The sequence below is a fragment of the Corvus hawaiiensis genome, chromosome 6 (genome assembly GCF_020740725.1).
Source record: "Corvus hawaiiensis isolate bCorHaw1 chromosome 6, bCorHaw1.pri.cur, whole genome shotgun sequence".
NCBI classification, from domain to species: domain Eukaryota; kingdom Metazoa; phylum Chordata; class Aves; order Passeriformes; family Corvidae; genus Corvus; species Corvus hawaiiensis.
Window position 1 is genome coordinate 51,694,226 of NC_063218.1, and position 271,225 is coordinate 51,965,450.

A 271,225-nucleotide genomic window follows, 5' to 3' on the forward strand; every position below is an offset into this window, starting at 1 on the left:
GTACATTTGAAAAAACCCTTCCAAACAGTTCCAGACACATGGTATACTTAAAGTAAAAATAAAAACCTAAGACCAGAAAAAGTCTTGATTATCTAGGAATGGAAATATTACAACATCTGACCCCAGAGTCTTGGGTTCCAACATTGAACCTTGCTCACAGTGAGCAAACTGGGATAACTCACAGGAGCAGCTCCCTCTTGCCTGTGGTTGCTGAGGAGAATGGCAATGTTGAGGTTTAATACTTATGTTAGAAAAGGATTCACGTAGACACTGGATATCAGGTAAGCTCCTCGTCTAATACGGAAATTGAACTCATGTAACATTCATGCAGAAATATTTTACGTAGCTACAGTAAATATGATCAAAGCCTTTAATTGTAAAACAGGCTGAAGCTTCTTGTGAAGAATTTCGGGTAATAAGCAAATATGAAAGCCAACTTGGGGGTTACCTAAAAGGGTGAACAGCCTTTGAGGTACCAAACTTAAAGCCTCTTGTGCTTCAAAATCTATAATATTTAGAAATAAAACAGAGATCTTTGAAGGCATAAAAATCCTGAGGCTTCAAGAATATCTTATTTAGGCTGGAGAATATATTACATAAAATGGGAGAGGGCATTATGAACACATCCTAACAAGGAACACAGAGTAATGTCTCAACATGCTTTTTGTTCAAACTTTATAGGAAATTAGATTAATAATGCATGAGTTGCTTTATGCTAAGGTTACTGGCTCACCCACCCCCTCATTTATTTTCCTTTGGAAAGCATTCTACTTTTACATACAAAATTAGATTTTTCCCATTTTATTCGACATGGCTAGGGTAGATATAGAGCTCTCAAAAGCAATTAGATAAAGTCACTTTGATCGAGCTATGTAGAGCACTTCTGCTCGTATGGGTATTCTTTTTCTTACTGCAAAAAGTAGACAACCTAAAGAGTAGCACACCTAAATCATACAACTTTTTACAGCATCACCAGTTCGTTCAAAGATGCTGTTAAAGTAACATATGGTAAGTTGTGATATTTACCAGATCTAGGGAAAACCAGTACGTGTTTGGAAACAAACCTCATGCTTGCTGTGAGGAAAAAGAGCAAGATCTGGTCTAGAGAACATTTCCATCATTCTCCCATTCCTTCTTTGTGGAAAGCAGATCAAGCTTATATTGGGATCAGTTTTTCAGCTAAGAGTTGGGTAGGAAAACCTTCACCTTGTTTTTTTTCTCAAGAGAAACAGGTTGCAATAAAACACACTGTCCTTAAAGTCACCATACCTCCCCCTCCTCTGCTTGTCAATGAGAAGATTAAACTCGTTGGAGTGCATACGTCTTGTCTCATGAAACACAAGGCATTTTTGGTATTTCTTCCCTTTAAGGGCAATTAGAGGTAGCAGATGAGATAAAGGCAATTACTTCTAGCAGAGTACAACTGTGTGTACAACAATGACTTGAGAGCAGTGACTCATGGAATATCAGAAAGTCAAGCATACACTGTGATATTTCTTTAAATGAAATGTCATCATCAAAAGAAAGCTGTGAAACTGCTGCCATCATTTTCGAAATATAAATAGGGGAGAAGAGAGCAAAAGGGAAGAAAGATTTCTCCCATAGAATCACAAACCTCATTAACAGAACAAGAACAGATAACCTTTTTGTCGATAAATTCCCACAATCGTTAAGTCACACAATTGCAGGGAGGAAAAGGACCTCAGTAGATCACATTGTCAAGACCGTGATCTGAGATAGAGCCATTTGTACTTAAATAAACATTTACCAGGGAAAGCTGACAGTTCTTTAAAATCTCCAGTTGAATTTTTTCCTTTTGGAAAACAGTTATTTACCTGCTTAGGTATAAGTACAGTGAGATTTTTTTTTTTTTTTCCTAAATGGAGACATTCTCTTCCAACAAACTAAGCCAATTTCCTCTTGTCCTTCACCTGACAGGTACCGAGAGCAATTCAGGAGACTCCTGATAACTGTTTAGACACTGGAAAGCTACTGTCAAGATTCCTCTGTTTTTCTAAAGCAGAAAACTGAAACACTTCTTTCAGCTGTTGATTTGAGCTTTAAATTTGGTGTTTTATCTAAAGACTGCGCTTTATTAAAAGACTCAAAACAGGTAAATATAGTATAAATAAATATACCCTGAAAGAAGTTTTATATATATATATATATATATATATATATAAAAATAGTCAAAGGACTTCTCACTTTGTCATTACAGCCACTGTGAACTTTTTCATTGCCTTCACTAGGAATAGCATTAATCTAAAGACAGGAAACAGAGTGCAAATCCAGGATGATCTTCATGAAAAACAGCACATGGGAAAATTCTGGACAAATCTATTTTTGCAAGACACACCCTTTCCTTAACTTCAGGGAGAAGTTGCATGTAGAAGATAAGCAGGATTTGACTGTAAAATAACTCACTAACTACATACACTGATATTTTAAGAGGTCATTATCTGGCACACAGGCAATATTAATAAAAAAATACATAATTCAGTTTTCCTTTGCTTGTAATTAATAATTTCATTGCCAAAGTTCTCACAAATTGAGAGAGCTAGCAACAAGAATCATTTTCTGTGATTATAAAAGTTAATTTCCAATACATTATGTATATCATTCTTTAAATGTCACATCCAAATGCATTTTTAGTGACTGATCTTAATTTTGCATATGCTTTTAAAGTCGTATTCATTAAAAAGTAATCTCAGTAAATTGACGTCAGGACCATATTTCATTTCGTCAATCAAATTCCTGAAATATTTTGAGACAAATTCTTGCACATCACTAACTATACCTGGGAAATGATTGTTTCACTCTCGCTTAAACTACACCCTGAAACATCAAAAAAAGATTAGAGACTTGCTAGGGAGAGATCCTTAACTTACAGTAAAAATGGAGAATGATACCACACTGCGCTTAGTTTTTTAAGCTGCATTTGCTGGAGCCTGAATTCCAGATGAAGTTCCTCATCAGCTGGGGACAGCCACAGCAGCCCACAGCTGAGGACAGGACCAGGTTTTCAGGACCTGGTTATTTTTTTGTGAGCAACCAAAACTGAATGGCCTTCTCTGCATATACATAAACATTTCTAATTCATTTCCGATTTCAAATTAGACTAAAAATTCAACGAAGAGCAGGTTTTGCTTTAATTTACTGTGAATTTCATAATGTAATAACATCAGAAGAGTTAATATACAGCTCTATTAATTGAAAGTAGAGCTTCAGGGGGTGATGGAGCTCTTTGGTTCTTTTCCTCATTTCTTCGTAGGGAATGAACTTTGAATTTTATATTTTCAGGTCCTGTAGATTTGTGACACAAAACACTTTTTCCTCATTCTTGTCACAACATGATTAGGGAAAAAAGGCTTTTTTTGGCTGGCTTTCTCTTTTTTTACATATAATGACTCAGATCAGCTAGTCAGTCTGACTACCCTTACAGTGTCACAGCTTTCAGGCTGACATTTATGTTCATTTTAATATTTCCTTCTGGCTAATAAAGAAAATTGCCAAATAAAGTACTCATATAAAATGTGTATCTGAGTTGGTTGTGCAGAGAGATGTGAAAAACCAAAATGCAGAAGAAAGGGAAAAAAACAAACAAACAAACAAAAACTGAATCACATTTTAAACAGTTTCCCAACAAGATTTGGAGGAATCCTGGCAATCTTTTTTAGATAGATCGAATGATACTAAAGGTTGTTTTCCCTACCTGGTGTTGTATCTCAGTAAATGAAGAGAGATAAGTGGTAATTCTTTGTTCTATGCACCACAATAATTCATAAAAAGAGATGGGACTAAGAAGCACCATATTCATTTCACATACATCATAAAGAGGTATCACCTGAGGTACACTGAGATGCACAGCCCAGTCTTGATTGCACTGTGAGGGATTTTCAGTGGTTGGTATCACAATAGAGCACTTAATTCAGGAGAGGAATTCAGGTTCCCTCTTTCAAAAAAAAAAAAAAAAAAAAAAAAAAATCACACCCACAAATTAACCCCTTCTCTCCACCCTGCAAATACAAAGACGCCGTCTCCTACAAAAACGTCTAAAAATTTATATAAACCCTCAGAATTTGCATGAAATCTGTATATATCCGTCATTTCCTCTAAGTACAGAAGAGGGTCACGAAACCTGGCTGCTAAAATTTCTACCTACCATACAAACAGAGGAGAAGGGGCCTAAGAAATCCCATACTGGCCATGGGATAAAATTAAGGTACTTTACTCCTGTATCCCAAACTCTATACAAGAGTTCTACAGTTATAAAACCCTATAGAATTATTTGGCCTCATCTGAATCACAGAAGAATCTGATAGTGGGACTCAGTGCTTTGGGCTCAGTTTTGTTTCTTGGTTTTATTAAAAGCCACATTCTGGGAAAAACACTGTAACATACTGGAAAAGTTTAGCAGATTTTAATTTTCCTCCAAGGAGGAAAGCATTAAACTCTACCAACCTACCTAACTACATTTTGTACCAAAGATATATGATTCCTCAGGAAATCCTCCTGACTGAGGCAGAAAAAGAATACTCTAAAAATTAGATTTGTTGACTGTTAACACCCTATTTTATATTCAATTTTCTTTTGTCACATTCCAAGGAAGCAATTATTTTTGCATGTACAGACACAATGTTTTTTCTGAAAGGTACAGTTTCATATCTTTGTCCATCCCTTTTGATTTATTGCCTCAGTGTCAATATACAATGTCTGTGCCAGCATTTTAATACTCAAAAAGGGGTATTTGCTCCACAGAATACAAATGTTAGTTCAAAGAAAATCTTTGCTTGCATTTATGCTTTGAGAAGACAGATTTTAAAATCCTGGAAACCTGCTTAAATTTGGTTTGCTGACAGTATCTGCCCAGTTATGACATTTGCCTCTTTAGCTCCTGAAGGCCAGCAACACAGAAAAACCACCATCATGCGCTTCAGATTAGTAACATGTGAATCTTGAAAAAACCCAAAGGAAACAGCAACATACTAAACACAAATTGCCATTTGGTAGATCATCTAAAGTATAAAAAATTTAGACTAAATTGATGTAAAGTCCCAGGTACTGGAGCCACCTCGAAGTACTCAGAGCTTTCTATTCTGGCTGGAATTCATTACAGAAGTGCTATTGGCCGGTGTATGTAGAAATGCAGTAAGAATATTTTTGCAACTCAACTTTTTTTGTCTCATCAACTGTTACTAATTTTATGGAGACACAGCCACAGTCAATTTTTACTATTGGAGTGGTGATCTGCTAGCAAGCAGCACGGTTCCCCTCATCAGTTTTGTTTGCTCAAGATGTTTATGGTTTTTTTGTTTGCAAACACAGCAATGTTAACAGAATTTTCCCATATTCTGTGCTTAGCTTTTGAAGCCAGAAAGAACTGTTCTATGAGCATGGATGAAAACACTTTTTTTTCCTGTTTCTGTGGGACCACAATTTCTTCATATTGGCTACACTAAGAAATTTGAAAGAAATACTTCTATTTTCAGCTGAAATCCACTATTTCTTTATATAATAAATTTTCTGAACTAAAAAAAAAACATTAATAAAATAAGAGGAATTATTGCAGACTGGCAAGTGCTCTTTAACTCTTCACAAAGGAGAATAACAGCTGTGACTATCAAGCAGAACTCACTCATTGAAAATGCCCCATAATTTAGAGAGTTTACAGTAAAAAGTGCTGGGGGAGGGGTGTGCGCAGGGGCAGGGGGAGACCACGTGAACATTGACCAAATCCAAAAAATCTTTTAGCTTGCTGCAGCATCTTTGGATTCTGTTTATGTCACCACCTTTAAGAAAGGCTTTGTTCGAAGGGCTTCGTAAGTGAACACTATGGGTCAGTGCTTTTTAGTTTTAACATGTGAATAACAGGTCCCTGCATCATCACACACCCCTGCAATGTACCCGTGCTGAAAACACACAGGATTTGTGTTCTTAACCCTGTGATTTGAGAACAATAACTGTTAATGTAACTCAGTTAACTGTATTGCTTTTAATTGAAGATTATCTTGATTACAGCCAAAGGGCACTATTAATACTCTGAAGAAATGACTAAGACTTTAGCATTTGAATGTTGTAGAGAAAATAGAACTAATTAGCACTAATTTAATTCTAAGATTAAAGAAAATTCATTTTTTTAATTTTTAATTTAAGATAAACTATTTTACTCAGAACAAAGAAAGAATAATAAGTACTTTTTCCAACTGAAAGGCATTTTTTACTTTTGCATTATTTCATTAATATGGGAATATGGGAATCATGACCCCATTAAAGATCAAATAATAAGCATTTAATTATTGACAGCAAATAAATTTTTAATAAAGATACAAGGGTTTTGCTGTATTAAAGAAAGAAAACAAAGTACCTCTGACCCAGAAATTCTTAGAGGATCTCACACCACTATATAATCTATAACCTAATTTTAAAAGGATAGGTTCACAAAGGGACATGTCATTTTTCTTTCTTCTGTTCCAGAGAATGAGGTACTGTAAGTATAATGTCTGTGAAAATGCTCCCCAGAAGTACCCCGGTTCTATCTTAATCATGCACTTAACCTAAATAATACATTGAATATGTCATAACCAGGAGGACAGTCATGATAAAAAGTGATTTAACCCCTTTTTACTCTACAAAATAATACTTTCTTTTCTTTACCTTGGGACTAGTTGTCATTTATAATTTCTGACCAAGGGAGACCTAATGGATTTACAATGAAACCCTGATGCTTTTCCAAGGAATGTGAAGATGCAGAAAATAAGCACCCATTACATTAGCAGACAAAAAGATGTTTTCATTGGAACTCTGAGCCTCATCCTGATGCTGGCAAATAAATGGACTGTTTGCAGGTTCTGAAAGCATAGTTTCTGGCTGATCACTTTTCTACAAGGTAAAAATAAAATGAACTTTTTCTGAACCTTCTGATGCATCACATAACTAAAAGACTCAACATGACTTTTTTCAGCTTTGCATTCATATTCAGAAGGGGCCCAAATCCAAGAGCCCCAATCCAACCAGTCATTCCCAAATATTCAAATTATTTTCCTAAAATTAATAGAAATACCTACATGACAAGAAAAAAAGGAAGAAAAAGAGACAGATTTGAGAACTTATTACTGTGAGAAACTCTCTAACTTTTTTTCCCAAATTACTTCTTTTGCCACCTGTAAGTCTCATCAAAATATCACATCAAGGAGGGAAAAAAAAAACCTTAAAAATGTAAAGAGTAGAAGGAAAAAAAGGAGCTGTCAGAAGACAAAATATTTACTAAATTATGGAATCTATTTAGTCTTTTCATAGTTTAAATGAAATAGCATATTCTTGACAGATGAGCAAATTTCAAAAGATTCTATGTTGAGAATCAGTTTGAATAACCCACGTACTAGCTGAGTTTCATGAATTTGCAAAAGTGGGTTGAAGTTCTCCCATGCACTGCTTTTCTTCAGGTTCCCCAGATTTTCAGAAGCAATATAATATATAAATAGGGAGAACCGAATCACATGAACATTTGAAAAAATACCTCCTCGACAATTCAATCTGTTAGTTTATGAAGATGATGATCTGAGATATTAGGAAGAAATTTCTTACTTTGAGGGTGGTGAGACACTGGAACATGTTGCTCAGAGACGTTGCAGGCTCTCCATCTCTGGAAGTGTTCGAGGCCAGGTTGGATGGGGCTCTGAGCCACCTGGCTAGTGGAAGGTGTCCAAGGCCATGGCAGGGGGTTAGAATGAGATGAACTTTATGGTCCCTTCTAACCCACGTCATTCCATGATTCTATGATCAAGGAATTCCCTTAGTTGTCCCATGCCCACAGTGCTGGTAGGAAACTGGCAGCAGTCACGTGCATGTAGCACCATGGAAATACTCTGCATTTTGTGTCTAGCACTTAGATGATAACAGTAGGAAATAATAGCCCTCATCACTCAGCATTTCACAAACTAAGTTAAAAAATCTGCAAAAGAAAGTGCTTTTTGTACAACGCATTTCTCATACGACCTTCGGCATGTACACTGGTCAGATTTACAACAGTATGGCCTGCATAGACTTGCTCTCAGCAACATAAACATCAGAATGGTGGAGCCACCAATACCATTTTCAAGGATATCCAGAGTGTTCACAAGTAAAAGCAAACATTTTGGAAGGAATCTGACTGACTGCCTGAAAAAGACAGAAAATTGGAAAGAGTTTATCCTTAGTCTCCCTGTTGTAGAATTAGGTCCCAGTTCTTGTGAAACATCTGGTGCAGGCCACTGCAGGCCGCTCAAGGACAGGGTAATTGCTACTCTCTGATTTAGACCAAGCCTGAAGGACCATTTAAAGATACTTTTTAGGGTGAGTTTTCCAATCTCTTAGACCAGGCAAACTGCAAGTTGGCAACATCTGCTTTACTGGGAACAAAATCAAGTCCCTAGCAATCACATTTGAAAATACTTTGCAATGAAAATTTCAAACTAGCATTGTTATCGTCTCCCAATGTTGCAAAAATCACTTTGATTTTCATGTTTCTTCTAATACAGTATGGATTTTTGTAGTGTGAAATACAGTGTATGATGCCTTTGGCTGGTTTGTCTTTGATGCAAATGCAGTCTGTGCGTATTTATAATAACAAGATTGTTCTGCAGGCAGCTCCTTGGCCTGTTTGCCAGGGAATGCACATTGGGAAAGCACCTCCACTACTAAGGCTTCCCAGTAATGTTAAAATTAAGGTAAAGCATGGATCCAAAGTAAAGCAGCATTAAAATGAGCACCATTGAATGACTTCAGGTTACTTAAAGCAAGTATTCAAAGACAATGTATTTGGGGAGAAGTCCAAGTTTACCCAGACAAGCATATGGAGTACAACAAAAGTTTTCACCTGCAAAACATTATAAGAAATTTTCATTCATTTCATAATAACACAGATGGGAAGCACCACTACCTGAAGCCTGTGCAGAACATGACCTGTCTGCTGCCAAAAACCAGAGAGAAAACATAGTAAGGATCAAAATACAGCTCTAAGACCCTCAAAGTGGTGGGTTGTTTCACATGCAGACACATTGGCAGGTTATGGGAATAATGGCAAACTGAAAGTTTCCATGTTTGATGACAAGCTAACAGCCCTACAAATGAATGAACTTGGAGAACTCAGTTTTTCGAAATAAGCACGGCAGATGTTTTAGCATTAATGGAAAATCCCAAAAGGATGTGAACACTCAAAAATACTGACCCAAAGTCATATCTAGTGCTAACCAGTGGAGGGCTTCACTCTGCAGTAGATCAGACAGCATTTACTCTAAGAATAATGACTAGAGAGGCATCAGTTGTAGAGGTAGACAGATACATTTGTCTACCCTAGCGTTTGATAAAAAAAGAAGACAATCAGTATTTATTTTGTACAAGTGGGGCAAAATTCAGTGAAGCCAAAAATACCAATCCTGGTCTAAGGTATATTTGCTTTCTCCTCACAGTTCTATGTAGATTCTTGCCTCCTGGTCACATTTTGCCTGCTACATTAGCTTCTCAAAATCATTTACTGGATCTAGATTAATTTTAAATACAAACAAGGCCCTCTTTTGATTAGCTGTGAAAGTTTCTCAACAATGTAAGAGATCATCTAGAAAACATAGTTGCCAACTTTATCACCAGAGTTTCATGCTACATTCCATCCAAGTACTTACCAATGCAAACAAGGGCAGTCCATTCCTCAGACACTTGCACATCACAGCTTTTGGGGACGAACAATACACAACTAACTGTTCAGTTCAGGCTCATCTGAATTTCCCAACTTGATGGAGAAGGCAAGAAACATCAAAAACACCTCGTGTGGGACATGAGAAAAAGCAGTGTGCCCTCTCTGCCCGTCGCCAGGCTCTGACACAGGTCTTTCCAGTACACTCTTGTTATTGAATAACCTGACTAAAAATCAAGTTTTTGCCAATAGCTAGATGTACTTTGAAAGAAAATGGGAACTTTGGACGTGATATTGTCAGCAAGTTTTGAATATTTCTTAAGGTTAACAGCCCATTTTTTTTAAAAAAGAATCTTGCTAAATTCTGTAATTCAGTGGCACCTTTTATCAAGGAATTCTGCCAGGGAACAGAGTTGAAAATATTTTTTTTTCAGTTTTGAGTTTGCGTTCTTTCCATTCTGTTGAGTATTTTCTTTTTTTAGTATTAAGAAAAAGAGGGAATAGGTTTCCTTCTCTACCTTCTCTATAACATTCATTTCTTCTGATCCCTTTATCATATCTCTTCTTATCCAATCTCCTCTGAAATAAAAAGGCTTAGTATTTTCCATCTCTTTTCATATTACTCTTGTTCCATAACTCCAATTATTCTTGTTTTCCCTTTCAACAACCTGTTTATTTCTTCCATATCTTTTTGAAGCTACAGTGCAAGAATAAATATTCGGTTCTACTAGGAAAAAAATCCAAACAGTTTTTACTTGAAGGTATTAGACTAGGGGTTTCTTTTATCATCATCCTATTCTTTACACAAGCTAACGTACTCTGTTCCCTGGTGAACAAAATTCTTCAACAAGTCCACTGCCTTCCAATACTGCCCTTCAAGAAACCATATAAACCAATTTTTTATTGCACTTCAAGCCTTTTTCACTTAAAATGACCATAATCACAAAGTAGTCAACTAGAGCAAGGAAAAAGCTTGATCAATGTTCTTGTCGAACAAGAAATTTCTATTTGTTTATAGGCTAGAGTTGGAAGCACCCAAACCAAACTTTCGTCATAGTCCTATGAATAACTTCAGGGTGTTTTTTTATCAGTATTTCAAGGAGCCTGTAAGTGTCAGCCATAAATAAACCTTGCTTTTTCAGGAAGGCTGATATCGAGTTGGTTCGGGGCAGGGTAGAAGACACTCAAGAGCTTTCTTTAAAAAACAAAGGAATGACTATTTAAGAATGTTAATCTAATAACATGCACCCCTTACTTCTGCCTGATGGTCTAATTATTAGTAACACATTTCAGTTCATTAGGGACCTATTGTGCTGCTGTTGGCAAAACAGAAATGTCACTGCATGTTAAATAATTAAAAGCAGTAAAACAAACATTATCTTTTGAGTCCTGGACTTATAAATTGCTATTATGCATGCAAACCTTTAATCAATATTAAATAGATATTTAATCAATATCTATTTTGTTTTAGGGAATAATGAATATAAACTCTTTCCTGCCACTCTAATTATGATTTGATAACTTCCCAATTCTTCCTGCAGTAACTATAGATATTTCGTTTCATTTTGGTTTTACTACAGAGTGGAAATATGAGCAACAGTTTGTTGCAACTCATCCAACAAGTTATGCAGCAGTATGTTTCCCCAAGCTAATCACTAATTTTTTTCCCTTTTCTGGAGTGTCAAGTATTTCTATGTGACCAAAACATGCAGTCCTTAATCAGCAGATTTGTGTGTGCCATGTCTTTGTCCTGCAGCACAGGAACTGGTTCACATTCAGTCCCAAGCAAATTAGAAACTTGGAAATTTTCAGGGAGAAGCTGCAAAGGTTATTGAATGGTCTTATGTTGCTTATGTGAAATAGAGTAATGGTCTTTCTGGGCCCAAGTCCCAAAAATTTTGAAACGATTAATCCCTATTCATTAGCAGTGGGGCCCTAGTGATAGGGTAACTCTGTGCACTCAGTCCTTAGTTCCTACAGCCGAAATTTTTACACCATGTACCATGTATTTTACCACCAAAAATTACCTTAGTGAGCTCTGGTACAACAAAGACAGAACAAAGGTACAGTCTGACTCAGAAAACTTTGCTAACAGGCAGAATATTTTAGACTGGAATAATCACAGGAGAGATTATTTTGTAACTGAATATCATCATTCTGATTTTTCATCTTTTTAGTTCTATTACATTATGGAAGTCCTGTCAAGAAGTTTTGCCAGCCTCAGTCAGAAACAGAGAGAGAGCATAATGAAAAATAAAATGCAGAGTACACCTAACTTTTAAAAATGATTACTGTTGACATGAAAGAAATGCCAAGTGGAGGATAATGCCTCTGCTGCTGACTTTGTCACAACTTGGGAGAAACTTTAAGAACCATTAAGAGAGTCACTTTCATATTACAATTTCAAAGCAGAGCTGGGCATGTGTAGGCTGGATTTGGAAAGGAAGCAAACCGTTAAATCATCATGTCAGTATTTCTAATGCCATACTGGCAATGACCATATTTTAAAGTCAGAGCTAAAGTACCACCTACCTATTTCCTCACAACTGCCTTTCACCAAATCAGGCAGAAAGCTGCCATCCAACAGCTAATGCCTGTGCAGAATAATTCCTCAAATCCTTGGAAGGAGTACGCTTACATTAGCCTGAGGAGCACCTGCCTTACCAGTTGGGTCTTGTTGTAGCTGTGTACAGAAAGCTCTTATAATTCAATTGCCTTTCAGCAAAGGGCAGGTTAACTGTGATAAGAAAAGGCAGCTGTGATCACAGGGACACAGCAGCATAAGCATAGGAAGAGAAAAAGGCTTTTCAGATACTAATATGAGGGCTATCAAGTGCCCGACCTGACTTGAACAGCTCTCCCCAGGAGAGTTTAGTGGCAGAGGATAACAAAGAAAAACCAGAAAAATGTTAGATCTGTGGAGGAAAATGCAGTCAACCTGCATTTTTTGTTCAAACACTGGTTTGAGAACAAAGTAATTTAATACAGCAGAGTGACAAAAATTATTTCTTTAAATAATCCATTGCAAACTAGTATTAACAGCTGCTTTGCGCTTCTTTTCTTTTTCTTCTGGTAGGTCTCTTACAACTGCGATTTCTGAATTTCTATTTCCTGTTCAGCAGACCCAAAATACCTTTTACCTGAAAGCATACTTGAATATGACAAAAACAGGTAACACACCACTACAAACTCCCCACTCCTGGCCTTAGCTGACTGCCTGTTAGAGTGCCTTTTGTTGGGCAGTACCTAAGACTAACCAGTTTTGCATTGCCTGTACCTCCAGTTTAGTTTGCACACAATGATTATGTGTATAACAATTACAGCAGGTGGACATAGGAAGATGAATGTTTCATATTAAAAGGGAAAAATTCAAGTGAAGCCTAAAACCAAATGCCAATAGGTACATTTATTTTCTTCAAGAAAAAAAAAAGTCAGAAAGAAGCCAAAGGAAAACAACCTAACGTGCACTAAAGAGCCCATCAAACTTGAGAGAGTGCTGGCACTCACACAATGTTGATGAGGCATAGCAATAGTATAGGTCCCTAACTGTGGCAAAGAAAAAGTAACTCATTTCTCATGCCTGGTTTTCAACATGCAACTTAAACTGGCAGATCTCTTTTCCATTCTGCATAACTGTTCAGTGGATGATAAACCAATCTCCAAGCACTTTGCCTTCAAGTCAAAGCTTGCTTTCTTTTGTTTACTTCCACATTGGTACACAGGCCCACAGCACAGACAGCCAAGGCCCCCAGACACCACCAGGAAGCAAACTGGACATTTCAAAAGCAACAAACAGGAAATGGGAAACAAGAAACACCGTGGGGAAGAGACAGAATAAATGGGCTCCCTCATGCAGGACTCTAAATGAAAATGAACAGTGGCTTAAACAGGTGGGAAATAGGCAAAGGGAAGGGAAAAATGAGACTGAAATTGTGCATCAGCTCACAAAATGTCACCAAGCAGTAATTGAAACTAGCAGAGAGCAAATTATGGAGGGTGGGAAAAAAAAAGAAAGTGTTACATAGACTTTTCACCATTTCTTCAACATCTTGGTCTCATATGTTCTTCTGGGCTGGTGCAATCTGCATATTTGCAATCTGAATGAGATATTTTTAGAAGACCAACCGGGTTGCTATCTGCAGAGTAAACATCAGTTGGGGTCCAAGATCTAAGCCAAAGCAATTCATTCACTGCTCACTTGACAGAACACCATAATGCCAACAGGAGAATCTTTTCCTCCTATTTGTCATGTGGGAGCTTTCAGGTTTTTTTTAGGCAATCTTCTCTTTCATATGCTCCAGCTGGTAGTTCATTTCTTCCTTGTCCCCTCCACTCCCTAGACACAACCACACTATGTCCCCAGGTACATCTTATTCCCCACAAATTCCTCAGTGTGCCTTTGCTGATCATAATGGATCCTTGAGCAAAGCGGTTCTGCGCTTATAGATATTTGCATTTTCAACATGTTTGGTTTAGCGATGAAATAAGAAAAGAGCAATGGAAAAAAGAGAAGAGAATTTTTAAAAAGACAGGAATTAACTTCTCAGCAGGAATAAAACCAACTACAGATCCAAATGCATTTTCAGACGTAAGTAATTTCAAAGGAAAGTTAAAGGAGATTAGTATATGGGGAATTTTATCCATATGTGTGTATGTATATGCATACTTATATATAGACATATATTACTAAGGCTAGAAAATTCAAAGTATAAAACAATATTTGAAATTCTTTCAAGTTCAAGAAATGAAAAACTCACTCTCAGGTACCTAAGAAACCTCAAATTATTCTGTCTCCTTACCAAAAAGGAACCACGCAGATTTGAAAAACACCTCGTTGGCACACAATAAAAGACCAAATTAGAGTGATTTTTAAAAATCACTCTGCTTTGGGATAATTTTGTACACACCCTTACTCAAAAATTTCACTTCCAACTTTTAGTCAATGAAAGCTGCTTATGGTATCATCTCCTCTTCTTTATTTAGTGATGTCATTATAGGTATAAATGGAGATTCCACAGCTATATTTCCTGAATATACACAGCTTTAAATGTTTCTGGGGGTATCTGGGATACAGAACACACCTACAGACAATAAAGAGTTCCCATTTAATTAAAGAGCTATTCTTAAGGTTACGCACAGTCAAATCTCCTTAAGCATCTTACAGAAACAGTGTTCACAGCTGCTTTTTAACCCCACTCTTCATCAGGCCTTAACTAAAGCCATAGTTAAGATATAGAGAACAATACAGCAAAAGTCCCAAGAGCAAAGCACATCTCACTGAACATCTCTTCATGGACAGGTAATTCAAGCTGGTAATATAATTAAGCAGTGAACAACATCACAAATGAGTGTAAGTAAAGCCGCACGTGCGCAGAAAAAATAAAAGTCTGGAAGGGTAAGTTAGACATAAGCCTATGTTAAAACTGCTTCAACATTAAGGTTTTATTCTGTGCCAGAAGTTCTGGCACTGCTCTGTGGCTTCAAATGGCATGTTCCTACTGTTTCTTAAGTAGCTAGGCATAACTATTTAACTGTTTGAGGGGCAAAGTAGAATATTAACTCCAATTAGCACTAATGGGAGATGTATGTTCATTCAGCTACACATGCTGCTAAAAATGTACTTCTTGGCCCACAGCTTTAAAGTAAGAGAAAATCCCATTCTTAAAGGCAAAAAGGTTATCGTTTCAGATATTTTCACTGAATGAAAATAAAAGAATATTATAGTGCAGATGTTACAGGCAGCGTAAACTGCTACTTAAAGACAAATCAGGCCTGCAGCAAAAAATCTGAACACCAAATAATCAGTGATGTGTCAGGTCTCTTACAGCAATATATAAAACAAATCAAGGCATTTGCATGGATAGAATATAGTGGACATAACTCACAGCTAAATCCTGCACCTCGCAGCTAGAAGTTATTTCAAAATTTTCCGACTGCTCTGTGTCATCTAAGCCACAGTATCACTCTAAAGAGAAAATCTGAAACCATCTGTGTTTGTTAATATGGCCTTAAGTGTTAAATTTGCTGTTGCTGTCTTGAGCTATGTCAAGACTGTTTAAATAAAAGCTGTGACTTGCTAAATCCTGTCCCTAGCTAATTAAAACCATGGGTTTGAAGCATGTTGCTTAATACATTCCCTTTACTCACTGTTCACTGTTGATACACTTACTAAAGAATTGCACAATACAGGACATATATTCAGGGCTGCAAATGCAACAGAAAAAGAATTGAGAATGTGAATTTGAGGGAATTCTCAGAGTACAAAAAAAATCCAATGTACTGCTGTGATTAAAGAAAGGAGCAGCTTCATAAGATGGAAAAAATTCCCTGATTTGTAAAGAAAACTTTTTTTTTAATGGATAGCATTCATACATAAGTCAGATCAATGCAGGTTATCATCTGAGACAGATGTTTTATAAGAAATTGTTTTCGGTGTCAGAAGACTGACAAAACAACTATAATTTAAAAAAAAATTGCGAACTCTATTCCAAGAGGAATTCAAGCAATTTATTAAGTAAGGCACAAAACAGCTACTTAATGTGACAGATCTATTCTTCTAATTGGGATTTGAGATAATCCAGAAAGAGCACTGTGTGCTCCCTTCAATCTTAGGTGGGCACATTGTCACTTGATTCTTTTATTTATGGGCTGGTTGCAGTGACAACTGGTTTACTATGTTGAGAAAATGTTTTTCTAAACGTTTTCAAAGGGATCTTATGACTTTTAGTCCAACTGGTGCAAAATACAATCCATGGAGGGGATCCTGCACATACAGCTCATGTACAAGAACCTTCCAAGCATTGATTAGGTTTAAATCTGGAGGCAAACTTCTTCATTCTGATTCCTCTCCATCCATCAGTCAGTTTTCTGATGCAGCTGTAGTAAATTACAGCTGTCAAAATATTATCTATCAGATATTGAAGAATGCCTAATGATTGTGCATCAGAGTAAAGCTTTTTAATTCAAAAGAGATAAAAAACATATTCTGGTACTGTCAGAGTACACAGCACTTTGACAGAAACCACATATAACATGCAGACATAACATGCAGAATGGAAACAAATATACTGGGTTATACTCACCTGAGCCAGGAACTTCTTAATGTTAGAATTTTTCACCTTCCTAGAGGCAATGGATTCTTGGCTCATCCAAAATACCTGAGACAATTATCAGTCACAATCCATGTCCCTGAAGGTTTTTCTTTAGCAAGAAGCAGCTTGTGCAACCAAGTCACATTCTACTTCTGTAGCAAATATTAGGAATAGAAGTAATGCTTCACACCTTCACAAAAACATGGGATAATGGTTACAACAGGGCTATTGGCAGAGGCCCGGGCTCTCCTTGGGTTGCTGTTGTAATGTCTAAGCAATGTCTTTCACCCCTCTCTCTCTATTTTCTTTTCTATGCTGTCTTAGCTATTTGTAATTGCAGACTTTTAAAGTCAGTGATAGGTTTGTATTGTGAGATGGTCTAAATGCATGAGGACCTAGCCATAGGCTCAGCTGCAAAAAAAATGAGTGGTAAACAGCATTTAGTGAGAGTAACCAAGCTGTGAAATAAGAACAGTATTCTTCAGTCTGTGACATTAAGGTCATAATAATATTTCTCCATCCAAAAGTTGACATGAGGAAGCTCACTGTTGCCACTGAATGGGTAAAGGGATTGCAGGAACCTAGACTTCATTACCAGCCATCCTTAAAAAGGGGAAAAAAAATGGGAAAAAAGGAAGACTTTGTAAACTTAGAAAAATTCTCGTTTAGAGAAGACCTAAATTCACTCTGAATTGGATGGAATTACTTCAGCTTTATAGTCGTGTGATCAAAAGTAAGTTACGAACTGTAGTTCAGTCTGTTTCTGAGCTTGCTCAGCCCGATATCCCCATCCATCAGCGCAACACACAGGGGCTTTAACCCAAAACCTGATCTGATCTCTTCAATGCCATGTCTATGCCATCTTTTCGGTGCCATGTCTATTACATTCCACAACTTCATTAGCATTAATAAATTCAATCAATACTTCAGTAAATAATGAAAGTCAATCATGCTTCTTATTCATGGCCTCTTAAGGAACTCGGTACTGTACTGATGACATCCTCACAGCTTTCGGAAGAAACCTCTAAAGTAATTATTTGCAGACAAACTGGACAATTTTATATATTTTTTTAAATGAGGTAATTTCTGAGATAGTAAGCCATTTAAGAGCCAGAGTTCTATCATAGCAACTCTAATGTGTACTTTGTTTCTTGGGCTGAACTCAGGAGCACTGTGCCTGCCTATGCATCCAATGCTACTGGAATTACATCTCCTTGCAACAGCATTAAATTGGAGCTCATGTAACCATGATAATCTAAACATTGCTAAAAAGTCAGGCTACTCACAAGGGGAGGAGCACATCCCTATGCTAAGACATAGATCTTCTATAGTTTATTTATCATTAACAGAAAGTGCTTTATAGCACTGCATAGAGGTTGCCATAAAACAACGTTTTAAGGCTCTCTCAACCATATTTCAGCCATAAATGTCCTATAGATACAGGAAGGAAAACTACCAAGGTTCAATATTATCATCTTTATTACAGATGACCTCACTATTGTGATCTCCATAAAGAAAAAATATTAAACCATTAAAATAGTCTGAATCCTAAATTAATACAGGTTTACTACTCATATCTAGATCTAAATGGCCTTACTTGCAGAGTAATTATTTTTCTAAGAAAATTTTGTTGACAGCCTCATTAACAGTGATCAGACCAGAATAAATGTTACCTCTTCTACTAAAAATGTGACTTCTTTGGCAAAGTATCTCATATATTAGTACACATCCATCAGCGATTCAGTTCTCAGTGAAGTTTTATAATGAATGCCACATTAAAAACCAAGACACAAATTAATGAAAATTCAGTCATTGCACTATGGTTACAAAGCTTAATCAGCTGAGACAGCTATCCTGTTCAATCCAGAGGTTTCTGTTCCCCTTATACACTACTTCTCACTAGTCCCATTTGTTAGTATGGTTCCACAACACAAAAATATTGTTACAAGCTCTACTATTGCAGCTCATAACGATTCTTATAAAAATCCAAAGGAGGCAGTAGAAAGAATAACATTACTTATTGTTTCATGATTTTTTAAAATGAGATGCATATGTTTGATGCAAAAATGTGTTTCTGCTTAACTCACAGCTCAGTACATCCTAAATCTGAAAAACCCCAAGGCAATTTCTAATGCCTTGTGTCAGAGTATGGCAAGAGCAACAGTTCCCATTTCTTAGCCTATTCTACTGCACTATTCTACTGGATCTTCACAGAATTTTTCCAGCTTTCTGGAATATTCTCAGATAAACATCACATGATTTATAAAGATGGTCAGTTTTACTTGAACACAGCAGATTTAAGCCATTAAACTTCCTTTCTTACGTTGGAAATAATTCTGTCTGCAAAAGTCAAATTTCACTACAAAGCAGTGTTGCTCTGAATATGGTTTCCCATCAGAGAGTGCCTTAGAAAGAATTCTCTCATATTTTCTGTGGAAAGCTCATTTTTCCCTGTTTAGATAATAATGATTGCAGCAAATTAGAGAAAAAAAATGCTGGTTGGGGGCTTTTCTTTTAAAACTGTGAAAACATCATCTTACCCATTTAATTATTTCTGCTAATAATTTTTTTCCCTTTTTTAGTCCTCTGGAAGGTACACATAGAATTAACTATAGAGTAATGCTGTAGGAGACACATGGCTGCAAGTCACTGTGTGGTTGCACCACAGTGGAACTGTGAATACTGTTCTGCAGACAGCAACACATCTCTGTTTATCTTGGCAATCAGCTTGCAGGAATTTGCTTAAAAAACAGAACTCTAGATCTCACTGCTGTAACAGGCCCTAGGTTATTATTTCCTCTTCTTTTGGCTGTTACTTTTTCTCAAATGGGTAACAGAGAAATCAATTACAGAAACTTTCATTCTTGGGCATGAAAGAGGTCTCAGAGAGATATGCAAGCTTTGGCGACAGTAGATTCTTATTATTCAAGTTGATACTGCTTTTGTACATTGTGCTCATCACAGTTCAGTGGTACCTGACAAAACTAATGCCAGTTTTCATCCAGAACCAGCTTGTTATGTTAAATAAGAAACTCTGTGTGTGAACGTGCTTTTAAGCACTACAGTGCAGCAAAGAATGAGCTGTTTTCTGCTAACATTGAGCCACTAATGATTTTAATGAGAGTGCCTTCTGGATTCATATTTTTTTCATAAAATACATCACACTAAAACAAAATCAATGAGAAACATTAATTAGGGCCTTTTTAGACGCCTTCTGTGGTGTTGTTTTTCTTTTGAGAAGCACCAGATGAAGAATGCTGTGCTTTATTTAAGCTAAGTTGTTTGACATTTAGATGAGAGAAAAAAGAGAAAAATACTAACAAACACAGGAACAATTTTTGACAGCTCTTTGTCATGCAAGAGAGAAAAAAGGGGACCGACTGTGAGATACTACTTTGAAGCCCTGGAAATTTGTAATGAAAAATTTAAGATACAAGAGAGGAAGAAAGATGAGCTATTCATTTGGTTCTGCATATATTAACACTTGTAATTCAAACTAAAGGTTTGCTATGTGTTTTCATAATTTTGACTCTAATAAATATCTTGGAGAATTGCTTTGATATTCTAAGATCACGCGTGTAGCTTGCATCCATTAAGAAAAATGGGGAACAATCATCATCAGCCCTCTTGGCGCTAATGAGAAGGTCATTGCTCTTTAATTATCACAGACATGAAACCGAAATATTTCAAAGGGTTTGTGGAATACAGTGGCTATGGGCAAAGCTGTGTATCTGTTTATAAGTCTGTCTGTCCTAGAGCAAGTCAAGTAGAACGTATTCTGTAGCCTTTCTGCTTTTGTGTATATTAAATTTGCAAGTTTGTATCACTGTTTCTTGCACATTAGATTAATCTGGGAAATTTAGACCAGCTATTAGCAGGGGCTGAGTAGGAGGGAGGAGGGCAGAGAGAGGCGGAGAAAAAGGGGTAGAGATGTGAGAATAGTAAAATGTTCCTCATCAGGAGGTATTGTGAAATAAGTACCAGTGTGTAGTGTGACCTTATTTCCCACAGTAGGGGTGTTATGAAGAAATAGAAACGGTGAGGTGTTGCAGGAAAATATTAGCAAATTAAAATTTTGTGTCTGGCATTGGTTGTGATCTCACTCATATTTCCACCCTTGCAGAAGAAGTGACTACAAGGGGTACGGATAGAGGCAAACCAAGAGCTGAAATTTTAAAAAAAGTTACTTTTTTCTTGTTGGTTGTAAATTCCCCAAAACAATTTCCTCCTACTCTGGTACAGAACTAAAACAAATCATTCCCTCACTCCTAATGTTTTTACACCAAACATATTATATGGATCCATTAGCTTAAAAGTCAATTATTTCTGGATTAAATAGAATATTTTAATTTCAGTAATAGGTAAGCACCTTTGTCTTTCATGTGAGTGAAAGGCTGAATAGTAGAAAGAGAAATTTTCTTTCTTATGAGGGAGAGAGGAAAGAGGAAGATCCAGTTTTGCATACAATTTCCATTTTGTTTTATACAATTTAGAATACTACTGCTGAACAGCTATCTTCTCTCTTTTTGCTCAATTTTCACCTTTGGGAGCAGTCACATTCCCAAAGGCACTCTCAAAATATGTGTGGGAAGGGGAGGGGTGGGAAAAGAAAGCATTCAAAACACCAGCAATCAAAAATTGGTCTCCTCTAGATGCTTTATTTTAATAGAGAGTTATGGCAAAAATGCAAATTTAGCTTCTAAATCTAAAATTCACAAATATTTCTCATAATTAAGAGTTTCCATTCGCCAGCTTTGGAAGACTGATACTGAATTTACAATACAAACTGACTTCCAGAGTTTGGATCTCTAAATATTCATTGCTAGAATCTGATGTGAACATTTCAACAAGAGTAATAGAGCAGCAAATCTTTATGACAGATGAAAAGTTTACCTTCCTGCAGCAACCTTCATCTTGAAAGGCAGCTTAGGTGGAATTACATTAGGCAAGGAGGAAATTATTTTCCAAATAATTTCTGATAGAGATTCCAACTAATTCTCTTCATAGAATTTCACCTTTTTGGGGAAGTACAAAGTCCCTTTCCTCCAGCTGCCAGATGTCAGCCCAGAAAAACGTCCAGAGAATTTCAGTGAAATTCCAAGAGGAAAAAGCACCACCCTATATTTTTAAGTCTTTTATAATACTTTACATGCAGAAAGCAAGAGAGGAACTCAAGTCCAAAAGGACCGTGTGCTAAGCCAGTGTAGAGTGGTAGCTAAACAAATTTTATCTGCTCATCTCGTAATGCAAACAAAAAACCCTGAAAACTGGTTGCTACCCTGAAACCAGGTAAAGTGGGCTAGTCCCCAAAGGAGTCACGTCACCAAGTGAGTGATTCTGACTAAAAAGGTAAGATTGCCCTATTAGAAACCAATGTAAACATTTTTATAGGACCTTTCCCTTGAGATCTACATACATAACTCTGTAATAAAAAGATCAGACTGCCTTTTTCAAAGAAGGACTTGAGTAATCATTTCCAGAGTAACTAAAGTGACCTGATGTGGTCGAAGCCAAAGCAGAGCTGATGCCTGAATGGAGATATGCATCTGAATGCTCAGATCAGGAAATGTTTTCTGACCTTTCTCCTTCCCACTCTCCTAAGAACCTGCTTTCCACAGTAATTTGTTGCACTAGCCGGATGGTGATCAGAGTGCGCCTCCCACAAGCACTTCAGATGCAGTCAAGGTTCCCTTCTGACCAGACTTCACTGCACCAGAAAAATGGAGTTAAACAGAAGCCATACTGACAGTGTCAGCTCACTCCCACAGCTGGACACCAGCTGATCTGGTGATTGCAGTGACCCCTTCATTAGCCTGGAGAGCCCAGTGCTTTCTCTTTTCCCCATTACCATCAAACCTTCAATTCAAGAGGAACACAGAAGCTGTGGTATCTCATCAGAGTGTCATTATCTGGTACTCCCATGACTGGTATTTACAACTCTGTTAATTCTCACCTGCCCTTCTAACTGGGACATTTTAAAAAGAACCAGAGGAAAAACACTCCATTTAGTCAGTGGATAAAATCTTCAGTGTTATGTTAGAAAAAAGCCTGGCCCTCTATGTGTAGGAGTACTGGCTGTGAGAGGCACTCAAATGAGACCATTTCCTAATGATCTTGTTCATGAGGAAAGAGGGACATTAGCTGGATTTCAGGATTCCATGTGAGAAATCTACTGTCCAAACTGGACTGACAGAAACACTATGTTGGGCTTTACTTGCTCTCTGTACCTCTGTAAAGATCATGGGGGAACTTGCAAGTACAGTCAGGGAAGGCGAGCACAAGACTGGAGTCTTCTAAATACATTAGAAATAGAAAAATTATTTTCTAGAATTATGAAAAAAAGTCAAAAGCAAGTAATTTAGCTCTTGTAATCCTTGGACTCTCTCTCTCTTTTGCACAGGCTTAGGGAGAATGGCAGCATGCAGGTTCAAGCTGCTATCACGAAACACGTAAATAGGAAGTGCTCACACCTGGATAGAGCCAATTTTCATCTGTAAATCAAGCAGCACAAAAAGCACCAGGGAGCAAGTTTCCTGTTTCAAAGTATTATGCTGCTAGAAATATTTAGCATATTCCCAAATACTTCTCATTTACAGTTTTTTCTATCCTTAAAACACAAAACAAAAGCATAACTTCTCATTACTACATTTCATTTATATATGTCTCTAGCTTTATACAGTTCAATATCCAGAAATGTAGCCACAGAAATAGAAATTAATATAATTTATCCAAACAATTCTTAATTAAACTGCCTTCTTTCTTTATTTTGACTTAATTGTATCTTTGGCATCTTAAATCATTTGCCAAATGGTTTTTTTGTCTTGATCATTAAGATATAAAGTAAATTGAACTAGTCCTAAAACTGTTCCTTGTGGCACTTCCTTTTTTCCCTATCTTCTTGTGTCCTGAAGTGACTTAATTCACAATTACTTTTTTGCCTTTGGTATCAATGCACTTTAAAAAAAAAAGTCAGTTTGTGTAGTAGATCCCTTCACAATATTTCTAAAATTTGCATGTAATTAGAAAAGCCCTTTGTGCAGCACTGTATCAAAACACTGAGCAAGGAAATGCAAACAGAAGAATGCTAACAGCATTACAGGATGAAAGGTTATACAGCAATTTTTAACGGGGGAAGCTGCATGAGCTTTTGGCAGCCAGCGGGGGGGAATTTGTTGTTATTTCAATCTCTTTAACAATGGAAATGCCACACACTGAACAAATAGCTTCCTACTCAAGTTTTGTATGGCCTCAAAGCTCCTCTCTCCTTCTGCCACTCATTACAAGCCCTTCTTTCTTCTTCTTCACCCCTGTATCGCACACAACCCTAAAAGCAATGTCTACCATGGAAAAGAATACTCTACCTCCTAAGCATTTGCCCTTTTTTTTTGTGCAGTCCCCATTTCATTGTCCTTAAGAGCACAGAGGATGAAACAGAGAGGTGCCTGCTCAGTTCATCTCCATTGCTCTCACAAGAACCAAGTATCTTGGTAGAGACACAAATGCAAGGCACAGCATTCTTCCAGAACTGAGCTAGTAGAAGAAGAAAACAGACAGAAGAATATCACAGATATAGAGAAATTGAAATAACCTGGAAGCACACAGAACTGCACAGAAAAAGTGCAGCTTTAATAGGGCTCTGATTAAGTGTATCTGAAAATCCAAGCAATGAGATCTAATCTGCCCTCTGGGAATAGCTTTACACGTTGGAGGCAGAGGTTGTTCTACAGTTACCCACTCAGGGTTAACTGGTGTCTCAAGCAGACAAACACACTAGTTAAAGAAATTCAGCTCTTACTCCATAGGTATCGTGAAAAAAACCTGCACACACTTATTTAGAAATAGAAATGCTGTGAAAGTTCATGAAAATAAGACTGCTGGAGCTATAAGGCAATGGAAAACCTGGGCATGAGGCAATGAATTCCTAGGCCAACGGGGGCCTAAGGGGCCAAACCCCAAACCCTGCATCTATTAATTTCATGCCACTGACTTCAACAGGGCCATATCCAATAATGATGAGTGATACTCCTGGTGTGGTTGTTTTTATGTTGTGTTAATTCAGTGTTAAGCCAGTTGTTTAAAACTGCTTTGCAGTAATTAAGTAAAGGCAGTTACTGTTACATGTGTTTATTAGTAAAAAATAGTAAAGGACTGTTGCTTTTCTGTTCTTTATACGTGGCCTTAGGGACTCTACCTTTTGTAGTCCCCAAAGTCCCCTCTCATTACTGGACTAAACTTGCCAATAAAATACTACAGGGGATAAAGGAGTTTATTTTTTTTTCAGTGGGGTGGGAGTTCAGCTGAACCTGAACATCACCAGAACAGCAGGTGCTTATTTCTTGGAATGGGAGAGGCAATCTTACAGAGAGGACTTTCTGTGCCACTCTCCCCTACCCTTAGTGCTGCAGCATCACCGTGACACAAGAGGTGTGTGGGTGGATGCTGCAGTTTTCCTCCTGCTTTGTTTCTCGTCAAGAACAATAAAAAGGGCTGGAGTCAGCTGTGACTTATTAAATTAATTTTCAGAAGTCTGTAACACAAAAAGTATGGGGCTTTCCTAAGGCAACACTCTCAAGTGTTCACAAAGGTCACAATACCAAAATCCAAATCCACTTTTGGGCAAAACAAGCCTGATTTTCCACTACCACATACCTTATATATTTCCTTAACAGAAATGAGAGGTTGGCAACACAGAAAAGCTCTACATTCAACAGTCTGATATTTGCTCACTAGACAAGAGAAAATATGGAAAATCTGCCTGAAATCCCAGATGAATGGAATGATGGCTGTTCAAAGCATGTCTTATGACAACTGCATCATAAAAAAAAAAAGGAACCACAACTTATGCCCTTCAAAGGACAAATATATAAATTACCATGAAACATTCGAGGATCCGTAAATCGAATTACTCCATTTTTCAGTTAAGAAAGGAAGCTCACTTTTCTTTTTTCCAACTTCTTCCAATTACTAAGCAGTATAAAGTTGAAGTTCTACCCCAAGTAGGTAGCCTATAACTAAGACAGCATAATCAATACAATTATCACATGTCAAAAGGAATGTTCCTGAAACTTAACATTTAAATTCCGCATCATCTTCCACTTTACATATAAATGTCTGCTATCACTCCAGCTTTAACATATCTTGCCATAAGAAGAACTTCAGAAAGTTTAGAATAAAAGTCTGTCAAGGATGGGGTTTGCCCAAAAGTAGCCTTTTCAGCAAGCTAAGTAACATGCCATAGTTACAAGTCACTAAGATGGTTTTTCTGGTCAAGACCAGCTTTCAGCAAAGCACTGTCCCATAGTACTAAGGCTCCAGTATTTTAAAGGCACTTTTGTCATGTGTTTTAGCTGAAATGCTGCAAATAAGTAAATCCTCTGCATGTCTGACTTAAAAAATTCAGGAGGCAGTAGTCTTGAAGATTCTTGTTAAACTGTTTTCTTTCTTCTCAACTCCTTATTTGAAGCATATTTTTAATTATGCATCATTGCCCACACATAAATTCATTTATGTATATTAATTTTTGCTCCACTTAGCAGAGTGGTCACTTAATTAAATGTCTTCAGTTGTTTTAATGAAAAGAAAAAAAAAAGGATTTAACAGAATGTGTAACTGTACATTTAAACATACTATTTGTTGCCTTTATTTCAGTCCATTTGTAACACTGATACTAGGACATTTGTGGAACCGATATTAAAAAGTAATATACTTTTCTAAAGCCCCCAGACTGTTTAGCAGATTTTTAAATTGAAATCAAAATTATACAGATTTTTCATTCTGATAATTTTACCAATTCACTAATTCTTTAATCTTTACAGGTCATTGAACAGCTTCACATTAATGAGATGTAGTTAAGAACAAATTTTACAGTTTTTTCTCTCTTTTTTTTTGAAAAATGTTGCATATCGTTTGCAAATTAGAAAGAACTTGTTCCATTTATGGTACATTTATTTAAAATAATCGAATGCATGAGAGCCAGCTGAACACTGTGTGCAATGATGCTTTAAAACAAATTACCATTTATTTATAAGGAAGAAATAGACTTTTAAAAAGCTCACAGACTGCATTTCGTTATTAATGGTGTTCTCCATGCAAAACTGATTTCTTTCAATAAGATACAGAAACAAGAGAAAAACTCAAAGGAAAAGCAGGAAAGAAAGCTTTTCTTGGGGACATGTACACTTTACACATTAGAAATTTCTAAATTATAACCAAAAATTGATGGCACCTGAGGTACATGTATGAGGAATTTCAGTGGCAACTTCTCTGCACCTGCTAGACAGTCTCAAACACAGTAGACAATGTATTTAGGAAGTCAAATTATCTATATCAGCATGCAAAAAACTTCACTTTCTTCCAGTGAGCCCAATGCATTCAAGAAACACTGTAACATCAGATGCCTGAAAGGATCAATATTTCAAAATTATTGTAGACTGTAATTTCATGCTGCGGAAACAGTTGAAGGTAATTACTTCGGCTCAAGTATGTTAAATTACTATTATTCTATTCTAAATTGAATAGACTCTTTATCTTTTTAAACAGCAAGTTAACCACCATGGGTTTCCTGGGCCAGGTTTGATGCACGGACACACATGCACAGCACTCATGAAAGTCAGCACTCAGTGCTGGCTGAGAGGTCCATTGTTATTCACTCCAGAAAAATCAGCTTCCTGAAGATTAATGTTACATGTCTTAGCTGAATATTTTAACTGCTCTTCAACCATTCTCCAAGGCTTGCTTGTAAAAGTCTGCAAATTGTGCATGTGACTCCCTCTGGAAGTCAAATGAAAAGCATTTCAGACTGTTCATAAACAACTATTTCATTACAGAAGATCAGCAGCCAGAAAAAAAATATATATATTTTGAGGGGTAGGTACCAAGGTTTATCTTCTTTTTTTAAAAAAGAGTGACTGAAAACTTTAATTCCATGAGTCTCTATTATAATATCAGCTTGCTCATTCACTTACACTTTAGCTCCCTCTTTCATGTCCTATTAGCTAGGATCCGACCTGTAGCTTCATAGCTCAAGATAAAGAAGTGCCATAATTTCTTAGTCAATTTTAACAGAAGTAGAAGTGGAAACATTAAAAAAAAAAAAAAAAAAAAAAACAAAAAACCTCTGTTAAATCAGTTTCTGAAAAAACTCAGAAAATATTTTAGTTTCAAAAATATATTAGCTCTTTGACAATAATGACTATGCACCTGATAATTCCAGAAAACTTCTTCATATGGGGGGATGACACACAAAGCCTAGAACTAATGTTACTAATGAGATTGCTGTTAACAGTCAGCAGTATCAGTGCCTGACTGCAAATTCCTATCTGGCCAGTGATCTGACAACAATTCCAAATGACTCATTAGTGATCTTCACTTCAGGAGGTGCTTTGTAGAGACCTGAACTAATTCTTCTTCTTTCATTGAAACAGCTATTTGCATGAATCCTGAAATGCAAAAATTTAAGTTTCTCTGTAGCTGCCAGCTTTTGTCATTGATGAGGAGATTCGAAGGTTTCTAATAAGCTTCCTTGCAAAATTTCTCAGCAAAGAAAAACACAAAGAAAGTTTCAGTTCCTGGGGCCTGTTTCCAGCTCTGCAATGAGTCCCTCCAATGACCTTGCTTTCCAGCTATTCTGATTTTTGCCTCTTTGCAGCCTTAGCTGCATGGTCTCTGCATAAGTTCTGCTTATTTTAACATTTTCTTCCCACAGTGAAGAGCCACTGAGATGGGGTTGCTTCTCTGTCCCTTTATTCCCTATCTTACTCCCAAATGGAGCAAGAAGAAGGTGCACAGGGTTAACTCATTGACTTCAGCAGGGCAGGCTCCAGGTCAGATGTTGACATAGCAGTGTGCAATGGAGAGCTGCTCTGACAGCAGAGCTCAAGATTCAGGCTAGACCATTGGGAACAATGTCTATCCTTCCCTTTATCACTCCTGTTTGCTTCCATTTCTCTAGACATGGGAAGAGGGCAAAGAAATTTCAGAGCTCTGCACAAGGAAAAACAAGATAAATACAGAATTCATGGGGATAAAAATGAACATGCTTGAAATAAAAAATTTCATCTCTTACTTCTAAGAATTTGAAGCTAGACTTGCCATACGCTGTTGGAATTCAGCTGACAAACATTCTAATCCCCAGGGATTTGTCCTGGCAAAATTACATTCTACAACAAGTCAACAGGACCTTCTGCTGAAGTCTTTGACTTGGAAGCAGAATTTTGCAATACTCCCCAGCTGTGAGCGGATGATGATACCAATGTTGTACCTTTACAAGCTAGATGTGTGTCTTCGGATGAAGGAAATCAATTAGGGAAGACACTTCAGATCGTAAAGGCACAAAATATTTATAACCCCTCACAGTTACAGAAAACTATATCTTTGTAATAGTACCAAACAAGTCTTTATGTTTTTTCATGCATCTTTTGAGCTCTCCAAGCTACATCTGAATAAAAGTATCCCACGTGATGTCCACTTCTTATCATAGCACATTTTCCTTAAGTGGTCTCTCCATTTCTCTCTCTCTCTCTCGGACATGTTCTCAGGGTACTTATGTACTCAAGGACATTCAGAACAACAAATCTTTCTCTTCAATTTTCAGTCTTCTTAACCTGACCAGAAACAGGTTCTGATTTTTGGAAGCTATGTGGTCCAGCACATCCATTCACTCAGTTTTGCCTACAAGAGCAAAACTCTGGAGCAACACAAAAAGCAGCCAACTACAAGATCAGCAGGTAGATGAGAAAAGATATTTTTTAAAGTTTCATAATAAAAATTGAAGGGACCTGTATTCAAGTAAGAATGAGGAGTCACTGACAGGAGCCTCGGATGAGTATATTGTAGTGACCATAGCATCTAGCAAACAGTTAGTTACACCACAGAAAAAAAGGTGTGAGAAAGGGATTTTCCTGCAACAGGATATCTGACAAAATAGTTCAAACTGCTCAATACAAATAATCTATAGCAAAAATTAATCCATCAGGGGCCTCTTACATTACAAATGTATATGCATGCACAAAAAATGCACTGATTTTCAGATCAGATCTGCATTTTAAAGCTTACAACTTACTGTAACATTCTCCATTTGCAGAGGCTGCTATTAGTGATGTGAAAATGGATATGAAACAGAAGCACACAATAATTTAATTTGGAAGGGAGCTCAGAAAGACTTGTGGTCCAAGCATACCACAAAATGCAGGGGCAGAGATAGAGACAACTTCAAAAATTACAACAAGTTTGCCTTGCTCAGTCGTGCTTTGACCATCTCTGCAGAGCTTTCACTGCCTCTCTGGGCTCCTGCACCAATGTTCAACCACCTTCAGTGGGAAAATTCCCTAATATCAAAACAGGATTTCATATGTTTTACCCTGTGTTCATTGTCCCCCCTTTTTTTTCTGGAGACATTAAAGGAGTGTGTTCTATCTTGTTTATAAAATTATTAAGCAGTTGGAGACAGCATTATGATGCACCTTCTCTTCCTCAGATTGAACCAGCTGTCAAGACGCTCCTTGCACCTCAGGTGCTTCAGCCTCCACAATGGTTTTGCAGAACTCTGCTGGATGTGCCTTTCTGCTACTGTCTCCCAGCAAGCCCCACACTTGGAGACAGCATTTAAAATACTCTTCCCTTTCACCAGAGGGAACATGCACCTCCTTCAGCCTTTTGTCAGCTCTCTTGCTGACACAGGAGTAGTTTGCTGACCTTTCCTGACACAAGTGCACACGGCTGACTCAGATTTGATTTGTCATTGGCCAAGGCCACAAGTTCTTTCCCACAGAAGTGCATCCCCAGAAGCCTGCAATCCCAGGTGCAGCTGTGTTGAACTTCATGAGGTTCCTGTTGCCTCAGTTCTCCAGCAAGGCAAGGTAGCTCTGGGTTGCTGGACTTGCCTCCCAACACAGTGTCACCCACGAACTGAGTGCAGGTGCACTCCATCTCACATCCAGCACAGTAACAAAAGACATTAAAGCTTGACCCAAGAATTGACTCTTAAAAAATGCCACCAGCTGGACCCTGAATGGACAACCCTTTAAGCCTGTTGGTGCAGCCAGTTTCCCACTAACCTCAGAGCCCACCCAGGCAGTTCATATCTTAACAAAACATAATAAAATTTAAAGCATTATATTTGGAATATAATTTGGAATTCTTTCAAGTAGACAGAAACAGATTTGCCAGCCTGAGAAGAAGGGACTAAGCTACTCCTATCAAGGAGGCTGGGAGCCTTGGCTCTCCCAGGGGAGAGCCTATTCTGGTGCCAGATGTGCTGCCAGGAGCAGGTGCAGCTGCCACCTGCCAGCCATAACCACAGAGAACCTCATGTTCTTAACTTCTCTGGCAATATCAGCCAGACAGAGCCTTTTGGGGCCACCTGCCAGTGACGGGGTGGCAGCAGGGCCATTTGGTACCCACGCAACTTCTTCTTGCACTGTGGCAGTAGCCAGCCTAGATGCTATTCCTGGTTCAACTTTCCAGCCAAGCAGTCTGTAGCTATAATGTGCAAACTTCAGGCATGTCAAACAAGTTCTTAAAATTTGCCAACATAAGTAAGCATTAAAATTGTGATGTGCATGACTTTGTGGTTTTCTTTAAGCATACATACATAGATATAAATCCTCATTTACATTATTTTCCAGGTAAAATAATGGCAGTGTCTTCTCATGGTTTAAGAGGAACAATGCTTACCAAATACCAAATGCTTAAATAACAGAAGTACTTGCACATATTGATCCTTCCTTTATTCCCTACAGATATTAGTTATTGCAGTGTTTTAGGCCAACAAAAAAATGGGTTTCCAGTCATTTGCCATTGAAAGCTTACAGTCTACTTTCTAGGACTCGTATTAGTGCCTTTTTTCTAAGGAAAATCATTAGAGATCTTCCACGTCTCCGTTGTGAAATCTGTGTGCTTCTGCTTCACTTCTCAATCCTATTTAGCATGTCCATCTGTACTGGTTTAGCAGTTGGTATCTTTACCAAACACAGGAAAAAAAATAAGAGTAATATATGCTACTTGGTTTTAAACTAAGTTTAAGAGATGAATAAAAATACCTTTTCTTCAAAGCTCAAAAGACCCCTTCATAACCATTCTTGGTGGATCACAGAAGATGGGATCTAAACATCTTCTAAATCAGAGGTTGCAGATGTCATCTTTATTTCTCAAGTGACTAAACCAAGCGTAATAACTCAGATGGAACAAGAAAAAGATACCTTCCTTGCCCCAACAAACCTATTATCATGAGGGCTGTGAATACATGTTCAATGTTCTGTGTGAGAGAATGAACAGCAAAAGCTTTCAAAATTTAGTCAGCTGTAAATGCATACTGTTCCTTGAACTTAAGATGTAAGCTCCCCTGAAAGTTGGCCTTTTAAAAAGTTGGAGAACTATATTTGAAAAATGAAGGTATAACACATAAAAATTTGCCATATTTTTAGAGCAAATACAAAAATTAATACATCATAATCTTGCTAAATTTATATTTTTCAGTATACTTATAGTTGTACTAATGCAGTGTTTAAGGATGATCTGTCAATGCTTTAAATTCTGTATATTTCAAAAAACAAACATTCAGTTTTCCTGAATTTGTTATCCTGATTTCCTGATTCAGTTATCCTGAATTTCAGTATATTTGCTGTTTCTTCCAGAATGACATACTTTGAAAGCAGCGTTCATTTCAAAAGTAACAAAACCACAAAACTCTAACTTCATGGTAAGAGAGAAATGCTGGAAAGCATTAACTAAATACACAGATAAAATTTCGAGAATATATTCCAATTGAAATGAACTGCCTTTCCCACAGTAGTTATTCCAAAGCAAAAATGGGGTTTGTTTCATGATAGAGCAGCCACACAGAGACAGCAATTAGGAAATGGCATGCCACTTCACATTTTTTGCAGAACATCTTCAGTTCTTTATACTCATGTAGATTGGACCTAGGCCTTCCAGACTACACCTGGAAATAATGGAGAAACCTGTCTAGATGCAAAGGGTTTTTTGGTTTTTTTTCCCCTATCAAGATTTCTTGGAGGTGGAAGGCAATTTTGGCCAGATCTAAGTGTTAGGAATTTTGGCCATTTCCTAGGCTGGCAATCAGGTTGCATGTCAAGGATAGCTGCTGTCCTTGAACCTATTTCTACTTTTTCTTTTTAGTCCTACAAGAGCCCCAGCACAGACACTGGGGTGGATCAGGACATATGGTCTTCCTCACTGCAGCAAGACAACTGCTGCCCTCATCCTTTCCATCTGCATGGAATCAGTGAGTCCAGCACCTCAGGGTCCCTGCCCAGCCTCTCTCTTTCTCATAGCAGGACTCACCCTGCACAGTAATTTTTGTTCCACACCCCTGAGCATTCCTGACCTAAAGCTGAGCACTGTTCTCCACGTGCAAGTCCTGACTGTTCTGGGAAGTACTTTACTGGGAAGCTTTGCAAGGGGGAACTTTTACAACAGGACCCTAGGACTCATTCTGTCTTAGTGTGTGTAACATGTGAATTACTGTACTTGCCTCACTGAGAGTAAATAATGCAGCTCTTTCTGAAGCAAAACATACCCTAGGTCAAGTTTTCCCTCCTTAGTTACACTGGCAGCCTGGAGCACATGGAAATAGGCCAGAGTCAAAGTGGACAGTAATAAAGTCAATGGCATTTTATCAGATACCATAGCTAGGGGCAGAATATGATCCAACATGTACATTTTGAATAGAATTCTTTTAGAAAGCACGTCAGAGAAATAAAACAAAACCAGTTTGTTTTCCTTGATAATATTCAGTCCATGCAGTACAACTCACAAGCGACCAATAAATGATTGTTACTGGAAACTTTGAAAAATCATTGCAAAAGAAAACATTTATACAGGTTTATGGAGGCTTCTGAAGTATGGCTGATATGTTCAGGTCCAAAAGGGTTGTAAAGTATCAGGATATTACACAGAGTAATGCTGATGGTCTTTACTCTATTTACATTGAATGCAGTTTAGGTTGCTTTTTGCATATAGGAAAGGTTAATTCTACCCTGAAGGATGTTTTGATTCCACTCTAGTGAATTTCTTATAGAAACACTAAAGATTACTTGGATTAATAACAAGACTAATAAAGATAGTCCCCACTTTATAACACAAAGATAAACATATGTATTTGTAACGGGAAAATGCATTTTATGGAAAAGATATAAAATTTAGATCTTGGCAGTCAGGTTCAGAGAAAATAAAAGTAGCCCTGAATGGTCACCCAAAACTGGTTTTAGCCCCTATATTTGTTTATAGCAGAAGTATTTTTCTTAGGTCATTTCTGGTTTAAACTTGCTACTGAAGATATTTAGATATACTTAATACTTAGGGTAGGGCTACAGCAAGATTTTAATCATATTATGATGCATCTCAGTGCAGATCTTCAGCCATATTTGAGCCAAGTTTGCTAAGTTCATAAACCTTTTGGTAAAATTGGGTCAACTCTAAAATGAACTCTGATTTATGGCACTGCATTTAAAAAGGAAGCATCTTGTTATCTTCAGAAAGTTCAAAATTTAAACAACAGTCTCAATATTATAAATCAATGGGATGCCCTGTTATGAAATAAGTTTTTATGCTCTGTCTATCCAACTTTGAAAAGAACACAGAGAGAGACATGGGTCGATGACAGGACTAAAAACCAGGCAGCAGCCAAGATTGCAGTCCTAAAAATACATCTGCAGAAGGAAAGCTTGAAATATTAGGATTTTTTTTTCAGAGGAAATACAGGGGGAAGAGGAAGGGAACATGCCAGAGCTACTGCACTGAACACAGAGTCTGAGGGATTTCAGATGTTCCCATATCCCCTATCAATATATGAGAATAAAGATTGCAAAAATACTCCTAAAGTCTAACACTCCTTTAAAACTGTAATTTCAAGTTTCTCTTATTAATTTTTTTTAACATATTATAAATAACCTGTAGAATTCATTGTTATAATGAAAAGCCTTAGTTGGTTAGGGAAAATACAAGTGATCACATTGAAAATCTCAATAATATAAACCACGATGTTTAGCACAAAAACTGATTGGCTAAAGAGGTTAACCTGATTCAAGACAAAACAAAACTCACCTCTTGGACAGGCTGTGCTTTGTACCAAATAGTACCACTACTATTACTATGTAGATTTGCCCATTCAGCATTTTTATTTCCCCATTAGGCTACTAAACTTACAATTGTTTTAATTTAAGTTTTAGTTGTTAATTTTTATTGCCAAAGGATTGCTCCGAGGTCAATAATCTGCAAAGATTGTGTGTGCTCTTCAGCACACAGCTTTCCAAGAGAGAGGCCTTGCAGAACTGGAGAAGGCACTTCATTCATGGTTACTAGATATATCTCCTTGCTTTGGAGCTATCAATAACCTCTTCAAAAATAAAGATATCATCAGATAATTCAGATTGTTCTAGCAATAATTGATCTTTATCACGGCATACCACCAGAGCAGTCTGGATACCATTTAGGAGCTTCACTAAAGTATTTGCATAAATCATCATCATGGAGCCCCTCTAGGCATTTGTTGGGTTTGAAGTATCTAAGATGCAAAAAATCCTCTTTGACTAATAGTCAAGAGACAGCAACTGACACCAATCGATGTCTGTAACTGAATCAGATGCAACAGATTTCTCCAGAAGCCTGGGCAAATACAATCTGGGGACGTGGAAAGAAATCAGGAATGGCACTGAGAACATGAAAGAGAAGTAAGAATATGTTTGCTGAAAATATTAGAAGGGAGTATGAAATATATGCGTGAATGCCAGAATAGTATGGATTAACAAGAGGAGGCCAGAGGAGATCAGAATTCAGTTTCTGTGCTCAAAGAAGCTTTTATTCTTTCTTCTACATCTTCCTCTGATGTATCAGAGATTGACCACAACTACAAAGAATGTCTTAGGTAAAGGTGGACAGTTCCTAGACAACACAGAATACTAATTTTTCTAGACACGTAGCTCAAGATATAAAAACCAATAAATTGAAAGCCTCTGGTATTTAGAGAGTCACATTAGATCATCAAACCATTTATCTTCTCCTGATTCGAGATGTTAATCATGTGCTTTAGATACTTTCCTCTCTGTTTCATTCTCTGTGGCTGTGACACATCGTATACTGGGAATGGAGAATGGGGGCACTCAGAGCAGTAGCAGCAAGAAACATTAAGGATTTGAATTCCATCTTGCACCAACGTCCTTCCATTGCCTTGAATACTCTTGCAATGTAAGAGCTCATATACCTCGGGTTTAAATATGAAGGTTAGAGCATTCAGATTTACCAAATATGGACCTAGAGCAGGTATCCTGCATGGTACTTAATGTTTGTGCTGATCTTTCACAAAACCTTGAGTTGCTGTTATTTCTGTAAAAGACATTGCCTCCAGGTGCACAAAGCCCACAAAACATTTTTACATTCCTCCCAACACAACAAGGGTCTGCAACAGTCTGAGCTGCAAAAACACTTAGGGATTTTTTTTTTTTTTTTTGAGACCTCTATACCTGGGTACCTCATAAACCATTTGATTAGAAGAAGGTTGGACACCATGCTGGGAGATAGCGCAGACATCGACATGCTGTAGGATCATCCCTCCACTACAGAAGGGAGGCTCAGCTCATTGTCCCAGGACACCTCTGGGGAAAGGAAGAGCACCAAGATGTTCTTGCTGTCACTAGACTTCGAACTGCCAGGCCAGGCCAGGCCATGGCATTTTTCAAACATTACTAAATCAGTTCACATCTGTACAGCAGATTATCAAGGGAGTTGAATGAGGCCACTGACTGCAAGTGCTGAGCTTTGGCTTGAAAGATTCTTTCTCTCCACCTGGCCTACCACAGTCTGTACAGCCCCAGGGGGGAAGCCTCTCCTGAGGAGCAGGTTCTGGATGGCTCAAATGAGCCACTCACTGCAGTTTCCACGTGGCAGAAGAGTCAACTCAGTTGGACAACTTGGAATTTGCAGAAATGGCTCAGATTGAGACATACCCAACAACTAAGCTCCCCTTCTGTACATGAAGCCAGTAATGTGACAAACCTCACATGTCTTGTAGGAACAAGGGGAAGGCACTCAAAAGATATTTTTTGGGGAGGAGAGAGAAAAAGCAAGCACAGCTACTTCTGTGATCAGCTTCAGATGACAAAGTTATTGTCACAAGAAGAAAAAAAGCTAGGGAATTCTTTCTCTTCAAAATCTTAAATTTAGATGAACCTTGACGTTTCTAGGTGAGAAACCAAAGTCTAGCTCCAGGTAATAGCATATATGCTATATATGTCACCAATGAAATATATACAACAACTAAGACACATTAGTTAAGAGAGGCCCATTAGTCATTTGTGTGTTTACAACACAGTTCATGCTGCTTGAACATAGTTCCTATGACTTGATGAAGTATATACAGAACATCATTGTGATTTTTCAGCAGAACACAAGCTGGTATCGAGGAAATGCAAATACCACATCATGCTGCAAGATCCAGATTCAGAGTACTGTGGTAGCTGAATTGTTTGGAAAGACATATGGCATCCCAAGTGTAACAGATAGTTGAATCTCAAGGGGGAACCATTGTTCATTCATCTGGACCAAGTGACATTCTTTATGCAAGAATAATTCCTGATTAAAGGGTGAGTTTTAATGGAAACTAATTAGGCAACCTCTTTAGCCTGGGCATAATGATCAAATGAGCTGTCACACAGTACCTGATACAATGATCTCACTTGGTACAAGATTTTATTCCTTAGCAATTACACTCCCACGTTGCACTGCATGTGTTTATTGCCTGGAGCACACATGTCAAATTAAAGAGCAGCTTATGCACCTGATATTTAATTATTGCCTAGCACTACAGACAACCGGGAAATGTCAAAGCGAGCAGTCCTGCACTGGAGCAACTAAAATGGATATCTTCTCTGGCAAAGAAAAAAATAGAGATAAAATATGTATGGATGATTCAGTTGTCTTACAATTCACAGTTATAAAAAAATGGCCTCCCAAATCTTAAATAATTTACCGTCGTGCTCAATGCAGAGAATACTCCCTGAGCAGAAGGGTACGTGAAACAGGTTCATCAGCTCACACGATTATTTGTATTACAGGCATTTTTGCAAGATTAGAGTTTTTACAAGAATATGTTGAAATTTGAGCTGGCTTATATCAACTTCGAATACCAAAGGGATCATTTATTTATTCAGGTATGGACTAATTCACAGGTGTTAAAAGAAACATTCGTTTCTACAACTCTGTTATCCTGCAGTTTACTTAAAATCATCCTTAGCTTACTGGAAATTTTCCTAAATTCCTTCATAGTCAAATCACCTCCTTAATCCTAGATGTAATAAAGCTGAAATGAAAAGCCAGCAATACTAAAAGAGATGTAAGCGAAAGGTTTCCAGCAAATTGAGACAAGCTAATCTAAAAAGAAAGTTTTATGGCTCCAACAGAGGCGCTGACAATAAGGTGAGGAAAAATCCATACCGCCCCAAGTTTTGAGCACAATTTTTAATAAAGAAAAAATGTGCACAATATGAGAGAGTTTCTCTTAGTCATTGATCTGTAATGGAACACCCAAATAGAGATACGATGGTATCCTGTGGCTAAGAAAGTTGTGTGTGTGTGTGTCTTGGACCATTCTACTCCAAATAAAGGAATCTAATTACCCGTAGTCTTAATTGCACAGTCTAATACTAAAAAGGCTTAATAAGAGTGCTTTTGTATTTACAAAACTGCACAGCTTGTGAAAGAACCCTCAAAACATTTGGCAGGAATCCCAGCCGAGGTATGACTGACTGGAACCTCTAATGACTACAACATGTAAACAAGTGTTTTGTTTCGACTGATAATCATTAACTTCCAGTGTCAGACTTATCCCACAAGGTTTTGTTCACTCCTTCACCAGGCTGCTTTACAAAGGCAGCTGGTGCTAAGGGAAAGGGCAAGGGGGGGAGGCGGAAAGTGCAGAGAGCTATACAGTGTTGTCACTCTTAAACTAAAGTGGCAGTAGGCAAATGAAAGGGTCATGAGGTAAATGCTTCTAACAAGGAGCAAGCTGCTGTGATAATTCCCACCATTCTTTGATAGTCCCTCTTACTGTGTGACTTAGTGACATAACGTGCTAGACCTCCTGGTTATTTTATTTTATTTTTTAATGAAGAAAGGTAATTTGAAACAGAGCCCCTCTGAATTATTTTTTCATGCCACTGTAGCTTTCAAAATTAAACATGTGCCAAAAGGAAAAAAAAAAAGAAAATGGAAATTTGGGTTCTCTTTCTACTGTACTACTGGAACAATCTGCCTCTAAGTACTGCATTAAAATAAAAGACAGAGGAGCAGTTGAATACAAGTCCTATAAGGACAAATATGGTTGCATACATACCAGAAGGGAAGCATGACAGAAATGACACAAACTGCCCTGGCTAGCTAAGCAACAGTCACTTTAGAAGTGAATTTCAGATGTACAGATCCTCAGCTAGACCAACTCTGCTAAAATGCAGACACCATGGAGAAGCCTACCCGGATTCCTCATCATGCATTTACTTTATTATTAAAGCACTTCCCATGCAAATAATTTTACATTAAAACACTGAAGAAGTTGTAAAAAATTAAGCCCATTATGTATAGCATTTAGTAAAATTTTGCAGTCTATAAACAAAACACTGAATAGCCCATATTTACATTCTCAACCCTTTCATAGCCCGAGCAGTGCAGCTAATTTGGTAGTTTTTAACCACACGGCTGTAGATAGCCAGTGGTTTCCAAAACAGCAGGAGTAGCTTGCAGTCTGCCGATCTAACACTTCTGTGGCTACCTGTGAGTAAAAGGTCATTTGTAACATCCATTTAACCATCGATACCACAGAGACTCCTTTCAAAGGTTTACACTTATTTCATGCCCTGCTAGGACGTTGCCTGTGAAACAAGCATTTCCTGCTCAGCTTCAGCAGAGCACGGCGGAGAGGGCTGCGCACAGCTCTCGCCACTGCATGAAGGAATTTATGCGTGCAACACTCCAGCAGCTCTGATATATAACCCCGCAGAATCAGGTAGGAGCTGTGAAGCAAACCCGGCTAAATTTATTTGAAAAACACTTGGCAAAGCAAGTTTGCAATTGTTTAATTTTCATTATAACTGCTGCCTCATGAGATAATGAGCCCTCATAACAGTGTTTTACATAAAAGCACATTATGCCTTTACGCAGCACACACAAATGGCCAGTGATTATTAACAATGTTAGAAGAACCAAGGCAGCAGAAAGGCATAGATTTAGATGCCATAAAAGCTGCAAATGACTGTTACATTGTTTTAAGGAAACCTCTTAAAAAGGCTCTTACAAACAGAGAAAAAGAAATATTTGTTACGTGAAATAGAAATTTATGATGAAGTGTCAATCAAATTTGACTTCACGACAAGCATTAGGCACAAGAAGCAGCTAAGCTCATCACTGCTGCCACTAGTACTTTCAGTTTTAGGATTAGAGACAAAACGCTCCATAAATAATTTTTGATTTTACCTTTGGCTTGAATTTTTTTTTCCCTTGCCATTCCAGGATTTCAGTGTTTTGGAATGCTTTAAGAAAACATTCTCACAAAGTAAAACTTCAGAGAGTCCAAATCTGCACATTTGCCACTGATTTACAGTCAGGAAAAAAAAAAGGTCCTACATTTAAATGAAAGTCTACTAAAGAGTAAAAGGTCTAGACAGGATAATCACTATCTAAATTATTACAAATATTTTAGAGGCTTTTAGCCTCAAAATGTCACTCACAACATCATCTTGGACACAAGTGGGTCTTATTCCCATTCACTGAGGGGAAAATTAGTGTGGTAAAAAGTCTGATTCACAAAGGATGAATGTTTGGCTGTTGTTGGTTATTTACATCAATTCTCCAAAGTTATTCACACAAATTTGAAATTATTCAACTCAGTAGGCTCTGTTTAGGTTAGTTCTATTTTTAAATTAGAATGAAAGAAGAATCGTGGGGTGGGGTCTTAGGGGCATTTTTTTATTTGCTTTGGGTTTGGATTTTTTGGGGGGGTGGTTTTCCTTGTTTGTTTGTGTTCTTGAAGTTACCACTAACTAGAAAAGAATACAGCATCGTCTAGGATTTCTCAGAAGAATTACTGTGTTTTTCTCCATGTAACTCCAAAGCTCTACAAATGCATGTAAGTTAAATCATTTTTAATTTTAGCTTGTTCTGTTGCCAGGCCACATGCTGCATTTCATTTCATACATTAACAAAAGGTGTTCAAGAGCAAATGAGTTGTGAATGTCAATGTTTTCCCCACTAAAGATATGCTTCTATAAATATAAACCTTCAAACCTTCAACCTCTTTATTAAATGTGAATGTAAACAGAAATGTGAAATCAAGTATTTTAGACTTGATCGATGTAATCTATTGCCAATAATATTCTTTTTTTTATTTCCAACTATTATTATTTTATCTTACACAGAGAGTAGCTTTTTCAAATGTGATATTCAATAAATATTTGTACATCCCTCTCACTAACCACAGGCCTAATTTCTTCTCCTCAGTTATTATAAACCAAATACTTTAGAAACTGATTTAGATAGCTCAAATAATAAATTGGTATGTCTGTATAATTAATATAATATAGATTTTTGAACCAGATAGACAGGAGATATTTCAAACATGACTCTAAAATATTAATATTTCATTGCTTTCATTGGGCACTCAATTGTGAGTTGAGTTTAAGGCAATAAATTAGCCTTCCTTAAACGTTCATTAGATAGATATTGTTTCTCTAAAGTTGGAAATCTATCATTTGTCTCCAGTCAGCTTTAACATTTAGCAGGTCTGTAATAAAAACACACACAAGCAACAGAAGCCTGAACATTAGCAGAGATGCTAAGAGGGCTATTAATTAAGCCATGTTAGTACAATGTGATCAAAAACAAGGCATCAGTATCCTTAGGGCAAAAACACATTTCAGGTCAAACTTCACACGCATGCACGCACATACACATGCATATATATATATATATATATATATACATATATATGTATACACACACAAACAGGCACACTAAAAGATGTATATACCAGACAGACCCTTCCTTTATGATAAGTATAAGAAAAAAATGCATCAAAGTAACTATTTGCACTGGCTGTTTCATTTATTTGCACTGTGAATTATTTGGGATCAAATTTTAAAGCTCGTTTGGTTTTTGATCTGTTCAAAGCCCAAACCATTGTCTCATACTGTATATACCGATGGCCTGGCACCACCCGATGGCAGCCACCAGAAATGCACGTGGAAGTTCTTCCAGATGCAAGGAGAGAAATTAGCAACACCTATAATATATTAGGGAAAAGAAGCAGTGGGTATTTTCTCAAAAATAATCAACAGGTATTTATTCAAAACTAGCTGGCATCTCTTAAACGTGTTTTAAACTGGTTCAACGAATGTGATTCTTGCAAAGAGTTTAGTGCTGTCCAAAATCCATTGCAAAGCAAATTGGTTAGTGAATGCTGCATTTGTATTTTTAAAAATACCATTAAATAATCACAGTTCTTATGATATAAAGGCTCATAACCAGATGGCAATTACTGTTAGGCCTTCTGTGACAGGAAAGTTGAGCTACTGTTTGTAACTGCAGAGTAAAGGGTAAAAGTTAATCAATTCTAGCAACTAGGGAAAGAGAAATAGGTGGCTTCAAAGCAGACAAGGAAAAAAAGGCTTTAGTGATTTCTTAGCCACAGCAAGTGTTATTCAATCCTTACTTGGTCCATGATATACATTATGGATCATTCAAAAGGAAAAAAAACACCAATCCCCCTCCCCCTGCAAAAAAGCCCTGGGCACCCCCTCCTCAATCAAATGTAAGGGGGTAAACAATACCCATGGCGCCTCCATTTCTCAGACAGGATAACAAACATTACTGCAGCATCAGGAAAGCTGGCCATTCCCAAAGAAGAGGTAGAGTCACAGCTTCATCCCCAGACATCTTACTCAGTCACAGCCTTTATGCAACTCCAAATTAGATTTCCAGCACACAGAACTACAACAAAATGAAAAGGCAATAAAAGAAGCCCAAAAAGCTTGTTCAAAAATCCTTGGAAACAACTCAGGGTCTTTTTCTCAGAAAAGCTTCTACTTGGTACTGCAAGTTTAACTCTAAGCTGTTTTATGCACTGGTGCATAGTTTGTTCTTCATTGCCTTCCTTATGAAGCTTGAGCTTTATCAAGTGTGAAAATAATTTCCTGCTGCTCCCAGAAAATAGTAAAAGAGAGCAAACAGCATTTAGAGTTATACTTTTTTTTTGTTTTGTTTAAACATACACATAGGAAACTTGAAAAGGATGAACTGGTGAGGCATATTCTTTAATTGACAGATTGCTTTACTGTAGGCTTTGCATGAAACTGACTGTAACAAGCATCTCTAAATTTAAGACCTTCTGGATCTCACAAACTTGACCACAACTCCCCATAAGGAGAGTGTTTTGCAGCAGAATTCAGAAAACCACAAAACACCTTGTGCTTATGAGAGTAGCATTTGTATTTCTAGAAAAGCTTCCTAAGGAAAGAATCAGTTTTCTTCAACAGAAAAAGACACAAACAATGCTCCAGAATGAGCAGATCTTACTACATGTCCTTTATAGATAGAACAGAGGTGCAAAGGGATCTAATACTTCCTCTGGATGAAATGGCACGTCTGAAGCATCTTGTGTCTTACTCACAGAAACATCCTGTCTCTCTTTTCTTTATTCTCTAGGTAATAACCACACAAATGACAGAGGTTCATAGGATTCACTGAGAAAAATGGAAAAGAATATATTCTTCCTATGGTGGATTTTAACTCAGAAGACATTACTTGTTAGAAATTCCACAGCTTCAAAAGGAAAAGAAAACTAAACAGCAACAGCAAAGCTTGCAGCACTAAATATAATAGTACAATTTATATGTTATTTTCACAAGGATAAGCTGTTTTCTAAGGACAAGACAAAATAATCAACTCTATAGAAGCAGCTTGAGTAGTCTAAATATGTCCCAGTTAAAATTTTTAATGAAGCTGCAGAGTGAATGCAAATCTACAAGTCCCAGAGCTGGTGTAGCACCACGTAATTTCTAAGTAGCAGTGCCTGAGAAGTCCCCTAGCAGCACACTGCAGTTCCTGCTAAGGAACTGAGTACCCTTGTAACACATTAGTGGTCTACACAGCAGCATTCAATCAGTCCCTTTAATCCATGGAGTGCCTTTTTTACTTTGTGAGGAATCTAACTCTACTGGGGGCGTTTGAACTGGAGGCCTTGGGATCCAAACGCCAGTGAAGGCAAACCTCCAGTACCTTTTAGGGGGAGTCTTGAGAGACCTGTAAAAACAGTGAGAGTCTCTCCCTTGCAGGGATACCAGTTATAAAGGATAAACCACTCAGCCAGGTTTAACAGAAACAAACGGGGGAAGGGGGTGTGGAGAAAATCCCACACAGGGAAAAGGGATGCTAAATTATAGAGGAACAGTAGCACATATGTTGTATTCATTCCAGGTCAGAGTTCACAAGGATTTAATTCCTGGCACGGCCTGACTGCTTTCAGCTACCATCGGGCCAAATCCTCCTGTCTTTCATGTTTCCTTAAAAAACAGCAAAACTGCCAGGGACTACCAAATTATTTTTCCCCACTTAGAAGAATAGCTGGAGTGCTAAAATGAGAGGAGAACATGACAGAATTATTCTGGCTTACTGACAGAGGTTTCTTGGCGCATCTTCTCCCCCTTAAAGAAGCAGGAAAGTCAGATGCGTAATAGAACAAGCCAACAGGAGAACAAACATTTCTCATAAAAACTCGAGGCAAAAGATGACTTGTTTCCCTGCTTGATGGGAGGACAACTTCCCTGGCTGCTGGAAGAATTGGAGAGTTTGTACACTCCTTTCCTGGAAAGAGCTGTCCCTTCCCCCACCTTCCTGCTGCTGTCCTGTTCCAGGTGAGATCAGCAGCTCTGAACTCCAGCACACCAGGCTGACGGGAAAGCTGAAAGGCTTTCCTGGGGTTTTTGGCTCACGACCTCTAACTTTCTGGGATGATGCCAAAGTACAGCTCTTTCTGTGCATGTTGGCTCAGCAGCCCTAACAGGGTGAACTAGAGCCCAGGCCTCTAAAGGACAATTACTCATTTATGCACAATGAACCTACAAGCTTATAACAACCAGGACAAATACAGCACTTCAGGGTCAGACCCTGGTTTTGGGTAAACACGAGGCTGGTAACACAGAGTGCATATCATTTAGATGGTTTTGAGCAAGTCCACAAAAAGCACGTGCTTGCACAGAGAAGGGAACCTTACCCCCACTTGACATAACACAGCGAATGTGGCTCTGTTGTGCTCTGTTTCTGCATGGAATTTGTTGCATCAAAAGGGAGAAATTTTCACTACCAGCCAGAGCTCTCCAAGAGACACCCTGGTCCAGAGAACAGAGTTCATGCACTGACAGACAGCCTGATGGCTCCTCGAAACCCCTCTGAAAAAGCTGCACAATAAATAGGGAGCACTTGGACCCAACATTTATGTAGTAATATAAAATATTAACTCCAGCCAGAGTGTACAGCCTTTGCCAAAGTTTGATTGGTGTTAGGTGATTTTGGCACAGTTGCTTACAAAGATTTCAATGGAAACCTGGGTGACTGAAAATCAAATGAAAAAAAAATTATGTAGACTAGAATCTACCTTCAAGTCCTTGTGCAGCAGAAGAGGTCAACCAGATAGCTGCTATTCTAAAGCCAAGGATAAATATTTAAAAGCAGCTTGAAAGCTTTAAATAAAGAAAGTAGTGATACAAAAGATACTATGGAACCTCACCTGGCTAGCAGCTTATTCTGAAAAGCAAAACCAAAAAAGGAAGAAAACATCAGTGGACATGGGAAACCAAGCAAAAAAATATGTAGCTGTCATTTCAGTTAATTTCTGTGTTCGTTATTCATTAAGTCTTTTGTCTACATCTACTGATAAAAGGCTTTAATCTCTATACTTCAATTCCAAAACTCTATGAATGACAATTTAAGGCATTTTATTTACCCCATATTTTTAAAGATGTGGTAATTAAAATAATCTGTTTTACACTTATTAAAAATAAATTATTGCATATTTTAATGTTTTTCCTCCCTGCAACTTTTTCTTAATTAGTTATTTAAACTGTGTTGAAAATCCCAAGCCAATACATTTCAATATTCATTTTTCCATTTTAATTTTTCAAACAAGAAGAAAAGTTTCCCTCTTTAAGCTGAAAATTCAATTTAAAAAGCAGATTAAATACTCATTGGTGTTATTTTACATCGTTCACAGAGAGCTTTTTTTCCTTCAATATTTATTAATGACGACATTCTTGCATGTACACATTATCTTACATCTATTAGCATCTTTCATCTGAAAGGAACTTGGAGAGCTCTAACAAACAGACACTTTTGTAACTACGATGAGGGACTCATTCACTATTCGAACCCAAACCTCCCTGGAAGAGAAATCCTTCAACTGTTTAAAAGTCCACAGCAATGCTGTGAAAAGAAGCAAAGAGCACCTTAGTGAACATCAGCAGAATTCAGTGCAACATAGACCCACTCCCTCTTGCTCCCATGGAATCTTACCATAAAATTCATAAGGTAAATAAATCAATCATCGAGGCTGACTGGCAAAGTGTAATTACTTCTGTTGGACTCTAAGATATCAGGCCTTTTATCCCTAAATAAGAGATTAGTAAACTGCATATTCCCAAATCAGAAGTGGCTACCCATACTTTACATAATTTAGTAGCACCTACCTTCAATCATGTTGCTGTTTTAATCTCTGAAGAGCACTGGACTACTTCAGTATTAACAAACAATAACCAAAATCTGGGTGCCGTATCAGCCAAGGCCCTCAGCAGATGTCAGCAGGTTCTAGGCGTATGCCATGGCCACAGAGCAATGCTAGAGAGGAGGCTTCACAAGGATACACACACAAATGTATGTGGTTTAAATTTAATTGTAATTACAGACTTTGTGAAAACAGAGCTTCAGGGGAAGACAGAGGCTTAATTTCAGCTCGGTTGGAACCGAAGCAATCATTACACAGTGGGGAATGGCACAAAGAATGAACTCAGTAAGCTTATGCAGAACATGACTGAGTTTAAAGGGTTCCTCTACATTTTAAAAAATAAAATAACTTTGCTCTTTGACTTTCTGTGGTTTTGCACCAAGACATAGCATAAACTAACTTCTTCCAGAGTGAGACACACTGTGTTTGGCTGGGATAGAGTTAATTTTCTTACAGCTCTAGGCACAAATGTTGAATGTGTCATGTGTTTTCTACAATGTAAAAATACATGTTTCCCATAATTTCTGATTTTCTAACTAATGTGCTATTAGATGAGTCACTGTGTCATTTTGTTCCCATGATATTGGTGGTCACTGAAATAATTCTAGTTTGGCCAGCCTGTTCCTAGGCTTTCAGGTAGATGCCCAGGCCAAATTTGCAGGAGGGGGAGGTGGGTGATGTTGGTTTAGGGGTGGTTTTATGTTGTTGTTTGGTTTTGATTCTGATTTGGTTTGGGCTTTTGCCCCTTCACCTATTCCAGTATGTTTCCTTGTGCAGACGGGTGTTTTATTCATGTAGAAGGTAAGGAGATAAAATATGAAAACAGTGCCTTGGCACAGGGTGTTTCCCAACAGCCAGCATCCTTTTTATTGCCTGCACTGTCTAATGCGTCCCTAATAAATATTGTCTTGCTCTTTCATGCTAATCATGTCATTTGTGTACACCACTCTCTCTTCAGCTCTCTTAATCTCTTCAGTGTTTGAGTGGTACAGTATCTTTCCATGTAGAATTCAGTTTAATTCAGGGCAAGATGCCACAACTAAAGATGAAACTTTTACTAACTGCTGCAAAGAACCTTCCAGAGATATGTAAATTCAAAGTCTTTATGTTCCAGTGTCTCCTTCCCAATTTTCATAGAATTGTTTAGGTTGGAAAAGACCCTTAAGCATTGAGTCCGACCACTAACTCCGCACTACCAAGGCCACCATTAAAGCAGGTCCCCACGTGCCAAATCTGCATGACCTTTAAATACCTTGAGAGATGGTGACCAGGGTCAGAAAGAAGCAGCAGTTTTCTCAAGCTCACTTTAGAAAGGAGAAGCAGAGAGAATCCAGTACTTGCACACACATGTATCTATAGCAATGGAAACTCCATGTCAGCCTGGTATTCTACATTTCAAATTGGAAAATTGGAGCTACACAGCTATGAATTCCTTGCTAGGAGTGAAGAGGTTTCTAGTCTAACCTCCCAGAAACTAACTGCTATCACCTACCATGTCCTGATTAAGTAATCACAGCAATCCTCTTTGCTCATGCTCTGAGCACACAGAGTAGATACCTTCCCTGATACCCAGGGCTAAGGGTTAAAGGGCACAGCAAAAGAACCCTGGTTAAGTTTTGTCCAACTTGGGATGCATTATTCCATATAATGTAAGTACACATTACACTAAACTGGAACAAGAGAGGAGATAAGAGATTTATAAATTTATTAGATTTCCCAATAAGAGGACATCAGCCTTATTTCCTTTCAAAAATGCATCAGATTCTTCTTCTTTCCTGGGGGTTTCCTTTCTCTATAGTTCAAGTGCGATGGCCAAGCCACAGAGAAATGACAGAGCACGTTGCATCCACAAAAAATCTTAAAATCGAACAGCATGCCCAAACCAATGATTATTTTACTTTATATATTCAACATGTTATTCCTGCTTTTGGCTCCAAATTAACCCCCCAAAATTATGTAAATTTCTATCTCAAATTTATTACTTTGTAAAAGTATTGTACCTAAAAATCTGGGTTAGAAGTGGACCAAAAGTTTCAGTCTAATGCTGAAGGTGTGGATTTTAAAGTTTTAATATCTGCACTGTGACCACCTGTCCACTAGAGTAATTCTGTAAATTGAAAGCTCTGAATGAGAGGAGAGATCTGCAGATTCCATTGCCAAATCAAAGCCAAGTATATCTACTGTCATCATAATGTCTTTATTCACAAAAAGGGGGACACATATGTGCACATAGATATTCTATGCGCTGCCTGCAAATTCTCTTTCTATAGGAATTACATTGTTGCAAAGCAGAACTAGGAAAGCTCTACACTAAGGCTACATCCCTGTGGAAATACTGCATGAAAAGGCTTTTTATTTTTAAAGATAAATTAAATTTTTTTTGTATAATTGAGTCACAGTTTTCATGTAGCACTCAGCCTAGGGATGTCTGCAGGAGAAAAGAACAATATCTTACCAAATCCCTTTTAGGATCATTAAATTTAGATCACAAAACTCTCACAGGCATGCAATTCCAAACATGTCACAGAAACAAAAGGAACAACAAAAAATGACAAGCTTCTCTTACATTATTTTCCTTCTTTACAATGATGTTTAAGGTAGCAAAGTGTTAATGAATTCAGTACAATGTATCGTGCATTGTGTTAGAACTTTTATATTGTTGAAAAATTGTCATATTTGGCTAGGCAGCTGCATGGAGAAAAAAGCTCTGACAATATCTAATTGAGTCTATTTTTACTGTCTTTCAGATAACATTGTTAGAATTATGTACTGTACATATTTCTTATTTTTAGTTTCATACTCCCTCCCCCCTCTTCACAGCCCTTCTCTGCAACACTATTTTATTACTGCTGATATAAATCCAGGTCATTACCACAAAAGAAGAGTAAGTCCTATTCTGTAATGTTGAAATGGGGCTACAAGCTGTTATGTAAATCACTATTAATAACAGAGTATTCAGGACATGTGCCTCTTAAAAGCTGGTCCTTCTTTAGAACACTGACTGGGACACAAAAGCCTCGAGCTCCGTCTCCTACTTTATCATGTGCTTCCTGGGCGTTTCTGAGCTGAACATCTCATATCTCACTTGCTCTTTTCTGTAAAATGGGAATAGCTGGATATTTCCTTTGGTTTTTTCTACCTTTGGAAACGAAGGGTGCTTCAATGCAAAGCCTGCCTCTTCTGTGGATAGACCACGTCAAGTGCAACTGCTCCAACTCATACACAAAATTTCTGGTATTGCCATGGGATACTTCCAGCACAACTTTTCATCTCTCACCCTTACTCAATCAGCCTAATCACTTGTGATTTTTCATGAGTTTCCCAAGCCCCCACAGCCTTGTAGGAAAATCAGGTAGATAAGTTATGCACACAGAGAGAGCAATTTTCTCCAAGGATAGATAAAGAATGTCTTGTGCCTCATCCTTTGCAGTAGCCTGGTTAAGAATGTTGCGGGACACTAATAAGGACTGTCAGAAAGTCTTTTTAAAAGGAGATGAATTGTCTGGGGAAGCACACACCAAGCAGCACCACCACTGATGAAGTCCAGGACGAGAAAGCTACTCCTCTGCACAGCAAGCCAGGAGGACTGGATCTTCAGCCTCTGCAAATGGAGCTACCATACCCTGCTTCCATGCAGGAGAGCAGCCCACCAAAGGTAAAGCAAGCCAGCCGGAGGAAATAGCCTCGGGTCTCCACACAGAAATGCATGAATTTAAAAATACTACTATTGAGGAGAAATCACTTAAAAACATCCCACCATTTAAAAACAACATAAAACTTCACACCAATATCATCCTATCCCCCACAACTGTTGTTTAAATATTATTTTATACCCAAGGGCTCAAGAAACAGACTTCTAGGGACAAAACCCTTTATGAAAATTTCAACCAGCCGTGACCCAAGAGAGCATTTTGTTATGTGTGCACTAGGGACACTATCAATAACTGGGCTTCACTGGGCTTTGGAGGAAAACATTTTACTGAGAAGAAACAGAATTATTTCAGGGACAAGGTACAGGAGAAGATAGTAAGTAAACAGGACTTTCAAGATGGGAAAGAAAACCACGTCACCAAAAAAAACCCCAAAACCTAAAACAACAGAAAACCACTTCTCAGCTTCTTTGGCTAGCTCCTATTAGCACCACCAAGATTTTTCCCCAAAAGTAGAGGAAAATTATCTCCTCTTGAACTCTGAATAACATACATTCATGTGGGTAAAATGAAACACTGAGCAAGAAGTCAAAATTCCAGAAACTGAAACTAGTACATTCAGTAGAAAAACTAAACTTTTCCTTTCTTTTGCTTTTTTCCTCCCAACAAAAGAAACATTGCGTTTAGAGTGAAAAGCAAGATACCATTTTCCAGAGAACTGACAAAGTAAAATACAAATTCTCTGTACCTTTTCCTTGTCCCTTACTTTCCAATTCCATCTCTATAAAAACACATTTTATCATTTTTCTGCATGACACCTCACATTCTCATGATAGGAATCTAATATTGAGACATTATTGTGTGTGATTCAAGCTTGTGTAAGCTTTTAGGTGCCCACGGAGACACTGATTACTAGAGAAACAGGAGTTTAAAAAAAAGGAATGAAAATAGATCTTGGAAAGCATGGCAGTGTCAGGGAAGAATAGTTGGGATCTAATGAGGAGCTGTACCTGTGAAACCTAATAGCCAGAACAGAATTAGCCATTCAGGGTGACTTACTCAAAATATTCTGAGAGCAGGTTTAACAGCAGAAGTGCTCCATACCAATATAAAGCGCAGCTGTAGATACAAGTAACAAATGCATGAGTTAGTAGGACCTGCTCCTCTGTTACAGATGCCCAGAGGCTATGGACAGACATCCAGGATATGAAAATGGATACACCGTATAATCAAGACCATAATGCCCACGGCATTCACTTCCATTTAGCCTGCAGGCTTCTGAAAGTACAGGGAAAAGTCTGGTCAGTTATGGGAACTGGCATTACGTATGGATTGCCAAAGAGAGCAAAATTCTCTAATATGATAACACCACTTTTCATTTTTCATGAGTTTCCTGATTTACAGTGCATAACATACTGGTTTGAACAGATGGATTTAGGAATCAATTGTCTCGTGTGCAAACTCGTCTGTTATTAAAAAAAGGAATCGGTATAATTTTCACATGTGGGTCTACACAAAGACTCAAATGGAATGTCACCAACTTTGTAGGCTGAACTATAATAACCTTAATAAAGATTCTGCCCATGTACCTCTGCCAGTTCCCACTAGAGGTGAAGACTGGGTCTCTCATGAAAAGTTCTTTAAAAAAAACCTAATTAAATCTGCTTGACTACTACCACTCACTGTCTAGAGTTACTATGTGACTGCATATAAAATAGCAACTGCTAATGACAAAAACCCAGAAATACTTAGTAAAGGAGGCTTCCACTTTCTGAATGCAAGATGAGCTGTAGCTTCATAATGATTGCTATGGCATTTATTATTAATAGTATATTTTTGGAAATAAATGACTATGCTGGGGCGTTTTTTGTGCAACATTCCATCTAACCCTTACCTGTCTACTGTTCATACTCAAGTTTTCAGTTTAACATGGGAAAAGAAGCATAAGATGGTCATTTTCTGTTCAGTTCCAAGCCAGACACAGGATAATCCTACGCATGAAGCTCCTACACAAACACAGAATATGAGGTGCTACCTGGACTATCAGCTCCTGGCCTCATAGGTGTATACTTCATGTAAAGTCTTCCAGAAGGGGTTAAATCTCCATCTTGGAAACTGCACCTTTGATCCATAGGGCTCATGGGAGGCAGTTCTAGTCTCCCACTGCTCTGACAGTTTTGTTCCCGATTTTCAACCTGAATGTACTCATGGGCAACTCATCCCATTTGCTCCCGAGTGTTCAGTTTTCTTGCATCTTCACTTCCTCTATCTAGTCTGCTTCCTTCTGCTGTTAAATTTTTCTCCCTCTCTCTTCTTTCCTTCCCATTTCCCTGCTGTCCTTGAGAGTTTCTTGGGTAAATTACTGTTTGCAAGGACCTACTTGACAACAAATTATTCATTTCCATTTTGCACAATTATGCAAGTAATTTATTTAAGGATCCTGTTGAATGTGTATACATATAACACACACAATTGTTACTAGTTACTGAATTATCAAACAGCTCAACATGACACAAGTCAAAACAGAGACTTTATTTTTGTGTCAGTGAGAACACTTACACTCTCTAAGGCAAGAAAATATTTTTTAGGTCTTAGTTCTGTTTATGGCAAAGTCTGTTTTCAGGGTGGTTTCCTACCATAGTGGAGTCACAGAAGCAAGACTCTTCTCTGAATTATCTCTGCTTCTGGCAATTGTCAAAGAAAACACATTGAACTAAACACAGCATTAATTTATCCCAGCATGTGTCATGCAAGCAGCTCTTACTGCAGTTGCAATATTGGGCCAATGTTCAGGTTTTTGAATAGGTTCCTGACATAAGTGTCAGTCCCACACCATCCTTCATTTTGAGAACTACCTTTAATAAAATTAGCAGAGACTGACTGTACATTCTTCTCTAAATACTGAAAACTCATTACAAGGAAACAAGAACATCTATAAAGTGGCAAAAGTTCAAAGAAGCATCTATAACAGGATGTAACCATATCTCTGTTGTGTTCCCTGCTTGTAATACAGGCAGCTAACTGGTAGGACATGAAAGATGTACTAGAAAGTAAACTCAACTTTAAAACATCAGAAGTGAAGCTGAACTTCGTTAGCCAGTGTGCAAGCCATCTTGAAAATATGGAGAAATTAAGCCTTGTGCATGGTTTGAGGCTTTTTGAAATTTACACCCTTAATATTTAAAATTATGCAATTGCTGCAAGGCCTCCCTCTGTCTCTTTTGGAAAATCTAAAACAAAACTTTCATTAAAGGAGACGGCAAACTTGTCTGTGGAGCCAAATAATTTCCTCATATCCCATTTAAGAAAACTCTTATTTGACAGTTCAGCTCTGCTTACCACACATGCCCATTTTGTAAGGGCTATAACTCATGCCAGCTAGACTAGCAGATGGGGTGCAATAGAATAAAGAGATTATCCTGGTAATTTGGCAGCTCCACCTGATTAGAAGACTATATCTTTTACATTTTGAGACTGACCTCATTTCTCCCATTACAGTAGCTTTTCCTTTTTTGTTCTTCCTTCAGTTCTTCCTCTCTTCTCATGTACTACTCTTCTTCTGACTGTATACTCTGTATTGTCCACCTTCTTCCTTGACATGCGCTATCTCACTGGAGATCCACCTCATTTCCTGCTCTTCTCTCTGTTCAAAGCGATTCCCACACTAGTCCTCCTTCCAGGAGCATCTCATTCCCACCATTTAGGGAAGGGTTTCCAGCCTGATAACCACCTTTCATCACACACACAGAACAAAGCACCCCTCTGGGTTTCACTCTGACCCTCTCCACACCTGGAGATATTCCCAGCACTGGGTGTCCCAGACATTGTGAAGATATCAGAAAGACTTTTGGTCCTACAGGCCAGGTCCTTCTCTTCCAGGAAGGAGAGCGAGTATGTCACTGCTGCTTTGATTCACCACAGATTCCACAGACATGGAGCCAGAAACACATTCCTGTTGCGTTCTTCAGCCAGAGGTCTTACGGCCCACATAAGGGGGTCCCAAATCAACCTGCTCATTAGGAGTTTTGGAGTGTGTTTATTAAAAACGAGGACTTTTTTCCATGGAGGATAGCCCAAGAAAGAGAAGGAAAAACCAACACCTTTCCATTGAACACCAAGTTCTGCTCCACTGAACTGAGAACAGATTTCAGTCTCAGGCCATCTTGTTTGAAGTCCCCAGAGATCACTGACCAAATGCAGACTACAACTGTTTTGCCATTCTCTCTTCTCATATCCCCTCTTGTCACCAGGAGATACTCTGTGTACTGGAGCTTACACAGAATAAAACCCATCTATGCTCTCTTTCTGTGTCTGCATCCAGATGGGGTGGCTTTTGTCCTTTTGTGCTGCTCAGAAACAAAGCAGAGAATCTTCCCCATTTATTGATTTCTAGAACCCTAAAGGTTTTGAAATAATGCCTTTGCCTTTCAAGCCAGAAGGGCTGGAAGTCACAGCATAGGAAATTGGCAACAAAGAAAATGTTTTTTGAAAGCATTCACTCAGCAATTCAGAATTGATCTGCGGAGTGCATTCCACTTGTGCTTGCTTTTCACAACCATTAGAGCAAGAAAGCTCTTTTTGCACTCATGCCCTGCCAAAGGGGTGGGAGGCTGCAGATCATGGCCTCGTGGACTGTGCACACCCCAGCTTGTCGGGCAGCCTGGCAGAGTTGGTGCCACTGCACAGAAAGGAGCCAAGGCCTGGGTAGAAACCCACGCTGGTTAAAGGGAAAAAGCATCAAAAATATCAGGTATTAGGGAATTTCTATGAATCAAGACCATACTCTGTCAGGTAAGAAAAAAGGAGGAAAAGGCAGTTGAATCTTTTCTTACATCACTTATTGGTGTATACCTGGTAATTCAAACAAAAAATTACAGCATGGAAATGTGTATCTGCTCCAAGGCAAGTAAGGGAAGAGCCATCTGTTTAACCTTTAATCAAGGCCAGCTCAAATTGCTCTATCATGTCTACAGCCATGCAATGAACCACAGAAAAGACATTATTGCAGAAAAGCAGTTCTTTATCTCAGTGATCTCCTGTAAACTTCACATTTTCTGTGTAATCTGAGAAGACTGCCAAAATACTGTTTATTTATTTCCTAACACAGAGGCTGCTTCAATGGACCTTCCACAAGCAAAAGTAAAAACCAAGCAAGCAAGCAAGCCTTTTTCTGTCACAGAGCAGACAACTTCCTCACTGCTGGAATGCAAGACCCCAAACTTCCTTGACATATCTCCTGCGCATTGAGACAAAACAGTACAGGAAGGAATAGCTGTTTGACCTCTCTCTCTACTGACAATAAGCACAACAAACATATGGGATGTATCTCTGTGGTGAGAAGAGCAGGCAAATTCTTAATTTATTTAATGTTATCAGAGGCTGGAAGTAATCTGTGACTTAAAGGTCCCCTAAAAACTCGGGCTTTTGTGAAGAGATTGTTTTGTCACCATGGAAAGAAATGCATTCAGAGATCCGTTGCCCTGAGACTTAGTGACAGTGTGGGGTTACAACCATCTTCAGGAAATTAGAATCAAAAGGAACTTGAAAGTACATCTTCTCAGAATCCATTTCACTACTTGAGTACTTTTAGAGAAGAAGAAAAAAAGCACACGTACTTTAATTTTTTAAAAAATAGATGTTTATCTAACCAAGACTCCAAGACTCCTTGGCAGGAATATTTGACAGCACAGTCTCTCATCTTTCTTCTGCCATCTTTATACCATGCCCACATCGGAGACTTTCACCCTTCATAGCTGCCATTCTTTTTCAGTAACCAATACTGAAAATATAAGAATATTTTAATAAAAATAAAATATGTAATATAGTAATAAACAAAAATCAAACAATAACAATCACTGGAAAGACCCACTAAAGATTTGGACATATGAAATTCCATTGCAGCAACCAATTCGGAGGCACCTGATCTTCCAGGTAGAATCCATAACCCTCATTACCTCTGGGTAATGACTAAGGAAAGTCAATTTTCTCAAAAAGACAATCTTCAAACTAACTGTCATCTGTGCTGGGAGCTGCTAAAGCCATGGAAGGGAGTTTGCTAACATTCTGCAGCTACTCCAGTGTAAGGTCCCAGGAGATGGGTAGAGGCTTCCATCCATCAGGGATCCCCATTGCAGATGGGCTGATGACCCATCATCATCCTTTCCTGGTCCCAAACAGGTATCATGACCGTCTGCATCAGAGCGTGTGAAACCTGTGTATTCTGCTGCATAATTTGTCACACTGAGTCAGTTCAAATCTCCTGTAGTGCTTCCGAATATGCTGCACAGATTTTTACCATCCCATTCACACTATTACTTGGGATTCTTCTTTAAGGTTGTTCTCCTTTGTTGGCCTAAGAAACTGTAATATGACAAACAAAGAGCAAAAAGTAATTTCAAACAGATCAATTTCTATGTTTGCATCTACTCACAAAGCTGCTTATTTTTCTGAAAAAGAAGTCATCATTAAAATTCCATGGAACAGCCACAGTACCTATATCTTTAATGGAATTTCAGAAGATGGGCTGTTTCTCAGGAGAGCCATTCTTAGGCCTAGACTGTGTTATCAGCTCTAGGAAAACAAACCAGAAACCAGTTAAACAAACCTGAGTTTATGCTTTCTTCCTGACAAGTTGTGACTGCTCAGAAAGATCTTTTTAATGCTTTGGTGCTACCACCATAATGAAATATCACAGATGTTCACTCAGATCTACAGCAACACAAGGATAATTTTCACCATGTCAAAAATACAATATTGTACTTCCTACTCATCTTCTGGCCACAGCATGACCACAAAAGAAAAAGAAGAGAGGGAAAAAGGAAAAAAAAAAAACCCAACATTGTGGGAACTGTCTCCTCAGGAAAAGGCTGGAACTTCAAGTCTTGGCACTATTTATGCATGCTATGATTTCTTATGCACAGTCTCTATAGCATGAAAAAGCCTACATCAAATATGACCATCTTCTGAAGATTCTGTGTGGGTTTCGAAAAATCGCTTTGCACATTCCGGTGCTAGTAGGTACCCACACTGAGTTATGAATAACTCCCAACATGTCTCAAAGCCAGCAAGCCTCTGGCACTACTTCAGGATATTTCTGGCAAGAGAGAGTTTTCCTACAACCGTCATATTAGACTCAGGTAACATTTTGGAAAAGGATATTCTACTTACTGAGCAACCTTTTTTTTTTTTTTTCAAGAATGGGTCACCCAAAGCACTCTTCTTTATGTATAAAGATATGCAAATAGACTTTTAATCCTGGTTTCCCCAGAAAACAAGGCTGATGCAATCACATTTGTTTATCTGTTTTTCACCAAAGCTTCCCACATCAGCACATTTGCAAGTAGAACTAGTATCAAAGACATGTTGAGTGAAAACAGGCTGTCAATAGAAGGAAAAGTTCCAGGCTGGGCACGTGCACTTACTGGTCCCTAGAAAAGTTTACACTGGGGAGACCAAAATAGTTTTCTCTGGTTGAAAAAAATTGGATGATAACCCTAGGGTAAAGACAGGAGATCCTTCCAAGCCATGGGAAAATGTCAAATTTCACTATCAAGCGTTATATGCACTTCCACTGAAAGCAGTCCACAATAGTTCTTATACTCCTGCAATTATTTGCTTTTACATTTCACTCTTTGTATCAACATAGCTCAACAACATTAGAGCTCAGAAACAGCCTGTTCTTGGTGTCCTTGTGCACATCTGTGCACTTTCAAAGCTACTTCATTGGTTTTGTGTTCCCATTTAGAAAGAGAATTTGCATCGGGTACACCAAGAAGCAATCTGGGCAGCCAGGTCCTGTGCATCAACCTCATCCATTACACAGGCCTCTAGGAGAGAGCCCACATCTTCTAGTTCCTTTATGCACACACATTTTCTGAGGATTTATTTTATAAACCATATTTCAGTGACACTGTAAGCGGACAACACTCTCAGGCACAGAGTGTGATTTTTGGGGAGTCTTGTGCAGGGCCACAAGTTGGGCTCAAACATCCTGATGGGTCCCTTCCAGCACAACATATTCTAGGGTTCTATGACCCTTCTTCTTTCTCAGTCAAAGCGGTAAAATCAGTATGACTTAACTTCCAAAAAGCAAGGACCAGCACCAGTTTTTTGCAGCATGGAAGAGAAAGAATCTAGAGCTTTAATTCACTCTTAAATCTAGTTTAGAGCTCTGAAAATATATCTATATTTTCACTGTGTTCCCATTTTGCAGATAAGTGATAAAAACTCAGTTTTCTTCATGCTTTCAGCTGATGATAGGCAGATTTTATATGGTTTTCTTCATCTGATTCTTACTTTAAATATATATATATATATCCAGGAATGAATGAGAGCATTAGCCTCCACACATTCTGTACTTTATGCTATTTACTACTGGATAGCCCTGGAATATTTGCAGCTGGCTGTACTGTGTTTTGTACAATGTAGCTCTTTATCGTGTTTTTTATCAAAGAGCTGTGGTTTAGCACAGAATGAGGCAGAGCTGCATTGAAGCTGTAATATGGTTCAGGTTACCAGATTGCATTTTGATGATTTGGTATTAAAGTTCTCAACACACATACAAAAAAATAAGCATTTAAGAAATGCAAGTGAGAAAAGCTCTAAAGAGAGACTGAATAAACTATACCATTATGGAGATTTTGCCTCACTTTCTATATTAAAACAAGTAGCTTTGAATCAATACAAGCGAATCTCCCTATTATTTTCTTTCTGAGGCAAATCTTACACTAAACTTTTGCTAGCAGAAAGTCAGGGGTGTGAGGACATGGGATTTGCAACCAGCACAGCTGTGCTGGCAAAAGGCCCTAACATAGATGTGGTTTTACCGGCAAAATTGAACTTTTGCCAGCATAGCTAATTTCTCTCTTGGGAGTTAGTTTTGCCAGTACAGCTGCGTCCAGACTCGGGATCACTGGCGTTAGAGACATTTACAGAGCTGCCATCGCTGACTTCCAAGGGCAGGCACACTCTCAATCTCAGCAGAGCAGTGGTTTGTCAACACATGTGCACCTTAGGCTGACATTGTAACCATGGCCATCTAGCAAGGAAACAACCAACCAAAAAAAAGAGTTACCTGGCTCCTCTAGTGCTGCTTCCAGGATCATGAAGCTCACTCCTTTTTTTTTTTTTTCTCCCTTTCTTTCTTGTTCTGACTGCTTGCTGTAGGGGTAGCACAGAACATTAAGCTAAATTTAGAAGGAAAGTTAAATTATCCTATTACATTCCCTCTCTCTGGCCACCTCAAGCACATCACCTTCTCCCCGCTGCCTTTACTCTCCAGGAAGTCTTTGTGCTTCTGAGCTCAGCTCTGATTTCAGCTGATGCCTGTGCTAATAATTGCTATCAGCTGCAGTTCCATCACCTAGTTATGGTCTTTGCACAGCTGCCTCTTTCTCATCCTAAAGGACTTCTGCAGCATGGTGTTTCTGATATGCTGCTGAAAGTGCTGATCCACTACCACCTACATCCCCTTATTCAGCTTTTCTGTCTTTCTCAAGCATTATTGCTTCCAGCTTGTAGACCTCTTTCAAACTGCAATCTCTCCTTTTTCTGTGGGAAACAAATTTGACTCCTGCACCAGATATCAGGAAGGACTGCACCCCCTGCACATTTAAGACAGTTTTCTGCTCTAGTCAGAGTGCAACTTTTGTAGCTGGATGATACAGAACACAATTTTCCCCCTGTGCCTCTTCATCACTAAAAATCCGAAGTTGTTCCACATCAGTATCTGCAGAACAGTATTTTGATTTCTTAATAATTCCTCCTCCTTGACCTTCAGTTAAAAAAACCCAGCATGGTACTATTCCTGCTGGTAAGGGAGAAGGACCAATCATAAAGTAAGGGATTATTTAAAATCAAAACAACTATTCTACCACTTTCTACCACTTCTAAAAGCAGACTCCAGTGAAAATGAGAAACTGTCTTAAACAGTGATTTCAGCACCTCAAGAACTTGGAAGCAGGAAAACAATGACACTGTTAAAATATTGAATGCTTTTCCTTGAAATATTATTTTTAATGCTTCTATATATAGATTATTTAAACAACCACAAAATACATTACTTTTAAAAGGCTGTTTTGTTCTTTCTTGTGATTTAAACTGATCCATCTAAATCTGCCATTTAACTTGAACTTTTGATAATCAGCTCACTGTGAAATTATAATTCCTAGCATCCTTGAGGATGCCTGCTTTTAGGTTTGGTTTCATATACAAATACACAGGCAGCAATTAAATTCCAGCAGGGCATTTTGTTCTGTGCCAGCCACCATCAAGAGTGGCATAGCCAGCACCTCCAAAGAGGCTCCCATACTCAGCAGCTTTAGAGGTGCTCTGTGAACATGCACAAGAGGTTGCTTTGTTAAAGTCCCTCAGCACAGCAAACTAATGCCTTGGTTACTGATGTCCTCAAACAAATGCAACAAGTTGTATTGAGAAAGAATAAAAGTCTTGAGTGAGATTTGAAAAATAGAATTTATGTATATCAAGTGTTAATAAATGGCAATTCAGAAAAATATTTTTTTTCCTCCTATCCCAGATGCATTATTGTAGGTAATTTACAAAATTGTTCCTTAAGAGGGAAAATTAAATGCCAGAAAAATCTCACCAGAAGATAAGGAATTCAGTTCTGGTGCCAAGGACCTTGCATCCTTTTTGGCACAGGGGTATAGAGGTGATGGAATAGTGCTTGCCCTGACCATGCAAGTTTTATCACCATGACTAGGATAATATCCCAGGAGATGAGTGATGTGTTTACACATCAGCTGGATATGAACTGGCAAGGAGAGCCAGCCTCTCAGTAATGCTACACTTATCCTGAAGGCAGCTGGATGTACCACTCTGCAATGGGGATCCCTGATGGATGGAAGCCTCTACCCATCTCCTGGGACCTTACACTGGAATAGCTGCAGAATGTTAGCAAACTCCCTTCCATGGCTTTAGCAGCTCCCAGCACAGATGACAGTTAGTTTGAAGATTGTCTTTTTGAAAAAATTGACTTTCCTTAGTCATTACCCAGAGGTAATGAGGGTTATGGATTCTACCTGGAAGATCAGGTGCCTCCGAATTGGTTGCTGCAATGGAATTTCATATGTCCAAATCTTTAGTGGGTCTTTCCAGTGATTGTTATTGTTTGATTTTTGTTTATTACAATACTCATATATTACATCTGCCTCTTTCAAACTGCTGACACATAACCTTGACCTTAGCTTTGCCTTTCTGCAGCATTTTGTCAGCGAATCCCCAAAGTTGTTTAATAGCCAAACAAAAGAAGTAAACAAGCACAAGAAGTAAGCCTGCAATGCTTCCAATTATTTGCTATTTAGTATTGGCATTGAAAAAATTTTATTCATTTTGGAGGTTATTAACTAATTTGCTAAACACACCAATAGCTACTTGGGTATTGATGAGGCTTATACCAGTTTTAAGTATTACAGCAAGCACACAAGACTACCACGATGCACAGATGAATCTGGCCTTTAAAATGTAAATATATTTTCCTCTACCTTTATTTTCTGAGTACACACAAAATGGAGTTAGAACAAAGCCAGTTGCCCTATTTGATTAATTTTTTTTAAATGCTAACAAGCAGTGATTATGTAGCTATGAAGACTTAAAAAACAAGGAAAGCCATCCAAAAAATCTATCAGGAAAAGCATTATGTGCTACGTGTATCCTCCCCTCCACACCCTGGAGCTCTTACAGCAAAAGGTGATGCTGTGTTTCCTTTAGCCCCAGGAAAAGGGTGGTACTTGCCTGGGGCACTGAGAGAGCAAGAGAGGATCAACTTGGGAATCCTCCACCCTGAGCTCTCCAGGCTACTGGCCTGGGCTGGGTTGTGAACAGCTTGGCTTTATCACACTTTCTTTTCTCCAGATTTAGTGAAGATGCACAACTGCTACCAAGTAACAGTTATTGAGTGTTTTAAATGCTTTCAATTACGCATTGTCAAAACCATTTGAGGAAATGAAGCATATGCTACTGTTGTGTGATTTGGTTTGTTTTGTTAGGTTTGGTTTTTTTTTTAAGGAACTAGTTTTCATTTCTATTAAGTGCAAGGAAATTAAGGCACTGAATTTTCAATTCTTAGAAAAACATTTCTAACTTAAAGAAAGGATACTGCGTGTCCAGAGAATTCTGCCTTCTCGGGGAGCAAAATGAAAAGTTGAATTCTAGTCTCAAGTTCAGCAGTGGAATGCAATAGGCACATCATTTTATGTTTTTTGGCCATGTGAAAATGCACACTTAATTACATATAGGTTATCACATGGAACAGGTAAGGACAGAAGTGTAGTTCAGACCAACAAATACCAACAGATTTTTTGATACAGCTAGGACTTTTTAGATGTATTTGGGAGAGATTCTCACACTCAGACACCCACCGTAGTAGCCATATATTCCCTGAGTACCCTAAAAGTACAGGCTGCAGATTCAATTTCTCCTGAGCTTTGCATTTCTCAGCTATTGTCAATTTGCATCACAAGCATAAAGTTATTTAATATACAAAAGCTTTAATGCTCTTTCCACATCATACAACAACACACGTTTATCTGAGTGCTAAATAAAAGCTTTCAGAACTTTAAAGTGACTTTATGAATTGTATGTACCATAAAATAAACATTAGAGTATAATAATATTCTGTAATTTGGAAAACAGCAACAGAAACCAGTAGAAGACAAAAGAACAAATGCTTGAATAATCGGCTGCATGTCAGAAACATTAAATTAATTTATGCAATAATGCAAGCACAGTGATGTTAAGGTAATATGAAGGACATAAATTATACATTATTATTGTCAGTTCTAGCACTTATCTTAGTGGTATGTCAAAATAAATCCTGATATGTTAATATTTATAGAAATGAACAACAAGTGTTACAGCTCAGGGATTCATCTGTGATATTTTTATAAATAATTTGCATTCGCATATATGGGTGTCATTGTCTTTTCTGTAATTTGAGAGGTAGGCATCATGCAATTCATTTCTAATGCATTTTACATTACCATGAAAGCACATTATGCTTCCTCCACTAACGCTTTTCAAATAGATGGCCTGCAATGATTTAGAGATTGCACAAAACAACTCAGCAAATGGGTGACAATTTACCTGCGAGATCGGCAGTAACAATGGGTTACAGTGAGCAAAGCGCGCAATTTGCTAACAATAGATTGTCTCCGCAGTGTAAATACCTCCCAAAGTTCTTGCAGTGAGTCATTTGTTAGGGATTAATATCTCCAAATGGTATATCTTTCCATTCTTTATATTTTCACACAAGCTGGGGGAATAATTCACCCTCCTCCCCATAAAATATGAGAATCTGTATTTAGCCCCTTTTATCATGCCCATTTTCATCCAGCAGATCAGTTTCTGGATGGAGGTAACTGGACACAACTTGACCTGGCATTTGAAGCTGACAGGAGAAGTTTCCAGAAAAAAATGCAAGGGAAGATTCCCCCCTGCATTAAGTACAGTCCCCTTTGCTGCTACCTCAGAAGCAAGAGGCATACATTCCTCCCTCAGCAAGAGACCATAATTCCTCCCTTGAGTAAGGATGGGTTAGGGGTTTTGGCCCTGGGCCATGTCTTCTGGGTTTTGACAACCATGCTTTGGACAAAAAAAGGTAGCTGTAGAGTTCATATACTGCTGAGTCTACTAGTAAGGCTACTGTTTCTAATTACCCAGGATCGTTTTGGTGTTTTCCAGGAAAGAAGTGTGAAAATACTTATACTCCCTGATTCAGCAGTAAAAGACTTATTCTGAGCCTTATGTTTGTGTTCTGCTTATGGAAGGACCGCCACGTCAAAATGATTTTGCTAAGTCAGATAATCTCGTCTTTTCCCAATTGTCTCACACACAGCTGAAGTTTGTTGCCCCAAAGTTCATCTGTCAAGATTTTCAGTATGGAAAAGTTTAAATTCAGAAACTCCACAACTCCTCAGTACCAACCCTTATGCTCCATCCTATCTTCTGAAAGAGCTCATTTGCAAAAACAGCTTCATGTCTTTGTTTCTGTTTCCCTCCCAAGATATTTCCAGGGTCCATTTACAAACCCATGAATATCAACCTAAAGAGTCATTTTGATGTCACCATAGGCACTGAATCCAGAGGAAAAATACTAGAAAGTCTTAACGAATAAGCCATAAAAAACCATGTAGGCTGTGGCCTTACACACAACCAAGCTCCACTGGGCACTGTATGAGCATACAAGAAGTTACAAGAGAAAATATGGGGGAGTCTCTGAGAGCAGTTTCAGATCAACACACTAAAATCAGCCTAACACTTGAAAGAAGGGGCTGCACAGCTGTAAAATGAGAGTATAAATCATGCCTTTGAGCCTTTTGTCAGATATGACAACATGGACAAAAAGTCTTGCTTGATTTCACCTTTCAACAGGAAAAAAAAGAATTCAACGACCACGTTTTCACAGAACCCATGTACAATTCAGAAGAGTGAAAAATGACACAAGTACAAGCTTTTCACATATGAAAACCATACCTGAAAGAATGCCATACCAGTACAAGCAGCACACTGTACACACAAAAAATAGGTAAGTGAAGCATAGCATATGGGTCCGATTTATCACTTGCCTTTTGTTTATAACATTTTATGCTCCACAGAAGTATAGGATTCTCTTCCTTCACTGAAATGGAACTCGTGTCAGCACTGCAGTGAAATGAAATACTATAAAAGGCTGCTTGAAGGTTCTGGGAACAGAGAGGAAATAGTCTTGGGGTAAATGTGAAAAAAGCTTCTAAGCATGCAACTTTACAATAGCATTCAGTCTCTGTGGGATAGGTCTTCAGCTACAATAAATGTTATCACTTCACTGAAATCAGCGGAAGAGGAGCAATCGATATCAGCTGAGGATTTGTCCCACTGACTTCAAAGGATGTACATACAGTGTACACATTTAAAAGAAATGTATAAACCTTTCCAGCACTGGGGACCTCAGTGTAAGCATACCAAATCCTGAAATCCTTACTTAATATTTTAAACTACTTTTATTCAGAAATCTCTCATTGGAATCAATCAGGATAAGTAATAAACAGAGCACCAGAAGGTATTTTCAAACCAAGATACTACATCTGAGATTCTTACATGTCAAAGTTCCTTAGCAGATTAAGGTGCTTATTCTCATGTAAATTTGTTCTCTAGAACTAAAATATTCTTTATTTCTTGGGCTTAGAAAAGAAAGGGATTTTTTTTATTATTTATTATAGCTTTCCCAACATAGATAAAGCAGAGAAGAGAGACTGACAGCTGAAGGAAAGTTGGAAGTAAGTAGACAGTATGGATTTTAATGGACTCAGTACCAACAGGGAAAAATACCAGCGACAGGGAAAAAGTTGATTTGTAAAACAGGGACTGTGTTTTGAAAACAGTATGCGTTTTTCAACTTTATAAAACAGAAATTATGTCAAATATTTTATAGTACTCCATAAACTGTTTTTCCACTTTCCAACTAGATCTTATACATATAACCTTATAGATTTTATCTTTACTTTTAGTAGAACTTTAGGAAAACATAAGATAATGTTAAAGGTGTTTAGTGTGGGCCTATCTTTCTTGAACACTCATAAATCCTGATAAGGGGAATAGGAGTTTTAAGTATAAAAGCATATTGTATATTCTCTCTACTTTCTTCCTACATCGATTTCATCCAGGGTTCTGCTTTATATATTTGTATGAATTGTGCAAAATTACTGGAAAATTCCAATAATGGGCATACAGAAAAACAGAGTAACTGGCACTTGCCAGCTAGAAGGGAGGGAGGAATTTGTGCAACTTATGGTGTGCTGCGAGTGCTAAATTGCCTCTCTTTCCTTAATTTATAGGACCCTTTACAAAATGGTCACTACAGCATATTTCATCGTGGTGCCTAGTGGGATTTAAGTGGCAGCCTGATGCTTGTTGCTTGTTTCTTTGGTTTCATTTCAGCTTGCTATCACTGCATTGGAATGTACTTTTTGACTGATTTCTTCTCCCCTCTGCAATGTCCCTAGTTTTGCTTGGTTTTCACTGCTGCTTCATAATGGCTTCCTTGTTGCCTCTGGCTCTGTTCATCACACTGCTTCCCTATTTTGTCTTCCTTATCCTCCTAAACTCCTTTTTTGTTACTTTCTCACATATGACCTTTCTTCTCGTCTATCAAACATAGCGTTCATCCTAAAAGGGTCTGCAATGTCCAACAACGCTCTTACACAAAAGCTAACAGGACACACCCTCAGCACTGAGCCAGGAAACCAGCAGGGCCTCCCAGGCAATGCTCCTGCAGGGAGAAAATCCTTAACTGGCACTGAGCTACTATATCAATACATAAGTATGGGCCTTCCTTGTCCATGGAATATGGGATATGTTTAGTGTAGATGTCCTGACTGGACAATCCTGGTGCAGTATCGTTCCTGGAAGAATCTGCAGGCATTCAGCCAACCATGAGTCAGCACAGTCTGATGTTAGCCTAAATTATACTGGCCACCAGGAAAGAGCTATGTGATTTAGAATCAGCACTGCCAGTTTCTAGAAGCATTTACTTCTGCCTCCCTACATGCAGCCATCACAAATATGCTCTTTGGTCAGAAACACTGCTCTATCCCCAGAAGAATTCTGTTCTTCTTTCTCTCCACAGAACAGATTGCCATGGCTTTCTGTTATCAAGCAAAATTTTCACTAAATTGCCTCTTAGATCTCTTCAGGGTCTCCTGAATGTGCTAGCTCGTCTAGACAAAAGTGGTTTAACACTACAGAGCAGAGAAGTACATGTGTGGCTAAAGAGGAGGATGAGAAGTCAGAAAACAACAGAAAAGGTCTAATGCCCAGCTACAAACAAGCTCTCCTATTGACAGTACCTACTGTAATACCAAATCTGTGTTTAGTGAGTTCTAAAGTGACACATCCCTTTGTGATGGAAAGCAACAACACGTTTCTCAACTTCACATCTATTTATATTTTTCTGCAATGCTCTCCACTCTCACCTGTGTCTGTTGAGACAAATCAGTTTGCCATACTGCTTCAGAGCCTTATAGTTACTTTTCTTTTTTTTTTTTTTTTCTTTTTTTTTTGATGTCTCATAAATATGGCGTAAGTATGGAGCCATCATAATGCCACTGGTAAAAAAAGAAATAAATCAAAAATTAAAACAGAAATACAAGTTCACACGGAGATTATTTTATTCCAGCTAGAGAACCAGCATGCTTAGTCATGTCATGTGCACCTGTAGCTCTCCCCTTTCCTGTTTTTCACAGGTATCAGGCTTTGGTAGTAAACACACACCCCAGACTTTCCCGGGGCGGTGTGGGCTGGGAAGGCGGTGGTGCCATTGCCTGTGGGTGCTGAGAGCAGCCAGGCAGGGTTGTGTGTGTCAGCACCAGCTGTTCTCTGCAAAGAATGCGTGTTATCATGCTAAACAGGATGCATCTTTTCTGCATTAGGCTGGTAAAGCTTTGCAACTTTGTCAACCTTTTTAGCATTCAACAAATTCTTTTAAACATATGACTTTTAGTAAGTTAATCCATTCATTGTCTGGAACTGTGCAAAGTGACATAAAAGCACAATGAAGCCTAATTAAACTTGTTCTGTGAAAGCTAATTTGTCAAACCCAGAAGCATAGTTCATAGATAAATGCTAATATTTGAAAGTCAAATTAAAGTTGAAAAGGTTTGTAATAACAGTTAATTAACTCTTGTTTTGTTTTCCTCTCACAAACTTGAACCAGCTGAAATATTGCTCAGTTCATCTTTAACATTTTGGACCACAAAGATAAAATTCAAAGCTTTGAGATAAGCCTTTGATGTTGGTATTCTCTACAGATTATATATTATTTTAAGATCTCTTTGTTTAAAAATTCATTTTTATTATCCCTGCATGAAATGCATGGCAATTCCCCAAATAACTAACCATCAGGGCAATTAACATCTTCGATCGACACCATATTCCTGATAATTAATACAGACTTTGTACCTCCCCTGTGATAGCTGCAAGGGTTTGATTTTTCAGAGCAACTGTTCATTTACAGAATCAGTTTCATCCTAATGAAAATGGATTGTGAAACTTTAATGAACAAGACTTTGCTGTCATAATAATAAAGACTTTGAAACAACACGAAGACCTACATAACAAGCTTCTCGCTACACTTGTGTTGCTACTCTGTATCAAACCAATTAAGCCATACAATGAATATTATCACCGGTGTTTGTCTAAACTATATGACATCAGACAAACTCACAAAAGCGTGCATTATTTTGCTCTGACAACTTCTGGCGTTATGGCTTCATAAACTCACATCTGTAGAGCAGGATGCTTTGGTCTGTCCTCCTCCTTTTGGTTTAACACAGGTAAGCAAAAGCCAGGAAAATCAATTTACACACAGTGCCACTGTGTGTTTGCTGTGACGGGCAATGGGTTGCCTCTCCTGCTTGCTTCCAACACCTTAGGAAGTACACACAGCACCAAACAAGTATGAAAGCAATCTGCTCCAGAAATGCTGGCATTTTTGGCTCTGGCATGAATCTAAGCACCTGCACCAGCACCTTGCAGGATAAATAACTCTCCTGTTAACAGGTAGGCTTTCCTGTGGAAGGGGTTTGCTGTTCCAACACTAATCTTGGATAGCCTTGCCAAGGATTCCCTGTCAGCAAAGGGCTGAAGGGTTTTCAGCCATGGTGACCCCTCTGGAATGAGCCCATCAGGCTGTGGTTCAGCTTGACAATCAACCAACGAAGCAATCACCTGCTGAAAAAATAAAATAACTGGGGGGCAGGGAGGATTAATATTTTCATCTGCTGAACCAAGATGTTAGGGTTTCTCTCCAGCTCACCTCACCCCTGTGCAGGGCTCCCTGGAAAGCTCAGAAAAGGATTTTATTCAACCTCTAATACCTTGGCAAAAGGTCTTTCAAAGTTGTGATCTGAGCTATAATGGGCTCATAGTTTTCCTTTGGCTAAATCCCCTCAAACATGGAAATGGCTGATTGTTCCCATTTTAAAAAAATGGTGTACGGGAGAGATGGGATAGAGTCATTAGTAAATAAATGAATGGGATGATTTTAAAAAAGAATAATTTGCTCAATCAAGAATAATTTGAGCAGCATCTAAGTAGTCATGGAAAATCATAAACTATTACCCTATATAGTGCTCTGTTGACTATTAAATGCCTCCTTTTTCACACCACTGGCCTGAATGAATAACTTGGCAGCACAAAATTAGCCAGGTGGCAAAATGTGCTTGTGTCAGCTATTGGCCAAACAAAACAGCAAATAGCAAAGCTCATTTTGCAATGTCACATTAACTCCTTCAACACTGGGGGCACGTATTTTATATCTGCTGTTTGGAAGTACCTGGGAGCAGGCCAGAAGAGAGCTGCTCACTCTCTGCAACACAGGTGGCCCTGCTCTTGCACCACTTGTCTCTGTTGCAGGTTGAGCTGGTGTTTGTGGCTCTTTCCATATGTATCATCTGAGATTATATGGAAAGGGCTCCTCTGTAACATCTGTGTCAGCTTAACATCCCAGTTCGGAAAAACTGTATTCTCAGATGCTTTCTACTGGAGGGGATTTTATGCACAACTTCCTTTACCTTTATTAGAGCCATCTCTTCACATTATCGTAATACTTACCGATTTTTCCGTTTTCATATTGCCATTATCTCATGTTTATCTTCAGCTTCCAAGTGACCTTCAGGAAATTGATGCAAACAGAACGAAGCCAAGTGTTAGAGGACCAAACTGAACTGTGTTACGTTCCTAGTAGCTTCAGCGGAATTACCGCAGGGATTAATCTGGAGTTTTACTTACACAGCATTACTAAAATATTATATATGACAAAAGGATACTTATCTCATTGATGTAAGCAGGATCCTTTTGATAGATTTCACAGAATTTATCAAGAGCAAGCAATGACCTTTTTCATTCTAGAGGTTAATATAGGGGAACAAAACATGTTCTTTTATAATTAGCGGTCTTTCCCTGCTACAGAAACTCACCTTTCCATTGCACAGCTAATAGTAGATCCCTAAAGTTAAGACTGGGCCTGGTTTTTGTTAGCAGAGAATTTATTTAACCTTAGTATGTAATATTTCCCTGAAGTATCATGGAATCCATTAAGAAAATAAGGCAGTATTTCATAATTAAGTTGCTGGTTTAATAATTTTTTACATGAGACATGCTTTATTGATAACACTGACCGTGTCGTTCACTGTGAACCCAAAGCAGAAAAGGGTGGGATATTGGCAGCTGTATTTTTTACAAAGGACATTTATAGATTTTTTTTGGTCCACAACATATATATCTCAGATTTCAGATTCACTTTATTTCCAAAAATTATAAACACATTGTACCTAGCCAAGGATGATGTCCTGTTCTTATCCAGGCAGTCTCTTTTCCACAGGGTTGTTTCACATGCCCTAGGAGAAAGACATGTGTGAATACTTTCCATTAAAAACAGCAGTGGTGGGAGGAGGGAATCACCAGTACTGTAAGTTAATGAGATGGGGGGCTTTAAATACACTTAATAAACAGTCACTTAGGCTGAGCATAATAAGTCATGGAAATTTATAAACTATTACCCACTATAGTACTTCATTGACTATTAAACATCTATTTTTCACACCACAAGCCTGAGTGAATAGCTTGGCAGGAAAAAAAATTGGCCAGGTGGCAAAACGTGCTCAGTACAACCCATGTCAGATATTGGCCAAACAAAATAATCCAATAGAAGCTGATTTTGAAATGCTTTTTAACCCTTAATAGCCTACAATGAAGTTTCCCAGTAGCAAGCACACTTATTTTCCTGAAAAGAGTAATATGTATAAGAAATATACACTTTTTTTCCCGATGTATTGTGGTCTTGTCTAGCCTGGATGCCTGTTCTTTGCACTGCCTCCCCGTGATCTCCAGTCCTGCTGATGGTCACAGCCTGGGGACAGAGGCACTTTCTGTCACCAACAGTGTGAGGGTGCACCTCACATAAAGTTTTCATTGCAGGCCTTTAACTGTGCTCCAATTTGGGTTCTCTCTTGTTTAATAACAAATTCCAAGGACAACTGGGGGAATTTCCAGGTTTGTTAAACATATAGCAATCCCTAGTCACTCTTCCATGGGTGAATGGACTTTTTCTGGTGTAGAAAGAAGGGTTTACCTGTGGATTTTAAACTGTGATGTGCGTGGAGTCACACGAGACAAGGAATGTCTGAGGAAATCTCTGAGCTTGGTGGCATTGCTACATATTAGCTCAGCTGATCTCTGTGGAGAGACAAAAAACCCACATTTTTAGAAATTCATCAAACTTCACCACTCCCAGGCTGTTTAGGCATTCTGGGGCATCTCATGCCTGACTGAAGAGCCCCTCTAAAAAGCAGGGTAGAGGAGCTAAAGCTGGTGGCATACAGCCCATTGGAAACTATTCAGTCTAGATGAAAAATGAGAGGTTTGCACTTTGTCTGACCTTTGATCATCTTTTGTGAATTCAATTAGGCACAGCAGCAGAAAAGCAGCAACCTTGCTTTCCATTATGTCCTTACATCTGTCAGAGTGGAAGATATAATATTTTGATTCAGCTTCTCATGTGTTTCATGTCCCTCATATGTTTCTTCCTCTTTTCCATCTAACGCTGTACTTCTGCCTTCAGTTTGCTCATCTCCTCCCTGATGACTTTTGAAAATGTTTTACCAGATTACACAGAGAGACAGAATTATCTTTATCTCTGGCTGATACGACCCATCACTACAAATCCAACTGTGCAGGACAGAGTGGGTGGCACCTCCTGCCACAAGCTGACTTGAGACTGTTCCTGTGTGCCACTACAGGGCTAAAAATCAGTATCAGAAGGACTCAGCCACCAATGTCCAGTCCCTAATAGATAATCCATACACTTTTTGAGTTCCAACTGAAGTTTGCCTTCTAGAAATGTCCCCCTACCAAACATTGCTGGAGAGGTGGTACAGACACACCACTGAAAGCACATCTGAAGAAACTGTGTTAAGCAGTAATTATATTTTTGGGATAAAGGGCTATATGGGAGGGAAAAGAAAGCTTACAGTTGTCTTAGTGTCTGTTTGCATCAGTCTAGCTAAAAAAAGGGGGGGGGCAATGTAGCAAGACTAAACTGAGCCCAACACACAGAGCTAAATGAAACTGCTAGAGGAATGTGTGTAGGTTAAAAAAAATCCAATTACTGGAGCTGGAATTAGGCCAGAACACCTTCACTAACACCTCTATTCATGAAAAAGAAAAAAAAAGTTATCCTTAATGACCACAAATGATCACAGACTCTGTTTTTCATCTCTTACAAAAGCCAGCATATTCAGCACCGTCATATTAGTGTCATATTTCTGACACTAAATTACACTCAGTGACCATGAATCTTTATTGAGCTCTCTCTGTAATAAGCTCTTGGAGACATATTTAGCATGGAACAGTGTATTTTGGAATGTACTTCAAACACAAGATAGGCCTTAAAGGCCCTGCTGTGTTCAGATCTCTATTGTATTAGCTATTACACGGATCCATAATAAGTGATGGCCTCTGCCCTTCAGCATTCACAACCCATGTAAATGAGTAAAAGAACAGAATAAATGAATTGTTGCCTGGATTTTACTGCTGGGAAACGAAGACTCGGAAAGACTGAATGCCTTGTTTTAAATGGTGCATCAGGTCTGTGGTAGAACTGGGAAGTGGCTCCCTTTCTCTTGAGATCCCACCTAGTTATTCTTTCTTCTCGGATGTGAATGTGAAAAAAAAAAAGGACTGACATGCACCAAAATCCAAAGAATGCAATTCTCCTGTTTTGAGTTTTGTGAAATTCCTGGCTAGTTGTTGGAATTTTTGGTGGTGTGTGATATTTGAGTAGATATAGTAAGAGACGCACTAGTTTTGTGCCAACACAAAACTGCTGGTATCAGTTGTTTTTCCAAGGACCTGGGCAGGTTTTGAAAGTTGGGCAGTGCTCTCTCAACAGAATTCAGTGCTCTGTTCTCCTTTTGCAGTAATTGTTTAATGGGTGTAGGTGTTTTTCAGAACGAACTTCTTCCTTCCTACCAGCAGAAATTCCCCTCCTTTTAAGCAGAGGAAGTTTCTTCAGTCTCAATTACATACCTTCTTTCATCTTCATTCCCTTCTTGCTTCTGAAAAACATACAAGAAAGTATTTTCAAAAGGGGTTTTTTTTGTAGTTGTTCCTCTGCTGGTTGTTGTGTTGTGGTACCACTTCTATCTCTGGAAATAGAACTTCACCAGAAAGCTCAAGCCTCAGTAGCCGCTGTATGGAACAAACATTGGACACATAACTCCTTTTGCTCCTGAATTTCTCAACAGCTTTGGGAGTAGGAAAGCTAAAGGATGGTGTAGGGGAGCCTGTGGAGGAGCTCACTCCCCCTCAGGTGAACGTCCATGGCAGCAAATGTGCTGCCCTGTGCTAACATTACTGCTTGGGTTCTGGGCAACTCTGGGCTTGGGAGGAGATCTCAGGTCAGAATAATTTGTGTTCACAGCTCCTTTTTACAGCTGAGTATTGAAAGTAGAACTTCTCCATTGTGGCTGGTCCCTTAACAACTGACTTGCTCCTCCAGGAGAAATGGCAGTGACAGGGAAGAGCTGTGACCTGAAGTTGTTGGAACAAGTGTTCGGTTTGATCGATGACTCTGAAGCCAAAAGGGCCTTGGCAGGTGCCAGCTTGGCTGATGTTTGTTTCAACAGGGAGAGAGCTCAGGATCTTATGTCTAACCTGGAATCATTTCTCTCTTTAGATGTACTTTTCACATGTGTAAGGTAGGCTAGAGCTGGTTGTGAAGGTAATGACACAGATAGCTTGCATTCTAGTTATATCCCTGAAAAGAGAAGCAGAAGAAAGGCCTGGCTTAGGCTGTTCTGCTCCATTTCTGAAGCAGTTCCCTGCAAATTAGGGGAAAGCCTATTGCAAGAATACATGCTTTACGCTAACTGAAATATAAAATGAGTTCTAATACTTTTCCTTTGAGTCCTACAGGAGGCTTGAAATTTACTTGCAGAGGAAGAGGCTTTGAGCCACATATTTTCATAAGTATTCATAAAGATACAGAATTAGAAGCTCCCCTTTATTCCCCTTTTCATATCTGCTGGTTTTGAAACACATTGGAACACATTTTGAAACACTGTGGAATTGATTGAACTTCCAGTGAAGCTTCTTTCCAGAGATGGGCTAGACTAAAATGCAGGGCATCACAGGAAGGAAAAATATCCCACAGAGTGCTATTCCTCTCCATGCTCAGCTGGAGCAGTAGAGTATGGGGGAATATTGAGATTTACAGACTCCACAGTTGCTTTCTTAGACTACCTACATAAGTACTAGGGCTTTCATGTAAGCATTTCAGAGTCCATGAAGTAGCCTCTTCCTGCTAACCTGCATGTGGAAAAAGGACTGACTCTTCACTGGTTTCTACCCCAAAACTTTATCAAAGAGGTGATAGAATAAGACCCTGTTCACGGATTGTATTTCTTGCATGTATGCCTTTAGGTTGTAAGTTTGCTATTTAAATTGAATAACAAAGCAGATATTCTTGGTTTTCTGAGATATCTGATTTTTCAATTTTGTTTTATTCCTATTCAGTTTACAGAGCTAGTCAAAACCTTTGGAAAGAGATCCCCTAAAATGCACCACATCTTTTCAGCTAGCTCTATTTAATCTCTGTAACTTGCTTAGAACAGAAGTTGTTACTGGAAATAATTCAAATCTCAGAATAGGCAGTTTTAAGTCTACTACCTAGAGTCAAGGGTGTTTCAAACCTCAAGCAGAAAATTGCAGAGAAAGGAAGGAGTAAGAAATGTCATAATGACAAAGGAAGTCTGACCACATCAATGTAGAATGTGAATGTTATCTGACTGTGCTGACTTGGTTCCTTAAAATAGAATGAATGGGGTATTGTGTCTCTAAATCTCTACTTCAAATATTCTGTTTACTCTGCTCTACATCTGGCATTTTATCCTGCTTAAAATATTATTTCTGGGATTAATATCTGTTGTATTAAACCGATGCAACAAAGCAGGCTGTACTTTAAATCTTCTATGTCAGATTCGTAGAACTTCACCAGAAATTTCTGGTGTCGCCCTCTGTAGATGATTTGGCCTCTTACTGCATTGGCTCCCTTCTGTTAGGTGAGAATATCACATTCTGGGTCTCACAGTGTTGTTGTTGAGATGAATACAATATAAAGTAAATGCCATGCTTCTGACGACCACGTATGCACTGTAAATAGGAGTCAGGGCTTTCTTGAGAGTCATCACCATTTTCCCACATCTCTCTTCTACGTAGGCAGTTAAAGGGAAAATGAGGCACTGATAAATATCAGCTAATCCGCAGTTCAGTCAATGGCACAACTCCTGCCTTTGGCCCAGTTTCTTTACCCTTTCAGTATCTCTTTCCACTTGCAGAAGCACAGCAGTCTCTCTTGTTTACTTATGAGTTTTCATTTGTTTTGGTTTTTCCCGAACCAATAAAATATTTAAACACAATAAAAATGTTTATTAGAGGCAAACAGAACAGTAACTACGTTTAAAAAGGAAATGTACAAAACTACTGTGAACAAATCTTACTCCCAGGTGTTTCCTTGATGCCAGCCATGAAAGCTGGAGAAGTATTAATTATAAACTATCAGTTCTGCCAAGATCAAGGGTAGATTCCTGGAGTGAGCGGAACAAAAGGCAAAATGAAAAGATCTCCTCCTCTGCTACAGATAGATCTACATATACATATGTATATGCTGTGCATGTATGTTTGTGCATATGCATGTGTAGATTTATACAGAGTCTATATAAATCAGTACCGCTATCATCTTCTGTTGAAAATATTCACAAAAGTGTGTTCTTTGAAATGTGGATATCAAAAGAATTCTTTTCTCCATTGTGAGGTTCCCAGAATAAAACAACTGTAGGGGAAATTTGACCAACCCACGCACGTTAGTGCCTATTTGAACACGCAGCCTTTATTCTCCACTGAATGTACCAAGCCTTTGGTTACTATTCAGGTTCTGTTTCTCAAACAGACGATGGATGAAGGTGTGAGGGGCTGGAACTTCAGGGCGTCATCGCTAAGATGCCCTTGGAAACAGCTCCTGGAGTCAGTGGTCCGGGTTACTATTTGGGTCACTATTTGGGGGGCCCATTGACTTCTTGGGATCACTATTTGACGAGGGATCACTATTTGGCGGTTCCCATTGAATTGAACAGATCACTATTTGGCGGGGGTGGTGGGGGGCTCACTGTTTGGCGGCCCCCATTGATTCTTAAGGGTCACTATTTGGCGGGGGGGTCTGGATCACTATTTGGCGGGCCCCATTGATTTGAATAGATCACTATTTGGAGGGGGGTTGGATCACTATTTGGCGGGCCCCATTGATTTGGATGGGTCACTATGTGGCGGCCCCCCAGGTCAGTATTTTTACATATATAAGTACTTGGTTATGAGGGTGCTCAATTTTATACCTTTCAGTTCTGGCCACATGTCTTCAATCTTCATTCCAAGACTCAGCAAAGCAGGAATTCAGTAGAGGAGGCAGGGCAATATTTTCTGCTTTCATTAGCATATGGGCTCTTTGTCTTTAAGAGCCAAAGCGACTGCCTGGACTCTTGGAAGACTAGCCTGGGTAGCAATCTTATATCAGACTACCTCATTTTGGCTGTCCCGAAAAAGAATAAACTAGCTTGTATTTACCTCTAGATAATATGATACAATTCCTTGTATATGTGCTGGAAGGGACCTTAAAGATCATACAGTTTCTGCCATGGGCAGGGATACCTTTCACTAAACCAGATTGTTCAGGGTCCCATCCAGCCTGGCCTTGAACACTGCCAGGGGTGGGGCATCCACAACTTCTCTGGTCAGCCTGTTGCAGTGCCTCATCACCCTCGTGGTAAATAATTTCTTCCTAATATCTGACTAAACCTTCCCTCTCTCAGCTTAAAGCCATTCCTCCTTGTCCTATGACTACACGCCCCTCTCAAAAGTAATTTTTTCTAGGCTCCCTTTAGGTGCTGGAAGCCTTCTGCAAGGTCATCCTGGGGCCTTCCTCTTACCCAGGCTGAACAGCTCATCTTCGTGTAATCTTCAAACTTGCTGAGGGTGCCCTCAATCCCACTCTCTTTCATTGAAAAAGATCATTAAGAGCACCACTCCCAGGACAAAGCCCTGGGAGATAGCATTTGTCACTGGCCTCCACCTAACCACAGAGCCACTGACCACACCTCTCTGTCTGCATCCATCCCACCAATTCCTTATCCAATATATAATCTGTCTTCAAAATCCATCTCTCTCCAATTTGGAGATAAGGATGTTGTGTGAGACTGTGTCAAAGGCCTTTCAGAAGTCTAGGTAGATGATGTTGGTCGGTCTTCCTTTGTCATCTGTTTTCATCAACCCATCACAGGTGCCTGCCAGACTGGTCAGGAAGGATTTGCCCTTAGTGAAGCTGTGTCAATGCATCTTTGTGTGGCCATGCTGCACATTGGGTTGGTCCTCAGTGAAAGAAGCAAACAAAGTAACTGTCCCACCTCCATCTCAATCCAGCTGTTTTAAGCATGATCTACTCTACTAAGCAGTTGTAATGGCACCACAGACAGGGTGGTGGCTGGTAACCGAGGGTGGTGGAGGTGGAATTTAAGTGTGGGGGTGGTTTTTTTGGGGTTTGGCTTTTGATTTTTTTTTTATGGCTGTCTGTTTTTTTTTTTCCCCATGGCATCTATAATACTTGTGGTGCTCCTTTTTTTCCTTGCTATATGCCATTCATGGCATCTACACAAACTTGCTGTTTCAGCTATGGAACAAATCCATAAGACTCCACTGTAGATGCAAACCATGTACCCAAATTAGTTGATTTTGGCACCCAGCTTGCTGATGAAATTTATGCTTCATTAACAGATGCCTAATGTATATAATGCACATATTTTAGAATTGACCTCAACCTGGCCACGGAGGCTGGCTGACCCCATGAAAATACAATTACCTAATGAGAGATTAGAGTTTTGCTTATTGTATTTACTATTTCTAGGAAATTACTTTTTGTCTCTGTAGCTGCGTCAGCCTTCTTGCTTAGAGTATGTTTTAATGTTATTAGAGCTTGCAAGCTAAACTAGTGGAAAGACAGGGAAAGGCAGCACAATTTCCTTTTAGATCAGAGCCAATGTTTCTCCAAAACCTTAGCAGGCTGGGTTTGCCATAAGATCAATGCAGCTGAACACTCCACCTGCAGAATGAGCTCACTGTCTGTGCATTACACCAGCCCTCTGCCAGTCCAAGTACCGAGACTCCTGGGGTTGGTCTTGAACCTGCTACTCCCCACACTGGAGTGCTAAGCTTTGCTGCCAAGACACCAGGCCGGGTATTAAATGCATTCTTGTTCCTATTACTTTCCAGCACTCCAGAGGACCACATTAGAAACCCCAGAAAACTTAATTGGAAAGCAAGGAGAATGCAGAATGCTTAAAGACCTTTTACAGAAAGGAATATGTTCTTAAAAAAAAACCCAAAAACCAAAAAACAAACCAAAAAACAACACACCCACAGATTTAAATATTCAGCTCACCTTTTCCTTACAGAGGCATCAAAATAATAAATCCTATTTGAAGGAAACAAAACATAAAAGTACCAGGACTAAGTTCATCTTCATCACTGTGTTAAATTTTATGTGGGCTACTCATTTCAGCATTATAAAGCCTCCATCTTTTGGAGAAGGGGACTTTATGGACACTGTAGCTCAAATCCCCAGGTGTAGGAGCTCTGGGCTATGAACTCACCAAGGACCTCCAATTCAGTCTCACTCAGGACTTTGGATGGAGCATGTGCACCTTGTGAATTCCTTGGAAACCACAGTGAAGGGCGGGAGTGCTGCTTTTAATTATTTGGAGTAAAACTAGTGAACAGGAAAGTGAGGTCCCCATAAAAATGATTTGGCAGGATGGTTTACCTTAGTTTTTATAGCTCTTGCAAAGGGAGAAATGAAAAGCCCATTTGTGGCTTTCTAGTTGTGATTATTGGAGGTAAAAACTCAGGCACCTCAGGTTTATCATTGTATAGATTGCAGGCATGGGAAATAATGCACAGTAGAACTTGTCCACTATGCTAAGTCAAGATTCTTACAGGTTTTCCTAAGATCAAGCTACCAACAAAAAGTAATTCCAAGGTTGTGAGATGTCATGAGGAACTCAGAGGCACATAGGCATGAGGATATATTTTTTCAATATAGCAGATTGTTATAAAACACATTAGTAATTTACTCTTTCTGAATCAGAGTTAAATTTTAGTCTTCCATTTTTTCACAGGAGAGTTAAAAGCAGCAGTTTGTTTGTTCCACTACAAGGGCCTTCCCTACTAACTATGCTTCTCTCTCTGTACATTTTGCTAGCTTAAGAGGACAAAGAAGTAAAAGAAGACAAAGAAAAAAACAAAGACAAAGAAGACAATCCTTCCTCTTGTAGTAATACATCTTAAGAGAAATATTTCCATGCTACTTTAAGCTTATCTAAACATGGCAGTCCCTTCAAACGAGCCATACAGGTCAGGGGGAATAAAGAGGAAGCAGTTACATAAATTTATATAGCTCCCCTATTAATAAGGGAACTGCACTGATGTATCCCTTCCTAAATCTTTAACTGCGTTGTTGAGTATGGCAGGAAGATACTACAATAAAAAATATTTAGTGGATAAGTAACAAACATTTGTCAAATCTATAAACCTTCCTCAAAATACACACCCACTGCTCTAAACAGCAACTTCAAGTCTCTGGGCCTTGATTTGGAAGGGTTTTCCATCTTGAACAAGAAATGATTAATGAACAATAATTAATCTGATGGCTTTGACAGCTGCTACTTATGTTGAACTTTGATATACAACCCAGCTCTCTCGCTGGTGGCTTCACAATAAGGTAATTGATCTGGATCCAGACTGAAAGGCAACTGTGTGTCACCTCAGTCCTGCCATGTCAGTCCTCGGTGCAGAGGGCAGCAGCAGCTTAGAGAGCCTGTCAATATTTTTGAATAACTTACTTGAAATGTAAGCTGATAATTTTTGCCTGTTGATAAAGTTTTGCTATTAACCCTAATATATCAATCAATTTTCATTTGTAGGAGAATAATGACTCTGTTTTCTCTCTGAGTCAGCAAGGAACAATGCCAAAGCTTGGGATGTTTTCACATTAGTGCAAGGAGAGTGGAGAGTATTGCAGTAGAGCTGCTATACACACTTGGAAGAACTGTACCATGGGGAGGAATATCTCTCAACAGGATTGATGTCCCTGTCTCCTTGGGTAAGTAAGAAAATATCAAACAAGAACACCACAAGAGTTTTTTTCTCAAACATCACATTAGTGAGGTCTTCAGATCTAAAACAAACAAACACACAGAAAACCCCACCAAAGAAAAACCCCAAAGAATGCAAAGTGAAAATACTGAAATGGTTAGAAAGTTGCAAAAATGTGAAATCAAAAGCAACAGACACACAATGAGAAACATCAGAAGCTTTATCTCTGCCACTCAAAGATTTTGATTACATGCCAGTCAAACTGAGGGAAAGTTCTCCACTAACACAAGGTTCTCTGATGTAGCATGACAAGATCTCACAGATGAAGATTAACTCCAGCTTTCAGCTGAAAGAAACTCCCATTAGAAATACATGGGATTTTTTTGGTTTTTTTAAGCATAGATCACCATCAATCACTGAAGCAATTTAAGAAAGTAATCGATTGTCTCTTAACCCTACAGTAGTTCAGAAAAACTAGGAAGATCCCTCTCTAAAAAAAAAAAAACAACTCAGGACATGTAGGATAGATACAGCTTATTGTCTTCAAGTGGCAAGGCAAACTAAAACATCCCAAAATATCTCTCTGAAATCCATGAAACGAAGCAAAACAAAATCAGTTTAAATCAGTGAAGTTATGTAGATGATTCCCCTTAAAACATGAGAATCATTAAAGGAAAAAAAAAAGAGAAAACACAAACCCCCACACAGTCACTGGTTTTGTGTACTTGTGAAAAACATTCATAGGGTTATATGCTAGGCAAGGGACCTCCCATCCTATTCCGAGTATTAGAAGTGTTTGGATGCTGACAAATAAATTACATTAATTGCATCCATTCTAGCAACCACTTAAACACCATTAGGGCTTATGCATACAATAACTGTGCCATTAGTCAAATCTGGATACCTCACTGCTGGTGATCAACATTCTGTCTTCTTCTAGTATAACTATCTTAATTTCTTTTTGCAAGCCTCCTTCAGAACCATTCAGCTTTTGAACATGAAATTAAGGACATTATCATTTTGCCTAATAATATTACATGGTTTTCTCTCAGAGTTACATTCTACTGAGCTACTTGTAATTACTTGCAGCAAAAAGCTGAGGTTTGCTGACTATTCCATTCTTTTTTTTTCCATGCTGCAAACACCTGCTGCAACACCATCCTCATATTACTGTGATAATTGTTGCTTTGCTGCTTTCTTAATCTGGGGGGAAGTAAGAATTCTTCTCTTTCCTATCCCTCTCCCAGGGGACTGACACCCTAGGACGGGAGGAACATGGAACATTAGATACAGAGGACTAAATATTAGAAAAGTTTCTGTCCCTTGTATCCGCTTTGAAATGAAAGAAAGCGGACAGTGGAGTGGGTGACTTCTTGAACTCTGTTTTCCTTCCTTGCCCTCCAGCTGGCTATAGGAACTTCCACCACAGTCCTGGGATTAGGAAGCTGATTCCTTGCCAAAGCTGCTTGTGCATCCTCTCCCAAGGGCTGATCAAGGGACATGTGCTCTCCGCAGTCCCAGAGTACCGCCTCTAGGAGTTCCCAGCTTTGTCATCAGGGTAGCTGCTTCTGCACACAATGACCAGGGGACTATGAGACTTCTTTAAAGAGTAGGCTGAAACCACTTGGAAATTCACCAGTCCTGTGTCAGTCCATAATCACAAGAGTGAGCTGATTTATTTTTCATATTGACACTAAAAACTCATCTATGCACCAGGGAGGAAGTCCTTGATTACTTGAGTTAGAGAGCTCCTTTGTATAAGGGGGGGGAAAAAAATTAAAATGCAGGGTAGGAAGCTATAAAACTCATTATTCAGGTCACAGAGATCTCTAATTTTACCATTTCGTTAGTATTTTTTTGTGTTTGATCAAGGCAATAAAGAAAAGGATGAACACACTCAGCATGGCATTTTGTGACTTTGGAAGTGTGGTTTGCCCACAGCTTTAAGTGAAGCTCAGCAATAAATCAGGAGACCTGAAAAGATGAATCTTAGGGAAAACATTTCACCATTAGCTCAAACTCTTCATTCCACAGCCAACACCTGGCCAAGATTCCTAAATTCAGCATTGATACAGCATTGTCCTAAATGTAACAGTTCATTAAAATCAAGTTCTTTCATTTATGTTCATTCTCCCCCCTCTTGTGGCTCATTATAAAATCACAATTGTTGCTTTCAGAAATGTTCCATATTTGGGCTTTCATGCAGAAAGGATAGAAAAGGATCTACAAAATCCAACCAGGCAGTGCAACTAATAAACTCAACAAAATGCAAATATAGTAAATAATGAGCTTGTTATTCAGGGTAATTCTCATTGCTAATTTAAATGTTCTCTGTAATCTCCGATTGAAAGCAAATCTTGCCACAAATGATATGGAATACATTTCAGACAGATTCACCCACAACTATTAATTGGATATCCTGTGCTATTGTCTGGGGAAGATTTTAGTATCTGCACCCTCAATCATTTATTGTCTTACTAGCTCAACATAGGAGTATTTTTGCTTTAATGTCTTCAGCCAGACCTTCAGCTTGTATACGTGGACGTAGTACTAAAATACTCTGAACTTGTGCCAGAAGTTCTGCCAGCATCCTTGTACAGGCAGCTTCTGGCATTTCTTACATGCAGATGTGTTTCCTCAGCAATGACTGATCCACCAAAGTGTAATTATGAAAAGTACTAATTGAAAATATACAAGGACTTTGTCCACAGATCTTGGATATTGGAGGGTCTGCAACAAGAGTAGGTTTAAGCCTCAAAAATGGTTAGAAATGGATGTGGATATGCATATAGACTCAGGGTATCTCTTTTCAATTAAAAATGTGTTATTTGGGATAAATTTAGAAAAACTTGTCAGCAGCAGGCCAGCTAAATAAGAGTGATATATTGATAGAAATGTGTCAGTTTAGCAAATCAGAGACACAGTGCAGGAAAGTCAACACTTACTAACAAAATTGGAGGATTAAAACTTATTACTAGAGTCAGAAAACAGTCATGTCAGCATTTCCCACCATAATACTGACAGCCAAACTGTTAATATTTAGCAGCAGGTAAGTTAGACTGTCACCTGTGAGCTCTTTAACCAGACAGTCTCATAACCAGAGCACACTGCAAATGGTGTGCAAAACAAATCTCATTCCTGGAAAAGCTGTGGCTGGGATCTCCTTTGATTCCCAGGACCCAACTGAAGGCTGCAAGAATGGAATATTACAACAGCTCGTATGCTCACAGGTGGAAAAATCCACATAAAGTCTCCACACATCTGAAACTTTCAGAATTAAGGGTAAGATTAGTGGTAAACGTGTGTCTTGGTGAATAGCAGCAAATGGTACCCTTTTGTCATTCCAGCAGAAAATCCTTAAGGACAGCTTGGTGGAAAGACTTACAGAAAGTTTCTCACAGATTAGACAATTTTTAACAAAATAGATATATTGAGTAAAAAACCCAGTACAGTAATGTGAACCAGCTAATATTACCAGTGTAATATTTGAAGCAGTCCTTAGTAAGAATGCAAAATGATGGTGGGATTTAAATGAGCAACATTCTCCATTTTGCATTTCTGTGCCTGTTACTCTAAATATTGCTGAGCAATCATTTAACATTACCCACCAGAAATCACACAATTTATTTAGTCCATTGTGTGCAAAGGATGAAAATGCAAAAAGCCCAGTAAAATAGAGAGTTTCTGAAACTCTGTGGAGCAGTCTGTGAAGTACCAATGTACTTCAAGCTTTGGTAATTTGGCTTTTAGTTTAAGGTGAGGGGGAAAACTCCTGCTCCTCACTTTCCACAACATTTAATTGTATGACACAATCACAACATACAATCATGTCATAAACTTTGTAAAGTCATAAGGTCTTTGAACTTTAGAGATTAAAATAAGGCATAGACTCAAGGGCACAAGATAGGCAAATTGCAGTGGCACACAGCTAATACTGGAAAACACATCTTTAGGGTACATCTAAAAGGCCAGTTTTGCCTACATCTTCCTTGTCCCAGCACAAATCATTTATTAACTGGTTCATAGTAATAAAATTTTGGCAAACCCTGACCCTCATCTAAACCCAGCTAGCTGCGATTTCTGTATCAAGGGGAATTGCTTCCCCTTCTGCAATCTTAATTCCCCTTGCCCTCCCCTCCACGGGCTTTCTCTGAAGAGAGAAAGGGAGCACCATAACCCTGCTGCTCCTGCAGGCCCAGAGCCAAGGTCCAAGTAACCTACATCAGGATGCAGGAAGAGCCTTCAAGATCTTATTGGGCATGCAGGGCACATCACAATCTAGCCCCAAGAAATTAGGAGATTAAAGTTAGAACATGTTTTAAATGGATCTGAGTGAATAATTTTTAATGAATGCATTTAATGATGGATGAGCTTCCTTCCTTCTTACCACGAAATGTGGGGAGCGGGTTGCAATTTCCTTCACATATTCCTTCCTCATTGAATTCTTTTTCTAATTTCTTTTAAAGTAAGGGGTTGCTACTCCAAGCACAAACTCACTGTTCAATTGCAGTTAGTGCCATAAATCACTTAATATTGTTTCCATCCTCCAGTCTAATGAACATAACTCATGGAATCAGCTTTGTGGTACACAGGCTTACAGAAAGCACATTAGAAATTCACTTTTCATAGTATTCCTGTGTGAGCTTAACATTTATTTTCTGCCAACAGTTATGCGATTAAAGTTTAATAACTCTGTGAGTGTGTGCAGGAAATGACACCAAAAGCAACCCCAAGATGGCTGAAGATTTGCTTCCAAATTTGCACAAATATAAGGAGAAATTGTTTCTGCATTATTCATTCAACTTTAGACCTAAACCAAATATGTCTCACTAGCAGCCTTGGAAACATATGATGAAGTGTTTTAAAATTCCAGTAGATGTCACCACTTCTCCCTCAGCAAGTCCTTAAGTACATCTAAAAGAAGCTTTTGAAAACTCAGTTTGCACTTCATCATGAGTTGAGAAAGCACAGAGACTCCTTTTGCTTTGGGTTACATTGTGTTCTGACAGAAAAAGAATATATCCATTTTTCTAATCTGTGTCAATGAATTAATGAGCTTCTAGAACTCGTGCCACTATTGCAAACCAAGGCACGTGCAGATCAGCTGTCGATTGTGATGTTGTTGCTAATACAAAACAGTACCTAGTGTTGTATTAATTTTTTCCCTTGTCACTTGATACTCCATAATACCAAAGTTTTAAATGATACTTTGATTGTAACTACAGCCCTGATTGTGACTACTCTGAGTTTTCCAGTGTTCATAACCATTCCCTGCAACATTTCGTTTGCTTTTGTTTCCCAAGTTTCAACAAGCCCCAATAGTGTCTCCTTCCTAAACGTTTGGGTTCAATTCTTTTCAGCTTTTGCTTGCTGCTATCCCCTCCTCTCATGAAAAATGAGACCTCATGCTTCAGTTCACCTGATTCTCATGGCTACATTTTTCTCCATTCCCACTGGGAACAAGGTACCCATGAGGCCTGGGGTTCTGACATCATGGAAGAAGGCTCATACTTCTGGTCAGCTACACCAGAAAGACATTCTCAGTACTTTCCCTTCTTCTTTGCACACTAAGTCTCCATGCAAGAAAATATTTTCAAACTAATATCAGATGAAATTAAAGTCTAGCTAAAATCTGCTTCTTTAAGAAACAACATCAATGTATATTCATTTGCTTATACTGATCTTGACCCCTCACATCTGACAATTAATAAATTTTCATCCCTTTCTATTTCTCTGTAATATGAAATACAACAAAAAAATATTTACTCTGTTCTTTTAAAAACAACTCAGATCCACAAGACGTTATAATATGAAAAACCAGACTAAGAAGAACTTATTCTGCCACAGAAAAAAATTTTTAGTCTTCGTTTTCTAAAGAGGTATTAATATTCTTTTTCTTTAGAGCAAATTTTACATTTTCTAAGGGACATTAGAAGACAAAATTAATTCTCAACAGTTCCCAGGGTAAGAAAATGTTTTGTGTGACTTTTTCTTCACTTGACCATGTGGCCCTAAGGGAAGCTGATTTTCTGGCTACATTCACCCCTTAAGACTTGGAAGAGAGTTTGGATGCATAACAGTGTATAATGATCATATATTTCTGATGAGTTCAACAGTGGTCTAAAGACTTCAGAAAGGTTCATTTGCAGGTCTCTAGATTACTTACTCTCATTCAGATTTCACCCAGCTTAAAACAGCCAAACTGACTAAAGACATTAGAGATGCAAGGGAAATTGGTTCTTAAGTATTTTAGGAAGTGAGATAAGATTCAAATGCATCCCTTAGACTTTTTAAAATGTCTTTTTTCATGGGATCAGGTCACCAGGACAAGTTAAAAAACTATCAAGCACTTTTTAAGGATATTTAAAACATTATTGTTGCAATTCCTTTCCCACCCAGCTGCAAAGGGGCCTCTAAATAACTCTATTGTCCATGGGATTTGTAGAATAGCAGCCAGAACTAACATTAAACTGAACAATAGCAGCATTGTACTCCTTCTCAAGAAAAAGGAAAAATACAGTCTATGGCAAAACCTTGGGCTGCTATGTGACAGTTGACTCTTTTTAGAGGATTCTCTAATTGCTTTCTATTTTTTTAAAAAACAAACTTTCATGGCAGGCATTGGAAATTTTTTCCCTGTTTGAAAATAAGTTAAACTTGAAGAGAGATTTTTTGCTTGAACTGTTAAAAGCAGTTTATTGATGAGAGTATGTAAATGGAGGAGAATAATATGAGCAACTGTCCCTGACAAAACTGATTAAGTTTTCCAGAAAATGCTCTAGCATGACAAAAATAATGGTGTCTTTGCACAGAAAAAGCATATTAATTATGAGGTGAGTTTGACTGCAGTTTTTTAGATTTCAGAAAAGCCTGCAATGAGTAAACAAATAGTAAGGAAGATGATTCTTCAGCAGGCAAGTGTTGCAAATAAAGCAGAAAAAAAGAGGTATGCAGACAAAATCAGAATTATCCACAGGGCTGCAGCTCTCAGCTGTCATGATGGGAACAGAGAGAAGTTGCCACTCGAGGTTTTTTAAAAAGCAAACAAGTCCACAGGATACAGAGTGAAGGCCATGAACACCTGAACTCCATAGGGGCTATGGAGCATTCTCCAGAGGACAAAGGCTGTGTTGAGACTTCAACCAGACAAAGCACTTTCAGCAAGACCTTTGCTTTTGCTTGTAGTTCATACATTTCCTGCCCCTTGGCCTCCCACACAAAACACACCTTCAGTCTGCAGTGTAGAACTACCAGAGTGCTGCAAGTAAAACCAAACATGATATTTACTCACTTGCCTAAAAAAGTAGCCCCTAAGTGAAACTAGAATTTTTTTTTTTTTCTACTAACAGTGTAATTTGTGGACTCAAGGAAAAAAGGGACATAAAAACTCTGCAAAATGCCATGTAATAACTTCTTTGGTAAAATCTTTCTCAAAGGCAGAGTCTCTAGAATCATAGACAGTCACTGGACAGTGAAGAGTTGTTTTGGGACCTTAAGACAATTTGCGGTTGAGAACTTTATTCCACCAGTGCAGTCTCCAGGCCTTGGAAGAAGTGCTAAACTGAAATAATTTTAAAATAATTGCAGAATTTTTAAATTTTTACTTAACAGCAGCCCTGTTTCATTCTACTGATTACAACTGAGGCCTGGAAACAGTTCTATATCAGAAAAAGTAGCCTCAGAATATTAATAAAATATATAGTCTATTGACAATCACCAGGGAATAACCTGATACCTTTATTCATATGCAACAAGACTGTAGAAAACAAAATAATGGCTAAAGAATTGTTAACTGTTAAACTGCTAATTCTATTGTGACTCTTCTTTAAACAAAATAGTTTTTATTTTCCAGTTAGCTTTTAAAATGACAGTGAGGGTCTATTTGTGTTTATTTTAATAGAAATATTTCTAATTTAAAAAAAAAAACAACTATCTTAGAAAGAATATTTTAAGAAAAATATATCCATACTTCTTTAGTGAAAGATGCTCTACCTCAAAAGTACCTGAGAACTATTTCAAAATATTTAAAGCCTGAGATCCTGGTGTCAATAACACCTCTGTACCAAAACCACATTTTAGTAATTTAATTTTCAGCAGCCTCTTCAATTATTGCCCACACCAACTTATAACATTTAAATCAGAATTAAAACAGCTACAATATTTTATTGATACACATAAGGAGAAAAGTGAAAAAATTTATAAAGATGATCAATGGGTAAATGAAGAAGGCAAAACTTTGAGTATGAGAAGCAGCAAAAGTACTGCCACATGAAAAGGGCTCTCAGATGAGTTTGCAAGCAATAGAAGTATAAATGGTAAAAAAAAAGTTTGAATTCAGCTGTTTTTAGTGAATGAAAGCTGCAGCTGTACAGGGGTTGGACACAAAAGACATCTCTATTACAGCCATGCCAGATTATTAACTACAAAACAAGCTGCAAAGACATTTCCACACAAGGAATATCTAAGGGCACAAACAAAAAGACCATACTGGTACTGTCAAAGGAACTGGTCTTTTTATTATTATTTTTTAAAATAAATTCTCTTTAAGTGGCCTCAAATGAAAGGAGCAATCTTAGAGACCTTAGTATCATACAACAGGATGGAAAGGAACACCTCACTCCTGTAGCTTTTAGCCTACACAGGAAAGAGAAACAAAACATGAGAGTAGGAACAATTCATGCACATTCATCTGGTCTTTGCAGCAGAGTCCAGAAGTTCCATCTGAGTGCACTACCCAGCATTTTGGTAACTATAAGTATAATGCTTTCAAAAAAGAAAAATAGATAATATTTGATGAGAAACAGTTGTCAGCTGGTGATAACAGTGCAAGCAAGGAAACAGACAAACTTTTAGCCAAGATGTTAGACCAAGAGATTGCCTTGATGCAGGTGTAACAGAGCAGTGAGACAGCACCTGCAAATACACTGTAAAACAGATCTTGGGTTTCACAGATGTTGGCTTTGAACTTTCAGTAGCTTTCCCTTGCACTGAGCCATGAAAATCCTTCAGCTGTCATTCACTCTAAAGGGGAGCATCAATCAGTTGACAGTAGGGGGAAAGGCCAAGAGAAACTTAGAAAGGAACACAGTGGTGGAACTACCACCCATCCACCATCTGCAACATTGATGCAAAGCATATTCTTGAATATACATTTAAGAAAGGGTTCTCAGTGTTTGACAGCTCAAAGATTAAGCCACAGTAAGCACAGCAACTGAGACTTCCATGAAAGAGTTTAGCAATGGTCTTGATAGTAAGCAACTTCCAAGCCAGCGTGGGTTCCTATAGGATGGCCTGAACCACCTGGAAATAGTCCTCATTTATCAGGGTCTTACCTGTGATGTTGCTATGTTCCAGGCTCTGCCTTGTAATGAAGAGTCCTTCCTTCTTCTTCTTCCAGCTCAGCTTATTACTTTTTGGGAAAGAAGGTGTGCTGGGTTTGAGGGGATTCTTTTTTTCTTGCTTTCTGGCGAGCAATAGCTTTTCTGGCATGTAAAATGCTATTGACCAGCTCAGTGGTATTTTGCATATTGCCCAGGATAGCTCACTTTGGAGTTCTGGGTTAATGTCCCGTGACCTGGCTTTTTCCCCCCTTTTTTTCAAATGCAAGAGCTTTTGCTGTAATAAGAAATGTGTGACCTGGTATATTATCATGAGATCAATGAGTTGCTCTAGCTATTCCTTGTTTTAAAATACTGGCAAACAGAAGTCATCAGTTAGTACACACCAAGTAAGTAAAGGGTGTCTTGGTCATTTCAAAAGAAGAGTCTGAACTTGCAAAATTTTCTGGTTTGAGGGAAATTGTGCTTGATATGTAAACAGCATGTAAAACCCTAGCTGAGAGAGTGCCTCCAGTTTGTCTCCAGACTGAGCCTGGAATTCATCTCCCCTGATCTGAACTAAGAGTCAAATGTCAAGGTGTTTAGACAACTCCCTCATAGAAATCACCAGCCCTTTTTTTCAATAGCCACTGGACAAAAAAAAGGCAGCCCCATGGTATTATGTATACTCTCTCTCTTGGGCAGTCATCCTCAAAAAAAGTATTGCCCACTTCTCTCTGTGGTCTACAGAAAAGACCTAAATTACTGGTCTGGACTATGCTTACAGAATTGAACTTTGTAATAATACAAAGATGTTTATATTTTGATATATATAAAATTGAAAATTCTCCCCTAGATAAAGCATGTGATGATTTCTTCTACTGATAGAATAAGCTTTTAAAATCATTGACTTGTATTAATTACTGAAAAAAAAGGGTTTTATCCTTAGTTTCATGTAGTAAGATTTTATTTATGTTTATTTTATGTGTTAAACCTCTACAGTCCTAACTCTACAGGATCCTGGAAACCCTGAGGTTACCGCTGGCTCTTCTTTACTTCAGTGCAAGCAAACTGACTTACAGAAGTCAGAAGAAGCAGCATCAAATAAGAATTCCCTAGATCATTTGTGCCCATTCCATAGTTATTCTTTTGACACAAGTGAAAACACACATGGCTGTTTCTGGATCTTTTTAGATATATCTACTTGATTTATCATAATCTTTGTCTCACCTGATGAACATATGTAACAGACATCTTGTTCGTTTTATCTTTTCAGAACTATCAAAAAAAGAAAATTTTTACAATGTGTGGTACAAAAAAATGAATCAGACTAAGTAGATCCCTTAGAAGACATATGCATTATTAGGTCACATTCTAAAGGTTGTGAAGAACATGACCAATAGCTGGTTAAAAACCAGTGGTAATCCAGAAAGCTTAAAGAAGAGGGTATGAGCAGTGATTTGTAACACAGGTGATCACAACAGTGATGGGAGAGACACTGCATTATACACACCTTGTTCTTCACATCATTTAAGCTTTTTGATCCTTTTTAATTTCTTTCCAAAGCAAATTAGCAGCACTACCTGCTGCATTGTTTTTCTCCCCCACTGGTTTCCCATAGGTTTCTTTGGGTTCTAGGAACATTTCAAATATTAAAAGTCATTGATTGGCTGTTGAAAATGAAAGTAAAAAATCTGAATTTCTAGCATTTGGTCTGTAGGTCTAGTGGGTTTCTTTTATTTCTCTGATTCAGTGATTATTTGGCTGACAAGTGATCAATTCATAAACTCTTACTTAGCAGGTCTGCTTGTAAAAGTACCAAAACATGGGAGTAAGCTACCATATCTATGTTTTCTCTCAGGCTTTTGGGAGGATATGTTGGTCCTTCCCCTTGTTATAAGAACAATAAACATTTCTCTCTGTTCTAGGTGATCCTTATTACGTCCATTTTACAAGATATTTTTGTTACTTAGTTTCTCAGCAAAAACCTTATCAATTTAATAATTAGCAGGACCAGACCTTGGAATGTAACTCTCTTCTATTAGATAACTAGCAATTATACAAATATATTCCCCCAAGAGGAAGAAATTTTTCACAGCTGGAAAAAAGAGAAACTCAGATCCAAGAGCAAGCCAGAAAACAGAGATAGGGCTCTTACAAAGAATATAATTATCTAGATTAGATGGCCCTGTGTTTTTCTTGTTCCCAGTTCTTTAACTTGTAAAGGGCTGAAATTATTTACGCACATTCCCACCAGTTCTGCACTTTCAACTCCAACTAACAAATTCGCCCTAGACCTTTCTTTCAATGCTTAATGACATCTTCCCTCCCCTCCCTTTAAAAATGGGAACACTGGTGAATAATTTACAGTGTCTAGAGTGCTTCTTTAAATACCTTAACTTTAATATAAATTTAAACTTAAAATCAAAGCAGATTCCTCAAAATACAAAAGCCAAGGTTATTTTGACTGTTTACTCCCGTTATTTAAAAGGAGATGGTCAACACAAAAATTTGGAACAAGCCATATAAGATACCAGAATCACTCTTGTACAAAGGCAAAACCCTACAGTTGAAATCCAGTCTTCTGTATACTAACAGGCAACCCCAAAAAATAGTTAAGATATGCAATTTACAAAGACGTTATTTTATTCTTTGTAGATACAAATACTATTTTAAACTGAAAAGGTCAGACAAGTAACATTCCACATAAGTGATTCATGTACCAAGTACACAATAAACTGAGAAAAACCAAACTTTATTCTATGAATGAAACATCTGGGCCCTGAATATCTGTAAACAGTTTGAAACGAAAGCTGAAATTTGAAGACATTGTCCAAAGTTGCTGGAGTGTAAATCAAAATTACAAAGAATCCTGCAGCTCACTGCATGTTTGTTAAGCATTTTTAACCTCACACAAAATTGAAAATGTTCAGAAGAATTTAAGTGAAACTACAACATTTCTAACAAGTTTAACATTCATTTTCCAGGAAGATTAAACCAATACTTAAGCTACATACAGTATAGGTCAATGAGTCCACATAAATTAGCTGATTTGTGAATGTATTACACATACTCTCCACCTCTCTCTCTCCCACCTGTATATGTATATACACAGGGAGTCCAAAGATTGTCCCACCACAATACTTATTTTAGTGAAAATCTCTTTATATGAAATATTTTGTTTCATACTGCATTGAAAGCAAAAATGTTTATTCTGGCTTAAACAGTTCTTTTTTGTTTGGTTGGCTTGTTTTGTTTAAAAGCTGAGGAGTCACTTTCAAAGCAAACATTTAGAATCCAGAATTCATTCAGAATCCAGAATTCTCATTCAGAAGTAATGAGAAAAGTAAATCAATATTTTTAATGACTCATATTTCCAAGTGAATCAAGAGGTAATGTTAGAGGTATGTTTATTTTCTCATAAACCTTAACATATACAAAAATAAAGTGCACAACTCTACGTGAAAAAATCAGACCTAGCTAAAATGGTTTTGAGGACACTTAGGTGACAAGAGGTCTGCTGAAATGGCTCTTTCAAGATATATTTTCTGCTGCAAATATGAGTTCCACCTAAATGTACTTTTCTCCTGTAATATAAACAGACACATTCATAATATGTACACATAAATGGACAAAATGGGCCTAGAATTATGGACATGTATTTGCAGATTGAGAGTATCGGTAGTAAATTCAGTTCACATGACTGTATTTGAGAGCAAATTAGTTGTTGCCAACCTGCTCACTGAATATTTGATTGACGTGTTAGAAATGACATTAAAACATTATGAGTCATGATGGCATTTTCTTAAGAGCTGTGCATGTGTGGAGAAAAATTTTAAATGAGATTTTAAATTTACCCATTATGGGATAAACCCTACTCCATCTAGAAACTCATATCTCTGGTGTTAGTTGAAGCTGACAGAATGAGGTTCTGTACAGCAATTCTCTACAGAATTTGATATGTGTTTTATCAGGGATTGCCATGCTATCAGAAAGATAGCAACACAATCTTATTTTGAATTAGTTTTCAATGAAATTTATGAATTTATTGTTTATACCAAGACATCCATGGCTCACATATGTACTTCCGCTTAGCAAGGAAAGTGTTAAAGTCCATCACTAATACAATATTTTTAAAGCTTTACAGTACCATACATTTTAACAATCTTGGAAACTTAAGAAGCTGTCTCAAGGTAAACAAAAAAAGCAGAATTCATCTCTGTGCTTGCTAGAACATCTCATTCAACACTTTTCTTTGAATAGCTGCTCATGACAGAGGTCGTTGTATGTTTTGTAAGGTTTTAAAATTCAGTCAAGATAGAGCTTATTAAATGAAGAGCTCACAAGAAAGACATTAAGGCAGAGACTTCTTAACCCATACAATCAAGGGAAAAAAAAGTAGCCATCGTTGTCTCACTGCTTGAAGCAAGACAGATTTCATGTATACAGAAAATATGGAAGGCAACCACAGCTCACAATTTCCTGGTGCCTTTCATCTGAACACCACATAACACTAAATAAACATTAATGAATTAAGCTTCTTAATATATCTACAAAGTGAGTACAGTAAGAAGGAAATGTGGGGGGGTTTTGGCAGATATCCTAGTACCCTAAAGTTGCTGAGCATAAAATGATCCAAAGCAACGGTTGGAAGCCATCAAGAAAAAATTATATCTTATTTCATATTCTACAGAGTGCTTTGTGAGAAGTTAAGGAAAAAAACCACTACTAAGATATTGCTGGTTAAGTAATTTTCAATATATGTAGTTTCTTGATGAAAAGAAAAAGCAAGAATTAAGAAGAATGTTGGTAAAAAAAAATCTATTTTAAAATCATGTCTGTTATTTAGGTTATCATCCACTTCTCAACTTCCAGAGCTCCTAAAAGTCCCATTTAAGTTTTAAAAAATACAGGGCTAGTTAGAAAACCAGGAAAATGAAAATTCAAGTTACAATTAATTAAACTCTTCAGATTATTTAGCATGTGTGTGAACAGCTTTTCACAAAACCAGTAGCTTGGATGTTAAAAACATGTCTGAACATGAGCAATTCCAGTTCTTGTAAGGCTTGGAAAGGAGAAAAAATTATCACTGTGTAATGATTCTAAACCATAGGTGGAAAATTTCATGTTATGAATTAAAACACACACACCATCAAAGATTTTTCTAGAATTCTATGAATTTCTATAGGAAATTTCAGTCAACGTAAATAGAGAACTTTCTACAAGTCTGTATCCTCCAATAGAGCACATCTTTATACAGCCTAAGAATGTCTTCTAACATCATTTGAAACCAGTATTTGAACATTTTTTGGAAATTTTTCTCTCAGTTACATAATTCTATTAAAAAATAGTTAAGAACTGGACTCACACTGTAACATCCCTTTCATTTCAAGGTATATACTTGCAGCTTTTAGGATTATTTTTCTTCTAATACAGATAAGGCTAAAACATTTATTAAAAAACCTACAAAATGTCCTAACTATAGAAAAATATCAGTGATAAAACATCATTAGAAGCATTTAACATCAGAGCAACAAATTCTTGGCTTCATTACCTTAATTCAACTATATTAAACAAAACATTTTGTTTGATGGCAATGATAAGGTCTGGTGTGTCTTGGCAGGAAAATAAAAAATTACCTTTGCAAACCACTGAAACAAGTTTTCTTATTCTGTTCCTTTGCTCCTACAAACCACATGTTCATGGGTTTAGAATAAATAAGTCATAAATAACAATAGGACTAAAACAAAATAAAATTGTGCATGTGTTAGCTAACTGTATACCTATCATCCTATATTGTTCACAGGTTTTTGGCTCCCATTTATACAAAGCTCTCTTCCATATTTGTGCATAGCAGAAAAGAATCCACAAGTCTGGGCTTTACCAGCTGCTGAAAGTCTGAATCTTCCAGTCCACCAGGACTCATAACTGCCAGTCTCCGCAAGGCTGCCTAGAAAAACAAAACAGCATCATTGCCATGCAGACAGGTTTGGCAAAGTCTTCTTTGCAGGAGTCCACAATAACCATATCTAAATCATAGGCAGAACTCAAAACTGAACTGTGCAGGTCTATGAATTCTGCTACCTGGGTAATCTCTCGCTGCTGTCTTCATCTGTCAGATAAAACTTCCCTCAAGCAAAGTTATTAAATGACAATTATTTTAGGGCACATTACTTCTAGACCTAAGCAGCAGCTCTGAGCACAGTACAAGCCCTCAGACACCAGTAAGAATATCTGTCAGAACTTGAAGCATCTTATGTGTCAAGGACAATATTTTTGCCACATTTTTATCAGAAAATGTCTTCAGGCAGTTACTAAAATATCAGGAGAAGCAGAATTGCTGAGACAGGGAGGTAGGTAACGTCTCAAGCAATAGGCATGGATTCAAGGAATGTGCAGCAAAAACTTCAATGAGACAGAAAAATCATAGTCTGGTTTGCTGCCATTGCTCTGTGGTCTCTGCTCTAACCATACAAGATTAACAAGTCTTCTTGGCATGTAGGAAGAATACTCACAGCTTTTTCAATGCTCACATTTATACTTCCTTCATCCTGAATGAGACCTCTTTAAACGAACAAGCTGCAATAACTGAGCTTTACTTTTACATTTAAAACAACATTAATAACATAAAGCACTGTCAAACAATATTCTTCAGTCTTCATCCATCAGAGCTTGTGTCCTAACCCTAGATCACTCATGTTCCCAGGGCCCTTTCACAGAATGCTCAGTGAAATCATTCAGCTCTGGCATTTGGCTCACAGTCCATGCGGTGCAGGACCAGCAGCGGGGATCTTTTTCCTCAGCAGAGAAAATGTTACTCTTCTGTTGCCCACTCCTTGACTGGGCACTACATTGTCTTGGAGACACTAATAGAACAAAAAATTGGAGTGGAAGCAAGAAATACTTTTCCCCCTTTTTGGATGCTTTACATAGATATTTTCATATATACTTGTGAGTGTGGATAAAGGGCTGCTACCCCCATGACTCAAGGCTAATTTCAACAAACATAGAACCATCACAGAATGGAATTTAGGAATTAATGCATCCTTAAATTCCAAAGTGTCCCAGTGAAATTCTTTGGTGCCCAATTATGTGAAGATGAAGCCATTTTTCCTTATGTGTTAAATCTTCAATCAGATGATGAATAATTGACAGTGTACAGGATTATGCTTAAGGGGAAAAGCAGGAGAGCCTGACATGAATTCAAAACGTTTCTGCAATACTTATGCATTTTGAAACCTATAGGGATTTTTTTTCTTAATTTTCCAGTATAAGCACGAAAGAAACACTAAAATGTACATACCAGACATGCCACTAAAACAGAATCACTGTTATTTCTTTCTGTTGGTGATCTGCAAAGTTTAATCAGGCGAGGAATACCTGAGTGCACAAGAGTGTCAGGAGAAATAATTTAGAAAAACAACTTCTTATTTTGAGAATTTTTTAGATGCATCATATTTATCTTTTTTTAGTAGATATGATCTCTAATGCAAAGATGATATGCAAATACTTAAGGGACTTTCCATGGAGCTATGCAGTTCAGAGCAGTGATAATTAATAGTTGTAAAGCATAAACAAATAAATTGGGTTTACTTGCTACTGCTCTCTCAGAGTGGAAATTGTAACTCCATTTTCTTCCCTACTTATCTTCCAATGCACCCTTAAAAAACTCCTACCCAAAGAACACTTTCCCTCCTGTTGGATTCATCACATCTGGACCTGCTGGGGTCCTGGTTTTCTGTGCCCTGACAGATCCTGCACAAGGGTTTACATACAGGAGTGGAGGAGGCAGCAGAGTCAGTCAGCACAGTAAGGCACAGCTACGTGTTGAGTGGATGCTGCACCTCAGGTTCCTCTGGGAAATGAGCCAGAGGTTCATTTAGCTCCATCTCCTCAGTCATTCTCTGGACAGACTCCATAGGGAATATCTTTCATAAAGTTTACCAAGTGAGGCTAAAAATTAAAAAGAGCTTCTCCATGACTGGCAGTTCCTCCCTCTTTCAGTGCCATTAAGCAGAAGACACATCCTTACAGCTGAGTTTTATGGCTGCATCTGCCACCTCGGGATCTCGGCTGAGCCGTGCCAGGGTCACTGCAGATTTCTGCTGGACTCGCTCACAAGCGGCAACTTCAGCTGGATTTCCTGAGGAGGACTTTTCAAAGAGCATTTCCATTAAAAGCTGAACACCTAAAAGAACACAAGAGCCATCGTTATCCTCTCTCCAACAAAAAAACTCAGTGCATTAAAGGGAAAAGGAAAGCTGGGTTAATACAGACCAGTCAGTGCCCAGGTAGGACATGGAGAATACAAAAAGGAGGGCAGCAATTTGGACGTCAGCACTCAGGCACATCTGATCTGTGCATAAGTTTCTCTCCACTAGGAAGCTACAGAACTTCTGGAACTAGAAAATGCACTAACTCTTTCCTCCTCTAAAAGTTGGTATTTTAAATTTCACAAATTTATTTCGGTCAACTAAATGCAATTCCTTATTTTCTTCTAAATTAACCTGAAGGGAATTGCTACCTGAAAAACCTGTAATGGCATATTTCAGCTTTCTAAATGAAGTTTCAGTCTCAATTAAAGTAATTATTTTTTGTTTGTTTACATATTTTTAAGCAAGCCTTTAAAAGTTTCCTTTTCAAACTGTTTAAGGGTATTTCAGAATGAGAAATCCTTTAATGAAGGGAACGATTACATCTGTTTCTTGAAGTTTACTGTATGACTAACTCTTCACTCCAGAAGAGACAATGTCATCCATGTCAAAGTGGCTTCACTAACTTATTGTTGCCTGCAGGAGTTGGTACTCTTCTCGTAGTACCACAAAAAAAAAAAAAAAAAAAAAGACTTCTCTTTTCTAGATTATTTTAAGTGTAAAGACAATTATGTGCTATTAGACTCCATATGCTATTAGGCATTCAGATTACTTCAGGTAGCATCAGAGGATTTTTAACTGTTAGAACATTTGCATAAATAATTCAGAGAATTATCATCAGAACCATGCAGCTAGATAATAATCAATCAGCATACAAAAAAGTCAGAGTTGAGAAGAAAGTATCTAAATTCTCCAGCATTCAAAGACCATTCTCAGAATGTCACTTCTGACTAGCACCTGCTTATTATAACATTAGGCAGACACAAGAAAGACTTTACACACAGAATGAATGTCAAACCCTCTCAAAAGCCAGGGGGCAAATGCCTCTTGTGAACTTCCATGAGGAAGTCTATACAGCAATTTTACTTGGTGTCATTGTCCCTGACAATCCACTGCAGTGCCTAGCATGAGTTAGGCCTAGCAAAGCAATATATATGAATTTTCACTGTAATTTAATGTTTCCCACCAAAAAAAAAAAAAAAAAGGCACCTGTCTTACTATATTGCTTGGCCTTGAATTTGCTGGTAGGTGTATTAATACAGCATTTACATCTTCCTCTATTTCATTCACAGAATTATTAACTTTTCGGACTTCTGGTGTGCCAGTAACACCCAGGATTTCTTCAACATAGTGAATTTTGCATAATGTGGTATTCAAAGAAGTGTGAGGAAAAAACTGGCAATTGCTGTACAGTAATAAGTATGTAATACTTCTGAACACCTGTGAAAGAAGTGACACAAAATGCAGGTATGCATGGCTCAGCATCAGGTGATGACCTGCAGCTTGTAAGAATTGCCACGTTGTGTAATTACCACAGTAAAGGTTGTTGAAACCTTTTTTACTACTTAGGTTTGCATCTAGGAGTAAGTCACACACACAGAACACCAGCAATGTGGTCACAAATGCAAAGTTTTCTAAACCAGTGGCATTTTATTTGTTATGTAGAACCATCCCCAGGACTCATTTTGCACCCTCTAGCAATGTGCAATATCCAGCTGAGATAGGATATAAAATTAAGCTTTATTAGTGAAGCCTTTCTCCTTTATCTTGTAAGTCCTACATTCTCATCTACTCAGACTCTCCAAAAATAAATTAAAAAAATATAATTCAGCTAAAATACATACCATTTCCTTGAATGATTTCTGAAGCACACTGGTCCAACACAGACATGTTTGCCAATATTGTTACCACCTGTTGTTAAAAAGAGAAGGAAATATGAAGTCTAGTCCTACAATTCAGTAATATTAAATATCATTGTGGTTCATAAAATAAATATGGCAGAAATATGGCAAACATCTGGGAGTGCTGTTATTGAGCTGAATCAGTTCAGGTGAAATGCTAAGAATCCTCACAAGAGATCTGGAGTTTTGAGCTTTGATTCAAGGGAATATTTAAGGAATATTTTTCAGTTTTGTTGAAGTCAAGAAAGGTGTGCATGTCAAGGCACTATCACAAAAGGAACTAGACTTAAAAATCTGTTTATACCTTTCCAGAGGTAAAGACCATGGTCAGGCTTGTACCAACACATTCTGTCTTGATATGTGCACAAGCACATTCTGAGATCTTGATTTACAGAATTTCTTATCCCAAATAGCTTTAACTGTTTTTGAAGTTAGGTGTAAATCAACTTGCTTAAAGTGATGCAACAAGCCACTGACAGAGCCTGGACCCTGTGGTGCCGTTGGCTTTCAGTCCCCCATTCCCTTCATTGATATCACATACTTTCTCACACATCTGGCAAGACATTCTTCTTTATCCTTCAAATAGTTTGCTTTTTGCATGCAGACACATCTCAATATTAACAGCATGTGTGAGAGACCAAATAATAAATGCTAGAGATGGCCAGAATGCAAAACAGAAACAATATCCTTTCTTAAGAGGTTTTAAATTTTCTCTAATCTAATTCAGGAAAACTGACCAGCCTCAAAAATAATGGTCAGTTTTGGAAATGGTTATCAACTTTTTAACAGTACAGTGTCAGTTCAGAAACCAGCACACTTAGATCTAAGGAGGTATGAGATCAAATCATCATTCTGATCTCACTTTGCCATTTTAAAAACAAGGATGACTCATTTCCGATGCTGTGACATAAAGGTCTTCCACTTTGGAAGGCAGTGTTACAGTGTCATCTCTCTGAATAAATATACTTACTTAGCATGCAAATGAGTTGCTGAAACTCTAGAGTGACAGGTAGAAATATGGTAACTCAGTGTATGTCTATGTATTTATTCCATATTAATTATTAACTGTGTTGCAGGCAGAGTGTATATGTTTTCTCATTCTAAATTATATCCCGTTAATGAAAATTGCTTCCTCTGTGCAGAATCTGTACCCCATGTGGCTCTCTAAGCCACAGATGAAGAATTCAATTAACCACAATTTGAATACATGCCAATTATTCCACTGCTTCAACTTATTTTGTCTAATAAGTATTTTCATACATAAAAATAGTTTGTGTGCATCTTTTGACACCAAAAAATTATTTGAGGTTATAGCTGTATTTCCTTTGTGTTGATTATGTGGCCCCCATATTTTGCAAGGTTTATGGACTACCCTAATGGGTTTGTATGCAACCTTCTTCAGAGGGGTGTAAAAAAGACCCTTATGATCAATGACCATCAAGTTCTACCTATATTATCTTTTAAAATCTTAGTAGGACTCAAATGGTAGTTAAGCCATGGATTAGCTCACTCCATATGGATAGATTTTTCTTTTCCCAAGAAAATTCATTCTCCTGTGATATAAACAATGTAACAAAATAGGATAATGTAAAGGTATAATAGGCAAGCAGAATAAAGAGTTGACTTTGAATGCTCTATTTCCCTTACACTTTCCTATTTTAAAGTTCATGCAACTTACATGAAAATTTCCTCTGTAATACAAACCAAAGTTCAAGGAAGTTTCCTACTAAAGGTAAACACTCTAGAGGAAAACCCAAACAAATGTAGACTTGATTTCAGAAAGTAATACGTCCCTGAGTACTGGTATTAATGAAATCTCATCTCTTTTGGATTTAGAGTTTACCAAAAAACATAAATAGATGTTTTCCAGTAGCATGTCTCCCTACATCTCTAGATGTAGATTTTTAGGGGGTTTTTGTCTAATGATACCCAGACTTACAGTGCAATCTTTATCTTAGACTCTCTTCCCATTATCTGGCTCCAAATTTCATAAAGCCTTAGGCAGTCTCAAAAATAACTACAAAGTCCTGTTGAATCAGCAAACCAGTTCAGATGTTATTGTGAGACATGGAGCACACAAACAGATACAGATAAAAGTGACTGCCTAAGCCTCATTTCATAGTTGAAAATTACTGGGGGAAAAAAAGATACTAAAACCTCTTTTAGAACTGAAATAACTTTGACATAATTGAAAGACTTGAAGACATCTAACATGGAATCTCTACCATTCAATTTCAATTTTTAATATCAATTTCATTACTTGCTCAAGTAATTGATCCTATAAAAGAGCACACTCTATGATTACAAAGCACTGGCACCTGACACAATTTATGATTCTTGCAATTTTTCTGTATTCCTAAGCCATGCAATGAACTTGTGGTCAACTCAAAGTATAAGAAAGAGGATATCCCGAAGGCAGGACATGTGAGCCCTGGTCATCTGCCAGTGCCATCCTACCATGCAGAAGGAATGTGCTGAAACCACCCACTAATTCCAGTTCCCTAGTGATGTCTTAACCTCTGGGATTTGTAGATGTGCTATTAAGCAAATTTGTTCAGGGAATCCAGCATAATTCCCTACCTCAGCATCTGTATCTCTGCTAGGCAGATTTGCTTTGGAGGTGGATCTTGATCCATGCATTTCCAGTATCTGTGTTTTAGCAGTGCTCTCCGATAGACTGACCCAGGCTGGTCCACACTCCTTTCCCTGCCATCCAAATCCATCAAGAATTGCAGGTGCCTCTCTAAAACACAGCAGTGTGATAAACCTGGTTGCTGCAGTTTTCTCTGTGAGCTGGCAGCCCTAAATCCACTGTACTAATGAAGACCACAGAAAAATAGACTTGATCAACAAATAATCAGCATAGAAACATAGAATGGCTTGGGTTGGAAGGGACCTTAAAGATCATCTAATTCCAATCACTGTCATAGGTAGAGACACTTCCCACTTGATCAGGTAGCTCAGAGCTCTATTCAGCCTGGCTTCAGGCACTTCCAGAAATGGGACATCCACAATTTCTCTGGGCAACCTGTTCCAGTGCCTCACCACCCTCACAGCAAAGAATTTCTTCCCACTATCTAATCTAAACCTACTCTGTTTCAGTTTGAAGCCGTTCTCCCTTGGCCTGTCACTACATGCCCTTGTAAAAAGTCCTTCCCCATCTTCCCTGTCGGCTCCCTTCAGGTCCTGGAAGGCCTATGACATTTCTTTGCCATCAGAGGGAAGCTGGATGATTCAGGTCAGCATCACGAGTCACACTGCTAAAAACAACCAGTGGAACAGGCCTGCCGGGTTCATCCCGCGCTCAACACCTGCCTGTTACCGCGTGCTCGGCTCTACACACCTGAACCACGGAGCACTGAGACACAGGAAAATGCAAAAGCTCAGGAAAGGAATTCTCAGACCAGCTCATCTTTTAGCACCTTTTCAAGGGGCACCAACTTAGCAAAATATCAACATGCAGAGATTTCACTGGGAGTAGTAAGATTTTTCACAAGAGTAAGAGACTAAGTAGTTAACCTTCAGAACTTAAAAAACCACATCTAAGATCAAGAAGCTTTGAAGGTTCATCATTAAATAGTTTTTGGTGAACTGAGTATAAAGACATATTTGAGGGGGAAGGGTGCCTTTAGGTCCTTGGAAAATTTCCCTATTTAATAAATTAACTTTTAAAAATAGTGTCATTATTTCATATTTTTCAAATGTCAATACAGCATCATCTTCTTAGTCTTGCAGTTGCCCTGGAAATTAGTCTGAAATCTAATTTAATATCTCTATTTTTATAAGCAAAATAAGTTAACAGATATTAAACAGATACCTCTCTTAAATGACAATATCATATATTTTTATAAAATTGGTGGTGTTGATCTTCTTTGGTTATTCTATACATATATTTCATAATTTAAAATTTGTTTTTATTTCCACAGCTTCCTTCCACTCCCTCAGACTTTCACACATATTGAATTTATGAGTGGTGAACCTTCCTTTTCAGTTCTGTAGTCTGCTTTGCACTAAACTGTAGAAATTTGAGTTGTCAAGAGCAATTTAAATTTGAGAAACCACGGTTAATTAAAAACCTTTAAATTAGTTTTGTTCGAACTGCAGTCACCTTGAAAATTGTTGTTGCTAAAATATGTAATTACTAACACTATAATATAACACTTTTCTAAACAACTAATGGCAACTAATGCTCACCAACCAGTGCACAGAGGTACTGAATATTTGATGCAAAAGTGAAAACTAGACACAAATGCTTTGCTATAAAATAAGATACACTGAAAGTGTAAATCTGTGTAAATCTATCGAAGAGATTTAAACTTAAAGAATACTTAAGAAACAGAAAGCTTCTCTGATAACTTTCCCTTAGTGGGAGATTTAAGATGATCTGAAAGTATCTCCCATTATTGTGAAAACAGCTACTCAGGAAGAAAGATGCCATAGGATTTGGAGGATGAAAGCACATATTTTAGCCTGTTAAAGGGCCAATATCTTACACAATTGAGGGTCTCTTACCTCATTTGTGGGAGGGGGGTGTCTACAGAGGTGGAAGGTGTGATGCTAATATACCTTTATTGATAATAAAGGCACCCTGCTCAGTAGGCTTTTATCAACAGCCCTGACATAAAAAGAAAGACAGGAGCTCAAAAAAAGAATTAGCAAGTAATTTAATAAAGTGGCAAAGTAGATCAATATAGAATTGCTAATTCTCTTAGTTAATTACTCCTTTAAGGCTGATTGATTGCTAAGTAATATTAATTTTTGTACATATTATAGGAGCATTTTGTAATTCACTCAAATAAATGACATAAGCATAAATGATAGTGTGCCTGCAAAGTTCCAGATACCCATCTTCAGAAACAAAGTGGCACCTGAAAACTACTCAGAAGCAAGACAGAGTCTCTGTTTCTGAAGGCAAATTAAAATCATCTGAACATCACAATTCAAGATCCATCCACAGGGAGACAGCAAAAGAGTACATATAGCAGGGATCAAGAACAGGCATTACAGCAAGTTAAGGGAGAAAAAAACCTTTCAAGATATTATCTACTGGGAGAAAAAACTTCACTAAGAAGTCTCTAGAAATATTTTCTGGGGCATTATATTGCTTAAAAAGAGAAAATAATTTCAATTGCTTCTGATAGCCATATTTGTGATTGGGAATTTAGTTTTTCTCCCTGAAAACAGGAAATAAATACACCTAGATGTGCAGAAGAAGCTAACATCCCCATAAAATAATAACAGTGGTTGGAGACAGGATCTGCTTGCAAAGTCTAGGTTTATTCTGAGTCTGTGCCAGGGAACTGTATTCTTGGCATGCTGAGGCATAGCAACAGGGACTAAAGCTGTAGGAAACTTATATTTTGGAACAAAGGAAGTCTTTACTACATTTTTATTTACTTTACTTCCTATTGCTGACTAATCTAGATAAGGAATAGGCAGAATATCCAGGTTCTCACATTATTTGTTTATAAAAAAGCACATAGGACATGCACCCTGTATGGGTCACATTGTGAAAGAACACATCCCATAAACCAGGGCATGTAACTAGAAGAGTGATTGAGTTAGTGGCCACAGTTTTCTGTCTTTCAGGTTAAAACCTGGTGGGCGGAAAGAATAACCATCTCTCAGACTTCCTCCAAGGAGTTGAAAAGCCTCTCATGTTTTGAAACAGGCTCAACCAGCCAAAGGTACCTAAGACATCTGATCTCCCCAGAGTACAAATTAGCTTTTCAATACAAATTAGCTCTTCAACTGAGCAGAGATTTTATTCTTCCAACTGAGCTCCTTGCTTTGCAAGTGGGAGCACATTGTCTTATCCCGCATAGAATCTGAAATATGAAAGGCAGAATTGTAACTAAGCAGGAATTTTGTCTCAAAAATTTTAGTGCTTAAGATAGAGATATACCCCTGAAGTATAACAATCCATAGCACTGACCACATAATGCCAGTCAGTACTGTTATTTATTTATGCTGGTCACACGTGTGATGTAGGGACCTGTTAATCCACCGCTTTTCCTACTTCACATGATCCCCCTGTTCCCTGCCCTAGCCCTGGCCACTCCCTCGGTTTCTCCCTATTTGTTCCTGTACCCCAACCCCGCCCAGGGACCGCCCTTGGGCCCCTGACAAAACCACCCCACACCCAGCTCACGGGGTCTCTCTACCTCTGAACATCGTGGGGACACGATGTGATTAAAGCCATCCCAAACCCTCATGAGAGACCCTTCTCTGCCTTCTTTACCACCACTGCATTGTAATGCTGCTGGCTGCCAGAGCCAGATGGAGGGGCTGTCCAAAATGGACTCAGGGGTGTGACTGATTGCATGGCCCTAGGAAACCCTCACTGAGCTCTCAGGGAGCAGCAGCCTGCTAGGCAGAGCCTAGCAGTTACAACAGTGCACGAAAAGAAAGAGATAACCAGTTGAAAAGAAAAAAAAGACATCAGGAAAATTATTATTACAGTCTTACATGGGAAACTTATTTGAATATCAATAATATAATGGTGTGGTTAAAATTGAGATAGGTGACTTTTGGCCTAATTTTCATTCTTTCATTTGTTACTGGCAGTCATGTTTCTCTTGATTTCTTAAGCTTTTTTAAATATTTTTTTTTAATTTATCTGTTCTCTTTCTAGTTATATTAGTTTAAATCATGTTTTCTCAGTGTGATCTAGTCAATACTGGAAAGGATCTTACAATTTTAATGTACAGTTTACCAAGCACAGTGCACAGCCAGGCCTCTCAGAGATCATGGTACTAATGTCAGAGCTGGATATTAACAGAGACCTGTGCAAGAAAATGGTACAGATACCCTTTTATGACCTTGTCCATATGTGAAGGCTTTGTTAATAAACTCCCCAGTATTCAAGAACCTCACATTGAGAAGTAGTACTGCAAGTTTCTCTCATACAGACAGGGATTTTCAAAAGAAATCTAAAAGAGCTGTTAATACTCTTCCCATTAGAAACATAATTCTCAAAGTGTTTTACCTGGGGTTCAACAATATTTAAAAAGCAAAACTTCTTTGTATTAAAGTAACAACTGTCTCTAATCTCCTTTTGACACTACAATCTCCATTTAAGGAGGAAAAAAGTGAGGAAAGACGGTAAAAAAAAAAAAAACACAAATGCCTGATAAGGAAAGGAAAGATGAAGAGCAGAGAAAAAATGTGGAACCTAGAGGAAAAATGGTATTAATGATTTAAAATCTTAAGTGAGAGAAGATCTCAATGACAAAACCAGCAGCATCTCCCAAATACCAAGAAAACAGGAAAGAATTTATCAGAAGAAAAAGAAAAAAAAAAAAAAGCAGCAACCATTTTCATTTTTCCCTTCCAACTTAATAGCCTTTCTCCACCTCAAACTGTTTTGAAACTTAATTCACTGATTTTAGACCTAAGAATAACCACTTTAAAATGTGTTCACTGCACATTAATTCTTTGTCTGCCTGAATAAGAGATCAGAAAGTGTTAGGCTATACCTCCACAACTTCACAGGTAAGGTGAGAATACTAACAACACTGAAGAGACAAGTGGGAATGCAGAGAGAAAAGTTTTATTATATATAAACATACTGTGCCCACACATACATATTTCATATTTTTCCATGTAGAGTCTAAGATGATGGTTAAAGTCAAGAAGACCCTGAATGATAAGGGGTTTGGCTAAAGCCCTCTCCTGACAGGGCTTAAACTCCATTAAGACTGTATATACTACACTGCTGAATTCAGGCATGAGCCCTTCTGATAGGATATTTTTATACTTCTTTGAAGTAAAAAACCCCCTCTTCAGAAAATAACTGCCCGCAGAAAGAAAAATAACATGGTACATTCATATGCATTTTGACCCAAAAGAGGGGACTAAAGAATATGGAAAACTAAGGAATCTGGAAAATATTGCTTTATGACAATACTTATGCCATGTTTTTTGCTAAATACTGAGGAATCTCAGCATAATGTTGCTGGCTACAGAAACTGTCACATGCTTCTATAAAATGGACAACGATAATTTTGTTTATCAGTAAGTCCAACTCTCAGTTCTAGATTTCTTTCCTGACCTAATCTAACACTGCCTTGGAACTGAAAGAAGAAGTAGGTTGGTTTTCAGATAGTGAAGACAGGAAATGTTTGTTATCATTTACACAAAAAAGCTTTCCAGAAGTCAAAAGGCAGAACATTTTTAAAGGTGCTTGAGCAGTAAAATACTTCTTGCAGACAACACACAATGTATCCAACATCCTGGGAAGACTGTTATTTATTTGTACCATCACAGAGGATGGTAATTAATAATAATTCTATGTCCTGTATAGAAGGACATAGTGTGAATTTAAGATGAGATAAAATGGCACAAAGGAAAACAAAGTTCACTGTTCCTTCCCTGCATTTCAGCTGTCTTTCTCCCATTTTTGTCTTACAGAGTAAAGCACACTTCAGTCTAGCAAATTAATCTTTCTTAAATCAGCATTAATGCTAAAGTAGTAATATACTTAGAAATATTAGGTGGTTTTCTATAAGTAGCTGTGTTACTGCGATTAAAGTTTTGTATGAAAAACAGAGCATTTAAGTTTGAGGGGCTCTTTTATACAATTTTATAATTCGGATAATATTTTGTTGTATCTGCTATGAATCTTCTTAATTTGTTTAATGGTTTCAACATCTAGTATAACTCAATTCCAAATCAGCTGTTTCACTGGCCAGGATGACTTAATCATTCAGAATGGGCATTAGTCCATGAAAATACATTTCACATTTCTTGCATATTCCAAAATAAAATCTTGAATCAAAAGATTTTCAAACCTACTCATCCTTAATGTACATCTCCCTAGGCAAATGTCTACTGCCTGGGACATAATAATATATATACTGGGAAAAGATATTGACTACATTAGTTACCTAAAAGGATGTACAATCAAAAACCAAAATGGCAATTTATGATACCCTTATAAAATATAGTATTGTACTGGTTTTTTTCTTTTCAGCTGAGAGTATTTTCCTCATTGCAACTAGGCACAGAGCAATTTAAAAGACAATGTATTCCATAAGACTGCCATAATTGGCAGATACCCCCCCCCACCCCCAAATACATGACTGAAACAAGGGGAGCAATTTAGTCAAACACACACTTGTTCAGGAATTTGAAGGAAGACTTCCACATTACCAAAACTTCTTGACTGGCAGCTCTTAAAAGACAAGATGAGCAGCACTCAGATCCCACCGGGACATTCAGTGCTCAATAAAAGAAGACCCCAAGGTAGGATTTTATACTTCCCATTGCTGCAGGAGCCAAGGAGTCGGCTCAGAAGCTTCCTGCAGCACACCACAGAGAATATCACCCTTTCTGCTCTAGTTTTGCATTCTGAGATGGAAGGTGAGGGGTTATGGGGGATGAAATCTCATCAGTTCTTGGAAGGATGCCATTCAGTTTGCTGTTCATCCAGCCAGTGAGATGAACTTGCAGCTTGCAGGTTGTAAAAGGCCTGGAACTAGTCTGTCACCTAAAAAAAGTCATAGGTATTTCTTTCAATGTCTGCCTGCCTCATAAAAAGAAGGGGCTTGGTGTGCTACCCTCACAGCAAACTGCAAACTCACAGGTGACAGCAGAATTCAGATGAGGGCATAAAGAAATAAGGAAATCAAAACTATGAGAGCATACGGGAGGAATAAAACAAAAAGGACTTGAAGAATGCTACATATGTATTAGTACACAGCCATGTCAACACCACAGCTGGTATCCTTGACTTTGCCCAAAGAGCAGCACAGTAATTATGGCTTAATTCTATCTTTTTATGCACAGTCCTGAGCTGAAAAACTAGTAAGTGTTATTAATATGAGCTAGGTTACCTAGTGACCCCTGTAGAACACCAATAATCAGTTTCTAGGGTCCACTGTGCCTTAATCTCCAAGGCCTGGCTCCTGGTTAAGGGTGAACAAAGCCTTCTTTGGCAGTGCAGATCCTAAATCTACCATAATTCATCTCTTGGCTACTTCAGAGGTGTGAAGGGGAAGGTTGTGAGGCCTGAATGATGGACTTTTAGTTACAATCACAAGGTCTCTTGAACAGAAGTAGATTAAGGGAGCTGAGTACCAACCTCCATCCCTCAGCAGTGACTGCTGGAACCCTCAGGCCTCATGCACATTACTCTGCCGAGGCAAAATTAATCTCTGAGATGCCAAATAAGCAGTGCCTCTGCAGCACCCCATTGCATAAGAGTTCCTGAGAGGAGCAAAAGAATTCCCTCTGATTTCATCCGTGCATTACCATAGACCATAAGTATTCTGTGTCCCTTTACAAAAAAAAAAAAAAATTAAAATAGTGGTGAGAAGGAAAGAGAAAGGCAAAAGTACATTAGCAGTATTTGCCAATAAAAATTTGCAAACCATCTACCAGGCAGTGAGGACTTGGTCCAAAGCCCACCGACGTCAATGGGCTGGGGATCAGATCCTTATTCAGCTTTTGGAGCTAATTCTTCTTTGAGCTGACAACCATTTATTTAGGCTCCGTATATAACTTTGCCTCAAAGCTCCATCCGGTCAAGTTTTGAACCACTCCAAAGACAGAGATCGACCACCTCTCTGGGTCTCTGTGTCACTGTTTGGCCAAATTCATGATGGAAAAAAAAATTTACTATCTTAGATGTATGAAACTGCACCTTTTTTTTTTTTTTGGGAAATCACATTAAAGTTGTCATATTTTGTAGTGCTCATTAAAAAAAAAAAAAACACAAGAAACCAAAATCAAGGAAGGAACTGAAGCAGATAAAGAAAGAGGCATATATTGAAAGGAACCAAGAAAGGAATACATGAAAGAAACTTAGGTCTGACTATGCCAAAACAGACACAGTGCTGAAATCTGTTGGCTTTTACACAAATGTGACAGTGGCTTGCTGAGAAATTCCTCACCTGATCCCGAGAATATGGAGTGTCCACTATGCGTTTGTCGGAACATGCTGCTAGGAGAATCTTCATTGCATTTAACTGGAGCAATATTTCACAAGCCATGGTATCAAAGAAAGTAATATTGGCAAGAGCTGCTGAAGCCAGCAGGAAAACTTCACCTGATGAGGCTTCTTGGCACAGTTCTAGGAATGCAGAAAATAAACTGAATAAAAGTCATTCGTTCATTGCAGCATTTAAAGGCAATATTTAAGCATCTGCAACTTGCAATAGTGATCTTATTAGCAAATATCAAGTTCATAAACATCGAGATAAAGAGGAAACAAAAAATAAAGTTGATTTTTTTTTAATTATGTAACATCCTAGAGTGGTTTAGGGTGGAAAAAGACTTCTAAGATCATTGGCTCCAACCAAACCCATCACTGCCAAGTCCACCACTAAACCATGTCCCCAAGTGCCACATCTGCACAGCTTTTAAATACCTCCAGGGATGGCGACTCAACCACTTCCCTGGGCAGCATTTCCCAGCACTTAACAACCCTTTCCATGAAGTAATTTTTCCTAATATCCAATCTAAAACTCCCCTGGCACAACTTGAGGCCATTTACAGTTGTTCTATCACCTGTCACTTGGAAGAAGAGACCAACACCCACTTTACTACAACCTCTAATGAATTATATGCTCTACCTAATATGCCATTCTATTGGGAATATTTCACTGCATGTTGTTCAAAATAAAGCTTTAAATACAGGAGGCAGAAAGCTAACAGTAAATGCTCCATAAGAGAATAATTCTGTTATACATCCTCTTCTTTAGAAAAAGGTACATATACATGTTGCCTATCTCTAAATCTAATTCTCTGTAGTCGAAAATCATCCTGCATATTTTTCAACTTCAATAAGAAGTGCTGAAGAGACAGCTACCTTTTAATCTCTTGTACATATGTACTTTAACTAAGATGTGAATCACCTGGTAATGGGATTTCTGCATGGTTTAAAAATTGAAGATATTACAGTAATTCAATTACTGAGTTATAAATATTACAAGGAAACTGGTGTGTGATTACTGAAACGGCTCTTGCAAAGTTATACGTGTTCCATTTTTAATGCTTACGTTTCTTGGGCAGAATATATATCACTAAAATTCCTGTGGAACTTAAACAGCAACAATTGAGGAAATGATCCACCAGCTAATTCCTTCTGGATAGGCTGTTCAGATAGGCCCTTGGCTCTGGTACACTATAATAACCCAGAAAATCATCTGAAACAAATCAGGACAGATGCCTCTAGCTACAACAGAATCAAGCTCAGCACGGGTTAGTTTCACCTGCTGGATTCAGGGCAGTGTCACAGCACAAGCTTCTCCATTTGTTGCCAGACATCAGGAATAAATTGTTCCCTTGATTTTTGCATTGCTAGTTCTGTTTGGGCCTATTGAAGAATTCCTAAATACATCTCAGAAAATTCCCAGCCACTGCAGAATCCTCAAACACTGGTACTACTCTTTTTTTCTTCTTTAAAAAAAGAAAAACCCCAAACACAAAAACATGCATTCAAATTGAAATGCTGCAGTCTAACTGTAACCACTGGGCTCACTAGAAAAACATCCAAATGTACTGATCCATTATACATGAGAAATCAAACTAGAAAACCCAAACAGTAAATTCTGACGTGGAGCTCTGGGAAACTGAATTTCCAAACTAGAGAGAAGAGAATGCTTGAATGAAAGCTTCTGGTATTTGAGAGGGAGGGAGCACAGTGCCAGAAATAAGATATTCTTCTCTTTATGAAGTAATGAGAAATGTCATCTTGTTTTTCTAAACTATCCTCACTGACCTAGGTTAAGAAAAATCTTGCTGTTACCTTTGTCTCTTTTTACCATGGATCAGAGGCCTAGACAAGAAAGACAGATCTTTTATTTCTTTTTAACAATACCTATAAATTATACGACACACTACTTTTCCTCTGAATTATCATACAAATGCAGATGTAGTGGTGAGCTTGAGTTCTAGCAAATTTGGAAAATAGAACAGGCATGAAGGTTAGCAGCTCTTAATATTGCTCTTTTACAGACAAACATCAGACAAGAGAATGCTTTGCTGAGTCTTTCTTTCCTGAGGCTCTTAAGGTAGATTTTCACACAGATATTATTTTTACAAATATGCATAAATTCTATTCAAATGTGGACTGGAGTAAAAAATATTATACAATTTCAGAATTCTCTGGTTCAAAATTTAAAATTGTTTTTTTGTCTGTTAAGGGAAGTATGGTAAACCTTATTTAGGGAATATTTCTGATGAAAGAGTCCTGCTCTGTTTTTTTAACTGAACTCAGAAGTCCTTCAGAAAACTTACTGACAAGTGCTGTCACAATTTCTTCCATATTTTCCAGAAAGCTGCTGAGATGCTGAGTGAACGTGAGGTGTGGAGATGTGATCTGGGCTATTACTGCAGCTGCTTCTGCATGAGTAGCTTCAGAATGGCTGTTATCAGTGAGGATGTCAGCCAGGCACAGTATCCCATCAACCTATGAAATAACAATAGGTAGAAGTTAGAAATACTGTAGGAAGCACTTTTGCAACCAAAGATGGTTTTCCAGTTGTCTTTTCTCAGAGGTGACTAAACTACTCAACTTATTTTCAAAAATAACCTAAGCTTGGTGGCCTTTGTGATGCAGGAAGCTTCAGTTTAGCAAATACAAATGAGTTTAGCACATGAGTTTGTGGACCTGCCAAAAGCCTTGCAGTTCCTTCTTCCTTAATGTTTCCATGAAATCAATTTTGGTCAAACAAAATCTTTTCTGACAGACATCCTAATTTAAAAATGAATCCAAAAATAAGCTCTGATAAGCAAATGCATTTAATTGCTACTATGCCTCATTTGAGGTCTTCCACAAGACTTGAACCTGAGTATGCACTAAGCTCTAAACAGGTACACTTGACACTTTTCCCTGAAATTGTCCCAAAGCAAACACAGGATTGAAAAGAATACTATTAAGATGACCCTAGCCAAAATGTTCCTGATGAGCTTGCAGAACACTTAAATTAAAGCCAGGTCCACATATCCCTTGCTTACTTCAAAGGGAAACAGAAAAATGAGAAATGACTTAGGTGTATGATTTTAGAGTGTTTGAAGTGTTCTTACACAGTTCAGGCAGATAGATCTTTTACACACATATTGGTTAGATTACAGGAGACTCACTGACACAATGAAAGGCAGCCACAGAGCACATCCATTGGGATCATTGTTAGCAACCAAGGGCAGGAAGGGAACGTTCTCCGTGCACAGAGGCATAATCTGTGAAATTTCAAATTAGCACCAATGTGTTTCTCCCCATTTAACATAGCCCTGAATAATTTATCACGTTGACAAGCAAGTAGTTAGAACACAGAATCATTTAGGATGCAAAAGACCTCCAAGATCATCAAGTCCAGCCTATGGCCGAACACCACCCTGTCAACTAGACCATGGCACTAAGTGCCATGTCCAGTCATCTCTTGAACACTTCCAGGGATGGTGACACCACCACCTCCCTGGGCAATACATTCTAATGCATGGCAATCCTTTTCATGAAGAAATTCTTCCTGATGCCCAGCCTGAACCTTCCCTGGTGCAGCTTGAGGCCATTTCCTCTTGTCCTGTCACTGGCTGTCTGGGAGAAGAGGCCGACTCCAACCTTGCTCAACCCTCCTTCTAGGCAGTTGTAGAAAGTGATAAGGTCTCCCCTGAGCCTCCTTTTCTCCAGGTTAAGCACCCCCAGCTCTGGACACTTCACAGATACAAAGAGGAGTTGAGAAGGATTAGTACTGAAATATACTTCTACACTCAAACAAAAGCCAAACCCACATTTGTGTTGTACAACCACTTAGACTCTTTCTTAGCTCTGTTGTTCAGACTGTGTTCTCTGTCAACTCAAAGCTTCCTCAGAACATCCATGTTAAAATCTATCCATTATCTTCATAAAAGGGTATTTAGCAAATCTCTTATTCTCATTTTTTAAATTTATTAATACAGAATGTTAAGTTATCTTAATTACTTGTCCTGCAAAGGGCATGAATTAAATTATTTGATAAGCACTGACAGTTACTCTATTTTACGAGAAAAGCTCTCAGATGGGAGTAAAAATTACCCTCTGTAAGATTATTCACTGGGATGCAGTTTTTAATAGGGAATAGACTATATCATTGAAACTCTAGTAACACAGATAAATATAGAAGAAATTATATCTCTATTTTTCCTCAGATCACAAATGGTATTTATTGTAGAAGCTCTGGTACTGGCAAAAATAGAAAGAATAAATTTTCAACATTAAACTTTTTCTTGACAAGCTTTCAACATTAATCTACCTACAGCAAAATATTTCCTCCTAGTTATGGCAGAATTCTACAGCTTGAAACAGCAGATTCACATAATTCACTGGGCTTCAAGGTATATTAATAGATCTCAGTGTCAAGAATTAATCTATGTCCTCACAAGATGATTTAGTACCCAAAGTGTGCTAGACAATATCATATGCAAAATCCCACAATTTTGTCACCTTGAAATCTCCCCAGATCACACCTTGTCTGGGGTCCAAAGGATGTTAATAACAACAGGCAGTATAAAAAGTTAAACATATTCCAAGACATTCAAAAAAATACTTCACAAGACTTCTAAGATCTGTTCAGCAGTCTTCAGCTCTAAATTTTCTGTTTAAAATTCACTTGGCCAACTCTTATTCGATGACCTTGACAAATGACTTAAGACTACTTTTATGCTGTTTGAGAACAGGTAATGGATTATGAAAGACAGGTACAAGTACATGGTTAGATTTTTCTATCACCAGTGATTGTGTAAATCTACATTAATAATACAAGCTCCTAAAAATACAGGGCTGTACGCAACTTTTAAATCATATATTTGATTTCATTATTTGCTAAGTAATGGTTTTTGGAAATTGGGAGTTGCTGAATTGTGAATAAAAAATGATTTCATTCGACACAAAGATAAATTACATATTTTGGGTCTGTGAAAGCCAGCACTAGTTATTCTCCTTCTTATTCAGAAACATGTAAAATACTAACAAATTCAGCCTAAAATTTGCTCCATACACTTTTACCTCTCATCTTAAATATAGAAAATAAAATAACTCTACTTCAGCAGGCAACCCCATTTATAAGTGTCTAGCAATAAATTTTAAAATGACAGGGGAACAATCTAATAAAAGCACTTTAACATCCAAAAAGAAATTGCTGCTCAAAGCATTTTTATAATTAGGTTTCACACTGAAAGGAACTTTGGATGGCTGCCCTGTTTTCTGTTTAATTTTGGTGAAGTAATCAGCTAAATGTCAAATCTGTTCATCACCTTGGCAATACAAAAGAACCAGTTAGCCAGATAATGCAAACAAATGAATTCCATGAATGCAACAAGATGCTGAGGAGCCCCTGCATTTGAGGAATGGCGTTCAGTAAACGCTTGATCACTGATATTTCAGTATTGATAACTGGAAAAATGCCAGGAACTTACATCCTTATGAGCATAGCCCTGTTGTAGAAACTTAATCCAAGTGACAAAATAAATGTGTGACCATGTTACTGCATAGATCAAGTCTTCTGAAGGGAAATAATTTCCTTTTTCTACACAGGAATGAATGACTTCTGGGGCAAGAGTCTTCTTTTTTCAGTATACCTATCCTTCCTCCTAAAAATATTAAATAAAACTAGGCATCCATTAAAGATACCAATACAGAACTTGGGATGAACTGCACTAATGACTTCACGATTTGAAATATTACACACAACAGCAGTCTTAACTCTGTGCTCTCCACAAGGAGGTTTAAGGCAGTTTTTCCAGGCTGCTCTGGGAAGCAAGACCCATTGCCTTCCTTACAGTAATGTCTATGTTCATTTGTATAAAATGCTGCCAAAGGCCTTTTCTCATAGCATGACTTTCCCTACCATTCCTGTTTGCCCACTGAACGTTCAGATGATCCTTACATATTGCTAAATTTCCTCAAAATTTTTCTTTTGCCTTCTCTAAATTGATCTCCAGAGTCGTTTAGTGAGACTGTAAATCTTACAGGCTATCACCTGATTTTCCACTGTCAAATCCATGGATAACACTATCAGCCTGAATCTGTGTGCTTCTGGTAAGAAGAACCAGCAGATTCTGAAGCAGTTTTAATGGAAGAATAGAAGGGAGACATTGAGATCCAGATGTAAGGCAGCAAATGTGGAAACACTATCACAAAGGGGATTGCCCCTTAAAAAACAATCTCAACCTTACCAAAGGAGAATTTCAAAAGCAGAGGCTGATCCAACAGTCAAGAACTGATAGATCAGAGCTGTGTGTCTTCTATCCCTTCACACATGTTGTGTAATAGCACCTCCTACCTGAAGCTAGGACGGGTTAAACATGTAGGTGAAGACATGAATATTAGCAGGAAAACCAAATATAAAAAGGTGGATAAAAACCCAAACACATCAAAATTTATAGGATGGGGAAGAGGGTGACTGAGAAAGAAGGCAGGGAGGGAGGATTATCATATTCATCCAGCAAAACCCATATACTGTTATTTTGATGACTTGTTACTGAGTAACTGAATTTCTGATCATCAAGGCTGAGGTATATCCGGTGTAAATTTCTGTAACTTACTCTGTCTCTTAGAAGATCTACAAGTCTTGTTTAATTTCTACATTTTAAGAAAGGAATGGAAAAGCACAAAAGTATGCTACCTTGCACATAACAATCTTTTATGTTTGAGCAGTTGCGTTGCAAGTGCTCTGCAGATGAAAACTGCCTTAGCTGAGAACTGTTCTGATTTGTACCAGATGAACACTCGGTCAGCTGTTCTGAAAATAAAGTGATATTGTAACAAAGTGATGCCATTAAAACATCCCCAAATAAAATCCCAAGCAGTCCAAACTACTGCGGCAATTCTATGGCAGCAGCAGTGACCAGTGAAAAAAACTGCAATGATTTTTATAACTAATGCTCTACAACAGTGGCCATGGCATCTAATTTATAAGCCCTATTTCATACAAGACGGAATAGTGTGTGGCTGAATAGAGGTTGAACAGCTCAATAGAGGTTGAACTCAGTACCTTTGAAACTTCTGTCCATAACTTTAGCTTTGTATCTAAACAGGCAATGAGTTCTGCTTTGGTTTACAGCAACTTTGACAAGAGCTTCCCTTTTAAACTTCCCTCCTTCAGGTGTGGTCAAATTGATGAAGAGGTATTTGTTCTTCCTGACATTTAACCACCAAGGAGAAGTGTAAAGCTGATCTGTTTTCTATGAGGAATATTGTTGCATGATATAAGAAAAAAGACATTTGGCTGTATCAGCTTGAAGGATGCATTAAATGTGGCAACGCCTGAGTAGCAACCTTACATCCATATTGCAGGGAGAAACAAACTGCAGGGAAAGATGAAATAAGTTCCTTACTCTGGGCTGACTAGGAGTCAAAAGATAAATTGTATGTAAACCCTTTCTCCCTATGAAACCAAGAGGAAGCAGCCTTGCACCTCAGAATTCATGTTCCTCGGCACTCAGAGATGCTCTAAGCTTGTTGCAGATAAAAAGCACAACTGTTTGTCAAAGAGATAATAGAGAACAAGTCATTTTAGAGAAAGGGTGGACCAAATCAGTAAGATCGATATCCAGACTTCTCTCTTGTCTTTGCTTCAAGGATAAGAGAATAGCCGGCTTTGAACTCCCTCAATGTTGAGGACTGATATGAAGGATAAGACAGTCTTTTAAAGTATTTCTCTGGTTGATAAAAGAAACCAGGCACTGCACTGCTATTAGCCTAGCAACTCACATATTCCCACTCCCATAAATCACAGCTTACATTGCTTCAAACTGCTCTCTACAAACATAAGAGAAACACCCAAGGATAAACTCGGCTTTCCTGATCTACTCCTCCTATACAATATCCCTCCACTTCTACAAGATAAACACAGAGTGGCTACAAAGGGCAGGAGAAGAGACTGCAAAAGAATTCACTTGTAGTTATCTGGAAGTCATATGTAGTACAGGTGCTTCTACTCAGCCACTGTTGGTGTTCACAGGATTGGGATGCTTTGATAAAACAGAAGGAAAACCACAGGTCACAAATGAGTACGGTGGCTTGGGGGCGGGGGGGGAAAGACATTTGCAATGACCCTTGTACTCAGCATTTGATACATTCTCTTTCTCCTACTCTGTCAAACAATCCCAAAAATGACTATGTTACCTGTAGTGTCAGAATCCTATAAGAATAGGGAAGAATTATTTGTGCTCACATATGATAAAGACTAAATTCTTGAAGTTATGTGACGCATGACACCAAATGTTGCTCAGGTTCTTTCGCCCTACATTTTTGAGGGCTGGATACATTGGCTTGTTTTTAAGCTGCAGGAATGTATTCCTATTTGTAGGGTTTTCTTGGTATCTGCATCTGCATTACAAATTCCAGAAAGTACATACTTGTTTCTTTTAAATAATAGATAAGACTTTATATATTATATTTTGGGGTCTGAAATCCATTAAAATGAAGCCACACAGACCCAAAAAAAGGACTTGTCAACAAGATGAGAGGAGCTGTCAAGTGTTGTACAAGAATGCTGAACAAGACACTGGGACCTGAAGTCTGAATTAAGGAAAGACCATACATTAGTCATTTTCACATAGCCCTCATTTTTATTTACCCTGGGGGATCATAGTCTGAGAAAAAGAAAAGTACCCACCTCAACTATTCCTATAAAAAACCAGGGGCTCCAGGGTTATTCATAGCGGGGCACTCCAGAAAATGAGATGTGCTCCCTGAAAGAAACATGCTCCAATCACCTACTTTTAAATAAATAATGTCACAGACACTTCATTGCGTGAGGGCATATTCTCCAACACCTGGTGCCTGGCATTTAAAAACAAGGACACTCTTTCAGCATGTTTGATTACTTTGTATCATTTAGGTTTTGGTGTGACACCATGGATTTTATTTTCAAGAAGTGTCTCTTAGTGTACCTCTTCATGAGGAGAAAAAAAATCCCATGCACACCACATTTTTAGAGGACCCTCTTACTCTGTTACAATAATGAGAAAAGGCCTCTATCCAAAAAGAGCAGCATGGAGGTCACAGCCACTCATTATCACCTAATCTAACTCTTCACAGAGTCTTTACTCTCTCAGGAAAAGTATCTGATAATCTTCCTGCTAAAATTCTGGATTTGTTCAAGTCAAAACTTTGAAACCTTAACTTGATTATGCTAAAAATTTAATTAATAATTTTAATAACCCCTGTTGTTGTTATTACTGTAATTTCACATACAGCTTCTCATTGAATTAAAATTCTTGGCCAGGCGTGTACCATTATACCATGACTTATATACAAACACAACCCTCCTCTCTTCTCAAATTATGACAATGGAAACACCAAGGCAGAAAGCAGAGTTACATTAGAGAGGCAGAGAAAGTGTTTGAGCAATGGATACTGCATAGGACGATGTCCTTTTTTTACAGTTATTCGAAATAAGAGATTTTTGGAAACACTTTAAAGGAAAAGATCCTTATGCAAAAAATTTTCCTGCAAATATTTCTCATTTCAATGGTGTCAGTCAGTTTAGCCTAAAAAACATCCTGTCTCCGAAATGCAAGGCTTCTGCAGTGTTTGAATCATATGTACCATAATCAAATGCACCATAATAGTAGAACACTTATGTAATGTAAAGTATTAAATATATACATATAACTTGCTCAGAAAAATGTTCTTATGTCTAAATTGACATGGCTAGCAAAACTGACTCACTGCTTCATCCATGTTTTTCTTCCCCAAATTTTTGTTGCTTTTAAAAACAGTGCTATGAGGCACCACGCATTAATAGAATTGTTTGCTACATTCATTACTTCACAATGGCTGTTCAATTATTTTAATAAATTATTTTAAATAAATTAACTCCAGAACCAACCTTGGATGTGCCAGATTTTTATTGGCAGAGAATTTTTACAAGCAAGTTATAGAGTTTTATGGTACCCATTTATAATGAAAACACTCACAGTACTTTAGCTATAAAACTTTTAGTGAGCAACTCAATAAGAGTCCATTCACGTTGTAATAACAACAGAGGAAATTGCTACCCTTATTTAAACAAAAAAATTTTAAAAAGTGAAAAAGGGGCAGTTTTCATCTGGTGAAAATTGATAGAACTTTATTGGCTACAGCAGACCCAAATTATTTGGTCCTAAGGTCCCTCTCCTGACAGTTAGGTAAATCTCCTTAGGTCTCCTACAAACATTGATTTATTTCTATGACTGCAGTGGCAATAAAACAATTTCAGAATTGCTTTAAGCCTAAGAAATTCAAGTTTAAGATCAATTGTTTGCATACAATCTTTATGAGCAGTCAGAGATCTACTTGGAGTCACCAGTTAAAGTGATCTCAGATGTTTTTCTCTCCATTAGCACCTTCCAGTGCTGCTCTTTGCTCAAATACAGTTGCTACATTGATTCTATCTTAGAAGAAATAAGGACAGTCCTAAGACGCTGAGAAAATTGAATATTTTTTACAAGCTGAATTTTGATTTTCTTTCTACTCAATATTCTTTGCTGCCTTAAAAGACCTCAACATAAAGAGGCACTCTTATGAATGATAATAACCACATGTATTTAAAGTTAAGCTAGTGTTTGAACCAGGAGGAATAAAACCACAAACTTTGTTACACTTTCAATAGAGATTATTCTTCCAAGATAAGCTGGAAAATCCAAGGACAAGTACAAAAATTTCCAAGGATAAGTACAACACAGAGCTTTGATACAGAGGCAGTTCCAATCTGCATTCAAAAATCATATTTCCAAGTCAGCTTATTTTCATAAACTGATCTCACAACAGAAAAACAGGTCAGAATTGACTGAAACAGGTCAGAATTGACTGAAATTGAATTTACCTAGTGAGCAGATTCCAGCTTCAATAGCCCAGGATCTTCTCCAGGTATTTTAGATAGATAAGTGTGTAAATGTTATGCTATGGCAAAGATAAAACCACAATTTGTCATATTTTAGCTGCATAGATCTGGGAAAACAAACATGTAGTTTAGGAAAGTCCCAAATACTGTTCTGGTTCTGTCATCCAGTCACTGCCTGTTTTTCTAATATTGTCCCCAATCCATAAACCAGTTTTCTCACTTTTAGAAAAATGCAAGAGACGTTATAACAGAAGGAATGTGACAACTGCAAAGAACTAAATATTAGACTTCCCCAATAACACTCAAGGCTCACTTCACATAAGCAGTGAAAATTCCCATTCCATATTCCAAACCAACAGAATCCTCCAGGATCTGTAAAGCTCAAATCCAGACTAGAAATTTCACATGGCCAAGCTACACTCTGCTGTCTGCCAGCCCATAAAGAACAGAAGAGCCACTGCAGGTCTCCACAGAATGGTACAGGGTTTCTCCTGGCTCCAGGAGAGCTCCCAGGATTAGGGCCTGTTCTGTTTCAGAGGGAAGCAGAGATAACACAACAGGAAATCTAGAGGAGCTACTAGAAAAGTGTGGTGACCAGGAAACTGAGGTATATACATATCGCTCTGAAAACAGAACTACTGAATCCTTGAGGCTAAAGAATGTAACTTTAGATTGAAGTGTACCAAACTTCTAGAAAGAAATCAAATTCGAGGCATCTAAAAGAAAAATTGCTGTTTTGAAGCACAATTGCCTAGGAAGAAACCATGGTTTACTGGATTTTCTCCTGAGACTTGCCTGCAATGCACTCCCCACTCCCAAAAGCATTAAAAACAAAATTTGTGTCATTATCTGGGCAATCTAATCTAGAATAATTCAGATTGTAAATAAAATATGTCAGTTGAAGTATTTTTCTAATATTTCATCTCTACAGCTGACAAAGAACAAAAGGAAGAAATAACTGTGGACATTCCATTTATATTAGCACCATGTCTCAGAATACAAATATGTCCAGCTTCACTGGGCAGCAGGCAGAGTTCTGGTCACATCCTTCTCACCCTTGGGAAAGTGTAACAAGCCTGAGCTGCCACTGAAAACAATGACAGTGAGTGCTAGGGAAAAACCACTGCAAAGTCTGTGCTATGTCTCTCCCGTTATTTTTTACCAAAGATGAATTTAGCATATTTTTTGAAATTTACTTTGACTGATGTCTGATGAGGAAAGTAAACCATACAAAACAAGTTTCAACATAAACAAATTATATCAAGTTCAAAGCCAACAAGGATCCTGAAGGAAATAAAAGAATAATCAGTGCAAATTACTTCTTAAAATATCCCCCATATTGTTTATCACTAGATTACTAGCCTCCAAATAAAAAATTCAGGCCAATCTCTCTTGCATGTTTTCTTTTCCTCTCTGCATAAGAGGAAGAGATGTTCTTGTGAAGGTGATTCAAAACTGTCTTGAAGTGAGTCTCTGGTGTGCTAAGAACTGCTGGCTCTCTCACTTTCCACGAATAAAGAGCATGCCTCAGGCTTGGTTTTGCCCAAAATGTGTGAAAAGTGCCTTGCAATTGAGGCACGTTAATCATATGACAAACTGAACTCTTAGCATTCTTCAGTGAAATTAGGAGCCATCAACAAAAGTCCTTGCACCTAAACAGTTATGAACACTCTCAGACTGCCTAGACACTTAGGTGTTCTAGTCACAACATCATCCCTTAAGTTTTGTATGAAAACCTAAATAGCAGTTGCTTCATGGAATATGTTGGCTTTTGTTTTCAAAATATTTACAGAATTGCCAGTTTTTGAAGCAACTCTGTGTGTGAACGTACAGCAGTGTGAATCACTGGAGTTTTGTCTGTGGCTATGATTTTTCCTAACACCCATATCAAATACCAATAGCATTTATTTCCATATTGCTTCCCATCAAAATAACTTCCACATTGCCAACAGCAAAGATTCACCACAAACTCTGGAGTTTCATTAATCCCATCACTGAGCAAAGACATTTCTAAAGCAAAGTAGATTCAAACCACCTTCTAGATGATCCTTGCCATGACAGAAAGCTAATGCTTCCCATTCCTAATGCACAAAACCTGCAGGATATCTCTTTCATCTCCATTGCCAGCCACTATGGACAATTGCCCATTAGCAACAGAGATGTTGGCTGGGCTTTATTGTCACTCATGGCTTAGATCTGTAGTTGTCTCAGGGAAGAGCAACTTTAACCAGAAGGAAAATACAGGAGTCACTTCAAAGATGAATGGCCAAAGTAAATGCAAGTACCTATTCCAAAGCCTTAAGGATTTTAAAGGAAAGTGCAAATGTTTTTTGTTCAAAGTAACTGGCCACAAACCATTCTTCTTAAAGGAAAAAAAATTAAAAACCAACAGTCTAATCAGTCCGCTTTTCATGAGTTTTAACTGATCTCTCATGTTACTGAAAAGGTCTTTGATTTTTATATCCTTTCCTATCTCTCCCTCTCTGTTATTTTCTCTTTATTTGAACTGTAAAATACTACTTTTTGGTGTAGGCTTACTGCTCTTTTTAGGACTAGAAAGATTAGAAGTCAGCACTCATAGCTTCTTTAAAAACAAGAGAGAAAAAGAAGGAAAAAAAGCCAGTGTCATCTCCACTTAAAATCACTTCCTTTGCCATTACCACTTTCAGCAATTGTCATTCTTTGTCTTTTGGGGTTTTTTTTTTTTTCTGTAAGAAGAATCAATTGTAATTACATGAGTGTCTCAATGACCTGTCCTTTTTTTTGGGCTGGAAGTCCTGATCTGATTAATTGACTTCTCTGTCCTAATGTCTTCTCCAATGCCCTAGGTCCTGAGTGCCTTACCTTCTTCATACATTTTGTGGCAAGTGCTTCATTTTTACTGGCTCATACAAGACAGAAATTCTTCTAGCAGAGGAAAAAAAGTGCCAAAAATTAGATGCAAGTGTGTTATGTCATGTTTAAAGGAGCTTGAAGGGAAGATGAACCAAAGGAGAGCAGCAAACACATAATTTTTACTCAGAGCAACATCAATATCATTAATACAATGGCAAAGCTGGTAAAATAAAGGTGCAGGGTGTGTTTCTCAACCTCATCTGACACAGCCACACACAACTCCATGGGCTGGAAAATTCAAACACTGCCAGTTCCCTGGGGCACAAATCATCAAAAATCCTCTTCTGAGTGAGGAGAAAAGCAATTTGTCATGGCCTTTAAACACATAAATAAATTCAGCTAACAGGAGCAGGAAGTCAGTCATGTGGCTTCATCCATGTATATTTCCTAGGTGAGATCCTGTGACTTGTAACCCAGTTTTTCTTCCAGGATACAGGATGAGACAGGAGCAATCTTTAGTAACTAAAAGCTGACTTATGCCTTCTAATTATTTTGCTCAGAACAAATCAAGTAAATTACTCAAAAATAAATTGCAAACCTATTCTAACAGCTTTTTTACCTCTTCTTTCATTATAATTCCTTTCTCAACCTAGGCAGTAATAAAACGTCATGTTTGGATCAGCCATGAAGTTCACATTACACATTTGAGGCAGATTCTCACTTCTGAGTACTTAATTTCCCTCTCATGCCCCATGCTATAAAATGAAGATAAAAACTTACCTACAACCACATAATATGTGAATATAGGCCATTGAAATAATTCCACCTATTACTGTCCAAATGAACTGTCATTTCTTCAGATATAATTTGAGTGTTTCTCACACCAAATAATAACCAGATCAACAGAAAGTCCTGGAAGGTGTTTTCCTGCATCCTCTGCAGACCTAGAATAATTCCAGCATGGTCAAAATGCCAAAGCATCCGTGCTTATAATGAAGAAAAATGCAAAGGGCAGAGAGTACTAAAGCATTCAAGGATGGATATTTTCTAGGAACTCAGATCATCATTCTCATTCATCACATTTTTGTGATCTTATGAGTAGGCCTACAAATAACAGGAACTGAAATCTGAGCTCAGCAGCACCTCGTGCGCAGGAAGGTTATTCTAATTCACTCCATTCTCTTTAGCACTACGTGTCAGTCACTCCCAAATCCCTGCTCATCACAACTATTTGCAATACACAATGCCCGAGAAAGCAAAAACCAGAAGATGACAAGTATAGACAGCCTCATTCCCCACGGAGCAGCAAGTGGAGCACCCCATAGTAAATAATGCATTCTTTAGAGAAATCTGATATTTCACACTGTAATATATTGAGGACTCGGCACTGAGGAGAGTTGATCTGCTTACAGCTTATTATTAGTAACCATTTATTTTTGGTGGTGCTGCTGTTAGCATTCCATGAATTTAAAACTTGAAGACATTTTCCCTTGATACTTCCTTCCCACCCACCTGACACTCCTGGCATTCCTCCTGCTCTCAACTCCTCTCTCACTCACCTTACAGCCTTTTCAGACTGTTGCATCTTAGCCCAGACAGAAACTGAACGAGAAGCCATGCTTTCCTTCTAATCCCCCCTTTCCCCATGAGCACATCCTGCTCCTCACACTCTCTCCAAACTTTGGAGGCTGATACTGTCGCTATCCAGGCAGTACTTTCAGGACAGCAAGAATAGAAGGCATTTTTTTTCACCACTCTCCAGGATTCTCTTGCATTAGATGTTGCTTAAGGAATTTTTTTTTTTTAATTAATTAAAGCAGTTAAAGCGGAGCGTCTATGCTGTAGGAAAACAGTTCTCACACTATCCAGTTTGTTGTGAATAGATAAGAGAGCCTAAACTTTTCAGATTAAAAGCCCGTTTGACATGGTTTGCCTTGATTTAGGAGGATGCTTCAGTGGCGCATAGCTTTGGTCCTCATAAACCTGTCTTTTCAAATCCTCTGCTGCCTTCCTAAACACGGTATAGACTTGGGCAGACCTTACCCAGCAGCAGCGCAAACTTTGCTGTAATTCCAGTCTCCACTGGGTGCCACTATTGCACAGCATAATGTGCATTTGCTGCGGGAGTCAACAGCCTGGCAAAACTGACTTTCGACTTGTGCTTCACTCTCGTGAAGTTTTCAGACCATATGCAGAGAATTATCGCTTGGTTTTTATGACCTTAAAATGCCACATGATAATCATTTTAGCACAGAAATACGAGGAGGATTTAATTCTTCCTAGATCGCTACAGCTGAAAAGCTCTCATTCAAAAGCGCTCAGATTCGTTCCTGATTTTGTATTTGTACAAGCCTTTTATCCCCACGTGTGGATCTCTTCCTCCATTCTGACTGATAATCAATTTAGCCCTCTATTTTGCCCTATCTTTTTTAATCTCACTGCAGAGGGCTTGGATTAGATGACCTCCAAAAGTCCCTTCCAGCCCAAACTATTCTATTGTTCTCTGTCTCCATCTACAGTGCTTTGACGACAGTTTAACTAGCACAAGGGTAAAATCTTACCACAGACCCACAGATACCTTAAAAACACTCACTCAGTGCTCTTAAACTGTGTGCACATCCCAAGGATGACAATAACACCAAAAATACATTATCAGCCAACTTTTAATTTAATAGAAATTAAGTATTAGTTTTATGGAGTGGATTTAATTGCCATTTGATGGTGCATGGATATCCACAACTTGATCGATATCATTCTGGTGACTCAACCTGGAACCCAAAAATACTGAAGCTTAATGTTATGAATCGCTTCTGCAAATTCTGGGCAGACAATTTAATCACCTTTTGTTTGTCTATTTCACATTATCCCTGCTCTTGGATTTTTCTTTATTTCCTTTTCCCAGGCCTCGAAGAATTAAATAAATAGATAAATAAGTAATATTAACTTATATTATAATAAATAAAAATATAATACTATATTCAATAATCTATATAATTCTATAAACAAATATTACCCAATGGAATACTTTGAGACCTTACAGAAAACATACAAAATCCTTCCAGGTGAAGTATTGTGAGAAGGAGATTTTCATGCCAGTCTTCTATCATGGAATAATTTATTGCCCTACTCAGTTGGCAGAATTGACATAACCACAATTGTTTCAAGTTGCTGAAGATGGGGGAAGCAGTGTCTCAGCATTTATGAAGTCTATTTTTTTTAACTTGATCTTTCCTCACACTCCTCTCAACACTCATATAGGGTGACACTGATAAGTACAGAAATGTCTATAGTCCCTGGCCTTTGAAAGGATCTTTTCCAGCAGAGATCCAAAATACTTCTTTGAAAATCTGCTGTATTCTGACACAGGTTTTATTGCAAAGAGAAGCTTAAGTGACTGCCCAGTATTGGTTGTATTATCACAGAGATGGGCAAAAAAAGAACATGTAAGCAGTAGTCTGGCAGTATAGACTTTTCTAAGGCCTGGACATGCAGCAGGAAGAGAGAAAGAGACTATACAACAAAGCAGGAAAATCAGCAAAAGCAAACAGACCGAAACTTAGTCTGACCCACAGTTTTTCAAAGTCAGCTAAATCACTGACACCAGCAGCTAAACAGATCTGTGGGGCAGGTCTGGGGGCAGCAGGGAAGACCAATGTCCTGAAGCCTGGCTGCTCTTGCATTGTTGGAGACTCAAAAGTGGTGGTTTTGGCAAAGGAGAAACAGCAATTCATCCGGTAAGGTAATCTAATAAATTCAAGAAATTCACCCAGGGCAGGAAACAGAAGCACTTGCAAATGAAGATTGAGACAGAGGCAGAATTTCACTCTACTAGAGCAGCCCTGTTCTAGTGCTCTCTCAGCATTCCAGCTGCTGTTCATCAGATATGGCAAACTCTGCAGGAGTGACCATCACCCACATAGTTGCCTCCATTATGCCTGCTTATTGAATCATGGTAGAAAAAGCAACAGGACAAAAGAACTATCTACCTGCTCTTTAACCTGGTGTGCGGCTATTAGACAGATGCATGAGGATGTAAAGGAAACATAACAGATGCAAAGAAGTTCAGGTTTATAAATCAATTTGTGATCCCTGTCTTTCTATTAACAGCTGAACTAAAAATTTCTGGGTGGGAGAGCCCATTCCCACTTCAAGGAATCTAGAATGTGTATGATCTTTCCTACCTCACCAACAGCTCAGGAAACTGCCTCCACACAGCCACCAGAAATACTTTCTAAAGACTTGTTCTGCCTTCAGCATTTTTCTGGGCAATTGTCAGGGTATCAGAAGGCTTCAACCTCAGCACTGCTTTCCATTTTTACTTATCTGTTAGGGTTTGGTATTTTCTTTTGGTTTAGGTTTAATTTCTTTCCATTATTTTACAAACCTTAATTAATCAGGACTCTGGCCAGTATAGCTGAAGGTTTGTAGAAGATAGAATGACCAGGAAATGATGTCATCACATGCAGATCTTTCATGGCTCTTACTGGACATCTGCAAGTGACAAGGTCTCTCCAGTGGCATAGGGCTCAGCTTTGTGGGCAACCAGCTCTGCCTTCAGTCACATTGAGGCTGTCACAAACTCTTCTAAGAAGGGGCTTCTTGGAAAATTCAAGATATACATAGAAGATACATATCTCCTTACAAAAGATGGATGTACATATGGGAGAAAAGGATATAACGTCCTGAAGGACAGAGGGAGAACCTTCAGCTGACCTCCCAGTCGTAACTAGGAACAGCAGTGTAGGGACTAGTAAATCTAGTAAGAGAGTTTCTGCTCAACTGTCAGATACCACTGTAGTAATGACATCACAGAATTTCATGGCACATTTAATAGAAAAAAATCAACTTCTTCAGTGACAGACGTTATAGATCCCCTCTTGAGCGTCAACAAGTCTTCATGGGATGTATCTATAATAAACCTTTGGCTTCCCTTCCAAATCCAGTTTTCTGAAGTGTTCATGCCAGCAATGCCCATTTCTTGCAATCCAGCTAAGCCCATTTTTAAACAAAGACAGACAAGAAGACATTTGGACTCTGGCAGAGACACACAAGTGTGGCATAACAGAGACACAAGAGAAGCTAGAAAGACACATTAGTTACACCAGCAGGCTTGGGATTAGACATGGACTTTTTGTTGGATGATGTGTTGGCTGGATTTTCACAACCAGAAAGTAGTAGTCAGCTCCTCGGTGTCCAGATGGAGAGCAGTGATGAGTGGGGTCCCTCAGGAGCCCATATTCAGACCAGTACCATTTACTATCTTCCTTCAATATTATTTTCTTGAGATTGAAACTAACAGTTAGTTTCAAATAAAAATTGGTGAAAGCAAAATAATCTGTCAGTTATATCTGAAGTATAAAGGAAGTGCACACATTTCCAGTAAGACAGGATTCTCAGTATGAAGACATCATGCCAAAGGCCTTACAGAAGTCCAGATAGATTATATCAGTAGATCTTCCCTTGTCCACTAGTGTAGTCACTCCATCATAGAAGCCATTAGGCTGGTCAGGCAGGACTGGCCCTTGGCTTAAGTTACTGTGAAATCTTTCCAATACCTTCTTTGTGAGAACAAAGTGACAAAGATGAGTTCCTGCAAAAACTGGAAAGACTTCCGTCTTCTTAATTCAACCTGCTGGTCCCATAGGGATTCCTTCTTCATCTCAGCTGAAGATCCTTGTCAGACAAGCATATGAGCATGCCCTGATCCATGCAAAAGCTTGCTCATCCATTCCCAGGGACTGCAAATGAACAAACTGAAAGCCCTTAAAAAGGAAAAGCTCAAGACAGTACTGGCAAGGGAAGGAATAGTCAGTGAAAGAGCTACTGTCTGGGAACTTAATGGTAGGCAAGAGAAGAAAGGTAGAGGTCAGGTAAATATACAAGCAATGCTGTTAGATGTTTGTCTAACAGTATTATTATCTTTACCAGAAGAGGTTGTTTTTCCAACAGCCCTTTAAGTGTTTTCAAAGATGCTTTATGAAACATGAAAGTTTTAGTGTAAATCAGGCAGTGCGTCAGACATAAGTGGTTTCCTGCAAACAAGCCTAAGCAAAAAAATCCTCTTAACACTGACACACAAACACATCTCTACATCATCTGCCATTAATTATTATTTCACCTTCCCTTTTTTTAAGAAATACATGGAGACACCTACAGATCATGGGTGAACTTCAGTTAAGACACAGGGCAACTCTGAGCTCATTACAAACCTGAGGTAAGAAAAAACTCACGCAATTAACTCCCTTTGGTTTGTTGGGAGCACATGCAAGACACTTCACCTGAGTAATGCCAGCCCTGACTTAAAATGAACATCACAAGGAAAGGATACCAGGTTTCATCTAATTAACCAGCTGGATTACACTGGGTTTTATTTCATCAGTTTCTTTTTTTACAACTACCTCTGGGGAGAGACTCAGTTTCTCTAAGGGTTAGTTTCTGGCCCATGTAGCAGAGTCAGAATATTACCAACAGGAAAACACTGGTTTTTGTTTCTACAATGTTGTTTGAGGCGTAAAGTTAAACTACTAAGCACTCATTTAAACTAAGCAAACCTACTGGTAGAAAGTTTGATAGTGGCCAGGGCTAGAACTGGCCAAGGCTGATATTGTAAAATTTTCCTGCATGTACTTTTCCCTTGTTTTGTAAAGTGTTTTCTGACTTTCTTACAGTGTTAGGTGCTGGAGAGCAGGAAAGAGAAGAGAGTTTGAACCAAGTATTTTGACTGTAATTTTGGTAAACATTGCGTGAAACCAAACAAAAACTACGAGCAACTGTATAAAATTAAAATTTGCAAAATACAAACTTGTGCGTTTCCCTCTCAATAACAATATCCAGATCTTTCAGATTTTGGGAGCCCTTCTTGGACCTGATTTGCAAAGGTTCCTCAGTATCTGCAGCTAGAAAAGATTCCCAGCTTACACCTGGACTGAATTGTGTCACAGCAGGACTCTTAGAGCCTCCCTGCCTAAGTGTGAACTCTGGGAAGTGCTGTGATGCAAGGGCTTGTTAACCCCAGGTTGAACTGGAGGAGGGGTAGTAGCACTCATGGGAGTAGAGAATGGCAAAAGTGGTTTTGGAAAAGAGCCAAGTTCTAAGCTGAACATAAGCTGAGGTTTATGTGTTTTGCTAGTTTGAACTACTACCAAAAAGCAAGCACAAGGAAGCGGCCAAGATGAAAAGTTGATTCAGAATATGGATGCTCTTGTGATGAAAACCAATTTTCTGCACTGCTCTCATGTCCTGACTGTCACCCCAAATACGACCAATATCTATTTCCAGACCAAGTAAGCCAGTCACTTCATCTAGCAGCCTCCATCATGTTACCCTCATGTATGACAGAGATCTGCTCATTTATGAACATACAGAGCTATTTGTTTCCAACTGTCATGCCCTAAAGATAAGAAATATTTATCACCTGGAACCAGGAGAAATAACTCTCTATTCCTGAGAGTTTTGATCATTCAGTACTTCTCAAAGTATAGTTTTAGTAGGAATTCCATAGGTGCAGTTAGATGAATGAAGAAAGGATTTTCTCCTTTTGCCTTTTAGTAATGTGCATCTGAGAATTCAGTCCTTCAAAATTAAATATGTATTAACATTTTTGAAAATCGATGTTATGCAAGCAGGACTAGATGAACAAGAAATCATACAGAGCACTAGAAAACTTGAAGAGTGATAGTTAATTCAGGCAGGAAAATAAACATGACAGAAGAATTAGAAGGAAAAATAATGCTGGCAACGAATCCTCAGACTCCAGAGGCATTTAAACCCCTGACATGTTACCAGATCTCTGCAGGAAGGTACCTGCTCTTCTTCCTGCAGAGGCCTTAGAAACCAGCAGGGCTTTAGGTTAGCTCAGGGATCAGCCAGACAAGAAAGGGAAGCTCTGAGCAGTAAACTCTTTGGACTTTTCTAATGAGCCAGAAAAATTATCCACAATACTGAGTCATAAAATCTGCAGCAGGATGAATTGGTTGGATCAGCACAACTTATTCAGCAGAGATTTTATAGAGGGGAAATAGCTAATGTATTTGTCTCCTTTTACAAGCATTTTTGCTCCTATCTCTCCTTTATCATGGCTACAGCTAAGCTATTTAGAAAATGCAACTAAAGCACTTTCAGTACATGTGTTTACAACTGGATACAAGTGCAGATATGAGATGCAATAGTTTCCTGCTGAGTGAGGAGAAAAGGATTATGAAAGTTACTCATCTGTTAGGTCTTTCTGTAAGGCCATCTCTTTCCAGTTTTCTGCCTCTGTCAGGGACAAGGGGAATATTCGAGGTCCAAAAAAGCTCTCTCTTTTTAAATGCTTCAATTGATTCTCATTAATCTCTGCCTTCAGTTTAGGAGCTGAGTAAGCTGTTTCTTTCATCTTAAAATTAAATTTGCTCGATAGATTATTATTATTATTATTATTAGGTAGGGAAAACCCACCTGTTATTTGATGTGTTGGCTTCTGTTCCTTCGGACATCATTCGTGGATCATTTGCTGCCCTGATCACTGTCATCACTTTAGGTAATACTTTAAATTGTTACAGAAAAATCATCATCTGGTGATTTCCAAATTATTTTTCATTTATAAAATTCTCTTAACATCCTGACTTTTGAAACATAAATCTAGAGCTATTTGGAGTGCTTGAAGTAAAATACTTAGTGAAATATAAAATCAATAATAGCATAAAATACTAACAGAACTGACTGCAAAAACCATGTGTAAATTATATGGGAGCCAAACAAGTGCAGAGCAATAACCTGGCAGCAGTCCAAAGCTTCAAAATGAACTTGGAGGGAATGGCAATCTACAGGCACTGCTCCAAGTTGATCTTGCACACTGAAGTGTACACCTCAATAACCTGGCATAGCCTGAGGACTTTCCTTTTCAGCTCTTAAAATCTATTTCAATGAAATTTATCTTTTTAAAACAGGAAGAAAAAAGAAATCTGTAGAGTCTCTTCCGCATCTCAATTAATAAAATTGAGGTATATAAAAACACAGAGCTGAGGGATAGATTAGAAGAGAGGTTTCTCCTCCTTCAGTAACTACATCTTGAATGGAAACCAAATACCAAAGTACACCTCATTCTGTCAGCTCTCACCTGCTGAACACTGCTCTGAAGCCATGAAAAACAGAGCAGTAGCAAGATTTACTCCCAGCACATCAGTGATAATACCTGAATGCCACTGCAGTGCCTTCTCTTGATCAGGTCTTGCCGAAACATGAAAAAAAAAAACCAATAAAACTGGGCTGCTTTGTCTGCTACAAAATTTTTGCATGTGGACACATTATCACAGATCCATGCTTAAGCAATACATCACTTCAAGTACAGGACAAACCTCACAAAGCCTGTATCTGTGGATGATGTGGAAGAACTCACACTAGAGGGAAAGGACTTAAAGTATTCATTGTTGGTTTAGAAGACAGCTCATTTTGAATTGACATACAAATCTATCCATAAATTGTTAACAAATTTATCAAATTACAAATAGATCTGTATGTAAACTCATAGACTGCGTGTTGCACTCCATTGAAAAGGCAGAAAAAGTGTATCAAAAAGATCTTGCACCTGTTTGACTTGACTCTAAAAGTTTTCCTTTGTGCCACAGCACTGTGTTCAGTAGTCAACAAATTAATATTTACTTTGTGAAATTTATTGCCATCAGAAATCTGAACAGACCAACAGATGTTCATGTCTGCTGGAATTTTTAGCAGGGAGTAGTTCTCTTGTTTTTTAAATTAAATTACTCACAGGTTTAAGGCTGAGTGCACATTTTTATGTTTGCAGAATCTGGGCAAGGCCAGATATCTAAATGAGGATCTGCTGATAAAAATTAGAATCTGTGTCCTCCAAAGCCCAAGGCAGGTATTCACCAACTCCTCAGCTAAGTTCCACATTGTCCTCCTTCACCAGTGTTATCAGAATGTTTATCTTTAGTGCTACACTTGCTGGCTCCTTTCTCCCTCTTTTAAAATCTATATGATTTAAGTGAAGCAAGGTTTGTAAGGAGAGGTAATATCTTTTATCAGAGCAATTGATATGTATCTCTTCAGAGCATCAGGACTACAACACAACCACTATAATTTCATTAGTCATTTTAACAGAATTGAAATAATGGCCATGACCTCAGCCAAAGCAGCTTGTGTAAACTTTTTCCTACAGACATCTGGCAATGTACGCATCCAATGTGTCTGTCTTTATTCAAGTCTACATCTCTTGAATAAGGCATAAAAAAAACCTTCTTGCTTTCCTTTTTGCATGAAAAAGTGAGTACTACCACAAAGTGAACAAATTTGAATCTGCTGTGTAACTGGCAGAAGGTTTTCAACAAATCAAACACTACTTCAGAGATTGGCTCCCACTTGGTTTTAGGCTTTTTCTTTTGTTGTTGTTGTGAGGTTTTTGGAGGGAGGGATGGGGGAGTTTTTTAAACCTCTTTTCACACTCTTTTTCAGTGTTCACAAATACGTCACTTCCATGACTTCCTTATTTTGCCTTAGAACTGCAGCCTGTTGCATCTAAGATGGTCAGATTCTGCAGTGACCTAAGAAGTCTTGTTACTCTTGCCTGGGAAAGTGCTGAAAGAGGCTCCATTTACTAATTACATGTACATAACTGTGTAGTCAGAGGTAAAACTTGAACCACCTAACACATATGAAGCCAGCACTTGAGGAAGGGCAGCTCCTGCACTCTCAGATGTGATTTAATGAATCTTGCAGGGGCTTTGACAGAAATGTAATTTGCCAAACACAGCACATTTTTCACTGCCAATTAATTAAACAGCCTTACTCAGAAGAAGTGTCCAGTAAATTAAAGAGCTGCAAGACTAGAACTTTACATTATCTAATTGTACCACAAACTCAGCTACTGAAACAGATATGCCTGGTTATCTAAAAGGCTATGTAAAAAGCAGCTTCAAAAATGTTGTTCCCCATGCTACTCCTGAAGTTTGACTTCTCTTTTTTTCTCATTGCTTTTCATTCTCACATGACTTGCACAATTACCCACTGACAGCAGTGAGAGACAGTTCCCAGCTCCAGCTATCAATGCCACCAACTTTCAGCATGCTGTGCTCTGCGTGTCAAAAGTTGCCAGAATTAGTCTTTAAAAGGTTATCCTTCTCCCTCAAAGTTCTGAAACCTCTTTATCCATTCCTGCTTACCATTTGTAACTTCACAAGTGTGATTTCAAAGCCTGGCTGCAAACAGCCATGGAAGATGAGCCAAAACAGTGTTCCAGGATGGAAAGAAGTGTGTTATGCAGACCAGAAGAGTTGATTCTCCAGCCAAAGGGCTGTAAAAGCAATACATCATTGAATCCTATCCACCTAAATCATTTCACATGTTTTTAGCACACAAGCCAGCACTCTGTGTTTTCAAGCATGCACAAAGTAAGTTTCCAGGCTCTTCCTGACCATGAAGCTTCACAGGTTTCTCCTGTAAACAAGCACTGCTTTAGGGAACCTAAAAGAATGGTACTCCCCTTTAGAAAACAGCATTAAAGAAGTGTTTGCCAGCATGACCCATGAAAAATTCAGAAAGGGTTGTAACACTGCACGTTACCTGTTTTTGTGGGAAAGAGACAAGAGAAGGGTCTCTAACAACCTGACACCTTCTAATGGCTTCTAAGAATCCTATATTATGTTGGTATTACCCAGCCTTGTCCTGTCTCACTCAGGAAACAGAATAACATGAAGTTTGACTCTCCATGAATTAAAACTAAATTTTGAAAATTATGGCCTTTTTGAAAATATTTTTCTTTAAAAAAAATCTCAATCATTTGAGTTCTTGAATTCAAATCATTTTAGAATAAAATAACTATGCTATTTTTTCATCTCATAGGCCATATAATCCCTTGTTTTGAAACTACTAAAATAGGCCATGAGAATTTTTCACCTAAGAAATAAAGAAACTTTAACACAAAGCTCTTCTCTGAGGAGTGAGAAAGGCTAAGAGGCTGAGGCAGACCTCTGTGCTTTCTGAGATTTTCTCATTGCTGGAAGTCCTCTGAATCAACCGCTATTTGCCATGATAAAAATCAACATTTCACTGCTTCTCAGAAAGCTGCACACTACTATTGCACTTCTTAAAAGAAGCAAACAACCTGCAGACATGCTTTTAAATGTAGCAGCCCATGGGTTTCTCCTATCTAAACTGGCAATCTCACATACCTTTCCGAGAAGACTATTATTAATAATATCCCTTGACATTTTGTATTTGGAATAATGAAATATGAAGGCAACTATATCATTCATTCAGATCAGGAAAATTTTCCATCCCTTGTACAAAGTTATTTCCATTGTATACCAGGTACTATGAAAATTAAAACATTCCTGATTGTGGAGCATTCCCATGTTGTGACAATGAAATCCGTAGGCCACCAGCTAACTTTTGCATTCAGCCTTTGAATTAGTGACTTTACTTTCATACCATCCAAGCTCTCATAATGAAAGCCCTCTCCATAACTCATGGAATGGTTAGGGTTGGAAGGGATCTTAAAGATCATCTACTTCCAACATCTTCCACTAGACCAGGCTGCTCAAAGCCTCGTCCAATCTGGCCTTGAACACTTCCAGGGATGGGACATCCACTGATGCCTTAGGTTTTAACTTTTGTATTTTTCAAATCCTGTACTGCCTAGTGTGTAACTCTGAAGTTTCGTGTGGCCTGTTAGCTGCTGTTCTCTCGTGCTGGTTAGACATAACAAAGCCTCTCTAGGTTTGCTCTTCAAGGACACCTTGATTGTCCCAGGCCCCAAAATGTGTAAACTAAAAGCCTCTGAAGAGGAGGGGTAAACTTGGGGTAATTACATCATGAACTGAAGTTATAATTGGAGAATTAACCCCGATATGCAAATGGACCAAACTTATAAAAGTGTGAAGAACCCGTGACCCAGGGTCCATCTTGAGTGGAGCCCCTCATTGGTTTACACTCCCAAGGTGTACCTTTGAAGGCCCTTCAAATAAATACCTACTGTTATTCTCTTAGTCTTGTCTAGCCTCTGTTTTCAGGTAGCCACTTCCAGGCATCACCACAACTTTTCTGGGAAACCTGTCCCAGTGTTGCACCACCCTCACGGTGAGGAATTTCTTCCTAATGCAGAGTTCTCACTTCCATCTCATTGTACAGTTACATGAACTTCAGTGGGTTTAGAAGATGAGATTTCACCTGAAGCAAAATTACTCCATGATTTTTATTGAGTTTCATGTTTGAAACTCAAAGTTCAAAGTGGTTGGAGCTGAATTAAGTAATCAACACACATGCACCCAAAAACTGTGAATAAGTTGTAGGAGGAAGCTCTGTAATGTAGATTTTACTTAATTCCCCAGAAAAGCTTGTTTTTTCAGCTGCATCATGGACAGACTACATTCCCATCATGCAGAAATTATTACTGTGTATAAGAATATGGTTATTCTAAGACTCAGAGTGGGTTCACAATGAGTAATAGATTTTTAGGTCACTCATGTTTTATAAGTCTTTGTAGAATTCATATAGTTTCCCAGCCACAAAAAAATATATACTTCGTACTTTCTTTACCCTTCTTCTTCTGGAGGTAATTTGATTTAGTGTGCTTTAAATGAAGGATTCAAAGTAATTTGTAATCTATTCCTAGGCAATTTTACTTAAAGCACAGTGATAAAAGCTGTGTCATTTGTTAAAAAGGTTTTACTAATGAAAGCAACAGCTGTTGTCACCCATGTCTCTGGATTATCTCCTCTTAATGAGTTGATTCCAGGTGTCTTGCATTCTGGAGTAGTTTAAATAATGTAAGTAACTGTACTCTGCACACTGTGAAAATTTAAGCAGCTGACTATTTGTATAATCATCCTGTTTTTGTGGCAGTTGACCCATGATCTAGGTCCCACCTAAGATGCATTTTTTCATGTGATAACATTTCACATGCAGAGTAAAAGCTGCAGTACATTTCACTGTTTGCTATTTAGTTCTGAACCAGCTCTGCAGCTCTTTTATTGCAGCAGGAAGTTCATTGCCACAGAAGCTTCAATGGAAAGCCACATAACTGAGCTTCAGTAGGGCAAAAATTGGAAAGCCATGCCTTTTAGCACCACCATCACCAGCTTTTGTACAGACAGCCCTGAAGCAGAGAAACTGCCACAGTTTTTAGACTTTAATGAGACTGTGTGTCAGCAAATGTATAGGAGACACTTTGTTCAGAGAGCTCTGCAAAACAAGGAATTAATGCAGCCTCAGGGGGGTAAGGGCTGAAGAATTGGTTTAGGAAAAACATGTCAATTCAAACACAAATCCCATTTCCAGGCAAGGTTGCTCCATGTTGAAGACCATGTCTGTTAGGTTTTATGTGTGTCTTGATAATGAAAGCATTACTTGAAGTACAGTTATTCCTAATTCAATTTCCAGGATATACATACCAAGATCACAATTTTTACTTTTTTGAACCTTAAGCACCACTAAATACACACAATCTCTCCCAAATCTGTGCCTCCAACAGTCCTTCCTACATTGAGGTGAATTAACTTCACAAAGCTCATTCATAAAGGTTCAGATATTCTTCTCTCCAGAACCCTTAACAAATCTTGAGAGCCAATCTCCCACTACATCATTGTATTTCTGTCCTAAACCTCAGGCACGACACACCACCAGGTCTGTCTGCATGTGCAGCACTAACATTGTTCTTCAGTTTCAGTCAAGCTCAGCTCTCACAAACTCCTTCCAGTTCTGGGTTTAGGGATTTTATCTATTTTCTCTATTCCCAACTACCTGTATTACTCATTGCCTCTGTATAAACTCTGAATGCCCAAATCAAGAACAACCATCTTTTCTGGTGCAGTGAGTTTTCCCCACAAAACTTTGCATGCTTGAGTGCCACAAGAGACAGATGACAAAGTTTACTTGGGTACAAACAGCTGTAGGAATAATATGTTCTGATTGCTTTTCCAGGGTCTCTCCACTCCACTCTGAAGTAGGACTGGTCGGGAAGCTGAGACCAAATAATAATCTCAAACCTGCTGGTGTCACAGTGGATTACAAAATTAAAGTGTATTAAACAACCAGACACCCAAAAGCAGCTTGAAGCACCAAAATTACCACTTGTTGAGCATAGCTTACAGAGAACATTTATTTATGCGGTTCTCGGGCACAAAATGGGACTATTTCTTCACTATTTTTCTACTTTAATTGCCTGATTTGTTACTCTTGAGTTCCTGGAGCTCTGCACTTCAATGTACAACAAAGTAAGAGTACCAGTATGTTATCACAATTCAGTAAATTACTTGCAAGTGAAATAAATGTTCCAAACTCGCATTTTAACCAACTGATTTTACACCATTGTACACAGAGCCAACTAGATTCACTTAAAAGAGGAAGAGCTAATCATTGCACCAACTACCTTATCACTGCAATTATAGCAAAGATCAGCTTGTTTATCAAGATGACAAAAAAGGTGATAATGGCTTTTTCCAGTGTGATATATTTATGTGTGGCTGGGAAGAACAATAATTTTTTTTTTTTTTAAATGGAAAGAAATATTTTTCATTAAAATAGACAATTTTCTACATCTTTAGAAATGGGCACTGAATTGGCAAGGTCAAAAAGCACTGGATAAATAAATATTCCTGATGTCTTTAGCAATTAAGCACCGCAATTACTGCAGAAAGTGTAGCAGTGTTTCATAACAAATTAGAGCTCTTGCTGCTTTCTTTTAAGTGGTCTTTTAAACACTGCAATGGCTGTGCAATTGAATACAGGGAGAAGGGCTTGCACAGGTTTTTGTTTGTTCGTTTGTATCTTGATTTGCCTAATCTGAATTGCTTGGTGGCTACGTTTGCTTTTTTTAATGAAGTTTCTGTCATTAAAAACCAAGTTCAAATTGCACTGATATTTTAATGCACTAGGTGGCATAATGATATTCACCAGCATCCAGATACTTAGTTGGAGAAAAGAAGCCACCCTTTCTGCAAGATAAGAAGTCCTATGATAACTTTTGTAATTACAGGATTGCTAATACTTTTACCTCTTTTTTGTGTTCTTTGGAAGAGTGCTTCAAATTTTGAAAGAAAAATCTATTCATATTTAAAGAAGATGCTTTAAGAACTGAAATGCCATGAAGGTAGGGATTTCAGTTAAGAATCCTTTAAACACTACTCCAATGCCAATTGTGATCAAGTTTACCCTAACCAATTTTACTCGTGGCCAACATTAAAGCAGATCAAAGAAACATGAGTTTGAGAGTGTTCAATTTTTCTGGGATTCGTGTTCCATCAGCTTTGATATGGGCCACATTAAACACATGTTGGCGCTGCCAGGAATTGGACCGGGTGACTTAAATCAATCTTTTTCATTTCCAACTCTATTAACTCTGCCATTATAGTGGACATAATGAAAGATCCTTTTAGACTGATTCTGGTGTCAATCTGAACCAGCATTATGTCAAAAAAAATTTAAGTCATCTTCATTTACTGTAAACTCAGAGACTTGCTTTTGCTGCAGGTGTTCGGTCACAGTTTGCTTGAATTCGGGGCAGTAAATTACAAGACATGTCAATGTAAAGAGGCAGTGAAATCATTTATCATTAACTTGAAGAGGCCATAATTCAGCTGGGGAAGATGACTGTTTTATGAAATACAAAGGATGAGATCATGATTTAGTGACCAGAAGTGTTCGTTTTCCAAAACACAGCAGAAGGTAGTGAGTGTGAGAAAGGAAAGGAGCCTAAAGAAGTTGCTATAATTTTATCTGGATAATTTTTTGGTGTCGGCCATCACAGTTAAAAGTGGCTTTTATGAAATCTGCTGCTGATTAGTAGACGCATTTTTTGATTGACTAATGACCATATCTGTCCCACTTCTTTCTGTGCACTACAACTCTCACAAGCTGCAGCACTGGCACAAGCAGGAGCCCTATCAGAGCATCAGGAAAGAATTTAAAGAGGTATTAAGCCTTCTGTCTTTTAAGGATGATTTGAAACAGTGGAGTTTCTGAACAAACATTCAGAGAGTCCAGAAATTATAATTTGTCTAGTTTGTTCTCTTTTTTTGATGTAGTTAGTAACATGTTTACCTGCTTCATAAAACTATCCTACTTAGAAAGCTTATTTGTGCAAGGATAATAGCATAATGCTATTGCTGGGACTAATTTTGTAAAGACTGAAGATGTGTTCAGCACTGAAAAGGTGAGCATTATATGGAACACAGTATCAAACACCACCAAATTATCAATTTCTGGAAGAGATTAAAGACAGGGCTTCTCTATTTATGACACAGTCAGTAAAGAATCCGGAAGTGCCTACCTTTTCCAGCTGGTGCATCCCTTCCTCTACACAGCAAATTGATGCCAGTGTTCTCAGGGTCTGGGGATAAAGGCACCTGAAACAATCCTGGCGACAGATCTTAAAGAGAGAAACAACACCTCCTTCCTGTAGGGGAAAAATGGAAATCAGGAAAACAGCACTGGAGGTTTCCCTAGTACTTAACCAAGATTGGGCTGACGCATGGATTCCTTTAGCAGTTTATCCAAAATAGCTATAGCAACAACACCAACAAAGAGGGTGTTAAGCTCACACAGAGAACTCAAGTGGATTAATGCTTGTACACTAAGTGATGGAAAAGTAATACAACCTCAGTAGGAGGTGTGCTTAAGTGATTGACTTCTACCAATTACAAGCTCCATTTAAATTAAACCTGACATTCCTGCAAAAGTTACAAAGAATCATCAATAGGTGGCAATTAGAGTGACATTTAAGTGATCCTTCAGCCATATTCTATTAGTATAAAATAGATTTTTATTGTCATATATTTCCCATTCCTCTAATTTCTGAGCTCCACATTATATTTACTTAATGCTAAAATTATGAACCAGAAGGTCATATGGTTGAAGAGCTACTGAAAATAAGGTGGAACTAGGAGTCAAATGTTAAACAGACACAATCCATATCTTCATCCTCTAATAAACAAAATTTTCATCGCTAAAAGCTTTTCTTTAAATACAACAATAGTGACAAAGACTTGTGTACATACTAGGGTAGCTATCCTTAATTAATTTCCAACACAGCTTGCAAATACCTTTTAGCAAATTTCACATAACAAATAGAAATATAGTTAAATGCCTACAATTGCTGCACTTCGTGTGGTGGGGTTTTTTTAAATTATTTTTCATTTCAAAATGTTGTGCTATCAGGTAAACTACATATGACTTTTATGATGCAAAAGCAGACGTGGTGAAGAGGAAAGCATTTAAATTATTGACGATGGATGAAAGTTCTCAGACTAAAGTATTCGGATTAGAGCAGTAAATCAAAAATAGTTGAAATCATGGACTGTGTTAAAAGTGCACCCTTTTTTTAAGCTTGTTTCAGTAGATTCTGTTTAAAAATATATTTAGATTCACATAAGTCATCTATTTTTTCCTCAGCCATTTTTTCCCCAAGCATTATTTGAAAGCTCAACAGGTTATACTCACTTAAAACCTCTGGGCTACAATTCAGACTTTACTCATTTCCAGAATTCTATATTTCTGTACTAGGTCTGCTTGAATACAGTAGAGAATAATAGAGGAAGCAAAACCCTCTGTTCAGTCTAACAAAAAATTCACACCAAGTCATATAGAATTAGACAAAGTTAACTATTCAACACATTTTCCAGATAGAAGTTTTATATCATGTCTTTGCACAAGCATATGGAATTTCTGTGACATCAGTGAAAACAATGGGCTTGCTGAAGTTTGTTAGGAGTAAAACTTATTTCTGGAATTGCAAGTGTTCACGTTTCTGTTATTTTTTATCTGGTACCTCAATATATAGTCTGATGCAGAAAGATATTTCTGAACCTTTAAAGGAAAAAAGAGGCAGTACACGAATAAAAAAGTTTCAGTCATATTTTTCCTTCCTCAAAAGGATACCGATATTTCACCCAAGCAGTAATTAAAGTGTCTATCAAAAATACAGGGAAAAAGGTGTTGCATTATCATTCTCAAGCCAGAGGTAACAGGTTTTTGGTTTTTTTTTTTTAAATTTCATTATCAATTTGAATTTTCCCACAGTTCAAAGGAATCAGGGATGATCTAATCCTCTGCTTTAGCCATAATAAGCAGAAGTTTGTGGACAAATCTAGTAATGCTCAAGTGATGCTGGCACATTTGCTTCAAGCCTTCTCTATGCCAAATGGGTGCCCTGATTTTGCCTCTGATGGACAGGAAGTGATTTATCACCGCATTTGTCAGGAGGAGATCTGTACTCTTTATTTTGTGCCTCATGTGCCATTACTAAGCTGTAAAATATTGACCACGAGTAATGAACCGAGAGATCTGTAAGTGAAATATTGGACGGGTGGAAAATGCTGAGCCTCATTCCTTGGCTTGTCAAAAACCAGTCCCCTCACTGGGATCGGAGCAGTTCTCAGACTTTATTCACCTTTTTCAAGATTCATCCCCTGTATCTTTTGCAGTGATGCCAAACCATTCCATCTGACAGGGATATACACAAATTGGTCAAGTGGGTAAACATTCAGAGGAAGAGAAGGACACTTGCTTCACTACTTGATGACCTATGTCTCTCCTATATTGGATTAACAGGAATTCAATTTTGTGGGATGCTGTTCAGAAGGGCTAGGTGTAGGTCACGAAATCATCTGAAATGTAATCAACAAAACTATGTGAATTGAGTGAAAAAAGAGGGGAAGCAAAAGGCATCTAATTCTAAGGTGGAATATTTTGCAGTTTCAGACTGAAATGACACAAAGCACAGTAAATTCCCATCAAGGCTTTGACAGCTTTTATAATTCTTTTGATAGATGATCTCCAAGAAGATCTTCATCATAAATACTTGTTAGAAAAGGAATTGGCATATCAAGAAGGTAAGGCAAGATGCATTAGAAGCTTCTCAGACTAAGTGATCTGCTGCACAGGAGTAAGGAATTACAATAGTCAAGTATTCTCCAAAGGGGGTTCTATGAAAGTATGAATATCTTCATTTTGGCTTCTTTCTCTTTTACAAGCTTATTATCACAGCACTCTGTTCAGTACAGTTGGTATTGGACTCTATCATCAGTATAGTGGATTTTTTAAAAAATACTATTTTCTTTATCACTCTATGACCTATTTACTGGAACTAAGAAACAGATTTCTACCAGTTCTTCTGATCGTTACAAATCCAAATTTATTTATAGCCCTTTCGCCCCAAGGAATGCTAATTTTCTTATCTTGTCCGTGCTACTACTCATTTTTGTTAGAGACCTTAGGTTTTATGTCTCTGACAGCTAGTGAGAACTACTACTGCCTGCCAGGGTGAGTCAGCAACATGATTTTTTCACAGCAGATTACGAAGTTACATGCTAAAAAAGAAAGTGTCAAAGAATGCCTGTAGGTGGAATAAAATTACAGGTGATGCTTCAGCATTTCATAGACTTTCTTAGTTTCTGTAAAATATTAGCAGGTGATGGGGGAGAAGGAGAGAGAAGACTGAAACCCTCAACAAAATGTGAAATAGACCAGCTCCTGTAATTCTGCAGCTTTGCAACAGTATCGTGGGGTTTTTTTGTTTGCACATTCTAGATATTGGTGTGCTTTAGAGCTGTAATTTATAGCTTGGAACAGGAATAAAACTAAGAGCACTGTTCCACAAGATCACACTTTGTCATGGAGAGTAAGACTTCAAGGTTACAGGAACAAATTTGTTAAGGTTTGCTTTCACGGTAAACAAATATTCAACATCTCTGGCTAGTTTTAAGAATACTATGACAGCTCTCAAGGGTACTACAGATTCTGTAAAAGATTTTGAGATCTTTGCATGACTTCAATCCTTTTTCACCCTCATAATGACTGAGAACAATTACAGATTTTACAGATTATTTTTTAGTTTATTTTTTTTCAAATCACCCTGAATTTTTCTGTCATAGCTAACTAAAACCAGTGCCCCTCTCTTCCTTTCTGCTTCAGAGATTGTGATGCCTGTCACAAATGAAACTTGAATTACAGCACAAACAGTATTTGTGTGTTACTTGGTCAAAAACTGTAAATGCCAAAAAGTCTGCAAACCATAAATAAAAGCATACTTTATTCGTATTGGGAGCTTTTGGAAAGGTGCAAGTTAACCTCCAAAGCAAGCAAAGCTCAGTGCTATTAAGTTTCTTTGTCTGAACAGAGCTCTTTGCCCATTTGACCAATTTGAAATTCTGGTCTGTTGCAGTTCCTCTGCCCCCTTGGTCACTGATGCAGGTAACTGAGGCAATACAGAGGGTGAAGGATAATGGTCAGTCTGGACAAATGCATTTCCCAGTGCACAGGGCAGACAGAGGCACGGGACAGGTTATGCAATCACTGCTGTAATTTGGCAGCCAAACACCACTTAGGGTTCTTTGCATAAGGGGATGCATTTCCTCAGTTGTAAACCTGTGACACACGCCCAGGTTTTAGAAATATATTGGTTTAGTGATTTATGAAAGGTCAGACTTCACTTCTGCTAAATTAAACTGTTATGGAAGTTGTAAAATGATAAAAAGCCCAAGACCAATTTTCTTTAATTTGTTAGTTCTGCATTTTCTCAATACTCAACATTTTAGCATTGTTTTTGGGTACCACTGAGTGGAGCTCAAATACCAATTTAGAAAAAAACGGACTCTCTCAGGTTGTTGCCAGAATCCACTATAGGTTTCTGAGTCTGCCTCATTCTCAGGCTTCAGATCAGAGGAGTACATTTTGTGGTGTAAATCTCCGTCTAAAGGCACATCAGAAGTAATGAAATGCTGCTGTCTAACCCTGTCTCTGGGTAGGACAAGGAACTGGCACAGCACTCCACAAGCAGAAGCTGGGGGAGGGAGGTTTTCCTCTTTCTGCATGCCCTGTGGTTGTGCTTATCCCATCCTCATCAAGACACCATGTCCCACCTTTCTCACTTTTTCAAGATCCAAGTGTCCTCAAAGGTGCAAACTCTGCAGGGATTTCCAGTATCACAGATCTTGGCAGAATGACTCATTTATACCAAAAGTTAGCACCAACTACTCAGTAAATGAGAACACACATTGGCAGAAGTAACTGCAATGATGGTCTTTTGATAAAGGATAATTATGGGTGTGAAGTATTTCTACATTTGCATCTTTAATAATATCTCTAACCCCCCTGTACACACAGCTGAAGAGGTCTTGCTATTTCTCTGCACAGTCTGCCACAGCCATGGCCAACTGTAAAGTTTTTCTCCGTTTACACGGCTGGTATTTAAAAAGTATTATCAGGTGAGACACTAAAAAAGTTCCCAAAATGATGAAGGGAGTGATAATACCTCAGCTGGCACAAAGACAGCAACTGAAGCAATGCTGAGAAGCCTGTTGGAGCTAACCATCCTACTGAAGCTGCTTGCACAGGTACTGGGCTTTATTAAATTAAAGACTGAGGGGACGTGGTCCTCTTTAGAAAAAAAACCTCTAATACAATAGTTGCAGTGGTAAATTATGTAGAGTAAGAGTTGCAAAAGCACCACAAGAAGAGGAAAAAAGTAGTTTCTCAGAGTAAATTTTGTTGCTCTTCAGTAAAATTACTTTCTTGTATGGCTAGTTTGCACTGGATTACTCCATATATCCCTCACCTTGGCTATGATGCGGCAGAGGTGAGCACCTTCCTGGGCAAGGCTGAATAAACTGCTGATGGCCGACTCCATGACGTACAGACTGCCCGAGAGCTCTATCTGCCTCAGCAGGTTCTGGGGGATGCAGGATAAAAAACTTGGAGTCAGACTGATAACACACATTTCTCACTGCATTTGAGTAGATGTAACCAAAGATAGTGATATTCAAAAATAAATATTAACAGAGTGAGACAACAGGTACATGTGTGAGAACATTCAGTACGGTCTTCAGCTATTTAGTAAATTGTTATGGCTTTTGGTCTGGGATTGAACCAGAATTATCAGAAGGCAACTAATTTAGTTAGTGTAGAAGCTGAATCACATGGTCATACAAGATTTCCACCTTATTGATAAGGAATATTGCTACACCCCTTCTTACACTACCTTCTAAGGCTCTGGGTTCATCACTACTCTTAGTCAAAACATCACTGACAAATAGAGATTCTTATAAAGAAACATAGTTTGTTTCTCCAATATATGAAATAGATTAAATAGTTTTATCTTTGTAAATAATTATCTTGCTTTTGCATTTGTGCCGCTGCAGCTTTAGAGAAGCACAGCTGTGAGAAGACCATAAAGTCTATTTAATTTTGTTTCTGAAAAAAGGCATAGACTCATTAGAAGAATTAATTATATTTGCTAGGAGGAGGAAGGTAAGCATTTTTGTATTTAATCCAACTTTGGAAAAGCGCAAGGAAGTATCCCACATTTTACACTGTTATTTATAAAAAATTCAATTACCTTCCCTCTAAGAGGCTCTGTTCTTCCACCTTTAGCATTAGAAGAATATTCCATAAAAAACATAGCTTGAGTTCACATTTTGATATGAACCTATCCTGAATAAAATCCTGATACACTGATTTGAGAAAAAGCTCTTGATACAATTTAAGATGAAACCTCTCACACAGACACTTAGTCTGCTTCAGAGCAGCAAACTACCCCCAGACAGTGTGTTTTTATGGCAGAAGTGGGCACATAGCCTGACTGAATGGCTCAGAAAACTCTTCATAAAATTGTTTTTATTAATGACTTCTAATCCAAGTCCTTCAGCCACACAAATACACACAAGATGATATGAAGTCAATAATTCCATTCCCTTAAAAAAAATGGAGTAGGATTTCAGGTGTATCAGTAGGTGCCAAGATGCCCAAAGGCAGAAATATCAGCAGTGAAGAACTGCTCTTCAGACTGAAAAGAATAAGCATCTTAACAACGGCAACCTACTCACTGAATTTGAAATATGAAAAATTATTTACACACTTCAACTCATACATTTCATGTAGCTCTCATAGATCCCACCTGAAGAGCATTAGCAAGTAGCTTGTTAGTTTGACTGTAATTCTAAAAATGTATTTGGGATATTCTCACCTCCTGGTAATAATCATTTAAAACCAGAAGGGATATTTCTGAAACAACCACAAATTTTTTTGCCATCTTAACAGATTAGGGTATGTTAAACTTTAACCAATACCATGCATTAATTTTGTTTTGGCACTGTAATAAATGCTATTTAACTATTTGTGTTCATTAAACCTCTCCTCTTTTTCTGCAGGGACAACAAAAAAATTCAGCATAACATCAGTCTAAAACATGGACACATTAACTGAGCAGAATTACTTTTGAGGTTTTTATATGTGAGGAAGATTAGAGTATGGATTTCTACTGAGAAAGAAAGAAAACAGTGTAAGTCAAGATAGGTTGGCTAGACTCGCTACTGTTTCAATAATGATCGAATGGAAAAACAATTAACTTATTTGAAGCCTCAGAGAAATTACTCAGTGTATTTCACAGAATCAGAATCACAGAATGGGTAAGGCTGGAAGGGACAACCAGAAGTCATCATTTAGATGCCTTGCAAGAAAGAGACATCAGGAAAAATAAGTAACATGATGAGCCACAAGTTCATTTTGTTCAGAATTTCAGGTTATTGCAGAATTTGAGAATAAGAATACCTAAATCTCATTGCAACATGTGTGAGTTACTGATCATAAGTTTGTTGAAAATTGAGAGCTGTAATTCTAATCCTTCTCTTAATCACAGAATTATAGAATGGCTTGTGTTGGAAGGGGCCTCTAAAGACATCCTGTTGCCATGTCCCTGCCATTAGCAGGGACAACTTCCACTAGATCAGGTTGCTCAGAAGCCCCATCCAACCCAACCTTGGATCCTTAATGGATGGTTATCCTCAAGATTCAACAATTTTGGAAGACCTTTTTGGTTTGTTTTTTTTGTTTGTTTGTTTTTGGGGTTTTTTTTTTACTACAAACAAACCTGTGTTTCATGTGTCAAAACCAGCTCTATCAACTGGCCAAAATACTGGGCAACAGTAGTGAGTGTTTCATTAACACAAGATTTCATGGACTTCAGTATCTCTTCATCTTCAGTCTGTAAGCACCTGAAAAGAAAGAGAAAGAATAGGGATGAAGGAAGAAAGGATGCAACAGAGCTGATTGTCAGAGGTGAGGCCCATGTTAATCACGGGGTATAATGGGAATTGAGCTGTTCACAAGGACATTGTCTTTGTGCCATTGGCATCATTCCAGATTTTAATCAAAGCTTTGCCTACACATGGTAAGTACACCATGAAAGGATAACAGTGGACACTATTGAATAATTTTGGTATCACAATTTACCTCACAGACTGCAGGCCAAATTTTGCCACAGATGCTGTGTGTTTATACAGTTGTAACACTGCTCTTTTCCAATTACTCTTGGATGCCTGCATTTCAACTGCAGCTGTCCATATCCACCCCTCATGATCAATGAAGGGCTTTCAGTAATTTTCATGTCTTTACCTTCTTTGTCATAGTTTAATGATAGCAGGATAAGGATGAAGAAAGAAATGTGTGTCCAGATGAGTTAAACAGCATAATCAAAAATAAAATTTGGCCCTCTATATGGAAAGATACATAAAGCATCTTTACAGAGTTGGTATAGTTGTCCTGCAACCAGTGATGTTAGGCTATAATTGAAGAAATGAAATAAAGATGGAAAACTTTATACAATTCAAATAAAATAACTAATACATCCTCACAGAAAGGCATTCATTTGAGTTTTCAAAACATATTCCACCCAGGCAGGCCACTGTAATGGAAGATATAGTTTGGGTGATCAGCCTCTCTAGCTGCACACGGGTCACCTTTTCAGCTTTACCTGTCTGTCAGCCACGTATATCAATTTTTTGTCAAAAAGACAAGGGAGAGGGCTGATTTGGGGCAGGCACTTTGAGATTGGAGCTCATTATTTAAGCACCATGTCTCCTAGTAGAATATAAAACTAAAGTCTGAGCTGTGCAGGTTTGGCAAAAAGCAATAGTGCACCAAAAAAATGTTATTTCCTGATAATCAGATGGTGTCTTTTTCCCTGATGATATCCCCAAAACAGAATGACTTGCACAGTGTTTAAATTAATTTAAAAAGGGTGATTGAACTGTGCTGGGGGAAATGGGTAACTTATGTTAGAAAGTGTAACTATCATGAGAAGAATTACAGAGATTTTTATTTTCCAGTCACAGCATTCCAGAGTGAAGGGAGATGAGTAAACCTACAACTACAGTTTAAAGGGATGTGTATTTACTGTGGTTTGATTTACAATACATGGATCTGTTCATACAGGAACACGTAATACGACAGTCTCACAACCCAAGTTTTCACACCACCTGAAATCTTGACTCCACAGAACTAAAAGGGAACTTTGTCACTGATATCAGTAGAGACAGATTTTCTCTCTTGATGCCTAAAAGTCCTAAAAAATACATTTGCATGCAGCTTTACATCTTTGTCAGGCTCTTTGTGCAGCAGCAGATCCCATCTTTCATTAGGATGAAGTTTAGGTAAAAGCAACTCACTTCACGCACAAGAGATTAACATTAGGAACACTGCAGAGTTCCAGGGGCCTAGCTCAAACAGTTGAGGGTGCTCATGGATTTGTGCTTTTCATTGGAAGTTCTACAACATAATAAAACAGCAAAATTAATATTGCAACTACAAAATTTAAGTTACCTTTCTGTGAATGCTGTAAATTCTGAACACTTGTCTACTAAAAGTTTTTCAAGCTGCAGAGAGAGAAAGAGAAAGTGGTTTTAAAGTTACGTCCATACACACAGTTGCCTCACAAAAATAAGTAATGCTTGTTTGTTAATTGAAAACCCTCCCAAAAGATAATATTTCATAACACCCTTCAGCTACTTTTCTGTATAAAACAGGTAGAGATAAAAATGAGGTCAATAAAAAAGTAGCACTTTCTACATTGTAAATGCAAAGGAACTCAAAGGTTGGTTGTCAAAATACTTTAGTCCTGTAGTCTTCAAAAGCAAAATGGTTTTTTAAATGCAATTTGACAACACTATTAATATTCAGAATCAAGCCCATGATAAAATAGGATCCAAAGTAAGTCAAGAATCTTTCCATTGCTGGAACAGGATAGGAAAGCCTTAAACAAGGGACCAGTATCAGTACGTAAGGATTTCTTACAGATTGTTTAAAGCAAGTTTTAATAATTACAATAAAATAAAAATTCCAAAAGCAGGAGAAACATGCCATCAAGGCATCTTCTCACCTGGTGCATTTCTTCTGAAGAACTCCTGGTGAAGGTGTTGTACTCGTTTATCATGGAACGCACGTGGCAGTTGACCCTCACTGTCATGCTGTGGACCCTCTGCCATCTGTTCTTGTCCAGCTTCTGAGCAATCCTGGTCAATTCTGTGCTTATGATCCAAGCCCTCTTTAGCAGAAGCTGCAAGTTATCACAGGTGCTGTACTGTGAGGAAAGGATGAGTTCATTTGGTTCATCCTTCTCAATGCTGATGGGCTTGGACTGGAGAATGCACATACATTCACAGTCTGTCATCAACTTCAGGTCCTCCATCCATCGCTGAACAGAGTCCACCTGGATTAAGTGCATGCTGGAAGGCAGAGAAGGAGAGGGAAGAATGAGGTAAAGCAAAAAAACCCTTAGAATAACCACCAGCAACACCATAGAGCTGCACCCACTACGAGGTTGCAATTGATTGACCAAAGGAAATAATTGAACAAATAATTTGCTTGTAGTAACACAGTGAAATGTTTAGCTCTTTATTCTAAAAACAGGTTCTAGATTTCTAATCACTTTTACACCACACACCTGGCTATAAAATTATATCTAAAAAATCAGTGGATATTAGAGAAGTAAACAGAAGTTTAAATTTCGTTTTTTTGGGAAAAATGTTTCTTGTGCATTCAGAGTTTAATGTGGAGTAGGAGCAAAGCTATGAATGTGTTTTCTTGTTGTTTATTGGACTGTTGGGTTTTTCTAGACATTTGGCCTATTAAGGACTTAACATAAGATTTTATTTTGCAGTATCTCTCCAGAGCCCTTCCAAACTTACACAGCCAAAGACAGTGAACAATACTGCCAGCAACATCTATTTGTTCCGTGTCATAATCCCCGAAACTAGAGCTGGATTCTACTTCCAAACCAGACCTTTACCTTCCCCCTCATTTCTCATTGCTCTCTGTACAATTTGCACACTGATTTCCAAAGCATATTTTTTACACTACAAAAAACATGATGTGAATGAGCAAGGCTGACAAGCTCCTTGACAAGTGTACCCTGACACAAGGGCAATATGCCTACATTTCGTGCCCTTGCACCCTCCAGCCAGTAAAATGTGGTACCTGAGGCAGAAGTTGTACTGATTCTGAGCTCATGTTTTTGAGGGATCACAAATTTCAAAGTCTTGAGATGAAGATGCCTAAATTTTTTTTCTTATAAGGTGCCCAGGTCCTAACAAAAACAATTTAATCCTCACCCTAACCATGCTAAAAGTTTCCAAAGAATTGAAGATGCAAGGAAAAGAAGAAATTAGATCAAGTGAAAGCAAGACTGGATTTAACTATTTTAAAAAATGGATTTAGCTTTTTTCAAACTTCCACTGGTATCCTAGAGCTAGTCTGACAGTGTAGTGGATTGTTGCCTACTCCCTGGATACATGAGCATGAGCAGATTTTTATGATGCTATACCAGAACAGACAAAAAGAAAGTTTGTATCATAGTCCTCGTTCCTTTAATTCAGATACTGATTTATTGCAACTCAGCAACACACCAGTCATGTTCCATGCTGTTATATAAAGCCTTACTGCTAGAACAAAATCTGCAATCACATTAGCTAAGCTAAGGAGGACCAGGTGGAAGCCTTTTTCAATTCTTGTGCTTCCATTTATACAGTGAGCACCAGCTGAACTTGAGAAATCTCCTGCCAGACCACTCCAGTAATATTCCATAAATAAACAAAATGTATTTACATATACAGGAAAAGGAGGCTCACCTCAAGCATCATTTCATGTAAATTGACAGCAAGCAAGATAAAAGAGATCAGTTTCATTGATCCAATCTCCCTTTTCACAATATATGATGAAACTACTTTTAATTCCAAACTTTACAGGCTACTGTTATTTAAGGTCTTTATTTCACTCAGTTTTGAATATTGTGTAATTGCATTTCATGATCGATTGAGGCCCACTTTCTTCTTGCTATGTGTAGTCTCCTTATTGCCTTTTTGGATCTGAAGCAAAGTTTCCTAATAAACAAAAACAACAACTTTAGAAGTTTGAGACCATGATTTATGACGATGTGCATAGTTTGCATGCAGTACAGGATAAACTCATTTGACACAGAGTAATATATCTTTCATTTCCAAAGTGCACTGTGATAATTGATTAAATCTCTGTTTAGTAAGTAGAAATAAACTTCTACATTATAAATTCACATAGATAAAAAAACTAGAATAGAAAGTTAGTGAGGAAAAAAAACCAACAAAAAATTCTTATTTCCTCTAGTCCCAAAAGTCATTCTTCACTCTAAAGAGAAAAAAAAAAAATGAGTTGTACAAAAAAAAAAAGCACAGATGTTAAAGAAAATCTCCTTGTTTGCTTCTGTTCCTACTAATTGCCAGAAGTACAACTGCAGAATGTAGGATATTCTTTTACTGAAACTTAGTATTCCTTAACTAACAACAAGAGCCAAAAATAATACCATTCATCTCTTTCCAGAGGACCACAGAAAACTCCCCCTGCTTACTGTGTCAGCTTTTCTGACACATTGTCCTTTAAATTAGACATACATCATTATCGAGTGATAATGATGAAATACATTTGTGAAATACATAAATGATTCACCTTCATCCAAATCTCACTGTATTTAGAGAAAATCTTTGTAAGCATTCTGCAGATTAATTTGTAGACTCATATTAAAATAAGGAAAGCAAAAGAATGTGATCATCCCTAATTAGTTATTAGGAGTCATATTCCAGATAGCATTTACTGAACTCAAAATCAAGTTGGAAATTTCCATTTTGTCTTCCCATTACTGAAAAAAAAAAATAAAAATCTATGCCTACAAAATAAAAAGAACCATAATGGTTCAGACAAAAAAACAAACAAACTCTGTTTAGCCCATTATCCTGGTCCCAACATGCCCATTAGGAGATGCATAAGGAAAGATTATAAGAAACGTGGCAAGAGCTGAACAATCCCTCCTTCCCATCTTCTGGCAATTAGTGGTTTAGGAACTTCCTCAGCCAGAAGTCGTGTCTGAGCAGGATGTTTTTACAATTCATGAAACAAAAGTAGCCATTAATCCCTTTTTGAACTCAGTTAAACTCTTAGCCTTTGCAACATCTAGTGGCAGTGTCTCACATTGTTTATTTTTTGTATGAAAAAGTGTTTCTTATTGTTTGTTTTAAACTTGCTGCCTGGAGATATGAACACAAACACTTTAGTTGCTATATTCTGAGATGCTGTAAATGAGATGACAGTTCTGTATTTGCCCTCTTCATGCAATTCATTATTTTATTTGCTCTACCCCATCTTCTCTAAGTTATTTTATTTCTATGGTGTAGAAACTCAGTCTATCTAGTCTGTCCCCTTATGGACATTATTCCAACCCTCTGGTCATTCACTTACTCTCCCCACCTTTTCAAAAAGCTTTTTCGAGTTTCCCTGTGTCCCAAGATGTGATGGGAGAAACAGGACACAGTATACAAGACTCAGGTAAATTTTTATATTTGAAACACATTTTCTACACAGTCCCTACTTGGCAACAATTCTTAAATTGTTTTTTACTAAAGTGTTTTCCAGAGGGCTGTTTCATTTTTACCTTTCTGAAAATATACTTATTTTGATTTTGGAATCTTTTCCATGAGTGATAATACATAATGTAGAGTTCACTATACCTGTGATGAAAGAAATTGTGCTCCCTTTCCCTCCTCACATGCACTAATTTATGTTCATTAACATATAAATTCTTCTAGAATTTTACAGTCTTGTATTTTCCTGCTTTTATAACTATTTTTCAGGTCATTAAATACATTAAACAAGATTTGTTCAAGCATAAGAGACCTTACTGGTGTGATTTTCGACAGTTCTCTCTAATTTAGCAAAAGTATCTGGTTACCTGGCTGAGACCCTGATGTTTATAGAATCAGAGAATCATTTAGGTTGGAAAAGACTTCTAACACCATCAGTTCCAGCTATTAACCCAGCACTGCCAGGTCCATCACTTAACCATATCCTTAAGTGTCACTTCTACACAGCTTCTAAATACCTCCAGGGATGGGGATTCAAACACTTCCCTGGAGAGTCCATTCCAGTGCTTGACAACATTTTCAGTGAAGAAATGATCCATAATTTTGAATCTAAACCTCCCCGGGGCAATTTGGGACTATTTCCTCTTGTCCTGTCACTGGTTACTTGGGAGAATAGGTCAACTCTCACCTTGCTCCATTCTTCTTTCAGGAGGTAATAAAAAGAGATATGTTCCTCCTCAGCCTCCTTTTCTCCAGGCTAAACATCCCCAGATCTCTCAGCCACTCCTCACAGGACTTGTGCTCCAGACTCTTCCCCAGCTCCGTTTCCCTTCTCTGGGCTCACTCCAGCCCCTCAATGTCTTTCTTGCAGTGAGGGACCCAGAACTGGACACAGCACTCAAGGTGTGGCCTCACCAGTGCCCAGCACAGGGGGACAATCCCTGCCCTGGTCCTGCCTGACACAACGTTCATCCAAGTCATGAGCAGCCAGCTTCTCCAGTGGAATGCTGTGGGAAATGTGTCAAGGTCTTTACTGAAGTCCAGGCAGACAGAAAACATCTACAGCCTTTCCCTGATCCACTAAGTGGGTCACCTTGTCAGAGGAGATCAGATTGGTCAAGCAGGACCTGCCTTTCCTGAACCCATATGTCTGATCCCCTGGTTGTCCAGGATATGCTGCATGATGGCACCCAGGATGACCTGCTCCATGACCTTCGCTAGCACTGAGGTCAGGCTGACAGGCCTGGAGCTCCCCGGATGCCCCTTCCGGCTCTTCTGGAAGACAGGTGTCACACTGGCTAAAAAGCAGTCACCTGGGACCTCTCCGTGTAGCCAAATGTGCTGGTAAATGATGGAAAGTGGCCCAGTGAGCACTTCTACCAGGAGCCTCAGTATTCTTGGGTGGATTCCGTCCATTCCATAGACTTTTGTGATTATTTCCCCTTGGAATATGTAGGTTTCATTCTATTCCCTGCCCCTGTCTTCCAGCTCAGGGGGCTGAGAAGATGAAGAACAGCTGGTCTTACTGTTAAAGACTGAGGCAAAAAGGCATTGGGTACCTGAGCCTTCTTCTCAGCCTATGTCACCGTGTTTTCCCCCCACATCCAATAAAGGAGGAGATTCTCCTTAGCCCCCCTTGTGTTGCCAATATATTTATAGAAACATTTTTGTTGTTTTTTCTTACTGCAGTAACCGGATTAGTTCTGGTTGGGCTTTAGGCCTTCTAATTTTCTCCTGCATAATCCCATGGCATCCTTGTAGCTCCCACGAGTAGCTCTCCCTTTCTCCCAAAAGTGATAAACTTGCCTTTTTTTCCTGAATTCCAGCCAAGGCTCTCTGTTCAGCCAGGTCAGTCTTCTTCCCCATCTTTTGGCACATGGCCACAGCCTGCTCCTGTGCCTTTAGGATTTCCTTCTTGAAAGGAAGATGCATAGATACATAGATGGATAGTGGTTCCCCACGAGTTAAAATTACTGAATTTAGTGCGCCGTGGCATATTGACAGAAAAGCAATTTATGTAGACTCAACACTATAAAAGCAGCATTTAATGTAAAAACAGTTGTAAAAATAATTCAGTGCAAGAAGAAAATTCAAGAGAAAGTCTCCAATATTTCTTAAAAGTCATTCTGTTTTAATTGAGGTTGTAAAGTATTTGACACAGTTTTCAACAGCACTCAACTGAACTTGACTAACAAGTAATTTGAATACTCTGAATTCTAGTGTGCTTGCCAAAAAAACAGCCTTTTAAAAATTGTGTAATTTTGAAAAAATCCTCTTGTATCACTGGCTGAGGCCAGCTTAGAGCAACAGCCTGTTAGAAGTGTGTTACTTCAAAAGATGTTTGGACCTTGTTTCATATAGATGTTTCTGCACTACATAGCACATTGCAGGCAAATTTCATCCTGGGTAAAGACATTAAAAAAATACTCCTATTTTAAATATCTAAGAAGAGACACATGATATTCAAAGTTCTGTTACCAGCATTTCTCTTTTCTTTCCTTTTTTTAAATTTTTTTTTGCTATTTTCTATCTTCTCAAGTAGTTTGTTGACTAAAAAATCATGATTTTTAGGACAGACAAGATGGATTGATAACAAAAGGATTGATCTCTCTCTTGTTGGTGTTACATGAATACAAAAGTCAAGAGTTAATAACTAGATCATTTGTCTAAAATTTCCAGCTTGAAGCTCTTTACCACCATTTTACTGGCAGCCCATACACTCCTGTTTTAAATTGCAAATGTTATCATGAAAAAGAGTTATACCTCCAATTTAGCACTGAGTTTCACTAAAGTGCAAAAGTTTCATGTTTTATAACATTGTGCGAAGTCTGAGCTGATCAATTCACGTGAGTAATTCCAGTGGTCATATTTATAAAGTGTAAAGGCTTCTGCTCAGTCAAATTATGTTTTCAAGGCTTCTTAGCCTTTTTATCCATTTTCAGCTAATATGACAGATTTATTACCAATACTAATGAGAGCATTTAGTACTGCTTCCAGATAAGCCTATGGTAAAAGTCAATGCCAAATCTTACAACAGTGTTCAAATTTATTATTCTAATTAGTGGTAGGTAATTAATTGGCAACAAACAACTTACTGAATGAATTTAGCCCCCTCTTTGAACATAAATAATCTCTAATTTTTTTCTAATTCATCTTTTCAAAATTATTCATGGATATGCAATATACCCAGGGCCAATTTCCACATCAATACAATGGCCATGCAGAACTCAACTCTCAGTGGAAGAAGAGAGTGAAGAGCCATAGAGATAGTGCTCATTTATCTTCAATTGCTTTACATGACATTAATCACATAAAAGAGCCCTCTAGATACATGATATTGTATTTGCACTGATTTTGGCAAAATTTTGTAGAGCTAGCGGGAGAGATAGCTTAAAACATACAGAGTAGCTTTAAAGTAGATAAGAATCAGATTCCTGTTTTTTAAGTGATTGCACTTGCTGTGTAGATCATTCCTAAGGTAATAGAATCTTACAAATATTTAGGTTTTGTACTTGATGTGGCAAGATAAAAGTACAGCCAAATGGTTTGCAGGGTGTTCTTTTTCTCCCTTAATTTTACTTACTCCTTTCCCAGTGGAGCACTAGCAATCCAATTTCACTGTGACAAAAGGTGACTTTAGCATGAATTACTTAGACCTTTAGAACACATGGATAAAAAGCTAGCTCCTAGGTTTTAAAAAGTTAACAGGCTATATTAGAATGGTATTTTAGTTTGCCTCAGTGATTACTCAATTGTTACAGTTACCAAAGTCTAACAACTTCCCCAAATTAAGTCAGTAACATATCATGCAAACTACAGCACAAATATTTCTCAAAAAAAACAACTTAAGGAAAGGCGCACTGCATTCAGCCAGCTGTCCTGAAGTGGAAGGCAGAACTTTGTTAGCCAGTAGAGATTACCCTTGGACGTTTCAAAATTTCTCTTTACTTTAGGAGTCGGTTTAAACCGCAAAGAAATAAAAGCGATATGACCACTAGCCTCAGGAAGCAGAGTGCCAATGGGCAGAATATATAAATATTGGCAACAAAACCAGAATTACTCAAAAATCATCAGTGTAGAAAAGTCTGTAAGGAAAGTAAAAACAGAGTAATCACTTGTAATATATAATAGTATGATGTGTGAATTTACAGCTGTTTCATCAGGCCTCTTTAAAGGGCCATATAAATAATTTAGTGTAAATGCTGCACCAGTGTTCTCCTCAGATCTTTATGTTTTTCTGAGAAATCCTCATTGTGAGTTGTCCCTCTAAAAATGTCTGGAAATATTATACCAGCCCAGAATTGCTGGGACACTACAGAACATAAGGAAGTCACTCTGTAAAATCACAGACTAACTCAGCTTGCTGATTAGTTTATGGAAAGTCTAGGACAAACTTATCATATACTAATTTTCTTTACATGGGTATAGTCGTCTCCAGCCTCCATCAGCTGGAGGGATACTGAAGCACAGTTCAAGCTGGCTTTGAGGAGTTTTACTTCCTGCCTAGCACCTTACATTGCTAAAACAGTAGCTGTCTTGACAAACACACAGGCCACTGAGTTCCCAGAAATTAAGACCTCAGTAAAAGAATATAATTTCCTGAAAGAAAGGAGGAAAATGCTAAAAAGCCCCACTATCAGCAAGTTAATGACAGTATAAGGCTGTTAATTGGCCTCTTTTCAGACAAAGCTGGACAAAGACTAGGCTAATATTGTCACAGCGCTTACCAACCAAAATATGTAGGTTTTATATTTGTATAGTATCGTTAATTCATGCTAACAATTAATATTACTGCATTGGTGCTATAAGATAGTAAAACAAGGAAAGTTTTCAAAACCACTGAGCTTACTGAACCCTGTGATATCAGCATGTTTAGATTTAACAAACTGTTATGGACTCAAATCAGACTTAATGAGCTTTGACCCAATTTAAGGAGTTGAAAATTTAGAAACAGGCAATTTTAGCCACTCTTAAATTTGGACATAAGGGATGGGGCAAAAAATAATCTGCTGACCAAGTTTTGTGAAGGATATTGGTTCTTCTGCTCAGCATGTTACCTGATGATTGGTAACAAACTATTCTCCAGTGAACAGACAAAAGTAGTGCTGAAGATGAAAGATCCCATGACTCAATCTCTTTGCAAATGACAGCCTGGGTCTTGCAAAAATGTGCAACATTTATAGTTTTCCTGAGAGATGAGATAGTAGAGCTGAGAGACCTTAGTGTTTTACACAATGGCAGAATCCATGACTTTTGGCTTCATTTAGCCCAATGTAAGAGGAGCAGCATTCATGGAACATTGCATGACAGATCAGCTCAGAACATCCATACAGATTCTTCCAGGAGTTTAAAATCTGACATGGTGACTGAAGCATGTTGATAAACTTGAAGGCATGTTGCCATCAGCACACATTTAAATTGCAGATTCCCAAGTACACATATAGTTCTCCCTCCCATAAATAACAGGGCATGTTTCCTGCATTGTGAAGGAGAAAAGTCAACAAGGCCAGCAGCAGGAGAGAACATGCTCAAGAGAGCTCATCCTGGTTCACTGCTTCCCAGTGCTCAGGCTACACTTGTAATTGTAGGGGAGAATATTTCTCATGGTCTCATAAGAAAAATATGCTGCAGAAGAGAGACACCTGGCAGGGAAGGAGAACCAGAAATGAAAGTGAGGAGAAAAACAACATTGGACATAATCTGGGGCCGTGGATAGTGAAAGTGCTCAAATACAATCACAAGCAATGACTAATTTGGAGACTAGCATGAGAGTCCATGAAAATAGCACCAGTGCCTCGTTGAACATTGTTTTTTCCTTCCTCCAAATCTGCCTTAATTTGTAGTTTAATAACAAACAGTGCAGCTCTCTGTGCCTTATTCAAAGGAGTTATGACATGCATTATGAGCAGCAGCATTAGCCTTTCACCTTCTACTATTTACTCATTTAAGGTCCTAACCCTACTGATTAAGTAAAGCCTGGATTACTTAATGAAGGGAGCAACAAGCATTTTACAGGGAGCTATGAGATCAGTATCACTCAGGAGACTAGAGAAATTTTGAGACCCTTGTTCACATGTATTACACATCAGCTCCAGCTAAAACTGTCAAAAAAGGGGTGAGGAAATGACTGTCTGATATTGACTTTTCTAAGATTCCCATCAGAATATTAACCTTTCAACAGAAAAATTTAAAAAGATGAAAAGTAGCAACACAGTGTCACAAATACTGGAATGAGTTGGCAAAAATATCTTAGGTGGTCTCAATCAAATAAGGAAACAGTTTCAAACAAATTGAATATTTGTGCATAGGTTTATATATTTCTGTAGAAGTCAGAAAATGGAAAAGGAAATCTTATGCCATCAAACCTACACTTCGGATAATTTGTTCATAAATGGCTTAAAAATCACTCCAAAAATAATTTAGAGGGCTCAAATATATTATATTAAACGGCTATTCTAGAATCACAGTGGAAGTTTGGTTGGAAGTTTTTTATTTTTAATCTAAATTTCTTAAAAGCCAGTCTGTTCCCTTTTGGTTTAATCTTTCCTTTTGAACAAGATTTTATCTTTGAATGCATTTCTAGAAAGCAAACACATGTTCTCAGCTTCTAATTTGCAAGACTTGACAAGCAAAATTCTTCAGATTCCTTTTATGAAACCATGTCTTTCCAGACCCCCGCTTTGAATAGATTTGTAGTTCTTGTTAAATTAATTTTTTACTGAAAGACTTGATATCCTGCTTGATACAAAACAAAGTCTAACAGTAAGTTTCAGTGATGTTAGTACACCCTTATCTCCACCAGAAATCTCATTTCATACAGTCTAGGACTGAGTTTCTGCTTTCATCACCACATCTTACTGGAAAAGGCACTCACAGTCATCTCAATCAACCAGCATATGTAGGTCATCCTCCTATTGTTTTTTTTCCATAGAATGAACTACAGGTTGTTGCAGACTTTCTAGTTCCCAACCCCCAAATGCATAACCTTGAGATTTCAATTACTCACCCCTTTTCTTCAATAATTCAATAAAGTCCACTTCTAAATCTCTACTTTCAAAAGTACCTTTTGTCACTACCCCTTTGTCTAATAACTAGTTTTCTGTATTTTATAGTAAATACCATGTATATAACCCACTGAATTTCCTTTGTTCAGAGGGAAAATCATAAGGGGTAATTTTGTTTGCCCTAGAGAATGATTGATTATTCATTACTATGCATCTTTGGTACGTTCATTTATTGTCATCCCATTTCCTGCTTTATTCCAAACCTTTAACTACTCTACTAGGTCTTCCTTTTCCTTTCCAATTAAATCTTATTCCACCCTTTCTCACTTCCTAGGTACAAACATTATCTTTTGTTATTTTACAGCTCGAGTCACTACAAAAATTTTTTAGTAAGTTCAGCAGCCTAAGTAGAGAATTTTTCCTGCCTTTTCTATATTAAGTTATGTTTTGCTTCTATCTCAGACACGTCTTTCTCTTTCCATTTACTAGACAAAGTCAAAACTAGGTGGTTAGTGTTCCTGGCTGCATTTCATTTTCGTTTGTGCAGGTGTTGAACCTAAGAAAGCCAGTCTAAATGAAGGTTTAAACACAAATAAAGCAGGTTCAATAATTACAACCAACAGGAAAAGCCAGACTCACACCATATCTGCATTTCAGGCCACATCTAGAAACAGAGACTCAGGCTATACTATCACTTTTTCCATCATGCTTTGCTCATGATGACAGTGTGCTTTATCATAAAACGCTTGAGGCAAAAATATTTTCACAAAGTAGTCCAGTATTTTTCAGCTGAAAATGGGAATTCTGAGCCACCTTGCTATGAAGCATATTTCTGTGGGACAGCGATGTAGTATATCATAGGATTTTGGGTGATAATCATGGATACCTGAGGATTGTAACATAAGCAGCAAATGTGAATCACCAGTTTTAAGTGGGATAAAGAAGTGTAGTTTCAATACTCCTTAAAATTGAAAGTAAATTCCCCCTCTGGCTTCAGTGGACTTTGGACGAGGCTTGGGTATGCGCCACTCATGATTCTTCTGATGATGCTTACAGTATATTTCCCCAAGAGAAACAATCAAGGATAAAGAATTTTAAGAACAACATATTCCTACATTGGAATTGAGAAGAGACAAGATATTCACTGAAAATACCAATACAATTAATGGAGAATGTTCTCAGGAACCTGATGGCTTAGCATCATCTCCAGGTAAAAAGTTTAGCATCAGAATCTGTGGTTTCCCAGGATTCCGTGGTCTAGGACTCCCTGACCCTGGCACCCAACGACCCCAGGTCTGTCTCCAAGGCAACAACAGACCGTAGGTGTCAGAGGGAGGTGCAGCCACCATTACTGCTGAGAGGCAGCTGCTGGTGGTAAGTGACCTTCCACCAGCCCCTCAGGTTCAGTCAAGGTCTCTCCAACATCTCTAGGCACTTAGTAGTAGAGGGAGACCCTGACAAACTCTCACTTTTAAGATTTAAAACTCCTGTGAACAAGTGAGAGCGTGTGAGTTCCGTAGCAACAGTTCCTTCACAGCACTTCATCGTTCCCTGCCTTCCAGCAGAAGGTCCTGCTGTACCCAACCTGCTCTGAACCACCCTGAGGCCGAGCAAGACAGCTGGGGAACGTCTCCCCCATCTGCCTGCCGCCAGCTTGTCGGGCCCCTTCTCTCCCCCTCCTGCTTAGAGGACTTTGTTTCCTCTTCCATCTAAAATTCTGGACTTCTTTCTCCTCAAACATGGCCACTTCTGTTTTGTGTCTCGGTGTCTCACACCTTCCTCACCTTTCGCATCACTACATGCTGATGGAGCCTCTTTGGGCAGCTGAGTTTGGAACTTGCAGCACCAGACATGGACTGAGGAGCACCTCTGGCTTCCAGCTTTTTTTCAGGGCTGGAAAAGATGAGAAAGGTTTTATGCCAGCATGAAGCTTCTTTTTCTTCTTGAGAATCTGAATCTTGGGTCATTGCACCTTTCTTTCTTTTTCAAGGAAGGATCTGCCATGGTTGTGGGACTGTTCTGGGTGCTCCTTTTGCTGATGGCAGCTGTTGACATCGACCAGCTGCTGTTGTCCTCTGAAGAGGAGGGAATTGTTCATGAGAAGGGAAGAAGAGAAGAAATCCTTCAGAGGCTGAAGGAGCAGGAGGCGAGCCTTCGGCTGCTACACTTGCGCGTGAGGAAGGAAATTGCAGACCTGGAAGCCAGACAGGAGGCTCTGACAACACCGGCATTGGCAGTGGAGGGAAAGATCCAACAGTACATATACAAAGCCCTTTTCTTGACTGCCTTCATGCTGCTCAGGCACTGGAGATAGCATTTGTAGGAAGTCACTTGTCAGCACAGCGGAGAAGAGACTGGGGAAAGCATGGAAAAGAGCGGCCTCCCTTGACAGGACCCTTTGTGCTAAGTAGGGGCATTCACATCCACACAGACGGATCTGCAGCAAATCTTTGTTTAGTTACAAGGAGACTGGTTCCATTATCTTTGAAATTACTTCGCTCCGCTAACAATAACTTTGTGCTTTGTGTATTAAGAATTTCCTCTTTTTTGTATCGATCGTTATAAATTCTAGACTTCTGTTGGGGTCTCCTCCCCCCTGCCATGTAGCCCTGGGAGAGGGGCCCTGGGGGGAGGCATGGGGTTTCCCTGCCCCTGGTCAGCCTCGTTCCCCACTGGTTGGTTTGTGTTTCCCTGCGCGGGCAGAAGGACCCTCGGGTCCTGGGGTTGCCTCAGTTCCTCAGCAGAGCCCCGGCCATGGGGCTGGAGAAATAAACATCTCTGAAACATCTACCGAGAATCTGTCCACATATATATTTCCTTTCCACAGGACTCCTGGTTTAATATAGGCATGTTACAGTATCCCCGCTGTAACAGACTTCTGTTTATGAAATAAGACAGGTTAAAGCAAAGGAATAAACTTATCAGAATTATTTGCTTGCAACCAAACAGCTTCATTTCATCTTTTGACTCTGGCATTTTCCTTGCATTGTGCATTACTGTTACAGGCCAAACTACAAACACCATAGAAATAAGAGACTGTGTTTGCAAAACAATACTATGGATGTGCAGCACATCTTTACTATGCTAAATGAACAGAAACTTAGAGGAAGATGGTTCAGAAAGAAGCTAAAGATATTTTGACTGGAACGCAGGGAAAAAACAGTTTAGCGTTGTTTCCTCCAGCAATAATGCAGACAGAGTTGTTTGTTCAGAATGAAGTCTTATTGTCATCCAATGCTGGCAAGAAAGAGAAGAGTAAATAATAAAAAAGCTGAAATATGTTTGAAGATGCTGACTTAAACAATGATGGCAAACCCATCCCTAAACTGAACATTAAATCTCAAAACCATACCGTTTTAGGAAGGAATTGTGGGAAATACTTCCCTCACTGGTGTCAATAGATTTTCCTACCCTTTGCAGTTAAGAAAGGCTTTCACTCCTTGAATGCATGAATGGACATTTGAATGCATAGTGAATGCTTTGAAATTCCAGGGTTTGGGGGGTGCACTGTGGGGTGCAAGGAAGCACTGCCCAGGCATGATGGAAGTTGTACATCTGTTTAAACAAAGCAGACCTCAATGGGATTATTTCCAAGTTTGATTCCTTTCCATTCCATAAGCGATGCTCTTCACAGAATTTATTTTTCAAGAGCAAATACAACACATGTGGTGGGGAAGGTGTATAAGCAATGAGTATTGCTCCAAGATAGCCAGAAGGGTGCAAGAACCACTACCCAACAGACTGAAGCACCCAGACAGATCCCTTTTTTCCAGGGGTCTGTGCTGATCATGCAGGTTCAGTTAACAACGTGCCCTTCCCACAATGTTTTCTGAATAACTCTTGTTTAAGGTTGTAAGCTTTGTGCTCTATTTCATATCAGAAAAAGAAATACAATATTTTTCTCATTTTGCCTCACTTATCTATGCAGATGTGGTGGAAGGCTGTACACAGCCGGACTTATATTTTCTGAATTCCTTAAAGCTTTTGTGCCCTCCAGCCACAACAATGTTACTCAGAGCAGAAGGCCAATCTAGTGGATACATTCAAGCAGAAATTTCAAAGGTTGGGCTCCACTCTTTGCTTTCCTACTAATCTTCTGAGAAGTTTAATTACCTCCTGCCATCCTTCTCTCCTGCTAAATTCTCTGCTTAGCCTAAGAAGTGACACTTCCTTGGTTTTGCACTGAGCATTGCACACAGTGTTCTCATCTTGAGTGGAGCTTCCAGATGCTACCATAACACAATAAAGAGTAAGTTTTTCCAAGCAATCCTGAGAAGAGTTCTGAGGGCCAAATAGGAAAAGGAAAAAGGAAATGGATGGTTATTTTTACCACCGTAGAGTTGCTTTGGAATGATGGGCAACAGCTGAAGTATGAAGAATGCCTGAACTAGAACACTCTCATTAAAATATAGAATCCAAAGCAATTGGATTCCAAGACCTGAAATAGACAAGAGTTCAGGAGGGTCCTTCGCAAGACTGAATGAGGTGAAGAAACAAACAAAGCCTGGTTTCCTGGCAAAAGTAAAGATGAGTGGGTTAGGAATCCCACAGATTGCTCATTCCCGGGAAATAATTCATTAGCAAGGACTTTTCACCTCTCCGCTGTTCGCAGCAACTCATAATATCAGGTGTAAAAGAGGAGCAAGGGAGGGAGCAAATCTGGCTGACAAGAGCCCCATTGCACAGGTGTCAATCTCCACCTTCACAAGGGAGCAAGTGAAAAGAATTACAAACCCCTGAGGATAGAACCAAATGGCTTTTACACAGACTGAGAGAATATTACAAACGATGACAGAAAGAAAAGACAGAATAAGGATTGCTTCTTTTTCCCCCTTCTTAGTGAGTAGAATGAAACAGAATATCTATTTATTCCTCTTCATTTAGCAGGAGCAGGGTTTAGGTCACTGTCAGTGAATCTCTGGCACAAATGAGTTATCCATGATTCATAAGGGTATGCAGGCTCCACATTCTGCAGTACATTAAAAACAGAACAATGATGTTCCCCCCCCCCCCCCAAAAAAAAAGCCCCACATCATTCTGGTATCATTGCACAAAAATAAGCCAATTATCCCTTTTTAATTATTTATTTAGCAATAATAAACTCTTAGTGGCCATCAAAGAACCTGGAAAACAGCTAACAGAGCGTAAAATGTAGTGAACACCATTGTTTTGCAATAATATATCCCAGGTTCAATGAATTAGCCTCTGGCACCAAATATAAATAAATGGATGTTTTATGGGAGTACAGTATTTTGCACTAAAAAAACAATTAAAGGATGAGTGGAACTAGGTTTTTGTCCTCTTATAATCCTTTATGGTACCTCACAGCACATCAAGAAAATCGGATTTGAAAATATATCAGAAATGGAAGCAAGGATATATTGCCCCATATTAAGTCTTTTATTGTCATCAGCTTTAGCTAAAGGAATTTATTTCATACAAATTACTGTGAAATAAAAAAATTTCCTCAGAAATGAAAAGTACACGTGTGAAACACACACAAAATAAAGTTACTTATTCACTGAATATTGTCTTTTAGTTTCCCTTTTTCAGCCGTATTATGAGAGTAAAGTCTTCGTAGGAAGGAAAAAAGCTCTGTGTTTGTCTGATTAAAAATCCTCTTCTGCTGCCATCATGTAAACAGAAAATAAGATAACTAACTTCACTGTATAGAGAAGCAAATAAAGTAGATCCAGTTTTCTATGTGATTTCTGTGTTCTACTGTTATTCAGCATGCAAGGATAAATCAATTTAGCTTTATTAAAGGCTTTTCATCACTTCATAAAATTTGCAAAGCCTCTGCTCAACACCTTTTCAAGCTCCAGTTCTCATGCAAGATGTACTTTTCTGCAGCTGCCACTAATATAAAAAATTCAGGCAGGAATCTCAGCACGAATTTGTCACATCAATTGCAAGCAAAAAGATGTGTAATTTGGATTCCACTTCTCACCTGACACCTGTTCCTGGAAGGTTTCAAACAACGTCCTGAAACCCAAATACTACATTTAAAACATTTTACAGGCTTAACACAGTGTACTTTGGGCCATCTCTAACTTGGAGGGAAATGTTGTTTCTCTCTCTAGTGTCCCTCTCCCCCAAAATTTTTATTTCACTAAATTAATTCTTAGACTGGACATTATCCAACTGAAAGAAAAGCAGCTGAACCTTCCTCCTGAAATCAGAAGGCAAGATCCAATTATCCAATTCCTACCTGGGGAAAGAGTCATTGTTCCTCTTCAATATACTACATTATTAATTTGAATACACATGCTCTTCAAAAGGCACTGATAAGCACCTCTGTTCCCCAAAACAAACAAGATAATGTCTCTGATTTCCTGCCTCTCACTATTGCTGTGTACTGAAGGCAAAGATGCCCATTTCCAGTGGAGAGAAGAAAAGAAATGCCAATGAATTTATTTAAGGCTGATCAAAAAAACCAGCCATTAAAAACAGTGTGAAAGAAGGCACAAGCAAAACAACAGCAGTTCACCACAATTTCACACGTTTAAACTACCTTCAGTTCTCTATTTAAAGCTGAGAGTGGAGGGAAATCAATGCTGCATGCTGCTAACTTCCTCCAACAACTGAACCAGTAAAAACATCATTAAATATCTTCTGTCTGTATTTTGTCAGATGTGCACTGATGGCCAAAGTTGTGTACTTATGATTTTTCCCTTCCCACCTTTTTTACACCACTACAACCCCACAGACATCTGACCTGAACTTGGAAGTTTGGAGGACTTGAGATATTCCAGATTACACTATTCATGTCAAAGTCTCATAGTGAGGTTTTGAAGAGCAATATTGATATAAGTGTCATTGGTTCCACTGGGATTGGAGAGGGATGAGACTATCCTCTTTCTCTATTCATGAAATATCACCTTTGTCTCTTGATATATTAAATGTATTGTTGGATTTTGCACCAAGCATAACCTTACTGGAACTAAATTTTCCTGTATTCACAGCTGCCTGGAATGATGGCTGATGACAGCAGGAGTGAAACCATGACAGGGCACATGCCAATTAAGTCATTATCTTGTCTGTGTCCATACACACACAGTTGAAATCAAATGTCATGATACTTCACATAATAAAAGTAACTACCAGATGGAAAAGACTACAACCCAAATACCAAAATGCTATTTAATACATCAGATCTAGAAGTAGCTGGCTGTTTTCTGAGCAATTTTATTGCTTCTGTCTCCATCCCATTCTCTCTTTTTTTTTTTTTTTTTCAATCAGATCAGTTTTTATGTATCAGACTTAGGTTGGAGTCACAATTAAGGGTGCACATATACGCATATGTGGATACCTGTGGGTGAATACCTGGTTATATATCTCCTCATTCAGATCACTAAGTTGTGTTTTTAACATATTTTAACTTCATATTTCATTTGCTAGATATTTGCTGTTCTAACGTTTGCCTCATGCAATAAATCCTGCTGGAACCGTTTGCCTATCAACACATATATATGTATTTATCCAGAAAAATATTAGGACATTTATAATGAACTTGGGCTCAAGCCCCAATTTTGAGGGTTGTTCTTATGGATAGAAGCTCTCAGTGGAAGGTCTTCCTTTGCTGGTTTCAAATAATTAAGTGGAATAGGTAAGAAACATCTTTGTGCAGAGGTAAAACAAAATTGCAATCTCAAATATTCAAGCAGAAGAACCATTTCTCAGCCAGCTGTACTCAGAACTCCATTTAATTTGTTCTGCAACTTCAGCTTTGGGAAAAACAAATGCAGTACCTTGATAATCAGTCCTACAAACTTCATTTCCCTTTTATTTAATTTTCAAACCTAAGATGTTGAGAAATAGTCACCTTCCACAGGCATACGAGATACATTCAACTTTCAACCATCATATTTCCTGAAAACTGAAGAAGAATTTCCCAAAGGAATGCTCTAGGTCATGATGGATAATCTCTGTGTCACTCTACCATTGGTTAGGATATCCTTTCATCACTTTTTAACATGTGGCTCAGTGAACCACATGGTTACCCCTTGCACAGGTGCTTAGCAATGACAGCATTATGAGCTTTCTGAATGTTTTTCAAAACACCCAGAGGAAAAAAGCTTGGAGAATAGTGTCGAGACAAATATCAGCATCATTCTGCTGCCTATTAGCAAAAATTTTTACTATTTCTGACATAAAAGAATGCCTGAAATCCTAGCATATATTATCTTACATAACTGTAGTAAATAAGCTAACCTGTACCACATTTTTCTGACTGAAGTCAAAACCTTTGTCCTAACGAGCTGCAGGGATGTATACAAAGCTCTGATGGTAATGGGCTGTTTTCACCACTGATGCTCTTTGAGATATAAAACTAAACTCACTTCTAGTTATAGATTATTTAAGGACCTAAATTGAGGAGCAGCACTGTTTTACTCTGGGAGTAAGAGTGATTGGAGGCTCTTTATAGGCTCAAATCAAACTAAGGTTAATATACCTGCAGGAAGCAGGTACAGTTCCTGTATCACATTTGTGAAATATTATGCATGTTCCAGCATATCCATTTCCTCTTTCCTGATTCATTTAATGCTGAGGTGATCATATTTGCGGAAGGCATTTCTTCAGAGTATGAAACAGGTAGAGACATATGAAAAGTGCAAAGGGTGACTTCATACAGGGCCTCCATGTAAGCATCATTTTACAACACAAGCACATGTCCATGTGCAAGCACACATTGAGGGGGATCCAAATGAAATGCCAAAGAGGGGAAGAAAAGGTGATACAAGACTCAGAGCTATGTAACCTAATTGTGAACTTCCAGTACCTGGAGAGAGCCTACAAGAAAGATGGAGAGAGACTATTTACAAGAGGATGTAGTGACATGACAAGGGGCAACGTCTTCAAACTGAGAGTAGGTTTAAATATTAGATATTAGGAAGAAATTCTTTACTATGAGGGTGATGAGGCTCTGAAACAGATTGTCCAAGGAGATGTTGGATGCCCCATCCCTGGAAGTGTTCAAGGCCAGGTTGGATAGAGCTTAGAATAACCCAATGTAGTGGAAGGTTCAGGGGGCTGGAACCAGATGATGCTTAAGGTTCCTTTCAATCCAAGACATTCCAATGGTTCTAATATAAATATGAGGACAACCTCCCCACATAGCTTTGGCTTTCTTTGTAACCTGTCTCTCTAAGAAATTCTGAGAAAATCTCAGCTTAAGTGTCATTGTCAAAAGCATCATGTATACAAAATGAAAAGGGCAGTGATGCAAAACCGTTCCTTAAGACACACTGGGGGGACAGCAGGAAAACACCTATATGTAAAAAATAAGTTGTAATCCTCAAAGTGGATGGATCACTGGAAAAATGCCTACAAAAGACAGAAGTAAACAACAAAAACAGAGAATGACAACAAGTTTTTTAAATTCATGGAGCCCATTTTATTTCTTCCAAACATAGTTTTAGGCTTCTTTCTGGAAACACAAACCACTGCACATTATTTGCTAGAAGAGTAAACTGAAATCAAATTTTCTGTGCTTTTGCACTATCACAACTGTATTAAATGTATGTCATATATATCCCTATTCTGTGTCAAATTTAAAAAGATAGACAAATGTTGAGCTAAATTCTAATTGAAAGAACATCAGATCTGTCCAAAAACCCTTCCTGTTTCTTCCACAAACACATACATAAGCACACTGAAATTTAATTGGTGAGAAAAGAGCAGTATCACCTTTTAGATGATGGAAAATTCATCAAAATTGTGTCATCTGTTGAGGAATATAAATTTATATCAAGCTGTTAAGTGGTAAAAATTGTTCAATTTGAGCATCTACTGAGCACCTTGCATTTGTAGCAGCTGGAACTACAGTAGAACAATCCTGGGAAAAACATGCACTTTGAAATACCCTCTCTTTCACAGCAGGGCAGCTGTGCAGCAGTTTAGTCAGTTGGACTGTTTTCACATTTTACCAATAAAAAATACATTTTCAAAGTTACTGAGATCAATCTCTCATCCAGCACTTAAACAGAGAATGTTCAGCACAATCCCAGCCCTTTGGAGCAGAACAAAATATCTTATTTGTCCCTGGCAGTAGCAGCTGATTGCTTTCCAGGTTGCTCCTGATACTTTAGCCAAGAGCAATAGGGGGTTAGACTAAGCCAGGAGTGTTCCCATCTAGTCGCTTCCTGATTCACCCTCACAACATAAACACAGCCCCTACGCCTCCACATCAGGACTGTGCCACAGGAAGACAAGCTTGAGAAAAGTTTGTTTGCTTCTAAATGAGATGGAAAAAATTAGCTTTGTGCCTGAACCATCACGGAGAGAAGTTTCTGTCAAAACAATATAAAAATAAAATTATGAAGATACATGGCTCTTCGTAATTCTCCCTCCTGACTTCCCACTGCTTGCATTGAACTATAAGAAAGAGTTAAACAATAGTTGATTTTAAGGATTGTTACTTGAAATCTGGAAGCCTGAGGACTTCCTTGATGTTCTCAAGATTGAGAGCCCAACTCAAACACCTTTGGATAAAGGACTCTTCACTTCTGCAGACTAGACACTTGTAATATTCACAAGGTCTGAAAGACTTTGGATAAAGGACTCTTCACTGCTGCAGACTAGACACTTGTAATATTCACAAGGCCAGCATGGCAGATTTTATGCTTGAAATATTAACTTTAGTTTTTTAAGTGAATTCATTTTGCAAGTTGCTCTTTAAAATTAAAAAAAGTTTTAAAATAATGTAAAATGTGTCATTTTGCATTGATGGCACAAAGCATAGAAATCTCTGGCCCAGAAATCAAGCCTGGCCTGTAAGTCAGCCAGTGGACATCTATGGCTCCCTTACTTTGGGATTCTGGCAAGCAAGGTTAACAATCTGAGTAGGTATCATTAGCTGATTTCACTGCTTCCCAATTCCAGTATTTGCCTGCCCTTTGCTTTCATCCCACCCCACTATCACAGTTATCCCAGAGTTAAGTTGTGTAACACAATACTCTAATCTAACACATAATAATCAAAATCAAAATGCTATTTCTGGGCAGCTGATACTGAACAAGATATTTTTTGCTCTACAGCACTTCCCAAAAATTTGCTTTCACCTATCTTGTCATCCATTGAACAGCCTCAACTACTTGGATACCATTGCCTAGTTCTTCCCTTTTTCCTTCAATAATTTTCTCAGCTTTTCCCTGCTTTGCTCTTGTTTAATCTTTATCCTGACATCAGTGCTGCTGACATTTAAGATATTGGAAAATTATTTCCATGTCCTTAGTCGAAGAGAATATTACATTCTTGATGTAGATGTTTTCTATACTCCCACAATAGCCCTGAACTAAATTCAGCAATAAAGTATGCACAGTTAGCAAAATGCAAAATTCAAATACCTGAAGCATAGTTTATACCTGCAACATAATGAAAAGCTGGTTGTTTAGAAACAGGAACTACATATAGTCCTTTATGCAGATTGCCCTAAATAAAACAATATGTTTGTATATGTGTGTACATATATTTTCACTTTACCACATTCTCTGAAAGACTGTGAGGAGCAAAACAAAACAACTGGAATTGTTAACAGTCAGATTTCAGCTTAATGTTAAACTCCTGTTTGCACTCCAAATCCCTCAGGGTTAATATGAGCTCATAAACCCAACCACTAACAGACATGGGCCAATTTAATGAGACCAGAAATGGGGTCACACTGACCAGCACATTTTTTAAGATCATTATATTATTTGTCAAAAAGTGAAAATAACAAAAAAAAAAATTTACAAAGTTGGAGCATTGTCCTTACAGCTTTCTTAAATTTGCTCATTACTGGCTACTGAACAACTGATTACAAGATCCTCCCAACCATCCCCAGGCAACAGTGAACCAGATTAAGAGAGACCAGGCAATTAAATAAGGAAGAAATTTCCAGGAAACATGAAATGACGTGAAAAATACTGTATTTAACTCAGTATGGTACTAGTATTTGTCCTACATAGCTGAAAAGACAAGCCATAGTAAGACCATTAAAATATCTTTAATGAAGGAATTAATTTTAAAAAAAATTAATTGTGGGGAAAACCTCAGAAATACCAAGGTAGAGGTATTTATTCATCATACTCTGTTATGGCCATGGTTGTAAAGAGAGTTTAATGAACTCACTTGCCAGAAAACACCACTGTGAAAATGATGATAAAATGTAACATATGGAAGGAACAAGTTATGTTTTTTGAACAGAAACATATTTTTTGCATTTACTGAAAGCAGCCTGTATGTAACATTCAACATTTCCTACGTGCCGCAGTGCAGGAGGATGCTGCACCCACAGCAGGCATAACAGGGCACATGAGCTCATAGCATAGTGCTGTATAAGAACCATTGCAACAGAAACATATGGAGATAGGCCAGTAAGGACTTCCTCTGTGTTTCCACAGCTGAGGTGGAACACAAAGACAGGGGAAGGTAAAGAGTTTTGCCTGAGGCAAGAAAATTAATCAGCATTACAGCCACAATAAATCAAGAGGAGTGATGTCTCTAGTGTTAAATAAGTTTCAACAACCCACACTGCCCTTTTGAAGACAGGTGACAACACCGTATTTTCTCAGAATAAGTCAATAATTAACTCAGTGAACTTGACTCCTTGAGTTTTAGGATCCCTTCATTAGTCTGACCTTTTTTTTTTCAAGTTTCATGCAGAGTTGTATTTCTGTTAAGGAGGACGACTTGGTTCTTTGCCCTCTTTGTTAGAACACTAAAGGTGAAGGACCCTGGAATGCTTCAAAGCAGCTTCAATTTTGTACAGGAAAGGTATTTTGGATATTTACTGAAGTAAAAAGATAGGATTTCATCCTTGATTTCCTTCCAGGGCTAACCAGAACAATTGCAGCTACATTACCAACGTGATAATACCAGTAATACGGTCTAACTGCTGAAAGGAGAGAAAATTATGGAACTTTTGGTTCCATGGCATGCCATTTGATTTCAGCTTAGTCTACCTATTATGATAATAATTTACACTTTTTACCTCCCTTAGTATTAACAATTTTCCCTTTTAGTTCACAGGTGGTGTCCCATACACTTCCCTGCCAAAAAAAAAATCATGCTATAGTTTCCAATGTTATGCCAGCAAGAGTAGTAAATTCAGATTACCTGAGATAGATAAAGTTGCATAGGAAGTCAAAGTGTCTCAATAATACAAATAACTAATAACTTTGTATTGTAAATGGAAGAGCAGACACACAGTCTTTTCTGTCATTTGCAAAGTTCAGACTTGGAAAGTAAAGAAGTCAAAGATTAGACATGGCAGGCTCTGCGTTTTCCTTGTAAAATGCACTGTTTACCAATACTACTTAACCTTGCCATCCTAAAGACTCTAACTTGCAAATTCTTCCCTGCATGACCAAATTATCAGAGCAGGACAGGATCAGACCATTACAATAACTTGATATGTTTTGTTGCTGGGAGGGTTTCCTTTTGCATGTGTCTTCCCCACAGCAAACACACTGGGTTCAGAAAGTGTACACTTGGAGCTCAGGCTCAGTATTATTTAATGCCAGGAAGCTCACAAAGACAATACAGCAGTGAAGCCTGTGGTTTCTAGCAGCTACCCATGGCTGAAACATTATGACAAAAAACCATAACATTACTGCACAGCAACTCAACCAAAAGAGGCATTATAGTAGGGTTTTAGGTGGGGTTTTTTCTAAGGATGTACGGCAAATAAGCAAGATACCTACGTACTTCACTTAAGATTGCACCAAAATTAAACAGTTTCAGGTTTTGACTTTTGCCCTTTTTTTTTTTCAGAGAGAGAATTTATGGGACACCACCTGTGAACCAAAAAGGAATACTGTTAATGCTAAGGGAAATATAAATTATAAACTATTATGATAATAGAAAATGGCAAAATAAAATTCTGAGCAAAAGTACTAAGATGACAATATGAATTACTTTACAATTTTAAAAAATTCCATGATCTTCTCATAGTACATTTACAATATCTTAGACTTCTAAGAATCCATCTACCTGGCTAGAAGATTTCATAAAGCAGAAAAGTATCAAACTGCAATAAAAATATTTGGCAGACTAAAGGAAATCAGAGCATTTGTGTCAATGCATCATTCATGTTGTTAGATTAACAAACAGGAAAGAAGGCTCCCATGTGCAAGATAAAACCTTTAATTTTACACAGAAATAACTAGCAAGTCTGTCTTCTGAAAACAGAGCACTCCAACAGGAGCGGTGGCAGATGTCTAAACCTGATCAACATCACTTCTGAGATGTGATACAGGAAAACACGCTTATGAAAGTCAAAATGCAAGTAAGCAACACAGACCACAAATATCTGAATTGTTTGAAAAGGTCTTGCTAGGATCAGTGAAAGCAAAGAAGCACAAACTGTGGAGTCAAAGCCATAAACCAATGGCTAGAAGAGCAAGCTACAGGGTGTAAAGTTGACAGGACTACTAATTTGATGTCACAATAAAAACTTCCTGCAACAGTTGTGAAGATGCAGTCAGAACCCATCATCTATGCCTGGTAGATAAGGCAACCAAACATTCAGGCACAGTTCTGTCAGTGATTTCAAAGACATTAATCTGAGGGTTAATTAAAATTAATTTCTGAAAAGGATACCGAGGCCCAAACACAAGATATTCACTGTGCAGATCGCAACTGGTTTTTATCTAAGACACAAAAAGAGAGGAGCCTCTTCTACAGATTCCCACATTTCAAAAATACTCATTCTCAAATTAATAGGGAGAGTTTCTTCCATAATAAAGGCTACACCAGCACTACTTTGAGCTCTTTACAGTGCTTGTGTGCCACATGCTAGGAAACATCACTGACCCTGACAAGGGATTCAGAATAAACTCTTAATTGTCTTTAAGGATGAAAGGCAGTCCTTGATCCTTAAAAAGTAGTTTCCAAGTAACAGCAAGCCACAAACAAGAAATATCAAGTTTAATGAAGGAAAGGTCTAGTGAGGCCAGTCAGATTGTTTAAATTCATCAATTTGTTCACATTTTAAAGTTACCATAACTTCACAATTATTGTAACAGACAAACTCAAATTTCCTTCGGGTTAAAAGCCAAAATTCTTTTGTGACTTCTACAGTTCAACATACAATATTTTACAGCATAGCTCTGGGAAGTAGTATAACATATTTCTACAGTGCATTATACAACTAAATATAAAGATATAATGCTAAAACTATCGGAAGGAAAAGGTTAGGAAATATCTTGCATTCTGGCAGACTTACAGACCCCAAAAATGCCCAAAGTACAAGTGAAATGCAATTATTTTTGCTGCTTGCTAGCTAAACTGCTGACCTACATTCTAACATCCTGAAATAGAGGAACAGAGATATTTTTACCCATGGATTCACATGGGGGTGAAAAAAAAAATCTGTTGAGTTCATATTCCTCATGAATGCCATCAAATGATGGCAAATCAATACATGCTGTTTTACTAACATCACCCTTTGGACTTGGTCAGCTAGCATGCCTGAAAATCCTTCCCAGAAGGACCATACAGATTCACAAATCTGTTTTACAACCACCATAAAACTCCCTACAAACAACTCAGTTTTCAGTTTGGTTGCAGGTGCCATGTAAATCACTAAAGTCAAAAATACTTCATAGTAAGGTGAGCTCAATTTCTGAAGCTATAAAATTATTTGCTGAATTGTTGTAGGGTAAACTAAATGAAAGGAAAAAAATGCAAGGTCATTAAATGAGGTATCATGAGTGCCTTGAGCTATGCAATAACTGATTTTATTTCTTGTCACTAGAAGGTGATTTTATTGCATTATTGCCAAAGCACTCTCCTTTCTTCTGTCATAATCTATTCCCACAGCCTATCGCAAAAAGAAGTTTTTCAAAACACATTTTCAATTCCCCAGCAAGCATTCAATTCTCAAATGGTTTTTGAAAACTCAAAGCAGTGATTCATAGAGCCATGTAAACACACTGAACTTGGAACTCTGAAAATTTTCTGCTCTACCTCTTGTATTACAAATAAATTGGGTTTTGTTTTTTGGTGTTTTTTTTGTTCTAGAGTTTCTTACAGTCTTTATCTGACTACTTTCAAGGAGCCACAACAAACAAATTCCTGACGTAATCCAAATAAAACTGATCATAGGGAATGTAGGATTCTAACTAACAGGGCAAGATCTATGCACAGAAAGCAGCTTGTAAAATACAAGACAGAAATATAAATGTTGTTTCCTGCTTTGAATGAAGATCTTGTTAGACAGGAAGTTCAGTTTGCAGACACAGGTGGGAAAAGCCAGAAATACAGAACAAGGCCTTGGTTATCAGCAGTGAACACTGTAGGAAACTGAAATAGGAAGAATTCAGCACTTACAGAAGATGCCTAAAAATATAGGACATATACAAACCCTGATCAGACAAAGCATTTAAAGCAATTTTACTTAAAAAGGATTTTATGATTAATTATAACTGGAGCATGGTCTTAAAACTGAAAACTAAATGAGGTGGTATAAAAAAAATAAAAAACAGGAAAATCTTGTGAGAACAAGCACTAAGAGATGTGGCTACAAATTACAGAAGCCATGCAGATTGGAAATAGAAAGGTAAGAGGAACTGAGATGGTTAAAAAAAAATAGACCAGAATGAGGAAAAAAGAGAACAATCTTTATTCACACTTATTCACAGAAGTCAAATCCCTAGAAATCCTCCACTTGGAGACTCATCTCTAAGAAACCACGTAGATAATGAAACAGCAAACATTTCAATGAACTGACATGCAACCAAACAACTCACTGCCCAAAATTCAGGGCCAGAAAAACAATAGCATCAATACCTACAGATTCCCATGACCTACAGAATACAAGGGGCAGGACATCATTGGTAAGCTGAAGGAAAAAAATTTAAAAAATAATAATAAAAAAATTTCACTGCCTTTGATTCAGAGCACTAAATCATATATTGACTACTGAGAAATTTTAGACACTCTGCAGGTAGAGACCAATGGATGGATCCATTCTTTTCCTGACAGCCTCATATGAACACAATATGAAATATGTTGAAAGATTTGCACGTCTTACCCCTGAAAATACCTCTTTTCAGCTGTATAGGGGCCACATGAAGCTCTAAAAGTAGAAGTAAAATGAGATGTGAATGGTCTCTGAAAAAATTCAGCTCCTAATCAAGTAGAAATCCTCTTACTTTATAAAGAGGTTTTTTCCTTTTTTTTTTTCCTTTTAAACAATATTCACTTCTGGGACTATAGACTTCTCTATTTTTCATCTCATATGTCCATATTTTCTATAAAGTTCTATGAGTTTTTCCATCCTGATTTGGCAGAGTAACAAGCAGAATCAATGCAGTGCCTGCAGTATAAAGTCCTGAATTTCTCTTGCTTCTATTTCCAGTCACAACTTTCAGCTTTTGATGAATATTATCTAAGAGTCAATTAATACCAAATATAAACAATTCTTTTTTTCCTTCTATTTCCATGAAGGCATCATTTGCATCATTTCAATCAGTACTTCTTTCCCCACTGGCCAAGCAGCAATGTACTCAACAGAGTTGTGAAAGAGAACATGGTGCCCAGCCCTTCAGGGACACTCCTGGAGTTCTGGAAGTAGCCTTCGTTTGCTTGCTGAAAACCATCAAGCTATTTTAAACAATTCATGGAATCATGGAATGGTTTGGGTTGGAAGGGTCTTAAAAGATCATCTGGTTCCATCCCACCTGCCACGGGCAGGGACATCTTCCACTAGACCAGATTGCTCAAATCTCCATCACGCTTCTTTTGATGCAGCCCAGGATACAACTGGTTTTATGAGCTGCTAGTGCACATTGTTGACTCATATTCAGGATTAGGTTTTTCTTCAGTTTGTTTTGTTAATTTTATTTTGTTTTTACTTGGTTGTTGTTTTGGGGTTAGGAGGTTTTTATGGGGAAGAGGGGAAGTTGGTGATGACAATTGTGGTTGGTTTTTATAACCTAATTTTGATAAAAGATAATTCTTTATTCTTTTAAAAAAAAATTCTAATTATACTGTATTTCTCCAATTGCAGCCCTGAACTGAACACATAATCCAAGAAGCCAAAACAGCATCCTATTTCAACTTTTGGTTATGAGTATTCTCTCTTTAGTTGAAGGACTTCAGATTCAGCACTGTCTTAAGTTTAGTTTACCATCCAGTGTGGAAAGTATAAAAATCTGCATGTCTACAATGAAAAAAGCCTGTGCAAACTACAATTTTAACCCACTGAAAGCAAGAAGGCCAACAAACACTCATGACACAGGATGAAGGATGGGAGCATAAGTGAAAGGTAGGTTTTATTCCAGATGGAAAAACCAATGTAAAAGCTCACCAGAAATATGGAAAAACAATACCAGTATAAAGATAAGGAAAGGGCACTGACATTTTCCCAAAGTTACACTAAAAACAGCTATTTCAGAATAGGGCTAATGTGCATCTCTAAGGAATACACACACATTTCACATGCTATAGTGAACTGGCCCTCACTGATGAAAACATAATTTTTATGGTCCTGTAAGGTTCTTCACAAAGGAGTACAACTTTTGGAGAGTACTAAATTACTCCTTTATAAAAGTGATCTATTTCCAATTGTTTTCTCTCCTAAGAGACAAAACCTTCATTTAAGTTCCTAACTCATTGAAATAGAAAATAATGTTTCTGTAACAATAATTTGTGTTTTTCCTCAGGATAGTGCATAGTTTTAAATCCATAGAAGCCTAGATGTCAATTAGAGCCAGCAGGTCTGACAGTGTGTTAGGAAGCCATTAACACAGTGACTCAATACCCTAGAGACTCCAATATAAGCGGTGATTTCCCATAAAATCTAAGGAAAGAGTGTAAACAACTCATGCAGCACAGAGACTTGGTTTAAGGCCCCAGTTTTAAAATCCTTATACAGCCAAGATAACTGTTGACCCCAATGACCACTGTGGAAACACTTGGAATCTGCATGTTTATGATACACTTTTCCTATGGAGACAGATATTCTTGCTTAGGGACCTGCCTGTTTTTACTTCTGAAAGATCATGACCTCAGCATGAACCAAGACATAGCTGTGGTCCTACACAGGATTAACCTCAGCTGGATTTGAGGTACCTTCTCCCTGTGACAGGACACAAGAAGTTAATTCAAGCCCCTCTCACCAAAAGCAGGAACTGGAATCCTGAGACTGTCATACATCCTAGCCTTGGATACAGGAACAATAAAAACAATAAGATTTGAATCTTGTTATTTTGAAAATTCCCTTAATCGTTTTAAATTCCCTACAGGAGCCATATCACTCCTTTCTCTAACCCAAAGAAACTACTTAATCTCATAAAAATTCCATTTGTTTGGAAAAGCTGTTGAGTGGGATTTGTTGGTTATTTTAGTAATCAAGAAAAGCATTTTGTACAGCTCCTGAACTTTATCTAGTCCATACTGTGCTCTTTCTGCTGAATTCTTAAGTTAAAAACACCTTTTCTTCTTTTCAGTTCCAGCCTTCTCTGTACCTTCACCTTTCTGACAACTAACATCTTCAGTCTGCCCATTTCTTACAGGGGCTTTACCTGAAACAACCCTCATCTTTAGGAAAAAGGATTCTTTTTCAAAATAGAAATTTTAAAAAAAATAGGAGCTTTATATTTTATTGTGGTTGAGGGAGAGTATTTATTTACTTTTAAATTTCACTATAGAGAATTTCCCTGCTGAGTCAAGCGCTTTGTCAAAACATAATGCTTGCTATATGGGACTTTTCCAAGTCACTTCTTGTGCTAAGTTACAGTGGAGTCCTTGTAGGGTGGTTTTGTTCACATAACATGGCAGAGCTTTGCTTCCCCAAACACTGCACACCTGTGAATTGCAGGCACTTTCCTTTTCTAGAAGTCACCAGCCTACGAAATTCAGTGCTTTTCTGTTCCGTGCTGCTGTTACCTCTAAGTGCATTATTCCTACTCCACATTTCCAATTGCTAGCATGGAGAGACTCATGGTTATTTCCCCATTTACGTACTGGTAAACAAATCTTGCCATCATCAGCACGGATCAGCCTTTGGCCACCCACAGGACCTGTTCCCTTGGCTCTCTTTCCAGCTGGTTTTCTACAACTATAAGTCTTAACTAACCCATCGTTCTTGGCATACCTCTATATAGTGTTTATTCCAGAAGAGAATGCATTTATATGGTCTTACTCTGTGAGTTTAATGGCATTATCAGAGTGTCTGCTGGAAGACCAAGGTAAGGAAAGGTAGAGAAATATCAAATTATTAATGAAGAAAAGCATCATATTTTGAGGTTGTATGTCAGCAACCAGTTAATTACAATAAAGAATTGCAGTCTGACCTGAAGAAAGAAGACTAGGGAAAAGACTGAAATGTAAATCCATTTTATTTCTGATTTTATTCCTGCATTCAGCAGGCCTCACCCTCTTTCCTCCTCCTCCTCCTAAACAAAACAAAACAAACCCAGTTGTGCCACATAATGACTGCAGGTTATTGTATTCTTTTTCTTTTCATGGCACCTCTGTTATGCTATAAGCAAAACTACACTACACAGAGCCAGCTACTAGATGGCAACCAACAGATTTTTTTTTAAATCTGTTGATTAGCACAGTCACCAGTGTCTCCACTCCCAACAAGGCACCACAGACTGGAGAATTTATATCATAACCTTCATATCATTACCATACCTACACCAGAACAAAGTCAACCACGCTAAATAATTTACATTTGTAACTTTCAGCAGTCTTCCCAGAGTGCAGAGGGTTCCAGTCATTTCCATCATGACTAAGAACCAGTCCAGTCACTGTGGTCACATTTCCACTGCAAACATGGTCATCCATTTAAAACGATGGCTGCAGAAACACTGCTATGATTTACCAGACTCCAAGTATACAAATTTGCAAATGCTTCAAGAAATTTATCTCAAATTTCCGTATTCATTCTCCAGATTCTGTAGGAATATTACCTAATACTGAGTTTAAAAGTGAGCTTTTAAGAATCTTCAGAGCCTCAAAGGAAAGTGCAGCTGCAGCCTCAGAAGCATTTAATCACTCAAATCTGGATAATAGAGTGCACCACTTACCGCTGAACTGGTAAGGAAAGGGAATCTAAGTGGTCCTCGCCTTTAAAAGCCATATTTATCCAGTTCTTACGTGCACTTCTCCATAGGCTGGAATCTAGAAAAAAAAACCAGTCATTTAGTAAACCTAGGGAAACTCAGGCATCTTCAGCCCAGGCTGGCATGGCATTGTCTTGCTCTTCTGTGGAGAGAACTCATTAAAACAATTAAAAAGGCTCCTTTTCCACAGGTACCCCACAACTCCAGCAGATAACCAAGGCCATTAATTACATTTCACAGCATAAACAGTGTAGGGTTTGCATATGCTGGAAGATCCTGGACTACTGCACAAGTCAGAACCATCTGGGTTTAGCATTTCTGAGTTAATATTGGGGTATTACTTAGCCTCATTTATTTTGTAATAACTCTAATGCTAGAGAAAATGTATTATTATAATAATTCTTCATGTTATTGTGAGAAAGATTGCAAGTGAGGTCCCTTCCAACCTTACTTATTCTGTGATATGATTTCAGGATTGTTAAGTACTACATTTACAGAAAGGTCCTTGATGTCTAAGTTACCGAAGTATTTGACCGTTCCGTGCTAAACAATTTCCTTTTATATCCATTTTAAATGCTGCACACATCTTTCTCCTCTAATGTTTTTCCTTTATTCCTAGTGACCAAGAGATGTATCCAAACATTATTGTACTAGAGAGAGACAAGAGAGGAGAAGACAGACACCTCATTTTCACAAAAGGAAGGGGTGCTCTTCTAATTAACCTCACCTTATATTACACCATTACCTACTATAGGTCAGTCTGGTATATTCACATCAAAAATCATAGAGGATTTATTCTACCAAAAAAGGTGAAGTCCTTTGCACTCACACACAAGGCTAGAAGAAAACTAAGGCAAAATACTTGAAGGAAAAGATTAATCCATGACTCAGGAAGAACAAGGAGGAAATGAATTTGTTTGGACAAGGAGACAGGAACAGTGGGAAAATTATGCTTTCTTAGATGTGAAGAAAAAACTGGGTTCAATGGATCTCACTCCTAGAGAAAATACTTTACACAGGAAATTACTGTTGTTTGCATCACCAACTGAGGCAGAGTGTCTTTGATGTGGCTGCTTGTGAAATTCTGCTATTTGGTTATTGGCTGCATTGTGCAAGCTGAGTCAGCCAGCATTCAAGATATTTGCCACCCCAAATTGCTCTTAATTGACACAGAGTGGTCCTCAGTGCCTTTCCTAGCAAACTGATCTCATTACTAATGCATGGCCTTGTTTTTTCCCCAAGATCTCACAAACATGCCCTGAGTACATAAAAGTATTACAACCAACATAATGGGTTCACGTGTCCTGTCCACTGTTAGCACCAGATTGGTTTGGTGATGGTGTCACCCAGTGTTCCTCCCTACCCCCCAGGTTTTCCTGGAAATAACAAACTCAATATAATCCTTCTTTAGATGTATGGACTAAAAAGATTGAAATATAGGAAAAGAATGTGTTAAAAAACACGTTAAAAAATAGTTTAATTGTTACTGAAATCTCTGGTTTAAAAAGATAGCAGATAGTTCATAGGCTTTGACTGAAGGTTCATATACCCAAGTATGAAAATATTAGTATGTATTCTTCTACTCCTGTGACACACCAAGATCTGAAAAACAAGCTTATTTTGGGGGGGCAGGGGGAATTTAAAACATTTAGTGTATGATATACCAATTTCACTAACAAATGGAATAAATCAGCTATCTTCATTTCCACTAGTAGAATTTGTCTTTTTTTAAAGGCATTTAAGATTACCAGATAAAAATAATCATATAATCACATTTACTGGAAACAGACAAATATCACGATAATCACTGTCTTCATTTGGAGGAGACACCCTTAAAGCTGAATACGTCTGCATAAAATCTTAATCTCCAAAATGAACCTTCCCCTTCTAAATCTTATCATTTAAAGGACCCCAAAACCCACCATTTCAGCCTGCAGAAGTACAGATTTCATGGACACTAGCTATGTGTTTCTGCTCAGCATGAGACCTGGATTTACCTTCTCATGCTACCAACACTAAATCAAAGGCTTTCCTCTGGCAAGCTAAAGCTACTTCACCATTAGCTCAGCCTACTATCAATTTCTACACATACAAATCAAAGCACCTGCTTGTACTCCATTACTTGTGATCAGTGACATAATGTACACAGACAAATTAGGTTATTGCATGTCCTTGTTCCCCATAAATTAGAAACCTGACAAAAATGCAAGTTTTTATATGCTGTCTTCCCACAAAACACACTTTTATATTATGCCTGAGAGCCTTTAAAAACATTATCAACTCCTACTTAGAGGTTACTTATTCTTCAGGAACAAAAACATAATGCCACAACAATATCTTAACCAAACTGTCTGGCTCGAGACTATGATTAGATATTAGCTCAAATCTTTAATCCCAAATTAATGTTGGCAATGTGAGGAAATGCTCTCCCCAGGCACCTGGCAGTCTGCCAGAGGATCCACTGCACCCCCAGGATCACAAGAGAGGTTGAAACACCAGTGAAATATGGTACAGGCTTCTGGTGCTTCTTGGAACAGCCCCTCTACCTGCTGGGCAATTACAACATCCCATGACAGATATTGTTCAGTTTCCAGTGTTCTCATTCCTCTTTCCAGGTAAGACCAAGACAACTGCACTTTCTAGTAAAGACTGGGAGAGAGCTGATGAGTCCTCCTATTTAGTTGATTCTGCTTTTTATTCGTGTCCACAGCACAGTGAGGAGCTCTAGTCAGCACTCCTAAAAGCCAAGTCCTCTACTCTAGCTGACTATGGAGATGTTACTCACACACTCACTCACTTTTATTAAGTATATACATAATAATAGGTAACATCAGTAGAGTTCTGTAAGAGAGTCTAATTTTTTTTTCCACTGGCTTCTATGACCAATGATTAGGCCCACAACTGGTCAGAGATGTCTAGGTAAATTTGTACAAAAAAAACAAGACCAAAACCCCACTGCTTGTAGTTTGCAATACTGGTAATTTCGGTAGAAACCTGAGTGACACACTGCCATAATAAAATTGTATTCTTGGACTATTATGAGGCCTTTTATTTAACACCTTATATAGGGTTTTACATCTGCACATAGGTTTGTATCACAATGTAAAGGCTGACTTATCATTTGTTTGACTCCTTTGGTAGGTAGCAATGGGTGCATGTGGAGTTACACGTATTCAAGGCAGCAGGCTCTGTGTCCTGCATTTTTCTCTTTGTCATGTCAACAGTGAATTAGGTTTTGAGATGTTATTTCCTCATGGAAGAGATGTAGATAAGCAGAGCACAAACCACATTTCAATCCCATCCAAGACAGTCAGCCAAAAGCTTTTTCAGAGAATGGGAGTTGAGAAGAGAATAATGCATCACACCTGAAAGAGCACGTAAGCATTGCTCTCAGAAATCAGCAACGTGTCACTAAAGGACGTGACTTTCATGGCCAGAAAAAACCCCAAAAACCACAAAAGCGGGAAGGGGAATCTTGCTCATAGACAGGCACCAGGCCTTGCCAGCAACTGACAGAGAACTAAAAACAGCTTAAAAAACTGTCCAACAGCCCACCTGTAAATTAAAGGAGAAGCCTCATCCCAACTTACACCAGGCTTGGCAGCACGGGGGAAACCTGTGCAACACCTCATTAGCAGAGTGGTGCAGCTGGCAGCTGTTATCCCACTCTTTCACATCAAACTCCTCCGGCCTTACAAGAACTCCCTGCTGGGAGCCTCCTGTTGGCACCAGCCTGTTTAGAGACAGAGAGCAGCTTCTACACTGCCAGATGGCTTTTTAGCACCCTGCAAAACCTGTTATTTCTGCTAGGAAAACAAACTGTATCTTGTAAAATCTCCCAGTTTAAATTTCTTCTCCATCATTCAGTGTGTTTAGCTTATATTTAACAAGCTAGAAATTAGGAGGGTTCTAGCATAAGGATTCTTTTCGGAATAACATCCATGACCAAAAGTATCATGCTAACAAAGCATGTTTTTCAGGTGAACTCAGTGTGACTCATTTCCTTCTGCTACTGATAGCCCTAAAGTTCTCTATCACAAAATGATATCCTTAATAAATAAGCCCTGAAACTTCACACAATTAAATTCACATTTTTGAGCTCATTCATGTCACATACGTTCACCCTTGGAAAGGCTCAAATCAAAAGTCAAATCTGTGAACTTTCACCAGGCCCTTTCTAACCCCTAACATCATAATTTCAACACTAACCATATCTTAAAATAAGGTCAATAAAGAGCATCATTTCTCTTTCAGAAAGAGATAGAAATCCACACATCTAGCCTCTGATTATTAATAATCATCTGAATTAGAAGAGCATGTTACCTGTAAGCAATATTGTTAACCTGAGAATAAGAAGTTATTAGCTAGAAGTCATTTCAGACCAGATATCACTTGATTAATATGAACAGTTCCTGTCTGTACTAAAGTACAGTCTCTTTTCTGCCAAACAGTGCCTGCCCTTATTTTACAATTCTGGGAGTCTGGGAATCATTAGTTATTATTCTCCTATATGCAGAATAACTGTTAATGGAATGCCACAAATCAAATTTAGAGCAAAATTCTGACAGCATTTATGTGAGAGGTCAGAAAGTAAATACATACATTCTGTCCTTCAGCAACACATCCAGCCCATCAGAAGTTTTTCCACACCAACCCTTTAAGAACTCAAGATCCTGTGTCATTCTGCTTTATAAGAGGCTTATATAGACATGAATTAATTACAATAGTAAGAGCCAACTCAAAATTAAGCTGGGTGTCACAAATCTAAGAAACCATAAAACCAGGAGCAAAAATAATGAAGAGCCCTTCAAACGATGCATTAAAATGGGTTGTATCAGCATGGGATCATATACACAGATCTATGGACCACACTCCTAGAATGCAAAATTAAAACTAGGAGGGAGAGGTGGGAAAAGGCACTGCCTGTGGCATTCATTCATGGCAGCTGCTCTTGCAGAACCAATAATCAGAGAAAGTACTGCTGAACAGTTTATGCCTTACACTTCAAGTACAATCTGAAGCATAAATCCAGTTTCAGTCAAAGAGGGGTTTTATTTTTATTGCATGTTTCTTCCTCTTTTCTCTCTGCTTTCTGCAGAGAGAGGATCTCATTTTACATGAGTCTCTGTCTTTGAAAATATTCCTTTTAATATATCATAGAACATTTTGTTTTGGAAGGAACCATAAAGATCATCTAGTTCCAACACCCTGGGTTTGAGTAAGGTTACCTTCCACTAGATCAGGGTGCCCAAATCCTCATCCAACAGGTCCTTCAATATATACACATATAAAAAACATATATAATTTTTTATTAGCATCTATTTAAATATTTTTTTGCATTCATTTATATTTTCATAATTGTAAAAACTATGTCTTATTATATATTCGTTATAAATTTCTATTACATTAAATATTTTTTAAGTATAAATTTTAATATATATGGAGGTTTGGAGAGTGTATGTATATATATGTATACACACACATACATCTAATGTAGTTTTTCATGCAAATTGGTTTGTGCTATTTCTTTTTCCTTCTGGATATTTCCCATTTTAGCCTTGTTTTACATATCTGTACCTTGGAAATATCCAGGGGGATGGAGAGGGAGAAGCAAATAAAAATCTACCTCAGTCAAATAGGCCATCCTAAAAATTACAGACAAGGAACATTATTGTGTAGATCCTTCAGGGTGGAAGAAAAAAACCAAAGAAATCTGAAGCCAGTACCATTCCTCTGCTTACAGAGTTCAATTCCTTAATTCCTTTCCTGGTTTTAAAGCCCTCCTTGAACACAAAGAAAAAATTGTTTATGATCACCACAAGGCATAATCCTGCTTTGAAAGCTAGATCTATTGGATTGCTCCTTCCATATCTTTATTTTAGATAGTGGATCATATGAAATGCACTAAGTAGAATATATGCAATGCAACCAGAATTCTGATGGCATCGGGGGAAAAACATAGACACATTTATCTAGGTAACCCAGCTTTCTCCAAGATTAGGAATGGAGATCAATAATCACATGAACTACAGTAAGTCCTTGTGCCAAGGCATGAGTTTTCTTACAATGCATCTTTAGCAAATTTTCCCATTTAGATACAAAATATCCAGAAAAATTGAGTTTCCATCATCATGGACTATATTATGAAAAGATTTAAAATAAGGAGATAAAGAATGGCACAACAGATTTGATGACTTCTTTTCATCCATTCCCCCTCAAAATCATTTCAGGCAGCAGGCCACTGGAACAGCCACTTGGCATCTTTTGGGTTTTTTTAATCTTATCAAAGTCTTTAAAATCTCCCCTTCTGAAAGGAGCACACCAATTTCTATAGCTGGCAGTATTGTGGTCTGATTAGTGGTCACCTTTCTAGCAATTAGCATTTTAGTGGCAGTTTCACTGGAAAAGAATTTACTTTTGAGGTCCAGGAACTGAGTAATAAGTGTCAGGTTGGTGCACTCCAGAGCTATATTTTACCTTTTATTCGGTGCAGAATAATCACCATATAAAAATGTTTATTGGTTCTCAGAGCAGCAGCAATGCAAGCTGCTACCACGTCATTCTGAGGGGTACAACTCCTAGGTTTTTACACTTCCCTTACTTTCAGACAGACAGCACAGGGCTTTCCTATTCCCTTAACCCAAAGAGCCAGTTCGACATCACCTGCACCGACACCAGTCTTGATTCAAACGTGCACAATAGGGACAACCCTGTTCCTGGTCACAGACTCTTTGGTTCAACTATATTACTAGAGGAACAGATAAAACAGGCTTTCAGCACCTGGTTTGCAGACCAGCTCTCTTCACTGTGGGTTTCTCTCAGCCGTGGCAGTGCCTGCACCTGTGGCCAGTGCATGGTATTAGGGCTTTCTTTTCCAAGATGCCCAGCTGCCACCAGGCTGAACAACTTCACTCCAGCCCCTCCTTTTTCTCCCCCCACCCCCATCCCCAAGATTAGACACAAAGCAGCAATCAAGGGTATGCCAGCTGTAAATTCAGCACCTCAGCCATGGTTCTGAGAGCCTCCAGCTTCCCTGTGATGGGAGCCCCCAGCTGGGGCTGGCTCCCCCGCACATCCCCTGACACAGAATGGTGTGGGTTGGAAGGGACCTTAAAGATCATCTCGGTCCAACCTCCTGCCATAGGCAGGGACACCTTCCACTAGACCAGGTTGCTCACAGCCCCTTCCAACGTGGTCTTGATCACTTTCAGGGATGGAGCATCCACAATTCTGGGCAACCTCTTCCAGTGCCTCACCACACTCACAGTAAAGAATTTTTTCCCGATATTTAATCTGAACTTGTTCTCAGTTTAAAACCATCGTCTCTTCTCCTATTACTGTGTGCCTTTGTAGAAAGTTGATCTCCAGCTCTCTTTTAGGCCCCCTTCCAGTACTGGAAGGCTGCTCTAAGGCTCCCCAGAGCCTCCTCTTCTCCAGGCTGAACAGTCACAATTCTCTCAGCCTCTCCTAATAGGAAAGGTGTTCCACCTCTCTAATAGTCTTCATGGTCTTCCTCCGGATTCACTCCAGCAAGTCTGAATCTTTCCAGTGCTGGGGACCCCAGTGTGTTATTAGAGGTCAGAGGCTTGTGTTGACAATAAATTAACTCAAATTAGATTGCCCTGTTTTGGTCTCATTTACCCCTGACACCATAGCCAGGATTTCATCTTGCCTCCACGTAGAGAGATCAGAAATAAAAGGGCTGTTCTTTCAACCAGCCACTGTGTAGGGCACAAGGGAAAATAGGAGATTTTTGCACCTTAGATTGAACAAACGTAGAAGTGCAGATTGTGCTGCTCAGAAGAAATGCCTACAGATTATCACAATTTTCTGTTATTAATTAACATGACTCTTCCAAGCATAATTAAATTGGAGCTAAGATTCATTATTTCCCCTACAAACATGCAAAAATTCCAAAAGGATCTTAACCTGAAAAGAGATAAAGGAAAGTCCTTTCCCTATTGAGGAATAAAGAAAAATAATTATGTGACTTACCCAAAGTTAAACATGATGCAAGTACAAACTGAAACAAAATATTCCAGTGTTCAATACAGTAAACAAGCACATAGAGAAGATAATGCTGTATTTAAGCACTTCAAAGGGAAAAGAATGGAGACCTACACAAATAACTCACTGCAAGGAAGAAATATTTGCACATCTCTGTGTACAAACCATTACCTGTAATGAAAGGATTTCATCTTAATAGCCATTCCTGTTAGTCAGACAGGAAGTTTAAAAGACATCTTTATTTACCTTGATATTCCTCAAAAAGAAAAAAAAAATCTGACATTTTAACAGAGAAGAGCAAAACAATATTATTAACTCAGGTCATAGCCCACACTAGCCAAGGCTGTATTGGACTAGCATCAGAAGGCATTACATGGCAAACAGTGGTGGTATTTTCACAATATTTGCCAGTGGTGATTAAGTTTATCATTTTACAGAGTTAATATCAAATTGCTTTATTTTGGTCATAACTCTGAAAACCTTAAGATCAGCTTTAAACCAGTACAGATATACACATTTATCAAAAAGCTAGCTGTTCTTGGCCTTCTGTGATTGTGTTATCTTTAGTCCTTAAACCACTTCCCTATTTGAATTGCTAATAAACTTACTACTTCTTTTAATAAACTTCAGCATAATTTTTCACCTTTCTACAACAAACTGGGGAAAAGAAAAACAAGGACATCAGAGAGCCACTGAAAAGTTAAAAGGGAAGAAAGGAGAAGACAGAGATCAATTAGTGCCTGCTAATAAGATAACTCAGCAGAATGCAAGAGCAGGTGATCAAATTGGGCAACAAGCATACAAGATGGACCAACACACCACAGAAAATGTAAAACACATGTGGTTGATCTATGTATTTTCAAAGATCCCAGCTCTCTTCATGCTCATTACAAGTTCTACCTTCAAGCCTGCCTTTTCAAGATAGACACAGCAAATCCAGTAGACAAACTTCCTGAAAGCTGGAAAAAAGTTTGGTAATTTCACAATATACTCTATTCATTAAAAAATAAGAATATTGAGCCTGCAGCAAAATTTGAGTATAGTTTCTATTGCTTGCTTTTTCCTTTAATTAATTCCAATTAACACTTCCAGACAGCCTGTCAGTAAACTATGCTGCCTAGTCATTATAATTCTACACAGAGAACAAGTAATAAAGAAGCAGTGGGCTCTTTTCTGTTTGTAAGGAGAAAATACTTCATTTATAATTTTGAACCACTGCCAAAGAGTATCCAATCACCAGACATTTTCTTCTTCCTCTGCCCTTCGCACAAAAAATGTGGAGGAGCCAAAAAGCTGTAACAACATCACAGACACAGAATCCTCAGCAGGGCTAGAGGCAAAACTGCTCTGCAGGATTATTCCCACATTCAGTGTCTCAGGGGTGGGTGTAACATGAGCAGAGCACATCCGGAAACTCCAAGCAAACCTAAAGGCTCGGGGGGACTTTCCAGCCTGCTCACATTACTTTTGCACCAGAGATCAAGTTGGGTGTGGGAGCAGAAAGTGCAAATCCTACTTCAAGTCAACGAGCTGCACTCAGTCTGTGCACTCTGAGCACTCCTGAGTCTCTGGCTGCAGAGCTATGGAAGGCGAAACAAAGGAAGTTTAGGTGGTATTATCTGATGGAATGGCAGCTTTTGTTAGGGCCACAGAGTATCCTGAGTTGGAAGGGACCCCAAGGATTATCAAAGTCCAACTCTTGGCCCTCCACAGGACAATCCCCAAGAGTCACACCATGTGCCAAGAGTATTGTCCAAATTTTTCTTGAACTCTGGCAGGTTTGGTTCTGCAACTACTTCCCTGTGGAGCCTGTTCCAGTGCCCAACCACCCTGGGTGAAGAACCTTTTCCTGATATCCAACCTAAATCTCCCCTAATACAACTTCAGGCCATTCCCTTGCATCCCGCCAGTGGTCACCAGAGAGATCAGTGCCTGTCCCTCCTCTTCCCCTCATGAGGAAGCTGTAGACTATGATGACGTCCACAGAATCATTGAATATGATGAATTGCAAGGGACCATCAGGATCATCAAGTCCAACTTTTGGCCCTGCACAGGGTCAGCTTTCTTTGGAACTTTTTGAGTTTGGGGGGTTTTTTGTTGATGTTGTTCCTGGTTTTGGTTTTTTTTAATCTTTCCCCCCTACTCAATTTACAGGCTGAAATTTTAGTATGGAAGGGCCAAGGCAGAGAGCACAGGCAAAATAATAAGGAAAAATATAAGGAGAGGAGTACTGTTTGGTGGGAAATAAAGTTTGGATGTTGATAAGTGCGTGAACAACTATGCCACACCTGAAAATATTGTAGCTCAGTAGGGACCTGTACAGTTTCAATTAAAAAGTACTATGTGTCACAGTATTTTTAATTTCTATACCTCCAAATTCGGCAGGCATACAAGTCACAGCCTGTATCTTCTTTTGCACTGGTAAGTCCCAGATATGCAGCAAACTACAGGAGTCCAACTGCTTCACATCTATGAGCTGATGTTCAGTAACCCATTATGCAAGGAACTGGCACACAAGTTCTGAGTACACAATGAACTGCTACACAGTCTGTTCCAGGATGGCTACATTGTTTGTTCTCATGATTTTCTAAAAATTGATATGGAAAGAAAAGAAAAATTATCTTTTAACCTGTACAAGTCTCCTTGCAGAACAGGGCTAGTGTTTTGATAAATATTTCCTATCATTATCATGAGGTTGTAACAGTTTGTGATGGCACAAGTTTTTAGGTTGAGCTTTGCAGTTATTTATGACTATGCCATAGAACTTTGTTTCCCTGCAAATCAAAGAGAGACACGCTAGACCCACATTTGGAAAGTAGTTTGTTCATTCATTTCCAATGCAAGTATCTGCACTATTAACCCTCCAGACATGTGAGACTGGTAAGAATAAAGAAGTGTAGAAGTTCTCCATGAACTTCAATTTCCAGAAATTTGGCATTGACCCTTTCAGCTGCAAATGCACCAAAACTTGGAAGTCACACTGCTGATCCACTGCCCCGAAAATTTCAGTCTTCCAACCTGTTTCTGTTGTTACCTGTGATATGTGGGCTGTGGAGCAGCCCATCTCCCATTTGCAAGAGCAGCTGAGAAAACTCAAAATCTCTCCAGAGAGCTCATTTCACTATGACAATACCAGCATTTTCCATCTACCACTTCTAGAGATAGTTCCATGATCAAGAGTTTCCTTCATCTCCATTTTCCACGATCAGCCTCAGAAAGCTCTGCCAATCTTGAAACACGCATCCATTTCCCAATATTTCCAGTGTACCCTTAGGCAATAATTGGCCTCAGCAAGAAAACAGACACATTCCTAACCCCTCAGGGTGACAGAGTGTACATTCCACCTGCAAATGTGGCTGTCATTATTTTCAGCGTGCCTAAGTTTAGAGATGCTATCAACAATCCAGCGCTTACATCAGCTGGATCCAAGGAACCGCCTGTGCCAATTACACTTGCATTATACCAGGAAATATCTGAGGGTCAACCATGTCAAATACCTTGCTAGGTATTGCCAATGCCTACCCACTGAAGTGCCAGTGCCTTGGCATCCAACTGGAAGGATCTGTCACCTGAGCAGTCAGGCACAGTCTGCCCCAAAAGCAGGACAGAATGCACACAGAACTTTTTTTTTAGATTCCTGTTATCTGGACAAGACTCAGAGCAGAGGTTTCAGGGAAATAGCCCTCTCTCAGTCAGTGCTCAGGTGAAAGAACAGGATCCTGAAGCCACATATCATCGATACTAATTACCACAACTTGAATGTCACATAGGTAATTTGAAGCTCATGTGCATGGCCCAGCTTTCCTACCTACTGTCAGTACAGACCTCAGTGAGAAAACTGTCCCCAAAAGCACAATCAGCACTCATACAGCAGACCCAAAACCTGAAATATATTTATTTATTTAAAGATAGAGTGATCAGCAACATGTACATGCAAGGAAAACAGTGACATCCTTAAATTGAAGGAAAAAAATTTAAATTACTGCAGTGGTAAATGTAAATCAGTTCTGAGACCCAGCCACCTAAATGTCCATTAAGATATCAAAAAGCAGATTCTTCTTTTAATTTAATAGTCTTCTAAAAGAGAACCCAAGAAAATGTTAGGCATTATTCATGGTAGAACTACAGGACAGAGCTTTCGACTCATGACTCATCCAATAAAAGGGAAAGCAGTTCATAAGCAAATTCTGAAAAGTTTCAAAGCACAAGATGAATTTACCTTTAGAAAAAGGCATTTCAGTAAGATGGGGTAGAAAAAGAAATCAGTTACAGGAAACATAGGGCAGTGGTTACATCCAGGGAATGAAAATACAGAAATCACCCTGCTTTTCACAACAGGGTTTCTCACCATCCTCTCACAGCTACACAGAAACTTATTTAACCTCTCTCCATATTCTGAAGTGATAATGTTCCAAATCCCTCTACTCTCTTTAGTGCAATGACAGATTATGTCTGCAAAGGTGGGGGCTGAAGGTGCCTTTTTACATCCCTTGAACCTCAACTTGATTTTAAAGCATCATCCCAAATCTAATTCCAGGAATTGAAGACCTCATACATGTGAGCGTGAAATGCGTAAGGCACAAAAATAGACTTTGGTAAAAATGTGAAATGGTTGAATCCTGACAGGAGGTGACTTAAGAGGGGAATCCAGAAGGGAGTAAACATGGAAAAATAAATCAGGAAGTTTAACATCCTAGAGCCCCTAAAAAATTAGAAGAAGAAAACAGCAAAGTCAAAATTCAGACAGGCAATGCTTTTTTGTAGCACATATATCACTACTCCCATAAAGTCACTGACTCAGAAAATCACACAGCCACAGAATCATTGAGGTTGAAGGGACCTCAGCTTCAAAAGGGAAATTCTTATGGATAATACAAAGTACCAAAGTTAAAGTTATTTACAATAATTTTTAAATTGTCATACCTCAAGACAATTGCTGCTTGTATTACATCCTCCTCTTAGGATGTCCTTTAAAGTTTGGCTTCTGATTGAAGACTTTTAAAGACCAACCTTTTCCAGGATAACAGAAAACTGAATGCAAGAAGTAGATAGGGTCAGGAGGAGTCAATAAGAGGAACAAATTCATTTAAGTTCCCAACAGCCCTGCCACTGACTTGAGCATTAAAAGAACCCAAAAACTTATTGTACATTTAGGAGTTAAGATAGACTGGGACCTTTCTAAAATTACATGTACAAAATACCAGCTTCTGCAAATAATTATCAGGTCATATACCCATAAAAGTCAAGAAAATATATTTTATTACCTGCTCATCTTACTTATTCACACAGTGGAGCCAATATTAGTCAGCACAAGTAGCTGCTTGCAAGCAGGAAGGCTTCAATCATTAAGGAAGGGATGTAATTAAAATGAGGGAAATCCAAAACACAGTTATACCTACCAATCATGTCATCTAAATTGTACTATTTTATTCATTAAAAATAAAGCTTTGAAGCAAAGATGCCATATTTATGCAAGTTCTTGATTATCTTTCTTCCGAGGGAGCATGTAATTTACAAGAAAGAGGACTTAAAGCTTTAAGTGCCTCTGACTTAATTCAGCATTGCTGTATTGATGGTCCCATTTAGATGATTCCATTTTAGGCCCCTCTAACGCATTAAAGGCATGACTTACTCACATCCATTTGGCTAATGATCCCCTACTGCTCTAAAGTAAATGACAGCTATTTACAGTAAATTATTCAATTAGATAGAGGGAAGTGCAGTATTCATTTTATATTGTTTGACATGGCAAAACAGAAGTGTGCAAGAAGGCAGGTAGGGCATTTTAATCTTCCAGAATCAATTGTTTAATCCGCAGCAGGAGAATAAATACACTCCACAATATTCGTCAGCATCAGATTTTTATTGTAAACATTCTAAGAAAGACTGAAGTGTTGCAACTCCAGTTAATATAATTCTGTCTACTTCAAAAGTAAGTCATCATACTATGCAAGGAATACCAGCATCTTATAGGACTGCTTTATTTTAGGCACAATTTCAAGGAGCACACAAAGTGACCATATGCTAGCAGGAGACCAAATTTCCATTTAAATAAAAGAAATAGGCATGAGCAATTCTGAATCCCATTTGTCTGTAATGGGATTTACACTACTAAGTGACTACCTCACTCTCCAAAACAAGGACTCAATGTCCCAAGACATTTGAAGAGTGGGGTATTTTTAATTTATGAAATCCCAGGACAGGACAGCTCATCTACTCTCACAAATTAAGAGGGGGATTCAGAAGGATAATCAAATAAAGAACAAGTTGGGGCTAAAACAGAGCCCAGAAAAGGGGGGAATGATTGCGCTGCAGTAACTCAGAACTATAATTTGAGGATTTTTTCACACATTCATCTATTCTTCTCCAGGAGTTGAAGGGGGTGTGTGAGTACATACACATTACAATCACCACTACACCTGGAGAAAAAAAAAAAAAGTTGTGACCTTGTTGTCCCCTGTCAAACCTTTGACATATAAAAGAGAAAATAAAGCAGTGCTTCTCATTATTATAGGCAGGACCATGAAGTCCAAGGTGCAGGACAGGCCACCATGTGTGCTGGGCCTGCCAGTGACCATGCTTGTGCAGCTCTCAGGCCTCCCATCGTTTATCAGAGGCAAAGAAGGAAGAGGCAATTTGTCTAAGCCCTCGTGGCTAGCCCTAATTTTGGAGAATTTCTCTTATCCACAAGCCCAGAAGGCCTCAGAACAAGTGCCGAGCACCCCAAATAGAAGAACATTTTCCTCTGGCTAACCTGCCAACACATTTAATTTTCTACAGGCAGAGGGCCAAGTTCAGCAAGCACAGCTCCTGCTAAGCTTAATGGGAGCTGCAGTTGCCTGTGCCAGCCAGTGAAGGTTTGCTGGGGGACTGCAAGGAGCACGCTACAGAAAACACAACTGCTGCCAGTATCTCTATTCAGAGGCAGCATTTCAATGGACTACTCTTTTTTTTTTTCCCCGATTTTATTCAGTTCTTCTAAAGCAGCTGGCACAATGAAACCCTTCCTACTCTTAGCATGTATTAACTCACTTCCATGAGCAAGGAGTCCAGGCTGGCTGCTTGCAGTGATGAATTTAGTCCAGAGACCAGCTTACCATAGCTAGGCTGTTATAAATTTTACAGTTATTTGGTGCCTTATAGCCAACAATGCTGGCCAGATTATTCAAAAGGCCTCCTACACATAACTCCTGAATTCCTAGGAAAGGCCTGCACATCCTATTTTCTGCAAATCAATTCTTATTGCTCATTTTCCTACCTACCTTCATCCTCTTATGAATTACTACGTTGTAGATTCTAGCTCTACCAGAACCAAACACATTAAGAACATTTTAGTCAAGGTTCTCAATGGATCTAAGCTATGCCAATTTTTACTAGGCAAAGATTGCTCCATTATTATTTGCAGAAAATCCCCTCCCCTTTAAATACTTTTCAGATGCTATGGCAATACAAGAGTAATAACAGTTCTAGACCTTAATAAGCAACACTCTGGTCTTTCAGTCCCTGGTGGCTAGCGCTGCTCAACCTACAGCCCTTCATACAATGTCTTCCTTGTTCACCCTCCTGCTCTCAGACTAAACATATCTGCTGACATTCCCTCTGGTGCACAAGGAAGTGGCTTGGACTTAAATCCTTTAAACCTGTGATGACCCTCTGAAACATTCCACAGTTAATTTCCACTGAAAAATCACCTGCCTGAAAGGCACTGAAATAGACTGCAAGCCAATCCTTCATCTAGTAGTTAAGAAGAGTGAAAACACTTTGTGTGGCACTTGAAATCACACAGGAAGGTGAAATTATCAAAAGGAAATCTAAAAAATCACAGATGACAAAATGCAAGGACAACATGAACCTGGATCCACATTTTTAATAACTTAATTCACCAGAATAGACTTCTCTACACCAAATAGAGAACATTTATATTTTTCGAGTTCCAAAATCCCCCCAGACAGCCAAACAGGAAAGCTCAGAGGAACTGAGACATTCAAGGTACATTGCCAGTAAAATTGCTACACATCAAAACACCACCAAGCAGTATTGAGTGTTCAAAATTTCTGTTCAGCTGCTCAGATTTTGAGCAGCTGCTCAGAATATGCTGCTTGGAGTAGCAAAAATTAGAAGACACTGAAGTGGAGGAGGCAGGGGGAGCCCATGTTGCAGCTGAGTTTTCCCTCATCTCTTCACAGAGAAATCTTCCCTTCCCCTGGGCCAGGCTGTAGTGGGCCACTCCCACCAGCAGTGACAACACGGCCAAGTTGGCCTGATAATGTGGCCATACTGCTGCCAAGAAAATACAAGAGCAACGATTGGAAGGAATGATTTGGCCTAGGATGAGTCACTTGACATCATCTCCTCTCAGATGGTGCAGGCAGGAATGTTGATGCTCACAGCTCCTGTCCTCAGCCCCACTTCCTAGCCAGTGCCTGCTGTCCCAAGCAGGGGCCCTGTCCATACTGTGCACAACTTTCTCCAGTACAAGGACATAACTGCTACAAATAGACCTGATTTGCAAGTGTTATTTACAAAGCACCTGAACATCCTTCATATGCAAGTGAAATTATACCAAAATACAGTGCACAATTTCACTCCACCTGAGGCAGGTGCACTGCATTTGCATCAACATCACAATTCACAGACATTAAGGGTCAGGCACACACATCAGCTGGAAAACAGCACCATGATAAGCAACATGAACAGCCCATCCCTGCTCACATAATATCAAGCCCTGCTTAGTTTTGTTTTGAGCCCTTTTTCCTCTCAAAACCCTTGACATTGTTTTCTAGCTGAAGTAATACTTAGATAAATAAAAAACCAGGCAACATTTCCACATGTGATATTGAGTATGTCACCCTATAACAGCACTTAATTTCATAATTTGTACATGTTTAGATTTAAAAAATTATATGCAGAGTATTTTTAATATAACCAAACACAAGGTACAAAAACTCCCTGAGGGTTTCCAGGTCTCCCACAATGTCAGGAGCTCTTTAATACATCTCCATAGAAGTAGAAGTCCAGAAACTTTTTTTACATTTTCACAGCAACCAAAGGTCATCTTCATTTCACAAGTCCCACAGATGTTCTGCAAAGGAGAGGAGCTAGAAATGGGAGAGGCAAGAGCATTCAAACACAAAAAGAGTGCAAGAAAATAGATTTAAAAGAAAAGTCTCCTCTGGGGAGGCACTTTCATTGAAAATGACCATGTAAATAAAGAAGATGCACCATGAAAAGTCCTGTTGTATCTCATGCTTAGGACATCAGTCTGTGCTGGAGACAGTAAGTCCCTGGCATGGGGCAATGTTTCAGCAATGATGAGAGCACATTTCAGACACAGCACAGTGTTACATTTTGCAATTCATGCTGGCTGAATTTTTCTTTTGTAAATCAACATAATTTGGCTCTTTTAACATTCCTCTTACTTTTCCTTCATTTAATGATTTTTCCAGGAGTGCTTAAAATCAAGGATGTTATAAAACCTGGCATATGAAGCCTCAAATTCCTATAAATAGATGAATATCCCATTTTCTGGAACTCTAATCAGCTTCCACTTTTTATTTCACCTCTATTAGATGGTGATCTCAAGAGCATTTTTACAACTGCTGAATATTCATTGCTACTTTTTTCTTTAAAGAAATTCTATTGATTAACTGATTTTCTAGCTTACATCGAAGTGCAGGTCCCAGCCAAAAAAAAAAAAAAAAAAATAATGTGGGTATAAAAGTAACAAAGTTTATACCTCATAAGTTGGAAAGATGACAGAATTTCAACAGCAAGTCTCAGTTTGAGAGATGAGTAAAGCTCTGCACCTCACTGACTCTACACTGGTATCTAACAGTGCCATGCATCATGACCTTATTCTAATATTTCTAGGGAAATCCAACTTTTTATCCACCTCATGTTCCCCAATCTACATTTTCCCTGGATGAGAACCAATGTTTATATTAAATAGCTGCTCTAACTCAGGGCTGGCAGGAAGATTCCTGCTGGATAGCATGGACACTTGGAGAAAGCGGAGAGGATGGAGCTCTGCAGGTACGCACACACCACAGTTTTGTCTCCCACTCTGCTGCCAGCAATTGCTCCTCTGACCACTTCCAGCTGTCAAACCCCCTCACCAGCACTGCAACAGCAATCTCAAGAGCAGCATCTGCCTTGGGTCTGCCCACACTCCACTGCAGCCATGCCAGGGAGATGAGCAGCACCGACTCAGGGCTGAAGGCAGCACTGGGAGCCCTGTCCCATGCTCAGTTGTCAAAGTCTGCACTCACCTTTTCACTTGCAAGTCCATGACAATGTGAGATCAAACCAGACTCGTTCTTTGTTCACAGCCGTGTTCATACAAGAACTTTTATATAAAAATCAAAGGGACAAAAGTCTCCCACACAACACACACCTAAAATACTGTTACTTCAGCTGTGCCTTGGCAAAAAGCCTAGGCAGCAGCAAAATTTTTCCCTTTAGCTAGCAAACAGACCCCATTTTTCTTTTTACCAGGGCCCACATCCGTATAATCAACTATAGTTTTGGTATCAGCATTTATAGGTTTCATATGGCAAACCACTTCCTCAGTACAGACACAGTTAGTATATTTTCTCATTTTCATTTGGCAGAATAGTTGTGGACTGTGGGAGAGAGTAAGCAGAAACTGTAAGGGACAGAAATCAGATCTAGAAAAACCAAAGTGCGTTTCTTAAGATGAGAGATCAAATATGCAAAAATCACTACACAGAGTGTTTCAAGCTCACTTTCTGCCTTTCCTTTCTCAGTGTAGCTATTGCAGCCACTCAGACCTTCCTGGTGGGATTTCATGTGGATGTGTGCAAGCATTGTGTGTAGAGGGACTAAAGTAGCCACATCGCCATCTTCACTACTACAGCAAAGAAAACCAAAGTTTCCAGCACAGGCTAGGTATTCTTCTATCTTCATTTTCTTTCTGTTCTAAACAGCTTAGAAACAAATCAAAACTAAACCCTGTTCCAACAGGCAGGGAGTAAATTTGTCATTTCAACGTTATATTTGAAACAGGAGTTCCAGAATCCAATACACAAACTCTTCAGGCTCCAAGACAAAGACTGACATTAAATACCATGGCTTTAAAATAAAATAAACCCCCAGTCCTCAGCCTGAGCTAGTATTAGTGACTGCAGACTCCCAGGAGCTGGCTTTTGCCTCTAACAGTTTACACATCAATGTGTGAACTGGTATTGATAAAGACACAAGTTCAAAAAACAGGAGCACACGTTTCAGTCTGTCACTGCTGTGGCAGGGACTGACGTCAATCCTTTCATCTGCCTGCTCCATCACACAACATCAAAATGATTTTTTGTGACACATTGTGAATACTTCTTTTCAAAAAAAACAATCAACCACCCATCCTGAAACACTTCACCTGGCCTGTAACAAACAGCAGCCGGAAAAAATTAAATACCAAAAGGTAAGTCCATTGTTGGTACGATCAAACACTTCCAACTCCCTTTCACTGGGGCTGGAAAGGCATGCTCAAATCCTATATGCAGTGTATGCTTACCAGTGCAGTTTCTTTAGATGAAGAAAGCTCATGTTTCAAAATTAGTCAGATCATGATCTTTGAGAACAAATTGACCTAGTTTTAATTATTTGCAGGCTGGACTCTCAACAGGTTGGTTTTCCCAACTGCAGTGCCTGGGAAAGTGTATAACCCAGCCAGCCCTCAAAGACTTCCCCACAACAGTTTCTAATGGTTTGTTTCTGATTACAGCAAAGTTCTTGTGTAGACATTTTCCACCTGTTTAATCTGTTGGTGGTACTCCATCTGTCTTTTGAAGACGGTTAATGATCAACAGGCCACTTCATTCTACTGAACAAGTCTTAAAATATTTTTTTCCTCCACATGCCAGTAGGCCTCATAAAGCAGATGCTGAAGAACAAAAACCCTCAAGAAATCAGATCAGATTCAAAGGATCAGATTTTAAAATTAAGAAGCATCACCAAAAAAAAAAAAAAAATCAGAAATATTTTCCAAATTTGCAAACACTCATTTTCTGGGTAAAATATGGACTCCAGAATAAATACAAAGCTCACATCTGACATATGAACTAAAAAGTTACTTTTCCGAAGTAAAACTGTGTTCTGATATAGATTCATTATGAACATAACCTACAGTGGATAAACAGCTTCTGTTTTACTGGAGGACAGCATGGATATCAACAAAAGAGCAATCATGGAGCAGTGCCAGCTTTCACCAGCTGAAAATATGGCTCACTCCTTTTGCTATAGAGAATTGGAATCTAAAAATACTGTGCTATGGTCCATTATTTTATTATAAATTTACAGCTATTCTACTTTCTCTGAAATTTTTACACTCTGCTCTGAAGTAGGCAACAAACCAGAATTCAGCACATGCAACACAGCAAACTGCAGGGAAAATGCAGCATCTCTGGGTACCACTGCCGCACACACTCAGTGTACTCAAGGTACACTTCCTTTCCCTTGTACACTGGTTTTATTTTGCAGCATTGGACCAGTAAGGGAAAATGAAAAGCTGCTTTCCTGTACGATCAGCATAGTCGAAAAGTATATGACCCAGAAGGATAACATTTATATTCTGTAAATATTAAGAATTTATCAATACCAAGCTAGTTTTAAAAAATCGTTTGTTTTCACTATTAAATAAGGTACATGAAGAATAATTTTTAAATCAAAATTATTTGAAAAGATGTCATAAAGCAGAAAAGCATTTAGCTGCTCTTACAAAAATTTTGCAACTTTATCCATAACTTGTAGGAACGAACAATTTATTGTGAGCTGATACTAAAAGAACTTAGACCACACAAAACTTATTATTAAAATCAACTGATATTTCATTAGTTAAAAGAAAAATTAATTACCATCATAATTAAAATAAACTGACTTAAGGAAAACAAAGAACAAATATTCTTATTACTGTGAAAGAAGGCAATGTTCATTTCCAGTCAAAGACTGAGATTTTTATTCTGGCATTCACTTCACCTTGTAACAGTTACAAGAACATTTAAGTCCAAGAAATATAAAAAGTAAAGACATGAACCAAAAGATGAATAAGAAAAAATCCTTCCCTTTTAAACCATAAACTGTTCCTTCAAATTATGTGACTAAAGAAATGCTCATAATTAGGGCTTGAAAGTATTTTTCAAAACTATAAATCGTGACTAGCAAAGAAGGCAGCGCACTAATGCAATCTAGATGTAAAGTTCAATTTGTTTTACACAGCACAGCAGCACATCTTAGTACTTAGACATGACATTTACTTTTCTGTCTTTTAATCCATCCCAATAAACAAGCAAACATTTATCCCATAAGGCGCTTTTTCAAGTTCTCTATAGGACTGTTGAGTGCATTCGTGCCTGCTGCACACCTGCAGAGTGGAGGGCTGGAAAGCAGTAAATGCTTTAGCCCTGCACAGATACTTTGCACTCCCACTGCATTGAGTGCAGAAACTTCTCATGAAAAAAAACCAACAAAAAACAAACAAAAATAATAATAATTTTTTAAAAATGCCACATACATTGCCCAAGACACTTCTACATGTCCCACGTGCTCCCCCTTCAGTAACCTGAACAAACAAGCAGAGCTAATGTCAAAGAATTGCTCCAAGAGACCTTTACCATCATTGAATTAATAGACTCACCAGGAAGGGGGTGGATGGTGCAGGGTTCTACTTATTTCACAGTTCTTGTGAATACTGGCCTACCTGCAGACTTGGATACCACCATAGATTCAGATCATTAACCAAAGCCTTGACCAGCAGCTGACATAATGCTGAAAGTAGACTTAATTCCTTTTGCTTCCACTGGAACAAGGAGTAAAAGCTGAGATCACGTTTCATTACTAGAATGGAATTTTTGGAAGAGAAATGAAAGGGCAAATTCATCCCTTTGGAAAACCTTTGCAACCTCAAGATAATAGTCAGGTCTGGGATGTGACTGAGGCAACCAGTATCATATTTTGGGGGCCAGCTTATTGGGTATGCTTCTGTAATTACAAGTTTAAATCTAACCAGCTGGAGGAACAGCAGTAACAGTGCTTATTTCCAAAAGATCTGCATTTAAATACTTTTCTTTTTCCTAGTAAGTAAAATTCTTTATGAAACCATGTCCTCCATGTTTTTTTTTTTTTTGCTTGTCCCAGTTTTCAATATTGGAAACTGCTGAAGTCCATCTCAGGCAGACAGAGAACCTACAGCTGGAACACCCCCCTTCTGCTCTGAAAAACTGCTGTATTCTCCCTCCTTTCAAGCCAAGAGACCCTCAATCAATGTGAAAAATCTGTTTTAGAGGAACAGCAGGAAACCTGCAAGCTACAATAGTGCAAACTGGGCAACTACAGTCCAGGTCCTGCTGCCTGAATCATGAGAGCTCTCCCAGCCTTCCTTCAGCTTTCTTCTCATCAGCCAAAAGAAACATATGCTGTTCTATGCTGTAAAGTCATTTAATTCAGCTAGTTTTGGCAAACAACTAACACCTTTTGAAAAATGCATTGCATTCAGTATTTGCCACCCAGTCTCCCAATTCCTTCTTCGATAATATACAACAACAGCATGAAGAAACTTCACAAAAGGGAAAGGTATCATCACCAGAGAAACACAAAGATGTGCAATGTAATCATGAAACATAAGCAGAATCAAGCTCAACAGCACTCATTTTGTAGAGCTAATCCATCATTTATGATGGTTTGCTGTTAAGTGTGAGTTCTTACAGCTCAGATAAGCTGAGCTCAGCTGAGCTGTTGCTAGACGTGCTTTATCTTTGCCTCCATGCTAAGTGCAAATATAGCTCTCAAAATCACTTTTTTTTTTTTTTTTTTGGCAGGCCAGAAAACAAATAAGTGCTTCTCTGTGATGGCTTGTTTGACAGGACTGCAATTTTTTCTCTGGACAGCCTCAAAGCTGTGCAAGAGGTATATTTTTCATCAGTATTAGTTTTGCAGGGTTTATTGATTGGTCTCTCTTTTTTTTCCAAGCTCTTTAAACATGTTTGCATATCTAGTAGGAAGAAAATGTAGACTCTTAAATATTATAAAACCCAGTGAATTCTTTCAAGCACCAAAAGAAGCAGGAACTACCAATAGGGAAACAGTATAACCATCTTACAGAATTTTAAAAAAAGCTGCAAATTCAAAGAAATTCTTGCTATAACTTATGCTGCTTAATGTGCAAAGATATTTAAGGTTTCAGTCCTGCCAGAATCCCAATCCAGCAAACTACTTAAGGATGCTCATATGAAACAAAATGAAAAATCTGACAAGTTTAAAACCGGACACCTGTTGAAATGCTTTGCTACATTAGGGCCAGCAGCCTCAGCACTTCCCAGACAAGCTGCTTGTGAGTCTTCACTGAAATCGGTTGTGTTGTCCTTTGACACTTGCCTTTAACTCCCCCAGACGCCCCACGGTTTGTGCATGTGCTACCTCTGGCTTGTCTCAGCACAGCTGCTGTTTCACCATTGAAATGCTTAGAGTACCAAGGTTTCTAAGGCTTTGACACAACTCTTGAAGACATTCAAGAGAAATCTGGTACAGAAACTCCTAGTAACAGCAATACTGAATAGAACATGCCCCTCATGCAATAGCTTAGATTCAGAACGTTGTTTTAATGCCTCAGAGGGGATGGCTGCGTAGCCCACCTACCTTAAGGTCTACATGGAAGCTATTGCCCCCAGTAACTCATTTGGAAGTGACATGCTTTCCATGACATGGGATTTCTCTGCTTAGAGCACAAGTTCCATTCTGTCACTGGTTCTCGTGCAGCCCAGTGAGTCACTCACACCCTGATTCTGCAAAATGCACGTCTAGCCAGGAAGATACAGAGTGTGTGCTTAAAGCCAAGCCATTTCATTAAGGCTTGAGCATGTTCTTTGTCAAATAAAGCAAGTTTCTGCCTTGCAGAAATAACCACATTCCTCTTCACATTCCTTGCTTTGCACTATTCCTTTATCTTCCAATAACCCTAAGCAATCTAGCTCTCTGCTGCCAGAATTGATAGGGACACTGGACACACTCAAAAACCTGTATTTTCTGGACTAGATGGGAACTCATCAAGTGGAAAAAATTTAATAGCTCTGAGAAAAAATTTCAGTCTATTTTTTCCTCTACTGTGTGAACATAACTCTCAGTTAAAGACCATTAAGGTAAATTGAATAAGTCTAAAATGTGAAAATTTGGCCAACACTTTTTTTTTGACAAATTAAATACATACAGATTGTAGCTGGCAATCTATTTCCAATGATAAAGTAAAAGACACAGAAATGGGCTGTACAGACCTTTCACAGCTTTCAAATTCAAAACAAAATACACAGCCACTGAGTCTTTAGACATATGTCTCAATGAAGAAGCAGTACCAAAAATAATGTAGTTGTAGGCAAACGATGGTCTTGCAAATGACAACATGGATTCATGTAGAAAAAAATAACACAAGTGGAGAGGATTTGTGAATAACAAGTTGAACAAGGAACAATGATATCACAACTCAAGCTCAGATAAAAATTAGTTTATCATTTAGGAAAAAAAAGAAAGGAAAACCAAGAAAAGAGAACAAGGGTAGAAAATAAAGGCTGCTTTTGGTTATATGCAAGTTTGTTTCATTCTTTGCCGATATCCTAAAGAGTCTGTGCACATACTGTCCTGTTTTTGGTAAAAAGAGGTGATGCAAGAGCTACATATCTGTGGGAAAAGACTGTTCAAACACATGAACACTGTGTCAGCACACTGTGGGGGTGACACAGCATGGTGGCTCACAAGCATATGCAACTTAATCAGTCAGCTTCTGCTCCCCATACAGAAATTACTGGCACAAATGGGTATTTTGAACATCAAAATTGAAAACTCACACTGTGATTTGAAAGGCAGTTTACTAGGAAAACAATATGGTAGGATGTAAAATTGTATCCCTCATTTTAATTAAAATAGAAAGAAAAAAGATATTCTTTATCAAGTGAACCTACCAACTTCTTGTCAACACAAGCACTTCATTCCTCACCAAAGTTTTGTTGGACCAGGGAATATTCCTTTGATACTGCAGTGTTAAAAAACCTACCTGGATCTAATGACGTTACTACCTATAATTTCTAGTGGCACTTTAAAGGCTGGACTTTCAAGGTGCTGTTGCAGAAAAGTATAAGTTACAGCCACATACAGTGAGACACAACAAGTTTCATACCAGTATTTTCAGCTTGTGAACTGATACTGATCAGCTCTGAACTGTGATGGATCCCTGTCAACGGAGCTGACTTGCACAGAACTTTGGCCACCTGCTCAACATTTAAACAATCTCACTGAAGACCCATTCTGCATCACTTTTTTACTTCAGAAGAGTATTTTGGACAAACCATAAACAACGAGTGTTTTCCCACTATTTCTTTATATTTTAGTGTATATATTTAGTGTATTTAGTATATTTGTATTTAGTGTATACTGGTTTTGATCCATTTGCATAATACTTGAGGGCAACACTACAAAATAGTGCTCACAGTCCAAGGAGAGACTGCACCCAACTACCATAAGAATCAGAGCCACATCTGGCTACTTTTTGTTTTAAAGGGGTATGAGAATGAGCATAGCTACTTCTTGGGCTCATTAAAGGCAATGCCTCATCTTTCTTAGCAGATTAAACTGAGAGTAAAAGGCAGAGGAGGGCTTTGTTCACTCTACACACGCTGTGTACTTGTGCAGAAAGGCAAAATCTGATTGTTTTAGTAACACATTGAAGGTTACTGCCCTCCCTGATATCACACTGCCTGCTCAAACAAGCAAGGTTACTGTAAAACTGAGACATCAGACACTTGTGCTAAGTTTATCAAGCAGAAAACCTTTCTGATGGCACCAAGAGAGCTTTTATCCATCCAAGATATTAAAGGGACTACAGATATTTCATAGAATCATCAAGGTTGGAAAACACCTCCAAGATCATGAAGTCCAACCCTTGATCGATCACCACATTGTCAACTAGACCATAGCACTAAGAGCCACATCAGTCATTTCTTCAAGACTTCCAGGGATAGCAACTCCACTCATTCCAAACACTCAACCATTTCAGTGAAGAAATTCTCCTGATGTCCAGCTTGAACCTCCCCTGCTGCAGCCTGAGGCCATTTCTTCTCATCTTGTCATTAGTTGCCTGAGAGAAGAGACCAACCCCACATCTCTTCTCAGGTGGTTGTAAAGAGCAAAAAGGTCTCGTCTCCCCTGAGCCTCCTCTTCTCCCAGCTCCCTCAGCCATTCCTCACAGGACTTGTGCTCCCTACCCTACACCAGCTCTGTTGCCCACATCTGCAGAACTGAATCTATTTTCACTCATAATTAGATTTCTACTAGACTTTTCATCATTTTGTGATTAATTTACCTAACTGGCCATCCACTATTTTTTTATAAATATATTAAGAAACCATTGTGCATTTAATTACTTCTCATGTGAACATATCATTAACCACACAAACTAAAATCCAGAGTAAATCTCTTTTCAAGGTGCTGTCACCTTCCATGGCAACACTAAAATGGACAACATTATAAAATATAAGTTTTAAACTGTATCCTGTTTTTCTCCTATTAATACCCGACAGGTGCATGGAGTACAGGCACTATTCAGACCACTATTTAGACAAAACAAAAAGTCAGCTTTTACAAGCCCTGTATGAGGGGCTGCTTTATGTGATTTATTACAGCAGAAGCCACATAAAGTGCAGTGTGCGGTCTTTGGGAGAGAAGGCCTTAGGTAGTGATGCTGCAGCAGGAAGGTTTTGCAGCCTTCCCTCCACCAGACGAGAGCAAAGCCATGGATCAGACCAGGACAAGCAGAGTGAATACAAGACGGGCCTCTCCTGAACTCCAAAGAACTCTGAGGAGGAGACAAGGCTTCCTATATTAAATGGGCTGCCAAACAGTGATGTCAGCCAAGGTTTGGGATTGTATTTCCCTGGGTCTTTTTAATCTCTTCTTCACCAAATCAACACTACATTGTTCAACAATAAACACAGCTGATTCCATCCTTTATGCAGAATGAAGCAAGTGTTTACCAGCTGTCTCAAAGTCATGAAAGAGCAAAAAGAAAAACTGAAGTATTTGGCCATCCTAGTACATCAAACCATCAAAGCATTAGAACAGGTTACACTTACTTCTATGTTAATGTTAAAGAAAAATAAACTAACAGTGACCTTGGACTACATTTATATAATAAACAATTAATCTACATACCTGTAAAAAGTTGGTCATGAAAAAATTGACTTGACAGATTAGCTCTACAAGAATAGAAAGCTGTCATACTTAAAGGCTGTAACATAGTTCTCCCCCACAGCTTCTGGCAAAGGAGAGACTGACACAACTTTTCAACATCCCTAGTTAATACATTGGCAAAAGGCAGAAGAATTTATATGCCTCTTGTGAAAGGTTTCGTTAAAATTGCATCTATTTTTGCAGCACATCTTATAAATCCAAATCCATCTGCAAATATCCCTCAGTTTCCAGAGCACTGAAGCCATCAGGAACTCAGCTCATCTGAGACCAATGACAAAAATCCCTGCCTTCCCACGTGCTCTGTGTCATATGCAGATTGCAGATTGCCTGAAAAAATAAATAGCAAACCCCTGACAAAAAGGCAAGGTAGGGATTTATTCTTGCTTTGCTTGTAGGTACCACATATTTGAGCTTGAACTCCAAAAATTCCAGGAAGCCAAAGAGCAAATCAGAACAAACAAATCAAGCACAGCACTGTTTTCCCAGGCCTGCCACAGCCAACCTGCTCTTTTAGCAGTTCCTGTAGGAAGTGGTTTCCTTGCACATTGGATTTAATTTCAAATGTTTGAGACCATTGCCTACTTAGAAACACTTTTTGGTCTTTCTTGACTCCTGGATCACGTTCTCATGTGTGCCTCAGACTACATGAGGCTTTGGGTATTCACTAGTTTATTTTTGCTGTAATTTACCTTGTATTTACCCTTCCTACCTATATGTTTAAATCACTTAAGAATGAATAGCCACAAACCTTCCTCGGAAAGGCATTACAGTATGTGCTGTGAACTAACTTTTCTCATCAGACACTTATGAAAACCTGGCTCCACAAGAACACTTATCAGAGAAACCCCCAAAATACACTTCCCTACACTCACCACACCACAGTATGTGATGTGCCACAGCCATTTCCTCCTCCTGAGGATGCACATAATTGTGGTATCTGAGATAATGCTGCAAGCATGGAGAAATGTTAACTTTTGAAAGGGAAAAATGATAGTTTGTACAGTAATTGCAGGCTATCATAAATGCCAGAGTTACTTAACTGCAAGACAGAACAAAGGCTGGCCCCAGTTTGAGGCAGTTAAACTCCACAGCAATCAAAATAAAAATAAAAAGTCTTTGACACAAATGTGTTTTTTTGTTTTTTACTGGAAACTGTGAAGCAGTTCAGCCTCAATAAATCAGAGGTTGAGCCAAGCCAAACTACAGGTCTCCCCTCCAAGAAGACCCTGCCCTGGGGGCCTTTGGGCTTTCTGGGAAGGGAAAAAAAAATAAATAAATAAAAGATGAACATCCACAAACTTAAATATTCTTTCCAGAAATACCAGCCATCAGCCAGGTCAAAGGGAGTCAGGCATTGCTTTGCAGAGACCTGGAGCCATGACAGAATTCGTCTGGTATTTCAGATATGATCTCATCACCACCCATGGGCCCTTCGTTTGTGGAATCAAATCCGCAACAAGTAATGAACATATCGATTTGGCAAATAGAGTTGCACGTCAGTATTTCTCCAAAATCTAGAGTTATAGTTACTTATATCTAGTATATGCAACAACTAATAAAGCCATTGAGCTAATACAGCCTGAAAGCTCAAATAATACTTTTAAAACACTGAGATGGGTCAGTTGCCTCCTTAAAGCAAATCCCTCTTTAGCAATATTTTTCAATTTTTGCCTCCCTGTCTCATTTTCTTCAAACCAATTACCACTGTGCCCATTCCTTCAACTTATTTTGGAGGTACCTACACTGTGAGAGGGGAGAGAGAAGGAAAAAAAAGTATTTTAAATCGAAAAAATCTTTATAAATCTTGAATACATTTTTAACAAAAACTTGAGGCAGTGTGAAAAAGTCTTTATGTATTATACTTTTATAGGAACTTTTCTCCCCAGGTTAGTTCTTGTTATTAAAGAGTTCTAGCTCCTTACTCTTTTCCCCCTTCTCCTCTCCTTTCTGACACACTGTATTCACTTTTGAAAGGAATTGGGAATTTTGAGCCCTTTCCATACCTGGTGTGTTAGCTGCTACAGACACCTTTCATTAGCAGACAACATAAATGGTACTTGAAGCCATAATGGTACAAAACAATATTCTAAAGGAACAATTTATTCATGTGATAAGAAGTGCCTCATTTATTTTCCATAGAAATAGATTTGATTAATTTATTTTTTCTATTTTGAAAGCTCAATTAAGCTGTGGTCTGCCTTTGACAAAATGGTACAGAGATTCGCAATACTATATAAAGTTTTTGTTTGGTTTATAATAAGTTTTATTTACTACTATTTTATGATGTAGTTTGTTGTGCTCCAGTTTTGAGAGGGACAGTTTCCGTTTTCTGCTGAAAATAGAAACAAATAATGAGACTTCCTAGCTGGATCCAAAAAAATGCGAGATTCAAGAGAAAAGCCAAAATTATCTCATTAAGTGCAAGAGCTGTCGACTAGAATCATAAAGGCAGAAACCATGAAGAGGAACTCAAGGTATAGGGAACCTGATTAAATCTAAAACTGTTCTTCTGTCTGTCCTTGAGGCATTATTGCCAGCCTCTGCACAGAAATAACTCCAAAATCTGCCACCAGGTGTTTGTGAAATAACCTCACTCTAGGAAAATGCACATTTTTATAAGTACCTCATTTAGATGGCATGTTTATCCATGGAAACCACCCAGGAACTACGAGAAGGAAAAGAATATTCTTGAATCCAGTGACATTATCTGGATCACATCCTGCCACCAGGTCATTTTTCTGTGTATGTGGGGTTTTAGTGGGAGGTGGGACAGAGCACTAGTCCATGAGCTCTGGCACTGCTCTTGAGCACTGCACAGCGGGCAGCTGCATTCTCACTAAAAGTTATAACTCAAAAGAGGCAAAAATAGTGTTCACCTCATGCAGTCTATGAGTAGGATCATTTTTAAAAAGCAGTCTATAGGATTCTGAAGTTCCACTGTTCTTTTCACCTCTAGAACAAGGCTTTTGCTTTTCTTCTTTTGTCCTAAAATAGCTCCCTAAAGACAACTGAATGAAGAAACTTCATAAAGAAAGTAAATTCCTCTCTCATCTATTCATCCAGTAACAAAACAAAATCCTCAGCGCCCAGAGAGCAGCCATCCACCTTTGACTTTAGTTTGGACAAGGATTTGTGCTGCAACCAGAACATTTCTGTCAATCTACATCAAACCTCATCTTGATTATTGCCATGTCCAGATCAGCATCAGAAAGTGGTGGTTTGACTTCCACTCATCACCATGATGGGAGCATGGAAGATCCAGAAGCATTAGAAATTTAAATGATCAAACTGAAAGAGATTCAACACCTTTGTCCTCCCTATTTTTCATATTTGCCCTATTTTTGTTTTTAAAAAAATGCAGCAGTGGCACATTCATAACTATGACCAAACTGTTTCACCACTTTTGTACTTTATTATGAACAAGCAACACTAACAGGTGAGTAAAAGACTTCATAGTAGTACTGAAAATTTACAGCATTTCCTCTCTTTGCTTTCATATCTGCACAAAACCCTCTCCATGACACTCAGACTGAGACAATGACTCTATTTTTGTCACATTGCCACCCTTCAAACCAACAAGACACTTACCAGCACTGCAATTTACTGTTACATTGTTTTGGACCTGTGTGTAGTACCCAGGCCTTTTTCATCATTGACCTTTCTGCAGCTTATGCTGGGTCCTGCAGAATATCGTGAAAATAATTTCATAAATCAAAACTTTTGCTGCAGATTAACAGGTCCAACAGGAGATAATCTTTACTGCACACATCTATTCCAAAGGTCTCAACGGGAAGTTGTACTCTTTTTTTGGATCAACAGAGAGTGAGGGCTTGGGGATCATTTTAGAGACAGAAAAGGAAAGCAGATTTGGAGGGCTTAAAAGAAGAAAGTGGGGGAGAGGACAGATTCATACTACTCAGAAGAGGAATACTAACTCCAAATTATTTACTAAGGAATTTACACCATCTGCTGTTTGACTGAAACAGCTCTCACAGGTGTTGGCTGTATTAATCCTAACATACACCTAACATTTTCTACTCACACAGTAATTATGAGGCAAGCTTCTTTTTTCATACTCCATTCACCCCTAAAAATAAACCCAGCTAACATGCACACCTATTTCTAGTTGAGCAGAAAAAAAAAACAATTAAAAATCACCCCACCTTCCAAAGCATAGAAAACCAAATGCTAAATGGGATTCAATGCAAATATGCATCCCTTGTTATGACAATAGGTCATTCATTACAAGTTCAGTTGCAGCTTCTAAGTGCAAAGCACATATTGCACATATAGAACATAATCACAATTTTGTCTCCAAATTCTGCATTTCATAGGCAGTTCATTGCCTCTCCATTCACAGAGGACAAAAAAATAGCAGTGAAAGCTTAGAGGACACTTTACCAGGAAGCATACTGAAGATTTATCCCAGCTTCAAACACATTACTAATTTCAAAATTACACTGGACTAAAAAAGCAGTGATTTAGATTTGCCCACCAAATCATCCAGTATTGACTGTCCAGCCAGCGGAGGCTTGGTTTTGTTTCTTTTCTTGTGGTAACTCATTTCCCAAGAGCTGTACTCTTTTGCACAGGTAGTGCCCCTGCAGCAGGACATTCAGGATCATCATACTCAGTGATTGCTATGGATTCCTACCTACAGCATTTTTCTGAGGAATACAGTTAGGAAAGGGAAATGCATTCCTAAAGTTACTAGGCCAGTTAATCCTTAACATATGGAACAGAAAAAGGTAGTTTTCTGTCCGGGAAAGCTTTCTCACAACTGGCTTGTAGAAAGGCTTATGTAAATGATGAGAGTAAGGTGGTGTTCCAGCCAAAAACATTGAGAATATTTTCAGAGACAATTTGAGGATGCTGATGTTTTAAATCCTCTCCTCCAAGGCGTTTTTTTAATGTCCAAGATTATAAAGCCTTAAATCCACATCTAGACCACAAGTTAATAAGAAGGACACCTATTTTTATTAATTCATATATGCAGACTACAAGTAGTAAAACCCCTACACCTGGGACAAGACAAAATTCTGCAATGGATAGGCTCACTGTATGAAAAATGTGCTATATCACATCAAAATGGGCTTCTTGTTCTAGGACAGAAACTGTCACTTAGGCTCTAAGTAATATAAAGTTCAGAAGAAAGTCTGAGTCCATAAATCACAATTTGATTAAACATCAACAAGTGTTCAGTGGCCCAGTTTCAGTACTCTCAGAGCATACTGAATTAACTGGCAGCAGAGCCTTGTACCTACACAAGGGAACAGTGTACTTTCCTAAGTAACAACTCTCCTCACATCCACAGGGAATGACAGGGACCAAGTTTTATCAAAGATAAAAAGTCTGAACCATCTTTTGAATTGTGTGTTGCCTATTTTCCAAATACAACAGCAAGGAATTACACCAAGACTATGAATTACTTGACTTCCCTTAGATGATGAGATCTAACCACAAAAGAACCTGCTGTGTGTTTCTAGGTTTACATCCAAGTGGCACATGCTGAAAGACATCTGTTGCTTACGCATTTTTCAGGCTGATTATCTGTTGTTGTTTCCATATATGTTTGTACAGTCATACACTTATAAACACACTTTTATTTAAAATAAATCCAATCCTAGACCTCTTGAAAATGAAGCTATCCTTTTTTCTTTTTATATAGAAAGTTTTGGCTCATTACCCAGCACCGCTTCCCACCTGGGCAATGGCTTGAACAGACAATGATTCTGTGGGCTCCAGTTCCATTCACTTGAAAAGCCACAAACTTCAGCTGTCTTTGAGAAAGTGAATTATTCAAAGCTGTGTGGCTTAGTGGCTACAGGGTATTTTTTTAGGGTGCAGTATTGCTATGGACAGAAGTTTTGGTGGTAGGTTGTTTAGGTTTTTTCTGAAGATTAGGTAGCACCATTTTGTAGTTTTTTGAAGTGGACCAAGGGGAAAAACAAAAACACAAGAAGAAACACTACTAGATAGCAGATTCACCACTCTCTGCAAGTCATAGCCTTAGGAACACATCCAGCAGACACATCCAAGAAAAAATCCAACGTAAAATCTGAACAAACAAAGCCAGAACCTCCTCTTCGCAATTTACGGATGCTCATTGCAGAGCAGGGCCAAGCACAGGGGTTTAGGTTTGGACTTTTAAAGGCCTTTCCCCACACAAGGGAAGACACAAAGAAGACAGATGTATATTTGTCATACATACACAGTTTCAAAGCTCACTCAGCCTGAGGGAAGGTACATTGGATACTTAACTAGATTTAAGTATCTTGAAATCATTCTCAGCTATCTATTTCAGTTACTGCAAACACTTAGTTTAGAGTACAAATTAGAGTGCTAATGAAGAAAGATTTTAGCCCTGAGCCTCCAGCCTATGCAGATCATGAGACAAGGACAAACTAAATGGCCAGAGGAACAAGAGGCAAGTTGTCCTCCCCACTTCTGAAGCCAGGAGGGAAATCCAGGGTAAAGCTTGGGCAGCCTCCTGTAACACACACTAAACAGCTTGCTGTCCCTTAGCCTCTGTTGGCAAAGGCTCCTGTGGAACAGCAGTGACAACAGAAGTTTGAAGAGCTCCTGGGAGGCTGTGCACAGGGAAAGGAGAGCCTGTGGGATGTTACTGCAATGCTGTACCTCCAAACAATACTGAACAAAAGGTTCTGAGCTGCCCTGAGAGCCAAGCAGCCACTGCCCTCAGGAGCATGGCCAAGCAGCCTTGCCTCTCCTGCAAAGAGGGGCTGGCTTCACAGAGCTTAACTGCAGAGCCAGCAGGTAATGTTTCACTGTCATCATCTAGCTCCACACACAGCCCTGTTTTCAGCTTCAAAATCCCCACCACAGAGTCAAATCCCCAGAAGCAGCCATACTTACACAACCTCCACGTTCACAGAGATAAACCATGGCCTTTCTCTCATACGTTGGAGCTGCCACTTTCTCTTCCTGTCTCAAGGTGCTCTCCACGGTGGTGGTCAGTCAGTGACATACACTAATTTCCCATTTGTCAAGCACCATTTAAAGCCTGTGCTCCACAAGTTGCTGAATTCAGACACCAGCTTCTGTGCAAAAGGCACAAAAAAAAAAGTACTCCCCTTAACTTCCACTCTCAAATACTTTCCAAGCTTAGTGGTGTAAATATAACCCACCTGTGCAAGCTGGTGAAAAGGCACAGGTTGTGCTTGTCAGCACCAAAAAGCAGTGGAAGGGGAGCAACAAATAAACAGCTGTGACAGAGGAAAGCTGTCCTGCTTGCAATCAAGTCAATGGCAAAACTCCCAACAAGAAGCAGTGCTGCACCCCGCATTGGCAGCCAAGAGCTCAGTGTAACAATCTTGCTTTTCCTGTGTCTTCCTGCGCAGCTTTCTAAAGGAAAGACATTCCCAGTGTGTTCCTTTCATGGCATATCCCTTATCTTCTGCCTGGAAACACAAGAAAACTCATTGTGCCCAGACCCTGCGCTGTAAGGCTGATCGTGTTTCAGTACAACTGATAAATAAAGAAAAGCCTTACATGGCAGTCTTCATTCAAGACACTTAAATCTGCAGCTTCAAATCCGCTTTATGCGCTTTCAGTCACGTCAAAGCAAAACGCTTTCCCCTAGAAAAAAATGAGGATGGTAGGAAAAGCCACTGGGTTCTCCTGGCCCATTTAACAAATGAAACACTTACTTTCTGTTTGGTGTAAAGTGACAGCTGGCTTATTAGAACTGACACTGATCCTCCCGAGAGGATTTCAGGGAGCGAGTCATACAGGTGAAGGTCAACACAGCAAAGGAGTTAGACGAAGAGAGGAAGGAAGCCACTTCCTCCTAAGGACAGAAATTAGCTAACAGAAAAGCTATTACTAAAGTGGCCCTTGCACGTTGGAAATACACTACTTGTAATATGTTCTGTTCCCAAGAAATACTTCCAAGACACTTTTTGAATGCAAGTTTTTATGCCTCGTCACCAGCTCGGTGTGCTGCAGTGAGGACCCCAGTGCAGTTTCCACCTGCAGTAAGGGCTCTGTGAGCACAGCTTGCGCCCTGTCACTGTCTGACTGACGCAGTATCAAAGGCAACACATGAAATATTCCTATTTATTAATCATACATCACTTCTGACATATGTGACAAGGATCATTAACATGGGACGACATATTTTAGAGTGAATGAGACAACAGACACAGCCATACTGCCTGAGTGAGTTTTAACCAGGCACACACAGGCAGCTGCAGATCTTCATGAGCGCTCTGGCTCCCTTAGCAGACCTTCAGCAGGCCAGAGGAATAAAGACTTTAACCAAGGGATGATCAGTTTTTGCCAAGGTTTGTTCAGTACTCCTGCTTTTGCCTCTCCGGGTCTAGCCCTGGAAATGACCTCCTTGCAGCACTGGGACCTTGGCAGCTGCTGCCTGGAGAAGCAAGATTGCATCCTCACAAGGGGAGACACAAAGCTGGTGAGAGAGGGTGTATCTGGTGCATAGCTATGGAAAGAAATGGGGGTTTAAACCCTGGCCAGAGTCAGAATTCCTGCCTCAGACAAGGTGCACTGTCTTCCTGTGGCAAATCCCTAATGGGAGATAGAGCCCATGCTGCCCAGATGATCTGATTTTTATTCCTTTTCATGTTTTCTCTGCTGAAATTACAGCAGTGAAACATTTTAACTAGCCCTGCTCCTCTGCACTGAGCAGGGCAGCATATCTCTGTCCCAGCTAACACACAAAGTCAAATCAAGGATTTGGGTGCTGCTCCCCATGGACCTGAGCTGGACAGCCTGACAGCCTGGCATGGGCAAGGCAGGATGGCTGTCAGCCACCAGGGACTGTGCTCCAGCTCAAAGCCAGGGCTGACTTTTTTTGAGAATTCTTGAACTAGGCCAATACCAAATTACTTTTTTGTGAGCCATTCCTTGGGAGCCCTCACAGCCAGTGGGTTTGTTACACCTTTCACAGTTTGAGAGCAAGAGAACAGCAGAAAGTGCTAAGTCCACCCTCAATCAGCACCGCCCCCTCTGGAAAACTCTGAATATTTCAGTTCACGTCCAGCACTGGTTTTAACTCCTTCCTAACCAAGAATACAAAAAGCATCAGAGTGAGCAGTTTCTGGCTCTCAGAGACCCATCACCATTTTAGTTTACCCTAAGAATTCTAGAAGTCAGTGGCTTCGGATTTGCAAATCGAGGTCACTAAATTAATCTGACAGGTACCAGCATCTCCAGTTTTAATCTCATCCCTCTCCAGGCATGCTTGTATGATACAAGTTCACAGATTTTATTATTATTTCATGTAGATATGACTTACTTAAAATTATGAGGGCTTTTCCTGACCAAGGACAAATTTATGTGACTCTACTGACTACACTGGCACTCTGCCAGGGTGCAGTGTCTGGCGATGTGAGCATTTAAAAACAGCATCATTTCTCTAGAAGTAGCTTTTCCCTGGTCTCTGTTAGATCTGGGGGGAAAAAAATCTCAGTAACTCTGAATTATTGCAATTTTGATAAGCTGTAATTCTGGTATCAGAAATTATCATGTGCAGCTCCACATGAAAGAGCTCACAACCACCAAAACAAGATTTTTGTCACTTGAGCTAACTGAGGATGAAGGTGTAAAAATAAGAATGTTTGAGAAGTAAATTTGATTCCACAGGTTTTTTCTGTATGACAGGAGAGGTAGGCAGGTTTAAATTCACAAAATGTTCTAAATTTCCTAGGTGACTTAGAGTGACACAGAGCAGGTGTCTTATCCCAATATGTCTCAATTTTCCCAGAAAAATATGAGTCAGAAATCCACCTTTCCAATTCTCAGTCCTCATGAGAGCAACTGGATTCCAAGGGTACACTCAGAAATATGCAAAGAAAGGCAGGATCTGAGAAAAGTTTGGCTTAGCCCTAAATTTTTGCAGAGTCCCAGTGATCTGCTCCAGTTTCAATCAATAGTTTCAATTCTGATGCTCTGGATTATATCCTGATCTTAAGCACATCTCCATGGAAGACCCCAAGGAGTAGTTATAGATAATCAAATACATTCCTTAGCTCTACACAGTTTCTGTGAAATAGCACTTGCATACTATTCACAGCTAATATAGAGCGCCCACTCAATTGAATATCGGAGGTAGAAATAAACTAATAGCTAGCTCTAATCTCTTTTAAAGGTCACAAGCCTGCTAAAATGTTTTCAAGCATGAGCCTACCCAAAAGCTGTGGATCTCTTTCCTTCTGCTGGGATCACAGCATGACGTGCTTTCTCTCCCTGCGGAGCTTCACCTGCAGAAGTTCAGGCCTTTCTAGGGCTTTGTCTTTGGAATCTGAGGTCTGCAGAATGAATGTCTTTCACCAGACCATCTGCTCCCTGCTACCTCCCACCCCATGGACCTCTGCAGATGGAGGGTTGGAGTCCAGGAAGCACAGGGGCCATGGCAGGGAAAGAACTGAGCTGCTGTAACTAAGCACAATCCATTTACAAGTCCAATTAGAAAAGTTATGGTTAATCCCCCCTCCTGGGAGGCAGGCAGGCAGGCAGAAGCAAAGAAGAAATCTTGTTTAAGAGATAAGAACAACCGTATCTAATCCCAGCTGAAGTTCTTCCCTTTGTGCTTAGCTGAAGTTACTCCACTGGGTCCTCTGTGTGGCTCTCCCAAACTAATCCAGCCTTCATCTCATGACCTGTGTTACCCAAAGAGACTCTTCCAGTAATCCAGTGCACAGGTACATCCTCTGAATTTCCTTTTGGACAGCACTGTTGCCCCTGACAGTCTCAGAGACCCCTACAAAGGGCTAAGACACCCCCTACACCCTGAAACATTTCCATATGGGCCAGTGCCATGGGTTTTATGGCCCATTAAGACCAGGTAGCTACCTGGGGAGATGACTGAAGAATGAAGAATGGAGTTAATTGGGCCAGGTACACAGGAGGCAAAAGAAAGTTGGCAGGCTGTCGCTTGCTCCACTCTAGCTGATTATCCTGGTAGTAAACCTTGCACTCTGAGACCACATTTGCTTTCCAGGCCCAGGAAAGTATGTGCTTCCTCCTGTGTTCATTAAGTTGGTATGAGGACTGGTACGCAATTCCTGCAGGAAAAATAAAGAACTTTCTATGGCTGTGCCATCCTGTGTGTGCCTTTCCAGCAACTTGCTTCAAGCCAATTTTGTTTCCTCTTTGATCACCAGAACTTTCTGCCAGAAATGACACATTAAGTATTTGGCATTCGAGAAAATAAATAAAAAAGGTCAATGGGTAAAAAACATGTCCACACACAGAATGACAGTCCTGAAGAAACTAGGAGCAATGTCAGTGCCCTCTGGAAAAAAATCACACAGGCCAAAGGATGACTGCCAAAAAATACTAATTTCTTTTATTAGACAGTGCATGTCTTAACCCCATTTTCCTTAATGCTTTAATAGGCATTTTACCTCATATGACACTGATGAAAAGTTAAAGCCACCTCAAAGAGTACAAGGGTGTACAAAAGAAGAAAAGAAACACTTTTCCATCTTTACCAAAGGGGAGGAAACAAACCTTTGTTTGTTACAGGTAGTAAAATGCTAAAAACGCATAATCTGTTTTTCAGTCTTCCAAGTATCCTCCCTACATACAGCCAGGTAGACCTACCAAACCCATTAAATATTTCATTTTTGTCTCTTTCTACACATGCAGCACAATTTCAACATCCAACAAAGTATACATTTTTCCTGGTGAGATTTTCAAGAAACAAATTAAAATCAAACTGTCCAAGGACTGGAATCCTGCAACATAAAACTGCAAACATTTTTGAGGTAAATATTATATTCTTGTGTCAGTCAGCTCCAGGGAGATTCATCATACATATTTACCCACAGGGACAGATTTTTGGAATATCAAACCCCAGATATGTGGGGTTTTACACAATATTATGAAAATTAAGTTAGATTTTATGTTATTCTTGTATCTATCAGCCTTGACTTTAAACCACATGCTCCATTTAGTTAAAGAAAGAAGGGAGAGAAAAAGCAGAGAACAAAGAGGTTTCCATGAAAATGGCCCTGTTTTAGGAGGAACCTGGTACATCTCTCTTTACACGCCAACACACTTCCCCACCCTATCTGGACATAAACCACTTTAAACAAAAGCCATACATATACCATTACAGCTTTTTTTTTTTAGTCTGCCTGTAGAAACTGCCACATGTGCAACTGAGAAAAAGTACCTAACCCAGTAATAACTTTTCCTTTCCAAGAGGAAATACTTGCCACAGCGTATGCAAGGTTTATAAATACAGAAAAAAGTTCCTAAAGGCTGAGCTATGTTCACTTTCCACAGGCATCAGATAAGACCATTCACACAAAATGAAGGTATCATTCCAAATAAAGTAGCAACACAAAAATGTACACTGAGATACAGAAACACAAGCCCTGAACAGCAGAAGAAATCAAAACAGCAGAAGAAATTCAAAAAAGCCGTGTTATCACACACACATTCACCTCCTCTCTTATATTCAAAGCATATGAAAGTTCCAGCCTAAAATGCACTGACAGAAAAAGTTGCTCAACTGCCTAAACTTCGCATTTAACACACTCACTGCCTTTACTAAGTGCCTCTATGGGTTTAATCTCACAGACACCTCAGAGGACTATGGACAAATATTATCACCCAATAGCAATTACCATTTCTCCTCATTTTCTTGTTGTATATACCAACAAATATCCTTTCTCTGCTTTTCCAACTGAAGCAGCCAATTACCTGCTGTGCTTGGTAAGCTCCCATCCACATTCCCCAGGAAAAGGATAACGTGCCGTGCAGCACAGTGAGGAGAGCTCGCTCAGATGCAAAATAATTCCCAACTTACCCAAGTAAAGTCTCTCCACTGCATTCGCAGGCTGAGTTCTGTGTTAACTGTATTTATTCACCACTGAAAGACTACATTTTACAGTTATAACCCTGGCAAATACTGAGCATTTAAATAATTCTGCTTTTTCTTATCTGCACAAAGGGGTTTTATTCCTCTACCACAGCTGTACACAAAAGAATAGAGTGCCATTTCAAACCAAAACTCTCTGAAGTTACTACTTACCAGCTTGTGATTATATATTCAGTAAGCCCGAAGAGCTGAAAAGATTTTGTTGCAGGAGACAAAAGTTACAAAAAAGCAGGCAGAGTTAACAAAAATGAAGGGAAACTAGCATAAATCCTCTCTTCATTCATCTACTTAAATGTTCCTGAAGAATAGAAAGGACCTTAAAGAAAGTTCTCTCAGCAAAGACTACATCCTCTTGTCAGTCAAACCCTGCATAGTTTCAGCTAGGCATCCGTCCAAAAAGACATGGAATTATTCTATTTTTGTCTCCCAATGCAAGTGGAAACATTTTTACAGATTTGTGGTGAGGATTTCAATTTTTGTAGTGGTCAGCTAGTAGAGGAATGTAATTAAAGACCCTGATAAATGTAAGATAGTCCAGAAAGGAGGAACTGGATAAATTTGGAGATAAATAGCAATTCCATTACAATACAGTCTGATATAAAAGCTCATTAAAAACTTTCAATGAGGTTAAAAATCCAGATGTGTTTTACTGGAAGAAAGTTGTAAAAACCTTTTCTTTTAAAAGAAGATTGTTGTCAGTACTGAGACACTAAGACAGTTTCAACAGACGTAGGCTGATATTTTTTAATCAAATAATTTTAGTAAAGAAATTTAATTATATAATGCAGAGCACTAAAAATTTGGTTTACCACCCATGTTATGTCTGGTATGTTACTGGTTTTACACGACACAGGTGTTTCCTGAGAAGTACTTCACATTTTGCCTATTGCTGTCTTACAAAATAAACCTTCTAAATTTCTGGCTTTGTAAAGTAGGAAAATATTTTGGAAATTATGTTTGGCTTCTATTGCATTTAATTTTTACTCTTCTTCTATCAGTAAGAAAGTATGGCCATTTCCCATGTACATTCAGTCTGGAAGCTGACTCTGAAACTCAGTGTACATCATGACTGATCCATGGAGCTCTTCACATCTGAACTTTCCTCACAAGGGAAGCTTTTAGTTCAATTCCCCAAAACTCTGTCATCATCGAGGAGGCTGGACTTTTGTCCTTGCTGCCTTCTGCTCTCTGCTCCAACTTCCTCATCCACTGTCCCTTTCACAGGGGCTGCTATTCTGCTCTCATCCATCCTCCTCTGATGTTCTCCATCACTGCCCTTTTCCATTATGGACTGATTTTTAGTCTTCTTTGCAGGTCTGAGTCCCTGTCTCAAGGTCCTGCCCAGCCTCAGTCTTAGGGCATCTCCAGCCACAGCTGCCTGCTGGGCTACCTTACACACTGCTCCTAAAGAAATCTCCCTCCTGATTTAGTCCAAGAAGTGAGCTGGTCCTGGCTGTCATCATCCCTCAGGCTAAAGCCTTCATCCACATGCAGTAGTAAGTTGGAGGGTTGCAAGGAACAAACAATACATATTTTAACAGAGAAGAAAATAAGCCCTTGTTGTCCCCCTGTTCCCTGGTTCTTAACTTACATGTTGCTTTTTTGCTTGGATTTTTTAATTTCTCTTACAATGTAAATGTCCTTGGGATAGGAATTTTCTCACACTACATTTTGAATTAGTCTCTAGAGTAACAGGATCCAGTCTTTTCACACTGCAAAGCAAACAAGGAATAAGCTCTTTCTTTAACATCTTGTTACTTATTATCTTCTTCAGCAAATCACAGGTCTTCTGAGATGCAGCTTTCAACTAACTGAAGAGATTTGGTTTTGTTTTAGGGATGAAAAAGGGAGTTAAAAAAACCTCTGTGTAGATGCACAGGGTGCACATTGTAGATTGCTACCCACACGTTACCAGAAATGACAAAGGGCTATTAAAGCTTCAGCAGGATGAGGAAGTTCCTTCCCTTTGAAACATCTCAGGCACATTACAGTGCAGGTTTCTCTAACCAGGAACATGACATGCTATCATTCCATTCTTGAATTCTCATGTTTTCTCAGAGTGGGACAAAAAAAATGTGAAGGAAAGAAGCATAAGCTGGAGAACAGGGGTGCAGCAGAAGGGTAAAATGAGCCCTGGATGCCAAGGCATAGTTCTTGAATTATACCTGGGAAGGCAGGATAAGGACAAGGCAGGGTCTCTATGAAACTTTTCAGCCCTTTCCTTGCTGACATAGGATTGGATTTCTCCATTTAATTCTTAGATACAGGATACCTGGAAATCCTTCACCGGTGACAGGTAGAGACGCATCTACCTCAGGAAGTGCCACAGGGGTACCCAGGAAACCATAAACCATAAACTTTCTTCTGTCTTCTTTTTACCTCAGACTTCATGAATAAGCATATTCATCCATTCCATATCCTACAAGCCTGCCCATATCTGCTCTAGCACCTACTGATGGACTAGTCCCAGTCCTCTTCTTCCAAGGTTCTGAGTCCAATATTTAGTTCAACCCCTTGCCATCCTCTCCCATAGCAAAACTGTGGCTGTTTTTACAGCTTTCTCCTTCCTGGGCAGCCTTTCTCTCCAGGCCCCTGTGAGTGTGTGGGGCAGAGCAATCCTGTCCTTGCACCCACAGCAGCTCCACCTGCACCTCCTGGGGAGAGGACAGTGCCTCCCAACCTGGGCCAGCACAGAGGGTTTGATTTTAATTCTGCTTACCCCAATGTGATGCCAGTCATCTTGAGGATGTATGGTGCTCTTAAGACAAGCAAAATCCTATAATTTAGAGAGCTTGCAATTTACCAAAAGACCCATGAATTATGTGCTCAGAGCAGCTCCTAAGTAATAAAAGACTTGTGGTGACATAACCTAGAAAGCAAGGCCCTCAAACCTTATGTTCCTCACAGCAGAGAAAGGCTGCCAGCATTCCCATGCCTTCTCTCTGCAGTGGACAACCCAAACAGACACCTGGCATTGATGCAGATCACTGTTAAGCTCCACCACCAGCACCTGATGTTGAATACAATTCCCAATCATTCTGATATCCAAAATATAGGAAAATCATCAAGGCCTTGCATTATTAATGTCTAATTAACATCACAATTCTTGCTGGCTGGCCATCAGCCACTATTACACCACTATGACATTGACTTTTAAAATGGAGATGTTTTATGGCACTGATTGCTTAACTGTCTTATTCTAAAATTGCCTGGCCTCCAAAATCCATCCATTTTAAAGAGTTCCTGAGAGGCAAAAAGCACTGGATTAAGATTACTGTTCCATTATTGGTCAGAGTGTTAATTTCCTTCCTGTGATACCAGGCTGCTTATCATCTTTGACAACACACTTAATTGCTGTTACAACCCCCACATCTTTTTCATAGGTGCTGTCAAGATTATTTTAATTAAAATAATATCTATTCAGAGGTTAATGAAAACTGGGGGGAAAAAATCCAGCAGGAATTTGTCATTTACCACACTTCATTCCCCAGGATTCATGGAGACCAAGTGGGACGAGGAAAACACCCTGCATGGCTTCCACAGAGATACAGCTTCATCTCACTCATTTTGTCATGCAGATCCAGCACACTTTTCACAGAGAAACCATCAAAATCCTTGTTACTCCCCTCAGAAACACCAACGGCCATAGGGCATGTAAAATCTCCTTCATTAAGCCAAATGCTACTTTGATAGCATCATAGACATAACCTGGGGTCACCTATACTTCTTCAAAGATAAGACAATTTGGTATCAAGAAGTGCATTTCTTCTTATACATTTTAGAAGGAAATAAACGATACCCCATGTAGGAATCCCATGCTTCCAACAATAAATGCACTGGGCACATAATACATCTACTCACTACTACATTTTTTTTAAAGCAGACCAATCTCCACTTTAAATAAACCCTGCCTATAATTAGACAAATCAATATCTATTTCTCTTTTTTTTTCAGTTAGCAACCCTCACTTAGTGCTAAACTGTATCTCTGCAGACTGCTAATCTAACAAATTACAGGTTTTCAGTCAAACCAGCACACTTTGTTCACTGTGTATGGTTGCAGTCCACAGACTTTGGAGACTGTTTCAGTAAAGTTTCTTGAAGTAACACTTATGAGTGTAGAGCTCACTCACTCCTCCATTTTAAATACAATTTACCACACTTCATTCCTCAGGATTCATATGCTTGTATATCTTCGTGTGTAGGTGACAGTGGGCACATCAGTCACCTTCTGCAATTCAAAGCAATGCCTTTGGGGGTGGTTGGCCATAACTTCAGGCTCCTCTTCTAGCCCAGCTCCTTGTTTGCTCTGTGGTCCCATTGTCTGTCCCATGACCAATTCACTACTACTGGTTGCTTTTTATCTGGAAAAATGGTCACCTCCCCAGCTGACACCTGTTCCCACTGAGGAGGAACTGTAAATCCACATCTCTGTACAGGCAGCAGAACAAGCAGAGGTTGTTTTCCCAGAGATTTCAGTGAGGTTTATTAAACTTTCTGTTCTCAGTTCCTTGCCATGTGCCAGATTACACCCATTATGGCTCCCCTGCTTCCTTCTAATAGGCCCCTCAAGCTCATTTCCAGATGACAGGCAGTTCCTGAAAAAAAAAGAGAGAGCAGCCAATTCCTCACGTTTCCCTTAGTAGGAAGCCAGTTTTGGTACAACTTGTAGACACTTAGCATCTACGACACATTGGAATTTTTCAGACTTTCCTGGTTACACAGCTGTCAGGTGTGTCCCACTCCCTCCTGTGAAGTGACCATCCCAGTGTGAGTGTGAGGACGGCTGACAAAAACTCGTGCTCCATTCTGGAAAGCAGAGCTCCGAATGCTGCAGCATAACACAGCACAGCTGGTGGAAACTTCTTATGGATTTTCTATTGTGTTATGTACTGCTCATGCAAAAAGCATACAGTTGTTAAAAAAACCAACTATGTATTAGTACCAAAAAAGCCCTGGGAAACAAACTGGAAGGGATCCCTTATGAGGTCAACATTGCTGCTCTTCATCAAGGGGAGACAGAAAACCGAGGGCCTACTGCAAATAAGGAAAAATCTGCCTGCACAGGCAGTGTCAGAGAGATTTTCTTGGCCAAATAACTGCCTCACACTGCATCTGAACACATCGTATTCCCCCCATCCTGCCTGCAAGCATGTGTTGTTCTGTTGAAGGGAACTTCTTTTAACATAAAGTTGCCAAACATAAATCAGCCTTGAATAGGAATAATTAGAGTAAGTTAGAAGATTAAAACCATGGGAACAAACTGAAATATACAACAACTCCTCTGTAGCTGTGATTTTCTGTGGGGGAGGCAGAGGATTCTTGTTCTCACTCACACACCAACGGGGCATTTTCTGGTAAAGGGGCAGCATTGTCACTCGCTCTCAGATTTCCTCATGCCTTTTTTGTGACTCTGATGATGCCTCAAAGCCTTTTCTATTAGCCTTTCCCATTACAAACCTTCTTTAGCTCATAACAGTTCATGCGCTTTCTGCTGTAAGGATAAAGGGGCTCTTCACCCCTCACACACTGCAGTGATTCTGATTACTGGGAAGATATTTGAAATATAATATTGTGAGGAGAGGTGTAATTATGTCTGTATTTGAATGGAGCTATTCTAAGGGGCTTTGCAAAGGCAGACTGTCATGGCTGCTATAGGCCCTTGGGGTCAAGCAGTTCATCAGGAAATAATCAGGACCTGAAAATGGTCTGGTTGTTTTTTGGATGCTTGGCAAATTCCACCACCTTCTCAGGAAACTGGTACTAATTATTCTCATTGTAAGTGCTCAAACTGTTCAGTGAGCACTGGCATAGATACCAGTGCTCCTTAACACTCCTACTGGTACCACCAATATTCTTTTCCTGGCTACTGGATGTGGTTGCATCCTGCATCTCTTGTTTTGTATATTCTAATTCTTTTATCATCATTATTATTGTTGTTATTTTCCCTTCCATTTCTCTCCTACTGAGCTGTCTTTATCTCAAACCATGAATTTTACTCGTTTCCCAACTGTGTCCCCCATCCCACTGGCAGTGGGGGGAGAGAACATGAGTGGCTGTGTGGTGTTTATCTGCCTGCTGGGTTAAACCCCAACAATCCAATGCAGATTAAACAGCATACCAAATTCTTAAGATTAGGACACATTTCTTCCTCCATACACCTTTTAGTGAAAAGTCAAAAGTGACTTCCCAAAAACTTGAAAGGGGGAGAAGAAGCAGAATCTTTGCTCTTTGAATTTAAGGTTTGGATTTCAGCCCTTTCTGGTTTATCTTTTCTCATTTCATTTGTTATATATTCTCACTGCTGTGTGCTCTCAGCCTCTGCTCAGCCTTTGCTTTGTTGCCCCTGGCAGTAACTGGGCAGTGCCTACAGCAAGGCACGCACCAAAATCCCCACACTATCACCACTGAAGTTTGTTCTTAATCTTCTGACTAGAAAACACGAACTTCCTTTCTCCTCTTCTGCCTCCCTCATGGATTTATTCCAGCAACTCAATAATGTAAAATGTGTTACACATAGAGAAAGTCAGAGGAAACCCAGCTTCTCACTTCCCAGACAGCTTGGCCTAGGCCAAGAGCTCTGTGAGGAAGGCCAGGTTTCCATACACTCTTCCCACCCATGCAAGCACTGTGTCCCAAAACAAGATGTTTAATCAGGGTCTTGCCAAGATAGCCCAAAGTTGGCTTTCTGATAAATCTTCCTTCAAAATTTTGTCTCATGTATGACTGCAGCACTCAGCCAGGCTCTGTCATTCTAGTGAGACCTGCTCAGTGCAGAGCTAGTTTAGAAATCTGGCCTGAAGAGTGATCAACCAGTTTTTCACATAATCTTTTCTTAGAAATACTACAAGTAAACATATGTTTCAAAGGAGGAACAGATCCAAATTTGGGTTTAAGACATCAAGGTCCCTTGGGAGTGCAGGCTGCAGGCGGAACCAGTGGAGCACAGGCTGAGAGGAGGGCCAGTGACCCAAGGACCATTCCCGTGGGATTTCCACAAGCTCAAATTACAGTCTCAGGAACACATAACAGGGCACCCAAAACAGGCCAAAGAAACACTACAGAAATCACACATCCTCTGCCGAGGCCAGCTTGGAAGCAGCAGTTGAGCAGTAACCACATCCAATCATGCAGGAATGCCAAAGCTGCTGGAGTCCTTCCACAAAAAATGGGTGCTCTCCACGTTCTAATGCTGTCCTCCATCACAAGACAAAATCAAGGCTTTGCCTTCCAAAAGAAACAAGCTGAATGGCTGGGTGGCTCATGTGCAGAAACATCTGGACTGGATAGGGAATAACATACAGAAAACAGCCAGCGAGAGTGTCAAAAGTTCAGACAAGCAGGAACTGAACTTCATCCTATTTCAGCCCTATAGGCAAAGATATCACAAAAGATCAAGTCAAAAATTTCAAGCCCGTTGTGCAGGAGAAGTCACGAGTATTTAACTTTTTAGAGTGAATGGTTTCCCATTGTTTTCCCTTCTCCCTATTATTACAGCAGGCCTAGGCCCTAGGGTATACCACCGTGTCCTGCAGCCGTAGGGAGGAGGAGGAGAGAAGATCCAGCAGGCAGGAATTGTGCAGCAAGATTGATTGATTTAATTATTTTACAAACTCTTTTATAGACTTTTTTCTTCATAGTCTAATTGGACAAAGGATCAGCCACCCCTTGGGGTGATTGGCTAAAATCCTAAAACATCCATTGTCAAAATATTTTTCTACTATACCATAAACAAGACTTTCCAAGGTTGCAGGTGTTTGGTTGTTTACATACTCTGCTACCTCTTCTGTGAGAGAGAAAAGTCTCTCACGGACTTAGAAAATAGCAAGAAAATCCTTGCTAGCAGCATTTTTTTGTCCACACCCTATAAATTATGATCTCCTGCAGGTCAAGCTCAGAGAATAAAGTGCCAAACACGGCAGATAGCCCCAGTCAGCAGGCAGGAAAGGGGAGGCCTCTTGCAGTGGCAGCACAAAATTATGTACAATTTCAGGGAAACAACTGTAAAACTTTTCTGTGCCTCTGTCTAGCAACATGGTCTCACCAAACAGAGCTGTCAAAGGTGGGATGCACACCTATAGGAAAGGCAAAGACAGCAGCCCTATACTGCATGAAGTTGATAATATTGTATTAAATTTAAACCTGCATTGGTAGGACAAGCCATGTCTCAGTCTCCCACAAATTACTATCAGGAAAAAAAATGCCTTTAAGCAGAGTCACCTTCTCCAACAGCCATATGATTTGATACCCAGTAGCAAAACAAATAACTTTTTTGGATCCTTATGATAAAGTATGAGATTAATTTGCTGCATTTTATTCTAAGATTACAGGACATCCTAATAAGCTTTACTTCCTCTTTAATGAACAAGACAAATGTTCTAATAAATTGTAAATTATATTTTTTTAAAACATTACAGATTGAAAAAAAGAAATTATTCTATGACACTTGATGATGAACCAAACTCTGTACCTTGTCCCTGATAAATTTCAACTAGTATGACAGCTCTTAGCAGTAACCACCATCAGAAGCAAGCCAGACATCTAAAATGGAACATCAGCTGAGTTAAATTAGTCTGTGTATTACTATATACTAGGATTTTATATTAATATAATGTTAAAAGACATTGTATTACATGCAAAGTCACACAGGGGAAAGCTTGAGTGCACCAGCCTTTCCTTGGCTCATTACTGCCCAGTTCAAAATGCAGCCCTGCTTATATGCTCATACTCTGTTTTTATTTTTATTTTTTTGCAGGATTCTGCCTCACTGAGCAGACAATACAGATGGCACCCAAAGAACAGCATTTTATAACTCGTGTTTCTCAGACCCTGTGGTATTACCCACTATTTTGCTCTTGGATTTTCTCATAGCACCTGTCATCACTACCATGTTCAAGCCCAGCACAAATCTGAAGTGACAGCATGATTCTCCTTGCCAGTGCTTCTCTGCCATGAGTGGATACCAGCAACCAGACTATCATGAGCTAATGTTGCACATTTATTGCTTCCACCAAAGTTTATAGTGGGATTTTGGAAAACTAATTTGCTTTTGGGAAGGCAAGAGGCTTGAATTACAAATTCATTCCACAAAGAGGTTTCTTCCTTCCCCCTACCCAATGTAATCTTTCCTCCAGAGCTGTAGAGCAAAGCACTGCTTCGCACACCATTACTACTGGCAGGCTTCAGCAGACACTCCTTCTCAGCATCATCCAAAATTAAACCTCCCAATATTTTTTATTTGAAAGACCAGTTTAGTTTTATAGACACAGTTGGTCTCACCACCATAATTTTCTCCACTCCAGCTTCTCTGCCCATGCTGGACACCCTCCTTTAAATTTCCTACTCACATTAACATATCCCTGGTTGTTCTTAAACCATGACAGCAGTGGGAGTAAAGTACCTCGAGATACCTACTTTGGGATGAGGCTGTGCTGTTCCTCAGCTTCCAAAGGCCAGCTGGGAAAATGCTTCGTGGCCTAAAATTATGTTGCTGGTATAAAATACTCTTTTTTTGGAACCAGTTGATGGAACCTGGGTGATGTATTCTGTGTTTTTGTAGCTATGGGAGACTACTACAAGGCATCATCAGATTTCAGGCAACAAGCCTGAAGATGTGCTTCTCTTTAAAAATGTGTAAAGTCCATTGCTTTGCAGCAAAGTATTCAAACGTGCTTTTATGTCCATGGCACTTGAGCATGCACTTAAGTGTTGTTTTTTTTTTTTTAATTAGATTGACTATTCCAAGATGAGTCATTAATTCCAAGACGAGTTTGGTTGACATCTGATAAACATGATTGTTCCAGTCCATTTGTGCAAAGAAATGGATTTTTGCAGGTGCCTTCCTGGGAAAACAGGCCAGGTGCACAGCACAGGCAGGGCTGTGCCTGGCACTGCTCTAGTCTTCAGGGCTGTTTACTAAGAAAACGCTCCCTGCATCATTCAGGACCCAATGAATAATTTAGCAGTTTCATTACTCCACCAGTGCTGTTTTGTTTGCTGGAATATCATCCCATGGTTCAGCACCCATCTGGCTTTAGGCATAAAGCCTGTGGAAAATGTAGAATCCCCAAAGGCTGGAAGGAATCTTTTCTGTGTTGCTGGAGCCCTACAAACTCATAGTACCTCTGATTTTCTGTTTAAGAGAGGAAGTCAACTGCCCTGAGAAACTCAGCAAAGATTACTGCATACATATATCTTGTATCCTTTGCAGACTGGCAGTTCTCTCACTGGCTTACTTGGAACCGAAAACAAAGCACACTGGAATTTGGGGAGGTCTTCCAAAGAGCAGATCAGGATATTCTGTTCCACTTACACACTTGGTAAGCCCTGTGAACTTTATTTCAAAATGCAAACAAAATAAGGATTGGTCTGTACCACAAAGTGTCCTTCTCATGCAGGTATTACACTGGTAGACACTTGGCTTGTAACATAAAATACATCAGGACTGTCACAGAAACACTCTGTAAGGGTGAGAAGAGTTATCAAATACTTCCACCAGACCAGCTAGACAACTGAAAATCTGAAATGTGTGGTTATTAGGCTTGATAGCAACACTCCTATGCCCATGAACTCAGGTCTGACCTTTTCCATTAAAACAGTTCTCTATTAATGGCAGGATCTCCTGCAGAAAATTATCTTATTACTGAACTAATCTGGATTAAAAATGGAAAGCATATTTGGCAACTTCACCTATATCAATAGCAATATGAATAATTGATTTTCCTTTAGACCATCTGCAAGACCAATAAAAATCCAGAAAGACAATTCTGATTTTCAGTCACTTCTCTTCAGAAAGAGAACAAAATCAGTTTGAACTTGAGTAGCAAGTGCCATTCTATGTGAAAAGACTCTGACTCACTCACACCTCCTGGTAACTGAGTTATACCAGAGGCTTTCTGTGGCTCCTGTGCCCTCTAGCTTCTAGAAGATGTATTTACCAATCACTCTCAACTTGAGCAGGTTTATAGAGTTCTCATTTCTATGCAGTCACTAAAAACTTGCTAAAACAGAAAGTGAAATGCCTTTTCCTCTCTTGCTCCTGGATATAACTTTAACCTGAGACTGAAATAAAGACATAGAAATGTTAGTCTAGATCCTTGTTTACCTTACAGGCATTTCAGTGGTGATAAAAACGGGATTTAAAGGTACACACTATATTTGTATCAATTTAGAGTCCTCTGTGTGTGCTTTAAACGAGATTCAGCTCACCAGAGAAATGCCAACCGAACTGGAAATAGCAATGTTGAGGAAAAGGTGAGTTGTGAGACATAAGGGATACTAAATAAAGTCACTAGATGGTATACAGCAAAAAGCACTTGATGCACAAATGGTGGGCTGAGGGCTGTACTTTGTGACGCCCAGCAGGTTTCAGGTTGAACTTCTGATAAGAGAGTAACTGCTGGCTGGGGAGGGAAATCACCCAAAAGAAAAGATAATCCTGGTGTCCATAGAGAACCCACAGCCTGATGGAGACAGCAGTTTTCTTGGTGTTTAGGAGGCTGATGGAGCATGATCAGCTTGAAGCTGGCTGGCTGTGAGAGACAACCCAAGTTACTTTTATCTTGACATATCATCAAAAGCACCTGAACTAGAAGTGTTTTTCACTTTCACCTCCCAAATTACAAGCCTCTTTAAGAGTAGAGGCTTTACCTCCAATCTTACCTGACACATCACTGCAGTGGCACCAGTGGCAGCCTATGAAGTGCAGCTTCTGCAAATCTTACAAGCGATAACAAATAAGCAATGAAAGTTTTGTTGAAAAAGTCACTGGAATAACAGAACAGGGACACAAATCCTATCAAAAACTGCAGTCACAAAGGCACTTCAGTAAGTTAAATACTAAATGCATGTGGTTTTAGAACACACAGTTATAAATCCAGTGTTTTGACATGGCAAGCAAGGTAACACATAGCTCTGCCACTGTCTATCAGAACAAGGTGCAATAAAGACATTTTGTTTCTTCTGAGAACCTAAGCCATGGAAAAGAAGCAAATGGAAGCTTCATATAATGCAAACAAACCTTTTGTACACTGAAGTGTATAACCTTACAAAGAATAAGATAAAACTAGAGAAAGCCACAGCACAGACTTTATGAAAAAAGGCTGACTTTACTTTCAATGTACATAAAGTGCTTCAAATGGCTTGGTCTCTCATCTGCTTATCTGTAGGCATTTTAAACAAAAACTATGGCAGTTTTCATTTAAACTCTGTATTTCCAGTATCTGAAGATCAAAACTATTTCCTTTTTCTATGTAATTCTCTACTTCTATTACATTAAGAACACAAATCAATATTCATTTCCATAACTAATTTAACTCTTAGATAGTATCTTTAACTACAGAATGATAAAGAGGGACTGCATTAACAAGGAGTAAAACCTTCCTCGGAAAATGTACACACACGGGAATGACACTGGCAATGTTGTCTTCTTCTGCCTCTCTAGCAGGATTGACATGCTAAAAAGTTCCTCTCAGCCTGTTCCATAGATAAAATTTGCTTGAACTACAAGGACTGTCATCCTTCCCCTGATGCACCTTCTTGGGATTCATTTCCAGCAACAGGCCATTCCTGGATAATAACACAAATAACAACTATGACATTATTCCATATAAAATCACGGTCATTTAATGAGCTACAAATGGAATTACAAACTATTTATTCAACTATTTTAGGAACATATGCTAACTAGAATAATTGGCTCCCTCCACAAGAGACAGTGTAGACCTGTAACAGTCTTTCAAGCACGTCAGCAGAATAATATGCAAATTAATGTGTCTGACACAATATATTTGTACATTCAAAGTGTTTGCAAAGCTACAAAGAAACTATAAAGGGTCCAAATAGCCATGTGATAATGTTCCTTTAGTGTGGTGGGTTGACCCTGGCTAGACTCCAGGTACCCACCAAATTCATTCACTCTGTCACTCTCTATCCTCAGCTGGGCATGGAAGGGAAAATATAATGAAAGGCTCATGGGATGAGATAAGAAGAGGGAGAGATCACTCAGCACTCACCGTCATGGGCAAAGCAGACTAAACTTGTGGAAATCAGTTTAATTTATTACAAACAAATCACAGTGAAATAACAAGAAAAACCAAGTCTTAAAAACACCTCCCTCCCACCTCTCTTCTTCCCAGGCTTAACTTTACCCCCAGTTTCTCTACGTTCTCCCCCAGCAGTGCAGGGTGATGGGGAATGAGGGCTGTGGTCAGTGTATCGCACGCTGCTTCTGCAGCTCCTTTCTCTACCTGGGGAGGACTCCTCACACTCCTCCCCTGCACCAGTGTGGGTTCCCTCCAGCAGGAGAAAGTCCTCCAGGAACTTCTCCAGTGTGAGTCTTTCCCATGGCTGCATTTCATGAACTGCTCCAGCATTGGTCCCTTTCCACAGACTGCAGTCCTTCAGGAAGGGGCTGCTCCAGCGTGGGTCCCTCGTGGGGTCACAAGTCCTGCCACCAAACCTGCTACAGTGTGGGCTCCTCTTTCCATGGCTCCACAGGTTCAGCCAGGAGCCTGCTGTCTCCATCAACCCTGGCAGAGAAGGAGGAGGAGGAGGCTCTCTCCAACATGCCCAGCATTCTGGGTCACAGCTGCTGCGGGAGGACAGGAGTTAGTGACCAAAAACACTAACCTGGCTGTCCTGTCCACCTTCTTTCTGTGCTCTAGTGGGATAGGTGGCCTCTCAGGGAGATGCCCGGGGTGGCTGGCAGGCAGCTCCCCCTCATCGCTGCCTCCGCGCCCGCGGTTCGGAATCACACATTGTTCCATGTTTAAAGCCCTCGTGGCTTAGCAGTCAGACTTGAAGGCAATTATTTGCTTTCGTGGAGGTGAAACCAATAATTTAGCTGGCATCACAGCTCAGCCCCAGCCAAAAGAGTAATTGGTGAAAATAAGAGCTGTGGTGAAGCCAAGAATAGAAAGAAAAGATAAATGTTGCAATGATTCTGATTACTCCATTGAATCAGAAATCTCACAGAGATTGGAAAGTTCACAGAGAAAGTATGACAACGTTAGGGGTAATTTGGAAATGGGAATTATTTTCTTTCTGTGGGGAAAAAAAAAAAAAAAGAGGGGTACTATACTACTTGGACATTACCTGCAGAAAAGAACAATTTTAGAAGGCATAAGGAGCATCCAAAGTGGAGAATAGGGGAAGGATGTGGTGCCTTTTAGAACAGTAAAGAGACAGCAGATGTGTGCACCATGCAGAGCCCTTTGAGCTGCCAGGGCAGCCTTCAGCTGACTGTCAGAGGCAGTGATTGTGACCAGTTTGGAACCAAGCTGCCAGTGCTCAGCCTGGGCGAAGCCAGGTTTAAAGCACCCAGTTTATCTCTAACAAGTATTCACCTGTTCTGAGACATTTCAGTCTAGAAAAATGCACAGGCCTGAACTCTCCAGCATGTTTTAAACTCTTCACCTCTTAGAGATGTTCAATCTGCTGATTAGACATGACAATGCTGGATTAGACAACCAATACCAAAATTTACTACTGCCTGATATAAGTTGCTTTTGGCAGTGTTCAGTGTCAGAAGCAATAACATTAGCTCTGCTCCTTTCTCACACTGCAGATAATGGAAGCTTTCAGGAAGATGAATTAAATTTCACTAACAGAAGAAGAAAAAAAAATTGCCACGGTGGAAGTCCGCTTGGATTATTTCAAAATGATGCTCTATCAAGACGTGCAGCAATGTCCTCGTGACCAATCCTGAACCAAAAACTGAGTCAGATCTAGAAGCAGAACACCACCTGTCTCCTGGGAAAAAGCACACAGCTGAAGAGCTCCTGCATCTCTGTTTTGGCAGCTGCAAAGGTCCATGAGGACACATACCGGTTTCAGCTCCTGTTCTTCATCACCTGGTACCACACCAGCTGCCCCAGGACTGCCTGATACCCCCCAGTGGCACCACAGCCCTGCACAGTGCCTCTGGGGGCTCCTGACAAGAGCAGGAGTTTGCCTCCTGTCACCAGCCCAGGTTGCGTACCCTGTTCACGTCCAGCTGGAAGCTGCACCCACCTGCAAGGCAAAAGCATCTGAGGGATCCCTGGATGCCGTGCTCTCACTGTGCTTATTCACTGGCCACAAGATGGGGCTTTTTTATCCCCCCATGAGCTCAGAGCAGAGGATTGGGCAAAATTCATAACCTTTCATGGGCCCTCAGTGATGCATGTGTCCATATTGGCACTGAAAATCCAAACCACTGGAAAACAATTGGCAAATTCAAACCCCAAAACTCTAGTTACATGAGAACAGTCTACAATAAATTATCCTCTGATAATATTCTTTTCCTTCTCAGAAATTTCTTCCACTTTTGCCTTTACTTGCAAAGCACTCTCCCAAGACTTCATTTGCCCACAGATTTTAAAAAAACGTAGTGGTTAAAGAAAACACACACAGACAAACATCTAAAAATGTTAGAACCAAACTATAGTCAGGCTGACATTGCCTCATCAACAAGAACATAGACACTCGTGCATGAATACAGAATACTAAGTAACTTGGGTTTGGTGCCACTCAGGTATACTGCACCAATGTTATACTTTCCACCAGCTTCAAGTATTCTTAGAATGGCAGTGTAATCAAAATGGAAAGACAAGTACATTAGAAACCACACTTTTCCTTTTTAAATGCTGATTCCAAAATAGATTTTCTCCTGGGTGGAAGTTTGGGGTTTACTTGAGAGCTGAAAACTTTGGGTAATATTACCCAGAACAGTACCTTTTAAAAATGGAAGCAATTTCTTCCACTTGTTCACAGTCAGTAAAAGCAACCTTCTAGCAGCTTTGCAATTCTTTCTACCATGCTTACTACCTTAAAATTTAAAAATTTTTATTTAAAATATTACTGCTTACAACTCTGCTTTTCTCTAGTTTCAGTAACAATCTGCTTCTTCTAAAGCTCTGAGCAGCTCCGTTTTTGTGGTGAAGGGCTTCTCTCCCTTCACATCATGGAAAAGGTTTTTTGTATTCACCCTTGCTTCCACAGTGCTCAGCCCTCTATCCTTTACAGGGATATGTACTGCTAAGTGTATTGCATTGATGTGCAGACAGATTCTCAGGAGAAATGAGACAGAAGATAGAACAGGAATAGATCTTGAAACAGGAAAGTAGCTAGTTCTTCCTAAGGAAAAAGAAAACAAAAATCAACACAAAAACCATGTATCAAAAGTTTCACCCAAATTTCCTACACCCAGGACAATGTAAAAGCCAGCACCAAGGTTACTAGAATGTTTTACTTGTTAGGTTTTTGTACAATGTTGGTCTGAGGAAATCCCTTTGTCTGACAGAAAAATGCATAACTTTGTTAAACTGAAAAGAAAGGCTAATAGTTTTTAAACTAGATGGACACTACAGCTATCATTCAATTACACAGAGCCTCAGGTGTGTCTCAGCAGAGAATGGCTAGAAATGGAAAAATAAACCGCTTGACCATTTAGACATTAAAGCCAGGAGGGGCCTATGAACATTGCCTGGCTTCTTGTTGAATATGAATCACTAAATTGCAAGTATTCACCCCAAAAACTGTGCTTGCATTTTATCTTGGAGATTAAGCCATTAAGTGCTGTAATAAGAAACAAAAGAGACAAGGTGCAGTGGCAGGGAAAGAGGACCTGCAGTGACAGGGAAAGGTGAGGTAGCCAGGTGATCCCAGCATATGACCCCCACTTTGTGTAAAGAAAAATGGGGAAAAATACCTGAAACATGGGAACAAATGCTTACAGGCTCCAAAACTGGCAGTTTGGCCTAACCCAAGCAGATCCTTGGGTTCATCTCCTACAAGGCCTGCTTTGTACACTGACTTACCGGAGCTGGTGTTCCCCAAGGAGTGAACCCACAGCCAGGAACAAGCATGGTCTGGAAGCACTGTCACCGGGCAGCATCACTGTCTCCACCAGGCTGGCCAAGGTCCCCTTTTGCATTACACCTGCAGCAGAGACACGCAGAGACATCGTGAGAACCCCCACCTCTGCTTTGCACAGCAGGGTGGAGTCTCCCTCACTGGAGATATTCCAGAACCCTCTGGATGCAATCCTGCGTCGTGTGCTTTAGGATGACCCTGCTGGAGCAGGGAGGTGGGAGCAGATGACCACTGTGGCCTCTTCCCTCACCCATTCTGGGATTCACCTGAACTGATGAAGCAGATTTTAGGGTCAGGCTGTAAAGCACGAAACAAATCTAAACAAATATCTGACTCAGCTACTAAACTGAAACAGCAGCAGCTTTGAGAAGGAAGTTGGCAGCACCACTTATAAGTCCATGGAATGCATCCAGCTACCCTCTTCTGCACTCAAATTATTTATCCCTGATCCCTAAATAGACTCTGCCTCAGGATTGCTTCAAAGAAATGTACATTTCCGTAGCTTCTCTTTCCCTTCCTTTCAAATTCACTTTTTTGACCTTACACAAAAATCTACAGCAGATGTCAGGCCGTTTCATCTGAACTACAGCCTGTATAAAAATATTTAGTCTTAAACTACACATGATTAAATTTATCTCCATCTTTTTACTAAATGTATCTGTGGCTTCTTTTTATTTTTCTTGCAGAAGTCAAAGTAGTGTCTCTTGGTTCAGATGGGGTTTTTTAATATATATAAAAAGCAGCTATTCTTTCTGTCCTGAACTTTTGACTCAAACCCTAGTATTTATAGTTAATAAGGCTGGAGCAGATCAATGGACTAGCTGATCTGCCATGATGTTGGCTTAGTGCCACATGTATCCATAAGCGTGTCCAAATGAAAAATCAGTTTCTCAATCCAAGTGTATCTAAAATACTTTTTTTAATTTTGCGTAAATTCACAAATAATACAATATTGAAGTGATTTCTTTTTTTTTTTTAAACATACTGTACAATCAGGATAGTTAAGTGTTTTACATCAAGGCACAGCACACTGTATAATACTCATATGCCTTGCCAGGCAGCAGTTTAGTATAATCCCCGAGATTTGGCAGTAGGGCCAGGATAAGTAGCATGGATCACATAAGCTGGAAGATAAATAAATAATAGATGCCGTCACATTTTATTTGAAATAGAGTTGCATATAAAAAGAATATACAATAATTTAACTTTAATAACTAGATCCTCTTTTACTATACATAACAGAAGTGTTTTCATTTGTATTAAATAAAACATTTTCAATAGTAGGATGAAAAATTAATCTTTTTGGCGGTCTTGGTTTATGAAGAAGAGTTGCTTCCATTAGAAATTAAAGTCGAGTTTTCAGTTTCATTGCGATCTGTAAGAAAGAAAACCAGAGTTTACTGATATGTTGATAATGAAATGTTAGTGCTAAAACAAGCAAAGAATTCCAAACAAATTGTTGTGTTTAGTTAATGCACAGTGAAGGTAGTTACCTAAGCACAACATCTCCAAAAGCTCTTCTTCACAGTCTAGGTGTCTTTATTCTATTTGTAACATCTCTTTTCTTTTTACACAGTTACTTGGCCTGCCTTCTCAGAGGTTACCCATGCAGCTCTGTTATTCCCCCAGCAAAACTAAAGTTTTGGTGATGCCACAGGTTCTGTTTGGTGCCATGTACTTACCGTGTTCACATCACCATTCAGCTTCTTATATCTGGATGCTTCTTCTTCGCCTGCCGAAGGCCTTGGAGCCCACATTGGTTGGGACAAAGTTGTTCTTGCCCACTGCCCCTGACCTGCTCAGGAAGTCTGCCAGGCGGTGGGTCACACAGGTGGCTGTGTTGCAGGCCCTCTTCTGTGCTGTTACACTGCTTTTCAGGAGGAAAAGGAAGAGTTAGATCCCACAGCATGAACCCTGCACGCAGTGGAACATCACTATGATGAGCAAAGACTCTTCTGTAGGATTAAAAGCAGGCTGGCTGTGCAGAAGGCATTTGCGCCTTCCGTGTGCACAGCTTACATCTGTTAAAGATGCCTCTTTATGGTTTTCTCAGTGTCAGGCTCACTTTACAGAAGCAGCTGGACTGAAGACTAAATCCAGGCCAGATTTTCAGCAGCACCTGGGCTACTGCCTTGCCTCCAGCCAGGCATTATGGCCACAGAGAGGAGCTGAGGAGGTTCAGGTCTGGAGCACTTAAACAATCCCTGCTTCCTCCAAAAGCTCACATTTGTATTTAGCTTGAGGTGCTCCTGAAAGGCAGTAGCAGACACAGTCTTCACTTCTCACTCCAACACCTGTGCTCCCTAACAGCCAGAAAACAAATGGAATTGCAGCATCACTGATGACTGCAGGAGCTTTGTCAGTGACTATGACAGGGCTGTACCTGCTCAGCAGCTGACCAGCTGCTTTCAGAGCTGAACCACACAAACACACAAACTGCTTCCAGGAACTTAGTGGGAATGGGAGAACCTCTCTTTCCTGCAGTAGTAGAGACCTCTTTCTACTACAGCGCTTCACCATGGAGCACTTCAGACTTTGACAGCATTAGTTGTGTGCTCACAATTCAGCCTACAGCTAACAATTGTGCCAGATGGGGACCTGCAAGGAATATGCATTCACACAATCCTTGCTTAAAGAGTTTTCTACTAAAGCAATGATTTTTTTCTTGCAGTAGGAGGGATTTTTCTCAGCTAAGCATCACAAGGCAGTTTATTAATGTTAACAATGAAGAGTTGTTTTTAACATCTATGCCAAGTTTTTGAAAGAGGCCTCTGATTAAAAGATAGATGCAGTGCTGCAACAGAACTGTAAAGAAATCTGGGTTTGGCTCTTAATTCAAGACAACATAATGTAGGTGAATTGTAAATCATCACAAATATTTTAAAGGTACATATGTTTCAAATATAGTGCAAAGACCTATTGTAAAATAAGAAAAGAAAAAAACCCACAAAATTCTTACCTGGACATGTTCAGTACCCAGTTTTAAACAGGATTACATTTCTAGTTTGTTTGAATGAATATGTATGAGTCTTCCTGATTTCTTTGCTTCTCAGGGTCCCTACCAACAGGATTGCATGCATGCCTGATTACAGCAGTACATATCAATGTATACGTAGAACTTTGACTTCTAAGCTCTCTTTCAACTTTTCTAGAAGTTACTAGCATTGCCTCTCCTGAACATTAAGTTGTAAAATGTTTCTAGCCTCACCTAGAAATCTCACATTCTAAAACAAACTCTTAAACCAAGCAGATCTAATCCTTATAGAAAAATAGGTTTATTGAACAAGTGCATGGGCAAGCACAAAAGAAAGAATCTACTTGTACATTTAGCAGCCAGAAATGAAGAACCCTGTTTCAATTTTTTTTTTAATCAGTGTCTAAGAAAATCATTTGGAATGTCAAGGCAGTGCTGATCATTTTTATTTATTTTTTCTCCCCTAGCTTGGTATGCATGTTATGTTCTCTGTCTTCCTACCATTAGGTCCATCTCAAACATTCTCTGTCGAAAACAGAACCAAAAGAACACAGCAAAGTTAGCAATCAAAGTTAGATCCACATGCATCAGGTTAAAAAAGGGAGAGGGGGAGAAATAAGCATGTCTAGTTGTTTCCTAGGGGTTCCCCATAGTTTGCATAGCGTTCATGTTCCAGGTCACTCAGCACATTCCGCTTCTTGCCAGGAGTTCCAGCCCCGACGTCAGTGCGAGGGTAAGTTTGCAATTTGTGCAATTCTTGAGACAGTTTGCCCAGCACACAAGTACTCAGACTGGCACAGCGTTTGGAAATGGGTCTATCCAGGCTGCAGGGGGGAAAAAAATAAAAACATGCCCAAAGGAAGAGTAACCTCAAACATGCACATTCATGCATTTCTTCCCTACATAAAAATCTACTGTTAGGAGACTTAAAAATTCATTCAAAATAAATCCAAACTCTCAGCATCACATTCCATGCAAGGCAAGTTCATACATAAGCAGTCAGAAGGAAAACACTATTTGTTAATGAATCCAATTTTGTTGACAAGCAAGTCCATTAGCCTTTTGGATGCCCATATAGTCAGAGGTCAGGAAGTTGAACCTCCCCTATATTCCGCATGCTGTTCAGTGCCTCATCCATCCCCATGCATTGCAATGCAAATCCTGTTAGGATAATGCAAGTGCTCCTGCATGCCTTTGGTCCAAGGGAGAGTGGCGCTGCGTGCATCGGGGAGGAACACATCCCTCCTGCCAGGGACTTTCCATGCCTTACAACAGCATGCACTTGCACAACAGAGAATCCAAGAGTGACTGAGTAATCCCCTAACACTCCCACTGGGAAGACGTACCTTTTGCTGCCATATTTTAACACAACCCACTCATTCAAGCTCAAATCGCCCTCCACTTTCAGAAGTAAGAGACAGAGGCAGGTTAACTAGGTGGAAGCCATTCTCTTGACACCAACACTAGGATGTCTCTGCAGTATCATCCTTTACCAGTTAGCCATAACCCCAAGAAAATAAATAGACCTTGACCTGCAGAGGGTCGTCTCACATGACTTTGGCTAAATACCAAACACATAACACTCCCACATTGCTTTTCTGCTGCCCAGGACTGCAGTCCTTACCTGTTCCCCTCAGAGGCTTGCTCCAGCTCTTCTGCTGTCATCTGTATGAACTCTTTCACCAGCGCATTTAATAACCTCCGAGCTTCGTAATCACTGAGAGTCACTCGATCCGTTATGGACTCCAAGCCAGGTCTGGGCAGAGGCAAGGAAAACAGGGGTTTGACAGGCACTCCTGCATGTCACTGACAGTGCCTTCCACAGTGTGACTACGCAAAGCCCGCTGCGCTCCCCTCATGCGCACCGTTAGGCACTCATAGGTGGGATCAAAAAGCCACAGCACAAAAAGCAGCCACCTTTCTCCTTCACTGTGGTCTGTTTCCCTCACAGACCTCTAAAGAATATTAAGCATTTTCATAGCATTCAGACAGAGCACTCAGCAACAGGACCAGCTTCTTACCTGACTGGGGCTGCCTGGAAGCTGTCCAGCTGGCACACAACCAAGGCATAAACAGCAAGGAAAGGTGAAATCTTCAGCATAACCATGATTTCCTCTCTACAACAAAGAGGTACATCAAGCAATGGCTGTTTTCCAACCTTCTCAATCCTGCAAGTTCCACTAAAGAGGTCATTGCTTCCTAGCCACAAGTAGCACAAATATGAAGAGCTTTATATTTTAAGTTCACCTTTTTGTTTATTTTGATTATTGCTATTATGCTTTCATTTTCTCAAAATTTTATGGTAGCTTAGCACTATTACAGGGCAGAAAAATGTGGCTTTTCAGACATGCAGCTATTTGCATTCAACTTAAAGCACCTTTCCTCAAACTGGCAGAAAATACGTTCCTGTAACTACTGCACACAATGTCTCAGACAGTGTGTCTGACACGGACAGATACAAATCAAAAGGAAAAACAGTAAGTGTTTAACATGTTTAAGAAAGAAGTGCCCCCTTAGCACTTTACCTGAAGCTGCTTGCTTCTTGCCAGCCAGCACACTAACACCCCAGTTCAGATTACACTTTAAGAACTAAGTAGTTTAATTTCAATAAATATTTCTACTCTGAAACCAGAGAAGAGGATAAGTTAAAAATCAGTCATAAGCACAAAACCTGTAAAATTTGCTGTTATTGAAGATCTGAGATACAGCTCTCTCACAGCATCAGTGTCTTGGACTCCAAGGAGCACATCATAACCACCACATCATCCTCATTTTTGCCAGCTCCCAATACTCGACGGGAACTGCGAGCCCCCTTCCAAAGGACGCCCCGCTTCCCCGAGGCTCCCCGGCCGTGACCTCTGCCGCAGCACTTCGTCCTGGCCGGACACTCCACGTCGCATCGGCGGGGTAAGGAAGTGACCGACCGGGGAAGGACTGTCCCCCCCGCCTCGGCTCTCGCTACCCCGCGTACACGAGCTTATGAATGGAGGTACCAGGGCCCCGCGCTCTGGCAGGGACTCGGCGCTGCCGGGACCCGCCCCGCGCAAGAAGCCGCGGCCGGCGCGGCGCTTACCGGGGTGCGGAGCGGAGCGCGGCCGGAGGAGCGGGCGCGGTGCCGGTGTCGCCGCCGATCCGCGGTGTCACGCACTGCCCGCCGCCCCCTTTATACCTGCCGCCGCCGCCGCCTGCGTGGGCGCCCGCGCGCGCCCTCCAGCCAATCCCCGCGCCGGCCGCCCGACGGGGCCCGCTCCGCCATTGGGCGCCAATTGGGCCCGGCGGTGACGTCATGGCCCGCTCCTTGAGCGTCCCATTCACAAAAAAAGCCGCGGCGCGGGGCGAGGCGCGGCCGGGGCGCTGCGCACGGAGGGGCGGGGGGGCCGCTCCCCCGCGCCCCCGCGGCACCGCTCACGCGTGGCGACCTCTGCAGCAGTGGGACCGCATTGCAGAGCGGGGCCCACCCTCCCCGGGAATTCCCCCGGCCGCCGCCACGGCTCCGGCGCGGAGCCGGGTGTACGCGGTGCTCTCCCGGCGCCCCGACAGCAGCCGCGTGTGGGTGGCGGGGGTTCCGCGCTGGCGGGCACGGGCGGGATGTGCGGCGGGACAGGGGCAGGGCGGACGACAGTGCTGATCGCTGCCCGAAGGGAGCACACCAGAGCCCCCTCGGTTCCCCGGCAGAGGAGAGAGCGCTGGCGCCGGCACCCGCCGCTCCTCCCCGGGGCGAGGGACGAGTGACACCTGCGAGCAGCCCCATGGAGGCAGTGAGCGGCTCCCGCGGTCTGCCCTGCCGGGCGCCCGCACCGCCCCCGGGCCGGGGCCGCGGAGTAACTCCGCGCTCCTAGAGGAAACCATCAGCATCACCACCGTCTCCATCACACAACTTCAGGGGCAGGTGCAGCGCCTTTCCGCGCACGGAACAGGCGCCTGGGGAGGGGGGCTCGCCCCCGCGCTGCCCGGCGCTGAGCGCCGCCGGCGGGGATTACCGGGCAGCTGCCCTCCGCCCATGCATCACCCGCCAAGGACCCTCTGTCACGGCGGCCGCCGCCGCACCTGCCCGCTCAGGATGTTTGCCCAGGCGGGTATTTGCCCAGACGGGTGTTTGCCCAGGCGCAGCAAGCACCGGCCCGGCGGGGGCGACCGCAGGGAGACGCGACACGGGGGAGGGACACAACAGCGCTGCCGCCCGGAGCGGGCGTGGGGAGGGGGAGAAGCAGCCCGGGCGAGATGCTCTGCAGTCGCTGGGCGTTTGCCGAGCGCGGCGGCAGCGGCAGCCCCACGGCACACGGGCTGGCGACGGCCGGGCGGGGATGCGCAGGGCCCCGGACCGTCCCCGGGACCCCCGGTACGACGCGGCTCCGCCCATCCCCGCCCCTGCCCTCGCTCCCCTGCATCGCTTCCCAGTTCCCGGCGGCTGCGGGCACCGCCGGCGGCAGCGGTGAGAGACGCCTATGCCGCTGTCGCCGTCCCCGGCGGCGACACGGCGGCGAGCAGAGCCCCGCGCACACTGCGCTCACACTGCGCTCACACTGCGCTCACACTGCGCGGCCGCGCAGGGAGCAGGTGACCAGCGTGGCTGGATGGCGCGTTTCGCTGTTCAGATGGACAGGGAGCTTTCCTGGGAACATCCCGGCGGCTCCTCGTTCATGTTTTTGCAGCCGCCAATGACAGGGTCACTCCCGGCGGCAGGAGCCGTGTGTTCAGCGGGAGGTGGATAAATTTTGCGAGAGCCGCGGGGCGGGTGATGTTTTGTTGATGAGATTTTAGGTGGGAAGTTTGAAGAAAACCCACGGACATACAGAAAGCACACGCGAGTGGCTGCCGTCCGGGGAGGGATTGCTGTGTCCATCGCCATCCGCCTTTCGGGATGCCCCGGCCCCCTCCCCTCCCAGCGCGGGGGCGGCCACCGGCGGGCGCTGCGGCGCTTTGCCGCCCTCGTTTTGCAGAACGACAATTGCAAAACCCTCTCGGGGTCTGGGTTCTGCTTTTTTCCAGGTGACAACCCAAACCACTGTTTGAGGCGATTTTGAGGTTGATTTTTTTTTTTTTTTTTTCCCTAACACGTCTTCGTAGCCCTTCACGAGCTGCAGCCCTCGAGAGGGTGGCAGAAGGGATGCTCCCTGGAAGGCTTCCTCCTCCCCCCCCAGCTCTGCCAAATTTGAAAGTTCGTTTTAAACAGCAGCTCCCTCGCACGTATGCTCACCAAGGGAATCCCCAGGGAGAAGGAGTCAAAGTATTTGATTTAAAACCTCTTCCGTTTTCACGACTCGTGTTCTGGTTTTAAGGTAGCTTTTCTGAGGATGTATTTACAAATATTAGGCAGTACCTAAAGGAGCGGCTCGGCTTGGCTTTTACTGTTTTAATGTGATTTATACAGTTACACCAACAGAAATAAAATTTAGGAACTCAAATGACTAGGCTGCTAGACTGATATTTCTCTCTAACTCCGCTCTTCTTTTTCTCTACTAACAGTTCATCGTTCCCATTTCCTTTGGGGAATTATTTACTCCTTGTCCACACAGAATATTCCCGTGTTCAAAGTTAAAACAATACAATTCCAGACGATTCTATTGTAATAGGGTATTTCAGTGTCCTCCTTTGAGGAGGATAAAGCTAAATTTTGCCTTGTGGTTGATTCCAGTCATCTCAAGCCCTTCTCCTGCCAGTGTGGCTCGGTCCCGGGCTGGAGCCTGTGGGATGCAGTGATTACAGGATTTCAGATGCCAACATTTCTACTTTAAGCTTTCACAGGAAGGAGTGTAAATTTAAACCAACAGGTACGAATGCCAATAGATCCACTCTTGTGCACGTAGAGATGATGTAGCACTTGGATGTTGGCAGGCACTTTGGCTGCTCCTAGCCAGCGCTAATGGAGGGACTCCCAGCTGGAACGCTTGTCCTACTTCCCCCCCCGCTAGCTATATGTCATCTAGTCTCCCCAAATTTATTTTCTTTTTGCAAATCTCTCTTCTCTTGTACATGAGATGGAGAAGAAGGGCAGTTGACCAGTTTGTCTAGTTTTGAAGCTGTGAAAAAGATACAGGATTTTCACAGGATGACGTTCTTGTGTTGCTTAATAAATCCAAAACTAGAGGTTAAGTGTTCGTGGAAAATCTAGCACAGAGGGGTACTTTGCAGCACTGCACTAAAAAAGAGAGACATTTACTGAAACAATCTGTTCCAGGGACTTGTTCTGCCTTTTTCAGTGCTGGGTATAGGTTCAAAGCAGATTAAATAAAAAGCCACAGAATTACTGGATTTTTTTTTTTTTTTTAATTTAAGAAATCAGATGATCTAATGCAACCTCCAGCTCCAAGTAAAATGAATTTCATTTTCAAATAAATTTGTTTTAATTTGTAGAGGATAAGAAAAATCTGGGCTATTTTAAAGTGACTTTCTCTACACCAGATGCAACTTCTTACAATATTACACTCTTTGATATAATTTAACAAATACATTTAAAAGTATGACTATTTTTCCTACCGTAAATTTTGCCATTATGCCAAGAAGCCACAGACACTGCAGTGAAGTTCTTCAATGCTACAAACTGACACGATGGTAAACAAAAATATCACATTTGTATTGTATGGTGCAATTTTTGTTCAATACTAAAATGTAATTCTTCAAGAAAGACAAGACTGTGAGCTGCACAGATAAAATCTCCATTCCCATAGTTCATATCAGAGAAAGGTGGACCCTACAAAAATTAAAGGGGAGACAGTGATGAGGCCACGATCCACAAACACAGTAGGTTCTCCATGAGGGAGGTGAGCGTGATTCAGGTCTCTGCTCTCTCTGAGTTTGTTCTTCATAACAACTAATCAAGATTTTTCAGGTAAAGACTATTCATGATAAAGCCAGCTGTAAAAATCACATGCTCTTTCTTCTGGGGGAGTCACTTCTCTGGGTTTTTGGTGGATGCCTGGTCTTTCTGATCCAGGATCCTGTCTCCACGAAGAGCCAGCAAACACTGCTCCCTAAGAAGACTCTACAAGCCATGTAGGGCAAGGTGAGCAGAGCTAACATTCTAACATTTCATTGTAACTTCTTCTGCAGAAAATGAAATACACTACGCCAGAGTTAATGGTGGTGTGCTGCTGTAAAAGCAAGCTGTATGTCAGCAGAAGTATCTTGTTTGAGGCCTGGGAGGTAATCCTTACACTCTACTTGCTGCTGATAAAATCTAGATCAAAAAGACTTGGGCAAGTTTGAGAAAGTCCAAAAAATGCCAGTAAGAGTTATCAGAGATCCTATAAAACTATTTAGGGAAACAAAGATCAGGGAAACATAACAGAAGGAAAGACTATGGAGAAAGGTGATAACAAAAATATAACTACTTGCCATGAAACAATAACAATCTGCAATCTGGTGCTATATTATATATATATATAGTCTTGAAGGGCAACAAAGGATACACCACACATGAGAAGAGCTTTCTGCAACTGAGATTAATGACATGCAAGAATGGGTTGCATTGCAGTTATGGCACCTCTTTCAGTGGAGGATTTTATGGCATGTTACTCTAACATCTGTCAGGAGGGACAAATATAGGTGAGATGCTCTGGGGAAGGAACATAATCCATTTTATTTGTTCCCTTCATATCTTTCACCTCCAGTTTCTGTGACCATAATTTGAACAGCTGGAGAGTGGCTCTGAAACCTACACTATAACTTTTGTAGGCATTTGGTTTTGCAAAACTTACATCCCTAATTGGTCAAATTATTTCCTCAATCCTGCTCCCATAGTCTCTGAAAAACCACATTCAGATTTAGCATGAGCTCACACCAAGCTTATCCACACAAATAACATTGTACCTATCTATCTCACAGCTTCATTTGAATTTGGCCCAAAAAGGAAAGCTTTTTTATAAAAATGCAGTACTTTCCTGAGAACCAGAATACTGATATAAATCCCAACACTAAAGCATTTCCTTTTCAATGGACATTAAATCTGGATTTAGGCTGCTTCAGTGCCTACTTTTGAGTAAGTGGAACTGCTGTTGAACTAATTAGTGAAAAATCTATGAATCACTCTAGAAGCAAATTTTCCTCCAAAATGCCTTAGAAAAGCTCCAAGACTGATTTATGAAAGACATTTTAAACAGCAGATCAGTGTTGCATTGGTTTAATCTCCTTGAAACCTTCTTATTGCACAAAAAAACCAAAAGCCTCTGTAGGTTTTGTGGCAATTTCCCCAGATACATTCAAAATCCAGTTTGGAATAATCCTTTAAACCAGACTGGGCCACACTGTCCTGCACTGAGGTTTGCTTGGCCAGGCAGAAGGGGCAGACCACAAGGAAGTTTGCTATAGCTTTGTCATCTTCTGTGCTGCGTTAGCACAGCTCAGCCTCCAAGCAGGTCTACAGAGGCTCCAGCCATCTCCTGCCACCTGGAAACACATTCCCACCCTCTACAACTGGCAAAATTCCAGCTCTGTCCCAAGCTACACCTCCAGCAGGCTGACAAGGAAAACCCCTCACACTCAACAAACAGAGGCAGGGTCAGACTTGCAGCTTTACCAGGGTAACACTGAGGGGATGCACTACAGAGGAAAATCTCACTCTGAAAATGTTTCAAAATCAGCACCCATTTGGACTTCAGTTTTTTGCATTCTGCAGGTAAAATGAGAGTTGAAAAAACAACCGCAGAACAGAAAAATAATCCTGTTAAGCAATAGCACAGTTATAAAACTTTGATTTCATTGCTTGCACAAGTGCTGTGATACTATCTTATGTATTGTCAGAGCATGTCAGCAAAAATAGGGTGAGAAACTGTTTCTCAAGTCCTCACGTTAACCCTTGCTTGTTATTTACAGGATGTAAGAAGAGTGGAAGTCCTCATGTCATCATTTCATTCTTTGTCTTGCCAGTACTGAGGTGTGATGAAGCCACAGGGTAACTCAGTATTTTCCTCAGTCCCTCCCACAGCCATGCACTTGTCCTGACATTGTTAGGTCCTAAAGCACTGATTTAGCCTCTGCCATCAGTGAAATTTGGGGCTAAAAAAGATCTCTTTCCTTTCAGTGCTGGTAAACAGTATGTGAAGGCAAAGGCTATTACAACATATTTGCTAATCTACTTTCAGCAGAGTTTCTGGGAACCGATAGTCATACGAGACCATCAATTAAAAAGATAAATTTCTAAATTTATGCATAGAATTGACCTAAGTACACTCTGAAAGAACCAGAAAATACAACATGCCAAAACTATTTTTGAAGTTAAGCCAGTCTCTTAGCTTTCTGAGTCTGCTTGACAGACATAAAATGTTTAGGCAGAGTAGGACTGCGATGAAGGAAAAGGATGTGACTGAAGGAAAAGGTGGGTTTTTTCTCAGCAGTCAATCACCAAATTCACAAGGGAAAACATCAGATGTGTTTTTGTGTTTTAGATAATCTGTAAAGCACCAACATCATTACAGGATTAGCCCAGGAGATAATTGTAACATGGAAGTTGATCATTCACTATGATGACATAGGTTAAAAAGAGCTTTGTGAGTGTAATAGGTAACATCTGCACATGACTCTCAACTTGTCAGTGGGCTTATGAAATTAATTTCTTTCATGACAAGCATGCCTGTTTTACATACATCTGTACAGATCTCCCTCTTTTCCCTGACCCACCATCAAAGGCAAGGAGCAAAATCGTTACAAATCTGTCTATAAAGAAGTTGTTTCCCTGCATTTTATAAATAATGTCATGATTTCACTGGACAAGAGACATTACTATAGGAATGGAAAACACTTTAACCTGATAAAGGTTTACCTTGTTTTCCAGAAGTGCAGCTACAATGTCAGCTCTGAAGAATTAAGAAAACCAGAGCCTGTTTCAAACTTACAGCTAAATCCAAGTTTGTGAGATATTTAATGGAACTTGGAAACAACTTAATTTTTCTCCCCAGAGTTATCATCAAGATCATAACATTGCTACTAAAAGACCAGCCACACCTGTCAGTATATTTCTTCAAAAGTCAAAGCTATATATAAGTATGTGTAGCAAAAGAATACAAAGCCAAATAATTGCTTTCTGATTTTCTTGAGTGGACAGGAACACAATCATTTCCTGTTACTCCAACTTCTGCTTACAGAATTTCCAGTGCAAAGTAATTGTAAAACTTGATTACTAGAATGTTTTAGAATTTAATAAAGATATATGCTTTAATGGGTTTCTTTACTCAGCCATCATTTTTATAATTGAAATAAAAAAAACCCCTTTATTCATCCTATGAGTTTGCTCATTTGATCATCCATGATTAAGATGAGTAAAACATCCCCAAAGAAGCAATTCAGCACAAGCTGCCCACACACTTCTGAAGGAATGAATGAATGAAAAAAAATTTAAAAATAAAAAGATCAATCAGAAACTGGCAAGGAATCCTGCCCTTGGACAGAAACTGGAGTCATGCATCCCTAAACCTGCATTCTTAGGTGATTTCATCTGTCCTCAAGGGTTTATTTATCTCTTACTTTTGACAAGTTTCAGTCATCTTTGTCCATGCTGCTGCTTTTTACCTCCATTTAATCACGCATCTTTTAGAGGATCTCAGATCATTAATCTTGGTTGATTCACCACCTTTTAGCATTTGGCTTGACCAAAATGGATTTCATTTTCCTGCAATCATGCTCTTCAGTTTCTCTTCCTCTGTTACCATCTCTTCTCCATCCCACGGCTCAAACACTATGGTAAGGTCAGTTTTGACTGTTCTCTCCTCTGCTTGAAGATAAGTGTTAAATATTGTTGGCTTCCCCCCCTCCCCCCCAAGTCTATTCTTTCCTTTTTAGTCAAATATTTGGACTTTTCTGCTGTGTCTTTTTTTCTGTATCTTTTTTCCTCCCTCTTTTTGGGTCTTTCCTATGCTATTTTTGCGTTGTTTTTCCCCTTCAAAATGCTTGCTGCCAAAACTGTTAATCGCCTTTCTTTTCTTACATAGATGCAGTGGAAATCATGACCATCTACAGCTTTGGGTATTACACACTTGAATAACAGAACATAGAATATAAGAAGTAAAAATAAACCAAAGCAATGTGTTTCCTCAGACACTTGAGCGTGTGCATGTCTTACTTTACTCCTTGGCAATTTCTCCTCATTCTTCCTCTGGCTGGAGCCAAGCTGAGGTTCTGAATATCCTGTCCTTTGGTGAAAATTCTTTAGGCCCTGACATTGAAAATACCGACATTTTTTGCAGTTCAGGCCCAAGTAATTTTGTTAAGACACCAAGCAGTATCATACTGGAAGAAAGGATGAGGAAATAACTCGGAAGAATGAAAAAAACAAACCTCCAGCAGGGCTCAAGCCACTTCTTTGTATTCTGACAAACTTCGTAAGATTTTTGATACAGGATGCTGGCACTGACACAGGTTATTAACGAACTCCATCAGCATAAATTCCTTATCTGTTTAGATCTTATCAATGTTCTTAAAAATCTAAGTACAGATATTAATTCAACTAGAAAGACATTTCCAGTTAGAAACACATGGCATAGAAATTATAATGGGCCAGGAATGCTCCTGTTACGCCTCGAATTGCCTGTAAAATAGTAGTAATGTAATAGCGAAACCAGTGTGAGTGGAAGCAAATCTGGGTTTGCTTATGGAGCGTTTTGCCAAGAACGCCACGTGGCGCAGCAACGCTGCTCTCTGCCCTCTGCCTCACCGATCTCGGTCTCTCCTGCAGCGCAAGCCCTCCTTCCTGAGCCATCATCCCGCTAAGTAACAACAACCTTTGCATGCCATGGATGCGATCTCCGAGCTCCTTGGTCACACGGCCGGGGACGTTCCCCGCCGCGCTGCCTGCGAGCGCGGGGACGCCGGGCCCTTTCCTGCTGCTGCTCCCGGCCTGGCCGTGGCTGGCTCTGGCCACGGGGAGCTGCCCCCCGCCCACCTAGCACCAGGAACCTCTAAGGCACACATCTGCCAGCGGGAATCACGGCGGGGTTCATTGGCCCGAGGCTCCCCCAGCCTGAAGCGTCTCTGGGAAAGACATCTCGAAACTGTGGATTTGAGATTCCCCAGAGACCTAACAAGGAGCAAAGAATCGCTGGTTCCTTCCCTCAGCTGCCGAGGTCGGAGCGTGAAGCCGGCGGCGGGTTTCCACACTCCACAAACCCCGCGGGACCAACTCTGACTATTATTCCTGGAAAACCCAGCAAACCAGCAGAGAAGCAGAAGCGCTCCTGACGCGGCGGGCGGAGCCTCCGCGGGCCAATCCGCGGCGCCAGGCGGGCGGCGGGACGGGGACGGGAGGAGGAAGCGGCGGCGGCGGGGCCGATGCGGGCGGCGGCGGAGCCGGGGCCGCGCCCGGACGCGGCGACAGCGACAGCGACAGCGGGCAGCGGCACCTGGCTCCTGCTGCTGGCGGCGGCGCTGGCGCTGCTCCTCACGGCCGTGGTGCGGCAGCTGCTGAAGCAGCGGCGGCCGCCCGGCTTCCCGCCCGGCCCCGCGGGGCTGCCGCTGCTCGGCAACATCCCCGCGCTGGGCGCGGAGCAGCCGCACGTCTACATGCGGCGGCAGAGCCAGATCCACGGGCAGGTACCGCCGCCCCGGGGCCCCGCGGCGCGGCAGGAGCGGGGAGGGCCGGGCAGCGCGGCCCGGGGGCGAGCAGCCGGCCGGGGGGATGTGCCGCCCTGCCCTGCCCCGGCCCGGCCCGGCCCGAGCGGCTCCCGGTGGCCGCGGCAGCCCCGGGCGCAGGCGGAGGGCGGAGCGCCCCGCCCGTAACGGGAGCGGGAGCGCGGGGCTCTGGCGGAACCGCTGCTGCGGCCAGCCCGGACCGAGCACCGGGACAGAAGGGTTCCCACCTCTCTGCCGCTCTCTCAGGCTCCTGCGCTTAGTTCTTTTACTTCGCTGCGATGCTGAAACCGGTGTCTTGCCGCAAATGGAACTCCCTTGTTCCATATCCACAAGTCCTGGGCTTAAAAGTGATAAATTACAACAGTCAGTGAGCGGGCACTGGGATAAATAATAAATTTTCGCTGAAAACACCTTCAGTACCGTCAGTACTTTCAGTGAGTGTAGTAGGTGTTATCTGTTACACTCAGTGAAAGTACTTTCAGCGGAATATTTGAGATACAGTGTGTTAGTGTAACTATGTAAAAATTGATATTTTTTCTTTGGTTTTGGTTTTGGTTTTTGGTGGTTTTTTGTTGTTGTTGTTTTGGGGTTTTTTTACTTTCTTCTATATCGGGTATTTCTTTTCATCAGCCAGTTTTAAGCTGCCAATCTCCTCTTACAAGCTTCATAAAACTTGACTCCAAACTAGATCTAATGTGTATTTTGGTAATAGAAAAAAAAGAAGAAAACCCGGTAAATGTTATTCAAGCAAAATACTAGGACAAACAGATCAGAAATAGAAAGGAAAATGTGTTGTCAAATAAACCAAGCTTTCTACTTGCCTGGAACGCTGTATGGAGATTAGTCAGCTGCTCTCAGAAAGGATCCCGGAGAATTTGATGGAACTTGGAAACAGCATATGAGGATTTGGGGGACTGTGGAAAAATACAATCAGAGGGGTTTTATTTTTGTTTTAATAATGTATATCATAGTAATAAAGATAAATAAACTAGATCAAAGTATACAAAACTCACAGATGTGGGCGGAATTATATTTGGAGTGTCTTCTTGTCACTTAAAAAAGAAGAACCATTATAACAGTGAAAATACCAAGTTTGCTAAAATAAAATAGTCATAGACTCATAGAATCATTTAGGTTGGAGAAGACCCTTAAGAACATCAAGTCCAACTGTTAACCCAGCATTAAACCATGTCCCCAAGTGCCACATCTACACCGCTTTCAAATACCTCCAGGGATGGTGACTCTACCACTTCCCTGGGCAGCCTGTTCCAGCACCTGACAATTCTTTGGGTGACAACCCCAGTTGTCACAGAATGTATCATTAGGCTAACACAATTTCATGTTGTGGAGGTCAACAGCTTTGACGTGAAGAAAAATCTAGAGATTTGTATCGGTAAAAATACAGATTTATAATCCTGAGGGAATGTATGGAAAGGGATCTAAGATTTCAGTCCTGAGTTTAGCCTCAGTTTTAATTTTTAAAATGCAGATTCAGATTTTAATTTTTTTTTTTCTTTTATCCTGTATCTGCCTTCTGCAGGCTGTATTGTACTTTTCTGCAAAGCATCCAGGGCTAACCACTTGAGGAAGGAGGAGCTGGGCCTAGCTGGGCTCTGCTCTCAGTTGTTGGCTGTCACCACAGCTCTCACTGCTCTCCAAGGACTATATGAAAGTGTCCCCAGTCCTTAGATTGGAGAGCTGGTTGCTTTAGGTGCACAGCAAAGCACAGAATGTAGTGTGGGCTAATTTACTTTATCTTTTGACAGAACAAATTAGCCCACAGCAGACTCTCCTGTGTAATGCCACAGCTGTCCCACCTCTGGTCACCTGTATGCCCTGCTGAAGGTTATTCAACTCTGCATTTTGCATTGGTGTTTAGTGTTGTTTCACTTTTTCATTCCTTGTTCTCCAGATTGGGGTGTAATAGCATTTGACACTTTTTATTCCTTTCCTTTCCCCCCAAAGATCTTCAGCCTTGATCTCGGGGGTATATCTGCTGTTGTGCTGAATGGCTATGACGCAGTCAAGGAGTGCCTTGTCCATCAAAGTGAAATTTTTGCAGACAGGCCCTCTCTTCCCTTGTTCAAGAAGCTGACAAACATGGGAGGTGAGTGCTAGTGTCTTTCGAATGAAAATGTAATTTTTGTCCCATAGATGAACAAATCACATGAAATATCTGCTTTAGCCGTTTTCGCTACTTGATGTCCTTTCATAAAATACTTGATGCTTCTTTAAAGATATTATTTGGAAAGGATTGTCACTTGTGGACTGTGTTCCATAGCAAGATGTCTGAAATATTTTATCCCATTTTTTATCTTGTTAAATGATTTTATTGTCTTATGGGGGAAGGAAAACAAAGCATTGCATAAAATACCATGTCAAAATATTTTTTCAGGCTTACTGAACAGTAAATATGGCAGAGGATGGACAGAACACCGCAAATTAGCTGTAAATACCTTTCGAATTTTTGGATATGGTCAAAGGTCCTTTGAACACAAAATTTCAGAAGAATCTCTCTTTTTTCTTGATGCCATTGATACATACAAAGGCAGACCATTTGATCTTAAGCACTTGATAACAAATGCTGTTTCAAACATTACTAATTTGATTATTTTTGGAGAACGTTTCACATACGAAGATACTGAATTTCAACACATGATTGAGATTTTTAGTGAAAACATTGAATTAGCTGCTAGTGCTTCTGTATTTTTATATAATGCTTTTCCTTGGATTGGTATCTTGCCATTTGGGAAACACCGGCAGCTGTTTAAAAATGCAGCTGAAGTCTATGAGTTTCTTCATGAGCTTATTGAACGTGTCTCTGAAAATAGGAAGCCTCAGTCACCTCGACATTTCGTAGATGCATATTTAGATGAGATGGATTGCAATGGAAGTGACCCAGAATCTACGTATTCAAGAGAAAATTTAATTTTCTCTGTTGGAGAACTCATCATAGCTGGGACAGAAACCACAACAAACGTTTTAAGATGGGCAGTGTTATTTATGGCTCTTTATCCAAACATTCAAGGTAAGAAATTTGACATTTTGAGGAACTGATACACTTTCCTATTGCAAATTTAAAATGGTGCATTGACCCATAGTCATCACCAAAAAAAAGTTTCTATATATTATTCTATTGTATCATTTATCAAATATACTATGGACAGAGGTGGAAAGCTTGTTTTAAATGCAGACAAAGAGGATATCAAAAATCAAGTGTCATGAGAAAATGTTAACATACTATTTTCTGAATACATTTTTATAAAGTTTTAATATTTTTAAGTATTTCTAATATATTTAAGTTTAGCATTGTGATGCATGATCTGTTGTTGGCAGATGTACTAATCTATGTAGTTAATAAATAATAAGAAAATGTAATTAAATATGAAAGTAATAAACTAAATTAAAAACGTACAAGTGTCAGCAAAAATGTAAATCAGGTTGTGGTTAACAATTTAAGTACAATTTCTTTTTATCTTAAGTGCCCCAGTTCACAACAGATTTACATATTATAGGCAGGAATACTTACACTTTTGGAAGAGCATTAATGGCATTTAAAAATAAAAGGATGTGTTACAGTCATTCTGAAGTAAGACAGCAGTAGATGTCTGAGTGTCAGCCCAGACATTTTGTGTAGAAGTTTGGATTGTAGAAGTGATTCTAGTCATGTTTCTGCTTTCACTGCCTCCACTTCACTTTTCCTGCCAAAACCTTAGCAGTGCTTGGTCCAGGATTTGGAGGAAGAGCAGCCCAGATAACTTGGAAAGTTACTACTGGTGCTTTGACCCGAAAAATATTGCTCTAATATCAATTTCACCATTGTTTCAGAATGGGGATAATAACACTACCTGTGGCTAGAAATAAAGAGTCTAAATTTAAAAGCTTGTGGGCAACTGGTTTTCATATAAGGTATTTCATGTTTCAGTATTCTATTAAAAGTATGTATACACGAATTCTTTAGCTTAAATTGAAACGTAAAGGCTATTACAAAATAAACCTCAGCTTTTATTCCTAACAGGGCAAGTTCAAAAAGAAATCGATCTTGTCGTTGGCCCAAACAAAATGCCCACCTTAGAAGAGAAGTGCAAGATGCCCTACACTGAGGCTGTTCTACACGAGGTTCTGAGGTTCTGTAACATAGTCCCCCTAGGGATTTTCCATGCAACTTCCAAAGACACTGTTGTGCGTGGTTACACGATTCCTGAAGGCACCACAGTCATTACTAACCTCTACTCTGTTCACTTTGATGAAAAATACTGGAACAATCCAGAAGTGTTTTCTCCTGAGAGATTTTTGGACAGTAATGGGCAGTTTGTCAAGAAAGATGCATTTATTCCTTTTTCACTCGGTATGAGCAATTCCTTCCACTGTTGCTTTTCACAAATCCAGAGATGTGTAACGTGTAAAGGATGGCAATAAATGGACAGAATGATGTCCTCATTCTGATTTAAAGATATTCAATATAATTCAATTTAAAGATATTCAATATCATGCGCTCCAGAGAAAACAAATTTTAGCATGACATCTTTTATATAGATGAGCTCAGTATTTTATATAAACTAGTAAAAATCCACCTTATAGAGTTGTTATAATTGCCAGTTTATAATGACTGGCAGTAGATGTAATTAAGAATATAGTAGGGGAAAAGGCTGAAATTCACAGCATCATTTTTTAAAGCATTTTCTGTCTAGATTGGCACTTCAAGACAAGTTACAGTAGGTAACAAGTGTATCTAAATCAATTTGACAGAATAAGTTCCAGTGGCATTTGTGAGCAACAAATTCTCTTAAATCAGTTTCCTACTGTGAGTTATCACCTAACCTTCTTACAAAATACTACGACCAGGTTCACACAGCACTCTTAGAACACAGAAATGACCATTCCTATTCATCATAAGAGCAAAAATGCAACTGAAGATACCTTAAATCTTTTTAAAACCCTTTTTTTCAATCCAGGAAGAAGACATTGTCTTGGAGAACAGCTGGCTCGAATGGAAATGTTTCTGTTTTTCACCTCGTTGCTACAACGATTTCACCTGCATTTTCCTCATGGAGTGATCCCAGAGCTCAAGCCAAGATTAGGGATGACCTTACAACCACAGCCGTACCTCATCTGCGCCGAAAGGCGATGAAGGGAAGGGTTGAGATGGGCAGGTGGAGCACAGTGCTCCAAGCTACAGCTCAGGATCCACTTTGCCTTCCTTCTATTCAAGTCAGAATAACAAAAATTTAAAGGACTAATAGTTTCTTTTTACGTGGTTTTCACACTAAAAAACCAAACTTGAACCAAAGGTGTGGAACACATCCTGTGTGAAACTGATGTTTTCACTCCAGAAGACTATTTTGAATCTACCTTCTGATACAGTTTCTAAATATTTAATTACTTAGCAAGCCATTTTACTTTGAAAGGATATTTTCATAAGCATGGAGAATATGGTTTAAAATGTTTATGCTTGAATTCATCCGTGGAAATACCATTTACATTATTCCAGCTAAGCCATTCTTTGTAATTCTCCATTAAATTTTCATAGCTAACAGGGGTTTAAAAGGTATCTATTTAAATATCTGTAACCGAGAATAAACTGTATTTTCCAGCCTTGAAAAACAGTTTGTCTATTAAAGCATTTTAATCCTTCTTTCTCCTTGCCCTGTCTTCCCAGCTGGTCATAATTTTCTAGTGAACCAGATAACTGTGAAGTCACTTTTAAGATCTTTTATGGCTTGCTTCTCACTTAGCACCATACATAAAGTGTTCAAGTATTGCCATACTCCTTCCAATCACTGGGCTTTTTTTCTCCAGTATATTGCATTTCCAAACACCTGTGTTCTGCTGGCTCCCAATACAAAGTACTATGTAATGATTAATCTCTGCTTAAATAGTCTGAAAAATCCAGTATTTGTGTTACCAGAGTCACATGCAACTATACTATGGGTAAAGAAAATAATCTGCCCGTCCTTCTGGCCAGAGGAGAGATTTCTGGGCAGGACAAGCTCAATAGGATGGGGAGAAACATTTTAAATTAATTTTAAGCACAAATTTTAGGTGTAAGGTCTACACTTGACTTCTGGCAGCTTCATTTATTATTCTTGCCAGCTCCTGCTTTGTGGTTATTGGTAGATAAGGACTTGTGTCTGCAGACCCTGCAGGAGAAGCTGGAACTTCGAACACAGTATGTTTAGTGCCCACTGTGTGAGGAGAGAGGGCCTCAGGACAGGGTTCAGAACAAAGCATGCACTGAGCAAGCAGCTATTTAAGGACAGGGCTGAGTGTTTGCCCTGGATTTTTGGACAGATAGTGCTGCAAAACTTGGAGCTGCAGGAAAGTTGAAAGGCAGGAATTGGTGTTTCTCTGCTGACCTGATGTTTTCAGCCTATACTGAGGAGAAATACTTCCTTTCTTTTGAAACAGCAAAAGAGAAAAAGCAAAGAGAGCTAATACCAGTCCACTCACTAACAGCCTGTTAGATGCAGCAGGTCCAGGTTAATTTACCCATGTCTCACAGAGAGCAGCTCTAACACATGTTCATGTTGCTCTGAAGGGGCTGGGCAGGCTACTCCACCTCCTGAACGACTAAGTGCCTTTTGCAGAGAAGATTTTAAGACTCAGAAAAGAGAGGAAGGAGGCAAACTTCATTGCTGTGCATTGGGTACACCATGAAAGCTGTGAATAAGCCACTCCTAAGATGTTGGCAGACAGTGGGATTAGGAGTCGTGGTCACGGTTCTTCTGGATACCAAGTAGGTGTTGTGTGCTTGTGAAATGTGCACAAGGAAAAATTGTGGAATCTACTGAACTTGGGTGCCTTCAGTATGAAGCAGCCCTGAAGAGTTCAGCGCTGCAGTTTTGGACTCTTGGCAATTCTGTTCCCAACCCTGTGCTCTTAGATCAGACAGCCAGAGTTATGTTAATACCCAGTCTTGCCTTCTGGGTTGCAAGAACTCTGGGCCATCCTTTGGTTAAAATGTGATTCTAACAGTGCCAATTGAAGTGGGGGGGAGATTAACAAACATCAGGAAGCAGTTCTTGCAGGCACCCATGCTCAAAATGCAGCTGACCAGCTATAATTCCCTTTTGCTGAGGTATTTTGAGATCTAACTCCTGGCTAGTCTTTAATCCATTTAATGAGAACCATATTGATTATATGTCGTTCTGGTTTCTAAATCAAAATGCCTTATAAAAGCCTCAGAATATCAATCCAAACTTTTACCATTATCTGCCAACTTATGGTCTCGTTTAAGCAATCAAATACATTTGACAAACTGTCTTTTCTATAAATCTGTATCAGTATTAGTCATATTTACATGTTTCATTCTCCATCAACTTTTTCATTTTTTTCCCCTCTGACTTAGAATTATCCTAATGATCCAATTTAATAATTTGAAATATTGACATAATAGTAGTTTTTTCTAGTCCTCTGGAATTTCTCCACTGTATCAACATTGATCAGTAACGAACATCAGTAGCCAGCCAGATGTTCAGAATTTCCTGGTGGGATGTTCAGATATTTCCAGCTGAAATATCTAGGATAGATAGCAGCTGGCTGCTATTTAACGTTGTTTGGGGATTAAAGGTTGATATATTAACCAGTGTATCTTCTTAACACTGCTGCAGGAGCTGCAGTAGTACCACCAGAGTGTCTTAAATCCTCCTTTCCAAATCTCTATCCTTACCTTTAAGTTTTTGGGTTGTTTTTAGCCATGTCAGCGTCCCCAAAGACTGAAAAGGGAGCACTATAAGCATGTCATATATGACACTGAATAAATGCTGAAGAAAAAGCTCACTCCTTACCACTTAATTTCCTGAGCTCCCAGCAGTTCCGGTGATACTGGTGAACACATCCTAAGTGTGAACCTAATGAGTGCAGGAACGTTCATTAATTAATGAATTCAGAAATTAACTATACAAAGGGAGATTTCATAAAAGTTCAAGAAACATTACTGCTTCTCTGAAAGCAAATGGTTTAATCTTACTGTGACATACTTTTATGTGTATCCAGAATGTGTTGTGAGAGAATAACCTAGAGAATTTTACTAATGCTTTGTTTTTTTTAGTTTGTCAGTGCTTACTTGAAGTAATTCACCTAACTCAGACTATATAAAAGGATGTAGCTACATTTTTTTCCTTGAAAAATCTCTCATGTGCCAGATCTCAATTTCTCTTCAGAAAGGGATGATGACACAGAAAGAAGTAAAAAGGAGAACATTATAGCCAGTGATTATAATATAACATGTTTGATGTTATGTACACAGAAAAGTGTTTTAACTGGGAGCTAGTAACTATTTAGAGAACTTCTGTTAACTGTTCCAGTGCTAAAGCAGCCTGAGCTCACATAGCAAACAGGTCTTTTCTTGATTTAATGTGTTGTTCTGCTACACAGATTATTAATCTAATTAAAAGTCAGGCTGTCTGATTAGTGAAAATAATGACTAATCTGCATTTTTTTAGCCTGAATTGAGCTTAAGGGTTTGTGCAAGCACTAGAGAGTAGATGAGGCAGATTATGTTGTCATGAAGATAGTGAGTTCATGAGAAAAGTAGCAAGCTCAGAGAAAAAGACAGTAAAAAATAGCGAAATCCCTTTGAAAAATGAGTGAAAATTAGATTGTGTAAATTTTGTAGTAATGCATTGGATATGAAAACAAGGATTTGGGATAAACAAGGGGGGAAAAAATCATAATGGTGAAGATACCAGATCAAAATTTGTCTTTGGTTGAGAGAGATAGACTGATGAAAAAAGGTAACATGGCCAAGTTCAGAGGACTATTCAGTAGGAGGTTGAAAGAGGAACTCTCTGTACAAATTGCTCTGTGAAGGTGCAGACATGAGTTTCCAAACCAGCAAGTTTTCCCAGGTGTTTTTTGGCACCGGGCCTGATAATTCAAACCCTCTGTCTAATCAAGATCAAATTAAACTATGGCTCTGGAAATCTCCTGCCTTATTCTGTCCTTTCATAACAATATAAATTGAGCATCAGCAGATTCTCCCAGTTCTAGATTATCCCTTCAGGCATTTTTGAAGGCTGTCAACTCTCTCCATGTCATTAGAATTAAGCAGAACCCACACTCGAGTGGTCATTCCTTCGGAAGGCTGCCAGGCTTCAGGAGACATTACATTTGTTACATTCTTCCAAATAAGTAACATTCCAAATAGATTAAACCCATTAAAATAATGGGAGCATATCAGGAATGTGCAATCTAATCCAATATCTTGCTATTACTGCAGCGGATGGCTGCTTGCCCAAAATTTTACATGTGATGTAGACCAGCCTATAGCAATATTCCAAAAAATAGAATAAACTTACTATTTATTCTGCTGCTGTTTTCAAGTCCTGACTTCCTTTTCTACACTCATGCCAAAAAAACTTAAAGGAAATATTTTTAATTTGTGTAAACTATGATTTATCAGAAGCATGAAAAAATTATTATGTATCAAAAAGCTTTTTACAGTACAGTTAATTTGCTTGGATGCTCATCCACATTAGGCCCATCAGCATCTAGACAACAGGATCCACCCATCCATGTCTCCTGGACACACATACCCACACCAAAACAAGGGGATAATGGATGCCTCATTGTTCAGATCCCTCACTAATATAGGTAATACAGGTACAGTTTCATACCATTAAGGAATGAAAGTTAGGGAATAGAATCACTATGGATAAAACATCTGAAAGAATTCCGGCTTTTCTCAGGTAATTAAGTTTCCTTTCTCCACAGGCATCCCCGTTTAAGGGGTCAAAATGCCCTTTTGGTTCTCTTCAATTCCCACAATAAGCTCAATTTAAAATAATAATAATAATGCTGAACATGCACCACGGTGGAATTTTATAAGCCTAATTCTTCCAGGAAAAACATTGGTACTCACAGCCTCTCTTTAGCTGATATAGCTTAGGAAGTTAATTTAATTGCCTTTTTTTGGAAGCATAAAAATTGCTTTATAAAGCCACTTCAGGACATTTTCAGATCTTGTTCCATTTTATTTTACATTCTGTAAAGACACACCATTTCTCTCTCAAAGAATGTACAGCCTAAACTATACACACTATAGAGAGAAGTGCAACATACCTTAATATTGCATTTACTTCACCACAAATCGTAGGTATAATCTATAAAATATTCAAGCTCTTTGTGCCATAATGAATGTCATTATTATATAGAGACTGTAAGAATAATTCATTGTTGATTGGAATAAAATTTAGTGCTAAGAGCTAAAATTTGTCTAAAAAATCCAACTCACTTAAACTAATTCTTTTGCTAAGTATATGAATTACATCATCTAAAGCATCCAGCACCTCCCAATGTCTTAAGTATGCACTTTCTTAACATCTAGAAAGGCCCACATAGACAAATATTTAAAATCTAATTAGCTTTAGCAAACTAATGTTAGATAATCATATTTTAAAAAAATATTTGGCTACTGATCTCCATTTTTCACAATCTGACAAGTAGACAGATTCTTATCTCTGCCTGAGCTTCAAATCTCGTCTATTCTTTCAAGAGGATTCTAGCTCTAAATAAAAAGACTCTCTCCGGTGGGAGAGGCCTTGTGGGTTAAACACATTTAAAATAAAAAGGTTTCAATATTTACTGAAATAAAGAAGTTGACACCTCCAGTTCCTGTTGTTTGAATTTTATTATTTCTATAATTGCGCATATTTTCTTCTTGGTATTAAGGCTTCCATATCAGACCTCTCATTCTAGTGTTTAAAAAAATAGGTTCATAGAGGATCTCAGTAAGTTATGCAGTTCACTCATCAGGTCCCCTAACAATTTTACTAAAAGCTGGTTTTCAGACTTCTTTTTTATTGTCAGAGACTTTCTTAATAGCCCAAGACAATCTATTTCAGTGACTCACAGCCCTCTCAATCCTTAGACAATCAGTCATGTTGAGCCTTGCAACCTAAAGGTGTTACTTCTTGTCCTAAACACTACAAACACTGAAGGCATTACTCTGATTACTCTTTGAAACAGGCTTGTAAGGTAACCTTAGAATGTCTCACTTGAGTCTCATTTTCTCCAGACTAGGAAAAAATCTCTTTAATTAATTTTATCTTTCTCCTTTTCTTCAGGCCACGTCATCAGTCTCCACTGGTCTGTACTGGAACTCTGCAATCTGTCTAATGGACAGGTGTTTTTCCTGGGGTGTGGCATCTGAAATTAGAAACCGTATTTTGGTAATGACTTAGCTATGATGAATAGAAAAAAATTATTACAAACCCATTCTCAAAGACAAATAGAGGGGCTTACTTATTCACTTCTTTGACTGAAAGAAAGCTTAGTTAATATGAGTCAGATAAGCTGGCAATACTGCAGATTAATAAACTCTACTGGGATGAATGTCATGATAAAGAAAGGGGCATGCTAAACCCATTTGAATGACTATATATAGGAGCAAGTTTTCACATCTGACAGGCACAGGGGACAAAATCTGCACTCTGCTCCTCATGTGCAATAATTAATGTCAACCCCATCCTCTGGATTTTTGGTATGGTACCTGCATTTTAACCTAAGCATTACCTCTTGTTTTATATGCAATTAAAACGAAGATATTTTGATCTCATTCAAGGTGCAAAGGGCTCTGCTGACCTAGAGAGATGAGTCAGAAGTGACTCATCACCTGTTTTTTGGCAGGATGTTTAGAACATGGACAAATCACAAGGTGAATGGTAGGGATCATTTGAAACACCGTGGTCTCTCATCATTATTTAAAGGCTGGGTTTGTTTAAGATTACTTTTTTTTTTCTTCTGAAACCTCACAGATAAACCAGAATACAGAATATTTCACCTCACTAGAAGATTTTTACTCTATGAGGTTCCACGGATGGCAACATTCTGACAGGTGGCACAGCCACAACCTACCACAGACACCAGTTGCTACCACCTGTGATCTCTTGAAGTCCAGAAATAAAAAAATGACTTGGGGTGTGCAGATTTGAAAAGAAACCCTCCTGTCAAACATTTCTGGTTGTGTTGTGCCCTTTTAAAGGGTGTCTGTAGTGTCACATAGAACCAAGTGTCAATCACTTACATACCTCAAGCATTCTTTATTCAGTATTCTGATGGTATCCTTAGATTTCATTTAAAGTCAGACCATTTCTGGACAGATGTTTCACCCTCAGAACCAAAGGAAAACAGTTTCTTCTTTACTGGAACCACTCTCTAGCTTAATGCTGTTATTAACAAAACAAGCAATTGGTAGTTATTCTACCTCTTTTTGGAGGATTTTACAGTATTGCAGATACCAGGAACGAGACTAATCAGAAGTACTATTTCAAGCTTAAGCCAGAAATGTCTTAGAGAAATAAGAGTAACAAATGGACAACAAAATCATTGAGAGAGGTTCATATATCTATTAGCTGGATTCATAAAGTTGTGGGGGCTGTACACTATGCCAGAAGGGTTCTGCCAACTAGAAAGCCAAGTGCCATGCAATGTTTATCCTGTAGCAGCTTAGTCCGTTAGCTTTCTTTCCTCTAAAAATGTGTTGCTCCTTCTCTCATTAAGCAGAGTACAAATACATGGACTGCTTACAGCCCTATTAAACTAAGATCAGGTAGAGAGCGGTTAAAAATTGTGTTCTTTTGTCAGCTTCATCTCTGAGAATCCACAGTGTAATTTTTATAGCAAGTTTAAGTCTTACTTCAGAAGATATCAAAAGGAAAATTCCTCATTGGAAAAGTGAAAGCAATTCATTACCTCATTTGCCTTAACAGAGACATGAATGAAGCAGCACATTGTCCAGAGACACAATTCTGAAGAGAGCTGGAGGAAAAAAAGCAAAATAAATACTGTGTTGATCATACTTTTTGTACCTCATTTAATCAACTTTGTATATTTATTTTCTCTCATCTAATCTTTATTGGCCACAGAAGGATCAATTTCCTAAAACTTGTATGACAGCTTAAGTTGTCATAATTGCATCATTATTTCCATTACCATTTTCATTTCATTTCTAAAAATCCAGGTATTCTGACTTGATAAAGACATACTGTTTCCATATTATTTCGAATACAAACTCTCCTGAGACAATCAACAGTGTCTCTCTTCTGAATATCTGTAGTATATTCGTGTCATCCTTACCTCTTCTTTCTGGTTCTCATCATCCAAGCTAATTCCATCCTTTCAGTCCAAAACATGTCTCTCAGGCTGGGATTCCTGCTCTTGCACTCACCAGAGTATGAGACACTTCCAGTTCTGCACATCTCAAGTTTTTTCGGACAAAAGAGGAAGTGCTGCCGTGTGAATGTTGGTGCCACAGAGAATCACAGGATGGGTCAGGCTGGGAGGGACCACAGTGGTCATCTGGTCCAACCTCCTTGCGCCAGCAGGGTCATCCCAGTGCTCATGGCACAGGATTGTGTCCAGACTGTCCTGGAATATCTCCAGCGAGGGAGAGCCCACACCCTCTATGGGCAATAACACACTCTGGATTACCTCAAATTCTGTCTATGCTTTCAGAGGATCCAGAAGCCCAGATGCAACTAAATCTGCCCAGGAGCAGGAACCAAAGCTAAAACTTTGAGCTCTTGAATTCTGCTAACTCCTTTTGCTGATTCACCTGCCATAGGTTGTGGTCAAAGCTGGATGCAAATACAAAGAAATGGTTCTATGCACAGAGCAAATCAGGTCTTACGGAAACTTTGTTAGTCTGGACCCACCTGAAGCAATGCTATACCATTCCTTTCATTTTAAACCTTACACTCACCATTTTACTTTGTCATAGAGGAAGAACTCACAGGAAGAGGTTCTAAGCAATTCATTTTGACTGGTTTAGCAGCTCCTTCACATCCAGAGGACTCCAGAAGCACGGAGAGAATTTTGTCCTTACAGAAAGTTTGGTAGGTCTAATTCTGTAAGTATGGGTGCAAGTAATCCAACATACATTGTAAAAGAAGGCAATGAGAAGATGGGAGACTCAAACCTGACAATATTATACATAAAAGTTGTATTCCTGCATGGCATAAACTTCAGTGCAGGCTAATTTGGTCCACTTGTGGAAAAGAAAATTTAAAAAGAGGTAGCTTTGCATTAGAAAGTCTTTTAAGTGTGCTCCTTTGTGTGGTTTCCAGCACTCCTCAGCATCCCCTGGTAGCTGTGAATTACTGAAGTGTGATCACAGGTTTAAGAGTGATATGCCTTGTATGGGGCTATGTTATTTTGGACAACAGCCCGACCAACATTCAGAGGACCCTCCACTACCATTTTTGAAAGATTTAAGACACGTTTGGTTACAGCCACATCCACTTCTGCAAACGTGCCCTGAACCAACCTTTGTTAACTTTTTTCCATTCTTTTCCCTTTGCTCTTAGAGTAACAATTAGTCCTATACTGTGCACACATGAATAACAGACACTTTAAAGTGGATTTTGAATACATTCATAATTAAATATTTTTGAAGCAAGCTGTTGTAACTTGGAAATATCTAATTGGAAATACATTAGCATTATAGTTTATGAAACACTGAGGTTTGCTGCTTGTTACTGGATTTTAAAATTGCTTCAGTATTCCTAAAGAGTTTAAGGGAAACCTCAGATAAGAAAGTTGCTGGCAAAGATGTCACCACATATAAGTCCTGCCAATGCCCTAGTAAAAGACAAAATCTTAATTTTTACCTTGTTATACTTCTGCTATTTTTAAAATAATTTCAAAGAGAAACTAAAAATGGAAACCTGGCATGTAAAATAATAGAGCAGTAACTTTAGATAAACTAATTAGTATCATTTTTTCCAACAAAGCAAAATGATATTAAACAATATTAAAATGATACTTTATGTACACAAACTGTCTAAATACAAAATGCTGAGAACACAGCATACTGAAAGAAGCAGATTTTTTGTAGTCTTCATATTAACTGTTAGAAGAATATATGACTGAGGAAATGTAAAATACAGGTGTATGATCAGTAAGTGCCAGCTTCAAAAGTGCAACATTTTATTAATGACAGAAATATCTGGTTTTAACACTGCTCATGTTATGTAAAAACTTCAGTGGTAGTAATAATGGCAGCAAAGGGGGATTTGGCACTGAAGATATAGCAAAAGCACATTTCAGTGGTCTTTTAAGTGCATCAACAAAAAGCTCATTAGTGAAAAATGCAAAAAAACCCCAAAACTTTCAGTTATTTAAACTGGCCAATGAAATAGCAGAATGAAAATCTGTGTAAAATAGTGTAATACAATTTACACAAGGTTATCTTTTTCTCCAAGTCAATTGATGTAAACACAAATATGCTGAGATACATTTAGAAATAGCACACGTGCATTTGGGTTTTATTAAGTTCAACTACACAGCATATAAAGGTTTAGTAATAAAAGGAACACTTTTAAAACTAGGCTTATTTGTGGCTTGCTTGTTTACTTGTAGCCTAATATATGAATTTTTTGTTTGTTTGTTTACAAATTAGACCTTCAATGGTAGTGTTCCTAAAAATACATCGGTGTGGAATGTCTAAGTTTGCTATTTTAAAACTCAGCAATCGAAAATGTAGTACAGTGCAGTGATTTCCATCACCTTACACAAAGTTTCCATGTTCTGGTTTCCATGCGTGTATTTTGGTATGCACATCAAACGT

General features: G+C 39.1%; 3 protein-coding genes and 1 long non-coding RNA gene across 8 annotated transcripts; 1 reads left to right on the forward strand and 3 right to left on the reverse strand.

Annotated features, from left to right (window-relative positions):
• Positions 1-92,367: 92,367 nt before the first annotated feature.
• INSC (INSC spindle orientation adaptor protein) lies at positions 92,368-218,021 on the reverse strand. Of its 2 annotated transcripts, XM_048308393.1 has the most exons (14): positions 217,547-218,021; positions 217,275-217,459; positions 183,117-183,210; positions 151,585-151,930; positions 151,029-151,081; positions 149,299-149,422; positions 146,989-147,102; positions 141,706-141,831; positions 113,041-113,212; positions 110,694-110,872; positions 99,742-99,808; positions 97,777-97,932; positions 97,048-97,124; positions 92,368-95,694 (listed from the first exon to the last, which is right to left on the reverse strand). In XM_048308393.1, the coding sequence occupies exons 3-14, from the start codon at positions 183,167-183,169 to the stop codon at positions 95,566-95,568; spliced, it is 1,596 nt and encodes a 531-aa protein (XP_048164350.1). In that variant the 5' UTR covers positions 183,170-183,210; positions 217,275-217,459; positions 217,547-218,021; the 3' UTR covers positions 92,368-95,565. The 2 variants fall into 2 exon arrangements, with proteins under 2 accessions (XP_048164350.1, XP_048164349.1); XM_048308392.1 differs by having other exon boundaries at positions 217,275-218,021.
• Positions 218,022-236,697: 18,676 nt separating this feature from the next.
• Positions 236,698-240,417, reverse strand: LOC125327773. The gene is made up of 3 exons (XR_007204362.1): positions 240,071-240,417; positions 236,901-239,387; positions 236,698-236,800 (listed from the first exon to the last, which is right to left on the reverse strand). It is a non-coding gene; the product is annotated as an uncharacterized LOC125327773 (long non-coding RNA).
• Positions 240,418-243,378: 2,961 nt separating this feature from the next.
• Positions 243,379-255,977, reverse strand: LOC125327170 (calcitonin). Of its 2 annotated transcripts, none has more exons than XM_048306347.1 (4): positions 255,885-255,977; positions 245,121-245,216; positions 244,724-244,855; positions 243,379-243,923 (listed from the first exon to the last, which is right to left on the reverse strand). In XM_048306347.1, the coding sequence occupies exons 2-4, from the start codon at positions 245,204-245,206 to the stop codon at positions 243,725-243,727; spliced, it is 417 nt and encodes a 138-aa protein (XP_048162304.1). In that variant the 5' UTR covers positions 245,207-245,216; positions 255,885-255,977; the 3' UTR covers positions 243,379-243,724. The 2 variants fall into 2 exon arrangements, with proteins under 2 accessions (XP_048162304.1, XP_048162305.1); XM_048306348.1 differs by lacking the exon at positions 255,885-255,977 and adding an exon at positions 246,173-246,255.
• Positions 254,716-261,292, forward strand: LOC125327169 (vitamin D 25-hydroxylase). 3 transcript variants are annotated; one of them, XM_048306344.1, is made up of 5 exons: positions 254,716-254,799; positions 257,623-257,764; positions 258,053-258,685; positions 259,676-260,005; positions 260,613-261,292. In XM_048306344.1, exons 2-5 carry the CDS (start codon positions 257,758-257,760, stop codon positions 260,786-260,788), a joined length of 1,146 nt encoding a protein of 381 aa, XP_048162301.1. In that variant the 5' UTR covers positions 254,716-254,799; positions 257,623-257,757; the 3' UTR covers positions 260,789-261,292. The 3 variants fall into 3 exon arrangements, with proteins under 3 accessions (XP_048162301.1, XP_048162303.1, XP_048162302.1); XM_048306346.1 differs by having other exon boundaries at positions 254,730-254,799; positions 258,489-258,685; XM_048306345.1 differs by lacking the exons at positions 254,716-254,799; positions 258,053-258,685 and adding an exon at positions 255,489-255,618.
• The last annotated feature ends 9,933 nt before the right edge of the window (positions 261,293-271,225 follow it).

Coding starts and splice junctions, on each gene's coding strand:
- INSC (XM_048308393.1), bottom strand. CDS start 183,169: ATGGCTTTTAAAGGCGAGGACCACTTAGATTCCCTTTCCTTACCAGTT. Junction 151,931..183,116: donor CTTTCCTTACCAGTTCAGCG/GTAAGTGGTGCA, acceptor TCTGCCTTCCAG/CATGCACTTAATCCAGGTGG. Junction 95,695..97,047: donor CTGTTTTAGTGGCATGTCTG/GTATGTACATTT, acceptor TTGTTTTTCTAG/GCAGCCTTGCGGAGACTGGC.
- LOC125327170 (XM_048306347.1), bottom strand. CDS start 245,206: ATGGTTATGCTGAAGATTTCACCTTTCCTTGCTGTTTATGCCTTGGTT. Junction 244,856..245,120: donor TTCCAGGCAGCCCCAGTCAG/GTAAGAAGCTGG, acceptor GCCTCTGCCCAG/ACCTGGCTTGGAGTCCATAA. Junction 243,924..244,723: donor CAAGCCTCTGAGGGGAACAG/GTAAGGACTGCA, acceptor TCCCCCCTGCAG/CCTGGATAGACCCATTTCCA.
- LOC125327169 (XM_048306344.1), top strand. Junction 258,686..259,675: donor TCTTTATCCAAACATTCAAG/GTAAGAAATTTG, acceptor TATTCCTAACAG/GGCAAGTTCAAAAAGAAATC. Junction 260,006..260,612: donor ATTTATTCCTTTTTCACTCG/GTATGAGCAATT, acceptor TTTTCAATCCAG/GAAGAAGACATTGTCTTGGA.